The sequence below is a fragment of the Tasmannia lanceolata genome, unplaced genomic scaffold (assembly GCF_043159265.1).
Source record: "Tasmannia lanceolata isolate RefF3 unplaced genomic scaffold, GAP_Taslan_0.1 ptg000008l, whole genome shotgun sequence".
Lineage (NCBI taxonomy): Eukaryota > Viridiplantae > Streptophyta > Magnoliopsida > Canellales > Winteraceae > Tasmannia > Tasmannia lanceolata.
In genome coordinates, this window is record NW_027518685.1 from 1,153,685 (window position 1) to 1,442,042 (window position 288,358).

General features: G+C 38.3%; 13 protein-coding genes, 5 long non-coding RNA genes, 1 other non-coding gene and 6 pseudogenes across 25 annotated transcripts; 10 read left to right on the forward strand and 15 right to left on the reverse strand.

The window, feature by feature from the left end:
* The first annotated feature begins 19,669 nt into the window (after window positions 1-19,669).
* On the forward strand, window positions 19,670-44,795 carry LOC143885594 (myosin-1-like; annotated as a pseudogene). Its single transcript, XR_013253507.1, has 24 exons — window positions 19,670-20,702; window positions 22,998-23,099; window positions 23,208-23,351; window positions 23,453-23,603; window positions 23,720-23,747; window positions 29,042-29,207; window positions 29,416-29,479; window positions 29,623-29,636; window positions 29,724-29,808; window positions 31,006-31,109; window positions 31,212-31,350; window positions 32,957-33,075; window positions 33,179-33,331; window positions 33,417-33,506; window positions 36,649-36,726; window positions 37,401-37,559; window positions 38,543-38,746; window positions 39,564-39,769; window positions 39,866-40,001; window positions 41,170-41,299; window positions 41,586-41,732; window positions 41,807-41,922; window positions 43,506-43,718; window positions 44,316-44,795. The product of XR_013253507.1 is annotated as a myosin-1-like (transcript).
* Window positions 44,796-45,444: 649 nt separating this feature from the next.
* Window positions 45,445-46,982, reverse strand: LHCB3 (light-harvesting chlorophyll B-binding protein 3). The gene is made up of 3 exons (XM_077387178.1): window positions 46,739-46,982; window positions 46,473-46,634; window positions 45,445-46,125 (listed from the first exon to the last, which is right to left on the reverse strand). The coding sequence occupies exons 1-3, from the start codon at window positions 46,856-46,858 to the stop codon at window positions 45,616-45,618; spliced, it is 792 nt and encodes a 263-aa protein (XP_077243293.1). The 5' UTR covers window positions 46,859-46,982; the 3' UTR covers window positions 45,445-45,615.
* Window positions 46,983-49,306: 2,324 nt separating this feature from the next.
* On the forward strand, window positions 49,307-60,234 carry LOC143883859 (AICARFT/IMPCHase bienzyme family protein). Of its 2 annotated transcripts, none has more exons than XM_077387180.1 (12): window positions 49,307-49,463; window positions 49,541-49,646; window positions 50,533-50,608; window positions 53,424-53,520; window positions 54,503-54,605; window positions 54,798-54,931; window positions 55,009-55,189; window positions 55,312-55,469; window positions 57,139-57,348; window positions 57,422-57,769; window positions 58,703-58,829; window positions 59,786-60,234. In XM_077387180.1, exons 1-12 carry the CDS (start codon window positions 49,356-49,358, stop codon window positions 59,935-59,937), a joined length of 1,800 nt encoding a protein of 599 aa, XP_077243295.1. In that variant the 5' UTR covers window positions 49,307-49,355; the 3' UTR covers window positions 59,938-60,234. The 2 variants fall into 2 exon arrangements, with proteins under 2 accessions (XP_077243295.1, XP_077243294.1); XM_077387179.1 differs by having other exon boundaries at window positions 49,309-49,469.
* Window positions 60,235-60,756: 522 nt separating this feature from the next.
* LOC143882505 (uncharacterized) lies at window positions 60,757-63,165 on the reverse strand. Its single transcript, XR_013252250.1, has 2 exons — window positions 61,502-63,165; window positions 60,757-61,387 (listed from the first exon to the last, which is right to left on the reverse strand). It is a non-coding gene; the product is annotated as an uncharacterized LOC143882505 (long non-coding RNA).
* A 732-nt stretch (window positions 63,166-63,897) lies between these two features.
* On the reverse strand, window positions 63,898-69,112 carry LOC143883861 (uncharacterized). Its single transcript, XR_013252573.1, has 2 exons — window positions 64,343-69,112; window positions 63,898-64,273 (listed from the first exon to the last, which is right to left on the reverse strand). It is a non-coding gene; the product is annotated as an uncharacterized LOC143883861 (long non-coding RNA).
* Window positions 69,113-71,257: 2,145 nt separating this feature from the next.
* Window positions 71,258-73,295, reverse strand: LOC143885595 (G-type lectin S-receptor-like serine/threonine-protein kinase At2g19130 pseudogene; annotated as a pseudogene).
* On the reverse strand, window positions 73,191-84,291 carry LOC143883860 (uncharacterized). Of its 3 annotated transcripts, none has more exons than XM_077387184.1 (4): window positions 82,846-84,291; window positions 76,693-76,901; window positions 74,401-74,511; window positions 73,191-74,072 (listed from the first exon to the last, which is right to left on the reverse strand). In XM_077387184.1, exons 1-4 carry the CDS (start codon window positions 82,901-82,903, stop codon window positions 73,365-73,367), a joined length of 1,086 nt encoding a protein of 361 aa, XP_077243299.1. In that variant the 5' UTR covers window positions 82,904-84,291; the 3' UTR covers window positions 73,191-73,364. The 3 variants fall into 3 exon arrangements, with proteins under 3 accessions (XP_077243299.1, XP_077243297.1, XP_077243298.1); XM_077387182.1 differs by lacking the exon at window positions 82,846-84,291 and adding an exon at window positions 77,842-78,284; XM_077387183.1 differs by lacking the exon at window positions 82,846-84,291 and adding an exon at window positions 77,842-78,281 and having other exon boundaries at window positions 74,401-74,508.
* Window positions 84,292-90,170: 5,879 nt separating this feature from the next.
* On the forward strand, window positions 90,171-112,865 carry LOC143883862 (uncharacterized; annotated as a pseudogene). The gene is made up of 9 exons (XR_013252574.1): window positions 90,171-90,640; window positions 96,949-97,061; window positions 107,470-107,606; window positions 107,684-107,864; window positions 107,980-108,137; window positions 109,716-109,925; window positions 109,980-110,327; window positions 111,302-111,429; window positions 112,388-112,865. The product of XR_013252574.1 is annotated as an uncharacterized LOC143883862 (transcript).
* Window positions 112,866-113,324: 459 nt separating this feature from the next.
* Window positions 113,325-115,383, reverse strand: LOC143882506 (F-box/FBD/LRR-repeat protein At1g13570-like). The gene is made up of 3 exons (XM_077385989.1): window positions 114,392-115,383; window positions 114,149-114,298; window positions 113,325-114,034 (listed from the first exon to the last, which is right to left on the reverse strand). The coding sequence occupies exons 1-3, from the start codon at window positions 115,157-115,159 to the stop codon at window positions 113,642-113,644; spliced, it is 1,311 nt and encodes a 436-aa protein (XP_077242104.1). The 5' UTR covers window positions 115,160-115,383; the 3' UTR covers window positions 113,325-113,641.
* Window positions 115,384-124,779: 9,396 nt separating this feature from the next.
* Window positions 124,780-125,348, reverse strand: LOC143882507 (uncharacterized). Its single transcript, XR_013252251.1, has 2 exons — window positions 125,213-125,348; window positions 124,780-125,053 (listed from the first exon to the last, which is right to left on the reverse strand). It is a non-coding gene; the product is annotated as an uncharacterized LOC143882507 (long non-coding RNA).
* A 5,010-nt stretch (window positions 125,349-130,358) lies between these two features.
* LOC143885597 (uncharacterized) lies at window positions 130,359-131,383 on the forward strand. The gene is made up of 4 exons (XM_077389804.1): window positions 130,359-130,457; window positions 130,544-130,691; window positions 130,836-131,018; window positions 131,139-131,383. The coding sequence occupies exons 1-4, from the start codon at window positions 130,359-130,361 to the stop codon at window positions 131,381-131,383; spliced, it is 675 nt and encodes a 224-aa protein (XP_077245919.1).
* A 23,285-nt stretch (window positions 131,384-154,668) lies between these two features.
* LOC143885598 (uncharacterized) lies at window positions 154,669-156,042 on the reverse strand (annotated as a pseudogene).
* A 2,525-nt stretch (window positions 156,043-158,567) lies between these two features.
* Window positions 158,568-160,094, reverse strand: LOC143885599 (putative FBD-associated F-box protein At1g61330; annotated as a pseudogene).
* Window positions 160,095-162,525: 2,431 nt separating this feature from the next.
* Window positions 162,526-163,005, reverse strand: LOC143883816 (uncharacterized). Its single transcript, XR_013252563.1, has 2 exons — window positions 162,935-163,005; window positions 162,526-162,774 (listed from the first exon to the last, which is right to left on the reverse strand). It is a non-coding gene; the product is annotated as an uncharacterized LOC143883816 (long non-coding RNA).
* Window positions 163,006-172,988: 9,983 nt separating this feature from the next.
* LOC143882508 (cation/H(+) antiporter 15-like) lies at window positions 172,989-185,381 on the reverse strand. The gene is made up of 4 exons (XM_077385990.1): window positions 185,127-185,381; window positions 183,858-184,349; window positions 183,110-183,622; window positions 172,989-175,144 (listed from the first exon to the last, which is right to left on the reverse strand). The coding sequence occupies exons 1-4, from the start codon at window positions 185,361-185,363 to the stop codon at window positions 173,861-173,863; spliced, it is 2,526 nt and encodes an 841-aa protein (XP_077242105.1). The 5' UTR covers window positions 185,364-185,381; the 3' UTR covers window positions 172,989-173,860.
* Window positions 185,382-191,035: 5,654 nt separating this feature from the next.
* On the reverse strand, window positions 191,036-191,107 carry TRNAD-GUC (transfer RNA aspartic acid (anticodon GUC)). The gene has a single exon. It is a non-coding gene; the product is annotated as a tRNA-Asp (tRNA).
* Window positions 191,108-193,330: 2,223 nt separating this feature from the next.
* LOC143883863 (putative galacturonosyltransferase 10) lies at window positions 193,331-199,573 on the reverse strand (annotated as a pseudogene).
* A 1,929-nt stretch (window positions 199,574-201,502) lies between these two features.
* Window positions 201,503-203,198, reverse strand: LOC143885600 (protein FAR1-RELATED SEQUENCE 5-like). Its single transcript, XM_077389805.1, has 2 exons — window positions 202,695-203,198; window positions 201,503-201,511 (listed from the first exon to the last, which is right to left on the reverse strand). The coding sequence occupies exons 1-2, from the start codon at window positions 203,196-203,198 to the stop codon at window positions 201,503-201,505; spliced, it is 513 nt and encodes a 170-aa protein (XP_077245920.1).
* A 5,666-nt stretch (window positions 203,199-208,864) lies between these two features.
* On the forward strand, window positions 208,865-210,810 carry LOC143883865 (uncharacterized). The gene is made up of 2 exons (XR_013252575.1): window positions 208,865-208,945; window positions 210,538-210,810. It is a non-coding gene; the product is annotated as an uncharacterized LOC143883865 (long non-coding RNA).
* A 2,185-nt stretch (window positions 210,811-212,995) lies between these two features.
* On the forward strand, window positions 212,996-215,459 carry LOC143883864 (putative F-box protein At1g49610). Its single transcript, XM_077387185.1, has 3 exons — window positions 212,996-214,075; window positions 214,447-214,620; window positions 214,750-215,459. Exons 1-3 carry the CDS (start codon window positions 213,101-213,103, stop codon window positions 215,131-215,133), a joined length of 1,533 nt encoding a protein of 510 aa, XP_077243300.1. The 5' UTR covers window positions 212,996-213,100; the 3' UTR covers window positions 215,134-215,459.
* A 9,556-nt stretch (window positions 215,460-225,015) lies between these two features.
* On the forward strand, window positions 225,016-230,483 carry LOC143883867 (F-box/LRR-repeat protein At3g26922-like). Its single transcript, XM_077387186.1, has 3 exons — window positions 225,016-226,361; window positions 229,636-229,827; window positions 229,946-230,483. The coding sequence occupies exons 1-3, from the start codon at window positions 225,393-225,395 to the stop codon at window positions 230,297-230,299; spliced, it is 1,515 nt and encodes a 504-aa protein (XP_077243301.1). The 5' UTR covers window positions 225,016-225,392; the 3' UTR covers window positions 230,300-230,483.
* Window positions 230,484-233,976: 3,493 nt separating this feature from the next.
* Window positions 233,977-239,059, forward strand: LOC143883868 (F-box/LRR-repeat protein At3g26922-like). The gene is made up of 3 exons (XM_077387187.1): window positions 233,977-235,333; window positions 238,325-238,516; window positions 238,621-239,059. The coding sequence occupies exons 1-3, from the start codon at window positions 234,365-234,367 to the stop codon at window positions 238,975-238,977; spliced, it is 1,518 nt and encodes a 505-aa protein (XP_077243302.1). The 5' UTR covers window positions 233,977-234,364; the 3' UTR covers window positions 238,978-239,059.
* Window positions 239,060-242,991: 3,932 nt separating this feature from the next.
* Window positions 242,992-272,805, forward strand: LOC143883869 (chaperone protein dnaJ A7A, chloroplastic-like). Of its 2 annotated transcripts, none has more exons than XM_077387188.1 (8): window positions 242,992-243,245; window positions 252,301-252,484; window positions 253,010-253,109; window positions 253,264-253,321; window positions 257,869-257,911; window positions 271,081-271,129; window positions 271,212-271,292; window positions 271,435-272,805. In XM_077387188.1, exons 2-8 carry the CDS (start codon window positions 252,357-252,359, stop codon window positions 272,278-272,280), a joined length of 1,305 nt encoding a protein of 434 aa, XP_077243303.1. In that variant the 5' UTR covers window positions 242,992-243,245; window positions 252,301-252,356; the 3' UTR covers window positions 272,281-272,805. The 2 variants fall into 2 exon arrangements, with proteins under 2 accessions (XP_077243303.1, XP_077243304.1); XM_077387189.1 differs by having other exon boundaries at window positions 271,438-272,805.
* Window positions 272,806-274,750: 1,945 nt separating this feature from the next.
* LOC143882509 (subtilisin-like protease SBT3.11) lies at window positions 274,751-276,795 on the reverse strand. Its single transcript, XM_077385991.1, has 4 exons — window positions 276,532-276,795; window positions 276,343-276,452; window positions 275,743-275,840; window positions 274,751-275,053 (listed from the first exon to the last, which is right to left on the reverse strand). Exons 1-4 carry the CDS (start codon window positions 276,601-276,603, stop codon window positions 274,986-274,988), a joined length of 348 nt encoding a protein of 115 aa, XP_077242106.1. The 5' UTR covers window positions 276,604-276,795; the 3' UTR covers window positions 274,751-274,985.
* A 5,076-nt stretch (window positions 276,796-281,871) lies between these two features.
* LOC143882510 (FBD-associated F-box protein At1g61320-like) lies at window positions 281,872-287,332 on the forward strand. Its single transcript, XM_077385992.1, has 4 exons — window positions 281,872-282,000; window positions 285,505-286,417; window positions 286,508-286,672; window positions 286,783-287,332. The coding sequence occupies exons 2-4, from the start codon at window positions 285,518-285,520 to the stop codon at window positions 287,137-287,139; spliced, it is 1,422 nt and encodes a 473-aa protein (XP_077242107.1). The 5' UTR covers window positions 281,872-282,000; window positions 285,505-285,517; the 3' UTR covers window positions 287,140-287,332.
* Window positions 287,333-288,358: the final 1,026 nt, after the last annotated feature.

A 288,358-nucleotide genomic window follows, 5' to 3' on the forward strand; every position in this document is an offset into this window, starting at 1 on the left:
ACACGTCAAATACCCCATCAAAACCCATTTCAATTCCTATTATTTCAACTTTCATCTCCGGCCTCTTAATTCAAGCTTCACCATCAGCTTCTCTTCCGGCATTTCCGGTACCGGCACCGATACTCCAATGAGCGTTTGGTGACACCGATACTCCAATGGGCCTTTGGTGACTGCGATTTCGTCCAGCACAGGTATGTAGAATTGCTATGTGTTAAGGGGTTTCATGGTTAGGGATACCCTTTATTATTTTCCATCATTCTCTTGAGAATATTATCAGTATAACTATGTTGGGTTAGTGTATAATCTCAGCTGGTCTTCAATATTTAGTTGCATGTCTTGGGCTTGCAAATCTGCAACCTCTTTGTTTCCTTGGGATACTCTTTGTGCTTCGGGATCCCCCTCGATTTTGGGAACGCTTTGTCGGGTTTAGGCGATGACGGACGGCAACCTCTTGAGCCAAAATCCCCTTTCGATCAAAAAGGAAAAAATACATAAAAATCAAATAACAAAAATCCAAAAAACATCAAAAAATATTCAAAACACTTGAAGCGTATTTCGAAAAGCATTCGAACTACGTTGGCTTGATCCCTTTTCACAGGGTACGTAGGCAGCTTGGGATCGTCATCCCAAGTTCAGTCAAACTTTTCAATAAAATCATTCAAACCCTTCAAAAAAAAAACAAAAATCATTTCAGCATCAAAAAAATATCTTTCAAGCTTTTTCCAAAAACACAAAAACCAAAATGGGCAAGGATGGTGATTGCCAGGTCACTCGGAGCCTTCCTTTCATTTCATTTCCGATTTTGATCGTGGTTTTCCGGTTTTATCGGTTTTCCGACGTTTTATCGGGTTTTGGGACGGGCGACGACGTAGCGAGGCCCCTTCACAGGGATTGTCCTCGCTGAGCCCAACGATAGGCTATGACGATCGTGAGACTTATCCGATCTTTAGCGGATCAGGATCGCTGAGCTTGATTCATTAGAATCGCTCCGTGAGCCTATCGTACGCTCCCTTTTCTTCTCCCTGCCATTCTCGGTCCTCATGTACCGTTGATTTTCAGATTCATTTCTTTCCCTGTATCTTTTAGCTCATTGTGTGTTTATCTTTGACTTCTTATGTGCTACTGTTAGCTTGTTTACTTTCCTAGCATGAGATTGATTATTATTTCCTTAGCATTATCTCTTACATAGGCTCACATGCTAGTGTGTTTATTCTATTGCTTCGGTAGTTTACAGCTGGGCTTATCTGTCCTCTCACCTGCTTAGTTGTAGCATTTATTCATCTTATCTTGATTATCTGCTTAGCTGTAGCTGCGCGTGTGGATGTTACTGCTTTTCTAGATGTGATGAGTTAGGATTAGATGCAGTGAGTTAGGATTTGGATGTTTATTTTCTTTTGCCCATCCCCGGGTCATGCATGCTTAGATAGACGTTTTCTCGGGGATGCTCATTCCCATTTCACATGATTTTAGCCCAAAACTCTTCAAAATTAATTAAAAATGGCATAAGAGACCAGGTGCTTGCACTTGGGCGAATTGGGGGCGCTTAACACCTTCCTCATTCGTTATCAGGCACGGACTTTTATATCTCTGGTTATCCGTTGCAACAGAGTATTTCATGGGATCCAGGGCCTACTTCCCTGGATGGCGACTCTTCTTTGTTATAGGTACATCTTGGTTCCAGGCTAGTCCTTGAATCGAGAGGTATCTCATTTGTATCGCCACCCATGCTGTGAGTGGCATCATTTCGAGAGTTCCTTGGTAGAGCTCTCCTTCACATTGTGGAGATCTTGGAGGATCGGCGCGGGATCTCGTGTCCCTCGCCCATTCGTCCTCGGGATCGGGGTCCACACTTTTCAAAACACTTTTATTTTGAAAATCCTATAACAAACCAACTAAAAAAGCTATTATAATTCCCAAAAAGCTCTCATCAGTCAACTAAAATAGAAACGACAGGCTGAGTTCGACCCATTGTCAGCATGGTAGTGCCAGTATCACTAGCCCTGAGAGTCACCCTCCTACTTGTCTACACCAACCCACAAAGTCCTCGAGGCTTTGGGGTGACTCTTTAACTCCTTCCCATCAAACCTACCTTAGTGCTCTCTCTCTCTCTCTCTCTCTCTCTCTCTCTCTCTCTCTCTCCCCTACACACACAGATTAGCTCTCTCCACAAAGCAACCCTTCCTTCTCGACCAACCAGTGTTCCCCAACTCACATCATTCCTTGGGCATGAAAAGGAAACTGCTAAAAATTCTCTCAATGTCAATATATACTTAGTTTGCACACGGACTATGGAAATTTGGGGTTTAGCCTCTAGCTCATTTGGTTAAGACTGGTTTTCAACCATGAGGTTGGGGGTTCAATCGGAACTTACATATCAGAAAAATGGGATTAGGGGTCGAGCCTCTAGCTCAATTGGTTAAGGCCTTGGTCTTTAACTTTGAGGTCGGTGGTTCAATCCAAGCTTGCCTACCAAGAAAATCCAAGCTTGACAAATGAGGGGCCATTCATTTCTTCTCCTCCAGTCTGGTGATCACTTCACCAATCCCAAGTCTGAGTTTTAAACAAGAAAGGCATTTCCCATTTGTTGGTGTATATCATTGTAGTTTTCATGGGAATGATGACGCATGACTTTTGTGGACATGGCCAATAAATAAAAGGAAAAAAATCTCATATACTGAGATTTTATATGGTGTGAGCAAATGCGAAGTCCACTATTTCACCAAAAGTATAGTGGGGCTACTTTAAAGGATGATCCAAATCGTTTATTTGTTGGGCCACAACTTAAATAGGTTGTACCATGTAAATCATCTCTATAGAATTATCCTAACCCTCCGATCTGTAGAGAGACTGCACGTTATAGCAACCTTTATAGATTGGAGACGAATTATTGGATACAACCTATGTATGTTGTAGCCCAACAAATGAACGGTTTAGATCATCCTTTGAAGTGCCCCCACTGTACTTCTGGAAAATTAATGACTTTGCGCACGCACATACCACACAATTTTTAAGGCCCTCTTTCGATTGGGAGAATTTTTTGGAAAAGTTTGGAAAGGAAACATACCTCTAGCATTTCTTACTTTTTTTACCCATGAAAAAAAATAACTTGAACCAGCCCTCATTCAATTTTTATTCAGAGGGATGTTCAATTTCTGATAATATCCCTTTAAATCAACCATAACTCATGCAAAGAAAAAAAAATATGTAGAAAATTTTTCTGTGAAAAATGTTTTTCTAGCAATCCAATCATAGATTTAGATTGAAGGGCTCGATTGAACGGATCCTTAGGGCAACTACTCTGAAAACCCTGCAAGAATCCTTTTTCTTGGAATCCTAACGGAGCGTTTAGGGCAACTACTCTGAAAACCTTTAAACTCAAATTTGAATATTGTCGTTTAATATTCATTAAAGCTTTCATTATTCAATAAACCAATGGTAGAAATGAAAAGAGTAGGACTTATGGGTGACAAATGTCATCTAAGTGCGTAGCAAACAATGCAATGAAAATGAAAAAGACTACAATAAAAAAAAACAAACACCAACATAGGCGTTGTGTTAGGATTTTACTTTTTCAACCAATTTTAAATATAACTAATTTTACTTTTTCAACCAATTTTAAATTGTAACTGAAAATGACGTAGATCCAATCCAGAGCCCTTTTTTGGCTCGTTATACAATTTCGTTATGCTCTAATTAAAGAGGATAGTTTGACAAATTATAAATTGACAATCCTAACATGATTTCCCTATTTTCAAACGATAATTGGTCTAGTATCAATCAAACCTTTCGCTTCCACTATCAAAAGTAAAAATAAAGGGAAATGTTAAGTAGGGTATGGCCCTCACCATAGGATGATCCAAACAGTCCATTAGATGGGCCATAGTCTAAATAGGTTGTGCCCCAAAAATTATTTCCATAGGTTGATCCTAACCCTCCGATCTATAGAGGGTTAGGATCAACCTTCTAACATTGAGATCGGAGGGTTAGGATCAACCTATGGCAATGATTTTTGGGGCACAACCTATTTAGGCTGTGGCGCATCTAATGGACGGTTTGGATCATCCTATGGTGCGGGCCATACTGTACTTTGAATAAAGTGAGGAGTGCCCTCATCAAAATACAGTAGTGCTGATAACATTTCCCAAAATAAATAAGCCAAAATCCAAATTTGAAACAAGTGACCTTATCAATTTTTCGTACGTTGAGATTCGAAAGGATCTGGAAGGGTTTTTTTAATCCAACGGCCGAGAACAGAGGCGTGAAAGCGACAAATTCTAGGCATTTCCTTTTCGGCGTTTTCGACGAGCCTTTTACGCACGTGGCCCGAATCCGTTTTCTCGGCTAACAAGGTCAAGTGGAAAAGTGCCACTCACTCTGATTGAAATTACGAATTTACCATTGCTTCAGGAATGGAGTTTTCGATTCAGAGGAGCTACGAATTTACCATTACTTTAGGAATGGAGTTTTCAATTCATAGGAGCTTCAGAAGTGCCACTTGACTTGAAGAAAATTACGAACTTAGTCTTACTCTATATTTATGCCCCTTTTCTAGGAGGGGATTTGCTAGGGAATTTCGCGGAAAGACGACCTTTGCATGACAACAGCAACTCAGGCTCACTTTTCAGCAGATTTTGTCCTATTCAATTAATTAATTTATGGTACCTGTTCTCTCATGCAAAAGTCAGCCGCGAAATGTTCTTCTGAGAATTACCTTGGCAAATCCCGGACTAATAGCACCTTCATTAGATCCTATGCTCTTGATCCAAGATAGACTGTTGATTACCTTGGCAGAATGATTTTCTCACCCTCTTGTCTGTCTTTTCTAAAACAAAATGTCTCCATTTCCACCTCCTTTTGTTTCTCTTCTTGAAAATGATTTCTCTTCTATAGGGTTTCTATATGCGTGTTTACTAAGCTGGAGTTTACTAAGTTGGAGTTCAAGACATTCAAGACATATAGCTATGTTTTGAAATTTGTACTAACTCATCTTTGTCTTTTATTATTTTAAGAGGTTCCCAAATAGCTCTGAAAAAGCCAATTAAAAAAGACAAGAAAAGCTGGTGTTTTTTTTTCTTTAACCAGCAATTTATCTAGAAATGCAGCATCTGAAAAAAAAATTTAAGACAAGCTAGGTTTATGCAAAAATTACGGTTGTGCTAAGATCATTTCCCATTAAAAAATGTAATAAGATGGATTGATGGCAAGTGCTAGGCTTCCAATACAATGTTCAGATGTCACCTATAAATAGGAGAGAGATCGTTTGAAAAGGGAGGTTATTTTCTGTCAGGACTTACCCCATACAAAATCAAGAGATGTTCCCTGTTATTTACAAGAGAGATTTTTAGACGATTTAATGTTGCCTTATTGATGAGTGAGAGATTTTAGGGATTTCTACTCGCTAAGGGTAAAATTGATAAAAGAAAAGCTTAAAAGCTATTAATTGACTATTGGTAATTAAGAAAATTTTAGGGGCATATTTGTAGATACGTTTTTATCTTGGGGGTTTCTAGTAGTTTTCCTTAAGACATTTTATTGGTGGACCCGTAATGGTCAGGCAAATTTTACTTTCTCAGAATCCAAATCTTCTTCTTTTCATGGAAGAAACTCTTAATAACTGAATGGAAATGGGACAGAAAATAGATGAATATTGAGGGGTATCGACGGAAAAACATAGGAATGGACTCTAAAATGAGGAGAACTAACAAACACCGTTGGGGAAAGCGGAACTATCTCTCTCTAACACACAAAAAACACAAATGAAAAAGAAAAAGAAATTAAAAGACAAACAACAAAAACAATGAAGAAAAGAACAAATACAAGCAGAAACAATAATTTCTTATTACATTTTATTATATCATAATCACATCTAAATGGTAAGCAAGGAAAGGTTAAGGCACAAAAGCAGTGCTACTACTTGTCCACAACCACCATTTACATGTCCTAAAACTACTTAGGGGTATCAGAGTTCTTTGCCAAATCCCAGCAGCTCCCATAAGACATGCAGCGTTGGCATAAAATATGGAGGAAGCATTTGAAGCACCCACCCGCATCGCATTGTGAATCGCAAAATGAAACTGAAAACAAAGAATCCAACCATAAGCCCTCCTTATCCTTTCACAAAATATACAAAATAAGTACAAAACCAATACTAAAGAGATCTTTAAGGCTTTTTTTTTCTTTTAGTAAGGTAGAGATGATAATAGAAAACGAAATTGGAATAGTATGTTTACCGTTTGGCTCAATAGGCGTGACACTGTTGAGCTCGTCGACTAATGGATGACGATTAGTTGCTTCAGCAACCTCTTTTGTTGTAATAGCTGCCACAAGGAGTGCTACAAAGAAGAATTTCAAAGGCCCCATTTCTCCTAAGCTTGTGCCTAGCAATGTCTCTGTGTGCCCTATATATAAGCCTATGAAGAATGTTCTTCTTGAAAATTTCGGATATCTATGACAAGTTTCATCATCTTTTTTTCTCATGGAGTCAGTGATGACCGTACTTTCTTAAAAAATCTACAAGCTTATCTTGTTGCTTCTAAATTAGGGAGGATTAATTGAGAAGATTTTAGGGTTTTTGAAAAATACGGATTGTGGTGGGTTTGGGGAACGAAAATTGTTTGCAAATCAAGAAGCAATCGAAATTGATTGTGATTTTGGGTGGATATGGAATGTTTGGCCAAGCATCTTTGATTTTCATTGATTCTTGCCATTTGAAGAAGGTTTTTAGGGTAAAAAAATGGGATTTGGGGCTTTTTTGAGTAAAAAATAAAAATGGAAATACTTAAGTGCCACTCATTTTGATTGAAATTACGAATTTACCATCACTTTAGGAATGGAGTTTTTCAATTCATCCTAGCTTCAGAAATGCCACTTGACTTAAAGAAAATTACGAACTTAGTCTTACTCTTTATATGCCCCTTTTCTAAGAGGGGATTTTGCTTAAAGGCAACTTTTGCATGAGAACAGCAACACAGTAGGCTCACTTTTCAGCAGATTTTGTCTTATTCATTTAATTAATCTATTGTGGGTTGATGAAAAGCAGCCATTGCCAACGTAAAAAAAGCCATTGTTCTTTGGAAGAAAAAATGGGAAATGTTATCCGCACTACCGTATTTTGATGAGGACACTCCTCACTTTATTAAAAGTACTGTATGGCCCGCACCATAGGATGATCCAAACCGTCCATTAGATGGGCCACAGCCTAAATAGGTTGTGCCCCAAAAAGCATTTCCATAGGTTGATCCTAACCCTCCGATCAGAATGTTAGAGGGTTGATCCTAACTCTCTATAGATCGGAGGGTTAGGATCAACACATGGAAATGATTTTTGGGACACAACCCATTTAGGCTGTGGCCCATCTAATGGACGGTTTGGATCATCCTATGTGGGGGCCATACCATACTTTTAATTAAGTGAGGAGTGCCCTCATCAAAATACTGTAGTGTAGACAACATTTCCCAAAAAAATACCATTACTTACTAAACTACTTGGGTGATAAACATAGCTTCAAGTATGTCTAAATTATGGTTCCAAGAGTGATACTTGTGATGGGGACATTCTAATAGTATGAAATTGGTTTTGAAACTGATCATGAGTGTTTTAAACCTTTGGAACCATTACATAAGCCCCGGAACCACTAGGGAACTATATTATAGTTGTTCCGAGGTGCTAAGTGGTTCGAAGAGTCTAAATTATGGTTCCAAGAGTGTCACTTGTGATTGAGACATTATAATAGTATGAAATTGGTTTTAAAACTGATCATGAGTGTTTTAAACATTTTGGAAAAATTACATAGTCTCCGAAACCACTTGGGAACCATATTATAGTTGTTCCAAGGTGTTAAGTGGTTCCAAGAGTCTAAATTATGGTTCCAAGAGTGGTACTTGTGATGGGGACATTCTAATAGTATGAAATTGGTTTTGAAACTGATCATGAGTGTTTTAAACCTTTTGGAACCATTACATAGGTTCCGGAACCACTTGGGAACCATATTATAGTTGTTCTGAGGTGTTAAGTGGTTCCAAGAGTTTAAATGATGGTTCCAAGAGTACTACTTGTGATTGGGACATTCTAATAGTATTTTGAAACTGATCGTCAGTGTTTTAAACCTTTTGGAACCATTACATAGGCCCCGGAACTACTTGGGAACCATATTATAGTTGTTCCGAGGTGTTAAGTGGTTCCAAGAGTCTAAATGATGGTTTCAAGAGCGCTACTTGTTATTGGGACATTCTAACAGTATTTTGAAACTGATCATGAGTGTTTTAAACCTTTCGAAACCATTACATAGGCTCCGGAACCACTTGGGAGCCATATTATAGTTGTTCCGAGGTGTTAAGTGGTTCCAAGAGTCTAAATGATGGTTCCAAGAGTGCTACTTGTGATTGGGACATTCTAATAGTATTTTAAAACTGATCATGAATGTTTTAAACCTTTTAGAATTATTACATAGGCTCCGGAACCACTTGGGAACCATATTATAGTTGTTCCGAGGTGTTAAGTGGTTCCAAGAGTCTAAATGATGGTTCCAAGGGTGCTACTTGTGATTGAGACATTCTAATAGTATTTTGAAACTGATCATGAGTGTTTTAAACCTTTTGGAACCATTACATAGGCTCCGGAACCACTTGGGAACCATATTATAGTTGTTCCAAGGTGTTAAGTGGTTCCAAGAGTCTAAATGTTGGTTCCAAGAGTGCTACTTGTGGTTGGGACATTCTAATAGTATTTTGAAACTGATCATGAGTGTTTTAAACCTTTTGGAACCATTACATAGGCTTCGGAACCACTTGGGAACCATATTATAGTTGTTTCGAGGTGTTAAGTGGTTCCAAGAGTCTAAATTATGGTTCCAAGAGTACTACTTGTGATGGGGACATTCTAATAGTATGAAATTGGTTTTGAAACTGATCATGGGTGTTTTAAACCTTTTGGAACCATTACATAGGTTCCGGAACCAGTTGGGAACCATATTATAGTTGATCCGAGGTGTTGAGTGGTTCCAAGAGTCTATTTCAAGAGTGTTACTTGTGATTGGAACATTCTAATAGTATTTTGAAACTGATCATGAGTGTTTTAAACCTTTTGGAACCATTACATAGGCTTCGGAACCACTTGGGAACCGAGGTATAAAATGTGGTTCCGTAGTGGTTCCGGGGTATAAAAAGTGGTTCCCTAGTGGTTCCAAGGTATAAAATGTGGTTCCGTAGTGGCTCATCTAATGGATGGTTTGGATCATCCTATGGTGCAGGCCATACAGTACTTTTAATAAAGTGAGGAGTGTCCTCGTCAAAATACGGTAGTGCGGATAACATTTCTCATTTTTTTCCAAAGAACAATGGCTGTTTTTTACGTTGGCAATGGCTGTTTTTCATCAACCCAGGTATTGGCAATGGTTGTTTCTCACGTTGGAACTTGCTTGGGGAAGACGAAAGAAAAGAAAAGGTCGTAGGTGAAATTGCTTAGGGATTAGATCCTACATAATTGATGGGAAAAGGCAAAGGGGGGTATTTTCGTCCTAAATGGTATATTTTCGTACGTGACAACCCTTTTTTTTATAGATTTGAAATGTCCATCCTTTGTTCACAATTTAGCATAAGCTTTGCATTTTTTTTAATAATTTTCCCTTTATTAAAATAAATTTGGCATTTTTTAAGAGTTATTTAAAATTTTTACTGTACACCAATAAGATTCTAGTCAGGTTTCAGATTATTTTCTTTAAACCCGACTACTTTTTTCAAAATGACAACCGACCCAACCCAAGCCACATGATTTTTGAACCCAACCTGGCTTATTTTCTAGTCATTTACCGTTAGGGTTTTCATAAAACATTTCCAAAAACACTCCCATTTCCATTGTAATTTCCTCCAAATACAAGGGCATTTAAAGAACATCCCCTCGACCAATTAATCTATTGTGAGGCCTACATGGGCTGGACCCACAACAATAATGGACTACCGACTTACCCCATATAAAATCAAGAGAAGTTCCCTTTTATTTGCAAAAGAGATTTTTAGACGATTTAATGTTGCCTTATTGATGAGCGAGAGATTTTAGGGATTTCTACCCGCTAAGGGTAAAATTCATAAAAGAAAAGCTTAAAAGCTATTAATTCACTATTGGTAAATAAGAAAATTTTAGGGGCATATTTGTAGATACATTTTTATCTTGGGGGTTTCTTGTAGTTTTCCCTAAGACATTTTATTGGTGGATCCGTAATGGTCGGCCAAATTTTTCCTTCTCAGAATCCAAATCTTTTTTTCATGGAAGAAACTCTTGATAACTGAATGGAAATGGGAAAGAAAATAGATGAAAATTGAGGGGTATCGACGGAAAAACATAGGGAATGGATTCTAAAATGAGGAGAACTAACAAACACCGTTAGAGAAAGTGGAACTATCTCTCTCTAACACACAAAAAACACAAATGAAAGAGAAAAAGAAATTAAAAGACACAACAAAAACAATGAAGAAAAGAACAAATACAAGCAGAAACAATCATTTCTTATTACATTTTACTATATCATAATCACATTTAAATGGTAAGCAAGGAAAGGTTAAGGCACAAAAGCAGTGTTACGACTTGTCCGCAACCACCATTTACATGTCCTAAAACTACTTAGGGGTATCAGAGTTCTTTGCCAAATCCCAGCAGCTCCCATAAGACATGCAGCGTTGGCATAAAATATGGAGGAAGCATTTGCAGCACCCACCCGCATCGCATTGTGAATCGCAAAATGAAACTGAAAACAAAGAATCCAACCATAAGCCCTCCTTATCCTTTCACAAAATATACAAAATAAGTACAAAACCAATACTAAAAAGATCTTTTTAAGGCTATTTTTTCTTTTAGTAAGGTAGAGATGATAATAGAAAACGAAATTGGAATAGTATGTTTACCGTTTGGTTCAATAGGTGTGACACTGTTGAGCTCGTCGACTAATGGGTGACGATTGGTTGCTTCAGCAACCTCTTTTGTTGTAATGGCTGCCACAAGGAGTGCTACAAAGAAGAATTTCAAAGGCCCCATTTCTCCTAAGCTTGTGCCTGGCAATGTCTCTGTGTGCCCTATATATAAGCCTATGAAGAATGTTCTTCTTGAAAATTTCGGATATCTATGACAAGTTTCATCATCTTTTTTTTCATGTTTGAACATGGACTCAGTCATGGCTATACTTTGTTAAAAAAAACTGCAAGCTTATCCTATTGCTTCTAAATTAGTATCCTGTTGCTTCTAATTAGGGATGGTAAAGTTTAAAGTTAGAAAGTTAAAAATCTATGGAAATCTATGGAAAAGTTAAAAATCATTTTAAGCGTGCCTTTTTATTTTTTATTTTTCATTTGAAGAGTAAAAATAGAAAAACCTTGTTTCCTTTTTTATTTACCACCCTGCCGCTCTTCTTTTAAGTATGGTGACACCCCAAACTTCCTCAAATTTACGAGAGCATGCAATCAGCCCTAAAACGAAGGCTTCTCTTTCCATTTTTTTCGTCAAAAAACCCCAAATCCCACTTTCCCCCAGAAAAACCTTCTTCAAATGGCCAGAATCAATGAAAAAACTCCATAGAAAAAGCAAAAATTATGACAATTATGGAAAAAAAGGCCAAAAGGCGCCAAAATAAAACCTTTTGACTTCTCTACGGGCACCCGCAGGTCCACCCGGCCCGGCCCAGTTTTGACGGGCCAGGTGGACCCGCGGGTCAATTTCAAACGGGTCACTCATTGGTGACCCGGACCCGTAAATTGTCCCGCCCTAAAACTTGGGGTCGGGATGCCCTATGTCATATGAAAAAAACCTTCCCTTGAATTCATTTATAAGTTGAGGTGTTGGCTACTTACCCTAGATTCCGGCATTTGGTTTGAAAAATGAACAAAATCGGGAAAAAGGAATGTATACGGCGTGGTAAAGCGGAAAAAATGCCAGAATCTGTTTTCCGTCCCGAGAGGTGTTATAATGATTCTAGCCCGATTGGAATGAAAATTTTATTATAATATTTTGAAATAAATTTTATATTTTTCCATTCGATTTGAAAGAGAATCAGAATTGGAATTGAAATAGGATGCCCATTCGGCAATCCAAACTCAGCCTAAAAGTTCTATCAAACTTGTTTGACGGCGATGGAGTCTGCCACTAGATTTCGGCGAATTCTTCGCCGCCAACAATACCCAGAACAATTTGTTCTCACCGTCGATGAATATACAATTTGTTCTCACCGTCGATGAATATTTACAGCTCTACAATGCCAATTATGTCGAGAGATACCGCTCTTTTATTCTAAACGGGGAAGTAGAATTTACGAAAACAATTGAATTGCCCCATTTTCTCTTTGCTTGTGATTCTCTAACACTTCTACATTTGAGTTACTGTGTTTTCAATCTTCCTTCAAATTTCTCTGGTTTAAGTACACTCCAATCTCTCTGTCACAAAGAAGTTGTCATCACGAGTGACATGCTTGAGAAAGTGTTTCTCAATTGCCCCCAACTCGAGAGACTCACTCAGAATGTCCGTGACGATAATCTCAAATCAACAATTAAGGCTTCTGCTCCGGATCTACGACTTAAGAGCCTGACGGTGGTACATTGTTATACAACCTTCAAGCTTGAGATTGTCCCTCCAAATCTCCGATCATTTCATTTCAATGGGGAATTTCTTGAATATTCATTCAATAACATCAAGTAGTTGGTGGATATTATTATAAGTCCTTGTGATTTCTACTGTGAATTCGAATTTAATCGAACCCGGATAGTATCCGATCAGTCTCATATCAAGATTCCGACACTTTCCAACGAGGTTTTTTTGGTATGCGAGCACTCCCACCTTTAAATAATGAATCTGTTGTTTTTCTCCATCCTAATGAGTTTTATGCAGTAATATCGCCGGCCTCTTTTTAGGAAATGGTTTATTCGCACAAGGCATAAAAATGGATTGCACTGTTTCAGTCCAAACAATGGATGCACATGCAATCATAAGAAGTAAGCACATGGTTCGATAGACGATTAAAATCAAAATATACAATATATTGAAAACACAGAGGAGCTACTCGGAACCATTATGAAAATGCTTTTTTGCATTGCTTTTTGAATGGTCTAACTGAAAGAATTGTGGTTAACAGATTGCTATAAAAAAAACACACACCAATCAACATATGAATACAATAAGTACTCAGTTCTACCCAGCCAACTGAGGATGGCACGCAAAGACTGTGCTCATGTGTGTGTGTATGTGCACGTGCACGTGCTTGAATCCATGCACGCCTGTGTAAAATCAAACCTTAGAATAGCAGTCTTCTTGTAATTCTACCACTTTCACTTGGAAACAAACTTTCCAAGTGAAAGTGGAGTTAGAATGCATAATCTGGCATTTATAGGCCTTAGCATTTAAAGGTGAAAGCCTTAAGTATCAAACAATCTGGAGTTAGAATGCATAAATAAACAGAGGATAGCAGTATAAAAGAAATGAGAAAGTTGATTTTTATAATATTTGTCAGATTTAGTGCCAAACAGTAACAAAGAAATTAATTTTTATATTGAAGCAAATTCAAAGAATATTAATTTCATGAGTTCAAGAAGGCTAGGAAGGCAAGAAAAGTGTGAACCTATAACCTTTAAAAGTTCACCTTAAGTAGTGAAACTTAATTGCAGAAATAGCACTATAAATGGGCAAAAAAATTCACAACTTTCAACTTGTTATATGAGATATAGCAGAACAGATTTACAAGATGAGAATAAATCTGTAGAAAGAAATGAATATTTAACAATATAAATTGTTTGCAAATCAAGAAGCAAGCGAAATTGATTGCGATTTTGGGTGGATATGGAATGTTTGGCCAAGGATCTTTGATTTGCATTGATTCTGGCCATTTGAAGAAGGTTTTTCGGGGCAGAAAGTGGGATTTGGGGTTTTTTTGACGAAAAAAATGGAAAGAGAAGCCTTCGTTTTAGGGCTGATTGCATGCTCTCGTAAATTTGAGGAAGTTTGTGGGTGTTACCATACTTAAAGAAGAGCGGCAGGGTGGTAAATAAAAAAGGAAACAAGGTTTTTCTATTTTAACTCTTCAAATGAAAAATAAAAAATATAAAATATAAAAGCATGCTTACAATGATTTTTAACTTTTCCATAGATTTCCATAGATCTCCATATTTAACTTTCTAACTTTAAACTTTACCATCCCTAATTTAGAAGCAACAGGATAAGCTTGCAGATTTTTTTAACAAAGTATAGCCATATGACTGACTCCATGTTAAAACATGAAAAAAAAAAGATGAGAAAACTTGTCATATATATCCAAATTTTTCAGAAAGAACATTCTTCATAGGCTTATACATATATAAGGCACAGAGACATTGGCAAGCACAAGCTTAGGAGAAATGGGGCCTTTGAAATTCTTCTTTGTAGCACTCCTTGTGGCAGCCATTACAACAAAAGAGGTTGCTGAAGCAACTAATCGTCATCCATTAGTCGACGAGCTCAACAGTGTCACGCCTATTGAACCAAACGGTAAACATATTATTCCAATTTCGTTTTCTATTATCATCTCTACCTTACTAAAAGAAAAAAAAAGCCTTAAAAAGATCTTTTTAGTATTGGTTTTGTACTTATTTTGTATATTTTGTGAAAGGATTAGGAAGGCTTATGGTTGGATTCTTTGTTTTCAGTTTCATTTTGCGATTCACAATGCAATTCGGGTGGGTGTTGCAAATGCTTCCTCCATATTTTATGCGAATGCTGCATGTCTTATGGGAGCTGCTGGGATTTGGCAAAGAACTCTGATACCCCTAAGTAGTTTTAGGACATGTAAATGGTGGTTGTGGACAAGTAGTAGCACTGCTTTTGTGCCTTAACCTTTCCTTGCTTACCATTTAAATGTGATTATGATATAATAAAATGTAATAAAAAATGATTGTTTCTGCTTGTATTTGTTCTTTTCTTCATTGTTTTTGTTGTGTCTTTTAATTTCTTTTTCTTTTCATTTGTGTTTTTTGTATGTTAGAGAGAGATAGTTCCGCTTTCTCCTACGGTGTTTGTTAGTTCTCCTCATTTTAGAATCCATTCCCTGTGTTTTTCCGTCGATACCCCTCAATTTTCATCTATTTTCTTTCCCATTTCCATTCAGTTATCCAGAGTTTCTTCCATGAAAAGGGGCAACACGTGGCTTGCTGCAAGATCCCCTTCAATTCCGGAGCTCGATGGGCATCAGCAAGATTGCACGTTATATTTGGAATCCCCTGTATATGGATTCTCAAACTCAGACCACTGAAGGTACAAGATTAAATTTTGTGCGTCTGTGTATTGAGGTGGAAGGCAGTGCATCATATCCTGAACACATCCCAATCCATACCCCCAGTGGAGTTCATAATCAAAAGGTGGAAGATGATTGGAGGCCGATTGCCTGCACAAACTATAAAATTTTAGCCATATATCTGAAGCCTGCCCAAAGAATGTCCACCAGACGGATTCTAAACCATAACAGGAGTAGAGGCCCGTAAAAGCTCCATCGAAATCAATCCCTGAGATTCGAATGGAGGAGAAATCTGAAGAGACTGAGAAATTAACCAACCAAGAAGTTTCTAGAAGCAATCAAACAGCTATTCCTGATGCCCACCAGAATTCAATTCCTCTCAAAAATAGCTTCTCTACTCTCCTGGGAGATGAGTTTGAAGACGAAGTTGATGAAGACCAAATGGATTCTAAGGTTCACCTTCAAGATGAAAATGAATTATTGGTTCCCAAAGGAAGACCATTGGATCCAATCCCGGTAAACAGCACTCAACAATTTCAAATTGAATTGGATGAGGATGAAGAATCAGATCTCCAAAATTCAAAGTCTCCAACCCAAGATAGAACCTCACCACAAAAGAAGCCCTACGAAAATGAAGAGTGGGCAAGAGGCAAGTAGAAAGAATCAGAATTTGCAGAAGAGCCAGAGAGCTAGGAAATTTAGTCAGAGGAAAATAGACACTCTTGGTTATTAGAATTTTTCGAGATCTTTTCCTTAGATTCTGCCTCTAAAGGGTAGGGCTTATTGTTGTTGTCTTATAGTTTGTATCTCTATTCTTGAGATAGGGTTAGAGTTTGTATGCTAACTGTTTCATCTTTCTCATTTTAATAAACCGGTAGGGATCTTCACCAAACCCCTGCTTGCCAATAAAAAAAATTGGCTAATGCAAAAAATGACACATACCAAAGGGGGTGACAATATATATCAAAACAAGGGGGAAAGACATATATTGGCTTTAATGATTGTAACAGCACGAACCAGCTTGTTTCCACATACCAAAGTATCTCTCGTGATAAGAAAACTAAAAAGCAGCCCTTTATCAGTAATTTCAGAATAACACCAGAAATTGTGAACGAATATGAATGAAAGAGAAACTTGTACGCTGTGTGGATTGCGGAAATGGGGATTTCGCTTCCTATTGTGATTCTCTGATAATGAGATTTTAGATGCCGTGCGCGGCATAAAGTCCAGTAGACTAGTAGGGTACCGTGGGGCCCACTTCATAGGACGATCCAAACCGTTCATTTGTTGGGCGACGATTTAAATGGGCTTAAAATTTGTTTTATGGCCATATGTCAAAAGAAAGGGAGCATTATTAAATAATTTCATATGTAATTTTATTGGAAATAGTTTCCATTTTGATATTGGCGAGAGCTGGTGATGAAACTAGCCTAGCCCCATTTTTCTGCGCTCGAATCTAATCGAGAATCTATGCAAGTGAAAAAAAAAAAATTAATGTTTTTCTTTTGTGGGCCCTGTGACTTACACCAATTAGAGCACCTTCCATATACTAAGGCTATTCTCTTCAAAGTTAGGTTATCATTGTAGCTACTCTTTAAGGGTACTCATTATGGTTGTTACAGCTCTAATCGAACTTCCTTTCGTTTAAAGTTATGACAAATGAGGGGCCATTCATTTCTTCTCCTCCAGTCTGGTGATCACTTCACCAATCCCAAATCTGAGTTTTAAACAAGAAAGGCATTTGCCATTTGTTGGTGTATATCATCGTAGTTTTCATGGAAATGAGGGCGCATGACTTCTGTGGATATGGCCAATAAATAAAAGAAAAAAAAAATCTCATATACTGAGATTTTATATGGTGTGACCACATATGAAGTCCATTATTTCCCCAAAAGTATAGTGGGGCCCACTTTAAAGGATGATCCAAATCGTTCATTTGTTGGGCCACCACTTAAATAGGTTGTACCCTGTAAATCATCTCCATAGAATTATCCTAACCCTCCAATCTGTAGAGGGACTGCACGTTATAGCAACCTTTGTAGATCGGAGACGAATTACTGGTACAACCCAACAAATGAACAGTTTGGATCATCCTTTGAAGTGCGCCCCATTGTACTTCTGGAAAATTAATGACTTTACGCACGCACACACCATACAATTTTGAAGGCCCTCTTTCGGTTGGGGGAATTTTTTTGGAAAAGTTTGGAAAGGAAACAACATACCTCTACGATATTTTACTTTTTTTTACCCATGAAAAAAAAATAACTTGAACCAGCCCTCGTTCAATTTTTATTCAGAGGGATGTTCAATTTGGGATGATATCCCTTTAAATCAACCATAACTCATGCAAAGAAAAAAGTTATGTAGAAAATTTTTCTGTCAAAAATGTTTTTCTAGCAATCCAATCATAGCTTGAAGGGGTCGATTGAACGGATCCTTAGTTTCCTTAAGCATTGTAACGCAGGAGTTTCCTGTGAATTTTTGGAAAAGATTTTTTTTTTAATTTCTGGAAGTGAAATAATTCAATTTTTTTTTCATAATGATATCCCTATAAATAACCCAAAACCATATCGTTCCCCTCTAATTTATGGAAGTAAAAAAAAAAAAAAAAATCATGAGAAAAAAATCCTGTAAGAAATATTTTTCCTGGAATCCAAACAGAGCCTTTAGGGCAACTCCTTTGAAAACCTTTAAATTCAAATTTTAAATATTGTCATTTAGTATTGGTTAGAGCTTATATTATTCACTAAACCAATGGTAGGAATGAAAAGAGGAAGACTTATGGGTGACAAGTGTCATCTAAATGGGTAGCAAACAATGCAATGAAAATGGGAACAAAAAAGAGTACAATTAAAAAAACACCATCATAGGCGTTGTGTTAGGTGGGTGAGAATTCAAAATTCGGCCATCTCTTGACTTTCACGAGACACCTTATCTTAAATAGTGGGTGCCATGTTACCGTTATTATTAAAGAGAATAGTTTGAAAAATTATAAATTGGCAATCCTAAAGTAGGATTTCCCTATTTTCAAACCATAATTTGTGTAAGTATCAATCAGACCTTTGGCTTTCATTATCAAAAGTGAAAATATATAAGCCAAAATCCAAATTTGAAAACATTCTTGAGATTTTCCTCCCTAGGAAAGAATCCCTTGTAACAGAAAGACCCTTTTTTTAATTTAGTGGGAAATTATAGGATGTATGCATGCCACTGTTGTTGGTCCCACCACATGATATACCAATGTAGTAAGGTCTGCTCGAATTAACGGTCTTGATTTACAAAGATGGTGGTAATAAGATGATCCTAGCCATCCAATCATGACTCATATTGTCAATTAGGAGCATTTGATTACCATCATTTTAGTTGCTCTAGATCTTAATCATAGTGCCTACTAGATAAATGGCTCAGATCACCCTATCTATATAAGTGTGCCTCGTACTGTAGGGAGGCAAAGCACATTAAAATGTCTCACAAGGGAGGGGTTTTTGGATCTAGTGAAAAGAAAATCTTGGAAAATAATATTTTCCATTGAAAATATATTTTTACTGTCGTTTCTATTTTTCATGGAAAATATATATTTTAATATTTTCCTCGTAAAATAATATTTTCCACGGGTTAATTTTGTAGTTCTTAATTGGGGTTACGTTATCCACAATCCAAATTCTTCCAATCAATAGCCGTACGTCGAGATTCGAAAGGAACTGGAAGGACTTTTTTAATCCAACGGTCGAGAACAGAGGCGTGAAAGCGACAAATTCTTGGCATTTTCTTTTCGCCTTTTACACTCGTGGCCCGAATCCGTTTTAGCAATCGCTCGGTTTCACGGCCAACGAGGTAAAGTACTGAAGTGCCACTCATTTTGATTGAAATTACGAATTTTTACTGTACACCAATAAGATTCTAGTCAGGTTTCAAAATGACAACCGACCCAACCCAAGCCGCATGATTTCTGAACCCAACCTGGCTTATTTTCTAGTCATTTACCGTTAGGGTTTTCATAAAACATTTCCAAAAACACTCCAATTTCCATTGTAATTTCCTCCAAATACAAGGGCATTTAAAGAACATCCCCTCGACCAATTTAAAGCAAGCCTCAGACCCCAGGGCCCAGTCCCTACTTTCCTCAGGGCCTGGGCTTTATTCTTTCCTTCTTATTTATTTTTTTTCCTTTTCTTATTTATGGACTTTGTTTCGAAGAAAAATGAGAAATGGGGCCTATCTGGAATTTGAATTCCTGATAAATAAAGAAAGCGTACTTGAGGGAAGGATTTTTCTATCAATTTTTTTATAACGAAAGATATCTGTTTTCTTCAGATTAGGTTTTTTGGGGAAGAAAGCGACCTCGTTTTTCATTTTTATGGCTGAGAAATATCCGGCTGATTTTGTCCCTCTCTTTTTTCCCTCATTACTCCCCTTCTAAGGTATACCTAAGATTCGCAATATTCTTTGGTATCCAATGCCTTGTCGGCCTTAAATGCGGACTTTTTTTTTTGTTGAATCTCATACGTTTTTGTTTTGTTTGTCGAGCAGGTAAAGTTCGTAAAATTCACCTTTCTTGGTGAATTGTTTGAATCTTTGATCGAATGATAGCGATGGGGAGCGTATTAGGGTTTTTGTTGAAGGGTTAAATTGCTGTTCGGATGAATGTCTTTCCTTTTTCTTTTAGAGAAAGTTTCATTTTAATAAGAACAATCAGAGGAAATTTTAGGTTTTTTTGGTGTAGCGTTCGCGATGAAAATTTAATGTGTTTATTTAATTTTATTCAGCTGCATGCAGTTCGTAACTTGAAAATATCTATGGGATGAGTTATAATAGATTGTGGTCGACGATTATGAGAAATCATCGTGAGATTTGAGAGAAAGTTGAGGGTTTTTGTTGGAGGATATATATTTAATTGGGATTGTTTGAAGTAGATTCGAGACCGAGGGATTTTGATCTGGATTAGGGTTCTGAAATCATGATGTCAACAGTATCGCCTTCGCCTTGTCTTGCTCGTAGCTCGCTGGAGGAAATGCTTGACTCGATCAGGCGAAGGGATGAGAAGCCCAAGGATTTACCACCGGCATTGCCCTCCCGCCCTACTTCGAGGGCACGATTGCCTTCGTCTAGACGATCATTACCTATCAATTTCAAGATTGGCGATAAACCACCTGAATATCTGCCTAATGATAATGGAGAGATAGAGGAGAGGAAAGAAGAAAGGATTTCTTCAGAGGAAAATGAATTGGGTTTTAAAGGTGGAATTGAAAAAGAATTGGGTTTTAAAGTTGGGATTTTTGGCAGCAAAAAGAAGTTGAGGGTCGAGACGCCTGCAGAGTCACCCTATGTTAAGATCGAGGTAAAGGAGAACTGTGAAAAAGTTTTGGACGAAACCAATGATTTGGATACTGCAGCTGCAACTCTGTCATTGCCACCATCAGCTGAGGAATGTGAGTGGCGCGACCACATTAGCTATGTTCTAAAGAAGGTATGGTCTACTATGCAGATTTAAGCTTCACTTTCTATTTTCATGAATTTGCAGACTAGTTGTTATCAAGATTTAACTTATTTGCATCTGAGGGTAGCACATTACTTTCATAAAGCTTTAGTAGTGCTAAAATCTGTATTCCACTGAGATTAATATGTAGCTAGTAGAGATTCATTTTTTACATATTTAAATAAAATTATCTTACATTTTCTATAATTGAGAGACTCGTGAATTTGCAATTCTGAGACCTTACTAGTTTTCTGTGTTGATGATGCCCTTAGTTAAGATTCAGTGCCAAGATATGGGTAGCGACAAAAAAGGTACAAAATTATCTATTCTAGTAAACCTTGAGTAAGTGTGAAATCCCAAAGTAGAAGATTTAACGGGAAGAAATACCAAGAACAATATCATTCCAAAAAAAAAAAACAAAAAAAACAAGAACAATCTTAACTAATGAAGCTTAGAGGAATCTTAAGAGATGAAGATGGAGTGGTACTATTCAAAAAAGATAAATGATGGAGCGGTAAAATGGGCTCCTGAGGGTTCCATTGGAATCGCAGATGCTAATGAAGCTGAAGTGTCTGCTATCTATCAAGGAAATAGGTTTCTTGAGAATGAAGACTTGAATAAGGTAGTGGTAGAAGGAGACTCCCTCAATATGATAAGGTGACTTAAGGCTCGCAACCTTGTCCATGTAGATTTGCTAACTTTTTTGATGAAATCCAAGACGGGGAAGGGAGAGGGGGGTGGTGTCTAATATCCTTTTTACCATGTTAGGCAGTCAGCTAATAGTGTTGTGGATAAATTAGCTAGAGATGGGGTCTTTAGGGAGAGTGTGGAGCTCTTTGACCTAAAGAGGGAGGGAGGATCGTTCTTTTTCTTTGCTCTTTTCCTTTTTCTTCTTTTGTTGTACTCTGTTTGTATTGACCTCCTCGTCTTTTTCGCTTTAATGAAATTTCTTGCATTTCAAAAAAAAGGGCGGCCCAGTGCACCTGGGGAGGGCTAGATGTACGCAGCCTTACCCATGCTTTGCAGAGAGGCTATTTCCGTGACTCGAACCCATGACCACTAGGTCACAATGGAGCAACCTTACCGTTGCGCCAAGGCTCGCCCTCTACAAAAAAATTTCTTGCCATTCTCAATTCAACTCAACAAAACCTTTGTCCCAAACTAGTTGGGGTCGGCTAAAAAAATTTCTTGCCATTAAAAAAAAAAAATTGTAAATAATGAAGAGGACAGTAAATCAAGCTTCCATTTGATCACAACTATTGGATGAAAAGAACATTGTTCATAAAACTGTCCAATTGCAAACACTTCTTGCAATAGTTGTAGAAAATCATCACATATCCTCTAAATAGAAATGACCCATAATGAGAATTTTCTGCCTAAACTGAGCTGTATTGGGCCCACTGCTTATATCACGTGACATGATATTGATGTCATCAGTTCAGTCATCCAAGAACCCCTCTTGCTCATGTTCTTGCTTACTCTTCTATTCTTCTATTTGCTTTAGGCCTGCTTCTGTTCACATTCTGCATCAAGTTTTGTGCAAATAGAACTCTGTCACTGCCCGAGGAATAGTATGTTGATTTCCGATATTGATGAGTGATAATGTTTAGGGCGCAACTAATGCAGCGTTGGTCTTCACTTTTATTAAGTGAAGGGAAATTAAGCTTGTTCACATAAACAAAGTGGTTTGCATTTGGTGCTAAAAAACATGGATTCCTAAGGATCTGAATTAGAATGTGCAGAAGAAGTGCCAAATGTAGGGTACCTGGTGAAAGGCTTATGAAATCCATGACAGGTTTGCCTTCTTTTATATATGGTTATTGTGAGGCCCCAGGAGGGGTTACTCCTCCTTTTGTGCAGTTTTTTTTTTCTTTAAACATCACTTTCATAAAAGATTAGTAATTTCCTTCCTTTGTCTAGCTGCATCATATAGCATTATGTAATTAAAGATGCCAATGCTTGAATTGGGCAATAAACTACATCTTTCAGTCAGAGGCTAGGAGGAATACCTTCTTGATTTCCATTTCTTGGTTTCCCGGATAAACTTTATATTTCTTTATGTTCCTGGTTCTCTATTTCCTTAGTATCAACGTGTGTTTGTGATACTGAATGGTTGATTTTTTTTTTCTTTTCTCCTTTAGATTTTGCTGCTGCTATGAACACTATTTTATTCTTGATTAATGCCAGTAAAGTTGCATTAAAGGCAAATCCTTTTGGTTTGGTTTCCTTGACTGCTTCTGGTGACTGTTTTGGTACGTAACGTAGTCATGAAGTATTTTGTTTCAGAAACTTCGTGTTTGGTGCCGGCTTCCAAATGAACAATGGGAATTGGGAAAGATACAATCAATTTCAGGGGACGATGCTTTCATTTTGCTTTCAGATGGCAATGTGAGTTTATTACTTCTCTTACAGTCTTCTTTGAAGCTGCAAGTCTCCAGGCTTGAGGACCTAAGCTTGTGGGATTAACATGTTCTTATATGTCGTTATTACAATCAGGTTGTGATGGTGTCAACAGAAAACCTCTTACCCACAAATCCAGATATCCTTGAGGGTGTGGATGATCTTATTCAGCTTAGTTACTTGAATGAGCCTTCTGTTCTCCACAATCTTCAATATAGATATTCTCGCGATATGATTTATGTAAGTATTGCATAATACGTATTGGTTTGTTTCTGCCTACAAATGGGATGTTGCTCCCAATTTGATATGTTATTGATCGTTTACTGTTTTCTTTTCTGTAGACCAAAGCAGGGCCGGTTTTGGTTGCAGTCAATCCCTTTAAAGGGGTGTCTCTTTATGGAAATGAATATGTTGCAGCTTATAGACAGAAACTTATGGACAGTCCACATGTCTATGCTATAGCAGACACTGCCTTCAGTGAGATGATGAGAGGTGGACATAATCATATTTCTTTTCTAGAAACTTTAATATGTTTGGCTAAGTGGTGGTCATTATATAATTGGCTCATCCTTGAAGCGTTATACCTTTTCCTTTTGTCGGTTTTGCAGACGAATTAAATCAATCTGTCATCATAAGGTTAGTTGAAGTTATATTGTCTCAGTTTTACGTAAAGTTTGGATACTTTATTTATGCCTATCGCGCCTAAGTTCTATTTGTGCCATGTCTACCTATATCTCTGCTTTAAACTAGCTTTTAACATTCAACAGCCTTTTTATCTATTTGGTGTTAATGTTCATTTAGAAAATGATACTTAATCTATACTAATTTCATTTTTTATAGTAAAATCATACTTAATTTCTCCTGCTTAATTTATTTTTCCAAACATTTCTGTTATAGTAGGTATGTCTTCTCTGTTAACTTGAACTCAGAAATACCAAAAGGGCATTACCAACTAATGATCTGGTGACATAGTCAAATATCATTTGACGAGAAGAAACATTAAATTATCCTGTTTCAGTTAAAAAGTATCCACAAAGTTTGCTAATAGGAGAAATGACATGCTTGCCAATAAATTTCTTTGGTGGCATTTTGATACTTGCGAAGTGTAGAATGTATTTTGCCTTATTAACTTCATCAAATTACAGTGTTTGAAAGAGTATAAAAAATTATCGTAATTGTTAATGTGAAAAAAAAGACAGCATTCCTTTATTGTCTGTAATGCTTGAAAAAATGGGTTTGTTTTCACCCATATGGATATTCACAAATAGAAAAGAGCTGAACTATACCAACTTGAAACCATCTATGAAGCAATAGGACATGAAGACAAGAAGTCCTCAACTGGCACATCAGTCCACAAGAAGGCACATTATTTCACAGAGAGGTACATCAATCCACAAGACAGCATAACACTTCACCCCAATGCTGAACAGTTCGCATGCGGGCACATTAGTCCTCACAAAAGCACATAAGTCCACAAGAATGCACAACCATCCACAAGGAGACACAACAGTCCACAAGGAGACATATATCATGAAGGCACAACAATATGAGGAAATTTTGAAAGCCAACAACAGTCCACATGATGGAACAACAGTTCACACAAATGCCAATTGGCATGAATACACAGCATCCCTGATGCGGGTGCTTAAGAGGGAAGAAGAAGAAAAATAAGAACTCAAGAACACAACAAGAAAAGAAGAACCAAAATGGGAGCAATGCTCAGCCCAATTGATATTCCATCAATTACATAAGTTTATCAAAATCCAAAATCCCCCCTAAAGATGGATTTTAACCCTTTAAATAAAGGAAAAGATTCACCGATCTGAGTCTAGAAGTGGGGCCGCTTCCTATAGGATTTGGGCTTAATCCTTAGAGCTCTTAGAATATTGGGACCTTAGGCACATGGCCGTAAGGTACTGAACCTCCAAATAACCTATGACGGGGTTGATAAGATCGGCCAGCTAACCCAAATATCCGAATGGTTCCCATTTTTCTATTTTTTTAAAACAGATCTCCTTGAGGGGTTCAGTGAGTTCAGCTATCACAAAGTTATCTTCTTTGGGTCAGGAGAAAATTCGTCACTAGCTAACTTAGGGACTTACATAACATTAATTGCATTGGAACTCACTAACTTTGACTGGTTTGGGAACCCACAGACACAGTCCACTAAAACTGCCTTAACGTTCTAGCCATTTGTCCAATTTTCCAGCCCAAATACTTGTTGGAAACAACTCAAAAAGACCTACAACTTTTTAGTTTACCACTTTTCATGATTCTGCCATTTAGAAGTCCACAAATCAGGTCAAAAAACTGGCTGCAACATTATTGGGGAAATGCACCTTGGAACTCCACCAAAACCACCTAGGCATGACATGGCTGCCATGTTTGCGCTACATCATCATCTCCGGGTGAGAAAGAACTCGCCCACGAGTTCCCATGAAGCTCTCCATGATAAGATGTCAAGTCTTTAACATTAAAAGTTGGGTGAGTATTGATATTTGGAGGGATGTCAATCTTGTATGCATTAACCCCAATTTTCTTAAGCATTCAAAAAGGGCCATCTGCACGATCTTGAAATTTGCCAAACTTCGTTGGTTCAACAAAACTCGCACTCAAGTTTTGAAGTATCAAAGAATGTTCATCAATTGAAACTTTTGAAGATCAAACTCCGCTTTATAATCTCCATGACGAATTGATAATTTGTCGAGATTTTGAACATGTTTGAATACGTAAATATCCACTGTGGGCTTCAATGTTGGATTAGATAAAAATGGATCAATATAATTGGTTGAAAAAATCGATATAATTCTTTTCCATTCATCAATTTCTTCAATATTTTCTTTGGTGATGTATTCATTAAATTGCCGTTGAAGTTCCTCGTGCTCCTTATTAGCTTCAACAATAAGTAGAGCATCGGATATACCATTGTCCTTGGTCTCTTGATTAAATTCGTTCTTGGAAAGGAAAAAGTTACTCTCCTTCCCCTTTTTGACCCATGCAATCCGATCGGGCTTTAGATGAGACTTGGGCTGGAGCTTGCGCTTGTTCACCATTTCATAAGAAATAATATTTTCACCATTTCATAAGAAATAATATTTTCATAACTCCCACAATCAATCACAATGGTTGAATCCTTGTCATGAGATTTGCATCGAATCTTGAAAATATTAGAACGAAGCCAATCATCATCGGATTTAACCTTTGGTATAGCAAGTGTTCTTTGGACCACCAAACTTTCTCCTTTTCGAGTTTGATTTCCTCATGTTTTATGTCATCTTCCTCATCATATATGGGCTGATTTGAATCATCAACAAGATCCTCATCATATTCTTCATCACCGTAGGCCACTACTTGCGTTTTTGGACAATCTTTGAAACGATGTCCCACTTGACTACACTTGAAACAAGCATTTGGATTGGTAGAACGATTGGATTGATTTCCAACATGATGTGCATGGGTTGATTTTGTAGACTTTTTGTTGACATGTTCGGATTTCAAATTTGCACCTCCATGTAAAGATTCACCTTTGGAAGAAGGATAGAGACTACGAACATCCACATACTTCTTAGCACCACGACGAGCAAACTTAGCCTCCACCTTCGAGGCTAGTTGATATGCATCATTGACACTCAATGATCGGTGCATTTCCACCTCATCATGAATAGAAAACTTCAAACTTTCAACATACCTTGCCACCAGTTGATCTTCACCCTCTTAAATATCATTACGAGCCATGAGTTTGTAGAATTCTTCGGTGTAGTCCAACACACTCTTGGATTCTTGGCGTAGGTTGTTGAATTGAGAAAAGATAATTTGAGGAAAATCCAATCGAAGAAATCTCTCCTTAAGCCTTGACTTCAGTTTCTCCCAAGAAGAGATCTTACGCTTTCCTTTACGGATTCTCATCTCTTGAACTTTATCCCACCATGTTGAATCGTATCCATAAAGCCTTGTAGCCACAAGTTTCACACGTTGGCTTTCGAGTGTTTCCTTGTAATTAAAGAACTTCTCAATCGTTCAAGAAACTCTTCGGGTTGTAAACGACCATGAAACTTAGGCAAATCAATTTTGACGGTGTCGAAATCACGATAGAACCTTTCCAACCTAGCCACATCACTAGTATTGGCAAAAGGATTCACATCAGACTCGTCATTAGAACCTCCACGGCTTGATCCACCACGCTCACTACGAGCCTCTTGGCGTTCAAGTCGCATGATAAGTTGCTCAACTTGTCTTCGAAGCGCTTGTAGTTCATCATCTCTTTCATCTCTCAAATCTTCCATCATTTGGTTACCACGCCTTCCTTTATCTCTTTCTGCCGCCATAAAATTAAATCAAAGCTAGCCCAAGAGAGTAACGTTGGCTTTGATACCAGATGATGCGGGTGCTTAAGAGGGAAGAAGAAGAAAAATAAGAACTCAAGAACACAACAAGGGAATAAGAACTAAAATGGGAGCAATGCTCAACTCAATTGATATTCCATCATTTACACAAGTTTATCAAAATCCAAAATCCCCCTAAAGATGGTTTCTAACCCTTTAAATAAAGGAAAACAAGAGAAATTTCGTTCAACCTCCTCCACTAGCTAACTTTGACTTACATAACATTAATTACATTGGAACTCACTAACTTTGACTGGTGTAGGAACCCACAGACACAATCCACTAAAACTGCCATAACTTTCTAACCACATGTCCAATTTTCGAGCACAAATACTTGTTGGAAACAACTCAAAAATACCTACAACTTTTTAGTTTACCACTTTCCATGATTCTGCCATTTAGAAGTCCAAAAATCATGCTAAAAAATAGGCAACAACATTATTTGCGGGAATGCACTTTGGAACTCCACCAAACCCACCTAGGCATGACATGACTGCCATGTTGGCACTGCATCAATCCCTCATGAAGATATATTAGTCCAGATGAAAGATTCCCCACGAAGGAAGCACCCTTTCACATAAAGGCACAATAACCCAAGGTGACACCACAATACAGTCTTCACAAAAACATTTTGTTGCACACCTTCCTCTTTGATTTATCACCGAAAGAGGAGTATATATATTTTTTTGAATGGTTACCGAAAGAGGAAAATTTGGCGTATACACACTAGGGCTCAAGTAACACAAAAAACTCCATGGGGTTTCCATGCAAAAAGAATAAAGAAAACCCTAGCGTTTGCTCTGCACAAGAGATCCGCAAAAGAAAAATAGATCAAGGAGGATCAATCTAGGATTTCAACGGGAATAGCTCAGAAATCAGACAAGGCGCTTCTTGATCTTGCTTTGGGCTTCTGGTACGATGTTATTGTGAAAACAAGATACCCTTACTTGGAGGAGACCACCCAAGCCGTGGAGTTAGGGTTAGAAAATAGGAAAAAAAGAGGAAGAGAAGAGAAAGAAGAAAATAAGGTAAGAGAAAATTCATAGGGTTTGAAGTGTAAACCCCACAACCCCCATAATCTCTACATTCAAGTTACACTTACTTGGAGGAGACCACCCAAGCCGTGGAGTTAGGGTTAGAAAATAGGAAAAAAAGGAGGAAGAGAAGAGAAAGAAGAAAAGCAGGTAAGAGGACATTCGTAGGGTCTAAAGTGTAAACCCCATGACCCCATAATCTCTATATTCAAGTTAATGTAAAACTACAAAAGTTGCCATTTATGATGGCCCAAACCTAACTACTACACTAAGAGAACATATGGAAGCAAAAAAAAAAAAAAATGTAGAGAACTGCTCTGAACAGTAACAATTGCAGAAATTTTTACCATTTGCTTCTCTCTCCGCATTTGTTCACAGTAATTCTGTACTTATTTTAGAATTTTATTTATACGGTGTTGATTTATTTTCCATTCATCATCAACTGCTGATCACATACTGAGTCACACTCACTTGGCATTCTTCGGCATTTCAATATGACTTGTTTGTATCACAGTGGTGAAAGCGGGGCTGGGAAAACGGAAACAGCAAAAATTGTAATGCAATACTTGGCTGCACTTGGAGGTGGCAGTGGGATAGAGTTTGAAGTTCTGCAGACGAATTCTATACTGGAAGCATTTGGAAATGCAAAAACTTCAAGAAATGATAACTCTAGTCGATTTGTGAGTTTTTCTCCCCCTCGTGATGGGCGGTGCTCTTAAGAGTTCTTGTGGGTTGAAATTTGTAAAGTTCCTTTATCTTCAAAATGTAGCCTGCCTCCATGATCTCTGAGTTTTTTCGTGATATACACATTCTAGTTCTCACGTGTGCTGTACTTGTGATTGTATGGATGATTTGCATTTGACTTATTTTTTCTTGACATTTGTGCAGGGGAAGCTGATAGAAATACATTTTGGTTCGACAGGGAAAATTTATGGTGCTAAGATTCAAACCTGTGAGCATGCTTTCAACATTTTATTCTCTGTTGGAACATGATATACAATTTGTCCCTGATGTACATTATTGAACTAATTACTAACTTTCTTTTGCTGCATTTGTTTTCAACAAACTTCAACTTATCCATAATTTTATGGACAGTTTTGCTTGAGAAGGTACTTTGACTTCCATCCGAACTTATAGTCTGATATTTCTTTTAATTTCTTGTGCCAATTTTGAAGAATCCATGTTTTTATGATCAGTCAAGAGTGGTTCAGCGAGCTAAAGGGGAAAGATCATATCATATTTTTTATCAACTCTGTGCTGGAGCTCCTCCTTTTCTTAAAGGTTATTATTATACCATTATTATTGCATCTATGCGAGTTTGCTCTCTTATTTTATTCTTATCTGTCAATTTGAGATACTGATACTTCCTATCTCTTTAAAATTTTGTGCATTATGCATTTTGACTGTGGGTGTTGTAGAATTTAAAGTCCTTAGCTAGTTATTCAAGTTGTGATTGTGTTGAGGTCTGCCTAAGTCAAACATGAGCCTGAAAGCATAAAATATCTGAAATCTTCTACTTGGAGACTGCAATTGAGTTGCACAGATTTTGATGAGTTATTAGCTGTTGCCTGTTGGCCTCGCTTTTAGGATGCATCTTTAATCCTTGATTAAAGCAGTGTTTAAAAACTCATTGACACGACAAGGAACTCGCCCGAGTCGACAAGGATTTTTCTTGGCCGCATTCTGTGTTGCACCACATCCTCATTCTGCGTCTTGCCTTGTAGAGTCAATAAAAACTCCTTTGACTCTCCCAAGTTACGACTGCGTCAACTGCATTCTTGGCCGCGTCCCCACTGAGTCGACAAGGATTTTTCTTCGCCGCGTTCCGTGTTTTTAAACACTGGATTAAAGTACTTCATTTAGATGTCCACCTGTAAATGCAGTAGTATTATTGCACTTTGATATGACGAAATCAGAGGCAGCCATCTCCGAAGTTCAAGAATATCCATAAATCTCCTCCATTGAAGCCAGCGGTGGAATCCTTGCGAATGTTACTCGCAATGATTCTTGGAGAGCTCATAAACGATAAAACATGACCGTTTCATACTGCCAATAAAAATTTTCCTGCAAGGAATCCTTCCTTATGCCACCATCAATGATTTTTTGGGAGTTCATAAACAATGAAATCTAGCCTCTCATATGGTTGATATGCTTTGCCCAGTGGAGCTTTCAACGTAAATAACATCTTGTTGTCATCCACATTATGATTTAACAATCGTGCAAAACAGCAAGATAATGCGGAGCTTTCAATATAGTGTTGAATTGCATCCATTCACCACCAATGGAGCTACTTTTATTTTAAATATTAAACAATCTGGAAACTGTGGTTTGATTACTTTTAGGATGTTTTCTTTCTCTCTTTTTGGTATCTAAGATGTGCTGTAATGGTTTGTAGCTGCATTATTTCCTTTCATATCGTTAGTTCGTTACATAATTATTTCACACTGCATTTCTTTTAATTTCTGTTCCGCTTTGCAGAGCATTTGAACCTGAAAGCAGCCAGTGAATATGATTATCTTAAGCAGAGTGATTGCTTAACAATTGACGAGGTTGATGATGCTAAAAAATTTCATATTTTGATGGTAACTGAGAAATACATTACTATGACCTCATATTTCCAATTCGTATGTGCCTTATAAGTCACAACACCACAATAACAGTACCTTTTTAATCCATCTGGCCAGGAAGCTCTAGATATTGTTCAAATTTGCAAAGAAGATCAAAAGAATGCATTTGCAATGCTTGCTGCAGTGTTATGCCTGGGAAACATTTCCTTTTCAGTAATTGATAATGAAAATCACGTGGAAGTTATGGCAGATCAAGGTAGAAGCTCATCTGTCGTGTATTAGTCTTACACTGAAGCTTTATTTCTTTTCCAAGCAGATGTTGAGAAGACCTCCATACCAGATAATCTTTGTGGGATGCATTATTTTTGGGCTCGCTCTTATTGATTTTAGGCTTTCTGATTATTTCTGTGTTGCATAAACGCTGTTCTCTGGTGGTTAAGGGGGTATTTCTCCCTTAGGGTCTTTTCCGATTAACTGATAATAAATGATCAACTTGTTAGTGAAGGGATTGCAATGGATGGATTAAACTTTTTAGCTACTTCCTTGTTTAATGACTTTGCATATGCAATACTTAGTTTTAACCAGTAGAAATGAGATATGTTAAGAGTTTGTGAATAAACTAATGAATGTAGTGGCATGCTAATGGCTAAATTGCATTTGAGTTCAACTGGTGTCGCTTGTTTTCTTATGTTCCACCTCCCCCCTCCCCCCACCCGAGAGGATATACACAACATTTAAAGCTGCCATTGCTTGCTTTATGGACTTATGAAAACCATACGTCATGAATTTAGAGTTAGAGAGTTTCATTACATCATGAATTTGTTGCTAGAGACTCATTTAGAAACGGAAATTAGAGATTTTGCAAAAAAGGAAGTTGTCTCAAATGTTTCACGCGTAAAGTTTTTTCTGTGGACCATTTGTTCTTTTCCTCTTGAAGAGTTTCTAATGGCTTTGAAAGTATTATATCGTGGAAATTGTCTACTGCAAGATTTGAAATTTCTGTTTCGGTTTCAGTTGGAAATTTCGGTGGAAATCCTGTAAAATCACAGAAACACATGGAAAATTATGCAAATGATAGAATTTTAAGATGAAACTTCATGAAACCATAGAATAAACACAAATATGCCCTTAGAAACTATCACACAAGCAAGATAATAATCTATAATGGTTTCATACCATTGAACACCTTGTGATATGCACTGTCACACGTCTGGTAATTTAGTTTTTTTAATGGCATGTCTAATAATTTAGTACTCACCACATTTCACATGTAATTCATATAAATACGTATACATAGTACATACACCACATTTCACATGCAATTCATATAAATATAATTATGTAACACCTACTAACACATATTTTTATAGTATACCGCTGATGCACTTACAATTTGGGTTTTGGTATCATTTCGGTGGGGATAGAAATGGAAACACTCTGGTCATTTCGTTCCAGGGAGGCCAACTCGATGTCTATTATGTCTCCAAATAGGGGGTTGAGCTTTGGCGTAGCCTATTTTTGCAAAAGCATATTGCTTTTATAATTTCTGTCTTACTTTTTGATGATTTCTTTTTTCATTTTCTTTTTTTAATCAATGATAGAATAGGGGTGCTGTATGAAGTTCAGTCTATCAATGATAGAAGAGGGGTGCTGTATGAAGTGCAATGATATATTAACCAATTTTTTTTTCTCATTGATAGAAGAGGAATTGCTTTTCGATTATTTATTTATTATTAACTTGCTTCCGAGTTATTGGATCTGGCTATCATTATTGATTTTGGCAATTTGTCTTAGAAAATGGAAACTAGGAGTTGCTTACTTTTGCTGGAATGCAGTAATTTTTATGTTAACTATGATTACAGATGTAACTAATGTTGCAAAGTTGTTGGGCTGCGATGTGCGGGATTTGATGTTAGCCTTATCCACCCGCAAAATTCGAGCTGGCAATGATAATATTGTTCAAAAGCTTACATTGCCACAGGTCTGAAAATTACTTATATACCAGCTGTCTCTCTGCATCTCTCTCTCTCTCTCTCTAAAATATGTGTAGCCTCTTATTATTATTATTATTTTAATATTTTCAGGCCATTGATACTAGAGATGCACTGGCAAAATACATCTACGCTAGCTTGTTTGATTGGCTTGTAGAGCAAATTAACAAGTCACTTGAAGTAGGCAAACAGCGTACTGGGAGATCCATAAGTATCCTAGATATTTATGGATTTGAATCTTTTCATGTATGTATTTTATGGTGACATGTTCATCCGGCATTACTGCTTTAGTTCTTTTATTCTAAATGACAATTATTTTGAACTCTTCCAGAAGAACAGCTTTGAACAGTTCTGTATAAACTATGCAAATGAGAGGCTGCAACAACACTTCAATCGGCATCTGTTCAAACTTGAACAGGAGGTGACCGTCCCCGACCTATTGTTACATCAAGATTGTAGGGAACTCTGTTGATATTTGCTTGTCATGCTCAACATAATGGATTCCCTGAATAGTTTATCATGTCTCTTTGAATGAATTTTCAGTTTCGTTTTGAGAAAGGGTTTGAAGCTCAGAACATTTGGATTGCTTGTGTGTGAAAAGCTCAATTATGTTGTTATGTTGCAATTGCATTCCACTGGTCTCCGTGCTTCCTTTTGCCAAGAAGAAACTGATAAAAAATCTGAGATGTGGAAAAATAAAGTTCCAATAGTTTAATCTTCTGTTCTTTTATGAATTAAAGTTAAACTATTGGAACTTTATTTTTATCTTGTTGCAGGAAAGATAAAGTTCTATTGCATTAAACAAAATATAGCTCCCAATATCTAAGGAGATCAACTCTTTGCATCCATTGAATAACAGTGAACCACTTGACTCAAACTGGGTTTAATAGAAGAGTGGAAAACAGACAAAAGGCAATGTGGTAGAGGTTATTGTGGGTGGTTTGAATGTTAGGGTTGATGAAGTAGAGAAATGAAGGAGAGGAGACGAGAAGAGGTAGACACGAAGGAGAAGACAAAGATATGATTGAAATGCATAACGAGTGAAAGACCTCCCTTGCCTTCTATTAACATGTATAACTTATATTACAATGACTAAAATACAGTTAAATAGGGACAACACTAAAGAATAAAATAAAACTAATCATTTCTTTTATATGTTAAAAAAAAATTAATCATACACTATACACTATTTACATCTAACAACAGTCTACCAAAACGCCATCGGAAAGAAGAACATGCGCTTCGAAAGAAGCCATCACATGCTGGAAAGTATAATAGCCATGATGAACTAACCTCCAAAATATACAATACAAGCAACGTTAAGACCACTAAAACAAGGTGATAAGCTGCAATTCCTACTGTATCCATAAACAATCCCGACAGTCATCACAAATAACATCTTATCACATTTATGGATATGATTGGACTCCATTTCTTTAGTGTATCTATTATTATGAAAGAAACTGAAGTTCAAAGACAGTTTTGTGCCCAGAAAAGAGCTTCCAACTTCACATCATAACAAAAAGGAATGTGCGAACAGTCTAAATCAACCTTGAAGTATAGAAAAAATAGGTTTTTCTGTAGTTGAACAGAACAACTATAAGCATGGATTAACATATCATATGATGTGATACATCTTACCTACGGGAGTATAGTACCAGATCTTGGACACGGGGCACTAAAAATTGGTGGGCAATACAAATTGTAATGCATTTTAATACATAATAATCATATGCACATGTGTCAGATTTATGTTATGAATCTATAATTTATTTTTATTTCAAAATTCTATTATTTTATGGGATTTGCTAGCGTCCATCGTAGAAGGCATTTTCCGGAGCCTCTGTTGCATGAGGGAGCAACCACGTAAGATGAATTAATTGAATAAGACAAAATCTTTTCAAGCTTTGGAAAGCTAAAGAAATCATGTGATACTCTAATTATTTATACATCATAAATACACCGTATTTCACATGCAATTTATTAAATATAATTAGGTCGCACGCACTGGTATGGTATACCACTACCACACTAATGGTTAGAGTTTCGGTATGTGTTTTAGTGGGGATGAAAACAGAAAATTTCAATTGTTTCTTATCGATCTCGATGAAAATTTAAAATCATATTAAAACCTTCACAACTTCTAAGCCCACTTGGGCTCTTTGACTGGATGTCTACCTAAAATCATTTGAACCTTGATATAAAAAAATTTCTGCACTTGAATTCTTTTAACAGCTGAAGTGTGCAGTCATACACTCCTTTAGTAAGGACACTTTGCAACAAGTCCAAATTGGGTGGCTGCTCGCTAATGCCTTCTGCAATGGACGCTAGCAAATCCCATAAAATAATAAAATTTTGAAATAAAAAATAAATTCTAGATTCATAACATAAATATGACATATGTGCATATGATTATTATGTATTAAAATGCATTGCAATTTATATTGCCCTCCAATTTTTAGTGCCCTGTGTCCAAGATCTAGTACTATACTCCCGTATGTATGATGTATCACATCATATGATATGTTAATCCATGCTTATAGTTGTTCTGTTCAACTACAGGATGACCTATTTTTTCTATATCTCAAGGTTGATTTAGACCGTTCGCATATTTCTTTTTGTTATGATGTGGAGTTGGAAGCTCTTTTCTGGGCACAAAACTGTCCTTGAACTTCAGTTTCTTTCATAATAATCGATACACTAAAGAAATGGAGTCCAATCATATCCAGAAATGTGATAAGATGTTATTTGTGATGACTGTCAGGATAGTTTCTGGCTACAGTAGGAATTGCGGTTTATCACCTTGTTTTAGTGGTCTTAACGTTGCTTGTATTGTATATTTTGGAGGTTAGTTTATTATGACTATTATACTTTCCAGCATGTGATGGCTTCTTTCGAAGCGCATGTTCTTCTTTCCGATGGCGTTTTGGTGGATTGTTGTTAGATGTAAATAGTTTATAGTGTATGATTAGTTTTTTTTTAACATATAAAAGAAATGATTAGTTTTATTTTATTCTTTAGTGTTGTCCCTCTTTAACAGTATTTTAGTCATTGTAATACAAATTCTACATGCTAATAGAAGGCAAGGGTGGTCTTTCATTCGTTATGCATTTCACTCATATCTTTGTCTTCTCCTTCGTGTCTACCTCTTCTCGTCTCCTCTCCTTCATTTCTCTACTTCATCAACCCTAACATTCAAACCACCCACAATAACCTCTACTACATTGACTTTTGTCTGCTTTCCACTCTTTTATCAAACCCAGTTTGAGTCAAGTGGTTCACTGTTATTCAATGGATGCCAAGAGTGGATCTCCTTAGATATTGGGTGCTACATTTTGTTCAATGCTTTAATAATTGGTTTTGCAGTTCTTATTGCTTATGGATATGTAGTTATGAACATATTACAACCTAAAATTGTAGAAATTTCTCATGTGAAAATTTGCTTGAGATTTAACCTTCGAGAGTTTTTCTATCCCACCTTCAAGAAACTGTCTTCTTTTTCTCTCACAGCTTGCATTTATCAATTTTCTGTAGTTTGTTAACACCTTGAATACCTTTTGCAGGAGTATGCCGAAGATGGAATTGATTGGACTAAAGTCGATTTTGAAGACAATCAGGACTGCCTAAATCTATTTGAGAAGGTATACTACCCTGTTTTTTTTGGGTGAGGTATACTTCTTTTGACTTCTCCATGTATCTTTGAGAAGCTAATTATTGAGATACATGGAATTCTAGTTCATCATGGCATATAAAAGATCCCATACCACTAAATGCTTTCTAGTATATTAGAAACCACAATATTGGGATGTCTCATCTATGGATAAGCATTGATTTCTCACTTTTGTGTGAACACTTAATATTTTTTTCTGGCTTTCTAACCTATTGGCTTTGGAGATTAATGCTACTTCTATTCATTGTTATACTCATTGACTAAATTCAAATTATCGGTGGAAACTATCATCTTATTGATTGGTTTTGGAAAGTGCTAGTCTTGTTTAGGACAACATACAAACAAACGGGCTTGATGTGATAAGATGATGGTCATGTTAATAGGTCATCTAATTATGGGTTCTATATTTTCTATCCTATATTTCGGGGATTGAGGGTTTCTTCAAAGTTTAAACGACATTTCTGATATGCCTTTTTAGATTCTTTAGCCGATATTTCATCGGTATGACATTTTCTGCAATCTTGTGAGATTATAATTTAACGATGTCATGATCATAGGGCACAGACACATTACCTATTAGGGCATGGTGTGATTATGCTAAATTGTTGTGTATTTATACTTTTGTCTTTTTTATATGCATTGCAGAAACCACTTGGCCTCTTGTCCTTGTTGGACGAAGAATCGACTTTCCCAAAAGCTACTGATTTGACCTTTGCCAATAAGCTTAAGCAGCACTTGAATGCTAACCCCTGCTTCAAAGGGGAAAGGGATGGGGGCTTCAGTGTTCACCATTATGCTGGAGAGGTTGGTTATTCTGACTGCTGAATTTCTGAGCAAGGTTCGCAAATTTGTGCTGCTGACTGTTCTTAGTAGAAAATCATGACTCAAGCAGGTCAATATTTTGACACAGTTGACTTGTGATTTTCCTTACATGACATAACAGAATTAAAATTTTAAATTTGAGATGTTGATAAATGTGAAAAGCGTTACGATTTTTAGAAAGTTAAAATAAATTAAAAGATTAACACAGAATCTATGAAATTTACAAATAAATTACAATGGCTTGTAATATCTGCGCTGCCATGTTTTGATAATGGGGCGAACGCACTTTGTTTTACACTTTTTAATTGGATGCGGAGAGCTTTTTGGGAATTGTAATAACATTTGACAGCTAGTTAAACCTTGTAAAGCAAGCTGAGTTCTCCCCATTATCAAAATATGGCTGTGCAGATATCAGTAGCCTTTACAATATTTAAAATGATAATAGTCTGGAACAATAATCTTAAAAAAACAATACAATCATGTAAACATTAATAGTGAAAAACATTTGTCTTATGAACATTCTCCACTTGTTTATCAATTTTGAAAGTCTGATATTACTCTACTATATTTCCAATCGTTCTTCATACATAAAACCATATAACTAACTCATTCTTCAAATTTCAAGGACAAAAGATATTTAACATAAACCTCAGGATTCTGTTTTTTCCCCTAGTCTTTCCACTTAATTAAAACAACAGATGTTAAACTTAAATTTAATATTTCTTGAACATGATTTAAACAAAATAATAATGGAAATTAGTGAGTGACTTACTAGACTTAATGAGTGATTCAGGTGAGTTGCAGATTCATTGTAACAACTCTTGCCCAACTTACGGAATAGCCTCGTGTTTTGCTATTTTTTACTCAGTTGACACTCAGTGGACTTGTAAGAGTTCGAGCGAGTTTGCACTTTGCAGACCTCTGAGAGTTTGCTTTTGATATGACTAACATCAGAGTCCCATCAGGTTTTGTATGACACAAGTGGCTTCTTGGAGAAGAACAGAGATCCGTTGCACTCCGGTTCTATCCAATTTCTCTCATCTTGCAGTTACCAACTACCTCAGTTATTTTCCTCCAAAATGCTTAATCAATCTGGCAAAGCCATTAGTCCTCTCAGGCGGCTAAGTGGTACTGATTCGCAGAAGCAAAGTGTTGGGACAAAGTTTAAGGTAAAGATGACTATTTGGTTTCTTAACTGGTGGCATATGTTTAACATATAAATAATTTGATAGCACACCTATGCAATTTGCTGGAATTCTAGTATCTAGATGAATGCGAGGGCAGTCTTGTTTTTGAAAACTGCAGCGAAGAGGTCAACATCGTAGGATCATTATCTTTCTTTAAAACAAAAAGTGAAGAATTCATATCCTTGTGTCCATATCTTTCTTCAAAACAAAAAGTGGAGAATTTAACATCCTAGTGTCGATATGAACACGAGAGCCAGTCCTTTCTAGATCAAGTTCTAAGTTTCTGATTTCTACCAACCAATAACCAGAACAGAAAGGGGCCGTTTGGATTCACAGATTTTAGTTTCTTGGATTTCCTCAAAATCGTGGATAGAATACGAGAGAAGAAGGAGATCGTCTGTCGTTTTGTGATTTCTCGCCCTTCTTTCCTTCGAGCGAGAGAAGAAGGAGATACCCCCCTGTTTCCAGGTTTTATAAATCTCAGGATGAGGGAGAGATTTTTAAAACCTGGATTTCTTACTTGAACCCTTCATTTACAACCTACTTCTCTCACATCAGCAACCTACTTCCATTGTAAAATTCAGAATTTTACGCTGCTTTTAAACTCGAACCTGGATTCTGAAATCCTCCTATCCAAATAAGGGGAAAATAAACTACTAAATATACATTCTAATCTCAAAAGGGATATTCTCAGCGACTGCACTATTTAAATTTGGGGCATTTTGATGTTCCCTTCAGAGTGCCTGTCACTGTATTATCTTGATCTCTTCAACTGAAAGATTCCCTGAAATGCTTGTAGGGTCAACTGTTCAAACTGATGCAGCGGTTAGAAAGTACGACCCCCCACTTCATTCGTTGCATAAAGCCAAACAGTAAGCAGCTTCCTGGCATGTATGAACACGATCTTGTCTTGCAGCAGCTCAGATGCTGTGGTGTCTTGGAGGTTGTCAGGATCTCAAGATCTGGCTATCCAACCCGAATGACACATCAACAATTTGCAAGCAGGTAGTGGATGGCATCTTTTAATTCTTTACTTCTATAATAAATATCAAACCTTTTATTTATAACAAGTCTGACACGTGCCTTCATATTTTATCTTAGGTATGGTTTTCTTCTCTCAGAGAATGTTGTATCTCAGGATCCGCTAAGTGTTTCAGTGGCCATTCTTCAGCAATTCAATATCCACCCTGAATTGTATCAAGTTGGTTATACAAAGTTATTTTTTCGAACAGGGCAGGTAATTCTCTTCTCGCTAATCCCATGATTATCTTTTATAACGGTGGGGATCATTGTCATAGTGCTTCTCGTAGTTGAGAGATCACAGCGGCCTGCTTTCAGTACTGTGTGTCTTTTGCGATTTTTTACATTGCTAAGACAGTTTCTATCCTCCACACAAATATAAATTGTGTTCTCTTCTTGATATCATTAGAGGATCAGATTGGATGGAATTATAAATTTTAACATGTATTTCTTAATTCTTAAGACAAAATTAATTATAAAAGTTACGTAATGTGGAAAATGAGATTTCATTCCCCAACATGAGAATATCATTCCCCTATAAGAAATTTCATAATTCCAAAACTATTTCTTTTCTTTTTTAATTAGAATTTTATCAAAAGGAAAAAAAAGAATCACAGCCGGGGAGTGATTGTCTAATATGTAAAGATTTTTGGATCCCCAATACGTTGATCTTTTCATTGCCTAATCATTTACTGCACTTAGTTGCAAAAGAACAATTATTTAGAGTACTCACGAGGTGTTTGAAATACTTTTAGCGCATGCTTGGCGAAAGTGCACTGATATTTTGCCTGCATTCATTTTTTCGAAAAATCAAATTTCCCATGATTTGGTACTTTTTTCGGTAAAATTTCTTGGTGAAATTTTTTTCATCAAGAAACTTTGGGACATACAACCCATCCCATAGTTGTGCCTTTTTTCTTCAGAAAAGATTTAAGTAAAAAAGATTTCCATATCAACGTACTGAATGTTCCCTTGGCAGTTTGAACGGCTAAAAAGTGTTATACTGGTCTTATAGAATTGATTTTGGTAATTCTCAAATGAAATTGTATTTACCTGACTTTCTGTTGCCTCTAAGCCAGCTCTAGTAGTTACTGAGCTGTTGTAACACCTTTCATTAACAATGGAGAGGAGTGCTTAAGGCAAGGCCTCATTGTAATACAATGAGGTGCTATCGTTGCGCCACAGTGGGTCCCACCTTTGATTAATCTGGAGCTTTGGATCTCCTCTGACGCAAATCATGCAGTCTAATCTCCATTAATTTGTGTTTTTTTTTTGGTGGTTGAATATGAACTGTAGCCTAAATGTAGTTTCTGTGTGTCCATATTCAACGCTAAACATTGCACATTATCGTATATTAAGATTGTGTGATTGACATTGATTTATAGATTGGTCTGCTGGAAGATACAAGAAACCAAACTCTGCAAGGCATTCTCCTAGTTCAGAAATGTTTCCGTGGTTGCAAAGCTCGCCATAGTTTCCATCAGCTCAAGAAAGGGATAACTGCATTGCAGTCATGTAAGACATACAACTATTCAAATTTGAAGCTCCCTTTATGTATCATGAGACTCGATACTCAAATTTGAACCAAATATCTGCATTGTAACAAGGCTTTGAATGTTTATGGTTAAAGAATTTTCAAATATAGGTCCATTTTATGGTAATGGATGCCATGCAAGCTTGTCCATGAACTTCTTTTGTGATGTTTTACTTATTTTGATTCTGATTTATGATAATATCTTAATTTTTTGGTTCATCAGTAACTTTCTGCTTTGCTTGTGATTGGATATTATATCCTTCGCAGTTGTCAGGGGTGAAAGTGCAAGAAAGGCATTTGAGCTTTTGGTAAAAAGATGGAGAGCAGCTGCTCTCATACAGAAGCATATAAAGCAGCGGATCACTAGGAGAACATTTACTGACCATCGAAATGCTATTATACTCTTGCAGTCAGGTAAAATACTGGTTCTTTACAGTAGAAGTTTATGGCTTATGTATGCTTACATATGTTTTCTTTTCCTTCTTTAGTTATCCGTTGTAGGCTAGCGAAGAGACATTCTATTAATCTGCAAAATCTGGAAGAGTCAAGTATCAAGCGTACCAAAGAAGAATCAGAGTTAGACAGGAAATCTCAAGGAATGAAGGTATCTTTATCTCAGGTTCTTTTATTAGTATGCAGGAGAGCTTTTATCATGTTTCATTTATTTTGAACTTCTAGTGGTTATATAGATGATGGTAAAAATTTGCATTTACTGCGAATTCATGAATTTTGGTAAATAAGTATTCTCTGCATTACAAGCCTCAAAGTGCCTCCCATTTTCTATTGTTTTCTCGTTTCTTGTTTCCCCTAATATTTTTTGTAGTGTTTCACGTTTTGTTTCTCGAATTCGTTTCCCACCCTGGTAACTATGATTATAACATCCTATGAGCAGTGGAGATTGCCCTTATTTATGGAAAAGTTAACATTCAGCAGATTAGGCTGCGTTCCAGGCAATCAGTCAGTCAAGTTAACATATTTAGACAGCATCAAATATTCCTTGAGTGCTTTCTGAGCTGCTTTTATTTGATACAAGTGGAGTCTTGGCTGTTAGAGAGTTAAGTGTAGCTCTGTTTTTTTGTTGTTTCTCCATACAAAAAAGAAAAAAAACACTGCAGAAAACTAGGGGGTGATGGGTAGCGAGTGAATCCATAATCATAATGGCCTGGGCAGATGATCAAGATTGGTTGGCACTTAAGAGTAAATTACATCACTAACATGTTTACACAAGCAACTTTACAGTCTGGACATCCATTTTTCTTACAGTAAATACAGTAGTTTCACGATTCTTCTATTCAAGTGGCACTCGTGCTTTTGATCCTGCTATTCCTAGAAACTTCGGGCATGTTTGGCTACCATGAATTGTTTTTCCTGGAAAATCAGCTTACTCAATGGTGATGGAGGCTGGGAGAGTGATAGATACGAGAGGGTGTAAGTGAGGAGAGGGTAAAAAAAGCCTAAAAACTAGGAAACAAAGAAGGGCGATGATATTTTCACCCCCTTTTACCGTGATTTGACGTCAAAAAGCTTTAAAGTTGCCCACTGTTCACGTTATAATGGGAGCGAATGTGTGCTGCCGAGGGCGTGAAAATATCATCTCCCACAAAAAAACTCTACCAAATTGTGATTGACTTTTTCCTGGTTTTTAGCCATTTCTTACTCTAATCATTCCTGCCTTCTCAAGTCTTTCCTTCTTGGGCTTGAGCCTCTAGCTCAACGGTAAAGACTACGTTCTTTGGCCCTGAGGTCGGGGGTTCGATCCCAGCTTACCTACCAAAAAAAATGGTCTCTCCTTCTCCCCCCCCCTCTCACAACTTGGAGAAACCAATTTATCATGAATAAAATTCCATGGTTGCCAGACATGGCTTTCGGGTTCCAAAAAATATTATTTTCTACTTTTTGTTCCGGAATCCACTTTATGCTACTTTTAAGTGACCAGGTGCACGCTTCCATGTAGGAGTCTCAAAGAACCATAGTTAGAAGTGTTTATGCAGCAGAGTACCTTACCATTGAAAAAAAATGCAGCAGAGTCCCTCTGCTTAAAACAGTGGATGATGAGAAACAAAATCTGCTATAGATTTTCATATTGTATTTCCTGCTTAAAGATGGTGAATTTTTTTTTTTGGTAACGATTTGAAGATGCTTAACTTCTTGAATGAAAAGAAATCAAAAGTATTGTTTCATGGGCAGGATCCTGAACAGGAGCATGTTGAGGTGCGGCCGTCAGTTTTGGGAGAGCTGCAAAGGCGGATTTTGAAGGCAGAGGCAGCACTGCAACAAAAAGAGGATGAAAATGTCACACTGCGGCATCAACTTCAGCAATATGAGGCGAGGTGGTCAGAATACGAGGCTCAAATGAAAGCCAAGGAGGAGATGTGGCAGAAACAGATGACATCTGTGCAGGTGAATCTTCTGGATAGTTTATCCATTCACTTTTAGATTAGTTGTTTACTTCGTTTTCCAGTCTGTTTTCTCATGAATTGGACCTTCCATATGAACATTTTCCATCATTTTCTTTTCTCAAGAAATACGTAAACAAGCACCCACAATTTAATGGATGAGATGCTTTTCTGAAAGTTGATTTAAATATGGCTGTTATTTCCCATCAGTTTAAGCAATTTTGTTGTGATGACGGCCTGAAAATTTAATGAATTTCCAATAAGCCCCCATCTATAAGGAGGATACATGGTCAGAAAGTGTCAATCTACAGTGAGTGCCCCTCTAACTGGTACACCATCCTCTAGTATGCTGAAACATCGGTGTTGTAGGATATTTTTTTGGTAATGTTATTTTTCTCAACGGTACTTTCATCTTTATCCTGATTTACATGAGTGTAGAAGTGTTTCTTCAACATGAATGACACACTCCAAACTCTAAAGTCTAAACTTTGCTATTTGATCTTTCTAAACATTCTTATTTCATGCCTTTTCCACCATTTTAACCATGTCTCTTTGGAACTAGGCTCCACCAAGGGACTAAATTATCCTCATTTGGTTGCAGGTGAGTCTAGTTGCAGCCAAGAAGAGTCTAACAGTTGACAATGTGGCAAGCCAACTTGGTAGGCCTGATGCTTCACCGGTGCCTAACTATTATGATTCAGAAGATGCCGTGTCTGTGGAGACCCAAACTCCAGAGAGCACGCCAGCCAACGTATTTGCTCACCCATCTGATGTCGGACCTGGTAGAGAATCTGGTGGGGTCCGCAATGGAGTTAGCCACTTGGTGAAGGAATTCGAACAGCGGAAACAGGTATTTGATGACGATGCTGGGTTTCTTGTTGAGGTCAAGTCGGGACAGTCAGCGTCCAGTATGAACCCTGATGAGGAGCTCAAGAGACTGAAGCGTAGGTTTGAAGCATGGAAGAAAGAGTACAAGGTTCGGTTACGGGAGACGAAGGCAGCTCTTCATAAGCTCGGAAACTCAGATGTGGAGAGGAGGAGGAGGAAATGGTGGGGGAAGTGAAGCACGAGAGGGACATAAGTACATAAGATTTCCATTTTTTTATTATATATATTGCCATATTTATTTCAGCTTTTTAAAGCTGGGCGGCATTGCTCGAGCTGATGTAGATGAAAGCCAAGCTGAGTTTTTTCTGGGCATGGATGGAAATGGAAATCACAGTGAAGAAAAAACTGCCGGCCATCGAGGTTTCAGTGCACTTAATTCTTGCTGAATTTCGCGGCGTGTTTGTGGTGTAGGAGAGGGTTGTATATTTGCATTTTTGTTAGTTGGAGGGGAAGGAGAGATTGAAGGTCTGTCTATAGCTCAAAGAGGCTTTTCAATAGGTTTGAAGGTAAATATGTATATGTAACTTTTGCTGCCATTGATGTAATTCTTAAGGAATGTATTTTGGACTATTTTTTAGTATGGGAAGAAAATGTTATGTTTTCTGTATTTCCTCATTGTGCATGTCTCTCGAGTCTCAATGATCCCTTGAAGCTGTTTGTATACTGTTATTTGTGGGAAGAGGAATTTTATGTTCTCTGCATTTCCTCTGGGAGCAAATCTCTCAATGACCCCTTGAAAGCTGTTTGTAAACTGTTATTTGTTGAACAAAGCATTTTGAAGGATTTTGCAGGAGAGCCAATCTACTTGCAGCTTGTTCATCTTTTGGGCTTAACTCACAATCTAAGAACGTAATTATAGACTAATTTCTTTGTAATCCAACACACAAAATGGAACTAGAATCATCACTAATAATATTACAAGATAATCAATCTCTTTCCCAATGGCTCTGACAATCTACATAAACACATCCCATTTTCTTGTGTCTCACAAACATGGGAAATGAATAAGTAATCTAAGAGCCTGGAACAAACTTGGTTGCATAGACCCAAGCATTGTTAGCCACAGGGTTATCAAGGTGGTCCAAAAGGTTCTCAAGTGGTCCCTTGCCAGTGACAATCGCCTGAACAAAGAATCCAAACATAGAGAACATAGCCAGCCGTCCATTCTTGATCTCCTTCACCTTGAGTTCAGCGAAGGTGACAGGGTCATCTGCGAGGCCGAGGGGATCAAAGTAGGTCCCACCAGGGTAGAGATCGTTACCATCTCCGACACCAGGAAGGCCATTGATGCGGTAGCCTTCTACGAGGCCCATGAGGATGACTTGGACCCCTAATACTGCTAGGATGCTCTGGGCATGAACAAGGTTGGGGTTGCCCAAGTAGTCGAGCCCGCCTTCAGTGAAGATCTGAGCTCCAGCTTTGAACCACACTGGTTCTTTGAAGTTTACCTTCACCCACTTCTCCAGGGCTTCGGGGGTGATGCAACCCAATGCCCCCAACATTGCCCATCGTCCGTGGATCACCTGAGTATCATCATCATCATAATAATAATAATCCTTTAAATAAATGATAATTAATGGCTAAAGTTTGGAAATTATTCTATAAATTGTTTTTACGATTTGGGATAAGAACTCCCACATCGAATGATTTAAAGAGCTGATCAAGATATGATAGGATTCTGTCTATATTAATTTACAAAACATCTACACCCAATTATATGATTCTGTTTTGATTCAATATGGAAAACATAAAAATTACGAGACATGACAATTGGTCTAGTTTAGTAAAATAACATCTTGGAAAACTTGGCATCCATTGTTACTGAAAGTACCAACTGTCAGTTGGAAGATGAACAGGAACTTGAGACTACCTCAAGAGCCCTGTTCCTTGCAAATGCTTCGGGGTCGGCGGATAGACCGGCGGTGTCCCACCCATAGTCGCCCGGGAATTCTCCGGTGAGATATGAAGGGGTCTGAGCAGAAAATGGTCCCAAGTACTTCACACGGTCAGGACCGTACCAAAGATCATTCCCCTTAAATCATCAAACAAAAACAACAAGAGCACAAAATTAATGTAACACGACTTTACTTAGTTTTTCTTAAGAAATCATTCAATAGAATGTTTGGATTTTCTTACCATAGTGAATTTTCCATTCCCTATAGAAACAAGCTCTCTGAGAGGGTTGGCATTTGATGCCCTGTTCTGACCCAAAAATGGGGTGGGCCTAAGAATTGTGCCGGACAGCGTCGCCGCCATCTGGACCTTTGATCGTACTCCGGTGAGATTGAACTCTGCTGTTTTTCTGTTGGAGGTTTCTAAGGCTAAGGTGGTGCAGTTGAAGGTGATTGGGTAGGGGAGTGAGTATTATGTAAGGGAGGAGAGAAAAATGGGCGGTGAGAAATGAGAGAAGTATGGTTGAGGTGGAGATTCTTTGGGTTTGTTTGGACCAATGGGAAGGTTCTCAAGGATTTTAAACATCTCTCATCATATCCTTTCTATCCACATTTTATCTCTGGGGGCAGGAATTGTAGCCCATAAATTTAGGCATTTCCACCCTCGTTAGTTTCTCTTATATTTCTAGTTCTACACCATTATATATGCAATGGGCAATCTAATAACCCCAAACGAGTTTTAAATGTTGTAAGTATTTTTCAAAAAGTAATGTACAGGCCACACCACAAGATGATCCAAACCGTCCATTTGATGGCCCACAGCGTAAGCAGGTAGTGCCTCAAAAATAATTTCCATATGATGATACTAGATCGTTGGGATCTTTGGAAATGATTTTTGGGGGTCCATCAAATGGACAGTTTGGATCATCCTATGGTGTGGGCTAGTACCTTTTAAAAAATACTGGACTGTACGGGCTTACATATAGATATCTTAGGCTTAGTGTTTGTACCTCATATGTGCTAATTCTTGATTATCCCTCTCTAGCATGTTCCGAATTAGGGATGGTTTTTGTGCCTAATCGCTTTCTCTTTATCAAATAAACTGGTAGGGTCCCCACCAAACCTCAGCTTACCCATCAAAAAAAGAAGAAGATAACATTATTCTTTTTCTTCATGCCTAGCCTTAATGTTGGTATTTAATGATGGGTGCATAAATGAAAATCTGTCGGTCAATCGGGTTGTAAACGCATGGTTTTAAATATTGCTACATATCTGCGGCCCCCATATGCTGATATATCAATATACAAGTTGGGTGTTTTTCAACTCATCTTAGGATCTGACATTGAACGGCTGGATCACAGGCTTTGGTTCTATTGGATTGATTCTGTGGCACCTTAGGGTCTGTTCTTTAACCATTCTCTTGATTCTCATCCTGGAAGACAGAATCAATTCTTATTCTATGGAATGCTTCCTAAAAATCGAATCATGTTTCTTAACCCATTTCTGATAATTACATTTCCTCCCATGGATATGTCTTCGTTCTTATGATTCCAGCTCGGTGTCCCTACCTAAAAGATCACTGAACTCTGCTGTTTTTCTCCTTTTCCTAGAAGTGCACAATATTCGACTTCAAGTAGAAGTAGAAGTTTCTTATTTGTGAGGTCCTTGCCCTCCAATGTGCTCCTGTAATCTTGTCTGTTATAAATATTCTATGGCAAATCCATCTAAGGTTTGAAGCGAGCATCCAAAAAAATGGCAGATAAAGTTTCAAAAAACGATCTTCTACTTTTGGTTTTGTAGAGAAAATTATTGACTAATGCATGCACATGAAAATAAATTGGAGCAAAATTATTTTTCTAGTATTGTATGTTAATGAAATTCTGTTGGAAAGCTGTGTGACATGTGTTTATTACATGAGACAGTTATTTTTATTTAGAAATTTTGATAAGAAAGATCTTGGTGAAGCATCTTATGTTATAAGAATCGAGATCCATGAAATAGCCCCTTGTGGACTGCTTGGGTTATCTCAAAGAGCATACATTAATTAAGCACTTAAAGAGAATCAATATACAGAAGTTTCCTCTCGTGATGCGACATTTGTGAAGGTTGATATATTAAATAAACTTCAAATTCCCAAGAATAATTTAGAATGATCTCAAATTGAGAAGATTCTTTATACATCGATTGCTAAAAGTATTATGTATGCACAAATCTATACTCATCTATCCAGATATAGCCTTAGTAGTTTGGGTTATTTGGTACAGAGAGCAGTCACCTCATGAATAATGACAAAATCTGTTGAAAAGTCAGCCTACGTGGCTGCTCTCTCATGCAACAGATGTTCCGTGAAATGCCTTTTTTCAATGGACCTTAGCAAATCCCACAAAAAAAAATAGATTATTTTTTGTTTTGAGAAAAAGCTTGGAAAATATTTTTTGAATAAGGAACAGCGACACAGGCTCACTTTTCAACAGATCTTGTCTTCATTCATGAGGTGGCTGCAGTCAGATGCAACAGTCAATCCGTGAAATGCCTGTTGCGATGACTCTAGCAAATCCCATCAGTCTTTCCCTCTTTTGTGAAGGGCTGAGTTTTAAAATGGGAGTTTCAAGGTAATTTGGCGGAAAGCCATTTCTTCAGTTCGGGGTGGGACCAATAGGCATACTCACGATGTGATATTGTACAAGAGCAACGGTCTTAATTTCACATGCACCTAACCTAACGAGGGATTCCGAAATATTATCATTTTACCGCAAAATCCGGAAAAGCAAAGTATTTCACTTTACTTATTTTCGTTCTATACTAATACAAGTCTTGGTAATTTGGTTCCACCCTAAACACAAAGCAAGAGAGGGGAAAGAATGGTTGGGTTCGCAGTCACAGCTAACAGTGCGCACCCTGCTTACAGTTCCTTATCGTTCGCCGCTTGCCTTTCCCATCTACACCCAACCATTCGCAGCTCTCAACACGTAAACGTACTTTTTTTTTTCCTATTCATTTTTTTCTTACTCTCGATGACTTTACAATTTTCTGTTTTTTTTTTCAGCATTCAGGCTTCTTCTTTCGGCTTGTGTCATCTTCTCGAGGCAACATCACTTCAGTGAAGGCCATGGCCGACTCAGAAACTTTATCTGTACCAAAGACCCATTCGGGTGCCCTTTTTTCTTCTTTCTCTATTTCTTCTTTTTCTGTTGAAATATTAGTTCTTCGTTGTTTTTCCCCTTTCCTTTTAGCTTGGCTCCTAATTATGAAATGAGTTTATAGGTTTTTTAGACGACTTTAGTGAAGAAACAAATGCCTTTTATGAACCCAACTTTGTAGAGATGACGATTTCCCTTGGATGCTGGAAGCTTATTTAGCCTTTTTTTTTTTTCCAACTTGATAGAGAATGTTAGAAGAAAAATCCAGTTTTTAATTTTTTTTATCAATACCCAATTGATTTTTTGGCGTCATCATGTAACAGTTTTTGAGTAGCTTAATGCACTTGTGCAATTCTCTATTGTTTTTCCAGGAAATTGATATTCACAGTCCCTTGTTTTGATGGATACAATCATACAACCATCATCTATAGTCATTTAAAAAAAAAACCATCCTCTATAGTTGAATATCAGCCCCCCTTTTAAATTATATATTTTTGGGTTATGTAGGTGGGTGTATAATTAAAGTTTGTTTGAGATTGAGATAATTATGCAATGATTTGTTGTAACTCTGTATTCACAAGCAATCTGTGCTTGTCATATACCTTTCCTATCTAGAATGGAGGGCATTCTGGAGCATTTACTAAATTTAATTTGTTTTTCCCCCTTTTTCTTTCAATGGCATTACAATTAATAGAACGGTCCATGTGTTGAGTGTAATGGGAGCTTTTAGAATATCCTATTACATAAATATCATTTTATTACACGTATTGCTTTCATTAGTTTCTTTCTTGCCCATGTTTTAGTGGATAGTATATTTTAACGATACCTTTTTTGTGAGCTGTCTGCTTTAAGAATAAGATTTTCATGACTCATTTGGTCCGTGCTTAACTGTTGATAGGTAACAAGCAAGCACTGCTATCATTATCAGACAAGCAAGATCTAGTTTTCCTTGGCAATGGACTTCAAGGCCTAGGGTGAGTTTGTGGCACTTTTCTCTCGAGTTTTTGTACTTTACAGCAATTTGCTTATAATAGTTGTTTAAGAAGGTCTAGGGTGAGCACTTTTCTCTCAAGTTTTTGTATTCTGTAGCGATTTGCTTACAATAGTAGTTTAAGAAGGTCTTGGGTGATTTTGTGGCACTTTTGTCTTAAGTTTTTGTACTTTATAGTGATTTGCTTATAATATAAGTATCAATTCCGAGTTACATTGTCTTTGGTGTTGTATCTTTTTTTTTTTTTTTCCATAATTATGGTTTTTTTTTAATGACAATGAGATATTATTAAAAGAGAAAAAGGGGGCAATGCCCAATGACTGAGATGGTCGGAAACAGGCCAATCCAAAGAAGAATAGGGAAAAGTACATCAGGTAAAAATCAAGTAGGGAGAACATCAAAGCACCCTAAACTTGTTTTAACGGTACCATACTGAGCTAGCCGATCAGCCATGTTATTGGAAAAGTGCCATGTGTGTTGGAACATCACAGAGTGTCCTTCAATTCAATGAACAATTCCTTTGATTGTGTTGACGAAGCGCTACAAAAATATGGCCTCCTGGTTCATTCACCGAATCACATTGAGTCACCTTCTACAATCAGAAGGTTTAAATCAGCTCTCTCAACCAATTAGATCCCAGTCAGCAGAGTCTGTACGTTGCCCTGCCCCCCCCCCCCCTTCTCTCAAAGAAGAAGAAGCTTGTTAGTACTGGGTTCCCGATACTTGAATTGTCAAAATTTTGCTTCCCAAATTCAGTTTGGGGAGGCACCCACCTGGGGTCATTTTTCTAGACTAGAAGTAACCTTTCTTTGATGGATCTCTGCCCAAGACCTATGCGGAGAAGATTTGCGCTAGCCTCCAAAGCTTGTTACATGGCGAATAAGATTTAGGTGACATCAGCCATCAGGCATTTATTGAAAGAATAAACAAAAAACTCTTCCACGTGACCCCAAATCCATACTCTCCTATCTTTGCCCTTCCTCTTTGATAAAAATTGAGTCTAAAGTCTCCAATAGCAAAGCCACTCTCTCTAGCTCTCTGTTGAATAAATTCCTGTGAAAAAGAGCCATCCATCTAACCCTATTATTCACTCCAGCATACAAGTCTCCAACATTCTACTCCCTCTCCGTAGCCACAAAGAACAAATCTTGAAATTTCTCTTTCATGTCTAACTCGCTGCACCACGGATCGGCCCGAAACTTCACCATATACCCTTTGCGCTCTCTCTGTATCGAATCCCTCTTAGGAAAAACAACTTGCCCTTCATGATGTCTCTCCGGGGCTTAGATCAAGACTTTGTCCAGGCTTATGCCAATTACCTTAATATGGCCATGAACATCGGCCCTCTCAAGCCATCTCTCCAGGCATCCTGACTCCGCCAGAAGGTCCAGGAGGTCGCCACATCAGGTAAATTTTGTCATACTGCCGCTGCCGAGACCGAAGGCTACACCTTCCACCCGATACTACTTTTCTGAAGGGAACTCTCCCGGCTGGCAAAGTAGCCTCATTCTCTGTCCGCCATCAATAGTGTCTGGAAGAGTAGTCTGTTGTTGCCATTGGAGCTTTGCCACTAGAGCTCGAGTTCGGAATCCTGATACAAACCTCCCTATCCCCCTCCCTCCACTAATTTCCCGCACATTCTACATGCCTTGCATCTCTTAAAATTGCAGAAGGAACATTTGCTGCCTAGTCTCCCAATCTTCTTCTGTGTCTCTCCTCTACCAACCTATGGAATCACTTCTGGTTCCTGCTATGGATCTTTTCCCATGCTTCCCCTCCACACCAATATGGTCATCTCGGCGTTCTAGCCTACCTAGTAATTTGTGGTCCTCCTTGGATCTAGACCATAAACTTCTCCTCACAACCCGCCAGCCTCACTAATCTCTTCAAGGTCTCTTATCAATTTTTGGGTATTAAACCGGAATTGTGCAGATAGGGAATTTGGGATAAAGATTACATTATATGCTTGGAAAAATAAGCTTCTCAAGAAACTGGTCCATAGGATACAGCTGGAATTCTCCAAAATTTTTAGGCTTTGTTGAACAGAATCAGTAACAAAGTCTATAGTTTACTAGATTGAAGATTGCATCAATTCTTAACTTCGGTATTGCGTGTTTCAAAATGTTTCTATGGTTATCTAAATTCCAAAGAATCTGCCATTAATTTGGAGAGTCCCATGTGAGATATAACTATTCAATTGCTTCATCCTTTGTACAGTGAACCAGGAAGGATATCCAGTGATTATGGTATTTGGTATTTGATTATTCTTTTAATCACGATTCTTCTATTTTATTGGAACTTCAGGCAATGTTATATCTGAAAGTGGAGGCACTTATATAAGTACTGCGGACTGTGTGTGTTCTTTACAGAGGGGGAACTTTGGGTATACTTTCATAGTTTCATTCATTACTGACTCTGTATAATGTTTCATTATAAAGAATTCTATGCTGTATGTTCGTTTTCTTTTTCCGCTATAATCTTCTTTTTTTTGAAAGATGACAAATATTTTCATTGATACTGTGAAAGTTACATCGGGGACCAGAGGTCTTCACTTGCATGACATAGTATCAAGATCCCTGGCCAGGAGCATACTCCTGGGCAAGGGAAACTAAGAGCAGATAAGTATAAAGTAAAAAGTCCGTGATGCCCATCCCGTACAAAGCCGCCCTCACAGGCCTTGCATTGCCTGACATTACTTCTGCAGCACTACATTTGAAATCTCTTATGTATTTGATTTCTTTTTCCTTAGCTTGGTATTGATAAGTTGACACAATTTCGATATATTTTACTACTTGCAGGTATTCAATTGTTTCAACTGGTGGGACGGCATCAGCTTTGGAACAGGCTGGAATCTCCGTAACAAAAGTAGAAGAGCTTACTTGCTTTCCGGAAATGGTAAGCTGGTCTTTTATGTTCTTCCCTTTTAGTTCTGCATGCTTTCCATTATCAAAATGCAAAATGTATTTTGTTATTTGCTGCTGTATTTGAAGATTAGTTTGTAAGGAAACATAGTTTTTTTTCCCTTTCTTTTGATGTATGTTTTTGTATGCTTTAGTGTAGGAGCCAACCCTCATTTTGGAGAGAAACTCCCAGATTAAGGGCAGAACACCTCTCCTCCCACGCAGCACACAATTACTACTTCATTGACTCGGTCGAATCATATAATCTCTTCATTTACCAGGCTAAGCTTTCATTGGCCCAGCTGATCTTTTCAAAATTTTGATTGACTTGGTAGGCCCAAAACCGGGTCCACTCAGCGAAGTCAATCACTGACTGTGCGAGTTTTTTTTAACATCAGTACCAGCAAATGACCCCAAATGATAATTGTATTCAGACCTGTGGAGGTGCATATGTTTTTGCATACCAGCGCTGTTTTCATCCCTTACTTTTTTTTTGAAAGATAACGAAACTTGAATTTCATAAAAGAAAGGAGTACAAAGGGACAAGTTGTCCCTGATAAACCATAGACCGAGCAAGCGGTGAGAATAACAACAATTTAATAGAAAAGAACAATATCAAGGTGTTTTCATCTCTTACTTTAGAAAACAGAAGTGCTCATCTTCTATTTTACCCTTCTTTTCTTGATGCATAGGTGTTGTCTGAATCATATCCTGAGTTACATTGTCAACCTTGATTTTTCTGGAGGCTCATAATTGATTTCAATCTAATACTTCTATTCTTGAATGGTATAATTAATGCATGTTGTATGCTGGCCCTGGACTAGTATCTTTCTTTGTTGGCTTTGGGTACTGATTCCTTATTAATGAGTCCCCCGTTTCTTTCTTAAATTAAATAAAAAAGTCCCCTTGTTGTTGACATTTCAAAGCATCATATATTATATGTGAATTATGGACAGTTTAGTTATTTACTCCTACAGCTTGACGGTCGTGTGAAAACACTACATCCAAACATACATGGGGGAATTCTTGCTAGAAGAGATCTAGGTCATCACATGGAAGCTTTAAACAAGCATGGAATTGGTGAGTTCCAATGTAGTTGACAACTATATGTATGCAATTATTCATGATTGTGTGCATGAGAAGAAATTCTCTGTGCTTGTAGTCGATCGTTTATTTGCATTTCCTATGTCTAAGATAATTCTATGGTTCTGATTGCTCCCGTCACCGGTAATAGTTGCTAATATGGGTTCTCTTTCAACACTATATCTACAGGGACATTTGATGTAGTGGTGGTGAACTTGTATCCTTTCTATGAGAAAGTTTCCAATACCAGTGGGATTACATTTGAAGATGGCATTGAGAACATTGATATTGGTGGCCCTGCCATGATCAGAGCTGCTGCAAAGGTTACCATTTAAAATCTTCCATGCCAATTGTCTAGTTTTTAATGTATTTATATTGAGATAAAGCATGTGGTTAACAGAATCACAAGGATGTTCTGGTTGTAGTCGACTTCAAAGACTATCCAGCACTCCTGGAATTTCTGAAAGGAGAAAGAGACGATAGTCAGCAGTTCCGGAGGCAGCTTGCTTGGAAGGCTTTTCAGCATGTTGCTTCTTATGATTCGGCTGTTTCGGAGTGGTTTTGGAATCAATCAGGGGGAGGTAAGTGTGTTGCTTTATCACTAAGTTATAGGCAAAATAATGTTAAAAAAAAAAGTTATAGGCAAATTATTATTATTATTATTTTTTGTGAGTTTAGTTGACTGGATTTTTTTTCTTGTTAGGAGACAAATTTCCTCCAAGCTTAACAGTTCCTCTCTCGCTGAAATCTTCGCTTCGGTATGGTGAAAATCCACATCAAAAAGCCGCATTTTATGTTGATAAGAGTCTCTCCGATGTGAATGCCGGTGGTATTGCAACTGCTATACAACACCATGGAAAGGTGAGAACAAGGATTTAAATTTCGGGTTCGATACCGGTTTCGGACCCCACCAAAAATGAAATTTCGACCGAAATCCGGCGAAACAAGAAAAACAGTATTTTATTTGATATAAAATTTCGGTTGAAATTTTGGTAAAATATTAAAATAATTTAAAAAAACAGGTTTTTTGGGTGAAATTTCGGGGAAAAACGAAATTTCGGCCAAAATAAAATACCATTTCGGGTAAATGTGATTTCAGTGTCAGTCTCCACCGAAATCCGAAATTTCGTATTTCGGTCGAAATTTAAAACCATGGGTGAGAAAAGAAAGTGGTATAGCTTCCTTAGTCTTTATCATAGGTTGGGAAGCTTCCTAGTTGGGTTGGAAGCTTGCTTTGGAATCTAAATTATTCTCGTTTCCAAAATTTACTCTCAGATTCTAATTTCTTCACGCTTCCTATTTAGGGAGTTTTTTAAACGAGTATTTTTCCCTTTTGGCAATGCCGAAGGAGTGTATATATAGAACTTGAAATGCTCATTATAAATATACTCTAAAGACTTGTATGCGAAACTTTCGACACTTTTTGTTTTTAAAAATAAAACTTAAAAGTGCTTTTTTTTTTCAAAAACTTAACAAAATGAATAAAACATCATGATTTTAAACTATAAATCGTTAAAACTTGTAGTTCTAATCACCCGTGAAGTCCTCTTTAACTACTTATAACCCTAACCTACATTAACCCTTCCTCCCTAATCTAGTATAGCCCTATCGCTTTTTATGTGCATCTGCTTTCAATGAGGCTACCTACACCCAACATGTTCACTTCTCATGGTACTTCCCACATTTTTCCTCTCCATTGCCTAGTTTTTTTTTTCTCTTTGCTTTCCGCAGTTTCTCCTTTCTAGACTATTCGCTTCTTGCATTCACTTCCCACTCTGGTAGAAACTATTGTTTATATGTCTTTATTGCCTTGACCAATTTATATTTGTCTACAATATCTAAGATCATAGCAATATGCTGGCTTTTATGTTTTTGTCATTGCCATTCAAGGAATGTTGTTTGGCTTTGTGTCCGGTTCTTAGTTGAACAAAGGACGGCCAGTAGTAGGGAACTGGAGGTTTCCATAGTTGTGGGTGCGTCAGAAACATCTATGAAAGAATATTATAAATTTGAAATATGCATTCGTACTTTTTGGTAGTCATGGAATACTATGTGTTTGCTGATTGTGGTAATGAAATCTTCCGTACTTCTTGGTAGTCATGGAAAAGTGGAAATCTATGTGGTTACTGATCATGGTAATAAAATCTTATCTTTTAAGCAATATCCGGAAACCAAAACAACAAAAGCATTATAAATACTGGGAAATTTGTGTTGAAGGTCAATTTGCATGCTGCGCATAGGTAGTGGTTTCGAGTAGCTCCTAGTTGTTTTCAATATCTTGTATATTTTACCATTCAAAAAAAAAAATCTTGAATATTTTGATTTTAATTGTCAATTGAACTATGTGTTTGCTTTGTTATGATTGCATGTGCATCCATTGTTTGGACTGAAACAGTGCAATGACTAACTTCCAACCACGGGGTGTTAAAATAGTTTGTCAATAAACAAGGTTTTGTTAAGGTGATCTGGACATTTTTTGCACTCCTAAGCTCCACAGGCTAACTTAAGTCCAACTTCCTTCTTAGCGCAGGAGATGTCTTATAATAATTATTTAGATACGGATGCAGCTTGGAACTGTGTGTCAGAGTTCAAGAGTCCCACATGCGTGATTGTCAAGCATACAAATCCCTGTGGAGTGGCTTCACGCGACAATATTCTTGAAGCATACAAGCTAGCTGTTAAAGCAGATCCAGTCAGCGCATTCGGAGGGATAGTAGCCTTCAACACAGAAGTAGATGAGGTAATTAATGCAAAAAATGTATTGTACAACGACTTTTATTTGCACTTATTGACTTTCATTTTATATGTTAAAGAATCTTGCGAAGGAAATCCGTGAGTTTAGAAGTCCAACAGATGGTGAAACACGAATGTTTTATGAGATAGTTGTTGCACCAAGGTATACAGAAAGAGGTCTTGAGGTCCTTCGTGGAAAATCAAAGACTTTGAGGATCCTTGAGGCATGCAAGAATGAGAAAGGAAAACATTCACTCAGGCAAGTTGGTGGGGGTTGGCTAGCTCAGGATCCTGATGATGTGATCCCACAAGACATTGAATTTCGTGTAGTATCTGAAAAGCTTCCGGGAGAAGCCGAGCTTAGTGATGCAAAGTTCGCGTGGCTTTGTGTTAAGCATGTCAAGAGTAATGCCATCGTAATAGCTAAGGTTGGTACTTTTCTTACTCTCAATTGATCAACCCCAAGAAAATCATGACTGGCTTCCACTATTAAATCCTTCCCAATCAAAGGACTTTGAAAAAACATATTTATTTATGTGAATGATCCTATGCAATGTCTGAAAGACGTCTTGCCATAACCATGGATGATCCACCTGGTGGGGTCGACCTTGTTGCCATGGCCCTGATTTTCTGCTCAGATGATTTAAACAGTTAATCAATGGAACCTTGGGCTGTTGAATGTGGACCATTACTTTTTATATTTCTTTCCACCAGTCTTTGTAGGCTCATTAACGAATGGTTAGGAACATCTGGTCAGAGGGATTATTTGGAGATGGGCAATCTAGGATGAGGCCCTCTTGATGGATGTCCAAACTGAACAATGTAGAGCCCTCATGTGTGGCAGAATGAGGGTTGCATCATATTCTGATGCAATGTTTAAAGAATACAGGATTACTCCTAATTTATGAATGTGCCTCTGATTTATTAGGGCCAGTTTTTTATTTATCGACTTGAGTACATGCCCTTGACTTTCTGAAAGTGAATACACCACCTTGACTTTCAGTAATGAATGTATCTTTATGCTTATCTATCACTTCTAGAAAACCTTGCAAAAGTTTGCTAACCTTCATTGTTGTGATAATACTTGGACTTTGGAATTTTAAACCTTTTGTATTTCTGTTCTGAATTGACTGGGACCTTTCCACTTTGTGACATTTTACAAAATTGAGCCAGTGAGGTGATAACATTTCATCAATTATTGGCTTCCATGATTACTGTGATTTGCTTGTGAAAGGAATACAATAAGCTGCGCACACTTGCTGAAGCAAGTATTTGTCTTTTTACAGTATTTGTACCATTTTTTATGGATTAAAGAAATCCATAGGTACTCATATCTCACCCTTTTTGGCATGTTCTATCAGAATAACTGCATGTTAGGGATGGGGAGTGGACAGCCAAATCGGCTGGAGAGCTTAAGAATAGCTTTGAGAAAAGCCGGAGAAGATGCTAAAGGAGCAGCTTTGGCAAGTGATGCCTTTTTTCCATTTGGTAAGGAATTGATTCTTCAAGAAGTTGAATTTGAACTGTAGGTAACTCGCATTATCCTTCTCTAAAAGGAAATTCACCCAAATAATATTTTGCAGACGCATAGATCATGACAAACGCCTTAAATTAAATATGTTCCCTCTACTAGATCTTTTGTTCCTCTACTCATTGTTACATTACTATTGCATATTCCTTACTAGTAAACTTCAAAACCTAGAAGCTTGTTTGATCATCTTCATGTAGTTCACATGACCTTGTGGATGGTGATCTTAACTGTCTATCCAATTGGCAATGAGCAAAAGTCAAATTGATTTGATGTTCAACTGCAAGGATCGGTTAGATGATCTACTCCATACCATATTGTTTTCAATTGCCTGTTTGCCAGCCCCCAATCCGATAGGATTGATTGCTACAATTTTTCCGGTGTGCTCCATCCAAGGTGTAATCCAAGTAATGAAAGGTCATATGGTGACTTGAACATGCCATAGTTACCAATCTAAATATGTCTAATGAGCAATGATCCTACATAATAACTCCACTGATTCTCAATATATAAATCATCATTGCCATGGAATAGGTCCACATAAGCATCGATCTGAACTTTCCCTTCAATGGGCCACTTCTTTGGTGGCCTGTAGCCTAAAAATTGCACCTATCGGATTCTCTTACAGTCCGATAAGTACCCAACTTTTAGATGCAAGCAAAATGTAAGGGCCTTGGTTGGCAAAAGTTTTCATTGATTGAACGTCCAGAACGAAGGGCATGTGAACTGATTATACAGTTTCATGGTTAATACATAGAGTTTCAAAGTATTTATATTTGACTTTATCTGAGAGCATGTCAGTATTTGTATTTTTGCTGGCTTAATTGTTTTGACGTGAACAGTTAACCATGTCTGGTTAAATATGCAATTTGTTGACTGCCATCTGATTTTGGGGTCATGGTTATTTTATCGGCAGCTTGGAAAGATGCTGTGGAAGAAGCATGTGAGAGCGGTGTTGGCGTAATTGCCGAACCAGGAGGAAGTATCAGAGATGAGGATGCCATAGACTGTTGCAACAAGTATGAGGTTTCTCTTATCTTCACCAACACTAGGCACTTCAGGCACTAGAGGTAGTGACAATTTGCTACCCATTTGGATTCTCTTCTTCCCATGGCTTTACTGAAAGATGCAATAGCATAAGGATTTAGAATTGTAGATTTTGAGAATGATCTTTAATGCGTTGAAGTGAAAATAAAAACTTTTTGGACTTATTTATATCTTTTTGTATTGATAGAGATGAGAGGTTGAAACTACCGAAAATCATCATGTAGTGCTGAGGTTTATGGAATTTTGGTATCTCTCAAAGCTTGTTCTACTTCTTTCCATTATCCATTTTTTTTAAGGAATAAAAAGCATATTTTAAAAGGGTGTATCTATATCTTTTTGTATGTAAGCCATTCTTTCTCCCCATTTTTAAGCTTAGTATTTCTGCTATAATTTCAAAAGAAAAATAGGCTGGATAATTGTCATAAGAAGGTTATGAATTTAAAAGCTTATACTGTTAGACAAGTGTGTGCAAAGCTTCGTGTGTGCGAAGCTTCGCCTAGGCCCCCTCATGAATTTAGATTTTTTTTTTAATCTCAAAGGCCTTATATTTTCTATGTTCTATGAAATATAATAAATGCAGAGCTCTAATTGAACATTCAAACCCATTTGATTAGTTGAATGTGGATTTTTGTTCACTTCTTAATCATCCTTTTTCAAGAGAAAGACCATAAAGTAGAGATCATCCAACAAATATGATTTTTTAAGGGTATATGATCTCCACAATTGAGCCCACCAGATAAAATGCAGTAGATTATGCAAATTTCTCACTAAAGAATATATGGAGCATCAAAGTATTGTAAAATAGAAATAAGATCCTTTGCATAAACTTAAAGCATCCACTCTGCAAAATAGTAATGGAATTGATAAAAGCCATAAAATAGCTTGCCATCCGAGCTGATAATAGGGATTATTTTCTGCTATTCCACAGATTACACACTGCAACATAAAAAGGAAAAGATATTTCCACCCGTTTCCCAACATTTCCACTGTTCCACTTCCTTTTGTTTGCCATTTCGAGGAAAAGACAAACGAAAGGGGAGTAGAAATGCTGGAAAAGGGTGTGGAAATATCAATTCCGAAGATAAAACCCAGTAAAGTTGCAACAAGTTAAACAGTATAGTGGTAATCTTCCGGGTTTTCACATAAGACTATCTAAACTTTGCGTGATGCCTTCGGTAAGAGCAGTAACTCCTCGTGGAGAAGCTTTAATGGCATCTCAAGATATTCTGATTGGGATGTTGAAGAATAATCCTTATTTATGTCGCCGATACCGTTCTCAGGAACCATTAATACCAAAGATTCCAGTATAATTGCTTTCTCCATGAAGAATTTCACCAAAAAAAAATTCATTCTTCTGCCCTCGAAAGCTACTCATTTTAATTGCCTTGAGATTATCGAAAACACACTTCACTGGGCCCGCTGGGGCTCCCTCATCTTCTTTCATGGGATAATTTTCAGGAGTTTTTGGGAGCTGTGGGTTCAATGTTCCATAACAAAATCAGCCATGAATGACCAAATTTACAGAGAAAGTAATCAATAAAAGAATGGGAGTTAAATTACTAATGGGTTTTAAAATTAAACAAACCTCTATAAAAAGTTTCTCTAGACGAGGAAAAATACAAACTCGAAAGAAGCAGTGTACGCCAGTGAGTTCTTCGTTCAACAAGTTATCCATCAGAAGCTGTAATTCTTGAAGATTGTGGAATATTATGGGAATATTTCCAGGTGCCTCGTGCGAATAAACCATTTCCTATAAGGAGACTGGAGATCTACTGTATAAAACTCATTAGGAGGGAAAGAAAATTAACAGATTCATTACTTAAAGGTAGGAGTGATCACATACCAAAAGAACCTCGTTGGAGAGTGTCAGAATCTTGATATGAGACAGATCGGATAATATTAGGTTCGATTACATTCGAATTCACAGTATAAATCACAAGGACTCGTAATAACAACAACCAACGACTCGATGTTCTTGAATGAATAGCCATTGAAATGAAATGATTGGAGATTTGGAGCGAAAGTCTCAAGGTTGAAGGTTGTACAAGTGTATAACAATGGACCACAGTCAAGCTCTAAAGTCGTAGATCAGGAGCAGAAGCCTTGATTGATTTGAGATTGTTGTTACAAACATTCAGAGTCAGTCTCTCAAGTAGTGTGCAATTGAGAAACACTTTCTCAAGCATGCCACTCATGATGAATTTGAGTTTACTTGAACCAACAAAATTCGAAGGAAGATTGAAAACACAGTAACTCAAATGTATAAGTGTTAGAGAATCACAAGCAAAGAGAAAATGGGGCAATTCACTTGTTTTCCTAAATTCTACTATCCCGTTTAGAATCAAAGAGTATCTCTTACAGAAATCTAGTTCAAGCTCCTTGACCCCCCTCTCTCTTGCGAATCTGATCCATCTCTTAACATGGGTTGGATACTTATGACAAGGATAGAAGAAGACCCGAAATCTCTCGACATAATTGGCATTGTAGGGCTGTAAATATTCTTTGACGGTGCGAACAATTTCTTATGGAGTATATTGTTGGTGGTGATTCTTCTCCGAAATCTATAGTGGCAGACTCCATCGGCGTCAAACAAGTGATCTAGCAGAGGAGAAGATACTTTCATTCAGTGTTTAAAAACTCCTTGACTCGATAAGGAACTCGCCTGAGTTGACTCCTTTTTGCCTTGGCCGCGTTCTGCATTGTACTACACCTGCATTCCGCATTTTGCCCTACAGAGTCAATAAACTCTTTTGACTCTCCACCGTGTCACCCGTGTCAACCGCGTTCTTGGCCGCATCCGCGCCGAGTCGACAAGGTTTTTTCTTGGCCGCATTCCGCATCACATCCGCATTTTTAAACACTGCTTTCATTGATGTCTCTCCAGCTTCTGGGGTGGGGGTGGGGGTGGGGGCTTAATCCTAACCCTTCTGTTCACGGGACCAACAAATTAATGATTTAGATCATCCAAAGAGGTGGGCCCTATAGGAAATCCGGTACATGGACATCTTTGTTATTTTAGAAGAAAACGTAGGCATCGACTCTGATAGACTCTTTTAGCCCACGCACTTCATCACCATTCGTGGAGGGTTAAGTTACTTTGCCTCCTACAACACGTAGCTCAAGGGCTTTCACAGGGTGGGCCCATAAAAGAATGGATGTGGACTAACTTGATACTTACGGCTGGGGAAAATTTACACCAGTCACGCCAGTTTGATCGGACTTTTTTGGACCATTGCTCATACATGTTGGGTCCATTTAGACAGCTATCTGACCTGGTGTGGTATCCCACCGGATGTCCGGTTTCGGTCACGGTACATATGTGTCCAAACTACAAATCTTGTTCAAGAACATCTAAGCGTGTGTTGAGCCAGATGTTTCATTTCCAAGAAATCCATATAAGAGATTAAACATTACCCTTCCTTGAGAAGGGAATTATATATGGAATTTTTATATGGTGAAGCCCTTATAATCCAGTATTTTTTAAAAAAGTAGTGTACGGACCACATCATAGAGTGATCCAAACCATCCATGTGATGGAACACAACGTAAATAGGCTGTTCCCCCAAAACCATTTCCATAGATCCTAGCCCTCCGATCTATAGAGGTTTCCATAATATGCAGTTCCGCTATAGATAGAGGGTTGGGATCATCCCATAGAAACGATGTTTTAGGCACAACCTATTTACACTGTGGCCCATCACATGGACGGTTTGGATCATCCTATAGTGTGGTCCGTACAGTACTTTTTGAAAAATACGTGACTAAGTGGGCTTACACCATATAAATCTCATAATATATCCACCCATTTTGTTTTATCTTTTCCTAACAAAAGCTTGATTCTCCCTCTTCCTTTTGTCTTTTCCTAAAAAATATTCATTTTCATGAAAAAGAAACAAAATGGCAATGAAAATGCAGGGAAAGTGAGTTGAAATACCATTTCCCTACGAAAAATCAAATACCCAAAAGCAGGCAGAAGAAATCTAAAGCTCAAACCATCCTGTGATCATATACATGAAGCCTCTCCTGTTCTTTTCGTAAGAACTACAATAAAATCATAAAACCATTTACGTCCAAATAAACTAATAGAGACTAAGCTACTACAAAGATTTAAAACTAATCTGAATCTAACTCACTCCAATGGAACTTCAGAAATTGAAAACCCACCATGATCCACTGCTTCTATCTGATGGAGTGAGAATTAGACAGAGGCATTCACCATAAGATAAGTAATGTCTGATGAATCCGAGTATACTGTGCTCTAGTAATCTTGTGCAAGTCGCCAGAGAAACGCCGGAACATGATGGACTTTCACTTCAGAACTCCCTCCATTGCTCGAATAACCTCTCCCATAGATGGCCTACAAGACTCATCCTCTTGTATGTGTTAAATTTTCTTATAATGGAAAATAAATAAATTTAATACTAACCTTGTGGAGGTAGAACACCTTGGCTGAGATGGCAAATCTAATGGCCAGATTGTGAAAACTCACGATACCAAGAGCCAAGGTGTGATCCCCCTTTTATAATTCCGGTTCATTCTAAATCTCTCCCATTAGAGATGTCGGATGAAGATAAGATCAAAATCGCTGAATTTGTGGTTTGTTATTATCAAGTTATGAGTCATGGCCAAAGAGGAGAATAAGAATCCGTTAAGATAAGAGTAATTAAAATTAGCTAAATAATAGGAGGTTTTAAAGGACACGTAACTAACAAATCTCCCACTTGGCCTTTAAAATCTTTCTCAATCAAATTTCACGCATACCCAATACAGACAGGTAGACCCAATTATTTTGATCGCCCATGCCCCGTATCAAAGTACTTGTGAAATAAGATTCCGACAAACACAATTATCAGGGATTATTATCAGGATCAACTTATTTTGTGAACTCATGCCACAAATACTGTGAACTCCTGCCACAGTTTATTTTGTGAACTCCTGTCACAATTTATTGTGAACTCCTGTCACAATTTGTGGACTCTTGCCACTTAAGATGAACTCCTGTCATCTATCTTATGAGCGCTCTTATCATATTCCAGTGAACTCTTGCCACTCCATTTAATGTGAACCCTTGTCACATGTTACATGAACTCTTGTCACACTATTTAGTCAAAACACATATGAACTCTTGCCATATATAAAAGACCTATAGCATAAAATTTATTTGATAGAATCAATAAAATCAGAACATCTTACTCATATGATGATGTCCCATGTTTGACACATGCTTTTTGAAGCTTTTCACAGATAAAGCTTTAGTGAGAGGATCTGCCAACTAATCATCGAAAGCTATCTTCGACACAATGATTTCCTTTGCATTCACTTTTTGTTGAACATAATGGTGCTGAACCCAGATGTGTTTGGTTCGAGGATGGTTTCTTGAATCTTTGGTCAGAGAAATGGCAGCAGAATTGTCACAAAAGATGGTCAAGGGATAATTGATGGAATCAACAACACGAAGTTCTTTGAGGAGTTGTTTCAACCATATTGCATGTCTAGCGGCTTCGCTACATGCAACATATTCAGCTTCGGTGGAAGATAAGGAGACCGAGTCTTGCTTCTGACTTTTCCAGGAAATTGCTGCACCTCCCAACGTGAAGACATATCCGGTGGTTGATATGAGGGTATCTTCACATCCTCGATAATCGGAATCAGCATAACCAGTGAGAATGAGCTGGTCAGATCCACCATAAACAAGCCCATAGTCTTTTGTCTCCTTCAAATATCTGAAGACTTTCTTAACAGCTACCCAATGTGGCAGACCGGGGTCTTGCTGAAATCTTCCAAGAACACTGCTGGCAAAAGCAAGATCAGGTCGAGTGCTAGTCATAGCACAATTGAAACTGCCCACTGCAGATCGGTATGGTTTGTTTGACATATCTGATCTCTCTAATTCATTCTTGGGACACTGACTTTTGTTAAATTTGTCTCCTTTGACCATCGGTGCACTTCCTGGTTTACATTCTTTCATTCCAAACTTCTGAAGAATTTTGTCAATATAGGATTCTTGAGACAGGGAAAGTAACCTTCTTTCTCTATCACGGTTTATCTTTATTCCAAGGAGCTTCACCTAAGTCTTTCATTTCGAAAGAAAAGATTTAGAAAGAAAAGATTTTGTATGGAATAGAAGAGCCTTGTCATCACTTGTTAGAAGGATATCATCGACATATAGCACCAGAAAAACTACATGTCTCCCACTAAACTTTGCATACAAACAATGTTCAACAGGATTTTGAGAGAAATCAAAATGAGTGACAACGTTGTGAAACTTCAAATACCACTGTCTTGAAGCTTGTTTTAAGCCATATATGCTCTTTTTAAGTTTGCAAACTAGATGCTCCTTTCCAATTTCCGCAAATCCTTCTGGCTGATGCATAAAAATCTCTTCTTCCAAATCTTCGTTTAAGAACGTTGTCTTGACGTCCATTTGATGGAGTTCATAGTCAAAGTGCGCAACAATAGCCAAAATGACTCTTATAGAATCTTTCCTAGCCACTAGAGCAAAAATTTCATCAAAGTCAACTCCTTTTCTTTGAGTGAAACCTTTGGCTACAAGTCTGGCTTTAAACTTATCAATCTTCCCCTCCGCGTTTCTCTTTATTTTATAAATCCATTTACAGGAAATAGGATTGTAGTTTTCTGGTAAATCAACAAGTTCCCACACTTCATTTTTCTTCATGGAATCTATTTCTTCTTTCATTGCCTCGATCCAAAGGATGCAATGAGAATCATTAATAACATCTGAGAAATTTATAGGATCATTTTTATTGACGTTAGGTTCCATGAAAAGTGTTTCCTCCAAATAAACAAGGTAGTCACCGCTAATAGCTGATTTCTTGTTTCTATGAGGTCTATCGGAATCAAGAGATGGTTGAGCAACGGAAGCGGATTGAATAACAGAAGATGGATAAAATTCAAGTAATTCAACTCTGCGTTTCTTTCGAACCTCATTAAAGAAGGAATTCTCAAGGAATTTCACGTTTCTGCTTTCAAAGATCACATGAGAGAGAGGGTCAAACAATCGATAGCCTTTGGACTTTAATGGATATCCAATGAAATAGCAGTCGATTGATTTCTCTCAAGTTTGTTTTTGCCAGGGCCAGTTTTGAGAGCTTGAGCAGCACAACCCCAAATCTTCACATGTTGGAGACTAGGTTTCTTTCCGGTCCAAAGTTCAAAAAGTGTATGAGGAACAGATTTGGAAGGGACACGATTTAGAATGTAAATAGCGGTTTTAAGCGCCTCTCCTCATAGAAAGGTAGGAAGATCAGCACGCTCCATCATGCATCAGACCATGTCCATAAGAGTCATATTCCTTCGTTATGCCACCCCATTTTGCTGCGGAGAATGGGGCATAGACATCTGATGAATAATCCCATTTTTCGAGCAAAATGAATCAAAATCCTTAGAGAAATATTCTCCACCTCTGTCAGATCTAATGGTTTTAATCTTCTTATCTAGCTGATTTTCAACTTCATTTTTGAAAATTTTAAAAGTTTGAAAAGCATCAGATTTCTTCTGAAGTAGGAAAATGTACCCATAACGTGTATGATCATCAATAAATGTAATGCAGAAGTTAAAACCATCAATGGTAGTAAGGAGTAAAGGACCACAAACATCAGTATGGATGAACTTGAGAGGTTCATTTGTTCGAGAAGATTTGTGAGAAAAAGGTGTTTGAGAAAGCTTTCCTTTGATGCAGTCAACACATTCTCCCAACAATTCAAGATAAAGGTTATTCAAGATTTCATCCCTTCAAGGCGAGACATTCTATCCTTTCCAATATGACATAATCTATGGTGCCACAACAAAGTGTGATTTGACATATCAATAGGTCGTTTGAATATGTTACTCAAACTAGGACTTTCAACATTCATGGATTCATCAAAACATAACTCATAAAGTTTATCGACTTTATACCCACTGGCTATTAATTCCATTCCACGCCTTATTACGATTTTTCCATGTTCAAAGAGAAAAGAATAACCAAGAGAATCCAAAGCAGAAACAGAAATCAAATTTCTCCGAATAGTCGGAGCAAATAAAGTTCTATCTAAAATTAAAGTTTTTCCATCACCAAATACGAGCTCAAAACATCCTACGCCTTCAACTTTGGCCTTTTCATTATTCCCCATATAGATATACGCCTCAGCCCCGTCAGTCCTTTTTAATGTCCTAAATCCCTGTACGGAATTACTAATATGAGCTGTACATCCACTATCAATCCACCAAGAGTCTGAATGTTCATTCATAATATTTGCCTCAGTGCAAGTAAAGGATTCAACCTTACCTTTGTTGAACGGTGTAGTAGGCTTTTTTGGTTTGCGACAGTTTTTCATGACATGTCCAACAATTCCACAATTGAAGCACACTTTATTACTGGCAACCCTTTTGTTAGGAAAATTTGTATTTTTCTGATGTTGAGGTTAGAAGTTGGCTTGGCGAGGTTTAAAATTGGGTTGGGACTTGGAATACTTCTTTTTCTTATAGTGATTCCCAGCATTCATCGTCTTGTTTTCACTAAGGTTTGCAATTGAAGTTTCAACACTTGCCTTTTTCCGATCAGCCTCAAGTATGCATCGATTTAATAGTTCATCGAAATTCCAGGTTTTGTCACTAGTGTTGTAATTGGCCATGAATGTGTCAAAGGAAGGAGGAAGACTACTCAGAATAACGAATGTGACGAATTCTTGTGGGAAAGTGCAATCAATGGAAGCTAAGTCATTTATGAAACCTCCCATCTTCAAGATGTGCTCTCTGACATCATCTCCTTCAGCCATCTTAGTGTTGATTAAGTTCTTGATTAGTGAGTGCATCCTAGCTTTTGATGACCCTGTAAATTTTGCCTCCAAACTGGCCATCAACTCCTTAGCAGATTTGCACCCGCTAAGAGTTTTGCCTATCTCCTCAGTCACAGATCTATTGATCAAAAGGCTACATAATTTGTCAGCCTTTCTCCAAGCCTCAACTCTCTCTCTCTCTCTCTCTCTCTCTCTCTCTCTATTGCTTGCAGGTGGACAAGGGTTGTCTAATGCTATGTCGAGTTCCTGAAAGGATATTAACGATTTGATCTGCTTTTTCCATTTTTGAAAATTGGATCCGACCAAGGTTTCTACCTTAAAATTTTCGTTCATTGATGCCGTTTTCAAATCCATGGTGTGAATATGAAAAACAAGGAAATCATATCAAGGTCAAACATGTGTCGATCTGCAAACTCCTGCTGCAGAAAAAAAAATTAAAAAATGTCTACCTTAGGGTATGGCATTCCTTAATAAATCAACAAAAATTCAACTTTTATCGGGTGACTTCAAAATTTTTACTTTTAGCTGACCCACTTTGGTGGAATCAACTCGCTAAATTCATTCTTGATTGACCCACTTTGGTGGTATCAATACACAAAATCATTCTTGATTGACCCACTTTGGTGGTATCAATACACAAAATCATTCTTGATTGACCCACTTTGGTGGTATCAATACACAATCTAATTTTGGTTGACCCACTTTGGTGGTATCAAATTACTAAATAAAATCTCATTTTAAAAAAATATGAAATATTATGAATCGGCGAGCGTGATAGCAGTAATTAGATGGTGAGGTACCATCTCTGCAGCAGTAACAAAATAACTTTGTTTTCGGATATGATGCACTCCTGACCCAAAAGTCATGATATAATCGGCTTGACAAGGAAAAAAAATATCAAAATAAATAGTGCATGTTTGGTAAATTTTAAAGGATACATAGGTATTATGTCATAAATATGGTAAAAATTCATTATCGTACGGTGGTGCATCATGATGGTAAATGAGATCAACTCATATACATATGCCATGCATCATGATGGTAAATGAGATCAACTCATATGCATATGCCATGTATATGGTGGGCACCATTATAGTAAAAAAAAAAAAAAAACAACGCTTCTGAGTATTTAATGGATGTGCCATGTGTGAAGTGGTTCATTCCATCATGATGGTAAATTAGATCAACTGCTGTGATCATCAAATACATATAACATGCGTATTGTAGGCATAATCATAGTATTAAAAATAATAATCAATCGTTCGGATCATCCAATATATCATGTGTACGGTGGTGCAACATGGCATACATCATATACTCTACATCATAATACACATGCAATGGAACCAAATTGAAAAAGTAAACAGAGCAAGTAGGGGTGTAAACGAGCCGAGCTTGGCCAGGCTCGGCTCGGCTCGTTAAGCTCAAAAGCTCGGCTCGGGCTCAAACCAGGCTCGGGCTCGGCCAGGCTCGCGAGCGGCTCACGAGCCTTACCAAGCTCGGGTTATATTATGTTCATACCCCCTCATCTTCCCTGGACAGCCCTACTAGTGTAATTTGACTACTTTTTTTACACTACAGGGGATGGTCCTAGTAACAAATGGGGTTCCAAAAATGAAGTGACATATTTTACCCCCCCCTTTCACTCCCCGGACAACCCTTTTAATGTATAAATTAATAATATATATATATATATATATATATATATATATATATATATTAAATTCTTAACGAGCCGAGCCGAGCCAAGCCGAGCCTGGCCTAAATTGGGCTCTGCTCGTTAAGCTTAACGAGCCTAGCGAGCCGGCTCGGCTCGGCTCGTTAAGGCTTTTTTCGAGTCGAGCTCGAGCCAAAATTGACACCCTTAAGGGCAACTCATTGAGAGCCACATCATTCCCATACACAAAATAAAAAATAAAAATAAAAAATAAAAATAAAATAAAGGGTTGACAGTTATTTCCTGCCATTTACTTTTTAATAGAATTACTACTATGCCCTTAAGAATGATCGAAAGGACTAGCATATCCTCTTCTTCTCCAAGAGGTCAAAACGTAAAACCCACTGTATATAATTTTTATTTTTATTTTGTTTCACATGGGATAGGATCCACGGCCATGGTTTTTATAGCGGCACGAAGCCTTAATTTATGACGCGCCCAAGCTGTGTTTTAATCTTGATTTTAATCTACTGCTATCGTGCTCAAGTAGATCAAAATCAAAAGAAAATTCAACAATTCTGCTCTGATACCATTTGTTAAATTTTCTTATAATCGAAAATAAATAAATTTAATACTAACCTTGTGGAGGTAGAACACCTTGGCTGAGATGGCAAATCTAATGGGCAGATTGTGAAAACTCACGATACCAAGAGCCAAGGTGTGATCCCCCTTTTATAATTCCGGTTCATTCTAAATCTCTCCCATTAGAGATGTAGGATGAAGATAAGATCAAAATCTCTGAATTTGTGGCTTGTTATTATCAAGTTATGAGTCATGGCCAAAGAGGAGAATAAGAGTCCGTTAAAATAAGAGTAATTAAAATTAGCTAAATAATAGGAGGTTTTAAAGGACACGTAACTAACAGTACGCACCAACAAGCAACTCTAGATGCTCTCTCCAGTTCTTCCATGTCAGTTTTACCCTCCAACCTTTCATCTAATAAGCAGAGTACCTCTCCTTCGAATGTTTTGGAAGCAGCAATAGGGAAAAAATCAACAATTCCCTCCTTAGATTGTTTTGTGTTTTTTCTTCCTGATATAATTTCAAAAAGCATCATTCCATAACTATATACATCAGCTTTTGTAGTTATAGGATTGCCAGAAACTCATTCTGGCGCGAGATAGCCTATGATTCCCCTCATGGTTGTTAGAACCCGGCTGCAATCTCGTCCTATGAGCTTCAACATTCCAAAATTCAGCATCTAATAGCACATTCTTCAGCTTGATGTCGCAATGTATGATGCAATCTCTGCATTCTTCATGGAGATATGCTAGTCCTCTAGCAATCCCAAGTGCAATTTGGTACCTAGCCTTCCAGTCCAAAAAATCAGAATTCTTATTGAACAGATTACAAGCTAGAGAACCGTTTGGCATGTAATCATAAACCAGCAATCTTTCACTACCTTCGGCCCAGATTCCACGAAGGGGAACTATATTAATATGTTGAATAAGTCCAATTGTGCTCACTTCCATTCGGAATTGCTTCTCCCCTTGTCTAAAGCCCTCAAGTTTCTTCACAGCTATGGCATTTGAATTTGGCAAAGTCCCTTTAAAAACATAACCAAAACTACCTGCCCCAAGTTTCTAAGAGAAATTATATGTCGCCTTCTTCAAATCCTTGTAGCTAAACATCACCAAAACCCCTCAAGTGTTTCTGATGAACGAATTATGAATCTCCTGCAGCATTTCCAAACCAACCCCAAAACAAGGCTTAAGACAACCGCTATAGCTGCACCAACAATATACCAAATAATAGTTCCCTTCTTAATGCTAGTTGCCGGAAGTTCAGAACCGCAAGGTGGAGATAAAGATCGATTCCCTAACCATTAATTTGCTGTTGCAGATTATTTAAATCTCCTTTCCATATAGAACACCGACTAACATAAGCGTAAGCAGAACAAGAACAGTCTCTCAAGCAAGCTAATCTACATTCTCTCAAGCAAATTTCTTTTTCAATGTAGATTAGCTTGCTTGAGAGACTGTTCTTTTTCAATATATCTTTTTCAATGTAGATTAGCTTGCTTGAGAGACTGTTCTTGAGAGAATGTAGATTAGCTTGCTTGAGAGACTGTTCTTGAAACAACAAAATTATTGAAATAATAGAACTATCATTAACAGAGTAAGTGATATAGCATAGAATGATAAAAATTACCCCTACTTAACTAAAAGACTAAAAAGGAAATGCAACAACTCATAATGACTAAACTAACCGAAAAAAGAGGAAATCTTTCAAAAAAATAACGACTAAACTAACCCTACATAGGTAATGCTCATGAAACAAAGAAAGAAACTAAACTAATAAGCTAGGATGGGCTGATGTAAAAGTCTCAGGGATGCTCCTACATCACAGACCCAGCCTGGCATGAGACGGGTTCAAAGGGTTTAGCCAAACACAGTCCATCAGCTCTGAGGCTTTTGGCGTATTGTTTACTTGGTTAGGAACATAACCATAAGCTTTGGGCCCGTAGGATCTAGCGCAACCACAAGGTTATAGATTCTTAACCAAAAATGTATATCCCTAAGTTGGTTGTGATAAAAATGCAAATAAAATGAAGGACCTCGTCAATAATAATGAAAAAAAAATAAAGTAACCACTCTTTATTAAACGTCTCAAACTGACTCTTGATAGCATTTTGGGGAGGTAAAAGCTAATGAGCAAAGCGTTAAATAAAGAGAGTGCCAATATCAAAATAAGTGTGGATATCATTTTTCAAAATTTATAAGCATTGTTAACTACTTATTAGGAAAAACTCAAATCAGTAAATGTGAATTTCGAGTGGAAAGCTTTCATTAATAGTCGAATCAAGGTACACCGTGATCCATGACACCATCAGCGTTGAACGTTCCGGTATTCTTACAAGGCATAGCATAGAAAGAGATTATACCAATGAGAATGATAACCAATTCTGGCAATCATCATTCAACTCCTTCGAGCTATGTAATGCCAGCATCCATATCAGATCTGCAAATGCTATCCACTTCCTCAATCTTGACACCATGTCTTTGTCGTCTTAATATGCTCACCCTGCTTCGGCGCACCTCTCGACAAGTATCCCTCATGGTCCTTTCTTTGTTTACAGCATCAGTTTGGATGAATTTGACTAGTTCAGCGGGCCCGCTTCTTCTGAACTTCTTCAATGACTGTACAGATTGCTTATTAGGTCCCGAAAGGTTGCCAAAGTAGTAACGAGGGTTGACGTAACAACATGATGAAGACACAATGCCACTTATTTTGGATGGCTGAACGAGCTTTATAAAATCTCCTATCTCACTGAAGCACGAGTGATCAGAGTAAGGAACCGAATATATGTAGCGATGGATCCTTTCCGGGGAGCTTGAATTTTCATCCAACTGACTTCTACCCAGACAAATTCTTCCATCAGTCTTCTCTTTTCTTTTACAGGAAAAAGAAAGGGAAGAACCAAGGGAAGCATCTTTCCCATTGAGTGTCCTCACACGCCATGGAAGACCAGAGGGCATGACCCCAATGGTGGGACGTATTTTATTCAATGCCTCAAGGGTTTCAATAGTGAAACTGTAGCGAGGAACGGCTCGCACCCTTGTAAGACAAGTTTTTGTTGTGAAGACATCCCCAAACCCCAGAAGGTGCATGGTGTGCAAACGTTCCGGCCATACCCAGATCTTCAAAGAACAGTTATAAAATTGAAGATAAGAGAATTATATGCAAGATAGAGATGAAAAAGAGAATGCAGAACCATGAACAAGAGCATGCGAAAGAAGGGAATGTACATACACAAGCACGAGCGAACAAAAGCTATATCTTGCTTCTAGTATTAATTTAAATATCTCAATAGAAGATGAAAGAATCAATATTCTTTGACTTCTAAGTTCTAAATAGCAATTTTGGATCAATCTAGACAATTGAAGATGATCATGAATATAGTAAATAATAAGGACAAGCATAGACATAAAAGTAAGTAATAGACTAAAATAAAGGGAGAAAGGAAACCTTTGTTTTTAAAACATGCGAAATATGAAGCAAAAGATCTTCTTTCCCAAGTGTGTCGACGCCAATGATGACATCATCATCTGGATGAGAAGTAATGATATCAACAACCTGCTAATCAGCCATCAAAGACATAAGTTCTGTAAGGCAACTTTTTTTTATTTTTAAGTGAAAAGGCATGATTTTGTAGCACATGGTTATTTACTTAAACACTTAATATTCAATATTAAAAGTATAAGGCGCAAACCATGCTAAATACTTTTAACAATGACACCAATAAATTAGACTACAAGATCCAATACATCATGACAAGAAGCATGTCAACCATTAAAGAAGCTTTTCCAAATTTAATTAGTTTTGATAAGGATGTTAGCATCACAATACAGAAATGTAGAAAATGTCAAAAACCTTTATAGTGTTTTATTCATTCACTTACTGTAACTGACTCCTGTTTTTCTACAACACATTTGCATTGAAAACCATATATAGCTCATATTCAAGTGAATGAATTTGTCATTTACATTTTCCTCTGCTTCAACTTTTAAAAGGCCTTTGGCTGCATGTACACTTTGCAAAGTAGCACAGCCATTCTCTCTTTTTTTAAGGGTAAAGTAATATTTTACAATTTCACTAACTTATTCAGTTATTCTTTTTCCCAGGAAGGTATGTGGCCATGATGAACTACTTGAATAAAATTAGGGTCATAGCTCAATTGATTACTGCTCTGAATTGCAAAATGGAGGCCATAGCCTCATGGGTCAATCGCATCTTAATAATAAGAAATAAACATATGCAAATTCGCTATTTTATTCTCTACCCCTCAAGGGTATTGTGGTACCTTGTGATGCAGGAGCAACCCCTGGGCATTTTACGTCAGCCTCTATGTCTCATAGTTTCACTAGTATTAGTCATGTGGTCTCATGTTTGTATTTTTTTTTATTTTCATGTGTCTTTAGTGGTCATTTCCTTACTAGGGGTAGTTCAGTCATTTCATATTGTAATGGGCTAGTATATAAAGCCCCATGATCTCTCATTTTAGGCACTTCTTGATGATTTAGAATTTGAAGAGAAATTTCTCTTGTATCTTTTTGTCTTTTAGAGAAATTGGAATTGCAAGCTATTGATTGTAGCTTTTCTTTTCAATTTCTCGTATCTTTTGATCCTTTGTTGCATGCAAGGGCCATTGCCAATAATTCCGAGCTTGATCCGATACCGAGCATCCACACGCCCGAAGTAAGATTAAGATCCCTATCTTTTCCAAAAAAAAAAAATTACAGATCAGAAATCATTTTCGACGAGCGTTGTGCATCACTTTGGAACAGCAAATGCATGAACAAAAGCAAGGCACAAGCCTAGAGCTCAATTGACTAGTCCCCTGCATTGCAAGATTGAGATGGTGGATTGATTATATAAAACATGTGTACAAACACTCATTCACATTTCATTAATATGATAAATTTTAATGAGATGAGCACTGAGGAGGTCCTTTACACAAGCTACAACCAACAATTGGTATTGTGACAACTGACTAGAGATAAGCAGTTTACTTTTTAAAAGCTGCCAATTTTTTAATTGATTTTCTTACATGGACCATGAAGTTTAAGAATGGTTCTGGTTTATCCAGCAGATTGATGACTACAAACTAGACAACTTTCCGTGTATAACAGGATAAGGGTGAGGAAATTGCGTGTACAAGAATTATGATCATTGCGGGTCGAGTTTCTCGAACGTGTTCCTCCAGTTCCTTCTGCCCATTCCCATTCTCTGCAGTATTTAATCCACATAATCCATTCCTTGAATGGTTGCCGAATGCAACCTTAGTTTTCTTGAATTCTTTTTTGAAACCCATTGTGACTTCAACTTGACTCAAGTCACAGCTGAGTGGAGTTGACTCATCGAGTTTTCCATCTACTCAACCGCGTTTAACTAGCTTTAACCAATAGACTACAGCTAGTTTTCTATCCCAGGACCTATTGGTTATGGTCCACCAGGCTTCCAAGATGACACTTTAATGTAGGCAATAAACATGAAATAAAATCTTTTGGGGAGTAAAAATGATAACATCCAACAAATTTCGAGAGACTGCCATCATTTTCTTCAAAAGTATGATAGAATTGTCTTCAGAATACCAACACTGACTTGGCTATTGTATAGCATATGCACATGAGTATATTACACGCAATAACACCACTAACCTCATATTAATTGTATCATCTCAATATGGTGATACAATTTTATGTTATAGATACGAAGCAATTTCACATAATCATGATAAGAAATGTAATGGAAGCAAACCTGTTGAGCAGCTACTTTGCGAGGAGGAAAGGAAAACGATGGATTACAATAAGTGTTGTCCAAGTAGAGTAAATCCACTTCATCACCCTCAAGAGCCTTAAGAAGCATGATCTTCCCTAGAAGTGCTCGTTCACTGTCTTTTTCCCAACGAAAATCACCCGTGTGCAGCATGCAACCAAACTCCCCACGAAACAAGTACATGACAGCACCTGCGAAACAATCAACCATTAAAGAATGAACTCCATTGGCCTAGTGGCATCGTTAAATACAAAAACATACTGACATGGCAAATATCATTTGCCTACCATGCAAATAAAGAGCAAAGAAAAAATTAACCGAAACAAGTCGCTATATCTATTTGACAATCTCATTACGCAAGGATAAGAATTTCGCGATCCTTTCATCTGGATATACTGCCCCCATAGTATCCACAATATTACAAGCCTTTTTTTTTATGTAGAACCAGTAAAGCATTTTGAGAAAAATGTTTTCTTGCAATCGAGAAACTAACCATAGATTTGCATTCACAAATCACAACAATTCATCTTTAATTATTCCTCTTCTAAATTAAAGGTTGGGCTCATAAAAATCAGTCCATGAACAACCCATGTACCTCAGTCTCAAGATTTAATCAACTTAGACATTTAATTACTGAAACAGCATTATTAGATTCATGGATTAAATAAAAACTCAATTTTTTAAAGGTGGGAAAAAATAGCTTTACTACAAACGTGAATTTATATATAAAATTTTTTTAAAAAAAAAACTTCACAAAAAATTCAATGAATTTATCTGTTAATTCCTTTTCTTTTCCAGACCAGTGTTAACCTAAACCAAAACGTACTTACTGCAAAAATAGGGAACTTTAAAACACAAAATAAAAATCATAAATAACTCAATCTTTCTTGTATCCCGCTGATCCTACCTAATTTGTGTATTTTAATCAAAATTAACAGGTAGCCCCATTCAGTTCAAAATTTTTCCAGCAAAAAATGAGGTATTTGAAGAAAAATACATGAATATAAGATGCTAGGTTCCCTAATAACCAAACAAAGAGATGAACAGCCAAATTAAGCTCTTAATCAATAACCTAATATTTCATTAATATGTCCAATAACCAAAAGTAGAAGCAAATTGAAGATAGCAAACCAGGGCAATGGTGTGCGTCGATTGGTGTGACTCGAATAGTGATTGCTGATCCTGACGTTGGAGAGATCAACGGAATGGAATGAGTCTCCCCAATTTCCAAAACCCTAAGCAAGGAGAGGTTAAAATCTGGGAATTTAGTGGGAAAGAGGTTAGCAGAGATGGGAGAGCAAAAGAGAGGGCCTTTATTCCACTTGGAAGATAAGCCTTGTGTGTGGTCTGCGTGGAGATGAGTGAGGAAATATGCCTGGCTCCCTTTTCCCCATTGATCCACTGAAATTAGGCCTTTATCCATCGCTTTTATGCCCTGGAATCTGTCTTTCATGATAGTAGGGTTTGAAATTTGAGGGAGATGAGAGAGACTCAAATGGCGGGGGCGGAGTGTTTTGAATTTGGAATGGACTGGGCTTTTATATGGACTATAGATTGCTGACTGAAGTGGGAGATTGGGCTGGGCCAGGAATCTAATATTAGTGGGCCATAAGATGATTCGTCATAGACTCATAGCTGTGTACTAAAAAGTAAAAACACCCGACGTTGAAGAAAGTCACATTCACCGTCAATGGTAATTTGGTAAAGGAAGATGATAAATTCGCACTCCCTCTGGGATGATTCGCACCCCTTGTACAAGCGTTGTAGTATGCCAGAATTCACCCTAAAAGGGGTGCGAAGACCACCCTTTTTTTTATTACCAAGGACACTCACCGCCAGTGTACGTGGCAATCAGGCCCATTGAATTCTTGTGATGTCAAGTACATGTACATCAGCCCCACTTTAGTCATTGATACACTGGATCTGGGTGTCCCTGGTAATCAAAACCATCGACCTTGTAGAACATCATATGGTAACTATCGTGGTAATTCGGGCAGGTCGGGTTTTCTAGAACCCTGTCCTACCGAGTAATTTACTTTTTTTATTTTTGGTAACGAAGGGTGTCCCACCCCCTTCGGGGGTAGGAGTGAGGACTATTTCCCTACGGATGCGCGCAATCACCCGGAAACCACGCACATCGGGTAAGCAAGGGGCGATTCGAACGCTTGTCATTGGGGAGCAAACCCATGACTTTAAGCCAAAGAGCCACACCCTTCCGGGTTCGAGTAAATTACTTGGGCATGGTTGGGTGGGTTTTTTTTTTATAGGAAAGCCCTGGATTCATAAATTGGACCCTATTTGGGATAGCTTCTTGAGTCTGGTTGGATCAGGTTGGGTTTGATATGCATGATGTGCCATTAAGAGATAGTGCAAGCGAAGATTCGAGTAACGGTTTCTGATTTGGAAATGCTTCTCTTGTGAAGAGATCTTTGATATTAGGGATTTCGTCCACATCCGCCATTTATTCCCGAAGCCCATTCGATCTTGGATAGAATCAACTGCCTCCCCGTCGATATGGTCATAAGCTTTTTCAATGTCCACCTTGAACAAAAGACCTGCTTCGCCTTACCGAATCTATGATCTCATTAGCAATTAGCACTCCATCCAAAATTTGCCTTGATTCAACGAAGGCTCCTTGGAAGTTGGAGATTAAGTTACCCATGCAGGTTTTAACCCTACAAGCAAGTAGTTTGGAGACAATCTTCAGGACACTGTGGATCAGGCTAATAGGGCTAAAATCCTTTGTCCCTAAGACCCCCTCTTTCTTAGGAATTAAGGCTATAAATGTTGCTGGAGCTGCTTCGCTAATAATTCTTTTCTCCTGAAACTCAAGAAAGAACGCCATGATGTCCTCCTTCAGAATATCCCGAAACCTTTGAAAAAAGGTCATTGGGAAACCATTCGGCCCCGGCGGCACCTTGTTGCCTGCCATTGAGAATATCGCCTTCTTGACCTCAGCCTCTAAGAACTCCCCATCCAAGGAAATCCTTTGTCAAAGAAATAATGTTTTGAATTGGATTCCACTGATTTTCGGGCGCCACTATGTAGGTTTCGAGTATAAAGACTGATAGAATTCAACAATCGTCTTCTTAATTAGACCCATGTCCTCAATTAGCAAGGTCCCTTCCTTCAAACTCGATATTGTATTAATACGCCGTCTTGAACTCGCCATCTTATGGAAAAATTTAGTGTTCCGATCCCCTTCCTTGAGCCAATTAATCCGTGATTTCTAGCGCCATCTAATCTCTTGTCTCCGCAGAATTTCCTCATATTTTTCCAAGAGTATTAGTCTTTCTATTTTTTCCTTAGACGATAAGGAATTGCTGCCCTCCTTACCGTCCAGAATTTCCGAGGCAGTCAAAGTTTCCACCTTGATTCGCTTAGTTTCCTCATCATTCGATTTTTGCCATTCTTTGATCTTGAATTTCAGTGTCTTGATTTTCTTACAAAGAATATACCCCTTCCAGCCCTGTATGGAGATCTCCCCCATCAATTACAGATTAGATTGTCTATCCCAGGAATCTCCAGAATGTCTAAGCTAAAACGGAACAGACGGGGACCTCCAGAATGATTGAATTATGATCGGAGAACAGTTTTGGATAGGACTTCTGAGTGATCATAGGGAATCGGTCCTCCCAAGATGAGGTTAGGAGCACTTGATCTAATCAACACATAACCAATCGTTCCTCATTATTCATCCAAGTGAAAAGTGACCCCTCCAGGGGCAAATCAACCAGCTCCATATCTTGTATAAACTGGGAGAGCTTCTTCATGCTAGTTGAAATTCTAGATGGGGGACTATTTTCTGATGGAAATCGAACTGTATTGAAGTCCCCTCCAATGATCCATTCACCCTGACAGTCATTCCGGACCGAGCACAATTCCTCCCATAAACTGTTCCTTTCACGGGCTCAAACTGGTCCATATACAGCATATACAGCTGTAAATAGCCATTGTTCATCCCATTCCATTGAAACAAAAGCCCGCGTAATTGAGTACCTACCAATCCTGGTTCCCCTATTCACAAATCTTCCTTCCTTCCAAATCACAATAATTCCCCCAGCGGTCCCTACTGCCGGCAATGCAACCCATTCCTTGTGGTTCCATCCCCATAACTTATTGACCAAAAGTAAAATTGATTGGATGTTCTACTGCAAGGATTGATTAGATAATCTACTCCACGCCATATTGTTTTCAATTGCCTGTTTGCCGGCCCCCAATCCTATAGAATTGCATGCTACAATTTTTCTGGTGTGCTCCATCGAAGGTGTAATCCAAGTGATGAACGTTCATATGGTGACTTGCGCATGCCATAGTTACCAATTTAAATATGTCTAATGACCAATGATCCTACATATTAACTCCACTGATTCTCAATATTTAAATTTTCATTGCCATGAAATAGGTTCACATAAGCATCGATCTGAAGTTTCCCGTCAATGGGCAACTTCTTTGGTGGCCTGTAGCCTAAAAATTGCACTCATCGGATTCTCTTACAGTCTGATAAGTACGCAACTTTTAGATGCAAGCAAAATGTAAGGGCCTTGGTTGGCAAAAGCTTTCATTGATTGAACGGTCCTGAACCAAGGGCATGTGAACTGATTATACAGTTTCATGGTTAATACATAGAGTTTCAAAGTATTTATATTTGACTTTATCTGAGAGCATGTTAGTATTTTGTATTTTTCCTGGCATAATTGTTTTGACGCTAACAGTTAACCATGTCTGGTTAAATATGCAATTTGTTGACTGCCATCTGATTTTGGGGTCATGGTTATTTTATCGGCAGCTTGGAAAGATGCTGTGGAAGAAGCATGAGAGAGCGGTGTTGGGGTAATTGCCGAACCAGGAGGAAGTATCAGAGATGGAGATGCCATGGGCTGTTGCAACAAGTACGGGGTTTCTCTTCTCTTCACCAACGTCAGGCACTTCAGGCACTAGAGGTGGTGAGAATTTGCTACCCATTTGGATTCTCTTCTTCCCATGGCTTTACTGAAAGATGCAATAGCGCAAGGATTTAGAATTGTAGATTTTGAGAATGATCTTTAATGCGTTGAAGTGAAAATAAAAACTTTTTAGCTAGACTTATTTATATCTTGTTGTATTGATAGAGATGAGAGGTTGAAACTACCGAGAATCATCACGTAGTGCTGAGGTTTATGGAATTTTGGTATCTCTCAAAACTTGTTCTACTTCTTTCCATTATCCATTTTTTTAGGAATACAGAGCATATTTTTAAATAGAGAAAAAAATTGACCCTCTTGCTAAAGGGTGTATCTATATACGTTTGTATGTGAGCCATTCTTTCTCCCCATTTTTAAACTTAGTATTTCTGCTATAATTTCTAAAGAAAAAAAGGCTAGATAATTGTCATAAGAAGGTTATGAATTTAAATGCTTATACTGTTAGACAAGTGTGTGCAAAGCTTCGTGTGTGCGAAGCTTCGCCTAGGCCCTCTCATGAATTTAGATATATATTTTTTATCTCAGAGGCCTTATATTTTCTAAGAAATATAATAAATGTAGAGCTCTAATTGAACATTCAAACCCATTTGATTAGTTGAATGTGGATTTTTGTTCACTTCTTTTTAATCATCCATTTTCAAAAGAAAGACCAAACAGTAGAGATCATCCAACAAATGTGATTTTTTAAGGGTATATGATCTCCATAATTGAGCCCACCAGATAAAATGCAGTAGATCATGCAAATTTCTTACTAAAGAATATATGAAGCTTCAAAATCTTGTAAAATAGAAAGAAGATCCTTTGCATAAACTTAAAGCATCCACTCTGCAAAACAGTAAAGGAATTGATAAGAGCCATAAAATAGCTTGCTATCCGAGCTGATAATAGGCATTATTTTCTGCTATTCCACAGATTACACACTGCAACATAAAAATGAAAAGATATTTCCACCCGTTTCTCAACATTTCCACTGTTCCACTCCGTTTTGTTTGCCATTTCGAGGAAAAGACAAACAAAAGGGGAGTAGAAATGCTGGAAAAGGGTGTGGAAATATCAATTCCGAAGATAAAAACCAGTAAAGTTGCAACAAGTTAAACAATATAGTGAGCTTTAACACGGGTTGGGCATAAACTAGTATAATCTTCCGGGTTTTCACATAAGACTATCTGACCTTTGCGTGATGCCGTCGGTAAGAGCAGTAACTCCTCGTGGAGAAGCTTTAATGGCATCTCAAGATATTCTGATTGGGATTGACTTCTGGTCCCAACCTTGGCACCCAGATGGACCCCTTCTCAGTCTCTACCCCGATGGAAGAGATATGAGAGTCACCCCGGATCACATTCAGCTAAACCAGCTCCTCAGCAATGGCCAGTGGGACAAAACTTTGATCAACCGGGTCCCGGGTATCTATCCAATTCTGAACAAAGCCATTTTTGTTAAAGGAGAGGGAAACCAACCAATCAGGAAAGCTACTTCTGATGGCTCCTTCTCTCTCAGCAGTGCATGGAATTGCATCCGCTCAAAGCAAGCCCAGGTCCCTTGGCTCAGTTCTATCTGGTTCAGAGGGAACATTCCGAAGCACAGCTTCACCGGGTGGCAAGCCAGCATAAATAAATTGAGTACCAGGGATAAATTGTCCTTCCTGGGCAACTCGAGAGAAATCATTTGCCCCCTATGTCTGCTTGAAAGGGAAAGTATTGATCATCTTTTCTTCAATTGTGCTTATTCGTCCTGGATATGGAAATCTGTCCTGAGGAATTTTAAAATTCGTAGGAAGAATTTCAAGACTCTTAAGGAGGAAGAAGAATGGATTAGACTGAATGTGAAAGGAATAAATCAAGCCTCCACTGCATTGAGAATTGGATTCAATGCCTCAATTCACCTCCTATGGAAGGAGCGCAACCTGAGAATTCATGAGCAAAAGTTCTCTCACAAGCAGAAAACACTCTCTGATATCCTCCTCTCCATCAGGACTAGGACCCTCTATCTTGGTCTAGATTGCACGCGCAGTGCCACTGGGGAAGCAGTCAGCAGATCTTTCAACCTCCCTCGCTTTTCCAGCTCAAAGCCCCCCCAAATTTGCTTCTGGACTCCACCTGAGAGGGGGTGGTTTAAAATTAATGCTGATGCTTCCCTCTCCTGCCAAGGTGCGTCCCTGGGGGGCCTCATTAGGGACTCATCAGGTGCTATTCTCTCTGCCTATTCTTTGCCTTGGGAGTCCCAGACGATTCAGGAACTTGAAATCGAATCCATAAGCCAAGGCCTCTCCCTGGCCAGCTCAAAAGATTTCCAGTTCCTGTGGATTGAATCTGACTCCCTCCTGGCTGTCAACGCCATTAAGGGGCAGATTAAATGTCCTTGGAGGAAGAGACCTACCATCCTCAGGATCCGAGCAAACCTGTTAACCCTGAAAGGTTGGAAAGTTTCCCATATATGGAGAAAAGCGAATAGAGGAGCTGACTTCCTTTCCCAAATTTGACTGCCCTATAAGGGGATCAGAGATCTCTCCCACTGATTTCCCTGAAGAATTGATCTCCATAGCAAATGAAGATGCCTCCGGAAGTCCCTACTCTAGGCTGTAGTCCTATGGAAATGATTTTTGTGGCACATCCTATATCCATTGTGGCCCATTAAATGGGCGGTCTGTATCATCCTACGGTGTGGGCTGTACGATCCATTTGAAAACTAGGGGGTGAATTCATAAATAGAAGGGGGTGATTTTATCAGCATCCTTTAATAATTGCATAAACCCAGCTTGTCTTCAAAAAAATTTCAGATGATGCGTTCCTAGATAAATTCCGGGTTAAAGAAAGAAAAGAAACACCGGCTCGCCTTATCTTTTTTAATTGGCTTTTTCAGAGCTATTTTGGAACCTCTTCAAATAATAAAAGACAAAGATAAGTATGTCTTGATCTCGAGCTTAGTAAGCGAGCATATAGAAACCCTATAGTAGAGAAATCATTTTCAAGACAAAAGAAACAAAAGGAGGTGAAAATAGAGGCATTTTGTTTTAGAAAAGACAGACAAGAGAAGGTTGATAAACTGAAAAGAGGGTGAAAAATCAATTTCCTTTGCCCTCTCCCATTTTGTAACAGTTTGTTTTTTATATAAACGTGTAACATTAAGGGAAGTGATTAATCCGTTTTTTTTTTTACTTCGCACCGCCCTCTCTAGTGTAAAAGAAATGAACTATCTCTCTCTCTCTCTCTCTCTCTCTCTCTCTCTCTCTCTCTCTCAAACAAAGCACAAATCAAAGAGAAAAAGAATTAAAAGACAAACAACGAAAACAATGAAGAAAAAAAACAAATACAAACAGAAACGGTCATTCCTTATTACATTTTATTATTTCATAATCGCATTTCAATGGTAAGCAAGGAAAGATTAAGGGACAATAATAGTGGTACTGCTTGTCCACAAACACCATTTACATGTCCTAAAAATACTTAGGGATATTGGAGTCCTTCGTCAAGCGCACAGCAGTGGAAGCATACATTAACGTAGCATTTGCCGCAGCACCTGCCCTTCTCGTCATCGCACGTTTGATCACATGGTAACCCTGAAAACAACAAATCCCACCATAAGCCCTCCTTATCTTTTCACAAAATATACAAAATACATATAAAAACCATTACTGAAAAGCTCTTTTTAAGGCTTTTTTTTTTTCTTGTAGTAAGGTAGAGATGACAACAGAAAACGAAATTAGAATAGGACGTTTACAGCTATCTGGTTTGTAAGGTATAGGCGTGACGCCGTTGAGCTCGTCGACTAATAGATGACGATTAGTTGCTTCAGCAACCTCTTTTGTTGCAATGGCAGCCACAAGGAGTGCTATAAAGAAGAATTTCAAAGACCTCATTTCTCCTAAGCTTGTGTCTGGCAATGTCTATATATATATATATATATATATATATATATATATATATATATATATATATATATATATATATATATATATATATTTGGATATCTATGGCAAGTTTTATCTAAATTAGGGAGGGTAATTAATGTTGAATTGATTTGATGAATTTGTAGACATGCATAAAATCTTTCTTTTATTGGAATAATTTTAATTAGAGGAAATCTATGGAAAAGTTAAAAATCACTGTAAGCATGCGTTTTTATTTCTCATTTGAAAAGTCAAAAATAGAAAACCCTTGTTTCCTTTTATATTTACCACCTTGCCACTCTCCTTTTAAGTATGGTAATATCCGAAACTTCCTCATATTTTCGAGAGCATGCAATCAGCCCTAAAACAAAGACTTTTCTTTCCACCTCCATCCTCCTCTTCCTTCATTTTCACCGGTTCATTCGCAACTTTTGAAGGCTGCAAATGAGGAAGCCCTAAACCTATTTATGTTGTTAAATAGTCATTTCTTTTTACACATTTATTCTCATCTTGTAAATCCGTGATGCTATATCTCATATAACAAGTTCAAAGTTGTGAATTTCTTTACCCATTTATAGTGCTGGTTCTCCGTCTAAGCTTATTGGTTGTTATGATTTTCTTGTTTAGGGACATTTTAGTATGTTTTATTCTCTTTCCATGAGTGTTTACTTTTTAGGTATATTTCTCATATAGTTTTGGCTTGTGTGATTTATTGCTTGTTATTATCTTTTGCATAGGGACATGTTAGTATGTTTTCTTCCCTTATCTTGAGTATTTTAGATACATCTCTTGTGTGGTTTTACCTGTTCATTTACATGCGTACTTTTATCTTGTTTACTTGCTTGTTTACATGCTTAGTAGTAGCATTTGCCTGTTTATTTTATATCCATTACTTGCTCATTCACATGCTTAGTTGTAGCTTTTTATTGCTTTATCTGCTTATATTATTTCATCATATCTGTTCATTTACTTGCCATTATTTGCTTAATTGTAGCTATGCATGTGTATGTTTACCGCTTTCTTAGATGTGATGAGTTAGGATTAGATATGATGTGTGGAGATAGTTATCAGGATTATCCGATATTGGATTAGCTCTATTCTTCTCCGCCTCGCTAAGAGACGGCGGACTCTAGTGTTCTTTCCAATGTCAGGTAATAATGATATCAACCCTATGCATGACTTAGATGTTTTCTTTTCTTTTGCTCATCCCGAGTCATTCATGTTTAGGTAGACGCCTTCTCGAGAATGTGATTTTCGCCCAAAATTCTTCAAAAGTAATAAAAATGGCATAAGTGACCGATTGCGCTCGGGCGAGTGGGATGCCTAACACCTTCCTTACTCGTAACCAGACACGAACCCTTTTATATCTGGATTTATCTATTGCACAGAGTATATTATATGGGTTTCATGGCCTTAATCTATGGATGACGACTCTTATTTACATTTTCGAGAGTTCCTTAGTAGAGCACTCCTTTACATGTGGAGATCTAAAGGATGAGGGGGATCCATTCCTCACCGTCCTCGAGATCGCGGGTCCACACATGTATAAAATCTTTCTTGTAATGGAATAATTTTAATTAGAGGAAATATATGGAAAAGTTAAAATCACTATAAGCCTACATTTTATTTTTCATTTTAAAAGACAAAAATAGAAAACCCTTATTTCCCTTTTTATCTACCACCTTGCCACTCTCCTTTTAAGAATGGTAATAACCCAAACTTCCTAAAATTTATGAGAGGATGCAATCAGCCCTAAAACGAAGACTTCTCTTTCCATTTTTTTTCTAAAAAAAAAACTCGAATCCATTTTTTCCCCTAAAACCCATCTTTCACCCGCCCCCCTTTAACGTGATTTGACATCAAGAAACATTAAAGTCCTCCACAATTCAGTTTAAAAGGGGGCAGATAATCCTAAGGGGGTAAAAAAATCATCTCCCTTCTTTAAATGGAAAGAATCAATGCAAATCAAAGATCCTTGGCCAAAAATTCAATCTCTACCAAAAATTGCAATCAATTTCGCTTGCATCTTAAGTTGCAAACAATTTTCCTTCCTAAAACCCACAACAATCTGTTTTTTCAAAAACCCTAAAATCTTCTCAATTGATCCTCCTCCAACAGCTATTTTCGGCCATTTTCACTCCATAAAAACCCATGCAATGATTCTCTTAAAACACAACAACTCTCACGAGAAAACCCACACCAAAAGTTGTCTTTTCTCAAACATTTCCTTCTCATTTCTCTTTTTATTTATCTGCATTTTTTATTCTCATTTTACTGCTCAGATAGCATTTAAAAAAGCCTTCAAATAGGGTCTCCGAGACCCACCTTCATCCTCCCCTTCCCTAGTTCATCGGTTCATTTTCATCTCAGAAGGCTGCAAAAGGGGAAGACCTAAACCTATTTATGTTGTTAATTATTCATTTCTTTTTATAGATTTATTCTCATCTTGTAAATATGTCCTGCTATATCACATATAACAACTTGAAAGTTGTGAATTTCTTTAGCCATTCATAGTGATGTTTCTGCAATCGTTGAGTTTCCCACTTTCATTCTCAAAATGGTTTGGATTACTAAGGTGGCTAAATCATGTAGATTTTTCTTTCTTAATTTACCCGCATATTTAATGGATAATGACATCCTAATGACACCCATTCCAAGGTAATAACTCTAGGTTCAATTGAGTTAACGACACTCATTTCAAGGAAATAGTTCATAAGCTATTTTTTTTTTATAGCTAGACCCATAAAAAATAACCATAAGTTCAATTTGATTACTCTTGGTACCTGCCTTTTATACCATTAAAGTTTCGTATCTCGACACCAACTCGCCCTTTGGCACCCTCCTTTTAAACAGCTTCTAAGTCTGGTACCTTGGCAACCACCTTTTCGCGAACCCAATCAAATCTTATATTAGATGCCAACATGCACCCCCCTCCAATAAAATTTTGCATTGGGTGCCTAAAAGGCATCCCCTCAATTGTCCCTCCCAAACAAACCAATCTGCAGATCGAGTTGTCTAATAGTTAGCACTCTACGACCCAGATTATTCTTAGGCAAAAGCCTGACCCCTCGATGGTCCCTCCCGACAAGCAACAGCCTAGCCCTTCATATGTCCCTCCCGACTATTAACGCGACGTCCGCCCAAGACCTGCTTAACAGTCGCATGTTTTCAAAACCATCAGCAATAGATTTCTGCTCAAGGACCTAACAGCAAGACCTCTCGGTGATGGCTGTTGCACCTAAGGACCCGATGAATGCTTGCGCTCCTATCATTAGTCCTCATTGACAAAACGATGTTGTGTCTCTGGCTTTGGCATTCGCGTGATAAAGCACTCTCTACCAAAGAGGGGCATCTATAGACACCCCCAGTATCTCGGACCGGTCCACGAAATGCCTTATGCGATGGTCCTGGCAAATTCCATCTTACAGTGATATAATGGTCACGAGTCAATTTTAGCTTTTGATTCTTACTGTCCATTTTTTACCTTAGAAAAAATTAGTCATTTAGATGGTGAGTCTTGTCTTTTCAAAGTAAATGAGAAGAAAATAAACATATTCTATGTCCATAGTTTGTTGGAAAGATTGCAAAAGAAGCTAATTACAAGTCTAGATTTGTTCTACTTCTAATTTATAGGATGAATTCCCAAAGAAGCTAGGATTCCAAGATTTTAAGGAAAAGTTTGGAATGGAAAAATATTTCCAGAAGATCCTACTTTTTTTTTATACACTAGAAAATGTAAATTGAACCAACCCTATTCGGTTTTTACTTAGAGAGACCTTCAGTTTATGATAATATCTCTCTACATTAACCACAGTTGTATCATTCCACTCTAAATGTTGGGAAGAAAATATTTTTCCAAGATTTTTCTTTATTAGAAATGTTTTTCTTGCAATACAAACTTAAGTGAAATATCTGGATTTGGTTGCCAGAATTTTTTTGGTTCTTGGGATTTTTGTGGAACAAAAAACTCCTTGGGAGGTTGGTGGAAAAAAAAAAAACTCCCTGGAAGTATCCCGGTAAAATAAAAGTCCCATGTTTGGTTGACCGGACTATGGTGGGAAAAAAAAATGTTTTGTTTGGTTGCTTGAACTGTTGGGAAGAAAAAGAATTCTTTGCAAGCTTATTTTTGGTCCCTGGGTAGGGTTTCGTGCAGGGTTATTTTGGTTCCTGGGATTATTTTGGGCCCACTATATATACCAGCAACCAAATGTGGGTTTCCTGCGGAAATTCCACAAAAGTCCCAAGAACCAAAAAAATTCCGACAACCAAACGAGTAGGGCCGCTTGGATATGCGGATTTTAGAATCTAGGATTTTAGTTTGAAAACAATGTAAAAGAGGGTCATAATCTGGCTATTGGTATGCTGTCCTGGTAGCGTTTCTTGGATTTTAAGTGAGAAAACCAGGTTTTAGAAATCTCTCCCCTGTAGATCCTAAGTGTGCCCTATTATTTTATCTTTTCTACTAAGTAAATTAGTGAAAAAGAAGTATCCAAAACCAATTGAGGACTTCCTCATCGTGCATAGCTTGTAATCATTGATTAATGTGACTTTTTTACCCTGATTACCTGATAGATCCTATCTCCTATGTTTTCCATATTATTGGAGTAGCTCCACCGGCTCCAGCAGCTCCATGGGCTCCACCAGCTCCATGTGCAGATGTGCTATATCGGCTCCATGGGCTCCACCAGCTCCATGTGCTATATCGGCTCCATGGGCTCCACCAGCTCCGATGGCTCTGGCTCCATGAGGTCGACAGGCTCCGTCAACTGAGTAAGGCGCTTGGCTAGTGCGGACTGCTACATATCTGATATCCCTTGACTATGCAAACTCCACCTTTAAAGGCCACTTTTTGAAGCCTTCATGGAAGAAAAGGTGGCATCCATCAACGAACTCCTTTAATCTCCCAACCGAGGAGATGACTAACCCTTGACTTGAAGAAAATTCCCAAATCCTAAAGGTGAGAAACCCTAAGTGGTCTTTCCGATGAAGCATATTCTAGAGCGATGTACTCCTTGTGCGGTTTGAAAGAGTGGAACCGGTCGTTCGAGCTCCAATTTCATAAGTCCATCTCCACAGAAGAGTACTGAGTACACACGCCCTCTTAGCCTTTATTAGTACAGTACAAAGTTCAAAGCCCCCCTTACGTGATGAGGGCCCCTAAACGCTCTATTAGCAAGTGGGTCGAAAGGCTCCAGTAAATTATGCATTTACTTTTGCCCTTTTATAATTTTTTATAAAATTTTGAAAATGAGGAAGATAGTGTATAAAAATTGCAAATAAGTCACTAGAAATTCATATGATTTCTATACAGATGCATAGCAGAATTTGTCCGAAAAAAGTCGGCAGAATAGGTGCTTCTGAATTTTACTTCTAATGACTAATCTGATAATCTTTTATTTATTAGTTCATAATATACTGATTTGGTTGCATATCTGACTTCATTCCCAAGACATATTGGTATCATGTTGATTCATCTGCATTGTGAACAGAAAATTGTATTCCACACATTTTCGTTTACAATCTACTGAAATCAAGCGTAGTTTTAGTTCTGTTGCTATAATGAAACTTGTGAAGAAAAACACCAGATCTGGTTCAGATATGTGTTACTGCATACGAAGTATTAGATTGACTGAAATTTGTGGAGACACTCTGTTCTGAGTTCTGACACTGTGAATTGTTATGGCGATATTTCAGTTGTTAGAAGTGCTGGATTTTTTTTCTTGACATTTCTGCTTGAAGCGTCATACAGGTTATGGTTTATGGTCCCTGATTGGTAAAATCAAGTATTGTTTTGGCCTCTTTTTGGACTGAACTTCATGAAAGAAATTAGATATCGATCAGCCCTTCTAAAAACCTCTAAATTTAGTTTGCAATAGAAAAGGATACTTGACTGAAAGGTAGGCTTCTTCCTAGATTTTATGCTACATCAAATCACTGGGATTGGAGCAGGGTTTCTAGCTGAAAATTGGATTGTTACTTGTGACTTTCTGCTGCTATAGTTCCTGCCATTTCCACCTTGATTCAAAGATCTAGCCCAGATCTATAATATGACACAAGATTCATTGAAGTTCAGCAGAAATCTTCTCATTTGGATTTAATTTTGGTGGAGACAACCAGCCAAGAACCAGCTTGACTGAAATTTTATGCTAATTAGTATCTCTTCATAGAAGAACCAAAAGCCGATCTGAATTCCAGTCTTAGTTCTATGCAGAATTGGAATTACAAATCCCACTGCCCTCTTGGTTATGCTTGGGACTGTCTGAAAAGAAACTTTCAAGATCTGTTACTGGTCTGAATTCGGAAAACTAATTGTAACAGCCTCTCAATTTCTGCAGTGTCTTGGATAACTGATTTGTCACTTCCTGCTTCAAGTTAGGTTTAAGTTGGATTCAATCTCTTCGGCTGGACTGTTAGTTTGCAAGAACTGTACAATCACTCACCAATCACAAGACTTTGCTTCCACCTGTGTCAAAAGCAGTAACAGGTCTGCGGTTTGTTTCGATTTTACCCATGTTTTAAATCAAAGATTGCCATCCCCTTCCTCTTTTATGCTCTTCCTCTTTTTCCCTGTTTGCTTGCTTTAAGTGAAACCTTAATCCGCGTACAAAACCTCCAAAACCGATTGAGGGCAGCCTTGTTGTGGATCGCTGGAATCATTGATTAGCGTGACATTTTGCCCTTATAGATCCCAAGTGTGCCCATATATGTTGTGGAAATGGTAATGCATTCTTCATTAGGATCTGTGAATTTTTTTTATTGATTTTGCTTCTAGAGTTCTCAATTTGGTTCTTAAAATTCCGGATTTTACAAAAAAAGAAGCTTACTTTCTGTTAGAAGCTCTAGTTTTTCATTGAAATAGGAGGTTTGGGGCTCAAATGATCATGCAAATTTTAAGAACATATGATCACCTTTGTTGAACATTTTAAGAACATATGATCATACAAATTTTAAGTTCTGGCTTCCCTATATGTTGTCCATGGATTGGATTATAGATATGGTTTATGCAATAAGTTATAGCTTAAACGCAAAATCACCTGATAAACAAATTAGTGAAAAACAAGTATTGCGAGGCAGGTTGGTAATGCATGGACGGGTGACCCATGGTAGTGGATGAAGTAGTAGATTTTCTTAATTTTATAAATGGTCTAGGAGTATGCTCCTGGCCATCCTTAATTGATTCTATGTATTGCAAATAGGGACCCCTGGTCCCCAATGTAACTTCCATAGTATCAATAAAATTGTCATCTTTCAAAAAAAAAAAAGTATTGAGTTTATCATTCAGAGTGCATACTGATGTTCATATCAGGTGGGACGGTAAACTGTATATTAACACACATTGATATCAGGCCACCCTGCCCACTTTATGTGGGTTTTTTTTAGGGTAGTGATAAATCGACCCCCTAATATCATCAATGGGATCTTTGGATAGGAAACCAAGTTCGCCAGCCAGGCCACCCTGCCCCCTTTATGTGGGTTTTTTTTTTTTCCCATGATTCCCCTCCACGTCAATATGGTCATCTCGGCATTCAAGCCTACCTAGTAATTTGTGGTCCTCCTTGGATCTGGACCATAACCTTCTCCTCACAACCTGCCTGCCTCACTAATCTCTTCAAGGTCTCTTATCCATGTTTGGGTATTAAACCGGAATTGTGCAGATAGGGAATTTGGGATGAAGATTAGATTATATGCTTGGAAAAATAAGCTTATCAGGAAACTGGTCCACAGGATACGGCTGGAATTCTCCAAAATTTTGAGGCTTTGTTGAACAGAATCAGTAACAAAGTCTATAGTTTACTAGATTGAAGATTGCATCAATTCTTAACTTCGGTATTGTGTGTTTCAAAATGTTTCTATGGTTATCTAAATTCCAAAGAATCTGCCCTTAATTTGGAGAGTCGCATGTGAGATATAACTATTCAATTGCTTCATCCTTTGTACTCATTCCCAAATTTACTCTAGTGCCCAGATTATTCGGATGTTCATTCCCTTAGTTGACCATCACAACCTACAAGAACATACTGCTTCAGGTATCCTTTACTCTCCTTTGACATGGAGTGAAGCTACACTTTTCATGAAAATTTCCAATCTCAAACTTTGAATTTGAGCCCTTTTTTTCAAAAGAACCCCATAAGAATGGCATAGAGGGGAAAAGATGAATGTGAACCCTAAACTAAACCTAGGGCATCAGGAGGTTGCAGATCTATTTTCTAGTTGGATTCCGACTATGTCCCAAGGGTTCTGTAAAAGATGCAAGGATCTGTTGCAGAGTCGAGTTGAAAAGCTCGCTTTTGATGCATAACTGCCACAGTCATTAAGACATTGAGGAGGAGGAGGTTCGAAGCCAGAGATCGGTCCTATCGATCGAATGCGGATCAACGATGCCCTAAACAAACACCTTGTGAAATCATCTCCTTCAACTTCTAAGGGATTAAACGGAAAAGACAATGACAGATTTTCCGTGCCGTCGAGCTCTGCCGGCAAGCTTCCAGATCACAGGGACACACACTCGAAGAACAAGTTCTCTGATGCGAGTGGGCGATGGAAGCAGGGGTGGAACATACGAAAGGATTGGAACTGCCCTACTTGTGGTTACTATAATTTTAGCTGGAGGAGAAAATGTTGCTGGTGTGCGAACGCTAGCGAGAAGATGAAACCTAACGTGGTGGTTAAATCAGGGGCGAAGCAAGCAAGAATCAATAAAGATGGGAGAATTACAGAGGGAGGTTGGCCTGACTCACGTGAGATTTTGACCAGTTCAGAGGGCGGGCTTCCACTTTTATCAATTTCAGGGAAAGAAATAGACGAAAGGCGGAATCTTTTAGGGCTTACTTGATAAGAAAGTTTACGAAGAAGGAAAGGAATATTGAGGAGCTCTGGATTTGGGCAAGAAAACACTGGGACACCTGCACAGGCCCTGCTTTCTTGCAAGAAATGAAGTATTGTTCTTGTTTGACTGTGAGGATCTAGCTCAAAAGGTTCTTGCTATGGGGGAGAAAGCTTGCGATATGCATCTTTTATCCCTTAAAAGGTGGGATCCCGATTATCAACAAGGACCGCAGGTCTTTTGGGGAAATTTTTATGGAATCCCACTTCATGTGTGGGCAACATCCACGGTTGAAGCTCTGGGAAGGTGCCTTGGATCTATGCTGGAGATCTGAATGGGGGAAAACAACGGCTGGTGCATGAGCTATGCTTCGGCGAAAATCCGTACATCAAAATGGAAATTGTCAATACCCTTTTTACGACTATGAGTTCTGGATTCATGTTTGATGATAGGTTTGGTGGTTCAAAACCCGTATCCATTGCCGATGGAGGAGGCTCAAGGGGAAGGAGTGCTGTTTTCGATGGAAACGGCGGTTCCTCGCCGAGTAGATGCTTTGGTGGATCCCACGGAGGGTCCAACGGTCAATCGCACCTCGGCGAATGTTGGGATGGACGACGTTAGTAAACGATAAAAGATCGTGTCCACGAAAGCTCAAACGGGCTAATGTGAGATGTTTTCGAATTTTAAATTTCAAATTCAAAAAGCTAGCTCAGAAAGAAAAATGAAAAGGTGACAGTTGGGGAAAGGAAAAGATGGCGTAGAAATGGTGCGAATTTGCCCGAGCTCGAAGCCAAAGTCAATGGGCCATGAGTATCCTAAAACGAAGTGCGGGTGGATCCAAGTTTAAAAAAAGGGTTATCAAAGACAAGAAAGAACCAAAACCGAGAATGGAAGCACAAAGGGCCTCTTGGAATCCTTCCATAAGGGGGGTGGCTTGATTGATGAGCTTGTCGCCATGAATGCTATGGGTGACAATCTCGGTGAGGATGTGTGCACCCGAAAGACTTTCATGAAGATCGAAAACATGGATCGAGCCGGTAAACATAAATAAAAAAGCTTGGGAAAAGGAAAAAGGGAGCTCAAAGCCTTACGACGCGCGAAGATTAGAGGGCGTTGTGGGAGGGGCACTCGCTTCCTTAAAAGAAGGTCATGATCTGGATGATTAAGGGTTTGGGGACAGAGAGGAAGAAGATGACGGCAAAGGACATCCGCCATAAGAGAAAACCTAACATTTTTTATAAGGTTTAATGGGGTGCCGCCGGTTTCCGATGGTGGTCTTTTACATGTTTCAAAATCTAAAGGATGGTGGCAGGATTTGATATAATGGGGAGTCGCTGGTGTCTGTTGGTGGTTCGAGGTGGAAGCCGCCGGAGATCGGATGGATGATGTTAAGTGGTTGGCTATCGTGCATGGTTAGGGGTGCACAATAGCTCTGGGCTTTCGAGTGGAATTTTGGAAAATCGAATTAGCCAGCTAGATTGTGGTGGATAAATCAGTGTGACATGGCAGGTCACGACCTTAACTTGGTGGGCCCCACAAATATGGCACGTTTTGCTGGATTCGATTCAATTGAGGCTATTGGGTAATGTAAGGGGTAATGGGTTTTTTGGGCCAAGGAGAATGCTCCTGGGCAATTCATTTTATGTAAATCTGGTGGGACTATTGGTCCCCATTGTACTTTTGCTGGTATGAATATATTTGTCAATTTTCAAAAATAAAAATAAAAATCCTTTGTACAATGAACCAGGAAGGATATCCAGTGATTATGGTATTTGGTATTTGATGATTCTTTTCATCATGATTCTTCTATTATATTGGAACTTCAGGCCATGTTATATCTGAAAGTGGAGGCACTTATATAAGTACTGCGGACTGTGTATGTTCTTTACAGAGGGGGTGCTTTGGGTATACTTTCATAGTTTCATTCATTACTGACTCTGTATAATGTTTCATTATAAGGAATTCTATGCTGTATGCTCATTTTCTTTTTCTGCCATAATCTTTTTTTTTTGAAAGATGACAAATTTTTTCATTGATATTGTGAAAGTTACATCGAGGACCAGAGGTCCTCACTTCACTTGCATGACATAATATCAAGATCCCTGGCCAGGAGCATACTCCTGGGCCAGGGAAACTAAGAGTAGATAAGTATAAAGTAAAAAGTCCGTGACGCCCATCCTGTACAAAGCCACCCTCAGAGGCCTTGCATTGCCGCCAACTCAAAAAAGAAACCCCTTTCAACATCGTACTTATCTGTCCTCCACTATGATCATACTGAAGAATCAACCACGAGCTTCTCAATCCAAAAAACTAAAGGCAAATATGCCTCATAAAGCGAAAGACAGTGAAAGACCTGAATATTTACCTTTCTTGCCTATATTTCCAGCATACATTTCTTCTTAGCTGTTTTACACTAGGAATTGGCTAGAAAATTGTTTTATTAAAACCTCCATGCTTGCCTGACATTACTTCTGTAGCACGGCATTTGATATCTCTTATGTATTTGATTTATTTTTCCTTAGCTTGATATTGATAAGTTGACAAAATTTCGATATATTTTACAGCATGCAGGTATTCAATTGTTTCAACTGGTGGGACGGCATCAGCTTTGGAACAGGCTGGAATCTCCGGAATCTCCGTAACAAAAGTGGAAGAGCTTACTTGCTTTGCAGAAATGGTAAGCTGGTCTTTTATGTTCTTCCCTTTTAGTTCTGCATGCTTTCCATTATCGAAATGCAAAATGTATATTGTTATTTGCTGGTGTATTTGAAGATTAGTTTGTAAGGAAACATAGTTTTTTTTTTCTTTTGATATATGTTTCTGTATGCTGTAGTGTAGGAGCCAACCCACATTTTGGAGAGAAACCCCAAATTAAGGGCAGAACACCTCTTCTCCCACGCAGCACGCAGTTACTACTTCATTGACTCGGTTGAATTATATAATCTCTTCATTTACCAGGCTAAGCTTTCATTGGCCCAGCTAATCTTTTCAAAATTTTGATTGACTTGGTAGGGCCAAAACCGGGTACACTCAGTGAAGTCAATCACTGACTGTGCGAGTTTGTTTTAACATCAGTCCCAGCAAATGACCCCAAATGATAATTGTATTCAGACCTGTGGAGGTGCATATGTTTTTGTGTACCAGCACTGTTTTCATCCCTTACTTTTTTTTTAAAAAATAACGAAACTTGAATTTCAAAAAAGAAAGGAGTACAAAGGGACAAGTTGTCCCTGATAAAACACAGACCAAGCAAGCGGTCAGAATAACAACAATTTAATAGAAAAGAACAATATCAAGGTGTTTTCATCCCTTACTTTAGAAAACAAAAGTGCTCATCTTCTATTTTTACCTTCTTTTCTTGATGCATAGGTGTTGTCTTAATCATATCCTGAGTTACATTGTCAACCTTGATTTTTCTGGAGGGTCATAATTAATTTCAATCTGGTACTTCTATTCTTAAATGGTATAATTAATGCATGGGAAAAATTATGGAGCCACAATCGCCATTACCAAAGGATAAAAGTTTGGCCAGACTCTGGAAAGACGTCAGTCACGTCACTCATCTATAAAAACGGAACCCCAATTCGTTTCTATCCCTACTGAAATGCATACTGAAATGGAAACCAAAACTGTAAGTTTATTAGTGGTATATGTGCTACATAACTATATTATATGAATTGCATATGAAATGTGGTGTATGTATTATTATATATATTTATATGAATTACATGTGAAATGTGGTGTATGTATTATTATATAATTATATATATGTATATGAACTACATGTGAAATGTCGTAGGTAGAGAATTATCAGACATGCACGACAATGCATGTCACTAGGTTTTCGATGCTGTTAAACCATCATGGATGGCCGAGTTGCTTATGTGATGATTTCTAAGTGTGTATTTATGCTTACTCTAGAATATCCTGAAGTTTCATCTTAAAATTCTATCATTTGCATATGTTTTCCATACATTTCCGTGATTTTACAAGATTTCCACCAAAATTTCCAACTGAAGCCGAAACATTTTCATTTCCGTGGCAACCAAAATTAGAACTAAAACCAAAATTTAAAACCTTGATAGATACTAGATTATTACATCAATGATAAATCACGCTAACAACCAACAATTACTCAAGCTGATGTAGTGACGAAGAATATATATGGCATACCATATCATAATATTAACAACTAAATTGTCAACCTATTATTGTCATGCGACATAATAAAGATATAATTCCAGTTATGCACTAACTACGGTTATAATGACATTTAAATCCTACTTGCTTCAAATGATGTGCATTTCTAGGGTAAAATTAATCTTTATAAAGTGAATATTATTGCCATGAAATCGGGTAGAAGTTTGCCTTGTGCCTAGATGGGTTAAAAAAAACTCTTGAACCTCTCCTAGTTGGTACTATTCAATTACTCATAAACCTACCTCAGTTTTATCAACAACCTACCTGGAAATGTTTTATCCATAGTTACTAAAATCTCCTTTTGGGCCCATACCTGCTTCCTAATAAAAACATAGCCGAGATATGCATGAATGGGAAAGGTGTCCATAAAGAATCGCACTATAAATACTAAAGAAACACGTTTCCAGCATTTCAAACATGCGTGGCAGTGCATGTTACTAGGTGTTCGATGCTATTAAACCATTATGGATGACTGTTTTCCTTATATGATGGCTGCTAAGTGTATATTTCTGCTTAATCTAGCATTTCTTTAACTTCCATCTTAAAATTCAATCATTTGCATATGTTTCCATACATTTTGTTATTTTACGGGATTTTGCAGGGAAATTTCCTACTGAAACCAAAACATTTTTTGTTTTGTGACAACAGAAACCGAAACTGAAACCAGAATTTAAAACCTTGTATATATTATATGATTTTTGTGAATAACCTGTGCATAATATTCACAAAAATCATAACCACATTAGCCACATGCATAATATTCACAAAACTCATATTATATACATAATGACAGTTGTTTATAATGCAAGAATCTTTGAGGGGATCCGAAAATCCCCCTATTTCATATGTATCATAGTAATAGCTTCTGTTATTTCTTAGGCGATGATCCTGCCCCTGTTCCATCTCGTGTCTGCCTATGATCTTTGGGAGGAGTGGAGGGTGGTTTGCTCTAACAGGGAAAGTCGAGCATTGATAAACCAAGTTTGGGAAACTCTGTCGGATGGTTTGGTTAAGATAAATTTTGATGGTTCAAGTTTAGGTAATCCTGGTCCTGCAGGTATTGGTGGAGTCTTGAGAGACTCCAATGAAGCCGTCATTTGGCCGGCCAATAGGAAATTCGGATGCGAGTGAGGCAGTGGTAAGAGCGGCACACCAAGGAATAAAGCTTCTAGATAAGGCATTGTTGAATAGAACTATTGTAGAGGGAGATTCACTGAATGATATACATTGGCTAAGAGGGGCGGTTGTGCCACCTTGGCAGTGTGCATGCTTTTTTTATGAGATTCTGGACCAGATAGGAGGATCCTCAATCGTCTTCAATCACGTAAGAAGATCGACCAATAGTGTAGCTGATAGATTGGCTCGGGAAGGGGTTGGAAGGTAGGGATTAGAGATATTTGATTTTCTTCGCCCTGGTAGGTTTTATTTTCTTTGGGGTCAATTTATTTTTTCTCTCCTTTCTGTACTCTCTTTGGGTTGACCATCTTGATCTTCCTTTTGTTTTAATGAATTTCTCACCATTCAAACAAAAAAAAATGACAGTTGTATGTTGTTATGATCTTGTAATGCTAATAATAAATTTGATAATGTTAATTGGACATTAAGTAACAAAGAATTTCGGTCAAGAGTTAGGAACTTAAAAGCTAGAACTTTGGATTACTAATTGGTTGGCTGACAAGGAAGATAGCATTAGAAGATCATACTCAACTCAACTCAATTCAACTAAGCCTTTGTCCCAAAGTAGTTTGGGTCGGCTAAATGAATCCTTTAGAAAATTTTCATGAAGAAGGTGAAAGCATCTACCCGGCTCAAATTGACATAATGACATTAGAAGATCATAATGACATAAAATTATCATCATGCATGTACATGGTTTTAAATTTCCACCCAAAACTGTCATGACATGATCTATGATCTGAATGTTTCCATTTCCATCCATACCGAAACGATACCAAAATTGAAATGCATACTGAAACCAAAACCATAAGTGATAGTAATATACTATATCGGTATGTGTTATATAATTATATTTATATGAATCACTCCTGAAATATGGTATATGTATTATGAATAAATATTTATATGAATTACATGAGAAATATGATATGTATTGAATTATCAAACATGTGTGACAGTCCATGTTACTACGTGTTCGGAGCTATGAAACCATTATGGATGGCTGTCTTCCTTATACGATGGTTTCTAAGTGTATATTTGTGCTTAATCTAGCATTTTTTGAACTCGCATCTTAAAATTCAATCATTTGCATACGTTTCCATACATTTTTGTTATTTTATGGGATTTTCACGGAAATTTCCTACTGAAACCCAAACATTTTTGTTTTGTGACAACAGAAACCTATACTGAAACCAGTATTTAAAACCTTGTGCATATATTATATGATTTTTGTGAATAAATAGTGCGTAATATTCACAAAAATCATAACCATATTAGCCACATGCATAATATTCACAAAACTCATGTATTATATACATAACGACAGTATGCAGATGTAGGCCAAAATATGTGTGCGCGCGCGCACATGTGTGCATGTGCGCGCTTGCTGTTGAAAACCTTATTTTACATATATATATATATATATATATATATATATATATATAGAGAGAGAGAGAGAGAGAGAGAGAGAGAGAGAGAGAGAGAGAGAAGGGTTCCTGCGCTCGAGTGCTGGAAACAGGGGTGGGGCCACATTGGGGGGGATGGGGGGGGGGGGGATCCTAAGCATTCATTTGACAGGCCCCATCATGGATGGGGGGTGTACCAAAAATCAGCTCCATTGGACCCTCTTAGGGTGTCCATTTGTGGGGGAGAAAATGGACAGATACTGTTTGTCCACAAATCTGCCCATTTTTCACCCACAAATGGACACCCTATGGAGATCCAATGGAGCTGATTTTTGGTGGACACCCTATCCATGAAAGGGCCCATCAAATGAATGCTTTGGATCCCCCCGCACCCAAATGTGGCCCACCCCTGTTTCTACGCTCGAGCGCAGGAACCCTTTACTCACATATATATATATATATATATATATATATATATATATATATATATATATATATATATATAGAATGCTATCATCACTATTCTATTTTGATGAGGGCACTCCTAACTTTAATAAAAGTATGGTATGGCCCGCACCATAGGATGATCCGAACCGTCCATTAGATGGGCCACAACCTAAATAGGTTGTGCCCCAAAAATTAATTCCATAGGTTGATCCTAACCCTTGAATCTTTCGAGGGTTAGGATCAACCCTCTAACATACAGATCGGAGGGTTAGGATCAACCTATAGAACTGATTTTTGGGGCACAACCTATTTAGGCTGTGGCCCATCTAATGGACGGTTTGGATCATCCTATGGTGCGCGCCATACCGTTGTTTTAATAAAGTGAGGAGTGGCCTCATCAAAATACAGTAGTGCTGATAACATTTCCCCATATATATATATATATATATATATATATATATATATATATATATATATATATGAGAGAGAGAGAGAAATGTTGTTGCGCTCAAGCGCACGCCCAAAATGGTGCGCTCAAGTTGTTAAAACGTTTCCTATTGGTTCCTGTATGTGGGACCCAAACATTTAGCGCAATAGGAAACATTTTAAACAACTTGAGCGCACCAACACTTCTCTCTCTCTCTCTCTCTATATATATATATATATATATATATATATATATATATATATATATAAGAAAAGGGTTCCTGCAAACGTGTGCAGGTAAGTTACCTGCACACGAGTGCTGAAACAGGGTGGGAGCCACATTTTTGTGGGAATCGAAACCATTCATTTGGAAGGCCCTTCAATGGATAAGGTATATATATATATATATATATATATATATATATATATATGAGGAAAGTGTTTCTACTCGGTCCCCTAGATAAGCTTATCTACTCCTCCCTTTAAAAAAATACAGTGGGCTCACGCTGTTTGGATGATCCAAAGCATTCATTTGATAGGTCTTAACATAGATAGGGTGTGCCCAAAAAATCAGCACCAAAGGGTCATCCTAGCCCTTCGTTTTGTTGGGCACACCGTGTCCAAAATGGACGCATATAAACGTGGACGTTTATATGTGTCCATTCTGGGCACCACAAGGCACTACTAAACGAAGGGCTAGGATGACCCTTTGGTGCTGATTTTTTGGGCACACCCTATCTATGTTAAGACCTATCAAATGAATGCTTTGGATCATCCAAACAGCGTGGGCCCACTGTATTTTTTTAAAGGGAGGAGTAGATAAGCTTATCTAGGGGACCGAGTAGAAACACTTTCCTCTATATATATATATATATATATATATATATATATATATATATATATATATATATATATATATATAAGAAAAGGGTTCCTGCAAACGTGTGCAGGTAAGTTACCTGCACACGAGTGCTGAAACAGGGTGGGAGCCACATTTTTGTGGGAATCGAAACCATTCATTTGGAAGGCCCTTCCATGGATAAGGTGTGGCCCAAAAATCAGCCCCATTGGATCGTCCTAACCCAATCAAAGGAGGGGGGCGGGGGGTGGACAGACACTTTGTGTCCATGTTTTTGCCCATTTTCCCCCTCCACAAATGGCAGGGCTAGGATGATCCAATGGGGCTGATTTTTGGGCCACACCATATGCATGGAAGGGCCTTCCAAGTGAATGCTTTGGACCCCCAAAAATGTGGGCCCCCACCCTGTTTCAGCACTCGTGTGCAGGAACCCTTTCCTCATATATATATATATATATATATATATATATATTATGGCTCTCACGACCTTGATAGCATTTGCATGTATAAGAAATGCAAATGTGTTCTTGAATTCTTTGGGATCTACTTGCTTGATGAACTTCAAAGATGTACGGTCAGCTTGGATCATATCAGTTGTTATTGTGGATACATATATGAAAGTGTTTCTTTGAGGTAAAATCACTAGCTTAAACGAGGATTCACATATTGTTTTTGGTTTGACTGCTATAACTTTTGGGTAGTGGTTTTGTTCTGATTGGTTATATTGCTGTAGCTTCTTTCTCCTGGGTGATGTTTTCTTTGGACATTCTTAGCTTGGTTATTAATGAAGTCTTTGTTACCTATCAAAAAGGAGGTTCTAAATACAGTTCATTGTCTTTGTTATTATACAGGATGCAAATGGTGGATATGGTGGCGGACCTGGACAGGCAAGTCCTTATCATATTGTGGCTACTACTCTTACCACAACGCTAGTCCTGTCATATTTGTTGATAATACAAGTGAATTGCAATTGGTACTATTTTGACCTTGTGATTTGTAGCTCCAGCCACCAGGTTCATCAAACTTCAATGTTTTCCTCTTCAACCACCTATTCCTCTGTTATAAATGGAGTTCGGGTTTGAGAGAGGAAGAAGAAGAGGAGTGAAGAAGATGGAGAGTCTCCACTAGGGAGGTCCAAATGTAAATGATGTATATATAGGCCCAAATAGGGCATCCAATGTAAAATGACTACTATACACCTAAGACTACAGGTAATACCTAAACTACCCTTGTTATTCTACACTCCCCTCAAGCTGGAGTGTATATGCTATGGAACTCTAGCTTGGTGCAAAGAAAACTACAAAAACAACTAAAAATAAGAAAAAATACATAATCTCATACACACATCCAGCTTGGAATAACACTCCTCAAGCTGATGTGGTAAATACATAATGAAAAGCATAAACAAAAGACAACGGCCACCATGAACAACATTGAGATCAACAGGCATAAAAAAGAGCAGCTCCCCTTGAAGTAGCATGCCGGCGAGAGCGATAAAAAACAGGGCCTTCCCTGAATGAGAGCCTAGCAAATACATCTGCAAACCACGAAGGATCGAACAGTATGAGATACACGTCGGCAAAAATTCTAACACCAGAGTGGAAGCTTCGCCATCCATTTATAGATCTCCAGATACAGGATTCACTGTTCAAAATAGGCGTTGAGGTGTTCTCCCCCCAAAACACTGAGAAAGATGAGATACGAGTCAATGAAAGAGGCACAGGCTCTGATTGGGCAGTCTCTCCTCAATCGCCTGACGACAATCAGTCACCCTCAAACTGTCTGGAGGTGCAGCAACAAGCCAAGACCTTAAAGGATCATAGATTGCCGGTTTCTCCCTCCGAGGTGTTGCCGGCCGGGGAAAAGGCGATGGCGAAGACAACAGTTAGATCCACGTGGCACCTCTTCTTCGATGTGGGCCCACCAAATGTTTTCAAATTTCAAAACACCTGGACAGAACCGGTCAAAGCGGTCTCTAGACCGGAACTCTCTAGTCAGACTTGGAAGGCAATTTTTCACAAGACAAAGAGGAGTGATGTGACCGGTGTATCCCTACCTGTGGTCAGCCTACAAGAAAAAGTTACTAGGGCCTTACGCATCCTGAAACAAGGTATGAAAAAGGCAGGTACCCCTCAAAATAAAAGACAGGGCTATTTACATAAGGGGAGTCCCGCTAGGCTGGGGAAGTTGTTTCATCAATCACGAGGGGAGACTTGTGCCAAGGAAGCTACTACCAAAAGGGCCATATTTGACACCTGGAAAATGGGTACCGTCCCTCTGGGCGGTAACCATTTGGAAATCTATGGATAAAATTTTGGTGTAGCTTTGGGGAGTCCTGAACTCTGCTCCCTATGAAGCTAGGATTTTGGAAATAAGGATTTAAAAGAGTTTTTTGGAAACCTGGGAGGTCACAAACCTTGTACTTTAAAATAAACATAATGGGGTAAGAAACTGAGTATGAAAGGTGGCCCAATCATACTAGTCAAGACTTCTACCGAAAGGAAATGATTTATTTTGAGGCTGAGGATTAAATGTAACCTTATTTGAGATCAAGCTCCATCAATCACTCAAACGTAGGAAAGACATCCCCATCTGAACACGTGACTGATTTGGTTTTGGGGTCTCTTTATGGCTATCTTACGCTGGTATTACGGACTTTAATGGAAACGATCCGTAGCTCTACGAATAGTTCTAGTAAGGAGTATTACTCAATTTCAAATTTGGCGGTTGTATTAATGAGTATCTCTGCAAAGGTAAGGAGTCTCGCACGTTGGGAAGAGCGAAGGACATTTGCTTTCTTAAGATTGGATAATGAGTTACGTGCAATAGGATCAATCCAGAAATAAAAATAATAATGAAGAATATGGGATGAATGAGTTCGGCGCATTTAATGCTCTCATGATAGCACGAATTCCTTCTCTATTTGGTTAATCAATCTTCCCTCAATATTCACCTTGAGACGATTCTTTTCCTGGACGTTTCTATCCTCTTTGGTATTTTGGGGTCTGAGAATTGAAATGGAAAATCAGCCCTTGTGTCCTCCTTCCTCTGGCCAGTCTCCTTCTTCTACCAGCAGAAAGAGGAAACTGTCTGTGAACTTGCTAGAAATGGAAATTTCCCTAAAAGTCTTAAAAAGGATGGAATATGTAGAGGAATATGCTTCAATACACTCTCCTACTCCAAAAGAAGTCACCAGGGACCTTCTAAAACAACTATGTAAAGCATTCAAGGAGGAAGCCAATGGGATGGGAGAAGCGCTTTTCAGGCTCACTGACAAATGGACACTTAAAGAATCACATTCCCCTCTGCACAAGCACCCCTTATTTCTCAAGCTTTTGAAGGAAGAACAAACTTCCCGGTGCGTTCGGTGGGAGGAGGATAAGAAGAGGGTGACGGGTAATTTAGAGGCTATGATTGCTAGGAAGAAAGCCTTAGAGGTGCAGGTTCCATCGGACAAGGAGCTTTCACTCTTAATGTTGGATGAGGAGGTGTTTTTCTCTGAAGTGATAGGCCCAATTCTGGATTTGAAGAATTCATCAAATTATATGTCCTCAGGAGGATGGTGATGAATTGGATTCTTGAGAGGATAGCTAGAGGGGTTCGATGTTGTTTTTCCTTGGTCTTTGCTTGTTTAGATGGATCAGGAGGTTTTTTGGGCACGTTTGTCTCTGGCCTTACGATTATTGATGTATTGTTGATATGGGTGTTAACAAAAGTAATGGGAGTCGCCTTGTATAAAGGACTTGTTTTTTGGATACCATAGTAAAGACTGTCAAGGGCATGGTGGAGGAAAATGTAAAATGTCCTTTCACTAGAAATTGTTTTGCTAGGTTTCACTTGTATGGTTCTGGGTATGCCCAGTCCAATCTCTTTGGTATTTTGTAATGCAGGGCGGGACTCCTGGTCCCCAATGCTTTTCCAATATCAATGAAAAATGTCATCTTTCAAAAAAAATATTAATGCATGTTGTTTGCTGGCCCTAGATCTAGTATCTTTCTTTGTTGGCTTGGGGTACTAATTCCTTATTAATGAGTCCTCTATTTCTTTCTTAAATTAAATAAAAAAGGCCCCATGTTGTTGGCATTTCGAAGCATAATATTTTATATGTGAATTATGGACAATTTAGTTATTTACTCCTATAGCTTGACAGTCGTGTGAAAACACTACATCCAAACATACATGGGGAAATTCTTGCTAGAAGAGATCTAGGTCATCACTTGGAAGCTCTACACAAGCGTGGAATTGGTGAGTTCCAATGTAGTTGACACCAAGGAAGCAGGATTCTTCCCTGGGAGCCTTCGATTCCCGTTTCGATTCCCGCTTTCGATTCCCGCTCTGGCAACCTGTAGTAGGATTCTTCCCTGGGAGCCTTCGATTCCTGCTCTGGCAACCTTGGTTGACACCTATATGTATGCAATTATTCATGATTGTGTACACCTATATGTATGCAATTATTCATGATTGATCATGTATTTGCATTTCCTAACTCTAAGATAATTGTATGGTTCTGATTGCTCCCGTCACGGGCAATAGTTGCTAATATGGGTTCTCTTTCAACACTATATCTACAGGGACATTTGATGTAGTGGTGGTGAACTTGTATCCTTTCTATGAGAAAGTTTCCAATACCAGTGGTGGGATTACATTTGAAGATGGCATTGAGAACATTGATATTGGTGGCCCTGCCATGATCAGAGCTGCTGCAAAGGTTACCATTTTAAATCTTCCATGCCAATTGTCTAGTTTTTAATGTATTTATATTTAGATAAAGCATGTGGTTAACAGAATCACAAGGATGTTCTGGTTGTAGTCGACTTCAACGACTATCCAGCACTCCTGGAATTTCTGAAAGGAGAAAGCGACGATAGTCAGCAGTTCCAGAGGCAGCTTGCTTGGAAGGCTTTTCAGCATGTTGCTTCTTATGATTCGGCTGCTTCGGAGTGGTTTTGGAATCAATCAGAGGGAGGTAAATGTGTTGCTTTATCACTAAGTTATAGGCAAAATACCATTAAAAAAAAGTTATAGGAAAATATTTTTGTTTTTGTGAGTTAACTAGTTGACTCGATTTTTTTTCTTGTTAGGAGACAAATTTCCTCCAAGCTTAACAGTTCCTCTCTCGCTGAAATCTCCGCTTCGGTATGGTGAAAATCCACATAAAAAAGCCGCATTTTATGTTGATAAGAGTCTCTCCGAGGTGAATGTCGGTGGTATTGCAACTGCTATACAACACCATGAAAAGGTGAGAAAAGAAAGTGGTATAGCTTCCTTAGTCTTTATCATAGGTTGGGAAGCTCCCTAGTTGGGTTGGAAGCTTGCTTTGGAATCTAAATTATTTTCGTTTCCAAAATTTACTGTCAGATTCTAAATTTTTCACGCTTCCTATTTAGGTAGTTTTTTAAACGAGTATTTTTCCCTTTTGGCAATGCCAAAGGAGTGTATATATAGAACTTGAAATGCTCATTTTAAATATACTCTAAAGAAGAATATGCAAAACTTTCGACACTCTTTTTAAAAAAAAATAAAACTTAGAAGTGCTTTTTTTTTCAAAAACATAACAAAATGAATAAAACATCAAGATTTTAAACTATAAATCGTTAAAACTTGTAGTTCTAATCACCCTTGAAGTCCTCTTTAACTACTTATAACCCTAACCTACATTAACCCTTCCTCCCTAATCTAGTATAGCCCTATCGATTTCTATGTGCATCTGCTTTCAATGAGGCTACCTACACCCAACATGTTCACTTCTCATGGTGCTTCCCACATGTTTCCTCTCCATTGCTTCCTTAGTTTTTTTTTTTTTTTTTTTTGCTTTCTGCAGTTTCTCCTTTCTAGACTAATCGCTTCTTGCATTCACTTCCCACTCCGGTAGAGACTATTGTTTATATTTCTTTATTGCCTGGAACAATTTATGTTTGTCTACAATATCGAAGATCATAGCAATATGCTGCCTTTTATGTTTTTGTCATTGCCATTCAAGGAATGTTGTTTGGCTTTGGGTCCAGTTCTTAGTTGAACAAAGGACGGCCGGTTGTAGGGGACTGGAGGTTTCCATAGTTGTGGGTGCGTCAGAAACAGCTATGAAATAATATTATAAATTTGAAATATGCATTCGTACTTTTTGGTAGTCATGGAATACTATGTGTTTGCTGATTGTGGTAATAAAATCTTCCATACTTCTTGGTAGTCATGGAAAAGTGGAAAACTATGTGTTTGCTGATCATGGTAATAAAATCTTTTCTTTTAAGCAATATCCAGAAACCTAAACAACATAAGCATTATAAATACTGGGAAATTGGTGTTGAAGGTCAATTTGCATGCTGCGCATAGGTAATAGTTGGCAATGCAAAAAAGCATTTTGATAGTGGTTTCTAGTAGCTCCTCTGTGTTTTCAATATCTTGTATATTTTACCATTCAAAAAAAATCTTGTATATTTTAATTTTATTTGTCAATTGAACTATGTGTTTGCTTTGTTATGATTGTATGTGCATCCATTGTTTGAACTGAAACAGCGCAACCTATTTTTATGACTAACTTCCAACCAAGGGGTGTTAAAATCAAGGAAACAGGATTCTTCCCTGGGAGCCTTCGATTCCCGCTCCGATTCCCGCTTTCGATTCCCGCTCTGGCAACCTTTAGTAGGATTCTTCCCTGGGAGCATTCGATTCCCCTTTTGATTCCCGCTTTCGATTCCCGCTCTGGCAACCTTGGTTAAAATAGTTTGTCAATAAACAAGGTTTTGTTAAGGTGATTTGGACATTTTTGCACTCGTAAGCTCCACAGGCTAATTTAAGTCCAACTTCCTTCTTAGCGCAGGAGATGTCTTATAATAATTATTTAGATGCGGATGCATCTTGGAACTGTGTGTCAAAGTTCAAGAGTCCCACATGCGTGATTGTCAAGCATACAAACCCCTGTGGAGTGGCTTCACGCGACAATACTCTTGAAGCATACAAGCTAGCTGTTAAAGCAGATCCAGTCAGCGCATTCGGAGGGATAGTAGCCTTCAACACAGAAGTAGATGAGGTAATTAATGCAAAAAATGTATCATAGAACGACTTTTATTTTTATATGTTAAAGAATCTTGCGAAGGAAATCCGTGAGTTTAGAAGTTCAACAGATGGTGAAACACGAATGTTTATGAGATAGTTGTTGCACCAAGGTATACAGAAAGAGGTCATGAGGTCCTTCGTGGAAAATCAAAGACTTTGAGGATCCTTGAGGCATGCAAGAATGAGAAAGGAAAACATTCACTCAGGCAAGTTGGTGGGGGTTGGCTAGCTCAGGATCCTGATGATTTTGATCCCACAAGACATTGAATTTCGTGTAGTATCTGAAAAGCTTCTGGGAGAAGCCAAGCTTAGTGATGCAAAGTTTGCGTGGCTCTGTGTTAAGCATGTCAAAAGTAATGCCATCGTAATAGCTAAGGTTGGTACTTTTCATACTCTGAATTAAAAAGTGCAATTTCTGTAATATTGATCAACCCCAAGAAAATCGTGACTGGCTTCCGCTATTAAATCCTTCCCAATCAAAGGACTTTGAAGAAACATATTTATTTATGAGAATGATCCAATGCAATGTCCATTTCAAAAAAAAAAAATGATCCAATGCAATGTCTGACAGACTTCTTGCCATAACCATGGATGATCCACCTGGTGGGGTCGACCTTGTTGCCATGGCCCTGATTTTCTGCTCAGATGATTTAAACAGTTAATCAGTGGAACCTTGGGCTGTTGAATGTGGACCATTACTTTTTATATTTCTTTTCACCAGTCTTTGTAGGCTCATGAACGAATGGTTATGAACATCTGGTCAGAGGGATTATTTGGAGATGGGCAATCTAGGATGGGGCCCTCTTGATGGATGTCCAAACTGAACAATGTAGAGCCCACATGTGTGGCAGAATGAGGGTTGCATCATATTCTGTTGCAATGTTTAAAGAATACAGGATTACTCCTAATTTATGAATGTTCCTCTGATTTATTAGGGCCAGTGTTTTATTCATCGACTTGGGTACATGCCTTTGACTTTCTGAAAGTGAATACACCTCCTTGACTTTCAGTAATGAATTTATCTTTATGCTTCTCTATCACTTCTAGAAAACCTTGCAAAAGTTTGCTAACCTTTGTTGTTGTGATAATACTTGGACTTTGGAATTTTAAACCTTTTGTATTTCTATTCTGAATTGACTGGGACCTTTCCACTTTGTGACATTTTACAAAATTGAGCCAGTGAGGTGATAACATTTCATCAATTATTGGCTTCCATGATTACTGTGATTTGCTTGTGAAAGGAATACAATATGCTGCGCACACTTGCTGAAGCAAGTATTTGTACCATTTTTTATGGATTAAAGAAATCCATAGGTACTCATATCTCACCCTTTTGGCATGTTCTATCAGAATAACTGCATGTTAGGGATGGGGAGTGGACAACCAAATCGGCTGCAGAGCTTAAGAATAGCTTTGAGAAAAGCCGGAGAAGATGCTAAAGGAGCAACTTTGGCAAGTGATGCCTTTTTTTCCATTTGGTAAGGAATGATTCTTCAAGAAGTTGAATTTGAACTGTAGGTACTCGCATTATCCTTCTCTAAAAGGAAATTCACCCAAATAATATTTAGCAGACGCATAGATCATGACAAACGCCTTAAATTAAATATATTCCCTCTACTTGATCTTATGTTCCTCTACTCATGGTTACATTACTATTGCATAATCCTTACTAGTACACTTCAAAACCTAGAAGCTTGTTTGATCATCTTCATGTAGTTCACAAGACCTTGTGGATGGTGATCTTAACTGTCTATCCAATTGGCAATGACCAAAAGTCGAATTGATTTGATGTTCTACTGCAAGGATTGATTAGATGATCTACTCCATGCCATATTGTTTTCAATTGCCTGTTTGCCAGCCCCCAATCCGATAGGATTGATTCCTACAATTTTTCCGGTGTGCTCCATCCAAGGTGTAATCCAAGTAATGAAAGGTCATTTGGTAACTTGAACATGCCATAGTTACCAATCTAAATATGTCTAATGAGCAATGATCCTACATAATAACTCCACTGATTCTCAATATATAAATCATCATTGCCATGAAATAGGTCCACATAAGCATCGATCTGAACCTTCCCATCAATGGGCCACTTCTCTGGTGGCCTGTAGCCTAAAAATTGCACCAATCGGATTCTCTTACAGTCCGATAAGTACCCAACTTTTAGATGCAAGCAAAATGTAAGGTAAGGGCCTTGGTTGGCAAAAGTTTTCATTGATTGAACGTCCAGAACAAGGGCATGTAAACTGATTATACAGTTTCATGGTTAATACATAGAGTTTCAAAGTATTTATGTTTGACTTTATCTGAGAGCATGTCAGTATTTGTATTTTTCCTGGCATAATTGTTTTGACGCGAACAGTTAACCATGTCTGGTTAAATATGCAATTTGTTGACTGCCATCTGATTTTGGGGTCATGGTTATTTTATCGGCAGCTTGGAAAGATGCTGTGGAAGAAGCATGTGAGAGCGGTGTTGGGGTAAATGGGTAATTGCGGAACCAGGAGGAAGTATCAGAGATGGGGATGCCATGGACTGTTGCAACAAGTACGGGGTTTCTCTTCTCTTCACCAATGCTAGGCACTTCAGGCACTAAGGTGGTGAGAATTTGCTACCCATTTGGATTCTCCTCTTCCCATGGCTTTACTGAAAGATGCAATAGCATAAGGATTTAGAATTGTAGATTTTGAGAATGATCTTTAATGCGTTGAAGTGAAATAAAAACTTTTTGGCTAGACTATCTACATCTTGTTGTATTGATAGAGCTGAGAGGTTGAAACTACCGAGAATCATCATTTAGTGCTGTGGTTTATGGAATTTTGGTATCTCTCAAAGCTTGTTCTACTTCTTTCCATTATCCCTTTTTTTAGGAATACAAAGCATATTTTAAAATAGAGAAAAAAATTGACCCTCTTGCTAAAGGGTGTATCTATATACGTTTGTATGTAAGCCATTCTTTCTCCCCATTTTTAAGCTTAGTATTTCTGGTATAATTTCAAAAGAAAAATAGGCTGGATAATTGTCATAAGAAGGTTATGAATTTAAATGCTTATACTGTTTAGACAAAGTGTGTGCAAAGCTTCGTGTGTGCGAAGTTTCGCCTAGGCCCTCTCATGAATATATATATATATATATATATATATATATATATATGTAGAGCTCTAATTGAACATTCAAACCTATTTGATTATTTGAATGTGGATTTTTGTTCACTTCTTTTTCATCATCCATTTCGCAAGAGAGAGACCAAAAAGTAGAGATCATCCAACAAATATGTTTTTTTAAGGGTATATGATCTCCATAATTGAGGCCGCCAGATAAAATGCAGTAGATAATTCAACTTTCTTACTAAAGAATATATGAAGCATCAAAGTCTTGTAAAATAGAAAGATGATCCTTTGCATAAACTTAAAAGCTTACACACTGCAAAACAGTAATGGTACTGATCAAAGCCATAAAAGAGTTTGCCATCCAAGCTGATAATAGGCATTGTTTTCTGCTATTCTACAGATTACACACTGCAACATAAAAGGGAAATGATATTTCCACCCGTTTCCCAACATTTCCACAGTTCCACTCCTTTGTGTTTGTCATTTTGAGGAAAAGACAAACAAAAGGGGAGTAGAAATGCTGGAAAAGGGTGTGGAAATATCAATTCCCAATATAAAAAACCATTAAAGTTGCAACAAGTTAAACAGTATAGTGAGCTTTAACATGGGCTGGGCACAAACTATTATAATCTTGTGGGTTTTCACATAAGACTATCTGAGCTTTGCGTGATGCCTTAGGTAAAAGCAGTAACTCCTCATGGAGAAGCTTTAATGGCATCTCAAGAGATTCTGATTGGGATGCAGATGAATAATCCTTATTTACGTTGCCGATACTGTTCTCAGGAACCACTAATACCAAAGATTCCAGTACAATTGCTTTCTCCAGGAAGAATTTCACCAACAACATTTCATTCTTCTGCCCTCGAAAGCTACTCATCTTAATTGTCTTGAGATTATCGAAAACACACTTCACTGGGCCCGCTGGTGCTCCCTCATCTTCTTCCATCGGACAATTTTCAGGAGTTTTTGGGAGCTGTGGGTTCAAAGTTCCATAGCAAAATCAGCCATGAATGACCAAATTTACAGAGAAAATATTTAATAAAAGATTGGGAGTTAAATTACGAATGGGTTTTAAAATTAAACAAACCTCTATAAAAAGTTTCTCCAGACGAGGAAAGATACAATCTCGAAAGAAGTAGTCTATGCCAGTGAGATCTTCCATCAAAAGCTGTAATTCTTGAAGATTGTGGAATGTTATGGGAATAATTTCAGGTGCCTCGTATGAATCAACCATTTCCTAAAAGGAGGCACAATATATTACTGTATATAACACATTAGGAGCGAAAAAAATTAACAGATTCATTACTGAGAGGTGGGAGTGTTCACATACCCAAAGAACCTCATTGGAGATCGTCAGAATCTTGATATGAGACAGATCGGATAGTATCCGGGTCCGATGAAATTCAAATTCACAGTATAATTCACAAGGACTTATAATAACATCCACCAATGATTCAATGTTCTTGAATGAATACTCAAGAAATTCGCCATTGAAATGAAATGATTGGAGATTTGGAGCGAAAATCTCAAGCTTGAAGGTTGTATAACAATGGACCACTGTCAAGCTCTTAAGTCGTAGATCCGGGGCAGAAGCCTTTATTGATTCGAGAGTACCATCACATCCATTCAGAGTTAGTCTCTCAAGTAGTGGGCAATTGAGAAACACTCTCTCAAGCATGTCACTAGTGATGATAACTTCTTTGAGACAGAGAGATTGGAGTGTAGTTAAACCAGCGAAATTCGAAGGAAGATTGAAAAGACAGTGACTCAAATGTAGTAGTGTTAGAGAATCACAAGCAAAGAGAAAATGGGGCAATTCAAATGTTTTCCTAAATTCTACTTCTCCATTTTGAATAAAAGAGTAGTATCTCTTACAGAAATCTAGTTCAAGCTCCTTGACCTCCTTCTCCGTTGTGAATCTGATCCATTTCTCAACATGGGTTGGATACTGATGACCAGGATAGAAGAAGAGCCGAAATCTCTCGACATAATTGCCATTGTAGAGCTGTAAATATCGATAGACAGTGCGAACAAATTCTTCTGGGGTTTTGCCGGTGGCGAATTGCTCGTCAAAATCTAGAGTATTGGAGGACTCCATTGGTGTCAAACAAGTGATCTGATAAAAGAGAAGATACTTTCATGGACTCTTTTACATGGGTTTTTATAACTGATGTCTCTCCAGCTTGCAGGGGAAGGCAGCTTAATCCTGATCCTTCTGCTCATGGGTCTACATCAGAGTGACTTTGTCAAAGTCTCTCTTTCTTCTTTCTTTATGTTTTCTCCTCTTCTTTTTTTTCCAATGGAAAGCTGTGGGAAGGTGCATATTTCTTTTCCCCGATATATTTTGGGTGGAAAGAAATTATCAATGGGAATGATCCAATCGGAGGCCTAAAGTGGGTCCACATGACGTCTTGGACTTGTCTTTTCCAAGCAATGAGAAGAAAATAAACATATTCTATGTCCATAGTTTTGTTGGAAAGATTACAGAAGAAGCTAATTCGAAGTCTAGATTTGGTCTACCTCTAATTTAAAAGATGGATTCCCTATGAAGCTAAGGTCCTGTTTTGGATTGCAAGAAAAACATTTCTGATGGAAAAAAAAAATCTCGTTTCCACAATTTAGAGGGAAAGGATATGATTATGGTTAGTTTGGAGTCTTTGGACGGTATTATTATAAGAGGAATGATAGACTGAAAGGAGCCCCTACATAAATAAGGTGTAAGGGCTCCCCATTGGCTGGACGTCACCATAAAGCAAATAACTGCTCTATATACATGGCTGTTAAATACGAACATTCCTTATAGTACAAAGAGGAAACACATTTCAAATGAACCGTTTGAAATACTGGTAGCAAAACCGGGGTTCTTGCAGAACGTCATAAAATGACTATTATGATCTGATTCCCATCTCATTTAAAATGATCTGATTCTCATCTAGATCGGACATCAGGTATGCATATGATTAATAACTAAAAAAATTATTCTAATCCTCCAATCTGTAGAGGGACTGCACATTCTGCAGATTTAAATCGTCGCCCAACAAATGAACGGTTTGGATCGTCCTATGAAGTGGGCCCCACCGTACTCTACTAGTCTACTGGACTTTATGCCGCGCACAGCATATAAAATCTCATTATCCGAAAATCACATTAGGAAGCGAAATCCTCATTTCCGCAATCCACACAGCGTAAAAGTTTCTGTTTCATTCATATTCGTTCACAATTTTTGGTGTTATTCTGAAATTACTGATAAAGGGCCGCTTTTTAGTTTTCTTATCACGAGAGATACGTGGGTATGTGGAAACAAGCTGATTCGCGCTGTTACAATCATTAAAGCCAACATATGTCTTACCCCCTCACCTTGCTCCGGTGTCATTTTTTGCATTAGCCAGTTTTTTTTATTGGTAAGCTGGGGTTTGGTGAAGACCCCTACCGGTTTATTAAAATGAAAAAGATGAAACAGTCAGCAAACAAACTCTAGCCCTATCCCAAGAATAGGGATACAAACCAATGGGCCATTTCTTTGGTGGCCTGTAGCCTAAAATTTTCACCTATTGGATTCTCTTCCAGTCCGATGAGTACCCAACTTTTAGATGCAAGCAAAGTTACGGACATTGGTTGGCAAAAGCTTTCATTGATTGAACAATCTTGTCGATTGATAAGTCAAGAATGAAGGGCATGTGAACCAATAGTGCAGTTTCATGGTTAATAGATGGAGTTTCAAAGTTGGTATTTGTATTTTTCTTAGCATAATTTTTCTATTATGCCAAAAGGTAACCATGTCTGGTTAAAGATGCAATTTGTTGACTGCCATCTGATTTTGCGGTCATGGTTATTTTATCGGCAGCTTGGAAAGACGCTGTGGAAGAAGCATGTGAGAGCAGTGTTAGTGTACTTGCAGAACCAGGAGGAAGTATAGAAGATGGCGATGCCACAGACTGTTGCAACAAGAACGTGGTTTCTCTTCTCTTCACCAACGTCAGGCACTAGAAATGGTGAGAATTTGCTTCCCATTTGGGTTCTCTTTTTCTTATGTTTGCCTAAAAGATGCAATGGCAGAAGGATTTAGTATTGTAGATTTTGAGAGTGAGATTTAATGCTTTGAAGTGAAAATAAAAACTTGGGTAAACTTATTTATATCTTGTTGTATGTTTAGAGATGAGACCCATTCTTTTCCCTCATTTTTAAGCTCTGTGGCTCTCTTTATGTTCTTCATATTTCTGCTATCATTGTAAAAGATAATAAAGCTGGAGAAATGTCATAAGCAGATTATGAATTTACTCTTTAAGACTATTAGACAAGTGCACGAGAAGCTTCACCTAGGTCCTGTAATGAATTTAGATTTTCGATATTGGAGGCCTTATATTTTTTTGTGATATATCATAATTGTAACTCTCTAATTCAACATTATCAGCCACTTGATTAGAGAGTTGAATTTGGATTGTTGTTCATTTCTTCTCAATCATCCATTTACAAAACAGAGTCCCAATAGTTGATATCATCCAACAAATTTGATTCTAAGGGCCTGTGATCTCCATAAATGAGCCCACCAAATAAAAGAGAGTAAATCATGCAAAATATCTCACTAAGGAGATATTAAGCTCTAAAGTCTTATAAAATGGAATGAAAATCCTTTGCTTAAACTTCAACCATCCACACTGCAAAACAGTAATGGGTATTGATAAAATCCATAAGGGCCCGTTTGGATGCCGAGAAGATTTTGATTTGGATTTTTGACATTTGCAGCCCTTTTTGCATTGTAATTTGGATCGGATCAAATTCTTGGATTTCTAATTCAGCAGGTGACAGTGAAAAAAATCAGATTTCTAAGTTTGCTGTGGAAATAAGAAATTGGAAATCCACAGATATGGCAGTTTCCTTCATCCTCTTTGCTCCTCAACCTTTCTCCTCCACTAGGAAGTACCCCCTTCCCTCTCTCTCTCCCCCCCCTCTACATGAGCTGCCGGATCTATATATTTTGCGCTCAAAACTCAATTCCAAATACAGAGTATGAGGTATCCAAACGGGCCCTACAAGAACTTGCCCTCCTAGCTGATAGTAGGCACTATTGTCTGCTAATCCAGTGTACACGCTAGAGCTCAAAAGGGTGAGGATATTTCCACCTATTTCCCAACATTTCCACGTCTTTTTGTTTGTCTTTTCCTGTAAACAACTATGTTTTAAGGAAAAGACAAACAAAAAGGGAGTAGAAATGCCGGAAAAGGGTGAGGAAATATCATTTCCAAAGCTAAAAACCAGTACTGCTTGCAATAACTTAAACTGTATAGTGAGCTTTAACATGGGTTGGGCATAAACTATTATAATCTTCCGGATTTTCTCATAAGACCATCTGAGCATTGCGTGATGCCTTCGCTAAAAGCAGTAACTCCTCGTGGATAAGCTTTAAAGGGGTCTCAAGAGATTCTGATTGGGATTCAGATGAATAATCTTTATTTATGTCGCCGATGCCTTTCTCAGGAACCACTGATACCAAAGATTCCAGTACAATTGCTTTCTCCAGGAAGAATTTCACCAACTGCATTTCATTCTCCTGCCCTAGAAAGTTACTCATCTTAATTGTCTTGAGATTATAAAAAACACACTTCACTGGTCCCACTTGAGCTCCCTCGTCTTCTTCCATTGGATAATTTTTAGGACCTTTTTGGGAGCTGTGGGTTCAAAGTTCCATAACAAAATCAGCCATGAATGACCAAATTTACAGATAAAATAAGCAATAAAAGAATGGGAGTAAAAAATAATCAATAAAAGAATGGGAGTTAAATTACTAATGGGTTTTAAAATTAAACAAACCTCTATAAAAAGTTTCTCTAGACGAGGAAAAATACAATCTCAAAAGTAGTCTACTCCAGTGAGTTCTTCGTTCAACAAGTTATCCATCAGAAGCTGTAATTCTTGAAGATTGTGGAATATTATGGGAATATTTTCAGGTGCCTTCTGCGAATAAACCATTTCCTGAAAGGAGACCGGAGATCTTACAGTATAAAACTCGTTACAAGGGAACAAATTTAACAGATTCATAACTTAAAGGTGGGACTGTGGGAGTAATCACATACCAAAAGAACCTCCTTGGAGAGTATCAGAATCTTGATATGAGACAGATTAGATAATATACGGGTTCGATTAAATTCGTATTCATAGTATAAATCGCAAGAACTTATAATAACATCCACCAACGACTCAATGTTCTTGAATGAATATTCAAAAAGTTTGCCATTGAAATGAAATGATTGGAGATTTGGAGCGAAAATCTCAAGGTTGAAGGTTGTATAACAATGGACCACAGTCAAGCTCTTAAGTCCTGGATCAGGAGCAGAAGCCTTGATTGATTCGAGATTATCGTAACAAACATTCAGAGTTAGTCTCTCAAGTAGTGGGCAATTGAGAAACACTTTCTCAAGCATGCCACTCACGATGATAACTTCCTTGAGACAGGAATTTGAGTTTACTTAAACCAACAAAATTCGAAGGAAGATTGAAAACACAGTAACTCAAATGTGCAAGTGTTAGAGAATCACAAGCAAAGAGAAAATGAGGCAATTCAATTGTTTTTGATACCGTTCGGATCGACGATCGCAATCCTTAGGGCTGTGGAAGAAAAACACAAGAAGTAGAACTCTTGCTAAATGCTTAGAAAAGCTTTCTTTTTTTTAACCAAAAACTATCATCCCCTCTTTGCTCATTCTCATTGATATATTTGGAGATACAATAAGTAAATGAGATACATGGAAAATGACTTACCAATAACTTCTATACCTATTCTCAATACCCTAGAATAACTTCTAGGACAATTTTCATGACAATACCATTTCTAAGTAGTCAAAGAATAAACCCAATAAGTCTTAACAACATCCCTATAAATCATTAAAGAAAGACTTAACTAACACATACTAAAAACTAGACATTAGTAATTGCTTATCTAAATTCCCATGCAAAACCCAAGACCAAGTCAAACCACATGGATGTGCCACATAGATGACAAATGGCAATATCCTACAGTGCCACTTGGATATGCCACTGCATCATTCTCCCTCGGTTGAACGTCAACTCGTCCCTGAGTTGACCTGGCCATTTTCATGATATGGAATAAGATCAAAAATATTGAGAGTAATTGAAACACCATAATCTTCGGGTAATTGAACTCGAAACGAACCATCCGTACGATCTTGAAGTTCGCAAAACTTCCCTTGTTCAAGAAGACTCGTCCTCGAGTTTTGATGTGTCGAAGAATCTTAAACTCTTGATGAACAAATCCTACTACATAATTCCAAAGACAAAAATAGAATATGTCTCCATCTTGAATATGCTTGAATTCATGAAAAAATGTTATAGCCTTCGATGTCGGATCGAATAAAAATGGATCAATGTAATTGGATGAAAAAATCGATGTAATTCTTTTCCATTTACCCATCTCTTCAATATCCATCGGTTCACCTAATATGTTGTCCAATCCAATTCCTTTTGTGATGAATTCATTAAATTGTCGAGGAAGTTCCTTGTGCTCCTCATTAGCTTCAACATCAAGTAGAGCATAAGATATGCCATTACCTTTGGTCTCTTGATCAAATTTGTTCTTGTAAAGAATATTGTTACTCTCCTTCACTTTCTTGAACCATGCAAGTTCAAAATTCATAGGCTTCATCTTGGTCTCAAGATTGACATTGCCGATTATCTCTTGTGCCACCACATTCTCACAACGCCCCTTATCAATGATAAGATTGCACAACTCTTCATTTGACATATATCCTTTATGAAAAACATTATGCGACAACCTGTAAGGATTTTCTTCTACTTTGGCTGTATTCATAGCATGCCGAATAACTAATGCCTCTCCACGATCGTTCCAAATGATCTCATCACTCTCCTCATCATTGTAGTCATCAAAATGCGGTTGTTCATCTAGAACATTCGATACAACGGAAGAAGAGCATTCAATAAAGATATCCGATTGTATCTTCCCTTCAAACTCGGAAACTTCCATCTTAAAGTTGGTGAAGCGTTGATGTAAAGGGGGATGTCTCGAAGAAGAACCGTCATTCTCTCCTTGGCGTTGGTGTGGCCGAGCGAAAGGGTTGACGTCCAACTCCGATCCATTGCTTTCCTCCACCTCATCTTGAGGCTCTTGAAGAGCTAACCTCTTGGTGAGGGTTTGGACTTGACGCCTCAATTCCTCAATCTCGATATCACGAAGATCCCTCTGTCGATTAGGAGCCTCTCATTCAATCGGACCTCGGCGACGTCGATTGGCCATTGAGAAACTTGAACTAGCGCAAATTTCTCGTTGGTAAGCACTAGCGTAGGATCGCCTCACGATCACCGTCGTAAGGTTACACCTAGATGCTCTGATACCAGTTTGATACCGTTCGGATCGACGATCGCAATCCTTAGGGTTGTGGAAGAAAAACACAAGAAGTAAAACTCTTGCTAAATGCTTAGAAAAGCTTTCTTTTTTTTTAACCAAAAACTATCATCCCCTCTTTGCTCATTCTCATTGATATATTTGGAGATACAAGAAGTAAATGAGATACATGGAAAATGACTTACCAATAACTTTTATATTTATTCTCAATACCCTATAATAACTTCTAGGACAATTTTCATGACATTTTCATGACAATACCATTTCTAAGTAGTCAAAGTATAAACCCAATAAGTCTTAACAAAGTCCTTATAAATCATTAAAGAAAGACTTAACTAACACATACTAAAAACTAAACATTAGTAATTGCTTATCTAAATTCCCATGCAAAACCCAAGACCAAGTCAAACCACATGGATGACAAATGGCATTATCCTACAGTGCCACTTGGATATGCCACTGCATCAGTTTTCCTAAATTCTACTTCCCCGTTTAGAATAAAAGAGTAGCATCTCTTACAAAAATCTAGTTCAAGCTCCTTGACCCCATCTCTGTCGCGAATCTGATCCATTTCTTAACATGGGTTGGATACTTATGACCGGGATAGAAGAAGAGCCAAAATCTCTCAACACAATTGGCATTGTAGAGGTGTAAATATTCATCGACGGTGCGAACAAATTCTTATGGGGTATTGTTGGCGGCGAATTCTTCGCCGAAATCTATAGTGGCAGACTCCATCGGCGTCAAACAAGTGATCTAACAGAGGAGAAGATACTTTCATTGGCTCTCTTACATGATTTTTTATAATTGATGTCTCTACATTAGAGTGACTTTGTCAAAGTCTCTCCTTTTATCTTTATGTTTTCTCTTGCTTCTTTTTTTCCAATGGAAAGTTGTGGGATGGTGCAGATTTCTTTTCCCCAATATTTTTGGGGTCGAAGGAAATGGGAATGATTCATTGGGAGGCTTAATGTGGGCCCACATGATGTTTTGGCCTTGTCTTTTCCAAGCAAATGAGAAGAAAATGAACATATTCTATGTCCTTAGTTTTGTTGTCGAGATTACAGAAGAAGCTATTTAGAAGACTAGTTTTGGTCAACATCTAATTTATAAGATGGATTCCAAAAGGAGCTAAGGCTTTGTTTCTTTCACACGCATTTTAAGTAGTAAGGTTCTTTTTACATAAAATGGGTCTAAAACAAAATTTTCATCAATTCCCCCAATTAAATATAGGCATAAAATATGTTTTACGTCCTCAGTTAAATATTTGGATTCGGTGGCTTTTGAAAATTCATGTTCTTGCAATTTGATAGAACTTTTAGGCTGGGTTAGGATTGCGGAATTGGGCACCCTATTTCAATTCCTATTCTGATTCTCCTGTTAATTGAATGGAAAAATATAAAATTTAATTCAAAAAATTATAATAAAAATTTCATTCCGAATGGGGTAGAATCGTTTGTATCGCCTCTCGGGATTCTGGCATTTTTTCCGCTTTAAGTCCACCCCGTTGACATTCCCTCCCCCAGATTTTGTTCATTGTTCAAACCAAATACCAGAATCAAGGGTAAGTACTAAGTAGCCAACACCTGAACTTATAAAAGGATTCACGGGATTTTTTTTTATTTTTATTTTTTTAATATGACTTAGGGTATCCTCACACCAGTTTTTAGGGTGGGACTATTTCCTACAGATGCACACGATCACCCGTAAACCACGTGCATCGGGTAAGCCCGGGGGATTCGAACTCGCGTCAATGGGAAGCATACCCATGACTTTAAGCCAAAGAGCCACACCCGTACAAGTTTTACGGGAGGCTTTTTTTCCTGTAAAGAAATTCCTGGCTTCCAGACATGGCCTTACTGTCACATTTTTAGTTAGGCCTTGTCTGGATTGCAAGACTTTTTTGGAAAAGAAAATTATTTCTAAAAGTTCCGACCTCTTTACACACAAAAAAAGATAACCAACCAACCTTGTTCAATCTTTGTAAGAGAAATCTTTACTTTGAAATAAACTCTCTAAAAATTAACCTTGATCATTTCATTTCTTGGTAAATCATGAAAATAAAAAATTTCCGTAGGAAAATATTTTCAATCAAAAATATTTTTCCTGCAATCCAATCAGACAGTGAAATAGAGATTATTTTTTATTTTATTTTTTCAAATGGTGATAATTTATTAATGAGAAAGAACGATCACAGCCGAGGAAGAATACAATGATAGCTAAGAAAACAAACATAAAAAGAAACAAGGTCGAGGTGGCTGAAAATTGAATATCTCCAACTATTGACTCGGGCAAGGGCAAGCCTGTTAGCCTTCTCACTTCCTGACCTCTATATGGGCTGAACCAAATGGAAAGACCCTTCACAGATTTATCTCATTCAAAAACTCTGACAGAGGCGTCCCATCAATCCATCTGATTACATTTTTTATTGGGAAATGACATCAGCAATTCAGCACAACCATGTTTTAATAAGGGGGTGATAAATTCACCCCCAATTTTTCAAAATGGACAGTACAACCCACACCATAGGATGATCGAAACTGTCCATTTGATGGGCCACAACATAAATAGGTTGTGACCAAAAAATCATTACCATAGGATGATTCTAACCCTCCGATATAAAGAGGGACTCACATTATGAAAACTTCTATAGATCGGATGGTTGGGTTCATCCTATGGAAATGATTGTTGGGGCACAACCTATATCCATTGTGGCCCATCAAATGGATGGTCTGGATCATCCTATGGTGTGGGTTGTACCATCCATTTTGAAAAATAGGGGGTGAATTCAAACATAGAAAGGGGTGATTTTATCAGCGTCCTTTAATAATTGTATAAACCCAGCTTGTCTTCAAATAATTTCAGATGATGCGTCCCTAGATAAATTCAGTTAAAGAAAGAAAAAAAACCAACTCGCCTTGTCATTTTTAATTGGCTTTTTCAAAACTATTTGGGAACCTCTTCAAATAATAAAATACAAAGATGAGTATGTCTTGATCTCCAGCTTAGTAAGCGAGCATATAGAAATCATATAGAAGAGAAATCATTTTCAAGAAAAGAGAAACAAAAGGAGGTGAAAATGAAGGCATTTTGTTTTAGAAAAGACAGACAAGAGAGGGTTGAAAAAAATGATAAGAGAGTGAAAATCATTTTCCTTTGTCCTCTCCCATTTTGTAACAGTCTGTTTTTTATATAAACATGTAACATTAAGGGAAGTAACATATCCGCCTTTTTTTTACTTGGCACCGCCCTCTCTAGTGTAAAAGAAATGAACTCTCTCTCTCTAACACACACAAAGCACAAATGAAAAAGAAAAAGAATTAAAAGACAAACACCAAAAACAATGAAGAAATACAAACAAATACAAACGGAAACAATCATTCCTTATTACATTTTATTTATTCATAATCCCATTTCAATGGTAAGCAAGGAAAGGTTAAGGGACAATAACAGTGGTACTTGGTACTGCTTGCCCACAACCACCATTTACATGTCCTAAAAATACTTAGGGATATTGGAGTCCTTCATCAGGCGCACAGCAGCGGAAGCATACATTAAAGTAGCATTTGCCGCAGCACCTGCCCTTGCCGTCATCGCAGTCTTGATCACATGGTAACCCTGAAAACAACAAATCCAACCATAAGCCCTCCTTATCCTTTCACAAAATATACAAAATACATATAAAAACCAATACTGAAAAGCTCTTTTTAAGGGTATTTTTTTCTCGTAGTAAGGTAGAGATGACAATAGAAAATGAAATTGGAATAGGATGTTTACAGCTATCTGGTTTGTAAGGGATAGGCATGACGTCGTTGAGCTCGTCGACTAATAGATGACGATTGGTTGCTTCACCGACCTCTTTTGTTGCAATGGCAGCCACAAGGAGTGCTATAAAGAAGATTTTCAAAGACCCCATTTCTCCTAAGCTTGTGTCTGGCAATGTCTATGTGCCCTATATATATATATATATATATATATATATATATATATATATATATATTTGGATATCTATGGCAAATTTTATCATCTTTTTTGAGTCATTGATGACTGTACTTTGTTAAAAAAAATCTGCAAGCTTATCTTGTTGCTTCTAAATTAGGGAGGGTAATTAATGTTGAATTGATTTAATGAATTTGTAAACATGCATAAAATCTTTCTTTTATTGGAATAATTTTAGGGAAAAATCTCAAAAAAATATGATGTTTATCTGAAAATCTCAAAAAGGGTAAAGTTGGCTAATTTCTCAGAAAAGGGGCTATGAGTGTTTTTGGACTAAAATGCCCTTGCGTTGGTTTTTCTTCTAAGAAAGTAAGCAACAGTTCCCAATGCATTCCATCTAACATTTTTTACTTTTTATCTTCTTCTTACCTTCTTCTTCCCCACACCCAAACAAAACTCCATTGTCTGTTTTAAAATTCCATTGCAGAGAGGTGAAACCCCCCTCTCCTAAAATCTAGCATTGGATCTCTTTTTTTTTTTGGCTATCAAACCCATAAGCTTCTCTGGTAGGTCCATTGTGATACATTTGCATAAGTTTAACATGTTCCTTACAATGCTATGGTGTATTGTCATCATCTTATTTATTTGTTAGGGATTTGTTATGATTTTGTTTGGCATTTGTTATTGTCATCATCCTCTGTACAATGCTATGGTGTATTGTCATAATCTCTCTATCTCTCTATTGCCCTCTATGTTTCTATGTAGAGTAAGCCCGGATGAAATTCATGTCTATACAATTACAACCACTATTTAAATTTGTAGAAGCAATATTTTGTTCTCGGAACCACTGTTGATATCTGGGAACCAGTATTTAAACACTCAGAAGCAGCAATTATACATAGGAACCACTATTTACCACTATGTAGTGGTTCCGATGTATAAATAGTGATTCTAAGGTATAAATAGTGGTTCCAGAGTAGAAATATTGCTTCACACAATCTAATTGGGTCTCAATGTTGCAATGAATTTATGAACAATGGGTTAAATAGTTTTCTAAACACTCAGATGATATGGTGGTTCATAGTTTAGATGGCCTAATACTTGTGAGAATGACTGTATTTGTAGGGTTTTAAACACTCAGAAGTACCCATTATACCTAGGAACCACTAATTATACTTAGGAACCACTAATTATACCTAGGAACCACTATTTACCATTATGTAGTGGTGCCAAGCTATAAATAGTGGTTCCAAGGTATAAATAGTGGTTCCAGAGTAGAAATATTGCTTCACACAATCTAATAGTAGTTCATTGGGTGTCAATGTTTCAATGAATTTATGAACAATGGGTTAAATAGCTTTCTAAACACTCGGATGTTATGGTGGTTCATAGTTTAGATGGCATAATACTTGTAAGAATGACTGTATTTATAGCATTTTAAACACTCAGAACCACTGATTATACTTAGGAACCACTAATTATACCTAGGAACCACAATTTACCATTATGTAGTGGTTCCAAGTTATAAATAGTGGTTCGAGAGTAGAAATATTGCTTCACACAATCTAATAGTACTTCATTGGGTGTCAATGTTGGAATTAATTTATGAACAATGGGTTAAATAGTTATCTAAACACTCAGATCTTATGGTGGTTTATAGTTTAGATGACCTAATACTTGTTTAGAGAGTTTAAATTGTGATTACAAAAAGTTATGCACTAAAAAACACTATAAAAAAGTGAGAATGAGTTTATTCTAGGAACCACTAATTATAACTGGGAACCACTAATTATACCTAGGAACCACTATTTACCAATATGTAGTGGTTCCAAGATATAAATAGTGGTTCCAAGGTAGGGTTTTGTGGAGGGTGGGGAGTTGAAGGAGGAAACGCACGGTTGTAATGGGGGGGGGGAGGTGCGGAAGTGGTCTTTATGGGGAGTGGTTTCCGCAAACGAAGTTTGGTTTTTTTTTTTTTTAAATCGCAAAAAATCGGTTGACCTTTTCATATGTTTTTAACCTTTCTGACGGGATGGTGGAAAAGTCGACCTGCAGGTTGACCCATAAATGCTTTTCCTACCTGTTTGGTCATATGGTGAAAAGGTCGACTTGCAGGCCAACCCATTAAGGCAAATTCACACCTGTTTGTGAATAAGGTAAAAAGGTCGACTTTCAGGTCGACCCATTAAGGCAAATTCGAACCTGTTTGTGAAGAAGGTAAAAAGATCGAATTAAGCCTTTGGTAAAACTCCATTGTATAGCCCCCTTCTAGAATGAATTCAACCCATTTTTTTCAAAATGGACTATACAGCCCATACCATAGGGTGATCCAAACACCCCAATTGATGAGCCACAACGTACATAGATTGTGCCCCAAAAATCATTTTCATAGGATGATTCTAACCATCCGATCTAAAAAGGGACTTAGATTATGGAAACTTCTATAGATTGGATGGTTGGGATCATCTATGGAACTAATTTTTGGGGCAGAACCTATCTATGTTGTGACCCATAAATTGGGCGGTTTGGATCATCCTATGGTGTGGGCTGTATAGTCCATTTTGAAAAATATGAGGTGAATTTATCCATTTTGAAGTTTCCATAATCTAAGTCCCTCTTTAGATCGGATGGTTAGAATCATCCTATGGAAATGAATTTTGGGGCACAACCTACTTACATTGTGGCCCCTCAATTGGGCGGTTTGGATCATCCTATGGTATGGGCTGTATAGTCCATTTTGAAAAAAAATGGGCTGAATTCATCCTAGAAGGGGGTTGTACAATGAAGTTTTACAGAAGGCAATGAACTTTCAACACTTGGCGTGGGAAAGAAAAAGCTAGAAAAGGTGAAGATTAGTGTTTGTGAAATGCAATGGGATCCGTTTCTCAAAAAGGTGGAGGGAAAAGCAACTCAAGGGCATTCTTGTCTTAAAACATGCCTTGGGATGTGTTTCACCCATTTTTTAGAATTTAGCCAACTCAACCCTTTTTGAGATTTTCAATTAAAAATCCCATTTTTTTGAGAATTTTCCCATAATTTTAATTAGAGGAAATCTATGAAAAAGTTAAAAATCACTGTAAGCATGCATTTTTATTTTTTATTTTTCATTTGAAAAGTCAAAAATCGAAAACGTTTACCTTTATATTTACCACCTTGCCTCTCCTTCTAAGTATGGTAATATCCCAAACTTCCTCACATTTTCGAGAGCATGCAATCAGCCCTAAAACAAAGACTTCTCTTTCCACCTTCATCCTCCTCTTCCCATTTTTACCGGTTCATTCGCAACTTTTGAAGGCTGCAAATGGGAAGCCCTAAACCTATTTATGTTGTTAAATAGTCATTTCTTTTTACACATTTATTCTCATCTTGTAAATCTGTCATGCTATATCTCATCTAACAAGTTCAAAGTTGTGAATTTCTTTACCCATCTATAGTGCTGGTTCTCCATCTAAGCTTAACTACTGAAGGTGAACTTCTAAACGCTACTGGTTCACACTTTTCTTGCATTCCATGTCTTCTTGAACTCATGAAATTAATATTCTTTGAATTTGCTTCAATATAAAAATAATTTATTTGTTACTGTTTAGCACTAAATCTGACAAATAGTATAAGAATCAACTTCTCATTTCTTTTATACTGCTACGCCCTGCATATTTATGCATTCTAACTCTCAGATTGTTGGATGTATAGGGCTTTCACCTCAAAATGCTACGGTCATTAAATGCCAGATTATGTTGATGTGTGTACATGCTACCCATAGATAGTAGTTGGAAAGTTCATTTCCACGTGAAAGTGGTAGAATTACTAGAAGACTGCTATTCTAAGGTTTGATTTTACACAGACATGCATGGATTCAAGCAAGTGCACAGACACACACGCACATGCGCACAGTCTTTTTGTACCATCCTCAGTTGGCTGTGTGTTATTATATTCATATGTTGATTGGTGTGTTTGTTTTTTATAGCAATCTGATCCTCACAATTCTTTCGGTTAGACCATTCAAAAAGCTATGCAAAAAAGCATTTTCATAGTGGTTCTCAGTAGCTCTTCTGTGTTTTAAATTATTATATATTTTGATTTTAATCGTCTATCGAACCATGTGTTTACTTCATTATAGTTGCATGTGCATCCATTGTGTCACGCCCCCAAACTGAATTCCGGTCTATTCACATAACAACGCCACATATTTATCAACTACGAATATGTAAGGCATTCATACTAGAACAATGCAATAAACAGGGCAACTAAAACAATATCTAATTTATTAATTATCTATCAGAGTAATCAATGCGGAAACTAAATATCTTTGTCCAACGGACTACATCAATTAAACTAAACGAAATAATTCGATGCTCATTCCTCCTAAAGCTACTCTCTCAATTAAACTGAATAACTGGAAATAAAAACTCCTAAACTAGCGCCCTTGCTCTCACCCGAAGCCCGCGCAACAAGCATCCCAAATGATAATTGTATTCAGGCCTGTGAAGGTGCATAATGCTATCTGTAGTTTCAATATTAGCTATAATATCCCACTGTTTTCATCTCTTCCTTTTGAAAGCAGAAGTGCTAATTTTCTATTTTACCTTCTTTTCTTGTTGCATAGGTGTTGTCTTAATCATATCCTGAGTTACATTGTCAACCGTGATTTTTCTGGAGGGTTATAATTGATTTCAATCTGATACTTCTATTCTTGAATGGTATAATTGCATGTTGTATTCTGGCCCTGGATCTAGTATAGATCTTTCTATGTTGGCTTTGGATACTGATTCCTTATTAATGAGTCCCCTGTTTCTTTCTTAAATTAAATAAAAAAGGCCCCATGTTGTTTACATTTCAAAGCATCATATTTTATATGTGAATTATGGACAGTCTAGTTATTTACTCCTACAGCTTGACGGTCGTGTGAAAACGCTACATCCAAACATACATGGGGGAATTCTTGCTAGAAGAGATCTAGGTCATCACATGGAAGCTCTAAACAAGCATGGAATTGGTGAGTTCCAATGTAGTTGACACCTATATGTATGCAATTATTCATGATTGTGTGCATGAGAAGAAATTCTCTGCGCTTGTAGTTGTTCATGTATTTGCATTTCCTAAGTCTAAGATAATGATATGGTTCTGATTGCTCCCGTCACAGGTAATAGTTGCTAATATGGGTTCTCTTTCAACACTACATCTACAGGGACATTTGATGTAGTGGTGGTGAACTTCTATCCTTTCTATGAGAAAGTTTCCAATACCAGTGGGATTACATTCGAGGATGGCATTGAGAACATTGATATCGGTGGCACTGCCATGCTTAGAGCTGCTGCAAAGGTTACCATTTTAAATCTTCCATGCCAGTTGTCTAGTGTTTTTTTTTTTTATGACATAGGGTCCCCACCCCATTTTAGTGCGGGACTGATTCCAATTGTCTAGTTTCTAATGTATTTATATTGAGATAAAGCATGTTGTTAACAAAATCACAAGGATGTTTTGGTTGCAGTCGACTTCAAAGACTATCCAGCACTCTTGGAATTTCTGAAAGGAGAAAGAGACGATAGTCAGCAGTTCCGGAGGCGGCTTGCTTGGAAGGCTTTTCAGCATGTTGCTTCTTATGATTCGGCTATTTCGGAGTGGTTGTGGAAGCAATCAGGGGGAGGTAAATGTGATGCTTTATCGCTAAGTTATAGGCAAAATACCATTCAAAAAAAAGTTATAGGCAAAATATTTTTGTTTTTGCAAGTTAACAAGTGAGTTAACTTTTTTTCCTTGTTAGAAGACAAATTTTCTCCAAGCTTAACAGGTCCTCTCTCGCTGAAATCTTCGCTTCGGTGTGGTGAAAATCCACATCAAAAAGCCACATTTTATGTTGATAAGAGTCTCTCCGAGGTGAATGCCGGCGGTATTGCAACTGGTATACAACACCATGGAAAGGTGAGAAAAGAAAGTGGTATAGCTTCCTTAGTCTTTATCATAGGTACTGGAAGCTCCCTAGTTGGGTTGGAAGCTTGGTTTGGAATCTAAATTCTTCTCGTTTCCAAAATTTATTGTCAGAATCTAAATTCTTCCACGCTTCCTATTTAGGTGATTTTTTTAAAACGAGTATTTTTCCCTTTTGGCAATGCCAAAGGAGTGTATATAGAACTTGAAATGCTCATTTTAAATATAATCTAAAGAAGTGTATGCAAAACTTTCGACACTCTTTTTTTATAAGATAAAACTTAAAAGTTCTTTTTTTTTCAAAAAACTTAAAAAAATGAATAAAACATCAAGATTTTAAACTATAAATCATTAAAACTTGTAGTTCTAATCACCCATGAAGTCCTCTTTAACTACTTATAACCCTAATTGATATCCCAATGGGCAACCCAAGAGGGGGTTGAATTGGGTTTATAAAAAGAAATTCCCTTTTAAAGTTGAATAGTTAATGACTTAAAAAAAGATTCCAAGTGTAACACTTAAGCACAAACTTTAATGGTTTGCATTCCCTTCACAATATTATTTGGACTAGAATAAATTGTTCAAGGCCTATATTACTAATCTCCCAGCCAACTTAGATGATTTCACCAACATATCTAAAGCAATTAAACCAATAGATTGAACCTGAACTGCTTTTAGGACATGACAACAAAATTGAAGTGTACGACTTGTTAAAAAAAATTGGAATAAACTGAATGATGAATTTCTTTATATACTCACAAGTAGCTGAATTCAATTTCTACCATACAAACTTTTAAGCTAAAACTAATCACTAACTACTTGAATAAGCATGAGACAAATCATGACCTGAATCATATCATTTACTTAACAAATAAGCTATAAGCAAAATCTGTCAATAAGATGAATTAAAAACCCCTAGGTATACAAAATTATTCTTTTCACAAAATGACTAGTCTAAACAAATATCAGAAAAAATCAGGAATATATATTTAAAGAGCAAAAGATCTAAATTCAGAGAGAGATTATGATCAATAAATGAGTTACAGATGCTAATAGCATTTTATATTTAAAGGCAAACAAAACCAGATTCTAATAGGATCTCATAAAAAAATTACAAAATATAATAAATACCTGAAATGTAGAAACGAGTGCTCCTTGTGTTCTTTACTTTCCTTTTCTTCTCAACTTGATTTTCTTGAATTACTCTTTAACTTCTATTCTTATTCTTTGAATTTAAGCTCTGATTTAAGAATAACACCTGATCTAACACCTTAAACCTAAGAATATTACACATCTAAGAAATCTTGCATCGAATTAGAGTTTGGACATGAGAAAAACATGGATCTGAGGTCTTTTCTTACAAAATTGAGACTTGAGAATGAATAGGGAGAAGTGATACAAACAAATGTTAGCAAGATATAGAGAAAAAGAGAAAAATCTTGAACAAAAAGAAGAATTTTCGAACTAAAAATGAGCTATGGTTAGGGTTTTCATAACGCAGAAGAAAAGAACTCGGTTTTCCCACTCTTTCTCTCTCTAGAAATTAGGAAAAACCCTAGATCCTTAAAAATGAGAGTTTAAGTGTATTATTTATAGGCTTTAGTGATGTTGATATTGGCACAACTATTTTTTATGGGCGCGCGGTACGCAAATATTGATGAGCGCGCGGTTCTATCGTGTCCCATATGACTCATACTCTGCCCAGCTCAGGATAAATTCACCCGCCCTTTTGTTTACACTACGTTCCTTACTCGCTTCTTCTTATGTGGCATTTCTACTAAGATTTCGACGAAATTTTGCAGGGACCTAGATGGAATCCTAACCTATCCTAAGATAAAATTTGGGACCCTAAATCACTGATTTGATACGGTTTTGCTCAAACAAGATTATCAAGGGTTTGGTCAAAATGGGGTGTCTACAGAAGCCAACCAACCCTTACCAAGACGTCCCAGGCATGATGGACCTAATAGTATGCCACCCTACCACCACCACCATAGATCAGAAAGGAATAAAAATTATGGGCATGTTAGGCTTCCAGGAATTGTTTTTCATGATTAGTTGGGCATCTAGTGGAGATGAGGATGAAGTCAGCTAAAAATCTGGAAACAAAATCCCAGAACTAGTGTCTGGAGCGAGGAGAAGTTGCTAAATATCAGGAAACCAAAAACTATACTCAAAACCGGATCAACCTTTTAGCAACTTCTCCACTAGTTCTGGGATTATGATTCCGGATTTTTAGCCGACCTCACCCTCATCTCCACTTAGAGACGCCCAATTTATCATGAAAAATAATTCCTGGCAACCAAACGTGACCTATGTCTTATTTAGATGGGGAAATGATATTTTCACCCCCTCTTCGAGTGGGGCGGTGAGAGGGGTGCAACTTGGGTAGGAAAAAAAAGAAAAAGAACAAGAACGAACAATAAAGAAGGGAGAACTTCAAATGAGAGAGAGGTCTTTGACCACAAGTTCAAAGATTTACTATTTTTATCGTTTTCTCTTGAATTTCGGTCCCCCTGCTAAATCTGTTTACGGCTGCCACTAATCTTCAATTTTTTCAGCAACTAATGGCTGAATCTTTGGATCAGGTGGTAAGAAAACTAGTGGGTCGGAATATCAGAGCAGCCACCTCTTTTTTTTAGTTATTTTGACACGAGGATCTTTGGATCTTGTGATCACAAAACATGCAAAAGATGGGTCCCACACGTTGAAAATGGAGAAAACAAAATGCCCAAGGCGTGGCGGTCGATTCACATCAAACAAGCACTTGCTCATACATAAACGATTGGCATCTGTCATCACAGACATGGGTAGGGTGCTTTTGATGTTTAAAACTTATCAATGTGTGAGTAGGCCCAGTCAAGTCAAAAAATAATAATAATTGGGAAGGCATATATTGGCCCCCTTTTTTGGCTTGGGCCAGCTCCCTCTAGTGTATTTATGACTACTCATATACACTAGAGGGGACTGTCCCTACTAAAAAAAGGAGATTACATCATTTCCCTAATATTTGAGACATTTCCTGCATGGTTCTAGTTCTAAAAATGAGAACAATATAAATTAGGGGAAGATAGTCTCTGTCTTTTCAAATAACACTTAAATTTATAAAAAAATATTAGTGGCGGTTTACTTCTGTGGTTAATTGTTGATAATAGGCAGCGGAATTACATCCGTCACGATTTCTTTGAATTAGCAACACCTTTTATTGAGACGGAGGTTTTTCTTTTGTGATCACTAATTACTTATAATGACGGATTTTATCCATCGCCAATGTCTACATATCTTGTAGACTCAACCAATTAATTTAGAACACAATTATCAAATTACCTACTCACACAAGTTACATGTGCATATATTTTTCTCTTATTTGTTGTTTTCCTTATTTTATCTACAATTTTAGTATTTTTCTAAAAGTTTTTTCAACTTTTGCCCAAATTAATTGAGACGGAAGTTTTTTTTTTTTTTTGTCACTAATTACTTCTAATGACAGCCGACCCCAACTAGTTTGGGACAAAGGCTTTGTTGATTTGAGTTGAGTTGAGTAATTACTTCTAATGACGGATTTTATCCGTTGCCAATATCTACATATCTTGTAGTGCTAATCAATTAGTTTAGAAGTTAATTACCAAATTACCTACTCACTCAAGTTACATCTGCATATATTTTGTTGTTTTCATTATTTTATCTATATATATTTTTATTTTTGTATAAGTTTTTGTCATCTCCCATGATGACCTTTTTCAATTCAAGTGATTTTCAAAACATTGATCCAAAACCATTTTTCTAATGGGCCTTGCTATGGATGGGTCTTCGACATTTGGATGATTAGAATTACCCAATCAAGGTTGCTTTTTTATCCAAAACCAATCCATTGCAGGGCCCACTAGATAAATATATGGTTTGAATCATGAACAATTTCACGAAAAAAGTTTTCCACGAAATCAATTTCAGGTATCCATGAATGTTCATCTTTTCAAGAAAAAAATGTAAGAAATATGTTGGGGTCATCTGACTATCGATGCATATCGGTCACATGGATTTATACCCTTAAAATCTCCTGACTTAGACAAGAACTCGGTCATGGTAAAAGGAGTCAACTCGGTGAGTCAATTTGCTTTGATTGACAATGTAGGGAAAAAGGTGAGACTCGGATTCGGATGGAAGCTCTGCCCCGGTAAAATCCAATCGACTCGGACCAGTCCAATGACTCAGGGAGTTTCTAAAAGGATAAAAAGAAGAAAGAAATAAAAAATTGGAGGGGAATTGGGGAAATGATTTTAGCACTCCTATATTTTGATAGGAAGCGAAAGTAGAATGTATTTTTTTGTTTTTAACCGGTGTTGTTAGGGCTTTTTGTGAACTGTAAATAACCTTTTGACAGCCCTTTAAACAATAGAAGACAAGTAGCTATCCCATCCTATTAAAACATTAGAGTGCTAAAATCATTTCCCATATTTTTTTTAATTTTTGCACAAACCCCAGCTGTCTTTTCTTCTCTAATCGCTCGTGAGATATGGTTGTGCTGATATCTTTTCCCAAAAAAAATATATGAGAATAGTTTCCTCTCCCATTCATGAACATAGCAACATACATATAGCCTTTCATCAATCCACGGCAAAAATTAAAGAAAACAGCTCATTTATTTCTTTTAATTCTCGGCAAAAAAAAAAAAAAAAACTCCATCCGCCACCCGGATAAAAAAAAAAAGGCAAATGTAGCCTTGTAAAATCCCAAGTAATAGAACACACTTCACTCTCAATACCTTAGTTAAGCAGTCAAGCTACTTTTAAAATCAAGTATATGTGTACGGATCGGCCATTGCCAGAGCATAGAGGCCTTGGGCTGAGGGAGACAGTTCACGGTCGCCGGTTTCCGGTCGAGGGTGTCAGACCCAGGTGGCCTTTTCTTTGTAATCTCCAAGAGGATACAAATGAAGATAGCTATAAGTGCAATTCCTACTGTTGGGGGAGTGAAACCAAAGAGGAGCTTCTCGGTGACAAGGGGTTTGTCTTTCAATATGGGTTGCCACAAAAGGAGAGAATTGGTCTCCATTTTATTGATTGGATTTTTAGGTGAGCAAAGCTTCTTAGCTCTCAACGGAGGAAGAGCACATCCTTTTATTTGCCTTTTGTATCAGCTTGGCTAATGAAAAAAAATGACACCGGAGCAGGGTGCGAATATCAAAACGAGAGGGTAAGACATATAGTGGCTTTAATGATTGAACAAACAGGGCAACCCAGTTGTTTCCACATATGACATACCCACGGATCTCTAGTGATGAAAAAACTAAAAAGTGGCCCTTTGTCAGTAACTAGTTGCAGACCCGTGCGATGGGGCGAGAAAGAGATGGTGGACAAAAATTAAATTAATTCAGAAAAGTCAATAAAATAAGAGTTGAAATACATAAAATTTAATGGAATTCTAATACATAGCTTGAATCTTGTGAATTGATACGCTTCTCTTCGGTGTACAACTTAAAGCTCGGTAGCATATTCTTATGGGGATGGATGGCAAACCAAAAATCCCATATAGGCAACATTAATAACATGATGTCTAGAATTAACTCCCAGAAAGCCATGTAAGAACGCAAAAAATGTGAAGAAATTAAACATGATCTCGAGTCTCGACAAACCAACAAAAACACTAATGGTCAATTTGTGTTTGCAACCCAGATGCATTTTGGGAGCAATTTCTGTATTAGATTGCATTCTACACACAAATTCCACCCAATATGCAATTAGGTAGAAGCTGGGCCAAGTTATGATTAGCTCTAATCTTAATTGGATCAGATTGGATGTAGATTCTAGAGAGAATAATAGAGAGGCAGAGAAACCTAAAATTAATCAAAGAAATAGAAAACTTATGAAATAAAAACAAATCACCCTTTATTCAACAATGAACAGTTACATAGGTTTTATGACTACTAAACCTTTTCTGCCTTTGTCCTTAAAACCTCGAAAAGGAGTATTTAAATACTAATCTACTTAGCAAGCCCACCATGAAAACTGGATAGTTGCTTTGTAAGAACTTTATTGAGTACTATTGACTGGAATATTGGGGCATTTCTTTGTATACATTTGAAGTGAGTTAAGAAACATAAATCTTTGATGAAGAGACGGGCATTCGATCAGAGATAACCAGGCCTTCTCAGACCAAGTTGGGGAAGCCAATTTTGTACCTCCAATAATTTTCAGAAATTTAATTATTGGGACCTTTGTGAGAGCCAAACCCTAAAAAATCAGGCAAAAAACACCACACAAAATAAACTCTAATTAGCCAAACAAAAATTATTTTATTAATTAATTATAGAAAATTACAAATTCCCTCTAAATTTCGGATCTCAGAAGCCTAAAATTACACCTCAACCGATAAAAGATAATGAAAAACAAATTAGGACTTACAATCGGCGTCGAATACAAATTGAAAACTGTTGGGTATATAATATAACCCATGTATGTTCTAATATAAGCCCAATAAGATAATGGACCGGTGTAGTGGGCCTATTTGGGCTAGAGCCCACTAACCTATTAAAACCCTAGTGTATCTAAAATATATAGGGGCTGGAGGCAACAAACTTGGTATTCCAAATTAGATACCTTGGGTGTAATGCTTCAAGCAACCTCTTGCTTGACCTAATTACTCTAACAATCTTGAAGCATTAAGAAAAACCCAAAATACGTTTTTGGCTTTTCTTCATCTTTGCTTGGAATCGCTTTACACCAAACCTCTTGGATTTGGTTTTTTGTTTCACACGGCAGTGGGTCTCTCTCGGATTCTTATTCGATTGACGTTATATCGGACGGAGGGGATCGTTCTAGCATTAAAAACCCAACACCGTCTTGGCTCCATCATCATCAACGGTGGTCACAGCAACGACGGCCTTCTCTTTTCTTAAGCCGGTGGAGCAGGTTCTTCTGTAGCAGGTGGGGGGACATCGGATTTTTCTTCTTCGCTTGGATTGGAAGGTTGTCTTGGTGGACAAATCAAATCCTTCGATTGAAACAAGATAGTTTTGGTGGAAACCCACACACAGAGACGTTGTGAATTCTGAGACAATATAGACGTGGGTCTCTTCTAAATTTCAATCGTTATTTTGAGGTGGGTTGCCTTCTTGAACCAGCTACTTTGTCGATTTGGGGTTCTCTTCAATTTCTCTTTGGAAGTGGGCTACCAAACGATTTGGCCATGGGTTTGGGCGTGGGTTACGTCAATTGAATTAGCCGTGGGTTTTATTCCACTCGGCAAGAACAATGAAACCCATCTCGTGAGAATTTATTTAATTTTTTCCCACAAGGAAACCCACATCGTGAATACCTCCTTTCACACCAGCTCCCCCACAAGATTGTGGGTTTGTTGTAATCTGATGCAAAAACCGTGGAGAAATTCCAGTTATTGGGCAAGATTCTAACGGTGTGAGAGAGGAGGAGAAACCACCGACGGCCATCTTCTTCCTCGGATCTGCTGTATTTTGGTCTCTCTCCTTTGAACTCACTGCCGTAGGTTTAACCTCTTGCCGCCGTTTGGATCTCATGAATTTGGAGCATCTCCATCGTTGTCTCCTTGATTTCTTGAGGAGTGAGATTTGTTTTGGAGTATCTCATTTTGAGGTTTGGGGCAATTTGGGTTCTCACGGCAGTTGCAAAAATCAGAACATCTTGGTTCTTGGTGGTGGCAGAGAACCTTTCAAAGCCAAATTAGTGGTGGCCCAAATCACTTGATGTCAAGTTGATATTGTAAACCCTTGTTGGCCCTTTTTTTTCCAAAGCTTGTCGGTTGAATAACTTTCAAAGCTCGTTGGCCAATTTCATGAGGAGCAGAAGGTGCAAAGTCAAAGGACTTGCAAGGCTTTAAATTCTTGGGCTAAATTTTTGTTAGTCAAGTTTTCCGAATTTGCCTTGTTGAATCCACGCTACTGTTGATACACTCTTTTGGAGGTAGTGTTGTTGGTGGGATCCTTGTGTCATAGTCCCTTGTGGCCACAACTGTCGCTTTGCTGAATCTTGGGGTCTAAATACCATTGCCGAACCCTTGGTGGACGAAAATCTTTTTTGGCCGCATCCCATGGGGCTGAATATTCAACGGAATAATTTGGTGGAGGAATCGTTGGTCCCAAATTTCTCTTGGATTTGCGGGCGGTTCACACGGTTCAGTTCTTGGATTCGACTTGGATTGGGATGGTCAAACTTCAATCCTTTGGTGGATCCGAGTTTAATTCCTGGAAGCGAAAGACTCAATTCGGTCTGACATACGTGAATTGTTTTTACACCGTTTTGAGTACCTTTGCTGAGATGGATGAAGAAGTTGATGACTCTCAATGGCTTAAAGATGAGGATTTCTGCAAAGACTACTTGTTGAATTGTCATTCAGACCGTTTTGCAGAAACCTCTAGTAAATATAACACTGCTAAAGACCTATGTGACAACTTAGATGCTTAATTCAAGGAGGAGGAATTCATGGATTTCAAGTTTCAAGAGGACACGTAAATCACTCCTCAAGTAACTAATCTAGAGAATTTGAGATCTAAGTTGCATAATGAAAAAATAGTAGTCTGTGACTCGTTTCTTGTGGGTGCAATCATATATAAGTTACCATCTGCATGGCACTCTTTTAAAACTAAAATGTATCGGAAAAACGTGCAAGTGGGACTGGATGATCTCAAACGATTCATTTGAATCGAAGATGAGAATCGAGCTAGGAATAACTTGGGGATGGTTAGACAGCATCAGTCTGCTGCTAATGCGGTAATATATCCCAAGAAATTTTCTCGAAAATCCAAGTCACCTAAAAGTGAACATCTCAAGTTGGAGGCCAAAAAGACTATATTTCAGAAAAAGAAGGGCAAGTGCCACAGCTGTGGGAAATGGGGTCACTTTGCTGCAGTGTGTAAACACCCTAAGAAGGCTAAATCTGACACACCACAAAAGGACGCTCATATGATGGTCGGTAAGACTGCGCCTAAGAGTTTTGTTGCTATGTTGGGTAACAGTAAGGTCAGTACTTCTTCAGATTGGTGGTTAGATACAGGAGCCACTTGTCATGTTTGCAACTCCAAAAAACTACTAGTTGATATTGTTGCCGCAAAAGAGACCGTTACAGTGGCCAGTGGAGCAGAGGTAGAGGTGACTCACGCTGGTACAGCAAACCTGGTCCTTTATTCAGGACAAATACTAACTTTAAAAATTGTTAAAGTAGTTCTTGCTCCTCAAAAGAATTTAATTTCTATTAGTCTTTTAGACTATGCTTTTAGACTATGCTGGCATATGTACTTCATTTATGTGTGGTAGAGTAACTTTGATTGTTAACTCATACTATTTTGATTGTGCATATTTGATAGATGATATGTATGGTTTGAGTTTAGAACATGAGACTGTTAGTTATGATAGTTCACCGCTCATTGATCCTAAGTTGTTACACTACCAATTGGGAGATGTGCACTATTAGAAAATGGTCCACCTTTCTATCACTCATAAGATACCATTATATATGTCAATTAAATTTCACAAGTGTGAGAGTTAAGGGGTGATAGAGAAGGAGAAGATACACATTGACAGGGTTCAAGGAATTCTGTGCAAGGAATTATGTGCCTCTCAGGGAGTAATCCTTGAAACTACTGCTCCTCTCTCGCCTCAATCAATTGGCATAGCTGAGTGTAAGAACATGACGTTAACTTCAATGTTCAACTCCATGTTAATGTTAGCTGGCATGCCTAGTTGCATTTGGGGAGAGACAGCTTTGACTGCAAATCACATCCTAAATCTCTATATGCTCCTTCATGTGATAGAGTACCCAAGAATTTGGTGAGGACTTTGTGACCTACCAATTGGAGAATGATCCATCATCCTATCAGGAAGTGATGAGATCTAGGGACTCTATGTTGTAGGCAGAAGCCATTCATGATGGAATGAGCTCTCTGTTGGTTATCTAACTTGGTAGATAGTCAATTTGCCAATGAGCCTAAGACTATGGGCTGTAAGTAGATATTTCTTTGTATGTGATTATACAAAGCTCGTATAGATGTTAAGATCTAACAATCCTTGTATTGGTCTTAATCATGCACTTAAATTGTGACATTAAATTTTGACTAAGTAGTAAAGAGCTTTGGGTTTATGACCAGTTACTCGGATAAATACCTTTACTATCGTTTTGTGTCGAATAAGGTCATGATTATTTGCTTGTATGGAGATGAGATGTTGATTCTTGGTTCCGATCTCTCTGTAGTGAGTGACGTGACACTAACCTTGAGTAAAGAATTCGACATGAAATACCTGGGTGTTGTTGACATCATTCTTGGTATAAAAGTAAGTTTTGGAAGGCAAGGGATTTTCCTTAGCTAAGCCCATTATATTGAAAAACTACTTTCTATATGAGTATACAGTGAGTGCAAACCGATTGAGACACGATTTGATTATACCAAGAAACTGATTTCTAATGAAGGAGACAGTGTGAATCAGTTAGATTATTCTAAACTGATTGGTAGTCTCATGTATTCTATGAGTTGCACTAGGCCAGACAAAGCCTTTACAGTTGGCATGCTGAGTCGTTTCACTAGTAATCCTGGCTATGAGCACTGGGATGCCCTTATGAGGCTGCTGAGATACCTTAAGGGTACTCAAGGATATGCTCTATGTTATAATGGCCATCCTCCTATCCTGGAAGAATATTCTGATTTGTCATGGGGATCAGAATTAGGGGACAGCGAATCTACTGCTGTTGTGTGGAAGTCGAATTGGAACTTTATGCTCTCACTTCAGTTGCAAATGAAGTAGAAGAGAAAAAGAATCTAATTATGGTTATGGACATTCCACTGACCCCGTTAAGGATTAGATCCTTTAGTGTGTTCTGTGATATTCAAGCTACAACTATGGTTGTGACGAACTCACTCTTTAATGGTAAGAGGAGACATTGTAGGCTGAAACATGACATGCTGAATTATCTCATTGAAAACAGGATTATCACTTTGATTGATATGAGATCGAAGGATAATATGGCCGATGCTCTCACAAAGGGACTGACCAAATATCGAATATTTAAAACTGTGGGGGAGATGGGGTTAAAGTTTGTATAAACAGGACTTAACCTACATCCATGTTATTTTGAATCTTCGAATCTCCCTTTTGGCCAAGATAAGCACTTAATATGTTTCGACGAAGTTTACAGTTGTTGTGTGTCATTCCACATTTGATGACATGTCCTTTTTGGAAAAGGTTGTACATTCCAAACTTGATGATACAGCTTAACTCAAATATGGATAAGATGACTGTAACATTCTAAAAAGAAACATAAAAGGATTCTTTGCAAAAGAAACTAGTTGGTCTTGTTCTTTAATGAAACTTGACAATTAGGAATGGTTATTTGCAAAAGAAGCTGTTTAGGTCTTGTTCTTTATTGAAACTTGACAATGATGCTTATGGTGAGATTGATACTGATATTTTTTCAGCCATTTTGAATGGTACTAAGTTCTTCTTCAGGTAGAACTAGATACTTTCGTGAATTATGGAATTGTACTAAGTTCTTCATCAGGTAGAACTAGATACTTTAGTATTTTTCACAAATGATTGGATTCATTTTCATGAAATCCATATTTGGTAATTCACAGGGATTGGCGAAAAATGAGGAGCTTGTCTTGATTTGGACTTTGATGAAGATGACTTACTTGATGAGTAAATCTTCTAAAGTCATAAAGACTATGCTTACATTTCAGTATGCATAGAGTTCACTTTTTGTGGAACTTTATTTTGGATCTCGATGAGAATCATACCTCATGAATGAATTCATCTAAGATCAGTGGGGTTCACTTATATGTGAAACTACCTTGTGGTTGAGTTTAGCTTGTTGTATATCTAAAACTCTTGGTTTGTCATAAAATGATTCATGTTTTCAGTTGGATTACAGATCTTTTATGATATAGACCATATGGTGATGTGGATGATTCAATATTTTGTTTTGAACATTACACTATCTATCTATTGGATTGTGCTATATGTAGAACATAGGAGGAGATTGTTGGGTATATAATATAAACCATGTATGTTCTAATATAAGCCCAATAAGATAATAGACCGGTGTAGTGGGCCTATATGGGCTAGAGCCCACTAACCTATTAAAACCCTAGTGTATCTAATATATATAGGGGCTGGAAGCAACAAACTTGGTATTCCAAATTAGATACCTTGGGTGTAATGCTTCAAGCAACCTCTTGCTTGACCTAATTACTCTAACAAAAACTGTATTCCTTATGTGGCAACAGGGCTTATTGCGGCTATGGCTCTGCTGAGAGAGAGAGAGAGAGAGAGAGAGAGAGAGAGAGAGAGAGAGAGAGAGAGAGAGAGAGAGAGAGGTGTTTATTAAGAAAAACTATTTCCACAGGATGATCTCAACCCAGTTCCTCGATAAATTGGAGGGTTGTGATCATCCTATGTAAATGATTGACTTTTTGAAAAATACTGACTATATAGCAACAGAGCATATAAAATCTCAAAAACTCAAAATACTGAATATATGGCAACAGAGCATATAAAATCTCAAAAACTCAAATATACATACCAGTGAGAAGGAGATACACGGAGGCCAAGAATATATGGGAGCTTAGCGTAAACTGAGACGTGAAGAAAGTTAGAATTGGAGTTTTTGTCGCGTTTCTGAAGGCTTTCTTGCCGCATGCTACTGTCTTGATACAGCCTCTGATTAATCCCACGATTTATTTTTCCACCCCAATCTCTGCTACCTGAGAAAAAAAGAGGTAAAACAGAGTCATAAAATCACACGTAAAGGATTTGTAAGAAAATACAAAGACCAAAGAGGAGCCCAAAAAGACAAGAAAAAAAAACACAGATAAGGAGAGCGTGGGAAGAGTAAACGTGCAACCCTAGGGTTTATCTAAACATTGTAAATGCGTGGGAAGATGTAGCGGTTCATTGGGTTAAAAGTTAAATCATGCGTTTTTCTACACATCCATCCAAAGAAGGACATATATCTTAAACAAAAAATAATGAATAATTGAAATATATAACAAATGTAAGCCCAAAAACAAAGGAATTCATGACATTTCTCCAAACAAATCATGAATCCGAAACAAAAGTAGAAATAAATAAGTTGCAAGGGCAAATAAAAATGCTCTTCGATCCACGGGGCAGAAGGGAAAAAAAAGCTGTTAAAATTTAAACTTAAATAGCTTAATTGAATATATGCAAGCAAAGATTTTAAAAAACAAAACACATTAAGAGGTAGAAAGAACTGACCGACCATCTATTTGTAACTAAAATAAATAAATAAAACAAATCAACTAAATTCTATGGGTAAATGAAAAAAGATATGGAAGGGAAATGAAAAAAATAACCATCTGAACCTCTTTGAGAGACCCATGAAACAATGTCCATGACAACCCTGGCTGCATTAAGTCCAACCAACCGCTTCTCTTTGCCAATTGAGGACCGTATTTTATTTTATAAGCAAATCAGAAATATCTGCATAATGAGGGCATTGACTCCTCTGAAATTGATCACAGCACCGTATTAACAACTAAACAAATTAACAAATTACTCCATTATTTGAAAATTATAACAGGAGGCACCAAACAAAAGTTTGGTTTATGTGAAAAAGAACCATGCCGAGTTGCAGCATAAGCTGTATCGAATCCCCAAAAAAACATAGCGGAGGAGAATGGGGAAAAAATACGAATTACTAACCCACTTTCATCGAATCCTTATCTCTTCCTCTAAGATGATATTGATTGTTGAAAGAGAAAAGAGTTATTCTCGGATATTTTTGCAGAGTCCAATAGATATTTAGATTTGCAGGTGGTTTTGATGGAGGAAACCAAGCTGTAGACGGGGTTGGATGAAGTCCATCTGATTTGTCGAGGTGCATGAACTGATTTGAGAGTCATAGTTCTTGGGTATAATGGATTGGAATGCGAAATGGAAGGTTTTCACTTAGATAGAAATTCTTTAATATCCATTAATATAGGATATTGCTGGGCGGTTTTCATTTGAAAAAAAAATATCCACTAATATTCATTGTAGAGAAGGGGGTAAACGAAGGATATGAGGCTCAGTTTTGGTAGTGCCATTTTGGAAGGAAAAACGTTTGGGCTGCACTACATTCATGGAAATAAATCAGGGGTGAAATATTTATGGAAATATATACGGGTCAAACGTCATCTAATTATAAAGTGTAGAGGGGAAGGAGTCGTTTGGAAATCTAGGAATCCAAATTAGTAGGGAAGATTGTGATTACTTCTTTTTAGCTTTTTTATAAAACAATTCAATGCATACAAACAAAACGTTCTTAGCATTTATTTCTCCAAATTAGTAGCTATTTATAAAGCAATTCAATGCATACAAAAAAACGTTAAAGAATTCTTTTATTATCTATCTACTATAATAAGCTGGATGGAAAAGACGAGAATATTTTGATTTTTTTTGAAAATTCTATGAGAATTACACATCACTTTTTTTGACTTTTTTTAACAAATGCACCCATTCAACACACATATTTTCAATCCTACCCCCTCTTTTATGCTTTTAACAAAGGCATCCATTAAAGCCATATAATTTCAGTCTTACCCCCCTCTTTTATGGTTTTTTAATAAAAAATCTATAGGGTGATCTTAACCATCCGATTCAAGAGGAATTATGGAAACATCTATAGATTGGAGGGCTAGGCTCAACCTAAGGAAATGATTTTTGGGCACAACCTATTTATGTTGTGTTCTATCACATGGACGGTTTGGATCAACCTATGACGTGGTTCGTACAGTTCTTTGTCGGCCCGTGCATCACACAGGGTTTTTTACTAGTTAGATATATACGGGCTATACACAGAATTTCGACTTTTCCAAATTACAGGATGGAGGAGGGGCTGACACGTGGCAGCACCACGGCGTAGAGGATTCCGGTTTACTTATATATATATATATATATATATATATATATATATATATATATATATATATATATATATAGGATTTATGAATGAATGTGAACGAAATGAGGATTGTGGAAATGGGGATTTCGCTTTCTATTCTGATTCTCTAATAATGAGATTTTATATGTTGTGTGGGGCATAAATTCCAGTATTTTTTATAGAGTTACGGTGGGGCCTACTTCATAGGACGATCCAAACCGTTTGTTTGTTGGCTGACAATGTAAATAAGTTTTACCCAGAAAATCATTTCCATAAAATAATCCTAACCATCCACTCTGCAGAATTTTCTATAATGTGCAGTCCCTTCTACATATTGGACGGTTAGGATCACTTTTTAATTTTTAATCATATGCATACCTGATGTCCAATCTAGATGTGAATCAGATCATACGAGTTATCTTAAGATGTTCTGGAAGATCGCTAGTTTTGATCACACATAGATGCCCCGTATGTCCTCTTCTACGAGACAAACATTGTTTTTTTATACTATTGTTAAATTACATTTACACCCCCTCTACTTTCTGACACATGCACTTTTACCCGTCCTCTTCTACGAGACGAACATTGTTTTTTTATAGGGTTATTTACTGTTACATGTTGCAAATTTGAAAAAATGACGAGAAAATGTTGACTTTTGAAAAAACTCTAGAAAATGCTATTTTATTTAAAAAATGATTTTTTAGGACGAAAATACCCCTAACCTTACTTTAATCTTTCTCTTCTTTGTTTTTACAGTTTTACTCTTTTACTTTCACTTCCAGGTTTTACACTTTCATTTCTGGTTTTTACTCCGACCCATTTTGTGTGAAACGGCCTCATTTTCCAGCGACAGAAGCCTTCTTCTCCGGCGAAACATCTTCATTTCTCCGGCATATGCTCATTTGTCCTGAGATGGTAGAAGGAGTTCTCTAGAGACGCCCTTTTCTCATTTTCTTTTTCCTCCTCCAAAGGTATACGAAGGTATTTCTTTCTGTCTGTCGTAGATGAGGCAAAGCAAGGTACTTGAAGCAAAATGTAAGTGATTAGAAGGCAAAAATGATACTCGAAGCCAAAAATAATGCTAGTTGAAGCCAAAAAAAAGGTACTCGAAGCCAAAAAATGATAGTCGAAGCCACAAAAATGTTAGTCAAAGACAAACAAAAATTTACTCGAAGCCAAAAATAAAATTTACTTAAGCCAAGAAACTAGTCAATGCCAAAAAACAAATTACTCAAAGCCAGAAAAAGTTACTTGAAGCCAAAAGTATTTATCGAAGCTAAAAAATTTTAGTCGAAGCCAAAACGTGTTAGTCAAAGCGAAAAAAGAAGTTAGTCGAAGCTCAAAACGCGATAGTCGAAGCCAACAAATATTTTTCGAAGCTAAAATATATTAGTCAAAGACGAAAAAAATTCCAAATGTTACTGGAATTCAAAAGTTTTAGTCGCGGCCAAAAACATGTTAGTCGAAGCAAAAAAACCAGTTATTTGAAGCCTAAAAAAACTTAGTCGAAGCGAAAAACACAACAACGAATGTTACTAGAAACACATTTTTCACTTCAACCAAGTAATTTTTGGCTTCGAATAACCTGTTTTCGCTTCGAGTACCTGTTTTTGCGTCGAGAAGGAGAGGGGGAGATCTCGAAACCCTTTTTGAGAAAGATTTGATGAGGCAGAAGGCCGATGTGTCCAATTTTGTGCATTTCAACCAAAAAAAACCTTTGAATACTCTAAAAAATGAGAGAGAGAGAGATGATGTTAGATGGAGTTCTGAAAAACAATAGAAATATAGGGAGAGAGGGAGCATGAGATTTCAGGCTTATCTTCTTACGTATTGCCGGAGAAGAAGAAGCACTTCAACTAGGTTAAAAACAGGGTTCGAACAAAATGGGTAAAAGTAAAACTGTAAAAAAAAAAGAATAAATGTACTAAGGGGCATTTTGGTCCTAAAATTTTGATTTTTTAATAAATCAGCATTTATTCGTTTTTTTCTCAACAAGTGACATTTTTATGTCAATAATGCAACTCTCCGACACGAAATAGTAAATAACCCTTTTTATACCATTGTTAAATTACATTTACACCCCCTCTACTTTCTGACACATACACTTTTACCCAGGTGGTTCTAAACGTGACAAGTACACCCCATCTAGTTCCATTGGGTTTTTTTAACTGGATGGACCAGATGGCGGGGTGGAAATGAACAAGAGCTAAGGCCAAGGTTATGGTTTCATGAACAAGAGCTAAGGCTAGGGTTTATAACAAAGTAGATCTAAGGTCTCCAATCACAGGAACAAAGAAAGAACAGAGTGAAATGACTCGAAATAGCTTCAGCTTATAGCCGGAATCCAGCCAAAATCTGACCGGAGAAGAAGGCATGTGACCAGAGAAAGAGGGTTTGAACGATGGATTTAGGGTTTTTTTACTCTCTCTCTCTCTCTCTCTCTCTCTCTCTCTCTCTCTCTCTCTCTCTGAATTTGTTGCAATGGCTGCCACGAGGAGTGCTACAAAGAAGAGTTTTAAAGATCCCATTTCTCCTAAGCTTGTGCCTGGCAATGTCTTGTTTGCCCTATATATAAGTTAGTGATGGCTATACTTTGTTAAAAAGAATCTGCAAGCTTATCTTGTTGCTTCTAAATTAGGGATGGTAATTAACATTGACGTGATTACTGAATCTTGTGCTTCTAAATTAGGGATGGTAATTAGCGTTGACGTGATTTGATGAATCTGGAGACATGTATAAAATCTTTCTTGTAATAGAATAATTTAATTAGAGGAAATACATGAAAAAGTTAAAAATCACAATAAGCCTGCATTTTATTTTCCCAAGAATAGAAAACCCGTGTTTCCCTTTTTATTTACCACCTGGCCACTCTCCTTTTAAGAATGGTAATACCCCAAACTTCCTAAAATTTACGAGAGGATGCAATCAGTCCTAAAACGAAGACTTCTCTTTCCATTATTTGTTTTTTTTTCTCAAAAAAAAGAACTTTGAATCCATTTTTCCCCTAAAAACCTTCTTTCACCGCCCCCCCCCCCCCCCCCCCTGTAACGTGATTTGTCATCAAGAAACATTAAAGTCTGCCACAATTCACTTTAAAAGGGGGCAGATAATCATAAGGGGGTGAAAAAATCATCTCCCTTCTTTAAATGGGAAGAATCAATGCAAATCAAAGATCCTTGGCCAAACATTCAATCTCTACCAAAAATCGCAATCAATTTCGCTTCCATCTTAATTTGCAAACAATTTTCCTTCCTAAAACCCACCACAATCCGTTTTTTCAAAAACCCTAAAATCTTCTCGATTGATCCTCCTCCAACAGCTATTTTCGGCCATTTTCACTCCATAAAAACCCATGTAATGATTCTCTTAAAACACAACAACTCTCGCGAGAAAATCCACACCAAAAGTTGTCTTTTCTCAAACATTTCCTTCTCATTTCTCTTTTTTATTTATCTGCATTTTTTATTCTCATTTTACAACTCAGACAGCATTTAAAAAAGCCTTCAAACAGGGTCTCCGAGACCCACCTTCATCCTCTCCTTCCCTAGTTCATCGGTTCATTCGCATCTCGGAAGGCTGCAAAAGGGGAAGCCCTAAAGCTATTTATGTTGTTAATTATTCATTTCTTTTTACAGATTTATTCTCATCTTGTAAGTATGTTCTGCTATATCACATATAACAACTTGAAAGCTGTGAATTTCTTTACGCATTTATAGTGATGTTTCTGCAATCGTTGAGTTTCTTCTCAAAATGGTTTGGATTACTAAGGTGGCTAAAATCTGTAGATTTTTCTTTCTTAATTTACCCGCATATTTAATAGATAACGACACCGTAACGACACCCATTTCAAGGTAATAACTGTAGGCTCAATTGAGATAACGACACTCATTCCAAGGAAATAGTTCACAAGCTAATTTTTTTTATAGCAAGACCCATAAAAAAATAACCATAAATTCAATTTGATAACTCTTGGTACCTGCCTTTTTGTACCATTAAAGTCTGGCATCTCAACACCAACTTGCCCTTTGGCACCCTCCTTTTAAACAACTTCTAAGTCCGGTACCTTGGCAACCACCTTTTCGCAAACCCAATCAAATCTTATATCAGATGCCAACACGCATCCCCATCCAATCAAATTTAGCATTGGGTGCCTAAAAGGCATCCCCCCAATTGTCCCTCCCAAACAAACCAATATGAAGATCGAGTGCTCTAATAGTTAGCAAGCTATGACCCAGATCATTCTTAGGCAAAACCTTGACCCCTCGATGGTCCCTCCCGGCGGGCAACGGCCTGGCCCCTCATATGTTGCTCATGACTATTAACGCGACGTCCGCCCAAGACCCGCTTAATAGTCACATTTTTTCAAAAACTCCAGCAATAGATTTCTGCTCAAGGACCTGACAGCAAGACCTCTTGGAGAAGGCTGTTGCAACTAAGGACCCGATGAAGGCTTGCGCCCCTATCATTAGTCCTCATTGACAAAATGATGTTGTGTCTCTGGCTTTAGCATTCACGTGATAAAGCACTCTCTACCAAAGAGGGACATCTGTAGACACACCCAGTATCTCGGACCTATCCGCGAAATGCCTTCTGCGATGGTCCTTGCAAATTCCATCATACAGTGATATAATGGTCACGGAGTCAATTTAAGCTTTTGATTCTTACTGTCCATTTTTTACCTCAGAAAAATTTAGTCATTTAAATGGTGAGTCTGTGAGAGTTATTTTTTTCATTTATCTTTGGCTACTGATATTCGACCTGCAATGTTTTTATAGTGACACTAAATCCTCTCGTCGTTTACTATTTAACCAGTAGACATAGGTTATCACAATTCCCAAAAATGCTCTCACAAGCTCATTACAAGGAAAGGACAAGGTGAATTGGTGTAATTAATAAAATTAGATGTTGCCAATATTAGTAGCCTAATCTTTCTATGTCTGGATATTTTTTTATAGGAGGTTTTGTCATCTCGTGGAACATAATTTACATATACATAAACCACATTATAATATTATATAATAGCATAATGATATGGTAACTAAATTGGGAACAGTATGGATCTAGCAAATAGCCTCTTCACTAGGCCTGTAAATGGACATTCGAAAATCCGATTACCGTCCGCAACCGAATCCGTTTAAAGCGAATATTATCTGAATCCGTTTGAAGCGGATATTATCCGAATCCGTTTATGAGATATCCGGCTCTTAGCGGATACGAATCTGGTAAATGGTACGTTTAACATCCGAATCCGAGAAGTACATCCGTTTATCCTGAATATCCGGATCCGGATCCGTATATCTGAATCCGTATCCGAATATCCGGATCCGAATCTGAATCCAAATCTGTATCCGAATCCGGATCCGTATCCGAATATCCGGAATATCCGTATTCGTATATCCGAATCCGTATCCGAATCCGTGAAAATAATTTTCTTAGAAATAAATCCAAAATAACTACAATAGAAACAATTTTCGTGAAAATTATTTTCTCTTCACATTCTAGAGGGAAATTAAATGAATATGGTTACTTGCTTTAAGCCTTGGAGGTAGGGGTGTTCATTATTCGGTTAAAACCGAATAACCGAACCGAACCGAATTGGTTCGGTCGGTTCGGTTCAGTTTCGGTTTTTTTTATTTGGCAATTCAGTTATTCGGTTTCGGTTTCGGTTATCTCAAAAAAAAATTCGGTTAACCGAAATAATGATAAAAATCATTATTTTTTCAAAAAAAAAGTGTGATATGGGCACTCCAAAGGATGATCAAAACCGTCCATTTGATTGATCACAACTTAATTAGGTTGTGCTCCAAAAATCATTTTGATTGGATGATCCTAGCCCTCCGATCGAAACCAAGATTTTGCTTTTTTCCCTCTTTATTAGAATTAATTTAAGAGAAAGTCAACTTGAAATACCAGAGAAATTATTTGATGCCCGCCCGTGATGTCACGTCAAGGTGGTACGCCAGAGGTATCACCCTTGATATTTGATCCAACAGCAGCCTCTTAAAAAGTGATCTGTTGTTGGATCAAATATCAAGGGTGGCACCGCTTTGACGTTACTTCACGGTCGGGCATCATATAAAAATTCGGAATACCATATGGGTTTTCAGTTTTCTAATAGGGAAATGTTATCAGCACTATGTATTTTGATGAGGGCACTCCTCACTTTATTAGAAGTATGGTATGGACAGCACTATATGATGATCCAAACCATCCATTAGATGGGCCACAGCCTAAATAGGTTGTGCCTCAAAAATCATTTCCATAGGTTATAACCCTCCTATCTGAATGTTACAGTGTTGATCCTAACCCTTTTCAACTTGCTCCTCTCATTCATGTTGCCTTTTAGGAAATCCCTTTCACCATTTACTATTGATGGTGAAAGTGATTTCCTACATAATTGTTCTCTTCTTCTATTCTCCATCACTTCTCTCCACTCTCCTTCATGTAATATGTTTGCCTTTTTACCATTTACTATTGATGGTGAAAGTGACTTTCTGCCTAGTTGCCTCTTCTTTTATATTTTATTATTTATCACCAGGCAACTGATTGGGCGGTTAGGATTGCTTGATTGATGCCATGGACCATCATCCCATTGGTCTAATTCTAGGGCGGTAGAAAAATGTATGCGGGAACAAACTCATTGTCACAAATGACTAAAGTGCGATGTGGATATACGAGGTGGGGTCCACAATCTAGACTTGAGCCTTCACGCGGTGTTTTGCAAATTTAGTCCCACATCGGGAGAGAGGAGAAAACTTGTGTGGAGCTGTGGGTATAAATACGGGCCGGGGGTTAATGATAAAATTGCCTTAAACAAATGAGTAAGGAAAACAAAGCAAACGGTGGGACCTGTCCGCCGTGCTTATAAAATGTTTTGCGGATTTAATTCGGGTATCTGTTCATGAATTCGGATTTTGCGGATTTAAATTCGGATATCTGTTTATGAATTTGGATAAAAACGGATACGTTCAAATTTGGTTTTCTGTTTATGAATTCGGATTTGAATCCAGATAAACGGGTATGATCGAATTTGGATATCCGTTTATGAATTTAGATTCGAATCCGGATAAATGGATACGGATAATATCCGAATTCGAATAATATCCGTCGGATGCGAATTCGGTAATAAATTTTAATTATCAGTCGAATTCAGATACTGAAATTTGTAAACGAATTCGAATTCGGATATAGCACTATCCGATTCGAATTCGATCTGTTTACACCCTTACTCTTCACACATAAATACTACTTGGCTTTTTCTTTGTTCCTTTTTTTTTTTTAAATGGGAAAACTACCCCTCTCTATGCCATGTGGCGTACAGGGATTTATAAAGTACAGCTCTCGGTTAGGCAATGCAAGTTTTCCTAGCATCACTCTATACAAAATATATGGATTCCTTAGATGAAGAAATTTACACTATAAGATATTTATGGCTAAAGGAAAGTTTAAGAGAAATTTATTTTACAAGATGTTTAATAGGGATAAAGAAATTTATGTTATAAGGTGTGTCATAGCTAAGGCCTTGTTTGGATTGCAAGAAAAACATTCCTGACAGAAGAAAAAAAAATTCGTGCAAAATTTTCTTTCTACAATTTAGAGGGAAATAATATAATTATGCTTAATTTAAAAGGATTTTATCATTAATTGAAGGTGCCTCTAAATAAAAATTGAATAGGGTTGGTTCCGAATATCTTTTCCATGTGTAAAAAAAGTAAGAAATTTTAGATATATTTTTCCTTTCCAAACTTTTCCACAAAATGGCGAATTGTCATAAGCAGGTTATGAATTAAGACTCTTTAGACTGGTAGACAAGTGTATGAGATACTTCACCTAGGCCCCTTCATGAGTTTAGATTTTTTTTCACCATTTCTTATATTTCTAATGATATATCATAATTGTAATTCTCTGATATGCACTGATCGAGGAGCGGCATTCTCATCAAACAATTAAAAGGAAGATTCGATCCCCTTCAATTCTGAAATTTTAAAAGAGGCTTTAGTGGAAATTTTGTTCCTTTGGTTTTTGATTTGTGGAGGAGATTAAGGAAAACCAAGACTTAATAGTGGATCAAAGTGGCAAGAAAGATTGGCCTTGCTTAATTAACTCAGCTCTGATGTAACTGACCTTAGGTTCTGTTTCACGTTTCCATCAGCAAACATGGCATTTGTTTTGAAAAAAAAAACAAAAGAATCATTAAGATCACGTGAATGCATCTTTGAAAGGTTGTGACTCGTTAACTTCCTGGAGATCAAGTAGTTCCTTATTAGGTCTAGCAGATATGTTCATGAAGTGTGTTTGAATCTCAAGTCCAAGATGAACTTAAGAATTGCGTGGCGGTATTTGGATAATTCTGAGGATAAAAATGAATTTTTGCTAAGAAGAAAAGAACTACACAAAGTGGAGATGATATAAATGGGATTCAAGATAGAACAGGGCAGAATATTACAGATTCATTCCAACATCATTTAATTCTTTTGTCCTCAAAAGCTACTCATCTTAATTATCTTGAGATTATCAAAAACACATTTCACTGGGTCCTTTGGGGCTCCCTCATCTTCTTCCATTGGAGAATTTTCAGGATGTTTTGGGAGCTGTCGGTTCAAAGTTTCATAACAAAATCAGCCATGAATGACCAAATTTAAAGAGAAAATAATCAAGAAAAGAATGGGAGTGAAATTACTAATGTGTTTTTAACTAAACCAACCTCTATGAAAAGTTTCTCTAGACTAGGAAAAATACAGTGTCGAAAGAAGTAGTCTATCCAAGTGAGGTCTTCATTCAACATTGAATCCATCAGAAGCTGTAACTCTTGAAGATTGTGGAATGTTATGGGAATTTTTTCAGGTGCTACATGCTCTGACATAATCATTTCCTACACTGAGATAGAAAAGCTTACTGTATAAAAACCCATATCGCCTTAAAAAACAAAAAAAAAAGAAAAAGGATTCATTTCTGAAATATGGGGGTGATCACATACCCAAGCAACCTCGTTGGAGAGCGTCAAAATCTTGATATGAGAGAGATCAGATAATAGCCGGGTCCAATTAAAGTCGAATTCACAGTATAATTCACAAGGGCTTATAATTACATCGACCAATGACTCAATGTTCTTAAATGAATATTCAAGAAATGAAATGATTGGAGATTTGGAGGTAAAAGCTCGAGCTTGATGATTGTATAACAATTGACCACTGTCAAACTCTTAATCCGTAGATCCGGAGCAGAAGCCTTAATTGATTCGAGACTATCATCACAAAGAGATTCGATACGATCATCACAAGTATTTAGAGTGAGTCTCTCAAGTAGTGTGCAATTGAGAAACACTCTCTCAAGCATATTACTGGTAACGGTGACCTCTTTGAGACAAAGTGAATTGAGTGTACTTGAACCAGCGAAATTCAAAAGAAGATTGAATTCACAATAACTCAAATGTAGAAGTGTTAGAGAATCACAAGCAAAGAGAAAATGGGGCAATTCAAATGTTTTCCTGAATTATATTTCCCCGTTTGAAATATAAGAGTAGTATCTCTGACAGAAATCGAGCTCGAGCACCTTGACTCCCCTCTCCGTCACGAATCTGATCCATTTTTCAACATGGGTTGGATACTGATGACCAGGATAGAAGAAGAGCCGAAATCTCTCAACATAATTGCCATTGTATAGCTGTAAATATTGAATCTCTCCACATAATTGTCATTGTAGAGCTGTAGATATTGATCTATAACACGAACAAATGCATCTGGGGTTTTGCCCGCCGCAAATTCCTCACCGAAATCTAGAGTAGTGGTGGACTCCATGGCGTCAAACAAGTGATCTAACAATGGAGAAGATAACGTCATGAGTTCTCTAACATAGGTTTTTATAACTGACGTCTCTCCAGCTTGCAGGGGAAGGATTCTTCATCCACCACATGAGAGTATGAGACTAACTTTGTAACAGGTCACTGTTTTTTCTTGTTACTTTTTATTTACTTTTCTTTGTTTTTTCCAATTAATGGAAAGCTGTGAGAAGGTGAAGATTTGTTTCCCCAATTTATTTTGGGTGGAAGGAAATTATCAATGGGAGGCCTAAATAGGTCCCACTTGACGCTTGTATGATAAGGAGGCCAAAGTGAGCCTATATGATGTTTTGGTCTCGTCTTATCAAAGTAAATGAGAAGAAAATAGACATATTCTATGTCCATAGTTCGTTGGAAAGATTGCAGAAGAAGCTAATTACAAGTCTAGATTTGTTCTACTTCTAATTTATAGGATGGATTCCCAAAGAAGCTAGGATTCCAAGATTTTCAGGAAAAGTTTGGAATGGAAAAATATTTCTAGAAGATCCTACTTTTTTTTTTATAAACTAGAAAATGTAAATTGAACCAACCCTATTCAATTTTTACTTAGAGAGACCTTCAGTTTATGATAATATCTCTCTACATTAACCACAGTCGTATTATTCCACTCTAAATTCTGGGAAGAAAATATTTTCCAAGAATTTTTTTTTGCCAGAAATGTTTTTCTTGCAATCCAAACGTAAGTGAAATGTTTGGATTTGTGATGGCCTTTGAAAACTCAGGTTCCTCCAATTTAATAGAACTTGGTTCCTGGGATTTATGTGGGAGAAAAAAAATTCTAGGAGATTGGTGGGAAAAAAAAAGTCCTAGAGGTATCTCGGTAAAATAAAAATCCCATGTTTGGTTGACCGGACTATGGTGGGAGAAGAAAAAAACTTTGTTTGTTTGTTTCTTCTCAAGCTTATTTTTGGTTCCTGGGATTATTTTGGGATGGGATGAAAAGGCAATCATTACAAAAGTGGGATTAAAAAAATTCACCACAAGCAATCATTACAAGAGTGGGCTTAAAAAAATTCTAGTGCTAAAAGGCAACCAAACATGGGATGGGACCAAAATTTTACTAAAACTTCCTAGGACAAAAATTTTACTGGCAACCAAACGGAGTTGCCGCTGGGTTTTTTTTGGTTCCTTGGATTTATGTGGGAGAAAAAAAAAATCACAGGAGATTGGTGGGAAAAAAAAGTCCTAGAAGTATCCCGGTAAAATAAAAATCCCATGTTTGGTTGACCGGACTATGGTGGGGAAAAAAAAACTTTGTTTGCTTGCTTGAACTATTGGGAAGAAAAAAATTCTTCTCAAGCTTATTTTTTGTTCCACGGATTATTTTGGGATGGGATGAAAATGCAATCATTACAAAAGTGGGATTAAAAAATTCACCATACAAGCAATCATTACAAGAGTGGGATTAAAAAAATTCTAGTGCTAAAAGGCAACCAAACATTGGATGGGACCAAAATTTTACTAAAACATTCTGGGACAAAAGTTTTACTGGCAACCAAACAGCTTATAACTTGATTTGACGTGAAAAGTGGGCAACTTTATGTCAAATCAAGTTATAAGGGAGTGTGCAAGTACTGCAGGTGGGTGAAAATATCATCACCCATTTTGAAATATGCAAAAAAAGTAATGTGTTAATGACTAAGATCATATCTTAACAATGATAATAACCGTTCTCAATCAAAATTTATAGGGAAATGATTTCAGCCGGTCCAATGTTTTGATAAACATGCACTCCAACTTTTGTCCTGTAATATTATTTAAAGGGCTGTCGGAGACTCGGAGGAATATTACGGTTCTCAAAAAGCTTCCTCTGTTTTGTTCCCTCTGTTTTGTTCACTGGGCCAGCTTCCTCTGGTTAAATATGCAATATGTCTGGTTAAATATGCAATTTGTTGACTGCCATCTGATTTTGGGGTCATGGTTATTTTATCGGCAGCTTGGAAAGACGCTGTGGAAGAAGCATGTGAAAGTGGTGTTGGGGGAATAGCAGAACCAGGAGGAAGTATCAGAGATGGGGATTCCATACACTGTTGCAACAATTACGGGGTTTCTCTTCTCTTCACCAACGTCAGGCACTTCAGGCACTAGAGGTGGTGAAAATTTGCTACCTATTTGGATTCTCATCTTCCCATTGGTTTACTGAAAGATGCAATAGCATAAGGATTTAGAATTGTAGATTTTGAGAATGATCTTTAATGCGTTGAAGTGAAAATAAAACTTGACTAGACTTATTTATATCTTGTTGTATTGATAGAGATGAGAGATTGAAACTTCCAAGGATCATCATGTGGTGCTGAGGTTTATGGGATTTTGGTATCTCTGACTAGACATAAAAGAGTTTGCCATCCAAGCTGATAATGGGCATTATTTTCTGCTATTCTACAGATTACACACTGCAACATAAAAATGAAATGATATTTCCACCCGTTTCCCAACATTTCCACAGTTCCACTCCTTTATGTTTGTCATTTTGAGGAAAAGATAAACAAAAGGGGAGTAGAAATGCTGGAAAAGGGTGTGGAAATATCAATTCCCAATATAAAAAACCATTAAAGTTGCAACAAGAGCTTTAGCATGGGCTGGGCATAAACTATTATAATCTTGTGGGTTTTCACATAAGACTATCTGAGGTTTGCGTGATGCCTTAGGTAAAAGCAGTAACTCCTCATGGAGAAGCTTTAATGGAATCTCAAGAGATTCTGATTGGGATGCAGATGAATAATCCTTATTTACGTTGCCGATACTGTTCTCAGGAACCACTAATACCAAAGATTCCAGCACAATTGCTTTCTCCAGGAAGAATTTCACCAACAACATTTCATTCTTCTGCCCTCGAAAGCTACTCATCTTAATTCTCTTGAGATTATCGAAAACAGACTTCACTGGGCCCGCTGGTGCTCCCTCATCTTCTTCCATCGGACAATTTTCAGGAGTTTTTGGGAGCCGTGGGTTCAAAGTTCCATAGCAAAATCAGCCATGAATGACCAAATTTACAGAGAAAATATTTAATAAAAGATTGGGAGTTAAATTACGAATGGGTTTTAAAATTAAACAAACCTCTATAAAAAGTTTCTCCAGACGAGGAAAGATACAATCTCGAAAGAAGTAGTCTATGCCAGTGAGATCTTCGCTCAGCATGGAATCCATCAGAAGCTGTAATTCTTGAAGATTGTGGAATGTTATGGAAATATTTTCTGGTGCCACGTATGAATCAACCATTTCCTAAAAGGAGGCACAAGATCTTGCTGTATATAACACAATAGGAGCGAAAAAAATTAACAGATTCATTACTGAAAGGTGGGACTTGGGAGTGTTCACATACCCAAAGAACCTCATTGGAGATCGTCAGAATCTTGATATGAGACAGATCGGATAGTATCCGGGTCCGATTAAATTCAAATTCACTGTATAATTCACAAGGACTAATAATAACATCCACAATGATTCAATGTTCTTGAATGAATATTCAAGAAATTCGCCATTGAAATGAAATGATTGGAGATTTGGAGCGAAAATCTCTAGCTCGAAGATCCGGGGCAGAAGCCTTGATTGATTCGAGAGTACCATCACAATTATTCAGAGTTAGTCTCTCACTCTCAAGTAGTGGGCAATTGAGAAACACTCTCTCAAGCATGTCACTGGTGATGATAACTTCTTTGAGACAGAGAGATTGGAGTGTACTTAAACCAGCGAAATTCGAAGGAAGATTGAAAACACAGTAACTAAAATGTAGAAGTGTTAAAGAATCACAAGCAAATACAAAATGGGGCAATTCAAATGTTTTCCTAAATTCTACTTCTCCATCTCGAATAAAAGAGTAGTATCTCTTACAGAAATCTAGTTCAAGCTCCTTGACGTCCTTCTCCGTCGCGAATCTGATCCATTTCTTAACATGGGTTGGATACTGATGACCAGGATAAAGAAGAGCCGAAATCTCTCCACATAATTGCCATTGTAGAGCCGTAAATATTGATCTACAATGCGAACAAATTCTTCTGGGGTTTTGCCGGTGGTGAATTCCTCGCCAAAATCTAGACTAGTGGAGGGCTCCATTGGTGTCAAACAAGCGATCTAATAACGGAGAAGATACTTTCATGGACTCTTTTACATGGGTTTTATAACTGATGTCTCTCCAGCTTCCAGGGGAAGGCAGCTTAGTTTTATAGCTGATGTTTTGGCCTTGTCTTTTCCAAGCAAATGAGAAGAAAATAAACATATTCTATGTCCTTAGTTTTGTTGTCGAGATTACAGAAAAGGCTATTTAGAAGACTAGTTTTGGTCAACATCTAATTTATAAGATGGATTCCAAAAGGAGCTAAGGCTCTGTTTCTTTCACACGCATTTTACATACAAAGGTTCTTTTGACATAAAATATGTTTTACGTCCTTAGTGAAATATTTGGATTCGGTGGCTTTTGAAAATTCATGTTCTTGCAATTTGATAGAACTTTTAGGCTGGGTTTGGATTGCGGAATTGAGCACCCTATTTCAATTCCTATTCTGATTCTCCTGTTAATCGAATGGAAAAATATATAATTTAATTCAAAAAATTAAAAAATAATTTCATTCCAAATAGGGTAGAATCGTTATATCGCCTCTCGGGGCGGAAAACAGATTCTGGCATTTTTTCCGCTGTAAGTCCACCCCATTGACATTCCCTCCCAGATTTTGTTCATTGTTCAAACCAAATACTGGAATCAAGGGTAAGTAGCCAACACCTGGACTTATAAAGGAATTCACAGGAAGTTTTTTTTTTTTTTTATATGACATAGGGTATCCCCACGCCAGTTTTTAGGGTGGGACTATTTCCTACAGATGCGCACAATCACCCGTAAACCACGCTCATTGGGTAAGCCCGGGGGATTTGAACTCGCGTCAATGGGAAGCATACCCATGACTTTAAGCCAAAGAGCCACACATGTACAAGTTTCAGGGGAAGCTTTTTTCTTGTAAAGAAATTTCTGGCTTCTAGACATGGCCTCACTGTCACATTTTTACTTAGGCCTTGTCTGGATTGCAAGAATTTCTTGGAAAAGAAAATTATTTCTAAAAGTTCTAAAAGTTCCGACCACTTTACACACGAAAAAAGATAACCAACCAACCTTATTTAATCTTTATTAGAGAAACCTTTACTTTGAAATAATTTCTCTCTAAAAATTAACCTTGATCATTTCATTTCCTTGTAAATCATGAAAATAAAAATTTTCTGTAGGAAAAAATTTTGATCAAAAATATTTTTCCTGCAATCCAATCAGACAGTGAAATAGATTTATTTATTTATTTTATTTTTTTGAAATGGTGATAATTTATTAATGAGAAAGAACGATCACAACCGAGGAAGAATACATGGATAGCTAAGAAACAAACATAAAAAGAAACAAAGTCGAGGTGGCAGAAAATCGAATATCTCCGACTACTGACTCGGGCACGGGCAAGCCTGCTAGACTTCTCATTTCCCCGACCTGTTTATGGGCTGAACCAAATGGAAAGACCCTCCACAGATTTATCTCATTCAAAAACTCTGACAGGGGCGTCCCATCAATCCATCTGATTACATTTTTTATTGGGAAATGTCATCAGCACAACCATGCTTTGGGGTGATTCACCCCCAATTTTTCAAAATGGATGGTACAGCTCACACCATAGGATGATCCAAACCGTCCATTTGATGGGCCACAACATAAATAGGTTATTACCAAAAAATCATTACCATAGGATGACTCTAACCCTCCGATATAAAGAGGGACTCACATTATGAAAACTTCTATAGATCGGACGGTTGGGATCATCTTATAGAAATGATTTTTGGGGCACAACCTATATCCATTGTGGCCCATCAAATGGACGGTCTGGATCATCCTATGGTGTGCTATACCATCCATTTTGAAAAATAGGCGGTGAATTCATACATAGAAGGGGATGATTTTATCAGCGTCCTTTAATAATTGCATAAACCCAGCTTGTCTTCAAAAAATTTTAGATGATGCGTTTCTAGATAAATTGTGGGTTAAAGAAAGAAAAGAAACAGCACAACTTTCTTGATTTTATCAGCGTTCTTTTTTAATTGGCTTTTTCATAACTATTTGAGAACCTCTTCAAATAATAAAAGACAAAGATGAGTATGTCTTGATCTCCAGCTTAGTAAGCGAGCATATAGAAACCCTATAGAAGAGAAATCATTTTCAAGACAAAAGAAACAAGAGGAGGTGAAAATAGAGGCATTTTGTTTTAGAAAAGACAGACAAGAGAGGGTTGAAAAATTGAAAAGAGGGTGAAAAATCATTTTCCTTTGCCCTCTCCCATTTTGTAACAGTTTGTTTTTTATATATACGTGTAACATTAAGGGAAGTGATATATCCTTCTTTTTACTTGGCACCTCTCTCTCTCTCTCTCTCTCTCTCTCTCTCTCATATAAACAAAGCACAAATGAAAAAAGAAAAAGAATTAAAAGACAAACAACGAAAACAATGAAGAAAAAAGACAAATACAAACGAAAACGGTCATTCCTTATTACATTTTATTATTTCATAATCACATTTCAATGGTAAGCAAGGAAAGATTAAGGGACAATAACAGTGGTACTGCTTGTCCACAACCACCATTTACATGTCCTAAAAATACTTAGGGATATTGGAGTCCTTCGTCGGGCGCACAGCAGCGGAAGCATACATTAACGTAGCATTTGCCGCAGCACCTGCCCTTCCCGTCATCGCACGTTTGATCACATGGTAACCCTGAAAACAACAAATACCACCATAAGCCCTCCTTATCTTTTCACAAAATATATAAAATACATATAAAAACCATTACTGAAAAGCTCTATTTAAGGCTATTTTTTTTCTTGTAGTAAGGTAGAGCTAACAATAGAAAACAAAATTGGAATAGGATGTTTACAGCTATCTGGTTTGTAAGGTATAGGCGTGACGCCGTTGAGCTCGTTGACTAATAGATGACGATTAGTTGCTTCAGAAACCTCTTTTGTTGCAATGGCAGCCACAAGGAGTGCTATAAAGAAGAATTTCAAAGACCCCATTTCTCCTAAACTTGTGTCTGGCAATATCTATGGCAAGTTTTATCATCTTTTTTGAGTCACTGATGATTGTACTTTGTTAAAAAAAATCTGCAAGCATATCTTGTTGCTTCTAAATTAGGGAGGGTAATTAATGTTGAATTGATTTGATGAATTTGTAGACATGCATAAAATCTTACTTTTATTGGAATAATTTTAATTAGAGGAAATCTATGAAAAAGTTAAAAATCACTGTAAGCATGCATTTTTATTTTTATTTTTTCATTATATATATATATGAGGAAACTGTTGGTGAGCTAGCTTGCCCAATCACATGGGGCCCCACTTTGTTAGGATGATCCAAACCATTCATTTGAAAGTCCCTTACATAGATGGGGGGTGTAGCAAAAATCAGCTCCATAAGATCATCCTAACCCCTCCATTTGTGGAGGACAAAAATGGACAGACACAAATCTGCCCCATTTTTGTCCTCCACAAATGGAGGGGTTAGGATGATCCTATGGAGCTGATTTTTGGTACACCCCCTATCTATGATAAGGCCTTGCAAATGAATGGTTTGGATCACTCCCCAAAATGTGGGACCCATGTGATTGGGCAAGCTAGCTCACCATAAGTTTGGTTAAGCTCACCAACAGTTTCCTCTCTCTCTCTCTCTCTCTCTCTCTCTCTCTCTCTCTCTCTCTCTCTCTCTATATATATATATATATATATATATATATATGAGAGAACATTTCCTACACACTTGTGTAGGTAAGTTACCTACACACTAGCTTAAAATACAGTGGGGGCCCACATTGTTTGGGTGATCCAAACAATTCATTTGAATGGTCCTCACATAGATAGGGTGTCCACAAAAAATCAGATCCATAGGATCATCCTAAGCATTCAAACTATGGAGGCAAAAAATGGACTAATTTGTGAAGGTTTGTACACGTCCATTTTACCTCCACAAATCGTAGGGTTGGGATGATCCTATGGATTTGATTTTTTGTGGACACCCTATCTATGTGAGGACCATTCAAATGAATTGTTTGGATCACCCAAACAATGTGGGCCCCCACTGTATTTTAAGCTAGTGTGTATGTAACTTACCTGTAGGAAATGTTCTCTCTCTCTCTCTCTCTCTCTCTCTCTCTCTCTATATATATATATATATATATATATATATATATATATATATGAGGAATATGTTCGTGCGCTTGAGCTCTAACATCAAATGGTGCGCTTGAGTGCACCAATCACATGGGTCCCACAATTTCTGTGAGGATCCAAACCATTCATTTGCAAGGCCCTATCATCGATAGGGTGTGTACCAAAAATCAGTTCCATTGAATCATCCTAACCCCTCCAAAAGTGGAGAGCAAAAATGGGCAGATTTGTGGTCTGTCCATTTTGACCTCCACAAATTGATGGGTTAGGATGATCCTATGGAGCTGATTTTTTGTACACACCCTATCTATGTAAGGCCCTTTCTAGTGAATGCTTTGGATCATCCTAACAATGTGGGCCTCATTGGTTTGAGAGCTCAAGCGCACCATAAGGATCCAACGCTCAAGCTCACAATCCTTTTCCTCTCTCTCTCTCTCTCTCTCTCTCTCTCTCTCTCTCTATATATATATATATATATATATATATATATATATATATATATATATATATATGGCAAGTTTTATCATCTTTTTTGAATCATTGATGACTGTAGTTTGTAAAAAAAATCTGCAAGCTTATCTTGTTGCTTCTAAATTAGGGAGGGTAATTAATGTTGAATTGATTTGTAGACATGCATAAAAATTTTCTTTTAATGGAATAATTATAATTAGAGGAAATCTATGGAAAAGTTAAAAATCACTGTAAGCATGCGTTTTTATTTTTCATTTGAAAAGTCAAAAATAGAAAACCCTTGTTTCCCTTTATATTTACCACCTTGCCACCCTCCTTCTAAGTATGGTAATATCCCAAACTTCCTCATATTTTCGAGAGCATGCAATCAGCCCTAAAACAAAGACTTTTCTTTCCACCTTCATCCTCCTCTTCCCTCATTTTCACCGATTCATTCGCAACTTTTGAAGGCTGCAAATGGGGAAGCCCTAAACCTATTTATGTTGTTAAATAGTCATTTCTTTTTACACATTTATTCTCATCTTGTAAATCCGTCATGCTATATCTCATATAACAAGTTCAAAGTTGTGAATTTCTTTACCCATTTATAGTGCTGGTTCTCCATCTAAGCTTATTGCTTGTTATGATTTTCTTGTTTAGGGACATTTTAGTATGTTTTATTCTCTTTTCATGAGTGTTTACTTTTTAGGTATATTTCTCATATAGTTTTGGCTTGTGTGATTTATTGCTTGTTATTATCTTTTGCATAGGGACATGTTAGTATGTTTTCTTCCCTTATCTTGAGTATTTTATATACATCTCTTGTGTGGTTTTACCTGTTCATTTACATGCTTAGCTTTACCACTTACATGCTTATTTTTATCTTGTTTACTTGCTTGTTTACATGCTTAGTAGTAGCATCTGCCTATTTATTTTATATCAATTACTTGCTCATTCACATGCTTAGCTGTAGCTTTTTACTGCTTTATCTGCTTATATTATTTCATCATATCTGTTCATTTACTTGCCATTATCTACTTAGCTGTAGCTATGCATGTGTATGTTTACCGCTTTCTTAGATGTGATGAGTTAGGATTAGATGTGATGTGTAGAGATAGTTATTAGGATTATCCGATATTGGATTAGCTCTATTCTTCTCCGCCTCCCTAAGAGACGGCCGACTCTAGTGTTCTTTCCAATGTCAGGTAGTACTGATATCAACCCTATGCAGAACTTGGATGTTTTCTTTTCTTTTGCCCATCCCTGGGTTATGCATGTTTAAGTAGACGCCTTCTCGTGGATGTGATTTTTGCCCAAAATCCTTCGAAAGTAATAAAAATGGCATAAGTGACCGATTGTGCTCGGGCTAGTAGGGTACCTAACACCTTCCTTATTCGTAACCAGACACAAACCCTTTTATATCTGGATTTATCCATTGCACAGAGTATATTATATGGGTTCTATGGCCTTAATCCATGGATGACAACTCTTATTTATATTTTCGAGAGTTCCTTAGTAGAGCACTCCTTCACATGTGGAGATCTAAAGGATGAGGGGGATCCATTCTTCACCGTCCTCGAGATCGCGGGTCCACACATGTATAAAATCTTTCTTGTAATGGAATAATTTTAATTAGAGGAAATATATGGAAAAGTTAAAAATTACTATAAGCCTGCATTTTATTTTTCATTTTAAAAGTCAAAAATAGAAAACCCTTATTTCCCTTTTTATTTTCCACCTTGCCACTCTCCTTTAAAGAATGGTAATACCCCCAAACTTCCTAAAATTTATGAGAGGATGCAATCAGCCCTAAAACGAAGACTTCTCTTTCAAATTTTTTTCTCAAAAAAAAACCTCAAATCCATTTTTTCCCTAAAAACCTTCTTTCCCCCGCCCCCCTTTAACGTGATTTGACATCAAGAAACATTAAAGTCTGCCACAATTCACTTTAAAAGGGGGCAGATAATCCTAAGGGGGTGAAAAATTCATCTCCCTTCTTTAAATGGGAAAAAATTAATGCAAATCAAAGATCCTTGGCCAAAAATTCAATCTCTACCAAAAATTGCATTCAATTTTGCTTGCATCTTAAGTTGCAAACAATTTCCCTTCCTAAAACCCACCACAATCCGTTTTTTTCAAAAACCCTAAAATCTTCTCAATTGATCCTCCTCCAACGGCTATTTTCGGCCATTTTCACTCCATAAAAACTCATGCAATGATTCTCTTAAAACACAACAACTCTCACGAGAAAACCACACCAAAAGTTGTCTTTTCTCAAACATTTCCTTCTGATTTCTCTTTTTTATTTATATGCATTTTTTATTCTCATTTTACAGCTCAGACAACATTTAAAAAAGCCTTCAAACAGGGTCTTCGAGACCTACCTTCATCCTCCCCTTCCCTAGTTCATCGGTTCATTCGCATCTCGGAAGGCTGCAAAGGGGAAGCCCTAAACCTATTTATGTTGTTAATTATTCATTTCTTTTTATAGATTTATTCTCATCTTGTAAATATGTTCTGCTATATCACATATAACAACTTGAAAGTTGTGAATTTATTTACCCATTTATAGTGATGTTTCTGCAATCATTGAGTTTCCCACTTTCATTCTCAAAATGGTTTGGATTACTAAGGTGGCTAAAATCTGTGAATTTTTCTTTCTTAATTTACCCGCATATTTATTGGATAATGACATCCTAATGACACTGTGGACCCCGATCCGAGATAGACGGTGAAGGAACAGGTCCCTAACACCCTCTTCTAGATCATCCACGTGTGAAGGAGAGCTCTACCAATTAACTCTCAAAACGGATGCCACCCTTATAGCATAGCACGAGTGGCGATATAAAAAGAAAGAGATATGTCTCGATCCGGAGCCAAGGCTCGAAACCAAGACATAACTGAAATAAAGTCAGAGTCGCCATCCATGGATATGCCATGGAACCCTAAAATCAAATCTTCTGTGCAATGGATAACCAGAAATATATATGGGTTCGTGCCTGGTTACGAATGGGGAAGGTCTGAGAGCACCCCCAATTCGTCCGAGTGCAAGCACTTGGTCTCTTATGCCATTTTTATTAACTCCAAAGAAGTTTGGGTAAAAATCATGTGAAATGGGAACAATCCTCACGAGTCGTCTACCTAAGCATGCATTTCCTGAGGATAAAGATAATAAGCACACATAAAATAAGGACTAAATTTTCTACACTAGTAGCAGAACTTGAGGAGGGGTAGAATCTATGAATGGACATTACCCATAATCATTTATCATCTAAACAGAATAACCATTAACCTATTAGCATCATTCTAAATCAACAGGTATGCTAATATCCACTCATATGGGTCACAAAATCATAGCATTTTATCAATAGTTCAGTTCTGACCACACTCCTTCAACTAAAAAATAATAATAATATGCCACTTGACAGAGTTAGTAAGCACAAAGTACAAAAAATATATATGTGAGATTATATTGACAATGCAACAAAACATTACAACTAACGCCCATTCAATAAACTTTCCAAGTAGTAAAGAGTACCAACAATATATTCCACCATTAGAGATCAAGGGCCATCAAACTATGCTGTCAGTACCAACAATATATTCCACAATTAAAAATCAAGGGCCATCAAACTATGCTGTCATTACTGTAAGATGATACCAATAAGAATTTTCCCAAGCTGCTATAAATCAATAATGACTTTCATCAAATATTCTTGTGAGTGTGAGGCAGAACATCCAAAAATTATACCATCTTTATAATAAAACAGTGTAAATATCCACAATGAGATTTTATAAGGGAGAAATTAGAACTGGATATTCAGACATGCTTATCCACTTTCTATACCTTGGAAAAGATTGAATGGGAAACCACACAATGAGCTATTGGCATTCTCAAACCATATAAAGAATTACAAAGATGATTTGAATAAGGAAAATAAAAAATAATAGTACCATTAATGGGCTAAGGTAGGACAGATGTCTGTCCTCTACAGCAAGCTTGGACAAAATAACAAATACAATGATCTTTAAAAGCTTTTCTATATGAAATTGCTACTGGATTCTAGCTATGAAACAATCTAAATTCAGCTGTAAACCAGAAAATGTTCTTCATAAAATCATATGCTCAGTGTAGATACACAGGCTGCTCTTTCCAAAGACATATGGCACGCATTATTTGACCCTTCCTGCTGAAATATGGGATGATTTTGCGCAAACAAATGAGATAAATACGCGCCAAAACAGGGACCAAGTTATTGTGCAAAAGATTGAGTAACACTCGTACCAAAACTGGGCAGTTTTGAAAATTAAATCTGTACAGAAAATAAGCAAGACTTGTACAAGAATTGGGCATATTTGAGGACAGATTTGCGCACATGAACTATGCCAAACAGCGACAGATTTGTGTGCATATATTGTGTTAAACATGAACAAATGTGTGTATGTGAACCTGTGTGAAACAATGACAGATTTGTGTTTGTGTGAACTGTGCTAAAGCTGGGTCCATGACCAAGTATGGGTAGTACCCCATCATCAGGCTAGTAAACACATAAATTGTATTCGATGTAATCATCATTTCAACTCAACCGACATTACACACAAACGGGATAAACTGATAAATACAACCATGATCAAAGCATATAGTTCAGAATTATTTTTCTTATTTTCTTTCGAACCAAAACTGGACATAAAGGCTATCCAGATTTTGCTACAATTAACAAGCTCTCTTTGCCTAAGTATGACATGCCGCATAACCAAATAAAAACAGGTTTGATTTTCTGCAAGAAGTGATATTGATAGACAATTTCCAATGAATTCAATACTCACTGCTTCATGATCTAACGGACCAACCTGTACATAATGATGTAAAACTAAAGAACACATGGAGGTAGCTTCAAATTCAGTGTTTATCCTAACTATTACCAAAACCACATCTATATATCTAACAGGGAATATTTAGGGAAAATTACCACAAGTCATAAGAGCTTCACCATGGAATTCAAACAAGGAACCAATCATTTATTGCTAATTGAATATCACGATGAAACAGACTTGAACCGAACACACATATGAACACAAATATATGTGTATCTGAACTGAAATATGCTTGAATTCAACATATGTATGAACACAAAGATATGTCTAAAACAGGTTTACTTATATCCAATGTAGCATAGAATAAGCAAATTCAACATAGGCTTATGATAGAACTCAATGTAATGATCATACTTATATCAAATCTAGTTTTAAATAAACATTTTAAACAAAACATTCGAACATTTAAAATATAATGATAGCCTCAAATGAACACTTACCTGGATCAAAACCACTTGATCTTAAAAAATACTAGATTCACCATTACACTGCCAAAATGGGGGCACGCATAGCCAGATTTATCCAGAAACGATGCACTTGCAAGAGAAACAGAGTTTCACCTCAAATTTCACAAGGAATAGATTGGATCCGTGTTGGATCCACAGTTTTAAAAGGTTAATCGAAACTTGAGTAAGATAGATCTAGGATTATGTATGGAAAATGAAAGCTAGGTCAGATTTAAAATCGTAATGGTCGGATCTAAGGTTTTACAACTCAGATCTAGGGTTTCGAAGGTAGAAAATGGAGTTTAGACGAGGGAGATGATGGTGGATGAAGGTATGAGCTGAAAAATAGTCAGATCCAAGCAAAGTCACTGGATCGGAGAGGATCGGAGATCGGAAATAACTAGGATCTGGCAGATTCAATCGGAGAAGACGATCAGAGGGATAGATCTGAAAATTTCAACTTCTCGATTTCCCTCTCTCTCTCTCTCTTTCTCTTTCTCTTTCTCTTTCTCTTTCTCTTTCTCTTTCTCCTTCCCTCTGCGAGAATCGGAGGTTGGATCTCCAACTAAACGATCGGAGGAATGATCGGAGGTAGAATTTTCGGCAAAAGGTCGAAGAAAAACGATCGGTGGGAGAAAAAAAAAAGAAAAAAACCCAAATCCTCTTTTGCTCTCGTTCTCTCTCTCTCTTTGAGATTTTTTCAACGAGAATGAATAGTTCCCCTCATTTTTTTGATTTTTTTGTTTATATATTTAAAAAAGAAATGTTGATATTCGCACCCTCACTTGATGAGGCGCGCGGAAAAGGATGAGGCGCGCCCGCCAGATTTGTCCTATTAGGTCCGGGCGCGCCCATCGCAGGATAAATCGCCCTCCTTCTCAACTTTATATTTAATGGCTTTATAAATACACCCCCCGGTGCAGATAAATTCGCCCCCCTTTTGGCCTGCACCGCGCTCACTCTCTTGGCTCGTTCACTGAGCAAACGCGCTCGGATCTCGACGAAATTTTACAGAGACCTACGGGAGACTTTAAGCTACCCTAGGGTTCAATTTGGAACCTCAGCTCACTGATTTGACGAGGCTTCGCACAAGCGACGTGAACTCGGGTTCGGTCAAAATGGGGTGTCTACAGACACCCATTCCAAGGTAATAACTCTAGGCTCAATTGAGTTAACGACACTCATTTCAAGGAAATAGTTCATAAGCTAATTTTTTTTATAGCGAGACCCATAAAAAATAACCATATGTTCAATTTGATAACTCTTGGTACCTGCCTTTTTATACAATTAAAGTTTCGTATCTCGACACCAACTCGCCCTTTGGCACCCTCCTTTTAAACACCTTCTAAGTCTGGTACCTTGGCAACCACCTTTTCGCGAACCCAATCAAATCTTATATCAGATGCCAACATGCATCCCCCTCCAATAAAATTTTGCATTGGGTGCCTAAAAGGCATCCCCTCAATTGTCCCTCCCAAACAAACCAATCTGCAGATTGAGTGCTCTAATAGTTAGCACTCTACGACCCAGATTATTCTTAGGCAAAAGCATGACCCCTCGATGGTCCCTCCCGACAGGCAACAGCCTGGCCCTTCATATGTCCCTCCCGACTATTAACGCGACATCCGTCCAAGACCCGCTTAACAGTCGCATGTTTTCCAAACCGTCAGCAATAGATTTCCGCTCAAGGACCTGACAGCAAGACCTCTCGGTGATGGTTGTTGCACCTAAGGACCCGATGAAGGCTTGCGCTCCTATCAATAGTCCTCATTGAGAAAATGATGTTGTGTCTCTGGCTTTGGCATTCACGTGATAAAGCACTCTCTACCATAGAGGGGCATCTATAGACACCCCCAGTATCTCGGACCGGTCCGCGAAATGCCTTCTGCGATGTTCCTGGCAAATTCCATCTTACCGTGATATAATGGTCACGGAGTCAGTTTAAGCTTTTGATTCTTACTGTCCATTTTTTACCTCAGAAAAAATTAGTCATTTAGATGGTGAGTCTTGTCTTATCAAAGTAAATGAGAAGAAAATAAACATATTCTATGTCCATAGTTTGTTGGGAAGATTGCAGAAGAAGCTAATTACAAGTCTAGATTTGTTCCAATTCAAGCTCCGTTTGGTTGCCGGATTTTTTTTGGTTCTTGGGACTTTTGTGGAATTTCCGCAGGAAACCCACGTTTGGTTACTGGTTATATAGTGGGCCCAAAATAATCCCAAGAACCAAAATAACCACGCACGAAACCCTACCCAGGAACCAAAAATAAGAAGAATTTTTTTCTTCTCAACACTTCAAGCAACCAAACAAAGCATTTTTTTCCCACCATAGTCTGGTCGCTGGGATACTTCCAGCGAGTTTTTTTTTTCCACCAATCTCCCAGGGAGTTTTTTGTTCCACAAAAATTCCAAGAACCAAAAAAATTCCGGCAACCAAACAGACCAAGCCGCTTGGATATGCAGATTTTAGAATTTAGGATTTTAGTTTGAAAACAATGTAAAAGAGGGTCATAATCTGGCTACTGGTATGCTGTCCTGGTAGCGTCTCTTGGATTTTAAGTGAGAAAACCAGGTTTTACGATTTCTAAAAGCAGGAAAAAGGGGACGATTGCCAGCTCTCTTACTGACAGAAAGAAGGGTGAGAGGTCAAAAACAAGTCAAAAACAACGGCTGGGGTCCGTTTTTTCTCGTCTCTTAGCTACAATTCTTGAAGAAATCCCATATTCTAAAATCCGCGTATCCAAACGGCGGCTATGTTTGGATTGCTGAATCCTGGCACCCTATTTCAATTCCTACTCTGATTCTTCTGTAAATGGAAAGAAAAAAAAGTAATATATATATATATATATATATTCAAAAATTACTGTAAAAAAGGTGCAAGTTGACATCGGCACCCTCATTTTAATACGCTATTTGTGAATTGATATTGGTACCCATTTAAAATCTCATTTTCAAATATGCAAAAAAAAAAAGTATTCTGTTGATGACTAAGATCATATCTTAAACAATGATATTAACAGTTCTGAATCAAAATTTATTGAACAAAATTGTACTCTGCATTAAAAAAAATAGACAAAATTGTACTCTACACGACAAACAAGTGAAGTCGTACCCTGCATTGAAAAAGACAAAAACAAAGGGGAACTGATATATTCCCTCTGTTATGTTTACTGGGTCAGCTTCCTGTAGTGTATTTATAGCTATCCTTTTACACTACAAGCAGTGGCCAAGTAAGAAAAAGTGACCATTTCGCTTGGAGGCGGTCTGGGGGGCCTTATCAGAGATAACCAAGGTATGATTAAAAATATCTTCTCAATCAATGTAGGCAAAAAGGAAATCTATGAACTGGAATTGCAGGCTATTGAAAGAAGGATCGTCCTTGCCCTGTCCATGAACTGTCTGAAATTATGGATCGAATCGGATTCAAAACTCGCGGTGGATATCATCCTTGGAATTGTACGTGTCCCTTGGAAGCAAAAACAAACCCTTAGGAAAATCAAAAGCTATCTGGATCATCTGAATTGGAGAATTTTCCATTCTTGGAGAGAAGGAAACTGCCCCGCGGATCAACTGTCAAAAAGGAATTACCCACATAAAGGCTTTCCTTCCACTGTATTTTTGGCTACTCAAAGCCTCCTTTCAGCTGTAATTGAAGACATGAATGGATCATTGTAACTTAGATTGTAAGGGCTGAAGCCCGGCCTGTCGGCCCTTATGTTCTGGCCTCTTGGCCCCCCTTGTAATGTTTCTATCTTTTTAATGTTATCTGGTAGGGGTCTTGCCTAACCCCAGCTTACCTATCCCAAAAAAAAAAAAAGTGACCAATATATCATTTCCCACAAGAAAACAGAAGAATCCAATACACAAGAATTAGACAATGTTGCCATAGCCACTCGGACCTTGCCTTCTCTGAGAACCACTCGGAGTGTCCCCAGTCCGGCGAGGATTTTGTAAGTATTGGTCAATCTCGTTTCCTGGACTGTCCGGGGTCCCAACTCCGTCATTCGGACCCGCCCCTGCATACTGCTGAACCACCAACACGGAAGCCGTGCAAGCGAAATCGGACGACGCTAGAAGGTCCCCTATCGGACCCAATTCCGGACACTCACTCCACTCCATCATCCCGGCCGTTAACGATGACAAAATCCCCTCTCCTCTCCCCACAATATACAAATCATTAATACTCCCCAACCCCCGTATCTCCGTTACCGTCTCCTCCCCGTTATTCACCACTTTCTCTACGTAAACAACCGACTCGTCGCTCACATTCTTAAGCCTAAACTCGTTCACCAACTCATCATCCATCTGTTTCTCCTGCTCCGAGTTAGTCACCATTGTTATCTCGGTCACGGTCTCCACCACCAAATCCCCCTCCAAGAACCGTAACACCGTCAGGCTAACTCTGTCATGCTCCGTCATCCGCCACGCGTACGAAAGAGCCTCTCGATCATCGGGCCCACCAAAAAAAAGCACCACCACATGATGCAACACGTGGCTTGTCGCAACCCTAGTGGTCCCACCCAGTCCCCGATCAATCAAAATTGCCACGGAACACTGAGCGTTGGCTAAGAGATTTTGATTAACGCTTCTAAAAGCGGGGTTTGTGGCCTCTAAGGCTCCATCCACCGTCTGTTCTTTGTGGAACGGTACGATGATCAACGATGCTCGTCTCTCCTCGGCGAGTGTACAAATGTCCTCGTGCATGGATGAATAAGGGGAAATAGCCGTTAACGGTTGAACGTAGACCCCAACGGCCTTTTTTTGGTACTGTTCGAATGCGTTTACAATGTGGTCCGATTGGACCTCGGCCCGGTTCAGTGTGTGCCGGTCCGGTTTTTGGGTGTTGTGGACGATTAGCATGGCTGAGGCCCGGCCTGTGAGTTCTACGAGGTGGAGGACGTACAAGAAGATGGGGGATTTTTTGGTGGGATGTGAAGCTTCGATGAGGTTAATGAGTGTGGGGACATTGCGGGGGCTGTGGATGCAGGCCAAAATCCGGAGCTCCGAGTCCAGCTTTGACCTTTGTATGGTCCGCCGCTTGTAAGGTATGAATCGCCTTGCCGGCCGGTAAACTGCGGTCACCACCGGCGTGATTATGGCGGTCATTAACAGCGACGTGAAAACCAAGAGTGCGAAGGATTCTTCGTCAAGGATCTGCACCAAGAAATGTAATTCGTAACCTAAATTTATTTCCAATTCATATTTATTCTGCTTGTGTTAGCAAATTCCTACTCTTTTCCCCAACAAAAGAAAATAGAACTCCTACCCCCAAAGGTTCAGGAACTAAGAAAATAGTAAACATGTTTTCACTTGAGTATGGGCGGCGGCACTAGGGATCACGTGCGGGGTGCAACTCGGGTTGATTTTTTGGAATTCGGGTTAAGCTTTTACCTTAAAATCGGGTTGGGTTGGGTTGGGTTGGCGTTGATTACTATTCATTTTTTAGCGAAAGCTCAACCCGACCCGACCCAAGTTGCACCCCTGAATCACATTGCTCTAAGGATTGGCTAGTGGTCTTATTCATGATATTGTACATCTTTCTTTTTTTAAATATTCTGTAGGTCCGCCTAACCACAGCTTACCCATCAAAAAAAAATTCCCTTCCATTAATTTAGGCTCTTCCGGCTAATATCATGTCTATTTACCCAACAATGATATTTCCACCCCCTTTGGATTTTCCTAAAAAATAACTGCATTTTCACCGCTTTAGTTTGTCTTTTTCTCCAAATAATGTTAAGCTATTTTTGTAAAAGAAGTCTTCTACTTTGCTGCATTTGCAAAAACAGTCTTTTAGTATGACTTACAAGTACGGTCATCACATTTGTTAAATTTTCAGTTATTGAGCAAAATACCCATGTTAAATTTTGGGAGGGGAGCGCATGTGTAATGCAGGGGGGCTGAAAATATCATCTCCCTAAATTTTTTGTCATCAAAAGACCAAAACATCCTTATATGCAAACAGACGAAATTACCTTGCAAAAAGACTAAACTACCCATGACACATTGATATGGTTTGATAGGGTGTGGGAATATCATTTCGACATATACTAGTATTCCTTAGCCCATGACATGCATAGTTTAAATAATGGGCCCCATCGCATCAAAATGTGAGTTGTGAAGTCGTGGATCCCACCCTATGCATGGGCTTTGGTGGAGAGATTGTGGGACCTACTCTATCAAAACATGAGGTTAATTGCTGGGCACCACTGACAGTGTTTTGCTTTTTCAATAAGGCTTTGTCTTTCGAAGTAAATTTGGACGTAAAATTTGTTTTATGTTCATTTTTACAACATAAAAAAAAATTTACATCCATTTTTATGTAAAGAAACAGAGCCTGAGGTAATTTCGGTCTTTTCACAGATAAGGACATTTTGGTCATTTTAGGAGTTAAAAAAATAAGGGAGCGTAAAATTACCGGTGATGACCACATCTCAATGACCCAAACTCGGTCCACAGTCCATTCTGGGGCCCTACATTTGAATTGCTTGGATCACCAAATGATGAATCCCACTTACTTTAGGGCAAGTTCTACTAGGGGTGTCTATATATTGGATCCACTTTGGATTGGATCCACCTAGGAGTGTCTATTGGATCCACCTATGTCTTGGTCATTATCCATTCAAATCTCTTATCGGACGGATTGAATTCCGAGTTCAACAGAGTGTCCTAGGACTCTAGGAGTTCCTACTTACGTTTTGCACGGTTAAAATTTTCAGAAAAGGGCGAGCATGAGCATGAGTCACAATATCAGCTACACAGTGGGCTAGGAACTAAGAGTTAATGGTTAGAGAAGAAAGAGAAGAAGATGACACCATACTTCGGAGAGATGAATGAAAAAACTCTAACAATAGGTATAGCTCAAAAAAATGGGGAAATGATAAATGCGCCCCATTTCATTACTTGAGACACCCAGCTACAGTGTAGATACACTGCAAATGGCCGAGTTGATGTACTTCACATTTGAATGAATGAAGTGACCTGATTGCCACGTACAATGCAGTTGGGTGTCCCAAGTGATGAAAAGGGCACATTTATCATTTCCCAAGAATTGCATATGGCTTATTTTTACTAAAATTTCCTTGAAATAACACTTAAATTTAAAAAAAGAATTATTAATGATGTTTTTTTTAAAGTAGTATAATAAAATCAAATTTAGCACTGCGTAACAGGGCTTTTGTTAGTTGTAAAAAAAAATTCCGACCCTATAATACTATAATAGGTTCCCGAAATGTGTCCATGGATCCTGCTAACATGTCTAGATCATGTCCATTAATGTCCATTAAAGTTCTGATTAGGATGGTACATCCTGATGGGGTATAAAAACCGCAGCCTATTAGCTGTCGACACGTGGCCCAAGGATGGCCCACTGCAGACCCCGCGTCAGCAGGGGTAGTTTGGTAATTACAGCAGATTAGGTGAGCTCGAACCTATCGCTGGCCGACACCTGTCCTGGAGTAATAACTCCTCAACTACCCCCATTTTTCCTCTATAAAAGGGCTTCCAAAGCTCATAAACAGGGTAATAACTTCTTCATCCACCATCCTAAAACTAGCTCTGCACTCTTGCTCATACTGACTTGAGTGTCAAAGGGCCTGTCCGGAGTAACACTCCGGGTTGGTCATTCTGACCTCGTTTGCTCTTTACGTAGGGCTCAGCTCCTCCACTTCGGCTCTTCGGGTCCTCCGGCTCAGCTCTTACGTCACTGTCATATCTGTTACCGATTTTAGGCTTAACAGATTGGCGCCATCCGTGGGACCCTGAACTAAAGGCTGTTCCAATCACTTTACAAAAAATGGCAGGGCGCAAGAGTGCGCGGGTACCAACCGGACGGACTACCCGTGCAGTGCTACCTTGCAGGACCCGGAGTGAGCGAATCGCCTCACAGGTGGAGGCTACTTTTGCTACAGCCGAACGGAGCCCGGCTCGTTCGGACCACCTCAATCCTACGCCCACTCCGGATCAAGTCCAAGCTCTATTTCAACAAATGACAGCTCTGGTCGGTCAGTACCAGCAGCTGATCCAAGCACCTCCCCAGCCTCCTCCAGGAGCTCCACGACCTGCACAGGAAAGGTCGCGCGCTCACGGAGGAGAGTCAGCGCGCCACGACGAAGACCGGACTCACCATTCCACAAGACAAGTCCAGCACTCCAGAGCCAGGCACGCCCATACAGAACCTCACCACCGCCGGAGATCGCGGTCTCGCCCTGTGCAAAGGCGCCGAGCTCATGAAGAGCGCGCACCACAGGCAAAATCCCGGTCCCGTCGTAGGAGTCCGGAGAGCCACTCCGGCTCTGCGGCAAGCCAATCTGTGGAAAGAAACAGGTCACCAGACCGTAAAGGTGACCCGATGCTGCAAAGAATAGAAGAGATGGACCACAGAATCGAAGAGCTGGCTAAGGATCAAAGCCGACCTGCTCCGCGGGCGTTCTCAAGCAGAACGCCGTTCACCGACGACGTGATGGGTGCCCCAGCACCCAGGGGATTTAAAATGCCTACTATCCCGCAGTATGATGGGACCACTGACCCCGTGGACCACTTGGAGACGTTCCAGACAATGATGCTCCTTCACGGAGCGTCATACGGTTTCCTCTGCAGAGCATTTCCGACGACCCTGGTAGGTGCAGCAAGGGACTGGTACTCAAGGATCAGACCGAACTCAATCAGCAACTTCGATGACTTCGGGGAAGACCTGGTCCGCCACTTCATCAGCAGTCGTAGGCCAAGAAAAACAACAGCATCTTTGATGGCCTTGCGGCAGGAGGATAATGAACCTCTGAAAGCATTCGTCAGCCGCTTCAACAGGGAGGCTCTCCAAGTGCCAAATCTGGATCCCTCGGCCGCAATGAACGCGCTCCTCGCTGGCGCTAGATCCAACGACTTCCGCCGGTCAGTAGCTCGCCAAAATCCGCACTCACTAGCAGATTTAATGGCTGGAGCTGAGGAGTATATAGCAGTGGAAGAGACATTGGCGGCCCTGGACTCGAATCGGAGGAGAACCTCTGAAGATAAAAATCCTACCAAGCAGCTTAGGGATGACAAGGCCGTCCGAAGAGAAAAGTCCCCCCAGAGGAGGGAGGTGAACTTTACCCCTCTCAACACCTCTAGGAGAAGCATACTGGCCGCAATCGAGGAAGAAGAATTCGTAAGATGGCCAACCAGAATGATCTCCAAGGGAAATAAGAGAGACCAATCAAAGTATTGTCGGTTCCACAGGGATCACGGCCACGACACGGACGAATGATGGCAGCTGAAGGAAGAAATCGAGCAGTTGATTAGCCAGGGCTACTTGAAAAAGTATGTCCGAAGTGAGCCCAAGGATAAAGGTCCCCAGGGCCGGAGCCCTCGGCGGTCACAACCGTCCCCAGCCCGGAGACAATCTCCCCCGCCGTCTAGTCCACAACCAGAGGCACACCGCTCCCAACAAAGGGGGGTCATTGGCACAATCATGAGTGGTCCGGCAGCTGGGGGAACATCATCTGCTGCTCGAAAAGCATACGCACGCCGAGTCAACACCGTGCACACATGCAGCAAGAAGATGAAGACGGACAATGAGATCTCCTTTTCAGATGCCGACGTCGACAATCTGATACTGCCACACGACGACGCCCTGGTCTTAACAATCCTCGTCGCAAACTGGGAGTTGAAGAAAATCCTAGTCGACAACTGGAGTTCGGCCGATATTTTGTACTATCATGCTTTCGAGAGAATGATGATAGGTGACGACCGCTTAAGGCTGGCGAACTCAGATCTGTTCAGTTTTTCAGGAGAGGTCGTCAAAGTGGAGGGACAGATTGAACTCCCAGTCCTCGTGGGAAAGCCGCCGTGCCAAGCTTTTTAGCCATGGTCAACTTCCAAGTAGTGAGGGCCACTTCGGTCTATAACGCTATCTTGAGACGACCCGGGCAGAGCTTAATCCACGCAGTCGCTTCAGCGTATCACCAGAAAATGAAGTTCATAACGCCAAACGGCGTGGGTGAGGTCAGAGGAGATCAACCACAGTCCAGGGAGTGCTATGCCATGGCACTCAAAAGGCAAAGATGCACTGGAATCCTTGCCAATTGAACTACTTGATCTGAGAGACGAAGCACAGGTGACTGAACCCGCCGAAGACCTCAGAAAATACTATCAGTAGTAGACCACCCGACGTGGAAGTGACTTTGTAAATATCTGCTGAATGTGAATGACAAGCTCTTTTGCAAATCTCTTCGTACTCATTACTTGAAAACCCAGTTCGCTAAAACTTGGGTACTCATCAAATTGGAAACCCAGTTCACTAAAACTAGGGTACTCGACGCTTGGTTCGCCACGGCTCGTCTTTGCAAAGACCGGGAGCGCACTCCTAGTCCGGAACCAGTCCGGATGCAAAAACCAAAGCTCCTCGGAAACCCAGTTCACTAAAACTTGGGTACTCATCAAATTGGAAACCCAGTTCACTAAAACTAGGGTACTCGACGCTTGGTTCGCCACGCCTCGTCTCCGCAAAGACCGGGAGCGCACTCCTGGTCCGGAACCAGTCCGGATGCCAAAATCAAAGCTCCTCGGAAACCCAGTTCGCTAAAACTTGGGTACTCATCAAATTGGAAACCCAGTTCACTAAAACTAGGGTACTCGACGCTTGGTTCGCCACGCCTCGTCTCCGTAAAGACCGGGAGCGCACTCCTGGTCCGGAACCAGTCCCGATGCAAAAACCAAAGCTCCTCGAAACTCAGTTCGCTAAAACTTGGGTACTCATCAAATTGGAAACCCAGTTCACTAAAACTAGGGTACTCGACGCTTGGTTCGCCACGGCTCGTCTCCGCAAAGACCGGGAGCATACTCCTGGTCCAGAACCAGTCCGGATGCAAAAACCAATGCCCCTCGGAAACCCAGTTCGCTAAAACTTGGGTACTCATCAAATTGGAAACCCAGTTCACTAAAACTAGGGTACTCGACGCTTGGTTCGCCAAGGCTCGTCTCCGCAAAGACCGGGAGCGCACTCATGGTCCGGAACCTGTCCGGATGCAAAAACCAAAGCTCCTCGAAAACCCAGTTCGCTAAAACTTGGGTACTCATCAAATTGGAAACCCAGTTCACTAAAACTAGGGTACTCGACGCTTGGTTCGCCACGGCTCGTCTCCGCAAAGACCGGGAGCGCACTCCTGGTCCGGAACCAGTCCGGATGCAAAACCCAAAGCTCCTAGGAAACCCAGTTCACTAAAACTAGGGTACTCGACGCTTGGTTCGCCACGGCTTGTCTCCGCAAAGACCGGGAGCGCACTCCTAGTCAGGAACGGGCCCGGGCAGAAAACCAAACCCTTGCCAAAACCCAAGTTCAATAAAACTTGGTCATCCTAAGCCGTTCAGAACATCTCCAGCCGGACTGGATATGACGCGTCTCGCTAAACGACAAAAATCAGTCCGGCTTGGCAAATTCCGGACTGACTCCCAGGCCGGACTGACAAATTCCGGACTGACTCCCAGGCCGGATTGACGCCTTGGCCGCACTGAATTTCCAGCCGAACTGGATATAGCGCAAAGTGCTACACGACAAAATCAGTCCGGCCCAAGCCGGACTGGATATGACGCGTCTCACTACACGACAAAATCAGTCCGGCCCAAGCCGGACTGACAAATTCCGGACTGACTCCCAGGCCGGACTGACAAATTCCGAACTGTTTCTCCAGCCGGACTGATAAATTTCGGACTGTTCCTCCAGCCAGACTGATAAATTCCGAACTGTTTCGCCAACCGGACTGACAAATTCCGGACTGTTCCTCCAGCCGGACTGACAAATTCCGAACTGTTTCTCCAGCAGGACTGACAAATTCCGGACTGTTTCGCCACCCGGACTGACAAATTCCGGACTGTTTCTCCAGCCGGACTGATAAATTCCGGACTGTTCCTCCAGTCGGACTGACAAATTCCGAACTGTTAATTCCGGACTGTTCCTCCAGCCGGACTGATAAATTCCGGACTGTTCCTCCAGCCGGACTGATAAATTCCGGACTGTTTCTCCAGCCGGACTGATAAATTCCGGACTGTTTCGCCAAGCCGGACTGATAAATTCCGGACTGTTTCGCCAGCCGGACTGACAAATTCCGGACTGTTCCTCCAGCCGGACTGACAAATTCCGGACTGTTTCTCCAGCCGAAATTCCGGACTGTTTCGCCATCGGACTAACAAATTCCGGACTGTTTCTCCAGCCGGACTGATAAATTTCGGACTGTTCCTCCAGCCGGACTGATAAATTCCGGACTGTTCCTCCAGCCGGACTGATAAATTTCGGACTGTTTCGCCAGCCGGACTGACAAATTCCGGACTGTTCCTCCAGCCGGACTGACAAATTCCGAATTGTTTCTCCAGCCGGACTGACAAATTCCGAGCAGCAAATTCCGAACAGAGATGTAACTCACCACACTTCCCAAGTCATCACAATGGCTTAGAGAACTAGGGGGCAACTGATGGGGTATAAAAACAGCAGCCTATTAGCTGTCGACACGTGGCCCAAGGATGGCCCACTGCAGACCCCACGTCAGCAGGTGTAGTTTGGTAATTACAGCAGAGTAGGTGAGCTCGAACCTATCGCTGGCCGACACCTGTCCTGGAGTAATAACTCCTCAACTACCCCCGTTTTCCCTCTATAAAAGGGCTTCCAAAGCTCATAAACAGGGTAATAACTTCTTCATCCACCACCCTAAAACTAGCTCTGCACTCTTGCTCATACTGACTTGAGTGTCGAAGGGCCTGTCCGGAGTAACACTCCGGGTTGGTCATTCTGACCTTGTTTGCTCTTTACGCAGGGCTCAGCTATTCAGCTCCTCCACTTCGGCTCTTCGGGTCCTCCGACTCAGCTCTTACGTCACTGTCATATCTGTTACCGATTTTTGGCTTAACACATCCATCTGACCGTCTATCTCCATTAACACCCATAAGTTGTTTTTTTTTTTTTTTTTGCCGAATAGGCTTCCGAATGCAAATATAATTTCCATTTTTAGGGGTATGTGGGTGTTATTAGATTAATCTTCTCTTCTCTCTTCTCATACTGATGTCAATTTTCTCCTAATCCCCCTTTCAGAATACTAAACAACAAAAGAAAGAAAGAAATATGCAGGAGTTCATAAGTAGGAGTGTTTGAGTTACCTGTTGATCCCTGCCGACGTTGAGGACTATCATTTCAATGAGGCCTTTGGTGTTCATCAGCATTCCAAGCGAAAGCCCTTCCCGGAAAGGCATACAGTAGAAGTGCGCGATCATCATCGTCCCCACAACCTTCCCCGTGCACGCTAACAGCACTGTCAGCAGCAAAAAACCCCATGTCGAAAAATCCTTCAGAGCAAACAGATCTGTTTTCAGACCACTAATGGCAAAAAAAAGTGGAAGAAGTAACCCTGAAACGAAATCTTCCAATTTCTCCATTAACGACAGCCCCAACAGCCCGTTCGGTATCACCAGCCCAAATACAAATGCCCCAAAAATAGAATGAATTCCAATGGCGTCTGTTATAAACCCACTCGCCATTACACCCGTTAATATCATGCAAATGTAGAGCTCGTCCACGGTCTCTCCCTCTGGCGTCTTCTGTAAAATCCACCATATCGATGGCCGGACGACGAAGAAACAAAACAAGACAAATGCAGCTCCGGAGAGCACCACCTGTTAGAAGTATAAATTATCACATGGTATCAGTTATTACCTTGGGGCGGGGTCTGAGTTCAAAACCCAACAACTCCTTGATATTAAAAATCCATGTGTGGTGGCCAATGTGTAGGGTCAACCCAAAAAAGGAAGGTCACAGGTGAGGGGGAGTGTTAAAGTATAAATGAATAAATAAAACCATCTCTACCAGCTTAAGCTTTTGGAATTTGGAGTAACTGGTTGTTTCACATACCCATAGAGAAGCCAAGATGAAGCCTTCTTTCTGCGTGAGGGCGATGGATAGGGCTAACAAGATCCAAGCACATATGTCGTTGATAATGGCGGCCGACATGGAGATCTTTCCGAGCTCTGTGTTGAGGAGTTTGAGCTCTGCGAGGATACGGGCAAGGACGGGGAAGGCAGTGACAGAGAGAGCGACGCCGAGGAAGAGGAGGAAAGGGCCTTGAGGGACGTTTTTGGTGATGACATTTTTGAGAAGAAAGGAGGCGGAGGTGCCTATGATGAAAGGGAGGATCATGCCGGCCAGAGCCACAATTACTGCCCTTCTTCCGGTCCGCCGAACCATTGTTATGTCCATCTCTACTCCGACCAAGAAGAGGAAGTAGAGGAGGCCAACATTGGCCATCGTCTCCAGAATAGTGACACTTCTTATGGGGAACAGCTTGGAAGCCAGCCAACCCTTACTGACACGTCCCAGGCACGACGGACCTAATAGTATGCCACCCTACCACCACCAACACCACATATCAGAAAGGAATAGAAATTATGTCTTACTTAGAGGAGGAAATGAAATTTTCACCTCCCTCTTTGAGAGGGGCTGTAGAGGGGTGCAACGTGGGTGACGGATTTAACCCAATTTGGTGTCAGATTTGATTGGCATTTCCTTGAGTTGTATTAGCTTAGGGTTAGGAAAAGGCAACCTAATTTAATTTCGGGTTGGGTTATGGTTGAGGCCTTGGGTAACCCGATCTCTGTCCTCTAATTTTAACATGATTTTCCAAATATTAAGGTTAGGGTTGAGAAATTTAGAGGCAAGTTGGGTTAGAGTTGACAATCCACAACCTAGGCCCGAGTTGCACCCCTAACTATTTACCTAAGGTGAAGTAAATTAATTATATGAAATAAAATTTTCACCTCGTTTTGTTTGTCGAATTCTAAAAGTGAGTTTATTTTCTAAAAATACAGAAAAGGTGGTGGAATTGCCATATCCCAGTATTTATTTGTGTCCCCTGTTTTTATACTTAATTGACAATTTTCAGATGTTGTATCATACCACTTTATTTGAAAATAATTTGAGTTTATTTTCTAAAAAGACAAAGAAAAGGTGGTGGAAATGCAATATCCCAGTAATTATTTATGTCCCCTGTTTTATACTTAATTGACAATTTTCAGATGTTGTATTATACCACTTTATTTGCAAATAATTTGAGCTAGGGGAAATAGAGGCATTGCCATGTTTTGTTTAAATTAGAAAAAGAGAAAGGAAGAAGAAGATGCTTACGAGGATCTCGGCGATAACCCTAGGCTGGCGAAGGGGTTTGAGAATGAAAACCAAAATCCTAGTGGTTACAACGATGAGAGTCAATTGCAAGATGAAAAGAGGAAGTGAATATTGCAAAGGGTCATCCCCGTCCCAAATCCCATCGGTGGTGATCATTGTACTTGAATAACACACCACTTGGCTATTTCCTATAATATGCCTAGGAGTACCATCTGTGGACGAAACTGAGTTCGCCATTGTTAACACACTTCTATTTCACAAGAACCTTGTAAGGGAGAGAGAGAGAAGAAAAAAGAAGGAAGAACTTCAAATTAGAGAGATGTATTTGACCACTAAGTTCAATGATTTACTATTTTTATCGTTTTCTCTTGAATTTCGGTCCCCCCTGCTAAATCTGTTTACGGCTGCCACTAATCTTCAATTTTTTCAGCAACAAATAGCTTAATCTTTGGATCAGGTGGTAAGAAAACTAGTGGGTCAGAATATGAGAGCCACCTCCTTTTTTTTTAGTTATTTTGACACGAGGATCTTTGAATCTTGTGATAAAAAAAAAACATGCAAAAGATGAGCCATTGATCTGTCATCATAGCCATGGGTCCCGCAGGACCCATAATGGAAATGCTACAGCTTCGAATGCAATCATACATCTAGAAACCATCCAGCGTTTCTCCGGGAGATTTTTAGGCTCTTGATTATTCGACAATGGGTAGTGTACATTTGATGTTTAACGCTTACAAAGTTAAAAATAATAATATTTGGGAAGACATATATTCACCCCCCTTGTTTTTGCTTGGGTCAGCTCCCTCTAGTGTATTTATGACTACTCTTCTACACTAGAGGGGACTATACCTACTAAAAAGGTGATTACACCATTTCCTGCATGGTTCTAGTTCTAAAAAAAGAGAACAATATAAATTAGGGGAAGATAGTCTTTGTCTTTTCAAATAATTAGAGAGAATTAAGAATTGATAAGTGTGCAAATATGAAGTTGATAAGTCTTCGTCTTAATATTTCCCTAATATTAAGCCGATTAAAGGTCCTTAAATCCACAAGTAAAACTCAAGATGTATTCCAGGAAAAAAAAAAAAAAAAGACCGGTCTATTGGCAACGGTTTTTTTGTTCGTCGCAAACACTAAATTAATTTATTTTTTTCAAAAATAATATGTATTGGTGGCAGTTTACTGCTGTGGTTAATTGTTGACAATAGGCAATGGTCGCTATTTCTTTGAACTAGCGACACATTTTATCGAGACGGAAGTTTTTTTTTTTTTTTGTCACTAATTACTTCTAATGATGTATTTTATCCGTCGCCCATATTATCTACATATCTTGTAGAGTAAATTGACATTAAGGAGTACAAGGTATGTCAACCCGGCCCCATGCATGAATCATGATGACCTTTTTCAGTTCAAGCGATTATCAGAACATTGATCCAAAACCATTTTTCTAATGAGCCTTGCTGAGGATGGATCTTCGACATTTGGATGATTAGAATTGCCCAATCAAGGTTGCTTTTTTAAAACCAGATATATGGTTTGAATTATGAACAATTTCACGAGAAAAAAAATTCCACGAAATCAATTTCAGGTTCCCACGCATGTTCATCTTTTCAATAAAAAAAAAATTCTAAGAACTATATATGTTGGGATGCATATCGGTCATATCGATTTATACCCTTAAAATCTCCCAATTTAGACAAGAACTCGGTCATGGTAGAAGGAGTCAACTCGGTGAGCCAATGTGCTTTGATTGACAATGTAGGGAAAAAGCTGAGACTCGGACGGAAACTCTGCCCAGGAAAAATCCAATCCAGGGCAGGTCGAGGAATGAGTCGGGGAGTTTCTACAAGGAGAAGAAGAAAGAAATAAAATGTGGGAAATGTTATCAGCACAACAATATTTTGATATTTGCACAAACCCAGCTGTCTTTTCTTCTTTAATCGGCTCAATTACCTTTTTGACAGCTTTTAAAACACTAAAAGACAAGATGGGTTAGCGAAAATATCAAAATAAGGTTGTGCTGATATCATTTCCTTCAAAGATTTGAGACTAGTTTCCTCTCCCATTCATGAACATAGCAAGCAACATACATAGAGCCTTGCATCAATCAACCACAAAAATAAAAGAAAACCGCTCATATAGCCTTCCCAAGTAATAGAACTCACTTCACTCTCAACACCTTATTCAAGCTACTTTGAAAATCGAGTATTTGTGTAAGGATCGACAATCGCCAGAGCATAGAGGCCTTGGGCTGGTGTCAGACCCAGGTGGCCTTTTCTTAGTAATCTCCAAGAGGATACAGATGAAGATAGCTATAAGTGCAATTCCTACTGTTGGGGGAGTGAAACCAAAGAGGAGCTTCTGGGTGACAAGGGGGGGTTTGTCTTTCAATATGGATTGCCACAAAGGGAGAGAATTGGTCGCCATTATTTTTATTTTTTTAGGCGAGCAAAGCCTCTTAGCTTTCAGCTGATCGAGAAAGAGCACATCCTTTTATTTGCCTTGCTAATTAAAAAACATGACCCCGGAGCAGGGTGGGAATATCAAAACGAGGGGTAAGACATATATTGGCTTTAATGATTGTAACTACCAGCTTGTTTCCACATACACACGGATCTCTCGTGATAAGAAAACTAAAAGGTGGCCCTTTGTCTGTAATTTCTGAATGAATGTGAACGAAATGAGGATTTCGCTTCCTATGTTGATTCTCTAATAATGAGATTTTAGAGGCTGTGTGGGGCATAAATCCATGTTTTCTTTTATAGAGTTGCGGTGGGGCCCACTTCATAAGATGATCCAAACCGTTCATTTGTTGCGCGAAGATGTAAAGAAGTTTTACCCAGAAAATCATTTCCAGAAAATAATCCTAACCCTCCAATCTGCAGAAGTTTCTATAATGTGCAGTCCCTCTTCAGATTGGAGGGTTAGGATCATGTTTTTTTTTTTAATTATTTATCATATGCATACAGGATGTCCCATCTAGATGGGAATCAGATCATACGAGTCATCTTAAGATCTCCCGTGTTTGGTCGCACATAGATGCCCCCTGTGTCCTCTTCTATGAGACAGACATTGTTGCTTTTTATACCTTTCTTGTTTTTTCTTTTTTTTTTTTGGGAAAATTACATTTACACCCCCTCTAGTTTCTGACACATCCACTTCCACCCCTATAATTTAAAACGTGACAAATACACCCATGTAGTTTCAATTTATTTAAAGTAGGCCCCCTCAGTTGAAGGTTCATCCATAGATTGAAGGGTTAGATGATCCGATGGAGCTGATTTTTTGGGCACACCCTATCTATGTCAGGACCCATCAAATGAACGCTTTGTATCATCCAAATAATGTGGGCCCATATCTGAATCCAAACACTACAAAAAAATCATCCAAATAATTAGCTCCATCAGATCATCCTAACCCTGACATAGATAGGGTGTGCCCAAAAGATCAGCTCCATCAGATCATCCTAACCCTGACATAGATAGGGTGTGCCCAAAAGATCAGCTCCATCAGATCATCCTAACCCTTCAATCTGTGAACAAACCGTCAACTGAGGGGGCCTACCTTATACAAATTGAAACTACAGGGGTGTATTTGTCACGTTTTAAACTATAGGGGTGAAAGTCGATATGTCAGAAACTAGAGAGAGTGTAAATGTAATCTTTCCTTCCTTTCTTTTTTCCCATTGAACCTAGTCTGCCTTAGCAAAACTCTGTTTTGCATAGCATTTTTTTTGAAAACAACACGTTGTATTAGTGCTGATACTCTGTTTAAAACTTATACAATGAAAAAAATGGCAGACGTTTTAAACACTTTTAAAACGCATTGCATTTTAAATGTTTTGATTCTTTTGAACACCTTTATGGCCAAAATGCCAATTTTTCCGCCACCATATTTTGTAAATGACAAAAATTTTAACTTATTGTTTCCGTTTTTTTTACCACGTTTTTTTTTTTTTTTTTAACAAATACGGTATTAAACTCGAATTTTTGCCTGTCACGTTTTTTCCCCGAATCTGCCAACTATGGTCTGCTGCCTAGGGGTTTAAAAAAGAGAAATTTTATATTTGCCCTCTTTTCTTCCAAGGCCAACCCCTCTAGTGTATTTATGATTTTATGATTAGTCTTTTAAACTACAACTGTCCACAAGGATGGCCTGGGAAAAAAAAAGGGGTGAATATATCATTTCCTTCAAAAAATTACACATGGGATGGGCAGTGACATATTCCACGCCTTTACTTACTTGAGAGTTGAGAAGGCCCCCTATGGTGTATTTGTGAAACATGACTACTCTTTTATGTTAGAAGACGGTGGCCCGGAGAAGAAAAAGAGGCGATTATATCAATTCCTTCTGTTCTTATGCCCCTTTGTAGGACTCAAAAAATTGCACGCGTGGGTCGGGCCGGGTCAACCCGCGGGTGATGCGGGTCATTTTTGCGGGTCAGAATTTTGGTGACCCGCGCGGCCCGCGGGTGGGCCGGGTCAACCCTTGGGTCACCCGCAAATTCAAACAATAGTTTATTTTGGAAAATATTATCACTGGACACTGGATTTTGATGGGGGGGTAATGGCCGGCACGGTGGGATGATCCAAACCGTCCATTAGATGGCCACAGCCTAAATAGGTTGTGCCCCAAATCAATACAAGAAATCCAAAAAAGCATCTTTCTTTTGAGGTAAACGACTTTTCTTCTCATAAACATCAACAAAAAAACAATCTCCTTAGTTTTCCAACTTGAGTTCTTCACAAATTCTGCTCAGTTGTTCAGATCTGATGAATCTAGAAATCTTCTATTGGTATCTGGTCTGAAGTAGGAGACGAAAATGGGTGGAAAACGCAGAGAGAAAGAGAGGGGGGGAAGATGAAATTTGGATTCTAAAGGCAGATCAGACAAACAGCATTTGAACAAACAAATAGGCAAAAGCAAATGAGTTTTCTATTTTATTTTTTTATGGTTTCAGCATTTGTTTTTTTACTTCATCTGCTGAGAATCTCACTCTTGCAACGTCCTTTTTTTCTCTTTTTAATTCCTTTCGTGGTCTTCAATCTGTTTGCCAATTGGGTTTTTACCCTTTTGGAAAGTTATATATATTCACCCCCTTTTCTTACCTGGGACACCCCCCTCGAGTCTATTTATGAATTATCTTTTTCTATTCTGGTCTCCTTGGTCAATGGTCATGACTCATGATGTTTTTGCAGGGATTTCCATCCCTCATCAATTTCACGTCTACCCTCTCATTAATGAACGGAAGGAAAGTAAGGGTATTTTGGTAATTTACATGAAATCCTAAATTACTTCACCTAAATTATAGGTGGGGCCTAAAATGATCTAAACCATTTATCTGCTGGGCCATGTTCTGAAAATCTTTTTTTTGTCATGATTCATCCATAGGGGGCCCTCTATGTAGGAAATACACAGACACTACCTGTATAACAGCTCAATTTTTCGAATATTTTAGAGTTATTCTTGGTAAACGAGAGACATAGAAAGAGACGCGGGTTGACCCGACCCGACCCGTGTTTTTGCGGGTTGGGTCACCCACGGATTAGTTTTGAGGGGTCACTAAAACTCTGACCCGTGCCCGCAAATTTGCGAGTGGGTGGAGTCGACCCGTGGGCACGGGTTGCTTTTGCGAGGTCTAGATGGCCTCAATAGCCAATCGAATAAGTGGTTAATAAAGAATGGGTGGCTTTATAAAAACAAGGAGAGTGGATATCAATCCCTCAAGAAGTACGCTTAGATGGCCTCAATCGCCAATCGAATAAGTGGGTTAATAAAGAATGGGTGGCTTTATAAAAAAAAAAAAGGAGAGTGGATATCAATCCCTCAAGGAGTACGGAGCAAAATTTTAACGCCTTTGGGGTCTGAGTCTGCCTAACCCTGCTTACCCATCAAAAAAAACAGGTTAACGCCGTTGCCGGGGATCGAACCCGGGTCACCCGCGTGACAGGCGGGAATACTCACCACTATACTACAACGACTTCAATTGATATGTGTTTCCCCTTTATGTTATAACTTCTTATTTTAAAGCCATGTGATAACTCTACAGAGGGCTGTTATTTGCTTTATGGTTTATTTTTCTCCTTAAAATAATAGAGGAAAGTGTTTCTACTCGGTCCCCTAGATAAGCTTATCTACTCCTCCCTTTAAAAAAATACAGTGGGCCCACGCTATTTGGATGATCCAAAGCATTCATTTGATAGGTCTTAACATAGATAGGGTGTGCCCAAAAAATCAGCACCAAAGGGTCATCCTAGCCCTTCGTTTTGTTGGGCACACCGTGTCCAAAATGGACGCATATAAACGTGGACGTTTATATGTGTCCAAAATGGGCACCACAAGGCACTACAAAACGAAGGGCTAGGATGACCCTTTGGTGCTGATTTTTTGGGCACACCCTATCTATGTTAAGACCTATCAAATGAATGCTTTGGATCATCCAAATAGCGTGGGCCCACTGTATTTTTTTAAAGGGAGGAGTAGATAAGCTTATCTAGGGGACCGAGTAGAAACACTTTCCTCAAAATAATACTGTGCGGCTAAGATATAGGTGCGGAGCCACTTGTTTATTGATCCGAATAATTCATATGCTAAGCCCCGTTATGGGTGGGCCCTGGCCTTCAAATCTCTTCCAATGAATGCTCCAAACAATTTCATTTATGAAAATTTTGTTAGTATTTTAAATACTAAAAATGAAAGAAACATTTGCTTTTGAAAAAGATTCTTTTTTGCTTTTGAATTTCCCACCCAAAATTTGAAATTTTCAAATTGATTCTATTCTCTTGTACTTTCCCACCAATATCATTTAAACTTTTGAAGGTAGCTCTCTTACCTCTTAAAAGTTTAGTCCAAGATGGGAAGTTGAGAAAAATTCTCTCATCCATATAAGAGGGAGTGTTGAGCAAAGGCTTGGGCCTTTCAAGGGCATTCAATTTGTTTGCCTTTGGTGTTTTACAAAGAACAAGATCAAATAAATAAAAAACACACACACGCGCGCGCGCGCCGAGCCGAGCCGAGCCGTGCCGTGTCGGGGCGCGGGTGCGGGTGGGTGTCTGTGTTGGGTTGGCTAAACGGATTTTTTATTTATAAATCCAACGGTCATGTCTCTTTAGTTTTAACTTAATCCAACCGTTACAACCCTCTTAAGTAACGGCAATTTTTTAAATGACGTTTTTAAAAAAGGTGTCTCTTCTGTTTTAAAGAGGTGTCTTCAACAGACACGTTTTCTCTATAAAAAGATATTGTTTCCAACGTCTTGAAACACAGTTCTTACATCTGTTTTACATCTGTTTTAGAATCTCTCTTTAAACAGATAGACGAGCCTTTCATCTCTGCTGATTCGTTTTTCCATCTCTATTGAGTCGTTTGCAAAAACAGAACAGTTTCCTTCCTGTTATTTTTGTTTTCTTTTCTCTGTTCTGTTTTATTTGTTGGGCATTCGGAGTGTTCGCTGTTTGGTTCGGATCTATCTGATTGTGCACTTCAGATAGATAGCGACGGTGCGTCGGGCTGTTGTATCCTGGGGGTGATTGCGTTCGGATCTGTTGCACAGGAGGGTTTTCCGCAGAGGCGCAAAATCACCTTAAAGAGAGCGACCTAGTCCGTGCCTCAACTCGCCGCATCGAAAAGGTTATACTAATCATCTATTCTTTCTGTTTTTCACAGAAATCAGTAAACAGGTACGCCATATTATTTATATTAAGAGGAAAATCTTCCATAGAATGTGAACCGTATTTTATTATTTTATGACTCTCCACTTGCAATCATCAAGTAGTGGGAGAGGGGCGAGGAGCGTAGGAGTAGAGAGTTGAGAGGGCATGAAGAGAGAGTGAGAAACAGCTGAAAACAATGGAAAAGAAAAACTCTACTCAAAATAGGGTTTTTATTTTCCTTATTTTTCAGCCACTTAACAGCATGGCCTCTCATTCATGCCCTCTCAATTCTCTCCCTCTCCCCCTCTCTCTCTCTCTCTCTCTCTCTCTCTCAACATTTGTTAAGCTAATATTCCCTGAAAAAAAATTCAGGGTTGCCGAACATAGCCTTACAAATACTCTTTTGTAAAAGGCATATGATCTAGTCGGCCCCTATTCATCCCAGGCCACCCCCTGTAGAGTAAAAAGAGCAGTCATAAAAACACTAGAGGGGTTAGTCCGGGGAACTGGGGAAGGAAAGGAGGCAAGGCGAATATATCACTTCCCTTTGCTTATACTCACACTACCACGTTTTGATAATTACAGTAACTCACTTGTCTTTTACAATTTAACCAGCTGTCAAAGGTTATCACAATTTTCTAAGAACTCTCATAAGCAAAACATGGTAGTGCTAATATCAGTAGCCTTGATTAACCTTCCGAGAAGAAATCAAAAGAGAATACAATGGATCAGATGATCCTGATCAAAGGCCGAGAACAACGAACAGATCCATTTAATTCTGTGACCAAAAGAGGAATTTCCTCCAGGAAAATTTTCACATTCTCATTACAAAATTCCGGTCCCAACAACCTTGCCGGATAGTAACAAAAGCAACCCCCCAAACCCCATTCCACCCCACAATTCAATGAACATAGCATTGCTGCAACAGAGTATGAGAGTAATCAACATATTTATCCCACAACCCCTTGTACTTCTCCATCCCAATCTTCAACCATGGCTTCATATTACCATTAAAATGGATCATGGCGCCATTAGCTATAGTCTGAGGATCGATATTTGTGTACCCCAATCCCAACACATGCCATCTCGAATCCAATGCCTCGGTCAATCCATAAAAGGTCAATAGCCCGGGTGGCAGCGTCCCAAACTTCCATAGTGTCCGGTCGATATTCCGTTCTTGCCAGTAATGGTAGATTCCAGTCACATTCCTCTTCCTCCATTCAACCAAATCAAAGACATTCATGCCGAAAGCCCACCCACATGCGTCTGGATCAAAATGTGCGCAAATTAAAGGGTGGGAATAATTCAGATACTTGTGGTATCTGTGGAATGTCTCCATGCAAGTCTCCACAGCTCCATTCACATTCTGGTTCAGATCAATGGAGAAGAGGGGAGTCAGATCCTTCTGAACTACAACATCATCATCTAAAAAGACCACCTTCTTTAATGCAGGGTACATTTCTGGAATGTAGAACCTTAGGTGGTTTAGCATTGATAGGTATTTTGGATTCCGGAATTTGATGGGAGTCCGGCCATTGTCGGAGTTGCCGGAGAAGTAGTGGCTCTGAGTGTTAGCATCTTGGAGCTGCTTCATAACAGGGACGTAAGAAGCATTGAGCCAGCTGAAATCTTCAATCTTGTGAACCTCAATGGTTACTCCTCGGAAACTGTTCACGGAGAACCAGGCCTTCATTGGAGCATAGTTTACCCCATCGGTGACCAGTTGGAAGACAATCGAATCCGGGTTCATGGAATTTGATGCGGTGGAATTGACCACAAACGAAGTGGCGAGAATGTTGTCTGAGAAAATGCAGAAATGGTAGAGATTGTTGTCTTGGAGTTTTTCAGCAATTCACTTCCCTTCGGTGAGTTTCTTTTGTAAATTTAAATTTTGGTACCACTCAACTGTAAGTCTGATGCCCAGACAGTATAGGCTTTTGGGGACTTCTTCAGCAGCTATTTGCCCATATTTTGAGCTCTTTTCAGCCACAGAACTTGTCTGTTCTTCGAGTGATTGGATCTTACCTTTGAGCTTCATGATCATGTTTGCACTGTCATAATGGAGTTCTTGAGCTTGGTAGATAAGGAAAGCCATATCATGAATTGCTGTTTCGGATTCTTCCGTTGTCAATGGCGCTTGTCTGATTGCAGTGTTCGAGAGGAGGATCTGGGCACTGCAGATCTGAGCACTTAGTTCCCATGTAAACTGGAGGTTGTTGCTTTCTTTGGCAATTACCACAAGTGCTTTGGCAAGAGAGATCTGATAGAGAGATCTGATAGAGAGATCTGATCTCCTAATTGCCTTGTGATGGAGTGAGGGCTTAATATTTCTTCTGTGACATTAAAAGGTTGACGAATTTTGTAGAACATTTCTGTAGAACATTTGACGAATTTTAGTTTTTTTAGTGACATGTAATAGATCAAGTATACAGACAGGACAAGTCATAAGATCAATGGAGAATATAAAAGATATTAAGAGCTAAAATTTTGATGTACAAATAGAAAAGGTTGATGCTGAAAAGGAAAAAGAGCAATAGAGAAGTAATTGATTCCACACATGAAGCTTTTAGCTGCCAGGATATGCAGCAGAAGACGATTGTATGATTCTTTCTTTTCACTTTATTTTTTTTTTCTTTTTGAAATGATTACAGAAGCTTCGTTAGAAAAGAAACAGAATTTACAAAAGGGGCAGAAATTGCTTCACATAAATCATGTCCATTTTTCCGCATTTTTTTGCAAAAGGATCCACGACCTCACTCATAACGCATCAGAACAATAGGGCCAGAAAATACCTTAAGAATTATTGCCTTTGTCTAAGAGACACCCTACCACCCGCATGTAACTAGGTTACCCAAGAGCTAACTTATGTTGCGAGAGATGAGGATCATATGTTGACTATGTTATTAGTGATGAAGATCTTCTCCATAGATGATGATCATTTTTTTGAATGATAAATATCATTAATATAAAGAGAGAAAGAGACAAGGATGTCAGTATAATAAATACAAAGAGAGAATAAACAAAGATACAAGAGACCAATCACGGCGGTAAAAAATCAAATTGCTCCACGCTTGCCCTGAATACCCCATCTCGAGCTAGTTTATCTGCCACACCATTTGCGGACCTCCAAACATGATGATCATATATTGTTAGAGCTATCTTAACCAAACGTTAGAAAATTGGCATGCATGCTGGATCCTACGCACAACATTTTCCCAGTTAAATACGTTAAAACAAGCTACTCCTATTTTTAAGTTTTTAAGATTGTTTAATTTGACCGAAGGGGGGGGGGGGGATTCTTCCGACTTTCTGGCTTTGCAATTTTGCAAGTGACAACCACCACATTGCGTAAAAATAGGGATCTCTTATGATTGATGCAATGTGGTGTTTACCACTTACAAAAGCAAGCTGCAAAACTAGCTGGGGCAAACGTGGCTAGACTCTCTATTATCAGCATCAGCATTTTGCAACAGGAACAATGGAAAAAAAACAATTTACAAGTGGAGCAGAGCTTGCCGTTCAAAGAAGAAAAAAGCGGGGCAGAGCTTGCACATACAAGGAATCTCTACTCACACTTCCCTAAGCCAGAGAATCAGTAATCTCATTAGCACTATAGAAAATGTGGGCAAAGAAAAAATGATGTAGACCGGACCAAGCCTAGGTGCGATCTACGGTCAAGATTTTGCTTGGACATGGCACAAGGAAGTTACGAGAAGTAATTGTGTATGTAGACCGCAATGGCCATGATGTATGTGTAAATGATGCGTGTATGTATGCACAAGTGTAGGTGTGGTGACACATTACGAATGTGCGGGCCATAAGTGTGAGTGCAGGCCATAAGTGACTTACGAGGGCTGGCAATTTTTTCCCTATAAATAGGGGTTAGGAGTATTGTTTAGTTAGTTTTTTATTATTTGAAAAAAATGTAATTTTTGAAGTGGGGAAGTTTCTAGAGGGAATTCCAAGGGAAGAGGGGAGGAGTTCTCCAGCATTGGAGACTCAACCCTTGAGATGGTGGGTTCCGAGCGTGCCTCATTGGATGCTCTTTCTAAGAAACTCTATATCCCATTGCAGCCTCTAAAGAGACCAGCAAGCTCTGTCCAAGATATACTAGCCTATTTCGTTCCATGAAATCCAGGAAAACAGTACAAGAAGCCACGTATCAAAGAAGGATGCTCTTTATAACAATTTAGCCCTCCACCGTCTCTGAAATAGATCCATCAAGGATAGAGGGAACACTCAACCCCATCCAAACCAGCGTAGCACTGAGCTATGAATCTTGTATGCTAGCAGAAAGTGATGAAAGATAAGGTCGACTAACTCTTGGTTTTGATTACACAGGACACTCGCCAAACATAATCCTTTTTTTCTGCGACACATCCAGTGTATTTACCTTATTTAAGATTACAGTGCAGTGCCCACAGAACACTGGATTCTACAGTTCAAATCCTCAGAATGCTTCCTTTTTCCCACATCTATAAGGATGGAAAAGAAAGACCTCTATGAAAAGACACTAAGCTTCAGATGGGCAGACATTACTATCCTCATCACCAAGCAACAGGTAGACCTCTTCAAGGATACTGTGAAACAACCAATTACTCCAAAAGCTTAAGCCATTGGAGATGGCGTTATTTAATCTTTTATACTTTAACACTCCCCCTCACGTGTGGCCCCTCTTTTGGGTTGGCAATTACATGTGGACTTTAATATCAAGGAGTTTTGAACCCATGACCTCAGCTCTGATACCATGTGAAACAACTAATTACTCCAAAAGCTTAAGCCATTGGCGATGGCGTTATTTAATCTTCTATACTTTAACAGATACGAAGCAACTAAAAAACACTAGTGCTGTGCACCACGCACGCCTCCACATTTTCTAGTCTGAACCTTAGAAGCACGAAGCGGGTGCAGGGGCGGAGGCTGAGGCGGGAGCGGGGGGTCTATAAGAGTCTAAGTTTGGGAGCGCCATGGGAGCGTGAATGTAATATTTTCTTTATATATCTTTTAAAATTCAAGTACATCAAATAATAATAATTTCTAACCATTTTCATGCGTATCTTTTAAATTTAAGTACATTTAAAAGCTAATTTCTAACCATCTTCACCATCTTCATTTGTGTGCACTCGTTCCTCGTGCCTTCTGAAGATGCATGCCTTTGTGCTTGCTCCAATGAAGTACTTTGAAGAGTTCGAGGAGTTTGATGTAAGGAAGTCGGTGATGGTGGGACTTATAGAATAATAGAAACAGGCTGGGAGCGTCATTAGAGTGGTTCCCGTCTCTCTGGGGTTGCGCTTTCTGGAAGCTCCTTCCTAAGGAGCGCCGAATCGAGGTTCCAAGGTGGGAGCGGCACCCCGAGAGAAGGTTCCTGCTTCTGAGGTCCGAACCTTAACCACAGACAAGAACTCACTCCTAACATGAATCCATGCTTCTACTATTGAAGAATGTAACCCACAAACCCGCCCAAGATTGGAGGAAGAAGACATGTGAGTTGGTTGATTTTGAATTTTGAATGTAATATTCCAAAATGAGATAACTCCTCTGTTACCTCCTAGGATTACTCTCATTACTTATTGAATTTTAAATGTAATATTCCAAAACCAAAAAGCGATAATTCACCTTCTTTTTGCAAAAATATTTTTTATAAACAGAACATATACATGTTCATTCCCTCTCAAGAATGAAAGAGGCAGAACTTCTCCAAATCCTTGTGTTTCTTTATCTACTGAGTATAAAACTAAAGAAGCATAAAACAATAACAAAATCAAAGAAGAAATTCACGGAGATCTCACCTGAGCTATCAACGATCCGGTGGATCCGGTCCGCCTCTCGCGACTGAGAACCACAATAAGAATCAATATCGCTATTCCGGCCAATATCCACCAAAACCATTTCGAAAACCTCCTCTTTGCAGGCCTTCGGAAAACCGCATCTCTCCGCCTCATTTTTCCACAAAAAACATAATCAACAAACCCTAACAAAAATCTACTTCCAAGAACATCTCCAAAACGGAGAAACACAAATCCACGAGTAAATAGCCGCTTCTAATTTCACAACAAGAAAAGAAAAACAAGAGAAAAAGAAACAAAGAAGGAATTGAAATCGAGCAACGAAAAAAATGGGACTAATTCAAGAAATCGGTGAAAAATGAGAGAGGGAATTCAGATCAGAGAGGAAGAGAAATCGCTATCTGAGATTGGAAGCGGATCTGAGGGAGCAGGTGGAGATTTGTAAGAGACGAGTATCTTCTTCTTCTTCTTCCTCCCTTTGGAATTTCTGCAAATTAGGTTTTGGATTTTCGACTCCATGTGATTTTGTAAGGTTCTCGTGAAGCAGCAGCTGCTACGAACGTAAACAAACAGTCCTACCATTTTTTATTTTTCGTTTTATAGGGAGATTACTTTTTAACCCCCTCACTTCCCCCTGTAGGATAATGCGCCCCGCGCTGAACAGAGTCTAACGTTTTTTTATGGGCGCTGATAAAATCGCCCCTTCCCAATACGCATCCGCCCCTTTGACGACTGCTTTAAAGCAAAACGGTAACGGGTACGGTAGATAGCAGGTTACCTTTCTTGTATCACCGGTTCAGTATTAATTTAGGAATTCTGAACCCAGAAGAAACGGATTAGTTTCCTCTTCACCGGGCACAGCTGTCTCTCTCTGTAAGCCAATCTTCATCCCAATTCCCTCTCTAGGGTTTTGCAAATCTTCACTCGTTTTCTCTCTAATTAGGGTTTCGATTCTTCCTCGCATGATTTTTTCAAGGAAATGTTGAAGAGGGAAGACCTCTTCGTGCAGATTGTAAATCAGTTCAAGCTGCTCTCTCTCTCTCTCTCTCAAAGGCACCCATTTAACCCCCATTCGAGTTGGCTGCTCTTCTCTCTATCTCTGTCTATCAAAGACACCCCTTTGAATGGGTTGATCTTCTCTCTCTGCCTCTGTTTATCAAAAACACCTCCTTTGAAACGTGGATCTTAAGTTGCTACAGCAGGAAGATCAAAAAATAAATTCTTCCAGGCCAATTCATAGGTCATAGTTACTGCTAATCCATACAAGCATGAAATTAAATTGAAAGGGGTTGGTAGATTAATTGCAAATGTTTTGAGTCTTTTGACATAGTTAACTCCTCACAAGATTTTCCATATTTTAAGAATATATTTTCTCTGTTAAAAAGTCGTGATATCTAAGAATATGGATTGATTAAAACCAGTTCTTGAATAAATTGAATTTATCATATTTGGAAGATGCAGTCTTTTCTCTATGTTAAAGAGTTGGGTTCTATTACCAAAATCTTCAAAAGCTCTGACCAAAACAGAGTAAGAAATAGAGTTCTGTGATGCAACTTCAATTTCATTTATCAGATAAAACACCTGCAAGTGACTTTGGCTTACACAAAAGCTCTAGTTTGCAAGATACTTTAGAATTGGGTCACACAAAAGCTCAGAGACCAAAACAGAGTAAGAAACAGAATACCAAAACAGTGTAAGAAATAGAGTTCTATGGTGTAATTTCAATTTCATTTATCAGATAAAACACCCAAGTGACTTTGGTTTACACAAAAGCTTTTATTTGCAAGATACTTTAGAATTGATTGGCCATCACCAGAAATGAGAGGGATAAACTAAAATTGGCCATCACAACAAAATCCAATGCAATAAATAAAAAGCTAGAAACAGGCTCCAAATTCTTTGGTTGTAACAGTGGCTGAGGACATGTATGACATACCCCACTTGACTTGTGGCCTCTTTAGATACCTCCAAAAACTATTTGCGTATAATCTAATATGCAAATGGTTTTGAAGTTAAATATAATCATCAAGAGATATTCATGTTCCATTTGCAAATAAGATTACCTCAAAATACATCTTAGGAAGGATACCGGTAACATCAAAAGAGGCCCTTGGTCTTTGGTGCTTTGCTGCATCAATGGTTATTCCAATTTATCATCAATTTGCTTGCGATGGTGCAGCTCTCTCTGTAGACAAATTAAGTGCAAGTACCTTTTTTATCCCATGTTTACATATGCTAAGTGTATAAACCTCTGTTAATTAATATTGTACTTTCCCATTATGAAAATGGTAGAAAGAAACATCCAACTACTGTCTATGATCACAAATCTCCTCCCATTTTTCTACAAGTCTCCATGGGATAGGGCCCTCACTCTTTTTTCTTTTTTTGATATGGCCATTCTTGCCCAACAAAAGATCCTCATAAGCAAGTCACCTTAAAAAACCAAGGGGCTAAAAAAGGATTTAGAAGGAATTCAAACATGTTCAAGGAAAAAACACCACAATTTCATCTAAATAATTTGCACCTAACTGTTCCCAAGAATAGCAACCTTACCTCCCCAACACATAAAATTGTAAAGAAAGCATCCATTCCAAAGGAGGTACATATTCAAAAGCTCTCTATGCTCAACAGAATAGGAATGTTGGGCAATCTAAGTGCTCTCACTAAACCTCATGACTGGAAAGCATGACAAACAGATCCCATTCAGTCTATAACAAGATTTTACATAGTCAACAAAAGGTATGGAGGAAGAAACAAAAGAAGTCCATGACTTATATGTTCAAGAATGAGGATTATCCATCAATGTGATTCTTGGTCTATGGCCCAACCCAAAGGCATGTACATAGATTTTCATAAAAATAACAAAATCAAAAAAAAAAAAAAAAAAAAAAAATGTCATATGATGGAGTCCTATGGTGCGAATAATAACTTTGATGAACTAAAGTTCCTGCAAAACAATTTAAAAGAAACAAACAATACACATTGATGTTTTTCTAACTCCGCCAAAAGCTATTAGCTCCATTAGGATTGATATTTAAATCTGGAATATCAATTTCACCACCAAAACCCATGGGGGCGAGGAGAGAAAACTGAGATGTTGACATGGTGCTCATATTTTCTTGTGGACATGTTCGTCTATTGTGGCCAATGCCATTGCATATGCTACACTTCCTTGTTGCTTCTACAATCTCAAATTCTGAAGGTTCCCTCGTTGTGCTGCTCATTGATTTCTTATTCTTTGATGTTAGTGGACGTCCTTTATGATTTTGAATGCTAGGCTCATGAAGCATTGGCATTGAAGCACCCGCTAGATGAGAAAGTTGATTTAAAGTAACTTCTTGTTGAGAAGAAGACCATTTTATATATTTCTCTTGCAAGTCATCAAGTATCTTTTTCATTTTTTCTTAATTGTTTTTCACAACTCCACTATCATCGATTGTTCGATCATCTATTCATCATTGTGGGTGAATATCACATAGATTCAGCACCTTGCTTTCGTCCAACAGACATCTCATCTTATGCACACAAGGAAGTCCCATAGTTGCACTAAAGTGATTCATGCATGTAGACAAATTTGGATTACTTGTAGCCAATTTATACTGCTTGAAAAGCTCTCTTAAGGCAAAAATTGATATCCGATTAATAAGATTATCAAAAAAGGAGATACGCAAGTCGCAAGGAATCTTAATTTTTTCAGTAGAAAGCTTGGTCTTGATTTCTTCTAATTGGTTTTCTACTGCCAGACATATTTTGTTTTTAACCAAATAAAAGTCACTAGTTAAGAGTTGCAAGTATATTTTAAGTTTGGAATGCGCACGTTCCACTCTTGATGTAACCCGATTCCCAAAGTGAAGATATTTCTCTGTCCATGCCTTTATGAAGCATTCTTTAAAAGGAAGCCAAGTGTTGGAGATGTAATTAAGAGCAATCTCCTTGTCTTTAAACCCATCTTTGAAATCTTGCCAAGCTTTGTGATAAGCTATTTCAGTTGGAGATTCTATCAAAGTACTCCAAGTAGAAAAAAATCCATTCCAATTGTCACCACTTTCAAAATGACGTTTGCATTTTGATAAAATATTCTTTTCAATATGCCATACACAAAAAAGATTCGTGGACCTTGGAAAGACTACCTGTATGGCTCCCATTAAGGCCAGCTCTCTATTAGTTACAATTACTGCAGGTTTGGAAACGTTGTCCAACATATCATTAAACATTTTCAAGGCCCATACATAATCATCTTTTTCCTCTTTCTGTAGAAAAGCGAAGCATGAATAGAAAGAAGAGTTAAAGCTTGTCACTCCAACAACATCAAGCAATGGCATCTTGTACTTATTAGTCTTATAAGTGCAATCCATCACAAAAACATTAGAATAGCTCCTGCTTAATGCAATCGACTTAGGGTGAGCGAAGAATAAATGTGTCAAACGACCTTCTCCGTCATATTTAACATTATAGTAGAATCCTCCACCAGAGAGTTCATCGAATAAAGCTTGGATTGGGGTGCTACTTGCAAGCATCTCTTTACGAATCTTGGATATGCAATTGTAGACATCTCTTGATATTGCTAAAAGTTGTGGATTACTTTGCCGAAGTGAAGTAAGGATTTGATGTGGTTGTATACCGGCAACCGTCATCTTATTAATTCGTAAGACTTCTTCCTTTGAAAGACGACGACTGGAGGGATGACCAGATATGTCTTTTGAAGCTTCATGATTATGTTCTAGATTTATCATCTTCAATATCCATGAACCACTAATTTTCCTTCTACCGTCAATTCTAAATGGACAATTTATAAGACGTGAGCACGTTTCCTTCTTACCATGATTGGTGATGGCCTTACAAGTAAACTTGTAAACACCTCCCCTATCACACTTAAGGATAACTTTCTTGTCTTTTTTTTATTTCATAATAGTTATTATGTATCCTTGGGACCTTGCAAAGCTACTAACATGCTCAAGAAGCTCTTCTCGACTTTCAAAGTGTGTAATTGGAGGTGGAAGCATTTTCTTGTGCTCGAGGCATTCTTCTTGAGTTTGGATGTCCATCAGATGTGTGGAACTTTACCTGTCACAAGTTACAAAAATGTTAGAACGTAATTGTCAACCAAGCATTCATGAAGAAAAAATGATCTATATAGAGCATAATAGATAAAATTTAAACTGCCCATTAATTAAATAAACAGGCCATATGAACCATTAGCACATTGGTCAAATGGAAAGCATATATCAATAACTAGAACACATTACATAATTGTTGGACTCTCTTAATAAATGGCATTAAGACACACCTTCCTTTCATCAAATCCAGCAAGTTACCTCTTTCAGACTACACGGGTCTTCTTGGTATGATTTTCAATTCATTTGTGTACAAGTATGTACTAATTTAAAAGTAACTGAGAAGTCAAGAAAGTCTCTGCAACCACTAAAATCTACTGTATTATTTACCACATTTTCCAAATGCCTCCTACAATAGTTCGGCCCAACAGCACAAGAAATAGCAAACTGTAATTATAAAGGGAATATGTAACTTTCGAAAGGGCCGTGAACAGTAACTTGTTTATCAATATTTTATCTCTGTGTTGTTCACTTTGATTTATTCTTAAACTTACACAAAGATTAAGAAGCAATTACGCATGCAATCAATGCTTTGTATTCCTTATACAACCCAAAGCCATGGCGCAGTTCAGTAATATTTCATAATTTATAGAGCAAATTCCATTGGGTGATATTAGAACAATTCATCAATAGGTCCCACTGCAACGGGCCACGGTGAAAAATTCATACTCATCAATCCTAACACTTCGATTGGCCACCTCTGTTTTGAGGATCCATTCGCGGGCCATCGGCCAGAGATACATGGGTGTATATTTTTTTGCTGCTTGAACTATCCAAGGTGGGGATGGTGGGCCTTGTTAACTATAAGTGGAGATCAGGCAAGTCACTCCCTCTCTTGGCCTCATGGGTTATTTATCTGGTTGTCAATAAGAAATCCCACTAGGAGATATCCTGACTAAGCAATCAAAAAAAGTTCAATAATCATGCATATAATGATGCGACACTGAGGTCATGAAGACCATCCATTCTGATTCTGATTTCTCATAAAAGGAGAACAAATAGAACTAGCAATTCAGAGGGAAACAAAATTGGATTGAGCACCTACAATGGTCGGATTGAGCAGCTACAATGGATTCCCATTTTCATCAACTATGGTCGGATTTAAACGGTCACAGAAATTGGTAACAAGAGAGAAGAAAACAAACCTTTGAATGACTTGGATTGAGCAGCAACAATGGCTACAAGAGGAATCTTGAATCTCGTGAGAAACTTCTTCCGGGATGGATTCAGTCGCAAATCTAAAAGAGCGATCTTTCAATAAAAAAATCCAAGAGAGAGTCTGGTGAAGAAGGAAAGACTAGTTTCTTTTCGCGCTCTTTCTATTCCAATTTCTAATCGACCAAATCCTAAATTATCTACCGTACCCTAACACGTTTTGCGTTAAAGCAGTCGTCAAAGGGGTGGATGCGTATTGGGAAGGGGCGATTTATCAGCGCTCTTTTTTATTAGGCCTCTCGCTGAACAGAGTCTATTTTAATATCCTAAAAATTAGAGAAACTTGGGAAATTAGAAAGAGTATCCCTTCTAAATTAGAATTACCACTCAAACCAAACTCTTTCCGGTTTTGGAATGGGAAAAATAAATAAAACCCTTCCTTTATAAAATGATGGAAAACCCTTTTAGTCTACAAAGACCAGTATCCATGGAAAACTCAGAAGAGAGGAAGTTTATACTCAGCCCAATGAACTCCGAATATTGTAAGTCACTCATCTTAGGCTTTTTTTACCCCGAAGTCTCTTTCCTCAGTTATCATTATTTCCCTTTATTGAAGTTGGGATGGTTTTGGTTTTGAGACAGAGTAGTTTATCTCTTTTTTAAACGTTTGAACTGTGTACACAACACAGAGGCTTTGAAGCTGCTCAGAAGTTCGGCATTAGGATAATTCCGGGTGAGGAAATTAGTACGGTATTTTTGTAAGGAAAGGGTCTATATATTTATCTACTTTCATTCAGAGTTTTGATGTCTCGATGTCTGATCATTTTGCTATGATTCTAATTTCCCCAACTAATTAAGACCATGGTTGCCAACCATGAAATTTTATCTCATGGGATATTTAGCTTACCAGGTATTGAGAGAGGGATAGGTAGGGACTGTTGGTGCAAATAGGGAAAAATTATAAAATGAAAACTGCAATAGTATGATCTTAGAGAAAGATGGAAATATCAGACAGAGAATAGATAATCCAAAATATATGTAGAGCTGCTGTACGTCGTCAAAGTTCTCAAGCTTTAGACCATCAATACTCATAGCTCTTGCAGTATCCATCTTATATGAATAACGTCTTAAGATTGTTGGTGCAAATAGGGAAAAATTATAAAATGAAAACTGCAATAGTATGATCTTAGAAAGATGGAAAAACCAAATAGAGAATAGATATTCCAAAATATCTGTAGAGCTGTTGTACGTCCTTGAACGCTTCGCTTAAGACGTTATTCAGCCTTATTCCGGTGCAAGGATGTGACGACCAAACCGTCTCCGGGAACAACAACTAAGTGTTGGTGTGCATCTACCAAACACTTTAAAGGCAAAGCTTCGAGTCTCTCTACTTAAATAAATCGGGCTCTACAAAACACTTTGAGGCTTCTTGTGAAGATCTTAATCTCACACCAAAATATGGGACACACCCTTCCTTAATGAGAGAATTAAAGGCATTCAACTAAAGGAGAAAACCAAAGAGCCACCATAAATGGAATACAAAGAGTCACCAAGAAAGGCCCACTCTTTTATCCTTTTGTGCATGACTTTTGGAGACCAATGAATATGAAAAGCCACCTTAAAGCCTTAGCTCAATTATGGAATATTTGAAACTTAGATTTTTTTAATAAAATCCAACAGGGACAGTGGGGGAGAGAGAGAGAGAGAGAGAGAGAGCTAACTGAGATGGCATGATTGAGGACATGGTCCAAAGTTCTTCCTTTCTCCCATTTACATCCCTCTCTCATTACATCTTGATTTGCCCTTTTCCAGCTACTGCCTTGAACCATTAAACCCGAACCCTATCTCTATTTCCCTTTCCTTACGCTATTTAATCAATCCCTCTCATCTTCCTTAAACCCTAACACTAACTTTACATCCCAACTGGACCCAAAAGATTCCTGCAATACAGTGCCATGCAGATTCCGCTAAGATTCCAATTGCTCACTTTCTATATCTGGATATTTTTTAGTTCGAATTGTCGATTTTTTGCACTTCCGGGCTTGGATTTATATGGATATTTTTTAATTAATTTTGGCTTTCTTCTCCTACTTCACGGCGTAATAAAATGATAGAAGAAAAACAGGAAAAAAAATGTGTTATTTGAAGTTTGCTAATTTTTTTTCGGTTTTCTTTCAGTTTCTCGGTGGCCAACTTTTGTTTATTTGGAAAGCATGAGATAGATTGCTTTCTTTGTTTTTGCTCCTCTTGAGGAAAATATTAGATTAGATGCTTTGTTCGTTTCACTTCCCTCTTACGAAAAAATTTGTGCACTTTTGAGGTCATCACGACTTAAAAGCCGCATCTAATTGACATTTTTAATGTTGTGAACATTACTTTGTCACTCTGTTTATGAATATTGCAATTAAATTATATTTTGCTTGATTTGTTTGAAGATGTGCTGTTTGGAAAAAATTTCTTGGAAAAATTTCTCTCTCCGTTATTTAGAGAGAAATGGTATGATTTTGGTTAATTTAGAGGGCTATTATCATAAGTAAAAATTGAATATGATTGGTTCACGTAATTTTGGATATATTTTTTCTTTCCAGACTTTTTAAAAAATTTCTTCCCATGATCTAGAGAGAATTTTATATCTCTATCATCCTCAAAAAGACAGCAACTCATTGACTTTTTACTTTGCTCCTTACGTCGCAAACCTAAATGATTCTAATTGGAATATGTTTTCAATCGAAGTTTTCTATTTCAATCTCTATTTTTTGTGGTGTTGATCATTGTATCTCTATCATCGTCAAAAGAAAGGGAATCGACTATTACGATTTTTTTTCAATTGGATTCAATTTTTCAATCAGACTTTTCTATTTCAATGTCCATCTTTTTTCTGTTGTTTCTTTTTAGAAACACCACTTTTAAGAACAGTCATCCATGGAACAGAGAATTGGGGTTTCTTATTTTGCAATTTCTTAGACACTTTCTGAAAATTTTCTTTACTTCAAATATAAGTAGAAAAACCGCCCATTCATTGTTTATACATATTTCATAAACACTTCGATTTAGACATTGATGTCATTTTCTTGCTTTTGGATTACCATTTTAGATGCTTTGTTATGTTGTGATCATGTGCCTCGCCCCCTTTTAACCTATTTGGATCAAAACTAACATCTGATTGAAATAATTAGAATCAATGAATTCCTTTTTTTAAAAGAATTATTAAGGCATCCTTTTATAACCATTAGGCTTTTTTCTCGCCCGTGCATCGTGCGGGGTGCTTTACGAGAGAGAGAGAGAGAGAGAGAGAGAGAGAGAGAGAGAGAGAGTATTCTAATATCGAGTTCTCTAATTTTAATCGTTTTGATTGAAGCAGCTAATCGTCCCACCTCAGAGAAAGAGGAGACTGCAACTTTGAGGTCAAATAACAATCAGCTTAAGACGGAGCAGTTCCAGGGAAGTCAACAAAACCATCAACTTATTCAATATTCGTTATTTCCAGGACCAGGTATAAATAAGAAAATACTTTTTACCATCTCTCTTCTTTTGATGGATAGAGCATCTCTCTTTTTATAGAACTTCTCCCCATCTTGCAAATAATGGGATGTATCCAAAGAAAAAAAAAACTCCTAAAGGTTCACGAGTTCATGAAAAGCCAGAAAATAAGGAAGTATAGCCAGAAGATGATAGACCTCCTGGATCACTGTAAACATGGCTTCACTCGAGATGGGTCTTGCTTTAAGTATCATGTGTGTCCCGAGCCTCACCAATTGTACAAATCCAACTCATTTATTTATTCTCTTGCTTGTTTTGAGTTTGTCTTCAATGGTATCATGACCCCTTAGACATTGTTCTAAGGATTGGACAATGACCTTGTTCTTCTATTGTATCATCTTTATTTATTTAATATACTGCTAGGGGTCCGCCTAACCCAGCTTACCCATTAAAAAAGGGGGATGTATCTATGAGAAAGATGTAAATTAATATAAACTAGAACGACCCATCTTACTGTTTGATCTCAAAAAATTTCTTTTTGCTGTTATTCGGCTGAAGTCCAGGCAGTCATAGAACGGTATCAGCAGCATCCATTCTCCTCCTCCTTCAACGTTCAATGGGACTATTATTGGGTGAGTTTACATGAGCTTTGTTTACTGCATTTTACAACGTATAGAGATGAACTTGATCATAAAATAACACTTCAAGAAATACATTGATTCGGGACCGACAAAATTATTAGCAAGAGCTAGAAATCTTGTGATATATTATTTTAGGAAAAGAAAATTCTCCGTCGTGATAGATGGCATCACTAAATACATATAGAAATGAAAAAATATATAACCATTGCTAGAATACTAATCTAGACGAGATTTTTTTATTAAAAAGACCTGAACTGCAAGCAGGGGCGGAGCCAGGAACTTACACTTGGGGGGCCGGACTAGTTTACACTTGCTAAGCATTGGTCATTGGGGGGCATGCCCACTAAACTAGCCAATCATGCATGTACAGCCATGCAAATAAAAGGGATTTTGCTAGTCATTGGGGGGCCATGGCCCCCCTCATGCTATATGTGCCTCCACCCTGGCTGCGGGGAACTTGCGGTGGGATAACGAATTAATAATAGCCACAGATATAAAAGGGAAGTGATATATCCGCCCCATTTGATTACTTGGGACACCTGGGGCGAGTGTACGTGGCACAATCAGCCCCGTTGAATCCTTCTGATGTGAAGTACATCAGCCCCTCTGTAATCATTGATACACTGCTGCTGGGTGTCCCAAGTAATCAAAAGGGGCGGATATATCACTTCCCATATAAACTTCTGTCGCTACTAAATGCTTATTGCAACAAATAAAAAACATCCATATCTAAATAGAGAAAACGGTTCCTACACATATGTGTAGATAAGTTATCTACACACTAGCTTAAAATACAGTGGGGGCCACATTATTTGGGTGATCCAAACCATTCATTTTTAAGGCCCTCACATAGATAGGGTGTCCATAAAAAATCAGATCCATAGGATCATCCTAACCATTCGAACTGTTGAGGCAAAAAACGGACTAATTTGTGAAGGTTTAAAGACATCCATTTTACCTCCACAAATCGTAGGGTTGGGATAATCCTATGGATCTGATTTTTTGTAGACACCCTATCTATGTGAGGGCCTTTAAAATAGATGGCTTGGATCACCCAAACAATGTGGGGCCCCACTGTATTTTAAGCTAGTGTGTAGAGAACTCTCTACACATATGTGTAGGAACCGTTTTCTCATCTAACTAAATATATAAAAAAAAAGAAACAAATTTCTGGGAGAGAGAGAGAGAGAATGTTCGCCCCTTTCCTCTTCCATGAGCCACGTAGCCTCTTGGAGTTTAGAAAGAGTAGCCAAAAAGATAATGGAGGAGGTGACTGAGGGAAGAAAATGGGTCACAAATCATCCGTAAAGCCATCCCTAGCCCGGTTTGGATAGCAAGAATTTTTTGGGAAAGTTTAGAAAGGAAAATATTTCTGAAGTTTCTTAGTTTTTTACATGCAAAAATAGCTGACTTGAACCCACGCTATTCAATTTTTACTTGAGAGGTACCTTCAATTAATGATAATATTCATCTAATTTAACCATAATCATCATATCACTTCCTTTTAAATAGTAGAAAAGAAAAAAAAATTCCTTTTCTTTCACATTTTTTTTTCTTGAATTTGCACAATCGTACGTCATCAGATGGGCTAATGTTCCTTGTGGGCACAAGGTATATATGGTGCGGCACGTGCAAGAGAGATAAGGAAACGGAAGTCACATGCGCGCAATGCAAAGCTGATGTTCAAAACCTTATATCTCCTTATGTGTTGGTAGACAATTGATGTTGTATTTGGTGTGTGTGTGTGTGTTTGTGTGTGAGAGAGAGACTTGTTGTTAGTTACGTACAAATCCAAAAACAATGTGTGTTTTAGCTAATCACGTGGACCAACGGGAATCATCATTTATCCTTTCTAAGTGGAAAAACCTCTTTTTGGGGCTGCTTGACTTTAGAATAGGTCTTCATGGATATGAACGTATTGTGGGTTGTTTTGTATATATTCTGGTTAAGTTCTGCCCACATACTTTTTTATCTTTTAAAAAATAGGGGAATTGAAAGCTAGGATTTGTAATTCTAAAGTTCCCTACAGAAAAAATACCACATAATTTCAATCCCAAATAAAAAAGAGCTAATGGAGGACCCAACACCCACATAATTTCCATTTTTTTTCGGTGACTTTCTTTTTTTTTCTAGCCTCGATTCTTCTTCTTTTCCTTTTTCCTCTTTTTTTTCATTTTTTCCAATGACTTCATTTTTTTGTATTTTTTCCAGCGTCAATTTTTCTTTTGTTCTCTCCTTCTTTCTCTTCTTTTCCATTTTTCTAGCGACTTCATCCTCTTCCTCCCCCCCCCCCCCCCCCTTCTCCCTCTTCATTGAAATTGCAGAGATGAAAAATGAATGAACACCGAATGAAAAGGGAGATGTGACACCTTTAATATCGTTATGTTGAATCAAAATGGAAGAAAGGGAGGTACAAGAAGTCTACAAAATCCTTATGGCACCACAAGCCATGCCACATCCATTCTTATGGGTTCACCCTTCAGTCATCGCTAATCCCACTTCCTTCGGTCTAGATGAAGTCACATGCCGATTTCTATTCCCCATCTCATTCAAGTAGTCTTGTCTTTGTCTTACATGATAGACAATGAACAGAATTGTGGAAAGTGAGGCCTGTATGTTTTATCAAAACACCACATTTCTTTTGTCTTTAAGAATATAGTATACCCAAAATTGATATTCGCACTCCTTAAAAGAAGAAAAATCCACATTATCTAAATCCTAACTTGCTAGTACCTTTTCCAATGTAACTGATAATTATCGTCATTATTCCAGTTGCTACTTGTCGCTTCTTTTCATTTTCTTCCATAATTTTCTAATTTCTCCTCTGATTTATTTCAATTGAGGTACCTCGTTTGAGGTTCGTGGTTAATACAGCTGATCTCAATTAAGGTGCTCGTTTCTTGAGATGCATTGCTGGGAATAGTTTCAATTTGATCTATGATGACACATTCTTCCTCAGCTTTAGTCTCATCTAGTCCATTAAGTATTTGAGTCTTAATTCCAAGAGGATCGGTAGCGAAAGCCAACTCATGATGCCTTGCCCATTGAGGCCATTCTTGCCCATTCTTACATAGATCCTTAGTGACCCATTCATACTTGCACATCAAAGAGTAGCATCTTCTTCAACAATCAGTACCAACCATCATTAGCTGACATTCAGCAACAATGTCACCATATATTCATCATCAAACTTTGATAGTGCTCTTCAAATGAGAAGATTTTATTTTTCTTGTGGGGAATTCCAGTGGAAAATTTTATTTTCATAGTGGGGAAGAGTAATGCTATGGAAACCGAGAATACCACCGAGCAGGGGACCGAACAAATGGATTTTGGCCAAATAATCATGACTGAAGTTAGCGGTGTCTTAAATTAGGAAAATCAACAAAAATGGAATTTATTTATTTTTTGCACACATGGCACATTCTCATCGTATGTCCCCTTCTCGGTCTCCATATCATTTTCCAGTGGGAAATATTATTGTACTATCAAACGTATGTCGATTGTTCAATCCACATATGTTTGAGGGGGCATTGTTAGAATATATGAGATTTCACCGCTGAATCATCTTTGTGTTAGATTAGGCAAATGGTTCAAATGAGGTAACCTAGCTAAATTAGGTAGCTAGATTGAATTAGTAATCGGGTAGATTACAATATTATATTCGTAATTATCTCTTTCCGGGTTTATCGTAACCTACTTTCAACGCGAACCCTTGATTTTGGCATGCCTTCATCTTACGCGTCGACAAAGTTCAACGGTCTCGATCGCACACATGCCTCCATCCATGTTTGACTCAAAAATGGAAAAATGATATATTCGCCCCTATTTTTACTTGGGACAGCCCCTGTAGTGTAAAAGAGCAGTCATAATCCTCTCTCATCTGAAAAACTGGGGTGAATATATCACTTCCCGTACTCACAAATTGATCATTAGACTTAGGGAGTCCCCATGTCACAACACCCACATCACATGCCACCTTCTATGGTGGGCCCATGGTGGAACCTTCATTAGAAAGAAGGCTATAAAACCGTCAAATGGCAAGTAATCAGCTCTGGAGTCCATTCCTCCTTCCTCTGTTTCTGTCCTCCTTTACCTCTGTGGTTTCTTCTCATATACATCCCATCTTCAAAAGGGTAATTAGAAATCATGGATGGTGGCTATAGCTACTTACTACATGCTGTTAAGAAACCCAAAAGGAAGAAAAGATATTACTCAAATCAGAGCAGAAAAACAAGGGCAGAAAACAAAGTAGATCAAACAAGCAAATTACCAGAACCCTTACTAGTCCATATCCTCTCTTTCTTGCCTATTAGAGATGCTGTTCAAACAAGTGTTTTATCAAACAGATGGAGAAACCTCTGTACTTACATCGAAACCCTAGATCTGGATTTTCAATTAGGGTTTACTCATGTCGGCTTTGTTAATTTTACTAATCGATGGCTTAGTCTCCACAAGGGTTTGAAAATTCAGAAATTCCGACTCTGCTTCGATTTTGTAAAGGAATATGCTGCTGATGTTGATAGTTGGATTGATTTTGCGTTGAGAAAAGAAGTTCAAGAGCTTGATCTGAACTTCTTAGAAGGTGGCCGTAAATACGAGTTGCCTGAATCGATTTTTTGCGCCTCTGCAAACCTATCGATGCTGAGATTAAGTTTCTGTATTCTCAAATTGCCAGAGGGTTTTAAGGGTTTCAAATTTCTCAAACGATTATCGCTTTCCAATATCGAATTGACAAACAAATTGATTGAGAAACTGATATGTGGTTGTCTGTTGCTTGAGGAATTTGAGATGGTAGGATGTGTGGGACTTAATCGATTACGGATTTTGCCTTCGATGAATTTGGAGAGGCTTAAGCGATTGGCGATACATCGGTGTTGGATTTTTTTTGGGTTAGAAATTGATGCTCCGAATCTCTTGTCGTTGAGTATTTCTGAAACTGTAGGATTAAAGAGTGCGGGATACTCCCTGAGGAACATGTCGTCTCTAAATTATGCTTACATTGGTCTTGGATTTTGTTTTGAGTGGGAGAGTGATGAATGTAAGTCTAATCCCATTTTGGAGGTGCTTCTTGAAGATCTTAGTCACACCAAAGCTCTTGAAGTAGGTAGTCCTTGTATACAGGTATGATTTACCGGATGGCATTTTTGTTGATGTTCTGAACTTATATAGAAATGATACTCCTCGACTCAATATATGTCGTACAAAATTCGCTAGTTCATTGTTAGAACTTAGTTTGGGAAAACTTGTTACAGATGATGAATTTTCGTTTATCATAGAACTATAAACATTCAATGTTAAGAGTAGTTAAAGGGGTTTCTTTTTTGCATGATTTTGTATTTTAACTTATCGAAGTCACCAAGCAGTGTACCGAACCTGTTTTGTTCGACTGAGAATTGTGTAGTTCGTCTTCTAATTCACATATGCTGGATGCTTTTAATTTTTATTTGGTTTTGAGTACTTTTTTTACCTTTCTTGAATTGTTTGGAGTGAAGGCTTTGTCTCTATGGGAATTAAGAAATCTGCGTCCTCCCATCTCCAAGCGCAAGTGTCTGATACTACAGACGGGATTGAAAAAATGGGAACTCCCTGGGATAGCTAGTTTGCTAAGGACTTCACCTGATCTTGAGATTCTCGTCATAAAGATAGTCCCCACGTTCCATCCCAATGTGAGTACCATTGACTGTGTAGTGAATCCATTTCTTTTGTCTTTTGGCCTTTTATCTACATTTCAATCTTCTTGCTCCTCAGAGTTTGTAATTTACAATCTCTAAAGTATAGTTCACTTGAATTTTCAGTTTGATGAAGAATTTACGCAAAGATATGATTTTGATAAAGGACGATACTGGGAATCATTGAAGTCCTCGTTTACTTGTCTAGTACATAACCTGAAGCATGTTAAGCTGTTGGACTTTATGGGAGGGGGTTTGGGGTCATCAATTGACAGTAGTCACAGTAAAGTTGTTAGAAGCTTTCTTAACAAGCAGGAAAAAAAGATAAAGCTAGTGAGATTTTTACTGAAGAATGCGTTGGTCTTGGAGAAAATGGCCATCCACATCTTTGAAAAACCGCAGTTTATGAAGGTGGAAGAATGGCCAAAGTTACTATTGGAGGTTACGCAAAATATTCTTGCTTTCCCAAGAGCCTCGTCATGTGCGGAAGTATTAGTCTCATACAAATAGAGCAGTGTTTTCTTATTGATTTGGAGAGAATTACCCAAAATCAGATAGTGACGTCAAATTAGTGCTTCAACTATATCATGGTACTTATATTCATCTTTCCCATTGAAATAACGACAACAACTCTCGGTTTGTTTGAAAGTTTACATGGAGTAAGTGGTAGAATTTGTTGACCTGTTCATAACATGGGAGAAACTTATATATTAAGAAAGGCATCGATACAGTGTGGATCCACAATTGAAGTATGATACTATTTTTATCATGGTTTGACTTTGATTGGACTCCACAATCAAACTTTTATTTTTATAGAATTTATTCTTTCGCGTGTTTATCTTTTCTCCAAAAACTTAACATCTGTAGTTGTCATACATAAATTTTAATGTTGCCTACATGTGATTTTGTGTTTTAAGAGCTTCACTTGCTTTGGATTTCTCTCTCCTATATTTCCATTACTGTCATGCCGTTCATACTCTTGAAATATGCATACAGCGATGTATGTAAAAGTAGTGCACGCTTGGATGAAAATATAAATGCATGGCTACAACATTTGATAACTTAATGGCCGTGCATAAGGTTTGGACAAGATAAAGCCTCAAAACATTTACTGCGGTTATATATTTGTATGATAAATGAAGGCATGCTTATGATATGGTTTTAACCATGATGCCTTTAATCTTTTCTTTTCTTTTTCTTTTTTGAAATATGACAAAGAATTGTCATATTTGGGACAAAGGCTTTGTTGAGTTGAGTTGATGACAAAGAATTGTATCAAGAAAAAGGACAGGGAACCCAAAGTAGATGAGGTAACCCCGCATAAAAATGCAAAACAGTTACACGGAAAGTACCTACAAAATTACAACAGCAACAAACTCCTTATACCTGAGGTTTCTCTTTCAATTTGCTCTGTTGTTTGTTCAACTGTCTTCTTGTTTCCGCTCCTAAGAAATATGCTTAAAGATCAAGGAGATCTCTCTTATCAAGCCTCTAATTGCAAATGCAAGTTGGCCAATCTCCAAAGACCTTGCTTAGCTTCGATGCCAAATGATGACATTATATGAATCACCTTGACCCAAATAACATGAGACAGTACATGCTTCCACCTCATTGGAACCCATGATGAAAGGCCAGGGAAAGAACCTCTTCTTTCTCCTTTATAAATGCACCACCAATCCAATGGGAGTTAGTTGTTTGATTTCCTCCCACCATGAGAAGTTTATCCCCTGTATTGTATCTCTTTTCTTTTCATTCGCTTTGTATTCACCATTTTGGTTGCCAGGCTTTTCCCCTTTTTTTCTCTTGCAATAAAATGCACTACCATTGTAAAAAAAAAACCATCACATTAGCAAGACAACCATCCATAATGGTCTAAAACATCGAGCACCTAGTGACCTGCACTGTCACATATGTCTGATAATTTAGTACATACCAAATTTCACATGTAATTCGTAGAAATATTTATGCATAATACATACACCACATTTTGCATGAGATTCATATAAATATAATATAATACAGACTCGTATAGTATACCACTATTAACTATAAAAAAAATATAGTATACCACTATTACAGTTATTACCACTATTACAGTTATTATTTTGGTTTATCCATTTCGATCATTTTAGTGGGGATGGAAACAAAAACATTTCTATCGTTTCGTGTCGATTTCGGTTGAAATTTAAAACCATGAGCTTCAACCCCGTCCTAATCTCTGTGGCAGTAGCAACACAGATTAGCCCAACCAGGTATATAAATTGGTGACGTGTAAACTAAAAAGAAAGTTTAGCCTTGTAACTTCCAGCAGAAGACAGAAATAAATAAATAAAAAATGTGTGGCCTATGGACCACCCCATGGACTATATTTATAGACAGAATATGAACCCTTCAACTAATTTTTTTTTTTTTTTTTGAATGGTACCCCTTCAACTAATTGAATATTCTAAAACTAGGAATTAAGATTCTAATCTAAATAGATTACCAACTTTTTGAGTTGAAAACCTAGAAATTACATTTTTTTGTAAAGGCAATCCAATCCCAATGACACTTAAACTCGTTTGTTAATTCCTTTTCATCTATGTTCATGTTGGAGAACCCAAACCCAACCAAAACACGGTTGAAATCTGTCGTAGAAGTTCTTTAATCCAATTTTCCCAAAATATACACTTGCATGCCCTCATCCTTTCACCTTAGTCAATTTGAGCTGGGGAGATCCTTTCACCTTCTTCATGAAAATTTTCTATAGGATTCATTAGCCGACCCCAACTAGTTTGGGACAAAGGCTTAGTTGAGTTGAGTTGAGTATACACTTGCATGCCTCATCCTCAACTAGGATTCCATCAAAGCCCAGCTTAAAGCACTTAAATTCTTTAAAAGAGGCCATAAATTCCCAGTTCTTAGACTTGGGTTGATCCCCTGCTGATTACTACATCTTAAGGTTGATCCCCTGCTGATGTCAGCATGTATCAGGCTGACATCCACAATTAAGCTCCCCTTCAGACCATTTTCATCTTCTGCCTTCTTGTTCTTCCTCCTAACATATGCTTTGGTAATCTTCAACTGGGTTGGAGAATATTTACTGCATTACTGCTAACCCTATAATTTTCCACAATGATTTTGCTCCAAAGAGCATCTCTTTCCCATTCCAACCCCCAAAGCCATTTTCCTAAGAGTGTCTTCTTGAGTTCTTTCCTAATCATATTTTTAGTCCCAAGTTCACCATTCTTCATAGACTTTGAGACCACTTTCCAATCAATGACGTATTTGCTTCTTTTGCCATTCTTCCTTCCCTTCCAAGGAGTTCATGTTGAAGCTTCTGTAATATATTAGCCATTGCCCCAGGGTGGAAAGTGATATGTAACTGACTGGAAGGTTTGCAGTTGATGCCTTTACAAGTGTGATTCTACCCAATGGAGAGGTAGCTTCTCTTCCAAGTCACCAACTTCTTTTCAATATTCTCTATAATTGTGTTCCACTGTACTTAAATATGGACCCAAGACAAAATCTCTATTCTAGAGTGTGATAAGAAATCCCCTCTGAAGAATGGACCAGTTACCACTAAGTTACCACTATCGGAGAAGAATTGGATGAATATGATAGTCAATTGGTCGTCGAAGAAATTGAAATTTTCATACACTTTCAATCTTGTTAAAGAATCCATTGAAGAGATTGGTAGGTGTATTCCATAAATTGAAATTTCATACACTTTCAAGCTCGTTAAAGAATCCATTAAGGGCCCGTTTGGATACCTCGCATTTTGTATTTGGATTTGGAATTGAGTTTTGAATACAGATTGAATAGATCCGGCAGCTCATGTAGAGGGAGACAGAGGGGGAAGGGGGTACTTCCTAATGGAGGGGAGAGGTTGAGGAGCAAAGAGGGTGAAGGAAACTGCCAGATCTGTGGATTTCCAATTTCTTATTTCCACAGCAAATTTAGAAATCTGATTCTTTTCACTGTCAGCTGGTACTTCCTAATGGAGGGGAGAGGTTGAGGAGCAAAGAGGGTGAAGGAAACTGCCAGATCTGTGGATTTCCAATTTCTTATTCCCACAGCAAATTTAGAAATCTGATTCTTTTCAATGTCAGCTGGTGAATTAGAAATCCAAGAATTTGATCCGATCCAAATTACAATGCAAAAAGGGCTGCAAATGTGAGAAAGCCAAATCAAAATCTTCTCGGCATCCAAACGGGCCCTAAAGGGATTGGTAGGTGCATTCCGTAAATTGAAATTTTCACACACTTTCAAGCTCGTTAAAGAATCCATTGGAAGGATTGGTAGGTGCATTCCATTGTACTAGCTTGGATTCAGCATATAGCAAAAAGCCTGGTGTGGGATACTTGGTGAGGAGGGATCTATGGATTTCTGCTGGAAATTCTTGTTGTACATGGATGCAGTGTAGATGATGCTAAGGATTTTTAGATCAGCCTTCTGGTAAGAATTGACAATCATCAAACATGATCAACTTTACTGCCAGTATTTAATAACGACTAATCTAAATAGATTAGTCGTATTATTAGTTGAAACCCCAGAAATCACAGGTTTTCTTGTAAAGGCAATCCAATCCCAATCACAATAAAACTCCTTTATTTATTCCCTTTCAGCTATGTTCATGTTGCAGGGCCGAAACCCAACCACAACATGGTCAAAATCTGTTATAGAATTTCTTTAATCCAATTTTCCCAAAATCTACACTTGCGTGCTCTAGGGTCATTCTCTCAAAATCTGTTATAGAATTTCTTTAATCCAATTTTCCCAAAATCTACACTTGCATACTCTAGGGTCATCCTCGAGTAGGATTCCATCAAAACCCTGCTTAAAACACTCAAAAATTCTTCTCTAAAATTCTTAGAAGATGCCGTCAAAATTCCCATCGGAAAACGGCGGGGTATAGTGATTTTCAAGTTCTTTAGAATGGGGTTGATCCCACGCTTATGTCAGGATATATCAGGCTGACATCTGCAATTCAGCTCCACTTCGAGCCTTTTTCATTTTCTACCTTGTTCTTCCTCCTAACATATGCTTTGATAATTTTTCGACTGGGTTAGGGAGTATTTATTGCATCACTACTAACCTTATATTTGTCCACAATGATTTTGCTCTACGGAGCATTTCTTTCTATTCCAACCACCAAAGCCATTTTTGTACGAGTGTCTTCTTTCTTAACCTTATTTACCTCTTTCCAATCAATGACCCGTTTGCTTCTTTTCGCATTCTTCCTCCCCTTCCAAGAAATTCATGCTGAAGCTTCTCTAATATATTAGCCACTGCCTCAGGGAGGAAAGCGACATGCAATAGACCAGAAGGCTGGCAAGTTGTTGATCCAATAATTCTTACTCATCGGGGGCATGAGCCTGTAGCTCAAATGGTAAAGATAATGCTCTTCAACCATGAGATTGGAGGTTCAATCCCTGCTTACCTGCCAAAAAAAAAAAGGATGGCAAGTGATGCCTTTGTAGGCATGATTATCCCGCAGCGGAGAGGTAGCTTCTCTTCCAAGTCACCAACTTATTTTCCATCCTCTCTATAATTGTGTTCCTTTGTACTTCAATTTGGATCTCTAGTCTGAATTGTGATAAGAAATCTCCTCTTAAGAGTGGGCCCGGTTACCATGTTCATTGAAGAAATTGAAATTCTCATACACTTTCAAGCTCGTTCAAAAATCCATTGAAGGGATTTGCAGGTGCATTCGATTGTTCTAGCTTGGATTCGGCATATGATGAAATTCCTGGTGTGAGGGATACTTGCTGAGGAGTGGAGAGATCTATGATTTTCTGCTGGAAACTCTTGAACATAGCTGAAAGTGTAGATGATGCTAAGGATTTTGAGATCAGCCTTTTGGTAGGAATTTACAATCATCAGACAGAAAACAGAATCAAATTCACTGGCAATATGTAATAAGGGATCTCGTCAAGTGGATTACACCTTCATTTCAGCATAGGAGACAATTATCTAACTTTGGATTTCAGGAACTACCAAAGTCTCTGCTGTTCTCTGTTTTTCTTCACTGTGCTGCAGATTTTAGGATCTCTGGTGTAATGGATTGGAGCAATTTTGGCCGGGCTATGGCTTGGTAGATGAAACTATAGGGAACTGCTGTAGCATGCTTTGATGGTGGGACAACTCATCCCCATGGTTCTATATGATCTAACAACTTCAATACAAGTTTCATTACCTTTAAAAAAATACTTAATAGCAGGGATTTGCTAGGGACCATCGCAGAAGGCATTTTGTGGAATGGTTGTTGCATGAGAGTGTAGCCACATAGGCCCAGATTTTGTCTTATTCATTTAATTCTTTAATTTGACTCTGCTCTCAAACCATGAAGTGGCCCCAGGTAGAATTTTCTTTTGTCTAATTAAAGAAATTATAGAGATGAGAAATCTTATGTAGAGAATAGAAATTACTGTTTTCAAAATAGAATTAGATGAATGTGAATGTAAGGGATTGAAGATTCTCATCAAATTATAGCTCATTCAAAACAGGGATTTGTTATTGAAAGGATTCTCTATTGCTCTCCTCATATTGGTTAATAGTCTCCCAATCTAGAACCATCTTAGTTGTTGATTCTGTGGCCTGTAAAAACAAGAAACAACAAGAAACACCAATTGAACAGTTAGGATCATTGTGGGGCCTATCAGATCTATGTTGGTGAGGCAACCCTCTTGTGGTGGGGGGGCACTACACAATGGTACTTAGATTCTACTCTGTGAGATCAGTTATCTCTACTTTTGGCCTTTTTGTAACAAACCATCTTTAGCCACTACACAATGGTACTATGATTCTACCCTCTTGAGACCCAATATCTCTAGATTTTGCTTTTTCTAACCAGCTTTAGCCATCTTTCCCCAAGTAATTTTTATTTTCTGTGTAGAAATCTTTCCAATTACTTGGTAGCTAAGAAAAGGGAATCACTCCATTTTCCCCATTTCCGCCCCTTTATCCTTTTGACCGGTTGTGACTGGCAAAGACTCCTTCATGCGTCCCTTTTTAATCTTGCCACGGATGTTAACTCACAATCCATCTCTGTTTTTTTCCCCAAATTTTAAGATCTGATTTGTCTTTTTCTCCTATTACTACACAAGGCACAGTAAGAAGGCACAATGATTCAGTAAAGAAGGTTGAATAAGATTTTTCTCTTTTTTTAGGGAGGGGTGGGATCCCGCAAATGGAGCCCAAAAAACGTGGGGCCCATATTGTTTGGGTGATCTAAACCGTTCATTTGTCGGACCCTGATGTAGATAGGATATGCCCAGAAAATCTTCTCCGTAGGATTTTCCTAATCCTTCGATTTGTGGAGGTTTAAAATGGACGGCACAATATAAAATCCTCCACGGATCGGAGGGTTAGGATTATCCTATGGAGAAGATTTTCTGGATACACGCTATCTACACCACGGCCCAACAAATGAACGGTTTAGATCACCTAAACAATATGGGCCCCACTTTTTTTGGGCTGCACAATGCAGGGCCGTCCACCATTAATTTCGTCATTGCTGGTAAAGACTCGGGAAAACAAGAGCCATATATGAAGCCTTTTTAAAAAAAACAAGAGCTATATGGAAACTTGCCGCTGTATTATCAAGGGAACTGATATCAGCAGACCACATTTTGATATTTGCACTAACTCATATTTTATTATTTAAACAGCTGTCAAAGGTTATTACAGTTCCCAGTAAGCTCTCATAAGCCAATTAAAAAAGAAAAGACAAGCTGGGTCTGTGCAATATTAAAACATGGTTGTGCTCGTATCATTTTCCTATTATCAATGGGAGTATTTTTCCCCTCCCAGAGAGTTTTTATACAAATCAAAAACACCCTCAAGCAACTGCAATGATTCACAGCAGAATCGCCTTAAAACGGGTTTTATCTGCTAGAAAGCGGTTTGGAAATCTCATGAAATCGGTGGTAACCTTCTATAACAGTTGTCTTTCACAGTCCATATACATAGATTTAGATTTGCATTCCACACGACCATCACATTGTTTTTTGTTGTGCGGCAACGAGGGAAGGAGGGATTATGATTTCTCTAGTGTTTATAAATACGCAGCCGAAGAAAATTCTATACTCGGCACGACGTGATCGAGTACTCAGTTGACGCGGTCATAATTCGAGAGAGTCAAGGAGATTTTATTGATTTTGTAAGGCAAAATGAGGAATGCAGATGCAGTACAACGTGGAACGCAGAATGCGGCCAATGTAAAAGGGGGTCGACTCTGGAGAGTTTTAAATCTAAGGATTTTCCGATTTGAAGGAAAAGGAGCAACAATTCGGTGTGTAAGGCATTTAACATGGAGGGGAGTGAAGACAGTTCTAGCCGGTTAAGAGAAAGGAATCATTGGTACACAGAAGGAGCAGGGGAGTGCATGTTGGGTACCTAACTAATATGCCAGAAGATCCAGAGCTAATGGAATGTGATACGCTGGAATGTGTAAATTTAGGCCCTTTAACCCTATCTCATACCAAGCTAGGTCCCACCTAGTCTCATACCTAGGCATGCCTTCACTCAGGAGTGTAAATTTTCACTAAGCTTCCGCATTTGTTGTCCTCGACGACCCACATTGACTTTCATTCTGGCCTTTCTTCCAAGTAGCCCTTTCCCACATATTGCGCCCTTCTGAAATAACAGCTTTCGCAATGGCCATTTTACTAGGGAGCACTTTAGACGTAAGTCCTCTACACCAGTCACCCTTTCAATGACTTGAACAAGAGACGTGGTGGCTGCTCTTGTACCAAATGTTTGGTACCTAATCAATACCCCCCAATATGCCAAAAACTTCACGATGGAACACGCTAGGCTAGGCCCTTTAAACCTGTCCCATACCAGGCCAGGTCCTACCTAGATTTTCTTTACCAGTTGTGAAGTTCACAACAGGGAACAGAAGGTGAGTGGGCAAAAGTGGAAAAAGGGGCGAATTTATAATTCCTCCGAGAAATAGCATTCCTTTCAATAAATGTTACGAACCTAAATCGGTTGGTAACGGATTTGATCTTTTTAGAGGAAAGATTAGCCTCTTGACCCACTTCGAGGGAAGGGCCGTCCTCCTCTGTGCACAAAACACACTATTTTGGGGATAAAATTCTCAAACAAAGAAAGGCTACGTACAAGTCCTAACGAGATAACTCTTATCTCTAGGACTCCTAACTAACTAAATAACTAGAAAGCAAATCTCAAAATAATAAATATATGAAACGATTTATTTCAACCAAGGTGTAGGGCTGGCAATTTCACCCGAAAAAGCGGGGATCCGCCCCGCCCCGCCCCATTTGGGGAGGGGATTCCCCGATTTGAAAGGGGAAGGGGAAGGGGAAGGGGATTATAAAAATTCCCCGGTGCGGGGAGAGGAAGGGGAAGGGGATGGAGTTGTCCCCGCCCCGCCCCGCCCCGCCCCGCTACGCCCCGCTAATCAATGCCATTTTTTTGTAAATTTTTAAGTGTTTTTTTTTAAGGAAAACTACTAGAAACTCTGTGGATCGGCTACAAGATTCCCCCAAACATAAACTTAGCTTGTCTTTTCCTTTTAATTAGCTTCTGAGAGCATTTTGGGAACTATAATAACCTTTTCACAGATGTTGAAATAATAAAGACAAGCTGAGAGCCTGAGACGCTGAGTGTATGCAATTATCAAAAAATCGTAGTGCCAACAAAATTTTAGGGTTGGATTGCAGGTTTTAATTTTCAACAAGAAAAATTTAGCTACTAGAAATTTGTTTCATGTCAGCACTAGACTGAATTGCAGTTAAAGAAATAAGTCATTTGTTGATTTTGTTCTCTTCTCCATTCTCATTTCTCATGCTCATCTGGGGTTTAACATGCTATACAGAATGAACTAATGAACATTATTTTGCGTGTGTGAGCGCCCACTTATGGACTTTTAAAGTTCATTGTGACTACTGAAATAGTTACTTTTTGCACATTGGCTGTCTGTTAATGAAGGTAATCCTGGTGCTCATTTCCTATTTATCATTCCATAATTTATGCAGAAAATTGCTGAAAGATGAGGTCCTGTTGTTATTTATGTTTGTTGTCTCATCCATGCATTTCTGATTTTGTCCATCTGTTTGTTGATCACATGAATAGAATCATAGCATTTATCACAATATTGTCTGTAATGGACGTAGAAGAAAGAAGCTCTGTTTGCTGGTTTGATTGGGTTCCAAAGTGGGGGCGGGGCGGGGATTTTGTCCCCGAAGGATGCGGGGAGGGGAAGGGGAAGGGGAAGGGGATTAGATATTCCCCGCGGGGAGGGGAGGGGGATTCCCCACCATCCCCGCAGAGGGGAAGGGGAAGGGGAGGGGGAAAATTCCCCGCAGAGGGGAAGGGGAAGGGGACCCCAACATCCGGCCCCGACCCGCCCCGTTGCCACCCCTACCAAGGTGGGACCAAAATAAAACAAGATCAGAATTTGCTCGTAGTAGCTAAAAGGCCGACTCGGCGTTTGATGGACGCGTCTCCCACAACTTCTCTGTAGTTTCTCTGCTTGTTCGACCTTAAAACTATTCTCTGTTTGTTTCTCCATGTCCTTCTTAAATGTCATCTAATCCCCTTTTAATCGCCACCAAAAGATAAGTCGTCTCTCTTTTACTTTTTCTACAAAGCTTAGCTATGTACTAGTGGACTACTCCCAACAAGTTTCTTCCTCTTCCTCATCTCAAAATTCACTCTCACCCCTTCTCTCAAAAACCCTAAAATTTCTTTTCCCTGCTATGTGAATACCCATTTTCATCTCTTATCTTGTGAATTTCTTTCATTGTCGAAACCCTGAAATGGGTTTTCGTCTCATACAAGGCAAAGACATTAAACAAAAAATGGAAAATACCAGTGATCGAATTAGTGGTTTACCCGACTCTGTTCTTCTTTACATCATGTCTTTTTTGCCCATGGAAGATGTGATTAATACAAGCTTTCTGTCAAAAAGATGGAGATACTTATGGAGATCAATCCCTATTATGGATTTCGGAGACCCACGGCTGAGAAGGCTGAGAAATATAGAAGACATAGCTCGATTTGTTGACCAGTCAATAGCTCTTCATGATGATTCAAAGATTAGAGAATTTCGCATCAGCTTCTACTACAAATATCAATATTCTTCTCGAGTTGATTCTTGGATTGATTTTGCGATAAGGCATAATGTTGAGGAACTCTGTTTGGATTGCTGGAAAGGAAAGTTTGGGTTCTCAAATTTTTTAGATTATGATCTTTACAAATTGCCTAGTAGTCTTTTTGGCTGTGAGTCACTCACATCTTTGACATTGAAACATTGTAATCTCAATCTTCCTTCTTCAATTTCTTTTAGCTCGCTTAAAACCCTAAACTTGGCCCAGCTTGAATTAACTGGCACCATGGTTAAGGATCTGACTTTCAATTGCCCACTTCTTGAAAATCTGACTATAGTGGATTGCAATAGGAAAAGTTCTCTTAATATCTTTGCCTCAAATCAGAAACTTAGGAACTTGAAGATAATAGACTACTACTATAAGGGTAGAGCTGGCACTCAGATTGAGATTTATGCTCCGAATTTGTTGTCCTTAGAACTTCGAGGGGCTACGCTAAGGATAAACTATTTGGTACAGAACTTATCCTCTCTTGTCGAAGCCACCATTCATTTGGAGGAGATGCTTACGAACAAGGATAAGATCCAATTTTTGGGTGATTATTATGATAATATCTTGAAGATGCTTCTTGAAAGTCTTCGCCATGTTAAACATCTTAAACTGTGTAGTTGGTGCATTCAGGTATGTTTGGCGAATATTCTGGTTTTTCATTGCAATGGTTGATTATTATTCTCATTCATGCTGATTAGTACATTAGTTTGTTGAAGATTTTTTTTTTAAAAATTTTGAAAGTGATACCATTAATGAAGAAAAGAGACTTACATGTGTACTTCAGGGGTAAAGGTTGCCCCATATAAAAAGAGTCTCTAGAAGCTCCAAATTTGGCCAAATGGTTAGCCAAATTGTTGGCACTTCTAGGAATCAAAGAGAAATAAAAACAGCATTCAAGCATAATTCTTTGATCTCTCAACAATAAGATTGGCGATTCTTTATGAACCGTCGCTCTTCCCTTTGGCCCACTACAACGTATTAGATTAATCACTTTCCACTTGCAAGCTGTCCTCCATCTGTCTTATGAAGATGATCAAACCCCGATCAAGAGCACGGACCTCGGCTTTTGTAGAAACAGTTATGCTGATAGGACAGGCAAAGGAGTAGATGATGTTGCCTAAACAATTCCTAAAAATGCCCCCAATACATGCATTGGCTGGGTTGTCAAGAGAGCAACCGTTAACACCGAGTTTGATGACGGTTTTAGGAGAGAGGTTTCATCTCACAACTACTTTATTTTTGGGAGTGTCACTTCTCCAGAACCCTGATGAAGAGCGCGAACCTCAGCTTCACTAGAATCAATGGTGCCAATAGGGACAAGCAAAGAAGTAGATGATGTTGCGAGTAGATGATGTTGCCTGAACAATTCCTAAAAGTTCGCCCCATACCTGCCTTGCTTGGGTTGCCTAGAGAGCAACCATTAACACCAAGTTTGATGGCATTATTAGGAGGGGGTTTTCATCTCACAACTATATTTTTGGGAGCGTCACCTCTCAAGAGTGTATCACAATTCCTAATAATGATATCTGTAGAGTAACCAAAGAAAGATTGGTGTTGAAGAGACCAAGAAACCACTGTGCCTGATGTTCCAAACCAACAAAAATGAGGGTGGAGCCTTTATCTTCAAATATATGTTGATTCCTCTCCTTCCAAATGACAGCGTAAGATGTGCGTTACTACTGCGATAGACCAAAAGAACAAATACATGTTATTCTCCAACTCTGCACGAACTCTCAGATCGTTTTAGGGAAGGTCCAGCTAACCCCGTACCAACTTAGAACTTTATCCCAAATGCAAGAACCTGATCCAAAAAGTCAAAAACCCATGCTCTTCCCATCTCCTATCCTAAATCTAATCTCCCGTGTGAATACATCAGCGAGAGGAAAAAATGGACCTCCTCACCCCCTAGCTTCTACCTCTGCCTAATCTATCCACCTCCCACCCATCCCTTGCTTCTTCATATTTGCTTTGAATAGCCCTCCATCAAAGTGCATTCTTTTCAATTGTGAAACGCCATAGCCATTTCTCCCATAGAACTGAATTTCCAATTTCCATCCCTTCTTTCTTTGTCAAACACACTTGAGTCCAATTCACTGAGTGTGTGATAGTTTAATCTCTCTCTCTCTCTCTCTCTCTCTCTCTCTCTCTCTCTCTCTCTCTCTCTCTCTCTCTCTCTCTCTCTCTCTCTCTCTCTCTCTCTCTCTCTCTCTCACACACACACACACACACACACACGCCACCCTTCTCCCCACTCTGTGAAAACACTCGGATACCCTCACATTTTTATTCCTAGCAATTTGAGTAGAGTTTTTTGTTTCCGGATTTTTAGCCACTTCCTCCACTTGGAGACACTAATTCCCTGTATTTTGTTTCCTGATTTTTAGCCACTTCACCCTCATCTCCACTTGGAGACACCGATTTATCATGAAAAACAATTCATGGTAGCCAAACGTGCCTCACGTGTTTCAATTTTTCCCCTTCCTCCTTGCCTTCCAAAGGAAGCCCCTTTGATGCTTTTCCTCTAATTTTTTTTTGCAATCGCTTTCAGGATTTTAAACAAAGACATGTAATAAACTGGAAGGGTGACTATGACTGCTTGATTAGTTTGTTGAAGATGAAATGCTGTATCTAATTCAAGGACTGTTGGTGTCTCCTATGTGGGTGACAACTGCATTGGACCTGCTCTGTCACTTGCGCAGGCAATGACATATGTGGCCATATCATGAATGGTCTTGACTTTCACAAACAGTCATCTTGTGCACCAGTTAGCTCTTCGTATTCACCATTCTCATGGGTGGTGTTAGCACTTTGCATTGAACATATATTGCACATAGAACCACAGGGCATCACTTTTTGGTGACTTGAGTTGAATGATCAGATCATTTATCAGGAATCTCCATTTGATAAGCTGACCCTAGATTGGCCATCGTGCAAAAATCACATCAATCAGATGATTGTAACCACAAGTCAGTGGCTTGCAAAAGGATAAATAACACATTAACAAAAGGCTTTTTTTGTTTTAGCTGTTCTTTTGCAAGCCACTAATCAGATTGTTAGGATCCCCTGATAAAAATAAATTTTGTGCAGATGGGAATAAAAGGTAGTGTGGGCAGTCCAAATTGATGACCTTGCCATCCATGTGTTCCATATACCTTGCTTATACCATAATTTGGTGTCAATAAGGTGGCTCTAAATTTCCATCGGTTTCTTTCACGTCACTGAATTACAACTCTCATCGACCCCACTAATGGGAATGAGGGCCCAAAATTCTCCTCCTGCAGTTGATTGAAATGACGTTCCTTTCTTTTTTCTTGGTCAGATTTGCTTGTTTGTAATTTAATTCTGGCAATTCATAAGAAAGTGAAATTTGTATTACCTTTTAGCACTACAATAGTTTAAGCTAGAAATATTAAGCACTTGCTTTTCAGCCATAATTTTTTTTTTTTTGGAGAAAAGTAACACAATTTTAATGGAAGTACAAATGATGAGGACAAGGCATCCCCTTACACATCCGCAGGTACAACAGTAGAGCCTCAGAAACCTCCCGACACCTCTATTTCATATGCATATTGAGCTATGGCTGAATTTAGCAGGATCTACACTGCGAAACCTGCAGTGCGTATTCACTCAAAGCGATATGTTCCCAATCCTTTCAGCTCCTCTTGCTTTCCATCAACCCCAAAAAGCGGCTACCCTTTATCCCTCTGAAAGGGCAATCCGCATTTCAACCATAATAGTCAATGATGATTTGATAATTTATTCTTTCCCATTAACTTTGAGAGATTATAAAGCTCTATGTATGATCTATCAAATAATCATCGATGCTATGTGATGCATATTGAAATCGGACAAATAGAGAATCTCCTTGTTTCCAATGGTTGATTGTTGCTTTTGTTTTGTGCAGGTTCTATTTGTAAGAGAGATACAACGGTTAGAATCTCCATCCATCAATGTTACATATCTGGAACTAAAGTTGGGATTGAGTAAACTGGAGCTCCCAGGCCTCGCACACTTGCTAAGGGGTTCTTGCAAGCTCGAGACTCTTGTTATAACCAAAGAATCAAAGGAAGATAACTATGATTTTGAAGGAAAAGAGGTGTGTATTACCTACAACTCAAAAAAATAAATAAAATATGGCACGTATTTGTATTTCTCTGCAATGCCTGATAGAGTGATAGTCATATTCAACAGTTTCATTTAATATGATATTTTAGGACCTTTGTTACCATGAAAGAGGATACTGGGAATCGCTGGAGCTTTCTTTTTCTTGCCTGTTACGACACCTCAAGACTGTTAAAATATGCAACTTTCTTGGAGGGGATCGCATTCACCCAGTGGAGAATAGGAGTATTACCGTGGAAGAATTCCTGAAGTGCCATGAGAATGATATTGAGCTACTGAAAATTTTGCTAAAGAGCTCAAGGGTGCTGGAGAGAATGATCATTCAAATCCCTAAGGTAGAGCATTTTAAGAAATGGGCGGAGAAGTCAAAGCTACTGTCCAAGCTTACTCAGAAACTGCTTCTTTTTCCCAAAGCCTCGCTAAATGCTGAAATAGTATTATCCTAAAGCTATATATATGATGACTTGATCTTCATTTTGGTGCACTTAATTGTGATGATTAAACCTTACATTATATGAAATTGTGTTTATAGTAGTGTGTTGTGATTTGGAATCATTCGTATAAGGTGATACTGGATAATGCTTGTAGATTGCTTACTCTCTTTTTTTATGGAAGTGAATTTGGATTGCACCCTTTCTCAAAGTTCCTACTAATGTGTTTATTTTTTATTTTTAGTTTTTTATTTATTTAAAAACACAGATTCTGAAAGAACTTTATTTATGCCTTATTGCTCTGTTTGGTTACGTTTTTTTGAGTAAAATAGCAAGGAATGTAATTCTCCTAATTACCCGAGGGGTGTTTGGTAGAGATTTAGCAGAAATTGGAATTTTGACCGCCGGTTATGTCGGGCGCTTGTCGGGTGAAGTGGAACCCTCGAAATTCGCCGGACGAATTTCTTCAAATCGAAGGAAAAATGGGAAATTCTTTTTCACCTTAGTTGTCATAACTTTCTACTTTTGCTTGTAGCTTTTTCCGTAATTGTCATATCTTATTACATTTTGTTGGTATTTTTTTTCGTAATTTTCAAACTTTATAACCATTTCTAGGTAATTTTTCATTTAAAACTTTATAACTTCTACTATTTTACCCTCTTTTTTTTTTTTAATTACTTTTTTTTGCTTTTTTTTGCTTTTGCTAGCAACCTTTGCCATGTGCCCATCTTTGCACAGGGATGGCCACATGCCGAGAAGTGGCATAGGAGAAGTTTGCTAGCAAATTTCTATATAAAAAAAAAGGAAATGTTATCAACACTACTGTTTTCTTATGAGGGCACTCTCACTTTATTAAAAGTACGGTATGGCCCACACCATAGGATGATCCAAACCGTCCATTAGATGGGCCATAGCCTAAATAGGTTATGCTCCAAAAATCATTTCCATAGGATGATCCTAACCCTCCAATCTGAATGTTAGAGGGTTGATTCCTAACCCTCTATAGATCGGAAGGTTAGAATCAACCAGTGGAAATAATTTTGGGGCATAACCTATTTAGGCTATGGCCCATCTAATGGACGGTTTGGATAATCCTATGGTGCGGGCCATACCGTACTCTTTATAAAGTGAAGAGTGCCCTCATCAAAAAACAGTAGTGCTGATAACATTCCCCAAAAAAATCTTAAAAAATACGGTAAATAAACTCCTGCACATCTCTTACCCTCAACCAAACAACGTCGGGGAGATTTGCTCACAATCTCCCCGTTGACTGATTTCCCTTTGACTTTTTCTTCTCTAAATCCCCCCAACATCTACCAGCATTCAAACAGAGCATATGCGATCCAATGAAGGCCGGATGTAAGGTGAATCAGGTGATGAAACTCAAGATTCTCAACATTTCCACATCGTGCAGTGGGAGCATTTATGTTAATATTAAAGTGACTATAAGATCGTAGTGTATCTACTTTCTTTCTCTCAATTTTTGCATGAAGCTCACACTTTTTTGCTTTCTATCTGAGTAGCTCTGCTCTGTTGTGCATTAAGATATGGTGTTGGGCTTGTTTCTTTGCTTTATTCGATTCAAATCCTTACACATGTTAAATGGAAGCTACCACCTATATACTCTGCTGTATTACATGCTTGCCTGTATCCAAATGGCAAAATATCACTTTCAACTGATAGAACCCCGGTAAAAGTGGAATGCTAGCAATCTTCAAGTCTATTTCTTTTTTGTTTCCCATTTGCCCACCTTGAAATCGTTCTCTTCCCATCTTGTTCTTTCTCAAATGTCATCAGCTCTTCTTATGAACATTACATGTAAGATTATGAGTTCTCAATTTTTTCATTGCATAATCTAGAGTCTGATTTATGAGAGATACATTTGAGAAGGTTTGATAGCAGAATTAAACGTTTGGGTAATTTTTTTTCTTCTGCTTCTTTGGCAAAATTCATCAATATAAATAAGAGATCAACTTGAAATTTGGAGTGATTGGTGCCTAACATCTTCAGAGAGAGAGAGAGTGGTGGCAATGGCCTGTAAAAAAAAGGAAACAACCAGAAACACCCAATTGAACGGTTAAGATCACTGTGGGGCCCATCAGATCTACGCTGGTGAAGCAACCCAGTTTGTTGGGGACCCACTCACAATGGTTCTTAGATTCTACTCTGTGAGATCCATTATCTCTACTTTTGGCCTTTTTGTAACAAACTCACCACACAATGGTACTTTGATTCTACCCTCAGACCCATTATCTCTAGTTTTTGCCTTTTTCTAACCAGCTTTACTGCTTTAACCATCGTTTCCAAGCATTTTTTTTTTTGGTGTGTAGAAATCGTTCCAATTACTTGGCAGCTAAGAAAGGGCAATCATAAATTCGTCTTCATTTTTCCATTTCCGCCCCCTCTCTCCAATATCTCTTTTTTTAACTTGCCACCGATGTTCACTAGGACAAGACAATCTACCTCTGTTTTTTCCCCCAAATTTTAAGATCTAATTTTTCCTTTCCTCCTATTTCTAAAGAAGGAACAACGATTCAATAAAGACGGCACAATAAGTTTATTTTATTTATGTTTTTGGGGGATCCTTTATTTGGGGCGCTGATATTTTCGCCCTCCTGCAGTACGCATTCGCCCCCTTCAAAGTGATTTGACGTCAAAAAGTGTTAAATTCACCCATTGTTCACGTTATTAGGGGCGAATGTGAACTGCAGAGGGTGAAAATATCATCTGCCTTGTTTGTCACAAGAATTTATATGGGTGCCACGTGCAGCCCAAAAAATAATGGGGACCGTACATCTGTTGTCTTTGGTGGTTTTTATGCTGTGCCGTCCATTTTAAACTTCCACAAATCGAAGGGTTAGGAACATCCTACGGAGAAGATTTTATGAGCACTCCCTATCTAAATCAGGGCCCAACAAATGAATGGTTTGGATCACCCAAAAAATATGAGCCCCACTGTTTTTGGGGCTGCATGCCTGCATGTGCATGACCGGCCGTCAACCATATAATTTCTCATTTGTCAATGCTGAGAAAGATTCAGGGAAACATGAGCTACATGAAGCCTTTAAAAAAACAATTGATATATGAAACTTGCCCAAGTATTATCATTGGAAATGATATCAGCAGACCATATTTTGATATTTGCACTAATTCAACTATCTTAATTTCTCAATTTGAGATTTTATATAGTGGCCGACCTTTACATGTAAAGTGTAAAGGTCGGAGAGAGAAAACAACCTCTCCCTTGATTTTTACTCTCTTTTTTACTTTTCTTTGGATCTAAAATCAAGGTAGCAGGTTTTCTCTCTCCTCTCTTGTGATTTCACAGTATAATTTCCCTATTCAACGAGTGTCAAAGGTTATTACAGTTCCCAACAAGCTCTCAGAAGCCAATTAAAAAACAAAAAGACAGGCTGGGTCTCTGCAATTTTTACAATTCCATCAGATAGATTGAAATTGTAATTTGATAGAGCCGGTTGGGCTTTTTCACAAAACTCCAGTCTTAGTCTTCATATTTTTTTTATTTTTTTTAAGCCGAGAATAGAAATAGAGATTTTTTTTATTTGTGAGAAAAAAAAAATCTCTGGAATGAGTTATCCCCGTAGGGAGAGAGGAGAGTTTCTTTGCCAGCTGTGGAATCAGGGTACAAAAAGGAAGTGAGGTGCGAAAGTGGAAAAATGGGGGCGGATTTATCAGTACCCAACGAAAAACACGCACAAAAGAATGGATTACTACAAAACAGAATTTGGTCGCAGCCAAAGGCCAAGTAAGCGTCTAATGGACGCGACTCTCACACTTTCTCCGTACTTTCTCTGCCTTAAAACTTCATTTTCTTCTGTTTATTTCTGCATCCCCTTTTTTAATCGCCCCCAGAGGAAAGAGAAGTAGTCTTCTTTCTTTTACTTTTTCTTCTATTGTTTCTTCGTTTCAGAGATGCACCATTTTAGAAAGCTTAGCTATGTACTACTCATCTCAAAATTCTCTCTCACCCCTTCTCTCAAAAACCCTAGAACTTCAGTTTGTGTGAAAACCCATTTCATCTCTTATCTTGTGAATTCCTTCTGTTGTTGAAACCCTGAAATGGGTTTTCGTCTCATACAAGGCAAAGACCTTAAACAGAAAATGGAAAATACCAGTGATCGAATTGGTGATTTACCCGACTCTGTTCTTCTTCACATCATGTCTTTTTTGTCCATGGAAGATGTGATTAGCACAAGCTTTCTGTCAAAAGGATGGAGATACTTATGGAGATCAATCCCTAATATGGATTTCGGAGACCCGCGGCTGAGGAGGTTGAGAAATGTAAAAGACATAGCTCGATTTGTTGACCAGTCAATAGCTCTTCATGATGATTCAAAGATTAGAGAATTCCGCATCAGCTTCCATTACAAAGATGATTATTCTTCTCGAGTTGATTCTTGGATCGATTTTGCGGTAAGGCATAATGTTGAGGAACTTTGTTTGGATTGTTGGAAAGGGAAGTTTGGGTTCTCAAAATTGAGAAATTATGATCTTTACAAATTGCCTAGTAGTCTTTTTGGTTGTGAGTCACTTACATCTTTGACATTGAAACATTGTGATCTCAACCTTCCTTCATCCATGTCTTTTAGCTCTCTTAAAACTTTGAATTTGGTTCAGATTGAATTAAATGGTACCATGGTTAAGGATCTGACTTCCAATTGCCCACTTCTTGAAAATTTGACTATAGTGGACTGCAATAGAAAAAGTGCTCTTAATATCTATGCTGCAAATCTGCGGCTTAGGAGCTTGAAGATAATAGACTACTACTATAAGTGTAAAGCTGGCACTCAGATTGAGATTTATGCTCCGAATTTGTTGTCCTTGGAACTTCGAGGGGCTACGCTAAGGATAAACTATTTGGTACAGAACTTATTATCTCTTGTCGAAGCCACCATTCATTTGGAGGAGATGCTTACGAGTAAGAATATGAACGAATTTATGGGTGATTATTATGACAGTATGTTGAAGAAGCTTCTTGAAAGTCTTCGCCATGTTAAACATCTTAAACTGTGTAGTTGGTGCATTCAGGTATGTTTGGTGAACATTCTGGTTTTCTGTTGCAATGGTTGGTTGATATTCTGATTCATACTGATTAGTACATTAGTCTGTTGAAGATTTTTTATTTTATTTTTATTTTTATTTTTTTTGAAAAGAGTTAGCGTTAATGAAGAAAAGAGGATTACAAGTGCACTTCATAGGGTAAAGATTGCCCCATATAAAAAGAGTCTCTAGAAGCTCCAAATTTGGCTAAGCAGTCAGCCAAATTGTTGGCACTTCTAGGAATCAAAGAGAAATAAAAAATGCCATTCAAGCATAATACTTTGATCTCAACCATAAGATTGGTGATTCTCCATGGACCGTTGTTCTTCCCCTTGGCCCACGACTCTGTATTAAAATGAATTGCTTTCTACTTCCAATCTACCCTCCATCTTGCTTATGAAGATGATCATACCGCGATGAAGAGCACGAACCTCGGCTTCTATAGAATCAGTTATGCCATTAGGGCAAGCAAAGGAGTAGATGATGTTACCTGAACAATTCCTAAAAATACCTACTATACCTGCCTTGTGTGGGTTGCCAAGAAAGCAACCGTCAACATTGAGTTTTTTGTCGTTTCTAGGAGGGGGTTTCCATCTCACAACTACTTTATTTTTGGGAGTTTCACCTCTCAAGAATGTGTCCCAATTCCAAATAATGATATCCCCTGAGTAGCCAAAGAATGATTGGTGATGAAGAGACGGAGAAACCACTATGTACCTGCTGTTCCAAACTAACCAAATGGATGGTGGAGCCTTTTATCTTCAAATATATGTTGATTCATCTCATTCCAAATGTTCCAAATGACAACATAAGGTGTGTGTTACTATAGCGATGGACCAAAAGAACCAATACCTGTTATTCTCCAACTTCACAAGAACTCTTAAATCGCTTTTGGGAAGATCCAGCTAACCCTGTACCAACTTAGAACCTCATTTCAAATGTAAGAACCTGGTCCAAAGACCCAACCTTTTCCCATCTCCTACCCTAAATCTAATCTCCCGTGTGAGTACATCAGCAAGAGGAATAATGGACCTCCACACCCCGTAGCTTCCTCATATTTGCTTTGGATAACTTTGTTTCAAAGTGCATTCTTTTCAGTTATGAAACGTCATGGCCATTTCCCCAATAGAGCCCGATTTCTTCTGACTGAATTTCCAATTCCCAACCCTCCTTTCTTTGTCAAACACGTGAGTCCAATTCACCAAGTGTGTGATAATTTATTCTCACACACACCCTTCTCCCCAACCTGTGGAAACACTCAGATACCCTCATATTTTTATTCTTAGCAATTCTAAAGAGGCTTAAGAATTTGTGGGACAACGAAATACTTTCTAGTCACTTATCTATTTAAAAACCCATGCTCCCCATCTCCTATCCTAAATCTAATCTCCCAGATGAATACATCGGCAAGAGGAAAAATGGGCATCCACACCCCCGAGCCTCGACCTCTATGTAATCTACCTACCTTCCACCCAACCCTGCTCCGAAGAGCATTCTTTTCAGCCCTGAAATGCCATATCCATTTCCCCAATTTTCCCCAATAGTGCCTTATTCCTTCTGACGGAATTTTCAATTCCCAACCCTCCTTTCTTTGTCAAACACACTTGAGTCCAATTCACCAAGTGTTTCATTCGATTTGTTCCTTCCTCCTTGCCATCCCAAAGGAAGTCCCTTGATGTTTTTTCTTTCTCTCTCTCTCTTTTTTCCAATCGCTTTCGGGATTTTAAACAAAGGCATGTAATAAACTGGAAGGGTGGCTATGACTGCTTGATTAGTTTGTTGACGATGAAATGATGTATCTAATTCAAGGACTGTTGGTGTCTCCTGGGTGAAAATGCCCTTGGATGTATTTTCTTTCTCGCTCCCTCTTTTTTTCCAATCGCTTTCGGGATTTTAAACAAAGGCATGTAATAAACTGGAAGGGTGGCTATGACTGCTTGATTAGTTTGTTGAAGATGAAATGATGTATCTAATTCAAGGACTGTTGGTGTCTCCTATGCGGGTGAAAATGTCACTTGCGCGGGCAATGACATATGTGACCATATCATGAATGTTCCCGTCTTTCACAAACAGTCACCATGTGCACCAATGAGCTCATCATATTCACCATTCACATGGATGGTGTTAGCACTTTGCATTGAACGTATGTTGCACATACAGGGCATCACTTTTTGGTGACTTGAATGATCGGATCATTTATCAGGAATGTCCATTTCGTAAGCTGACCCTAGACAGGCCATCGGGCAAAAATCACATCAATCAGATTATTGTAACCACAAGTCAGTGGCTTGCAAAAGGATAACTAACACAAGAATGAAAGGTTTTTTGTTTTAATTGTTCTTTTGCAAGCCACTATTCAGATTGTTAGGATCCCCTGATAAAAATAAATTTTGTGCAGATGGGAATAAAAAGTAAGACCCATGGTGTGGGCAGTCCAAATTGATGACCTTGCCATCCATGTGTTTGATACACCTTGCTTATACCATAATTTTGTGTGAACAAGGTGGCTGTAGATCATTCCCTTTCAGCTAAAATGTAAATTTCCATCTATTTCTTTCATGTCACTGAATTAGAAGTCTCATTGATCCCACTAGTGGGAATGAGAGGCCAAAATTCTCCTCCTCCAGTTGATTGAAATGATGTTCCTTTCTCTCTTTTTTTCTTGGTCAGATTTGCTTGTTTGTAATTTAATTTTGGCAATTCATAAGAAAATGAAATTTGTATTATCTTTTAGCACTAAAATAGTTTAAACTAAAAACATGCACTTTCCTTTCAACCATTATAGTCAATGGCAATTTGAGCATTTTTTTTTCCCATTGACTTTGAGAAATTAAGCTTTTGACTTCCTCGACAGTGAAAGCTCTGTATGATCTATCAAATAATCCTGTAGATGTTATATGATGCATATTGGAATCGAGCAAATAGAGAATCTCCATATTTCCAACGGTTGTTGATGCTTCTCGCTTTTGTTGTGTGCAGGTTCTATTTGTAAGAGAGATACAAAGACTAGAATCTCCATCCATCAATGTTACATGTCTGGAACTAAAGTTGGGATTGAGTAAATTGGAGCTCCCAGGGATTGCACACTTGCTAAGGGGTTCTTGCAACCTTGAGACTCTTGTTATAATCAAAGACTCAAAGGAAGATAACTATGCTTTTGAAGGAAACGAGGTATGTATTACCTACAACTCAAAAAAAAAACATGGCATATTTTTGTATTCCTCCGCTATGCCTGATAATCATATTCAACAGTTTCATTTAATATGATATTTTAGGCTTATCTTGGTTACCATGAAAGAGGATACTGGGAATCGCGGGAGCTTTCTTTTTCTTGCCTGTTACGACATCTCAAGACTGTTAAAATATGCAACTTTCTTGGAGGGGATCGCATTCACCCAGTGGAGAACGGGAGTATTACTGTGGAAGAATTCCTCGAGTGTCATGAGAATGATATTGAGCTAGTGAAAATTTTGCTAAAGAGCTCAAGGGTGCTGGAGAGAATGACCATTCAGTTCCCTAAGGAAGAGCATTTTAAGAAATGGGCAGAGAAGTCCAAGCTACTGTCCAAGCTTACTCAGAAACTGCTCTTTTTTCCCAAAGCCTCGCTAAATGTTGAAATAGTATTCTCCTAAGGCTATGATGACTTAATCTTCATTTTGGTACACTTAAATGTGATGATTAACCATTATATTATATGAAATTGTGTTTATAGTAGCGTGTTGTGATTTGGAATCATACTTATAAGGTGATACTGGATAATGCTTCTAGATTGCTTTTTTTTCTTCTAGTGTTCTATGTTGATAAGAAAATTGGTGTTATAATCGGGATTCGGGAGGATAACCATTTCAAGGGTTTCACATACCCTCATACAGGAATATATTTCACAACTGTTATGCCAGTTACATTTTCTTCAGATGTGTAATGCAAAGCAAAGCAAGATAAGGTATGGAGTTGTTGGGTGTTTTTAGAATCAGTTAAACATGAATGTAAGCATATGGCCTTTCTGCTTTTCTCATCTTGATGGAGGATGTTCCCTCCTAGTTCTCATTCTCTATAGAGATTTATAGGTAGAAGCCTTAGGATCATCTCTCTATTTTTTTTGGAGAGAGAAAGAGAGTACTTAACAAAGCCTATGTCTTTCTTATGGATGCCAAAATTTGAGCTGCCAACTTCACAGTGGAACTCATTTCCATATATACACCTCGGGCGATCCAATGAAGGCAGGATTTAAGCTGATGAAGCTCAATATTCTTAACATTTCCACATCGAGCATTGAGAGCATTTGTGTTAATATTATAGTGACTATAAGATCATAGTGTATCTTCTTACTCTCCTGTTTCTCTCAATTTTTGTATGAACCTGACTCCTTTTTCAGCTTTTTGAGTAGCTCTGTTATGTGCCTTAAGATGGGTGTTGGACGGGTTTATACCAGTGTTTAAAAACACGGTTTCGACGTAGAATGCGGCCGAAGAAAATCCTTGTTGACTCGATGTGGATGCGGTCAAGAACGTGGTTGACACGGCTAAATCTAGTATTTTTTTATTAAAAAAATGAAAAAAATTCAAAGAAAAAACTTTAAAGCTATGGGGATTCCCGTAGATATGATTTTATCTAGGGGTTTCTATAGTAGTTATCCTAGTAGTTATCCCTTAAATTAATCCACAGAACATTTCAGTTGCCGCCTATGCATACCGCCCAATTTTTTTTACTTTTGAACATCAAAAAATCCATCACCATTTATAATTTTTTGTGGCTGGCAGCTGGCAGTGTGATATAAATGGCATTTACAATTTCAAAGCAAATTGGAAAAGAAACTTTCTTTTTCTTAATATGCACCCGGTTTTTTACTTGGGACTTTGCATTTCTTTTACTTAAAGTGGGCTGTCCCAAGTAAGAAAAAGTGCCGAATGTGACATTTAATATACTACACCCACTTTATTTCTTGAGACAGCCAACTTCGATTATTTATATGAGTTCTTTACTTCTTTTACATAGATGGGCTTGTCCCAACTCCCAAGTAAGGAAAGAGCCGGATGTATCATATGATCATATCCCCATTTATTTATTTATTTATTTATTTATTTATCTACTACAATCATGGTTTAAATTTTCGGTTTCGATACCAGGTTTCGGACCCCTGAAATCTCGAAATTTCGGTCGAAATCCGCTTCAACAACGAAAAGACTATTTTATTCAATAGTAAATTTCGGTAAAATATTAAAATAAAAAATAAAAACAGGTTTTTTGGGGTGAAATTTCGACCAAAATTCTGAAATTTCGGCCAAAATAAAATACCGTTTCGGTTAAGTGCCATTTCGGTGTCGGTCTCCACTGAAATCCAAAATTTCAGATTTCGGTCGAAATTTAAAACCATGACTACAATATAGCTAGAGGAAAAATAAATTTCTTTTCTTTTTATCTGAGATTTACACGTCAGCATTACTCTTTTACCATTTACCCCTTTGCTGCTATCTAACATCTATATCTATGAGAAATTATTTGAGGGTAAAATCGTCAATATATTCCTGATATTTTACGTCTCTATTAGATGTCTATGCTTTTTACGTCTCTATTAGATGTCTATGCTTTTCTTACAGTTTCTTTGTCTTATTCATAAGAAAAGTACCGAAACAGGGTACCTATCTATGACAATTACGGAAAAAACCACCAAGAAGAGATATAGACATGTGACAATGACGACAAAACCACTTGATATTTCGCATTTCGGACAACTTGCAAAATATTGACAAATTCCGCGCACCTGAAGAGAAACAACAATTATGGAAACCTCTATTGATTGGAGGGCTAGGACCAGCCTATGGAAATGATTTTACGGGCACGACCGATTGATATTGTGTTCCATCACATAGACGGTTTGGATCAACCTATAACCCTCTATAGATCGGAGGGTTAGGATCAACCTATGAAAATTCTTTTTGTGGCACAACCTATTTAGGCAGTGGCTCATCTAATGGACGGTTTGGATCATCCTATGGTATAGGTCATACCGTACATTTTAATAAAGTGAGGAGTGCGATCATAAGAATACGGTAAATAGTGCCATTATAAAATATGGTAGTGAGGACATTAGCACTATATATAATTTGAAACCAACGATGTTACTTCGATGTTCCCATGCTATTCAAGAAATACAAAATGATTTATGCCTTTGTTTGCATTGCCATTGTCAGGCAATGGAACCGATATGTGATTCCGTGCCATTATCAAAATATGGTAGTGACGGCATTGGAACTATATATATATAGCATAAGAGAAAAGGAGAGAATCCATTTAAAAAAAAAGAGAAAATGAGAGAATTGTTTGAATTATTTGAAAAAGCTGTGGAATTAACACGTCAAATATGTATTTGCTACCCATCTTCTCAAAAGGCTACGTTTCGCCCATCCTTTTCAATTGTATGTGTTCGAAGATTTGTCTTATTAGACGTGGTGAAAACTCCACAGAAATACTATTTTTGGCAAGGTGGCTAGCAATATGACAATGATGAAAAAACTACTTTTCTTTATTCACTATGTGAGGGTAAAATTACGGAAAGTTTGATATTACGAATGCATTACACATGTAAAAATATTGACGAATTCCGAACTCCTTAAGAGGAACAACAATTATGGAAACCTCTATCGATTGGAGGGCTAGGTGATGCCTATGGAAATGATTTTACGGGCACAACCTATTTATGTTGTGTTCCATCACATGGACGGTTTGGATCAACCTATGGTCCGTACAGTTCTGCCCGTACATCGCACCAGGTTTTTTACTAGTGGTCTACTATATAGCTACATAAAAAAAAAGATTTCTGTTCAATTTTTTGTGAGAATTACATGTCAGCATTAATATTTACCGTTTCTACCATCCCTAGCTTTCACCTTTACTTTAGACCTGGCAAACAGGTAACGCGGCGCGGGTACGGGTACAACCCGGGCAGGTACGGGTAAGAAATACCGGCGCGGGTACGGGTAGCCTTTCATGAACCCAGAACTCACCCGGGCGGGTACGGGTATCCCGCAGGTAACCCGGCAAATTTAAAGAATAAATTATATATCTATTTATGAAAAGAAATTATATGATGAATGGGTGTATGAACACATAAAGGTGGTTCGATGGATGTACAAGCCTTGATATTTAATCCAACAGCAGCTTCTTAACAAGTCAGCTGCTGTTGGATCAAATATCAAGGACGGGATGATGAGTACATGTTTATACGCTCATTCATCATACAATTTTTCATTTACTTTAACACATGTTTGTTTTGGTACAACTAAAGATACCAGTCACATGGTCTAATTGCTTTGACTTGTTTTGTTGGCTCACCCACATAGTCTATTTTTTAGTGTTTAGTGTTTAGGCCTTAAGAATAAAAAGTTGAAAATCGAATGGTGGGTAACCCACGGGTACCAATGCCCGACCCAAACTCACACGGGTCACGTGTATGGGTTGGGTGCGGGTATTGAAATTGGTACCAGTACCCCTGCTGGCCGGGTGTACCCGCAGGGACGGGTCCCATTTTGCCGGGTCTACTTTACTTATAGCATAAGATAAAATGCCTCAAATTTTGGATTTATCACTAAAATCTGTGGATTTAACACGTTAGCCCTTACCTGCTTTATCTAAGCATAGTTTGCAGGGGTAAGATGGTCCCTCCCTAATTTACACAGCTCTCCAGAGATTTTTAGGAGATTTTGTTTTTCCGCCTGCTCCACCTTACAGAAGACTCGTCCTCTCTCTTCCCGTGGAACCCTAATACCCGGTCCGTCTCTCTCCTCATCTGCGGGATTGAGAAGGGAAAAAGAGCCCGTACGTCTAATTTCTCATTCAAGAGGAAGATAGAAAATTGGAAGAAACAAAAGCTACGGCTTGGATGTCCAGTCTGCTCATCAGGGTGAGTATTTCATCTGATTTTCCGTTCCCTGTGTTTTACCTATCTGTTAGTTTATGGGTTACAAAATTATGCATTGTTGTAAAGCCTTCTAAATTATTGCTCATGACTCTGTGTATCTATTCTTAGGATTCTTGCTCATTTTCCGGAAACTATTTTAGGTTGTCGTGGGTGGGTTACATGAAATGCCACGAAGAAAATTGTTTATATTGTTTGGCTCTTGCTGGTTGTTATTTTGGATGCCAGTATTTATCTTTTTTCCATTTTTGTTATTTTTTTTCTTTATGGGGAGATGATGAAGGGATTCCAAGTGGGTTGTTCATGACCAGTCGGTTCAACACCGGTCCCTTGGTTTCCTGTTAGTACCTATGTTTCTTCTTCCCCAATATTTTGTTAGGGTTTTCGATAGTGCCTTATGTTCGATGATGTTAAAGTATAAAAGATAAATAATGCCTTTCTCCAACATCTTAATCTTTTGGAGAAGTTGGTAAGTTAACAGATGAAAGGCCACAAGTAAAGATTTTCTCTTTCATGCTTTTTGATCTATTGATGTTTTTTTTTGTTTGGTGCAGCTTCTGTTTCTATTTATGTAGGATGTGAATTATGGCGGCCCAATTAGAATGCATTTATTTGTCTTCTTCGCATTTTTTTCTTTGTAGGTTTTCTCTGTAGTGGGATTTGAATTAATTTGTATAGTTTTGACCTAAATTCTCTTGTAAACATCTTCTGTGACAGCTGGTTTGAATTGAGCGATTCTCAAGTCTTAAGTTTAAACGAAATGGTTTTCTCTTACAAGGCTTTTGGTTTTTGATGTACCCGTCATGTTGAATGATTTGGATTTGTCAACATCTGTAAGTTTAACCCACCTAACGAGAGGGCACGAAAAAGCATTATTCATGATCGATTCGATTCCATTATCTGAGACGATTCGAGTTTGTCTATCCTAATTAGGCCCTGTTTGGATTGCATAGTACGATGTGTTTTTCTTGCAATCCAAACAGGACCTAAGGTAAAAATCTACAGCTTCAATTTCTGCTTTTCCATTGATTTTTCAGTTTTTTTTTTTGTTTCTTTTCTTCTATCTGAAACCTACCTGCTATATCTAACTATGCCTTGCAGGGGCAAGATCGTCGCTCACTAATTTACACAGCGATGTGTTTTTTTGGGGCTGCTTGAAGAAACTTCTGTAACGATGTTGTTAACTTAAATCAAGGGTTCCTAATTTGTTGTTTTATTTTATTTTGTTATTTTCCCTTACAATTTTTAGGGTTTCTCTCCTTTTTATGCAATGATATCTTCCTTATTCTTTTCTAGGTTTTTGTATGTGTAGTTTAAATTCCTCCACCAAATTGAAATGCTGTTATGATCTCTCTCTATTGAGTTATGATCTTCCTCTATAGAGTACCCTTTCATTGTTACCAAAGAGATGCTACTTCATAGTTAAAAGCAGTCTCTACATGTCGGTCTTTGTTGTGAGTTTGGTGTTGTTGGTTATTGTTTGCTCTAGAATTAGCAAAAAAAATTTGATTTAATTTTTACGAGATCGTATCGTATAATTCATATCAAATTAATTATGTGGCTTTTATTCACTTCTGCGGGTATGAGAGCATCCAACCAATTCCCTTGGCTGCATTAATCATGTTTACGTCACATCAAAATAAATAACTGCTTGTATTAAATAAATATCATAAAAGCTTTATGCCTAGGGCTTCGTTTTACTTACCTTAGCAGATAAGGAAAGTAGGGGAAAAAAAAAACCTTTCTTCTTCCTCTTGACAAAGAAACCTACGAACCAGAAGAAATTTTTTTTCTTCCGCTGAAATGGTTTTGGAACTAGGGGAAAAGGGTTTTGCAAAGAAAAAATGGAGGCATTGAACATCGATTTGTAGGTAAAAATGGGATCGTTTTTTTTTTTTTTGAATAATTCAAGCACATATCTTTTTTGTCTTCTTTTCATGTCTTAGATTTGAAAATATGTTTTGGGAAGATGAATCGGTCCGAGGAGTCACGGATCGCCAAGATTCGCATGCTAGTCCATCCCATCCGAGAGAAAAGTGATATTCGTGTTTGACTCCGCCCGGACTCGCCGAGTCTGCGACTCTAAAATGCGGTCTGCACGAAACCGAGTCGACTTGGCCGAGTTCTGAGCCGAGTCCCCGAGTTTTTAAACACTGCTTTGGAATACACATTCAACAACTACAACTGACATTACAGTGGCCTACCAAAAAGTGTATAGTCCTAGAGTTACCCTCATTTCCCCCCACTAAAATTGCACCACACTGACATCTAATCAATATTTCAGCGAACGAATAGAAATATCTAATCAATTCAAATATAACCGCAAACTAAGCCCTAGAATACAATCAATCCAAGTATAACTGTAAACTGAGCCCTAGAAAACACAATATGCAAAATAGCTAAATATTTATCCAATCCAAAAAACAACCCTATAGAACACTATGATCGGAAAATTTTAAAGAATATTATGACCTGTGGATTTTTAACTGCAATATGAAACTGAATATGAGGAGAAGGATTAACACAAATAAACCCTAATCATATTCATATAACCTAAACCCTGAGAAATCAGTTGCATACCCTAGGGAAAAAATCCTATTTTCAACCCAAATCATAAAACCATATCCACAACCCTAACCCTGAAAAACAAATTAGATATAAAAAAAACTGCATAGCTCCTTCATTTCAACAAGGCGATACGAGGTCAAAAAGTGCACTGAAACGAGAAAGAAATAGAAATACAAACTTACCCTAAAACACACAAAATCTTTTACATAATGTATGAAAAGCATAGAGAGAAACGAGACGAACAAGGGAGATGGATTTCTACCTTGATTTCTTGAGATTGTACTAGTTAGATGGCTTGAGAAGAGAAGCGAGAGAAAAAAAAGAGAGAAGAGGGGAGAATCGTCCGGAGAAAGTTGGACGAAGCTCGAGGAACAAGGCCAAGGAAAGAGCTCAGAGAGTTGTTTCGCAACTCGCAAGGTTTGTTAATATTCTACCGCATCTTATCTTAGGACATGAAATAATTTCCCACAACGAAACGAAACATCCTGATACATTTTAGTCCGCCGTAAAAGTTTGTTGGGCATGTTTGGCTACCATGAAAATTTATTCGTGGAATATTTTCGTCCGCTTATTTATCACAAGTCACAACTTACCTTACTAATATGTAGGACTGTCAATCAGGATGGGCAAGCTCAAAGCCCGCCCGTTCGGCCCGCTAAAAGCCCGCCCATAATTAAAATGAGAACAAGCCAAACCAAGCTTGGTCAAAAGTTGAAGCCCGAACTCTAATTTGGGTTGAGCTTGATCAAGGGTCTTCCAGTCCGTTATAGGCCTTGGCCCGATAATATATTCACTATATAATTTTTCAAGATTTTTTATGCCCTTAAAAATCCGTAGATATTAATTCAATAGGTTACTTAAACATTAATATCCTATAGGCTATAGTTTGACATTAAATAGGTTTTTTTTCTTTCTTTATTTTGCCCCTCTTCAGCCCACTTAATATGATGATCCAAACCGTTGAAGTATACAAATTGGGCCCTCTTCAGCCCACTCCATATGAACGGTTTGGATCATCATATCCTATAGGCTATAGTTCGACCTCAGATTTATTAAATGAATAAGACAAAATCTGGCAAAAAATCAATCGGTGTGGCTTTTCTCACATGCCAAAGCCAACAAGTTTAATGGCTTTCTATGAAATTGGCTTTTCTGTGATTGCCTTAGTCTTTTCGCGTGCAGAAAAAATATGCGCTTGTCCGAGCTTCCATCGGGCATGAACTTATATACCCAGAGAAGATCATTTTGTTTGTTATTGGGGTCAAAATTTGAGCTCTTTGAGTTGAAACCTTATTGGTCTTTTTTTTAAGACTACTCTGTTTATTGACCCAAACCCACCTTGCCCAAGCTTGTTATTGTGTCAAATTTTGCAATGCAGAGGGATCATGTTCCAATTTTAGATGCGGCCTGATTTATAATCAACCTCTTAAGTTGCATCGAATCTTTAGCCCTTTTTGAGATTCAATCCCATCTTTGGATGAATTCCAGACCTTGTCTGATTTGGTTGTTTCCAATCATGTTTCCAATCCAACATCATCTTGATTATGGTCTTTGGGGAGAGGGAAGGGATTTGAGATGAGTGAAGGTGAAATTGGACGATTTTTGTCGAAGGAGGCTAGAAAGAGTGTTCTGTGATGCTCGGTTCCTCACCGCCACCACCTCCATAACCAACACAAACAGGAAAACTAATAAAATCAAACTCAAGCCCCTTTGGATTTATAGAAACAAAGAATGAGGAGGGCGAACGGATTTCTATGAAACTAGAAATTAAAGTTTCTCTTGAAGAAAAGGACGAGTGGGGTGGGTGGTGTCTTCGATGGAAAGATGAAGAAATCTGTGGGAAGAAGGGGACGATGGTGGCGTGAGGCAAATGGTAACTTGCCATTTTTCCAGATCGCTCAATCGCGATCTTCGCCCTAAAAACATAGGATAAGGGAGAAGATGACTTACCGATTACCTAAACAACAGGTTAAAGTCCTTAATAAATCTAACCCGCTTAGTTAATTGAACGGTTTTGGCATTGGTGACAAACCTTAGTATCGTGTGTCGCGACGCATTTGAAACGGCCTCATATTAGTAGGACTGTCAATCGGGCCGAGCTTGGCGGGCCTGAGGTGCTCAAGCTCAGCCCATGTCTATACAACGGGCTTCGGGCCTGACTAAATTAGAAAATTTGCTTGCCCAAACTCAGCCCAAACTCTACAACGGGCTTCGGCCCGAATTCGGGCTTGCCCATCACCTCTTATTTTCTGCACGCGAAAAGACTAAGGCAAGCACAAAAAAACCAATTTCATAGAAACCATTAAACTTGTTGGCTTTGGCATGTGAGAAAAGCCACACCGATTGATTTTTTGCCAGATTTTGTCTTGTTCATTTAATAAATCCGAGGTCGAACTATAGCCTATAGGATATGATGATCCAAACCGTTCATATGGAGTGGGTTGAAGAGGGGCACAATTTGTATACTTCAACTGTTTGGATCATCATATTAAGTGGGCTGAAGAGGGGCAAAATAAAGAAAGAAAAAAAACCTATTTAATGTCGAACTATAGCCTATATGATATTAATGTTTAAGTAACCTATTTAATTAATATCTACTGATTTTTAAGGGCATAAAAAATCTTGAAAATTATATAGTAAATATATTATCGGGCCCGGGCCTATAACGGGCTGGACGACCCTTGATCAAGCTCAGCCCAAATTAGAGTTCGGGCTTCAAATTTTGACCAAGCTTGGTTTGGCTTGTTCTCATTTTAATTATGGGCAGACTTTTAGCAGGCCGAACGGGCGGGCTTGCCCATCCCGATTGACAATCCTACATATTAGTAAGGTAAGTTGTGACTTGTGATAGATGAGCAGACGAAAATATTCCACAAAATAAATTTTCATGGTTGCCAAACATGCCCAACAAATTTTTACGGCGGACTAAAATGTATCGGGATGTTTCGTTTCGTTTCGTTGTGGGAAATTGTTTCATGTCCTAAGATAAGATGCGGTCGAATATTAACAAACCTTGCGAGTTGCGACACAACTCTCTGAGCTCTTTCCTTGGCCTTGTTCCTTGAGCTTCGTCCAACTTTCTCCGGACGATTCTCCCCTTTTCTCTCTTTTTTCTCTCTCGCTTCTCTTCTCAAGCCATCTAACTAGTACAATCTCAAGAAATCAAGGTAGAAATCCATCTCCCTTGTTCGTCTTGTTTCTCTTTATGCTTTTCATACATTATGTAAAAGATTTTGTGTGTTTTAGGGTAAGTTTGTATTTGTATTTCTTTCTCGTTTCAGTGCACTCTTTTGACCTCGTATCGCCTTGTTGAAATGAAGGAGCTATGCAGTTTTCTTTGATTTCTAATTTGTTTTTCAGGATTAGGGTTGTGGATATGGTTTTATGATTTGGGTTGAAAATAGGATTTTTTCCCTAGGGTATGTAACTGATTTCTCAGGGTTTAGGTTATATGAATATGATTAGGGTTTATTTGTGTTAATCCTTCTTCTCATATTCAGTTTCATATTGCTGTTTACAGTTAAAAATCCACAGGTCATAATGTTTTTTAAAATTTTCTGGTCATAGTGTTCTATAGGGTTGTTTTTGGGATTGGATAAATATTTAGCTATTTTGCATATTTTGTTTTCTAGGGCTTAGTTTGCGGTTATATTTGAATTGATTTGATATTTCTATTCGTGTGCTGAAATATTGATTAGATGTCAGTGTGGTGCAATTTTAGTGGGGGAAAATGAGGGTAACTCTAGGACCATACACTTTTTGGTAGGCCACTGTAATCTCAGCTGTAGCTGTTGAATGTGCATTCTAAAGTGGTGCTTCTCATTCATGAGGCACTGTATGCAACTGATTTCTCAGGGTTTAGGTTATATGAATATGATTAGGGTTTATTTGTGTTAATCCTTCTTCTCATATTCAGTTTCATATTGCTGTTTGCAGTTAAAAATCCACAAATCCACAGGTCATAATGGTCTTTAAAATTTTCCAATCATAGTGTTCTATAGGGTTGTTTTTGGGATTGGATAAATATTTAGCTATTTTGCATATTGTGTTTTCTAGGGCTTAGTTTACAATTATACTTGGATTGATTGTTTTCTAGGGCTTAGTTTGCGGTTATATTTGAATTGATTTGATATTTCTATTCGTTCGCTGAAATATTGATTAGATGTCAGCGTGTGGTGCAATTTTAGTGGGGGAAAATGAGGGTAACTCTAGGACCATACACTTTTTGGTAGGCCACTGTAATCTCAGCTGTAGCTGTTGAATGCGCATTCTAAAGTGGTGCTTCTCATTCATGAGGCACTGTCCAATTATTGCAGTGGCAGCCCTGATGTCTAAGGGTTGGACTTCTGCTTCCTGTTGTGAATGATTGGTGCGTTACCCTCTCATTTGTTCATTTTTAGGAACAAGTGATGGGCATAGTTTTAAAATTCCCCCGCGTCATCGTGGACTCCCCCGAGTCGACTCCCTTTTGCCTTGGCCGCGTTCCGCATTTTGCCTTACGCAGTCAATAAAAAACTCCTTTGACTCTCCCGAGTTATGACTGCGCCAACCGAGTACTTAGCCACGTCAACCGAGTGCTCAATCATGTCGTGCTGAGTTTACTAGGATTTTCTTCGACCGCGTTTTGACCCGCATCCATGTTTTGAAACACTAAGGGGCCGTTAGGATACGCGGATTTTAGAATCTTGGATTTCCTCAAAATCTTGGATGTCATACATAGAAGGAGATCATCCCGTCGTTTTCTGATTTCTCACCCCTCTTTATGTCGAGCGAGAGAGTAGGAGATCGTCCTAAATTTAGGTTTTAGAAAATCTCAAGATGGGGGAGAGATTTCTAAAACCTGGATTTCTTACTTAAAATTCAGGATAATGAATTGTAAAATCCAGAATTTTACACCACTTTCAGACTAAAACCCGGATTCTAAAATCCATGTACCCAAACGGCCCCTAACTGATGGATTTGAGAGGATCGTCTCCACTGACTTCCTCCCTCTGAAATGCTTAGTGTGCTCATTAATTATGATCTTTCATTTCAGATTTATGTGCTATTTTGTAATTTTTCTTGTCATATCTAATGGGCACCAATAGTGTGTCTGTGGGGGGAGGTGTGTGTGGAATGAATTTCATTGTCGTCACATTCATCCATATTATTTTCAATATCAAATAATCACCTCTTATTAGATGTTGTCTTTGTTGCAAATAAAATTCTTTCTAAAACGTGTTTTGCCGCATTAGAAGCAATGTGATCCAACAAGCAAAAAGAAATGTGATTTACTCGGTTCTTCCTTATGCTTTGTAATTCTTGCAGACATCTTTAACATCTTTTGAGTTCTTGAAAGGTCTTCATATATTTTTGTTTTTAAATATTAAAATCTATTCAAATATTATATTTAGTCTATCTTTGTATGGCCAGTGAATGTGTTCTTATTGGACAACGTAGTGGATGCATGACCTTAGTTGGTTAGGGCTTTCGATGTAGACGGATATGTTGGGTTTATCATTAATTGCATGGCTAATTCATTTTAGAGATTGCCAACTAGAACCATATTTCACGCATTTTGTTGTCCTAGTAGACACAAATTTATGTGGGTCTGTCTTGGTGGTGACTGGAAACCTAGAGATGTTTCTTCTTAGACAACTTACATGTTTGTAATGTGCAACTTCTGGATGATGTGGCCTGTGTTTCTATGAAACGAGAGTAGAAGTATTTGAACCCATTTTAGTGGGCCCCACAACATTTTTATTTGGACCCACAGTTTGGGCCCGCAAATTTCTGAGGGTAATGGCGAAAAATTGGAATGTAATTTTTTTAGGACATTACGGTCCCTCTTTTCTTCACAACTAACACAAGACATCAAAGCCCTGATTACTTTGAAGTCCCTACTGAACTCCATGCTTGAAGAGTCTCAGACATTCCCAGGGTGACCTGTGTCCATGGAGTTCTCATGAATATAGTCCACCCCTTTCCATCTTATTGGTTCAAACATGTTGGATTGTTTTGAGACTGGTTGGACTTTCCGTAAGGTTTGTTTTCTCCAGGATTTATTTTTCTGTTGTTGAACTATTGTGAAGTCGTGATTTAATGAATAAAGCATAACTGTTGTGAAAATATGGTTGACTCATTGTGTCATCCAGTATCACTTATATATTTGGTTGTTTTTATTGTACTTTGTGCCTGGTTCCTACTTCCTGGTTAAGGCATCAGTTCTCTTTGATTGATGTATGCATAATAAAAACTTTCATTTAACCAAAACAAGAATTATTGTTCCTCAAAATATTGTGATTGATCTTGTTGTTTTGTGCTTTAAAATATTAAAATTTAGCATATATTCTCTGAATTGATCTCTCGTAATTCCATTATCTTGGTTTACAACTAAAATAATCCTACAAGGCTGAAGTCATTTGAAGTTATACTTTATTACAAATCATTGTTCCTTTTGTGTGCTTAACATTTGGTTTACATTCTTTTGCAGTAGCAGTGTGGATAAAACTTATTTCTCAGTTCCATTTCTCTACAAGCTATATTTGGATGGCTATTATACCTTGTGGAGGTTCATGGGTAGCACAATCGGGGGTTCGACCCCAATTTATGTTTGGATCATCGCTGAGAGCCATAGCATGTTACCCGGCAAACAAGTTACCGGCGTCCCAGATCAGGTGAGCATTTTTGTGCAACTATTTTCACAATTAAGAAATGAATCATCCATTTTATATTACTACATTATGCTGTCACTTTGAAGTTCTCTCAGTAAATGTACCCTCTCCGGCCACATTAGAGAACCATATTATCATATTAAAGAATTCAAATCAGAACTGATTAAAATATATTGGTGAATCTGACGCTCTGTACCTGTGATTCTGACACTGATACCCGTACGCATGCAACATAGATTACTGGTGTGAAACAATAAAATTTGGTAGTTGCACTGAATTGCTATGTATGTGTACACACACATATATAATTGGTTCCTTTCTTTTGGCTGGATAGTTGCTTGTTTCAAGTTTTTCATTTTTAGATGAAATTCTGAATTCTTGATTTGTTTCATCGATAATAAGCTGTACGTTCATTATATTATACTCTGCAGAATTTCAAGCAAGGAAAAATATTTGGTGTCATCATGTTCATTGATAAGATTGTGTACGTTCATTAATAATGTGAATGTTCATTATTATACTCTGCAGTATTTCAAGCAAGGACAATTTATGCGCACTATTTAATACTGGGTCACCTCAAATTCTTCGTCGCCGTAGGGGGACACGGCTAATCGTTAGAGCTGATAGTGTGAGTAGACTTGCCAGTTTCTCATCTGCTTAATGATGGTGGCTGTGATGATGATGGTGCTTGCCAATATTTATTATTGTTTATACCATGTTGTTGTTGGAGAATTCCTTGTGTCTTGCCTCTAGTGATCTCAATTAGTAGACTTTTCCAACAGGACTACTATTCTGTCCTTGGGGTGTCAAAAAGTGCCAGTAAATCTGAAATAAAAAGTGGTAAGTACTCATTTTTATTGATCTATGTCTTTGACTGTTTTGAATTCTTCTTTTGATGTAATTTCTTCTTTTGTTTCTCAGACTTCATGAATATAATTATTCTATTGTTAATTAGACTAATTACTTTTGATTGTTCCTACTTCATTGGTCTAAAATATTTTCCTGGTTTGCAAAGTGCAGATTTATTTAATATCTATAGGTCTAAGAAAGTTGAAACACACAGCTGTACTATCTGTCTACATGTTTTATTTACTTCAATTCTTCTTTCTACACCGCATATTACTCTTCATATTTTCATTGTCTACACGTTTTATTTACTTCAATTCTTCTTTCTACACCGTATATTACTTTTCATATTTTCATTGTAAAATTCAATTTTACTATTTGTCCACATGTTATCTTTACTGCAACTCTTCTTTCTTTACTCTATATATATATTACTTCTCATATTTCATTGTAAAATTCCTAATCCTTCATTTTTCCTTTTGCCCTTTAGTTTTCTCCTTGTGTTTCTGTTGTTCAATATAATCCTTACCTTGACATTCGGGAAGCGCGCACGCACACACACACAGACACACACACACACACACACACACCTTTTCTTATAATGTGACTCTCTGCTAAAACAGCCTGGTTATCACTTGACTATTTTGTGGCTGAGAAGGGCAAAGTCAAGAATTTACCTCCAGTTCCATTTGACTTCAACTACCATCACATGACAAATAGTATGTTGTTTCTCCATTGTGAGGGCACACACTAGTAAAAGACCCCTTGCGATGCACGGGCCGACAAAGAACTGTACGGACCACATCATCAATTGATCCAAACCGTCCATGCGATGGAACACAACATAAATAGGTTGTGCCCGTAAAATCATTTCCATAGGCTGATCCTAGCCCTCCAATCTATAGAGGTTTCCATAATTGTTGTTCCTCTTAAGGTGCCCGGAATTCATCAATAGTTTTCAAGGTGTCTTGAATCCGTAGTATTATGTAATATGTTCACAAAAATCCGTAGTATTATGTAACATATGCACCCAATCTGTAATTTTGTTTTTATTAAAAATGCATAAAGGAGGGGGGTAGGATTGAAATTATGTGGCTTTAATGGGTGCCTTTGTTAAAAAGCATAAAGGAGGGGGTAGGATTTGAAATATGTGGGTTGAATGGGTGCCTTTGTTAAAAAAAGTAAAAAAAAGTGATGTGTAATTCTATTAGAATTTTGGGAGAAATTCAAATAATTCTCTCCTTTTCTCTTCTGCTATATATATATATATATATATATATATATATAGAGAGAGAGAGAGAGAGAGAGAGAGAGAGAGAGAGAGAGAGAGAGAGTTTCTACACACTAATGTAGATAAGTTATCTACACACTAGCTTGAAATTCAGTGGGGGCCCACATTGTTTGGGTGATCCAAACCATTCATTTGATTGGCCCTCACATAGATAAGGTTCATAGAAAATCAGCTCCATAGGATCATCCCAACCCTTCGAACCGTGGAGGCAAAAAATGGACAGATTTGTGAAGGTTTATACACGTCCATTTTACCTCCACAAATCTTAGGGTTTGGATGATCCTATGGAGCTGATTTTTTGTGGACACCTTGTCTATGTGAGGGCCAATCAAATGAATGGTTTGGATCACCCAAACAATATGCCTTCAACTGTATTTTAAGCTACTGTGTAGATAACTTATCTACACTTGTGTGTAGAAACCGTTTTCTTACACACACACACACACACACACACAGAGGAAAGTGTTTATACTAACGTTAGCATAAAACAAGGGTGGGGCCACATTGTTGGGGTGATCCTAAGCTTTCATTTGAAAGGCCCCATCATGGATGGGGTGTGTACCAAAAATCAGCTTCATTGGATCATCATAGGCTGTTCATTTGTGGGGGTGAAAAAATAAAATAAAAAAAAATAAAAAAATAAAAATAAAATATATATATATATATATATATATATATATATATATATATATATATATATGAGGAAAGTGTTGGTGAGCTTAAGCTCACCAAACTTATGGTGAGCTTAAGCGCCCCAATCACATGGGTCCCACATTTTCTGTGGTGATCCAAACCATTCATTTGCAAGGCCCTATCATAGATAGGGTGTGTACCAAAAATCAGCTCCATAGGATCATCCTAACCCCTCCATTTGTGGAGGACAAAAATGGGCAGATTTGTGGACAAATAATGTCTGTCCATTTTGACCTCCACAAATGGATGGGTTAGGATGATCCTATGGAGCTGATTTTTTGTACACACCCCATCTATGCAAGGGCCTTTCAAATGAATGCTTTGGATCATCCTAACAAAGTAGGCCCCAATGTGATTGGGTGCTTAAGCTCACCAACACTTTCCTCTATATATATATATATATATATATATATATATATATATATATATAGAGAGAGAGAGAGAGAGAGAGAGAGAGAGAGAGAGAGAGAGTTAGTTTATGCTAACGTTAGCAGCTAGCTTAGCTGCTAACGTTATCATAAAACAAGGGTGGGGCCACATTGTTGGGGTGATGCTAAGCATTCATTTGAAAGGCCCCATCATGGATGGGGTGTGTACCAAAAATCAGCTTCATTGGATCATCATAGAATGTCCATTTGTGGGGGTGAAAATGGACAGATACTGTTTGTCCAATAATCTGGCCATTTTTTCACCCCACAAATGGACACCCTAAGATGATCCAATGTAGCTCATTTTTTATGGACACCCTATCCTTGAGAGGGCCTTCCAAATGAATGCTTCGGATCCCCGCAACAATGTGGGCGCGACCATGTTTAAGCTAACGTTAGCGCTAACATTAGCTTAAACATGGTCGGCCCCACATTGTTGCGGGGATCCGAAGCATTCATTTGGAAGTGGACATCCTATGATGATCCAATGAAGCTGATTTTGGTACACACCCCATCCATGATGGGGCCTTTCAAATGAATGCTTAGGATCACCCCAACAATGTGGCCCCACCCTAGTTTTATGCTAACGTTAGTAGCTAAGCTAGCTGCTACGTTAGCCGAAACACTTTGCTCTCTCTCTCTCTCTCTCTCTCTATATATATATATATATATATATATATATATATATATATATATATATATATATATATAAGGGCATGATATTCCCACGCCCAAGAGTCACTAATGGCACACAAGTGCTTGCCATTTTGTGACTTTTCACGGGCAGAGCCTCTAATATCTGCTCCAACCAGTTATTGCTTAATATATTTTAGAGAAAAGAAAAGAAAAACATAGGGAGTGGTAGATAAAGAGACCATAAGAGCTGCGATAGTTTCCCTTTCCACCATTACTGTCTCCTTGGCTTGGCCTCATCCCAAACCCATTTCAACAGCAATCTCGGGATTATCACACCTCTGTGACGAAGAATCTTGAAACTAGTTTATTTTCCTTAGCAATAGGACTTGCCCCATTGCTTACCATGATTGATATCTACCGTTCAAACGGCACGACTGCACAACCCCCTCATTGAAATATCAGAGCAGCGATCCTGCCCCGTCATCAACAAGGTCACCCCACCTTATGTCATTCTCTCCATAGGTGCCGCATTGAACCTCACTGTCTACATCATAATCTGGGTCACATCACCAGCCGGATTTCCCGCCCCTACGTCCTGCAGATGTGCCTCTGCATCCTCATCGGCACCAGTTCCCAATCCTTCGCTAACACCAGCGCCATCGTCACATGCATCAAATACTTCCCAAAGAGCCGTGTCATCGTTTTCAGCCTCAAAGACTTTGTCGACCTCAGCGGTGCCATCATCAACCTCACATACTACGCCTTCGTCCCATTGCATGACTACCCCCTGATGTCTCCATGGTACTCTATACCATCCTGATTTCAAAGGTTGTCTGACAACCCAATGAAGTCAGTTCTTCTATGCCTTCACATCATTCTCGCAGTTTCCGGATATCTCACCTTTCACTCGTTGTCAGTTTAGGGTGTCCGTACTCTTATTGACAGGAGGAAAGGTGACTATCAATCCAATCTCTCTCTCTCTCTCTCTCTATATATATATATATATATATATATATATATATATATTTCCTAATATATATATATGTGTTTGTGTGTGAGATCATACAATTGGTTATTATTTAAATCTATATATTACCATAAACCCAGTGAGGCTACCTTTTTTTACACCATTTTCATGACTTACAAGTCACAGTGCTGTCTACCTCTTTTCCCTAGGAAAATAAAATCCCTAAAACTAAATAACCTTGAAATCAAATCCCTAAACCTAAAGTAGTGTCTACGATCCTCATCATGAGCTTTTCAATTTCCTTAGACGTAGATTTAAAAAAAATAAATTTGAGATGTATCATCTTTTCATGGAGTTACTTGTTGCATTGATGTGATCGCATTTAGCTCTCCTTTCTATTGGTCACTATTTCTTACTTGTTGCTAACAAAAAATAATGTTACCAATATATTATCATTAACATTTCATGAAATATTTATTTGATCAATACAATTTTAAAATAATTATATATGTTTCTGTGACTTCAGCTTATCGGAAACTCGCAAGAAATTATCATCCAGATGTGAACAAGTAAGTCATGAGCTGCAATTTTACAACTTAAATTAATGATCATAACATTCTGTCCATGTTATATCGTAGTTTTACATTTTGGTAGTGCACTTAGTTGTATGCATTGACTATACTCAACTATCATTGGAACAGTTACAAACTTACAGTTACAGTTTGTTTTGCATACAGAAGAACTAATGAATTAAACCAATCGTAGTGGGACTTTTGTTCCAATCCATCCGTTTGATAGGCCTAGCTTTGGATATTCTATGGCCCAAAAATCACATCAGTTGCTAATCCTAACTGCAATAACTTGTATTTTTTGCCCTCGGATATGAACCATTGCCTATAGGTAGTTTCTGAGTGTCCATGTTCAATTACAAAAAAATTCACATTATTGAACATTAGGATTGGGTGATTAGCGTGGTTCTTGGGTCATATGAGATCCATAGTGGGGCCTATCAGATGGACGCCTCAGATCAGTCAAAGTGGCCCCACTATGCCATAGCATGCATGTCACATTTTGTTACAATGAGGTAGCAACCTACTGAAGCATTCATCTTGATATCTGATTACAGTTATTTATTTATAGCTGGGGAATAGAATTCATATTTTTATTATGGTATCAACTTATTTAACTTTATTCATTTTTGTACGAAACTTATATGCTCATTTTTGTACTTATTTAACATATACTCAAACCTGTTGTGTTCCAATGCATTTATTTATGGCATTATTTAAATAAATTGCCATCACCTAAGGAGTCAACCTCGGAGTCTAAAAGAAGTAATTTAGCCTCTTGTAATCAACTTGAGTTGTCTACGTTCGGTTGTTTTATGGAAAGTCCTTACAAGACACATAAAAATAGACACAACTGATAATAACAATAAGTTTGTTAGTGAATTGGCAAATACCTCACCTTTGCTTTGGAAAGGTGTGGGATAAAAAAAATCTCACCCCTTGAGGTTGTTATTTAACAGCTCTCTTGCGGATATTCTGACTCTCACCCTTGTTTGTTTCACAAAATGCGAGAGATGAGAGATTCACCTCTTGAGAGGTAGGGAAGTATTTATAAATGAAGAGGGTTTTTTTTATTGGTAAGGATAAATTCATTGAAAAAGCAGAGACCAAGGAGATCTCGAAAGGATACAAAGAGAAAGAGAGCATATTAAGCTGAGAAATAACTGAAAATATAAAAAAAAATGCAAGCAGCTAGGGAGGAAGGAAGTCGAAAAGCTCCACCCCTCTCTTACAAGCTTGTCAGCCTCATCACTCTCTCCATTTGCTAACCACCTTATATGATTGAAAGATATCAAAAAGTATTCAATCCTGTCCTGAATCTCATCAAATAGTGCGGCAAATTTCCAAGGTGCAGTATGTGAGCCTCTTAGCCACCTAATGACATTTAGAGAGTCCCCTTCTACCACCACCCTATTCATGTCCCCACTTAGAAGAAAATTAATTCCTTTGTGGATGGCTCAAACTTCCGCCTCGTTAGAGTCTGCCACCCTTATTGGCCCACTAAATGCCCAAATCGCATCCCCATTCTCATTCCTCAATAGCCCACCAATACCTGAAGGTTCCGGATTCCCCAAACTCCACCCATTAAAATTCAATTTGAGGATCCCCTGGGACGGAGGGGACCATGCTTGAACCACTTTAGGATTATTGCTAGATGCACTACATATATCTTTCCAACCATGCTACAAATCATATGCCGATACAAATCTGAATGGTTTTAGTGTTTTCACCCAAGAGATAGTTAAAGCAATCACCTTATTGAATATGTATTGGGCTCCCTTAGAGTACTCCGTAACCAGGTAACTTACCCATAATTTAAATCGTAGACCAAATATACAGAGTTAATCATGGGTCCTAGATCCCTAATCTAGGTGGCGACTCTGGTCAGTTGCTTCTTTCGTGAAGTTCGGACTTTTATCCTAAATTTATGGAAAAGGCAACCATATTCAAATCCAATGGACAAAGGCGCTATCATCATCGCAACACACACCCCCATGGGTCACACCTCCGGGACGGGATCCACAAACTCAGATGGGGAATTCTCGGTAAAATCTTTCTATCACCATCTCCTACCTTGCTTCGATGCCTCTAAAGTAGCCCAAGTGTGGGACATTCAAGCACCGTCGAGGGTTTGTTTGTTCGGATGGACAACGATTCTTAAGAGATTATAGACCATTGACTTCCTGAGAAAGAGGAAGATGCTGCTTATCGATTATTGCGCTCTATGTATAGAGGCAGGGGAAACTGTGGAACATCTTCTAGTTCATTGCAAGTTGGCAACAATGGATCCTCTTCTAGTTCTTTGGTATGTGTCATTCCTAGCTACCAATTGGGTACTATGGAAGGAACATAATGCAAGAATCTTTAAAAATTGTGGGTTCCACTTCTGCCCATCCTTCAGGAAATCCCTGGCTCCGCCCCTGGGTTCATGCATGATGGATTGTGAAAGGATATCTACTATGGATATTGGTTATAGGGGGTTAGGTTAGAATAGGGGTGCAACATGGGTCGGGTTAGGGGTGATGGCATAAGAGTTAAGACCATGGATAAAAGACAAATGGGACGAGATATATATGCATTGAATTTCGTCTAAGAAAAGAAATGGAGACACGCATGAATTATTGAAAGCTACATACTTCCAATCATGTTCTTATTTGAAAACAATAAAGTACCAACCTTTCCCGGCTTTTGGTGTCGATCCCCTTGTTTTCCCTTAGTGAAACCCTTTGAATACGATGATCCTTTTGACGATGCTTCCCAAAATGATTCCTAATTGATGCGCGAATTAGGCCGACAAGATGTTTTGGCCGAATTGAGAGTAAGAGAGAGATAGGGTGGACGGATTTTTATAGAGGGAGAGAGTTGAGGTTTTCGTCTGTGGGCTCTTGGAGTGTTGAGTTGTGTAGAGAGAAGAAGAGACCATGGGTATTTATAGGTGAAGGGTGAGCTATGTTGCCTTCTTAGGAGCCTAAAGGTGTAGGATGGAGATTGAGTGATGGAAAAAGGAAAGGGAAAAAATGGCCAAGATCGAATTTTTCTAGAATATTCTCCGTCTTCTTTGGCATCTTCTATTTAAGCCATGTCCATGTTTCAAAATGGCAAGCATTTGTGCGGCCAGGATCAAGCACTAAAGATTCCGAATCAATTTAAGGTCCAGGATGATGCCATTTATCCTTGGAATCTTTTTGAATATGGAAGCAAATTTTGGGACAAGGAAAATGTCCAATTTGGTTGCCTTTGTAGAGAATGGCAACGATTTGGATAGCTACGATTAACTGCAATCTCCATGTGATCGAAAGAACGGGCGAGATGGGGTCCCCAAATATCCTGGAATCTTTGCAAATATTTTCCAAATATTATAAAAATCCCCCAAATCAGTTCTAATTTGGTTTCACACTTTTTTCCCCAAGTGGGGAAATCGTGTGGGAGAGGAGAGAGAAAACGGGAAAGAGCAACCCTATGGAAACACTAAATTGCCGTTTCCGAGAGATTTTGGTGTCCGATTTCGATAATTCTTTCGCCATTGGAATCGTTGATTTTTTCTCTTTCATTTAAGCCAAATATTGCCATAGAAATACTGTTTTCAGAATTTTCGACCAATGCGAGTTCCCGATCTCCGTCGGTAGATCGTTTTTCCAAAGATCGAGCAAATCGGTGGTCCAAACGAACCAACTGATTCGATCAACTTTGGGCCAACGGTATTAAACCATGATATCGACAATAGTTGAGACATTAGAAAGTTTTGATATCGATGATTTAATGGGATGATTTCGACGGATCTCGCTTATCCCCCCGCCTTGATCCGTAACTTTTCATTGGGTTTTTGCTTAATTAAAGTGACTTGGTATTTAATCCGAACTTGAGATGAACCTTGATTGATATTACTTTGATTAAAATGATCTCAAATTCTTGGTAAAGAAAGATACACAGGTCAAGATCTGCCCTCGATCTGTAAATCGGGTCTCGGAATAGAATCAAGGCCCGGGCTGTGTAGTGACCCTAGCTTATTTTGTCCCGATTGATGATCCGTAAAGTCAGATCGAGATATTAATGACCTAAAACATATAAATCCATGATAGAGGGGCTCTTATATGAATTTAACACTCTAAAGTCACTAATTAGGGTATTTTTCTAATTTTTCGGATCAAATAATCTTACCAAGTACATCTCTTTATCATTTTGGTTTTCAGGGAATGTGAGGATGCATATTTTACCAGTGAAATTCCATGGATCAATATATTAGGCTATTGTTAGATAAAGTGTAGCAAAATGAGGGTGTCTACAGAGTTCCAGACCCAAATTCTTTTGTCTTCCCCATCTAACTTGATATTAATTATATTTAGTTTTTTTTAATGGTAACAAGAATATATTAATAAAATCAGCGGGCGTCAGAGCTTGTCAACCCAAATGATACAAGGAAAAAATAAACAAAGAAGAAGAGAATACAACTACAGAATCAGATCAAGGTGATAAGAAGTCAAAAGTGAGCAAACCTCCAAGAAGGGACCGAAGATCTCCTAAGCTACCGAATTGTGTTTAGAGAATCTCCTTCCACAATCACCCTATCAAGACCCTCCTTATCCAACCGAAAAATACCTTGATGAATAGCTCTAACCTCAACTTCACTAGCATCTACACTTCCAATAGGCCCTGTGAACGCCCAAATTACTTCCCCAACACCTCCTATACCTCCCGAGCAGGATTTCCTATACTGGAGCCATTAAAATTAAATTTCAGCATCCCAAGAGTCTCTCTAATTTTTGCAGTAAACAACTAAATATTAATTAGGGAAAAATACACTTAGACCCCCTGTGGTTTCTGACACATTCAACTTAACCTCTAACGTTTAAAAAGTTACAAGTAGACCCCTGTGGTTTCAAAAAGTGACAAGTACACCCCCTCCGTCAATTGTCCGTCAGTTTAACCTGACGGAAAGACTAAAACTAACCTTGGTTAATATTTTGAGGACAGAAATACCCTCATTTGCAGAGGGATTAGGGTTACGCCATTTCCCACCGCCGCCGTCTCTCCTCCGGCCACCGCCTTCGTCGCCACCCCGGCCACTGCCGTCACCTCCACCACAGACAATCGAACCCCACCCCATGGCTACATTAAACCCACATTTCAAGAAAAAAACTTTGATAAAAACAAAAAATAAAGCCCTAAAACATTAGGGTTTTTGTGCAAATCATTATAATGATGTGAATGAAGACAAATAAAACTCATAAATGGAGGGTTTATGTTGACAAATCAACAAGGGTTTGAATCAAACCCCAATTTTTAGTTTTCAAGTATGAAAACCATAATTTTCAGTTGGGGAAGACGAGGGCATTTTGGTCTTTTCCCCCACGCCGTCAGCTCCGTCCAGTTAAAAAAACGCAATGAAACCACAGGGGGTCTACTTGTAACTTTTTAAACTTTTGGGGTTAAGTTGAATGTGTCAGAAACCACAGGGGGTCTAAGTGTATTTTTCCCTATTAATTATGGTAAGCAACAAATTATGCTAACGAAGGCGAAGTGTGAGCGGCGCATCGGGGCATAAAGCTTCTAGCATCATTAAACCTCAATAATGTGGTGACTAAAGGACTCCCTTAATGTAATTAGATGGCTTAAGGGTTCTCATTCGGCCCCATGGAGATTCATTGATTTTTTTGACGAGATATTTGATAGGTTGGATGGAGCTTCAGTATCTTTCATTCATGTTTGCCGGTCAGCTAATGATATAGCCGATAGGCTTACTAGAGAGGGGATCTCTAGAGCAGAGTTGGAGTTATTTGATCACCTTCCCCCTTGAAGGCCCTCCCTTTTACCTCTTTTGTCTCTCTAGATGTTCTCTATTTCTTTTTTCTCTCCTTGTACTTGACCACCTCGGTCTTTTATTGGAATGAACTTTTTTACTATTCAAAAAAAATAAAAAACAACAACTAAATAGTAATTATACTTTGTATTTTGCAGTATAAACTTGGGGTTGGGGTCTCTCTTATTTTTTTTACTTATAAATTTTATCTTTCAGAATGAGTAAAAAATCATAGGAACATTTAGGGTGTGTTCGGCATAGCTTCTCATTCCTGCAAAAGAATTTGGATAGAAACAGACAAATGAGAATCTGCGAAGCGACTCTGAGTCACTCCCTAGCGTGAAAAAAGGTGAAAACAAAAAAAAAAAAACGAACTGCCGTATTTACTGAACAAGATGTTTTGGGATTTCCCTATTTTTTCTTATTCTCGCGCCTACAAAATAGGCGGAAACTATTTTTTGAATGGTTGCCGAAAATGCCCTTAGTATGTATTTTGAAGGATGAACTTGGGCTTTTTACTTCCAATGGTTATTAACATCACCATCATCATCATCATCATCATCTTCTTCTCTCGCCCAACTTTTTTACGCCTAAACTTTCTTTAAAACACATCTTTCAGTCATAAAACAGTTAGCAGCCTGATGCATATAATAGGCCAAATAAGAGGCATATTTGCCAATTAGGATTTATTTTCATGTTATTTAGTTTCTAGGATTTATATTTTCATGTTTTATTTTTAGGATTTTATTTTCCATGGATTTTATTTCAATTGCCTATAAATAGGCCTCATGCTCTTCCCGGTCATACATCACAGCCACTTTGAGCAATCTGTGAGCCCTTAACTTTTGGCCAATTGAACTCATATTTTTTGTCACCCGATTTGAAACCTATTCGTCTGCCACAGTCAGTGTTACTCTTTGCCGAGGTTATGGTATGAGAATAGTTTTTTGACATGATTCAAGGCACTAGGTTCTTTTAGAAACTAAAATCTTATGCTTAACATTTCTTTGAAAAACCTTGATGTATTTGATTCTTATGAACTGTTTATGCTGATTTGGGGCTGCATGTTGCTGTTTTTTTGAGTTAAAACTCATACCCCCCCCCCCCCCCCCCCCTCCCCCCCCCCCCCCCTCTCTTCCTAAATTACCAGAAAGTCTTCCGTGAACCTTTACTCAAATTTGGTATTAGAGCCCAGAGCTCAGATTCCTTGTCAGTTCCATGACCACACGCCATTTAGATGTTCGATCGAAGTCTCCTTAGAATCTAGTTCAGTCATTCTTGTCTATTAGGGCATCTTAGGTAGGTTTCATCTCTCTTGAGTTGTGTTAAGTCGTAGGGTCGATGCAAGGTCTCTTAGGTGTTAGTATCTTGTGTAGTGTTGTTCTATTTTTGTTTGGGTGTTAAAATCCCAGGGTTGAAGTGGTAACCCGAGAGTGAGTGTGAATTGGGTTTCAGAAACTTTTGCCTTAGTTAATGCGGACCTAAGAAAACAGAGGCAAATTTGGAATTTAAGTACAAAGAAGTAAAATCAAATGCACAAGATAAGATATAAAGAGAGAGATAAAAAGTGTGCACCGGAATTTTTAAGTGGTTTGGTCCAAGTCTAGGACCTACTCTACTCCACCAAGACTCTTGATGGCTTCACTAAAACGGATTCCCTTAACAGAGGGGAATCGACCCAATTACAAACTCTGGAGAAAGCTACGCGTCTCCAACACTTGCTCTCGAGATGGCGCCGCGTCTCTTCACACTCGCCCAAATACAATCTTGAATGTAGAAAGAAAGAAAAACAAAATCTATCACAAGGGTTGCAATGATTGAAGAAGATATACAAAGTAAATCCTATGATCCAATCCTTAATCTAGAGATTAGAGAGGCATAAAGAAGTTTAAGTCACTCTTAATATGTTCCAAGATAGCGTAGGAGTGTTGGAGTTGAGTTTAGAGAAGTTTAGAACACAGATATGTAGGCAACTCCTCAAAACTAGCCGTTGTACACTTTCCAACGGTCATCTCGGAAGCCACTTCGGAAGCCTTTTGGACGCCCGAAGACAGATTTCTAGATATTCAGGGTTAACTTGTAAAATTCATATCTCATTCGTTTCTTATCGGATTTCTATGTTCTTATGCTCTATGGGCATTAGAAGAACGAGACTTATCTGTTTAAAATATTTTCAAAAATATTTAAAAATATTTTGGACTAATTTTCCTAGGATTAAGGTTAATGGTCAACTAAGTATGTTCCAATTTAGTGCTTGTTTTTTGCATACCCTTGGGAACTATGGTCTATTGATTTTAGCTTACTCTTTTGTATTATATGGGACCTTATTAGTGACTTATTTATGCCTCAATAAACCTAATCTAAGGATGGATCTTATACATTCTAAAATGGACTCAAACACACTTGATCTTCTCTTGAATTCTCCTCTTCAAGTCCACCATTGCTCCTTGGATCTCTCACTGACTTTGGCACTCCAAATATGGTCCAGTTAGAGCTTCTTGGCCTCGATCCAAGCGTCCTTGAATGCACACTAATGAGATCTATAACTAAAGATAATCAAACACATTAGTGACTAAAAATCACTTGTGTTTGGAATCATCAAAACAAGAAGGAAATGCCAAGGGTGGGAACCATTGGGCTTACAGGTGCCCTATTGTCTTCCATGTGTTCGTAGGTTTGTCCAGTACATCGGTCAAACACATACAGACTTTGGCTAGTAGGGTTAATGCTCCACATCAGGGCTAATATGAGTCCAATCCCGAGGGACTTGGCAACAACAAGCTCATGCTATGTTGAACCAGTACTCGAACATGTTAGGGAATATTACAGTTTCCCTTAATCGCATGAGCTAAGATATCGAGCTTGAGGCTCTCGAAAGTGTCGTAACCCTTAGGAATACACGCCCACTCTATCTACATGTGGTACGCAAGTCGATGCAGAAGGACATTTGACAGAGGCCCCACTACATCCACTAGAGACCACTTAGCTAGTTGTTTGAATCCCTCTCCTTTCTAAGAGCTGCCACACGACTATCAGTAGGTGAGACGAGCACGGGTCATAGATTTCTTAGATCTAAATCGCGAAATACCACCTCCAAATATTTTAAATGTGATAAAAAGAGTCACTGATCATCCGATTGCCCACATGGGACATTTGATCATCAAACTAATTGAGCAAAATCAATAAATGATGAGGATAGAACTGACCTTGAAGGAAGAAATGAACCCTGTGATGAAACCTACTTGAAAGGGATCATGTAGAGACAGTTTGTCTTACCCAGTGTAGGTTATGTCATCCATTAAAAGCCAAACTCCCAACATAGATAGGGTGGAGGGTCAGTTTGTCGGACCCATATACACATATGAGAAAATGGTTTCTACACACTAGCTTAAAATACAGTGGAGGGCATATTGTTTGGGTATTCGAAACCATTCATTTGATTGGCCCTCACATAGATAGGGTGTCCATAAAAAATCAGCTCCCTTGGATCATCCCAACCCTATGATTTGTGGAGGTAAAATGGACGTGTATAAACCTTCACAAATCTGTCCATTTTTTGCCTCCACGGTTCGAAGGGTTAGGATGATCATATGGAGCTGATTTTGTGTGGACACCCTATATATGTGAGGGCCGATCAAATGAATGGTTTGGATCACCCAAACAATGTGGGCCTCCACTGTATTTTAAGCTAGTGTGTGGATAACTTATCTACACGTGTGTAGAAACCGTTCTCTCTCTCTCTCTCTATATATATATATATATATATATATATATATATATATATATATATATATATATATATAGGAATAAGAGTGTGCGCTCGACCGCACCAAGCCTAGGTCCGGTCGAGGGCCAAAAACTCATGTGGGCCTACATTGTTAGGATGGCCCAAAGCATTCATTTGCAAGACCCCATCATAGATAGGGTGTGTACAAAAAATCAGCTCCATAGGATCATCCTAACCCATCCAAAAGTGGAGGGCAAAATGGACAGACACCGTTTGCCACAAATCTGCCCATTTTTGCCCTCCACTTTTGGAGGGGTTAGGATGATCCAATGGAGCTGATTTTTTGTACACACCCTATCTATGATAGGGCCTTGCAAATGAATGGTTTTGATCACTACAAAAAGTGTGGGATCCATGTGTTTAGGCCCTCGACCGCACCTAAGCTTAGGTGCGGTCGAGCACACACTATATGAGGAAAGTGTCTCTAGTCTGCCGACTAGAGATCATTCTCTAGTCCGCCGACCAAAAACACATGGGTCCCACCTGATTTGGGTGATGCAAAGCATTCATTTGATGGGCCTTGACATAGAGAGGGTGTCCACAAAAAATCAGCTCCATAGGATCATCCCAACCCTACGATTTGTGGAGCTAAAATCCCCATTTGTTCCACAAATCCGTCCATTTTAAGCTCCACAAATCGTAGGGTTGGGATGATCCTATGGAGCTGATTTTTTGTGGACACCCTCTCTATGTCAGGGCCCATCAAATGAATGCTTTGCATCACCCAAATAAGGTGGGACCCATGTACTTTTGGTCGGCGGACTAGAGAATGATCTCTAGTCGGCCGACTAGAGACACTTTCCTCATATATATATATATATATATATATATATATATATATATATATATATAGAGAGAGAGAGAGAGAGAGAGAGAGAGAGAGAGAGAGAGAGAGAGAGAGCGGTTCGTACACACTTGTGTAGATAGTTATCTACACACTAGCTTAAAATACAGTGGGGGCCCACATTGTTTGGGTGATCCAAACCATTCATTTGAGAGGCCCTCACATAGATAGGGTGTCCACAAAAAATTAGATCCATAGGATCATCCCAACCCTACGATTTTTGGAGGTAAAATGGACTTGTATAAACCTTCATAAATTAGTCCATTTTTTGTCTCCACAGTTGGAATGGTTAGGATGATCCTATAGATCTGATTTTTTGTGGATACCCTATCTATGTGAGGGCCTTTCAAATGAATGGTTTGGATCACCCATACAATGTGGGCCCCCACTGTATTTTAAGCTAGTGTGTAGATAACTTATCTACACAAGTGTGTGGAAACCGTTCTTTCATATGTATATATATATATAGGGAAAGGTGTGCGTACTCGGTCGAGTAGATAAGCTTATCTACTCGGTCGGGTTAAAAACAGTGGGGGCCCACATTTTTGGGGTGATCCAAACCATTCATTTGAAAGGCCCTTACCTAGATAGGGTGTCCACAAAAAATCAGCCCCATAGGATCATCCTAACACATGCAACAGTGGAGGGAAAAATGGACAAACACAACTTGTCCACAAATCTGCCCATTTTTCCCTCCACTGTTGGATGGGTTAGGATGATCCTATGGGGCTGATTTTTTGTGGACACCCTATCTAGGTAAGGGCCTTTCAAATGAATGGTTTGGATCACCCCAAAAATGTGGGCCCCCACTGTTTTTAACCCGACCGAGTAGATAAGCTTATCTACTCGACCGAGTACGCACACCTTTCCCATATATATATATATATATATATATATATATATATATATATATATATATATATATATATATATATATATATATATATATGAGGAAAAGGATTGTACGCTCGACCGTACCTAACTTTAGGTACGGTAGAGTGCCAAATCACATGGGTCCCCCATTTTTGGTGAGCATCTAAACTATTCATTTGCAAGGCCCCATCATAGATAGGGTGCATACCAAAAATCAGCTCCATAGGTTGATCCTAACCCATCCATTTGTGGAGGCCAAAATGGACAGACAGTGTTTGTCCACAAATATGCCCATTTTGGCCTCCAATTTTGGAGGGGTTAGGATGATTCAATGGTGCTGATTTTTGGTATGCACCCTATCTATGATGGGGCCTTGCAAATGAATGGTTTAGATGCCCACCAAAAATGGGGGACCCATGTGATTTGGCACTCTACCGTACCTAAAGTTAGGTACGGTCGAGCGTACAATCTTATTCCTCATATGAGGAAAAGGATTGTACGCTCGACCGTACCTAACTTTAGGTACGGTAGAGTGCCAAATCACATGGGTCCCCCATTTTTGGTGAGCATCTAAACTATTCATTTGCAAGGCCCCATCATAGATAGGGTGCATACCAAAAATCAGCTCCATAGGATGATCCTAACCCATCCATTTGTGGAGGCCAAAATGGACAGACAGTGTTTGTCCACAAATCTGCCCATTTTGGCCTCCAATTTTGGAGGGGTTAGGATGATTCAATGGTGCTGATTTTTGGTATGCACCCTATCTATGATGGGGCCTTGCAAATGAATGGTTTAGATGCCCACCAAAAATGGGGGACCCATGTGATTTGGCACTCTACCGTACCTAAAGTTAGGTACGGTCGAGCGTACAATCTTATTCCTCTATATATATATATATATATATATATATATAGTTTGAGGAAGCAGAGGAACTTGTGGATCATGAATTCATCCATTGTAGGGTGAGGAGAAGAATGTGGTGCTTTTTTTCTTAATTCATTTGATATAAGATGGGTTTCTTGCAAACGCAGTGGACTTATTTAGAGAATGGATACTTGACCTTTTTGGAATGCATGCATTCTATGGGGGGCCTCATGCCTAAGTGATGTTCAGTTTGGAATGAAGAAAATAGCAGGACTTTTATGATGAAACGGCTTCTGTTAGGAAGGTACTGTGGGTAGGATACTTATGCTTAACTTTGATGATAGCTCTATTTGTAGGTTTTTTCTTAATGATTAACGAGAGAGGAGTGGATAAGTGTTGGAAGGTTTCTAATGAAGCTGAGGCTTGTCCTCTTTTTTTTTTTTTTTTCAGCAAATAATTCATTAGTTGATTAATCTGGTAAGCATTTTGTAGGGGGTGTTGTCTCTAATTGCTCCCCATATAATTATCGAGATCGTAGTGTGGAAATATTGACATGAATTTCCTTCATGCATGTTTTGAGGTAAATGAATGAGTTAGTTGATATTCTAGTTAGCGTGTGTGTCTAAGACGATATAAAGTATTGAGCAATCAATATCCTTATTGTAATTTACTTCTTTAATAAGCTTTGTCATAAATCATCAAATGTGTGTTTATGCCTGTTGTGCATCTGTCAGTGTTTGTTTGCGGGTTTGCATCTGCATTTGGGTCTGTTTGCCTCAGCTTGGGCATAGTCATGGACGGAGGCTAAGACCATGCCCTTTGGTCTAAGTATTTTATTTTATTTTTATTAATAATGGCATTGATTATCTTGCTATATAGTTTACCACTTGTATGATCCTTGGCATTCATGTTTGCTTATGTTACTGTTGAACTTCTATAATTCTCAATTATATATCGGAAGTTGAGGACTCATTCTGTTCCTCTTCTCTTCACCGTTTCAGAGAACCTGGAGCGGAACAGAAGTTTAAGGAAATTAGCAATGCTTACGAGGTATTCCGATTTTACAATTTATCTCTATTTACAATTTACCCGAGCATTTTTACTTGTGCTGCTAATGGATAATATCATACAGGTATTGTCAGATGATGAGAAACGATCTTTGTATGATAAGTATGGAGAGGCTGGGGTGAAAGGTGCTGGTATAGGCATGGGGGTAAGTTCCTCGTCAGGGAAAAAGTGTTTTCTCAAATATATTTTTCTGTTCTAGATACCATGACTTGTTTTTTTTTTTTTTTTTTTTTGAATAGTTAGATACCATGAGTTGTAATTCACCAAATAGATTTTCTCTCATGCAGCAGGATTTCAGCAACCCCTTTGATCTATTTGAGTCGTTATTTGAAGGCATGGGTGGGATGGGAGGGGGTAGCAGAGCTGCTAGGAACAGGCCAATACCAGGTGATGACGAGAGCTACAATCTTGTCTTGAATTTCAAGGAAGCAGTTTTCGGTGTAGAAAAAGAGATCGAGATAACCCGGCTCGAGAGTTGTGGCACCTGCGAGGGGACCGGTGCCAAACCTGGGACCAAGCCAACCAAATGTAACACTTGTGGGGGGCAAGGCCAGGTAGTCTCATCAGCAAGGACTCCATTGGGCGTGTTCCAGCAGGTAATGACTTGTTCGACCTGTGGCGGAACTGGTGAATCATCCACGCCTTGCAACACATGTAGAGGGGATGGGCGTGTGAGGAGATCAAAGAGGATTAGTTTGAAAGTTCCGGCTGGTGTCGACTCTGGTAGCCGACTGAGGGTCCGATCGGAAGGGAACGCGGGTAGAAGAGGTGGTGAGCCCGGAGACCTTTATGTTTTCATCGACGTTCTCTCCGACCCTGTACTTAAACGCGACGGGACCAACATTCTCTATACCTGCAAGGTGTCGTACATTGACGCAATCTTGGGGACAACGATCAAAGTCCCGACAGTGGACGGCATGGTGGATTTGAAGATCCCAGCTGGGACCCAGCCTAGCACAACATTGGTGATGGCGAAGAAAGGTGTACCTTCGCTTGAGAAGCGTAACACGAGGGGAGATCAGTTGGTACGTGTCCAGGTTGAAATTCCAAAGAGGCTAAGCAGCGAGGAGAAGAAACTGATTGAAGAGCTTGCCAACCTGAACAAGGTTAAGACTGCAAACAGTAGAAAGTAGCTGGAAGGGTGTTTCCTGTTGCAAGTCACTTTCCCCCTCAGGAATTTTTCTCTCTCTCGCGTCCTTGTGTTTTATGTTGAACTATTGGTTGATGGGCAGAATGCAATGGGGGAAATTTGACTGATTCCTCAATCAGGTTACCTAGAGGCAGTAATCATTGTAATTGTATTAGGTAATTATTTTGAGTTACATCTACACTATATAAAGCGAAGCCCCCTCCTACTTTTTAGGAGGGCAATTAAAAAGAAGCCTAAGTTTTGATGAGCAGTCAACCATTCCCAAAGAAACTATCATTCAAATAAAATAGGAATACAGAAAAACTCTACCATCCCTTTCGCTCTGGTTAGATGACTTCATGTAATTATTTGGCTTTTTGTTGATATTATCATGCTTTAAATTGATTTGGTTGTGGTTTTAAGACTTGCGCTTATGAGATGCATTTGATTTGTGGCTGGTTTCTGTAATATATTTTTGTTGCGTTCTAAAATATTTGCTGGTAATGTTATTAGTAATCTTGGTTATTTATTCCTGTATAATTTTGTTTATTGTGCCTGTTTTCTTGTAAGAAAGTGTGTTGACATAGTTTGCTGTTTTTGGGTTACATATTCTTATTTGTTGGGCCTCCATTTATAGGTCGTATGAAGAGGTTACTATAACTTGCAGTCCATTTAAAACTTCTACAGATTGGAGGGTTAGGATCATCCTATTCTTATGAAGATGATTTTTGTTACATTGTCTATTTAAGTGGAGCCCAACAAATGAATGGTTTGGATATCCAATAATGATGGCCCCACAATGTTTTTTGATAGGTTCCCCTGGAAGCTACCCCTCTGCCGAACTGCCCCAATGGGGTCGTTAACAAACAAAAATACTTGGTTTTTATGTCTCTAAACAAATTGGACCAGGCAAAATCTCCAAAGATGCCCGATTCACCCCAATCCCTATCTAAACGATCTGCCTCACCATTGGCCGAGCGGCGTACGTGCTGAAAATATACGGGATGGCCATCCACACGATCACGAATCTCGTCAATAAAGTCCGCAAATCTCCACGGATACTCCCTATTCCCTTCCAACAGTCTATCCAGGAGACAATCATCTGCTATACACTCATTCTCTGGAGAACTGCTCTAACCTCTGCCTCATTAGCATCCTTCTCCCCAATGGATCCTCAGAATGCCCATTTAATTACACCTTACTCGTCTCTAAGCAAACCTCCCACCTCAGCCGGCTCAGGATTTCCCATACTAGATCCATCAAAGTTTAGTTTAAAGCATCCAAGATCAGGCGGCACCCAACTAGAAATAATCGGGTCCTCCCTTTCAATCTCAAAGCAAATCTTTTTCCAGCTTCTATTGATATCAGAGCTGGTATAGAACTTGAAAGAATAGAGGATCCTCACCGATGAAGAGACCATAGCAATGATTATTAGAAATATCAAGGGTGGCACCTTTATTATGAGCGTGCACGTCCGGACACTATATACAAATTTCACTAGCCTTTTGGTTATGGCTGTTTTGGCAATACGGAAATTTCACTAGTAATTCATGTTTTAGTTATACTAGAATCTGTTCTAAAAGGTGCAATTTGTTATCAAAGGAGAAATGAAAAAGAAAGCCAAAGTCCAAAGGGTTAAACATGTTTTAGTTATACTCTTGTTAATTTGAATACTTGAGACCTTATGTAACTCGAGTGCTCATTGTCTTATACTATATTGAATGCCATGGCTTAGGTGTCGAGCAGTATGCTTGTATCAGTTTTAGTACTTCTAGGTAGTGCATCTAATTGCAAGAAATGGCAAGGTTATTTTAATAAGGCTTTTCAGGGTTGTTTAGTAAGGACATATGTTCTTTCTTCATCAAGACCGAAGTATTAAACAAAGTGTGAGTTTGCAATTGTGGAGAATTCCCTTCTCTTTCCGGAGGAAATTTTATAAGCAAAGATGTTGGGAAGAGGCATTTTGGATTTCACACTCATAAGCCCCATCTTAATCTAGAAAACTCATGCATTTTACTATCCTTCCATGTTTTTGTTATGTCTTATTCAAAAAAAAAAAAAAAAGTGTTGTAAATATCTGCTGTAAATAGGAAAGCAGTGCCTTTTATTTTCTTAATTTTCCCAAAATGTTTCCAATCCTCGCTTCGCATTTTTTTGTTTAAGTAGTACAAATCATGAGGAGATTCATATAAACCTAATCTTGTAGATCACCACGAAGGAAAGCATTCTTGACAACTAACGGAGAGAAAAGAAATGCCACTACTTTGCAGATACAATTGCAAGTAGGGTACGAATATGGGTTCTTTTTTCCAACTAGGCTGGTCTCCATCTCTAACAAGTTTTGATACAAGGAATGATCATATTGTTTAAATTTATAAGGTTTTAAATAACCTCGAGGTTAGGTTATTCAGCATGAGGATAGCCTATCCCTGGATTCTAGTCACAGTCCTTTCCCAGGCCATGCAAGGTGGGCAGAGAGGAAGACCACATGTCTCGCCTTATTATATTCTACAAAATCAAGACCCTTGGTTGCACATACATGTCTGCGGGTGGGACCCTAGGTTATATCATCACCATTGATCCCATTCCCAAAGGTACTATCTGCCTAGTCCTCTTCATATAACACATTGACTAAAATTTAAATATAAAGTTTTTAACTATAATACCTCTTTTGATACATGACAATGTTGTAACTTGGACATAAAGAAATTATGGGATCATTCCTTGTGGAAGATGGTACATTGGTGCTGGAAGGATCTTCAGTACTCCAGGTTGCTCTGCAGGGAAAAAAAGAGGTGTTGTTTCTAAAGATGGTCCAAGGAGAATGATATTTTGATACTTGTTTATTTTATTTTATTTTTCTGAAAATAAAGTCAGTTTTCAGGAAAAGAGAAACAAAAACGAGTGGAAATATAATTTCCAATTAATAAACTGAACATAATTTGTTGATATTCTAAAGATGATCTTAGGCTCTGTTCACTTGGTTTCCCGGGAATCTGACGTGGCATTAGGAAAAGAAATCCAAGAAAGCTATGCAGGAAAAAGTTTCCCTAGATTGGTCACTTGCGCTGGAAAAGGTTTCCAAGGAAACTGCTTGCCCTCTTTTTGCACTAGTTTTCCAGGGAAACGAAATCCGAGTGTTTTTGGTTAGAAATGAAATCCCTAAAGGGCGGGAAAATGGGCTTTTCCATGCCCTTTTTTGTTTTTTGCAAATATTCCACATGTGTAATTCTATTTTCCCTGTAAAGCAAGTGAACACCAGAATTCTGTCTTATCAAGGTCTCGTCAAGAAACGCAAGTGAATAGAGCCTTAGTTACAAGAGGAATAGTTGCGAGACTTAATATATATATATATATATATATATATATATATATATATATATATATATATATATATATATATATATATATATATATATATATATTTTTTTTTTTTTTTTACAAGAGGAACAGTTGCGAGACTTACTTGAAAGTGCCTCTACTTGTGGGTCTGTAAGAATTGCAGAGAAACCATCGATTATGTTCTCGAATGTGTAGATTATGGCTTTCCTCGCTTCTTTGTCACTGTCACCATGTTTAAAATAAATCATTTAGGCCCTGTCTGCTTTGGATTTTGAGAACTGATTTTTTTTGGGTGCAGAAATGATTATTTGACGTAAAATTAAACACAATTTTCTGCCCAATAATCGGACACAAAATCTGTTCTCAAAACCCAAAACAAACAGCCCCTTAACAATCTTCTTGAGGTGTTATATGGGTATGGAGGAGTGATAGATGCCATAAATAGCCCATTAACAATGTTTTGAATAGCCAAGCTAAACTCTTGAACTTGCTTGGAGACTGAAGAGTTTTTTCATGGACATGGCTGAGTCGAATGAGCTTTTGCCAATCAATTTAATGGGGTTTTTTTAAGCTTTTCAATATTTTTTCATTAAGTGAAGGAATTCCCTCCATTTTGGTCAAACTGAGAGGTCTCATCCCAGTTATGACTCAAATATGCAAGCTTTTAAAGATTAAAACCATACTTAACCTCTCACATAGAATGATTATAGACCGTCAACCTCACCTTCCAAGCACAGAAGCCAGAGTATGAACATTCTTAGACTCTCTCACACGAGCCGAATCTAGCGTTCTCTCCATGAAGACGATCCGTTCCAATGCAGTCGAAGATGCCGGCTAAATCGCCGAATAATCATCAATTAAAATACATAACAAATTTTGACAAAGATACATAGAGAAATTTAAGAAAACCTACCTTAGAGAAAGTTTTAGGAGCTAAGCACATAAACCATAATGAGTACAAGACAGACAGAAGCTTGTAAGGCATGTTGAGTAAGAAACAGATAGGAGGAGGGAAGAAACTAAAAGGGGAAAGAAGCTGCTATCCAGTAAAGCTATGGGCATTGTTTTTCTAGAGGGAAGATTTGAGTGTAGTGTAATTAAGAAGGTTATTTCTTTTAATCCTTTTAGAGTGATAATTAACTCCAAAGACAATAAAAGATAAACCACTCAGCCAATATCCTCAATAAGATTTGAATTTGGGGAACAAAACCTCTGCCTTTTCAACCTTTTATTAAATGATAATGAAGTGGTAGGAGCACAAAACTGACATGAGGGGGTTGATTGAAATCCACGTCTTTCTTGCACTGAAAAATGGCTGACAGATGGGAGGTGACTAAGAAGTCTTAATGGTTTTAATCCATACCTTTTTCTTGCACTAATGGTTTTAATCCATACCTTTTTCTTGTACTAAGACTAGTGCAAGAAAATTCTTGCACTAAGACTAGTGCAAGAAAAAAGATTGAGATCAGGGTTTTGAGTTTTGCACAAAATTACCCTTGGGTTCTGTTTGGATTGCAGGAATTTTCCAGAAAAGTTAGGAAAGGAAAAATATTTCTAAAATTTCCTACTTTTTCTTTACACACGAAAAAAGATTACTTGAACCAACCCTATCCGGTTTTTATTCAGACGGGCGTCAATTTTATCCCTCTAAATTAACATAATCATATTATAGTCCTCTAAGTTGCGGAAAGAAAAAAATTTGGGGAACAAATAAAGGAATCGATCGAGCAAAAGTAAGCAAAAATAAAAATGATTGGACAATCTTATTTTTCAACAATGGTCGAATAGAAAAAAAGAAGAAGAAGAAGAAATTGAGTGAAAAATGAGCAATAGTGAATATCCAATGAACTGTAGCGTCATTCTTGTGGTGGTGCACTATGCCAATCGTCTTGATCACTATACATATGGGGGTGTCAATGGATCCAAACGGTCCAATGGAGCCAAAAGGACCCGGACATTAATTGATAGGATTTGGACATAAGAGGTGGATCGAAGCGTGCTCATTGGATCCATATCCTAAGTTCTGAAGTTTTTTGGGACAGTGTCTCATAATGTTTCCACCCTCTTTGGCTTGTCTTTTCTTGAATATGATTACATTTACACCCCCCTATGTTTGACTTTTCAGGAAAAAACAAACAAAATGAGGTGAAAATGGTAGAGTGAGGCTGAAATATTATTTTCCATATTTATACTATGGGAGTGTCTCGGCAATTTCGCACAAGTCATCCCACTAGGCTTCTCCTATGGAGATTTAGAATGAAAAATAAAAACCTCTGAACCATGTGAATTACGTATTCTACTCGTATCATTGTTGCCTCGATGATCGGTGATCTATTTCATGTCTCATTGGCTAAAGTTTGGCCTCATATTGTTCAAAGAAACAACCGACTTTATCTCATTTCATTGTTGAAGTGAAGTATGAAAAACTAACGTTTGGTGATCAAACCATAGGCATGCGATTGAACAAGTTAAAGGCAGAAAAGATCGGATATAAATACCTCAGTCCATGCTTGCTTGAACCACGAATTTCAATCCTTTGCAAAATGAAAAAAAGGATCTCGGGTTGTCTTCTTCTCTCTTCGTAATAACCGTTTGTTGATTGCAATGGGCAGGAATAGAAATCTGATGTGATTACCTCATTTTTCCAAGTTCGGAGCATCGATAGGTCGCCGCGAGGATGGTGCTAGTGATGAGTCAGGGAAGTTTAGGTACTTTGAACAAGTTGATTGTTCGTCTTTGGTAGACACGAAAGTGGAAGAAAATCAAGCTTTGCGGCCTAGAAATGTGCGTTAAAATACATCTAAAAGTCCTCAGAACTTGTCTAAACTAGATTCCTGAGATCAAACCCAGAAACCAACAAATACCCATAGTATTTTACAGTTTCCAGAACTTAGACAAGCCTTACGATCGTAACTTATTGCCAAAATCGTAAGAAGAGATTCGTACGATAATACGATCTAGCTCCAAATCATAAATTTCAAATTTTTTAGTCTCAAACATAAAAAAATCAACCAGTTTCTTCCCATTTTCGGCATCTATAAAAAGGCCCTCGGCCAGTGAGTTCGGGGAGAATAGTTTCTAGCTTAAAATTCTCCTAAATTGGAAAAATTTCTTCACTTTCAGAATTTAGAGAGTTGGTGATCACTAGAGAAGACCGGAATCTGATTGGAATTCTAGAGTAGAGATTGGACCATAAAGGATTTTTCTGAGAATTCTAGTCTGAGAAATTCTATAATAGAGATTGGAATTCTAGTAGGTGATCACCACAAGTTTCCGGCTAGACTATCGGAAGGATTGCGCTGAGGAACGACCCCCTCGGAAATGCGAAGATAAACATCAGTAGATATATTTTCTTCTCCTTTTTTTGTTATTTCCAGTTCTTTACTGTTATGAATTAGAATAGAGAGGGTTAAAGCCATGGAAATTAGGGTTCCAAGAACCTTAAATATCAAGGCCTTCCCTTAATTCAATTAGAATCAGGATTAGAAATAGTCAAATTCTAGCCTTTTCTCTTTCTCTTTTCTCTGTTTTTTTATCTGATCATAAGAATTATAGATGTTATTCCACAATTCCCATAAATCTAAGGTGAAAAGCTAAGGGAATTTGAATTTCAGATGAGATCTTGAATAAGCTCAGTGTAAAATATGAAAATAAATAAAGTTCCGAACCTTTAGGGCCACTGGAATTCATCGGAATTCTAAAAATCTAGTGAATTGCAGTAGTTTCTTGTGAAACTTCAGATTTATGATTATGAGTGTTAGCTTACGATTTATAACTAACACAGTAACACCTACGATTGTAAGATTTGAAGTTTCTTGGGCAATTTAAATTTAAAAACTGGATGGAACTCCAGATCTTAAGATCATACATTATTTACAGGATCGTAAGTCTTAGTACTTACGAGTTACGATTATCCAATTAATTTACAATCGTAAGTTTTACGCATAATAGAAATCTATAAATTTTTTATTCCAGAACCTAAATCCCATAATTCTAGGGACCAGATCTTACTAAAATGGTAGAATTTATCCGGAGACTGGGATTTCCTAGGCGAGAGAATGGTGCCTAGCACCTTCCATTCTTGTAACTAAGCCTAAACCTAGTTTTTAGTGATGAGATCGCTTAGAACAATCATATAAGGGTCCAGAACAATCATATAAGGGTCCTAGGTTCATTCCTAGGTGGTGACTCTATCATCTTCTATGTGATTTAGTTATGTATGGAAGAACAGTATAGTTTACCCACTGATTTCTATAATTGGGGGTAAAATGCACTGTAAAGTTAAAATTTTATCAAATCACACAAACTCAAACCACATTTCCAGAGCAGTGGGGCCAGTCCTCACAGTATGAGTGTAGGGATCAACCCAATATGTATAATAATAAAGGAAATCCTAGAGTCCTCCAATTATGGACTCTTGTTCCTCAAGTAAGCCCACTTAACTTATTGGGCTAATGTTGGGTCTACGCACATGTAAAACCCATTATCATAACCCTTCTAACTTGAACAAACGTGACTAAGGTGTTTCAGACTCAAAACCTTATTGATCACTATCGCTCTATGAGCCAATCTGGATTGCTCTTTACTCTACAAATTCGATTTTTGTACACGCCAAAGAATGTACTATGCAAGTCCATTAAAAAATCTTACACAAAGTAATGACATCATTTGTATACAGTAAATCCTTCATGACATAGGTGTTTTACTATGATAATATTAGTGTGGCATAGTCGTAATATAATTATATTATACAATATAAACTGGTGATTTTCTTAATCAAAGGATAACATAGTTTCCAAGGTCAAGGTATCTCTTCCAAGACGATGGAAGAGATTGCACCCATTTAGTTTCTCCAAAACAATTTTTCTTTCGTTTTCATTCTGGTCTATTTTACTCTCAGTGGTCACATTTTCATCCTTGAACTGCATCATCCTATTTAATGGTGAGAAGCTTTGATTGCAAAAGCTTCATTTTCTTGATACGTTAAATCTTCTGTTGTTGAATTAAATTGACTATTCTCTCGTGTTCCATGCACGAATTTTAGTGGCCAAGATCAATGGTGTTGGAAAATGAAACTTCTTTGGACTTCTTATTGTTTCGAGACTGTTGGGACTCGGTTAGAACTCACCCCTAAAAGCTAGCCATTAAGTGTGGGGGGGGAGTGGGGTGTACATTCCCTTTTAAGCCCATCCACATCCATTCATCTACCGATGTGGGATCTTTGCTTTCACGTGGAACCCCCAACAATCTCCCCCTCCATGTGGAAGCCAAGTGGACAATCTTGCCCCCCATGGGGCAGCAACGTGTGAACTATGAGATCTTCTCCGAGGGAATTTCACTGTCCTCGGAGGCACACCGAGGTTACCGAGATCTTCCCCGAGGGAATTTCACCATCATCGAGGGCATACTGGGTTTATCACGCCTCGAATCTGATACCACTTGTAGGGACCCGGGTAGAACTCACCCCTAAAAGCTAGCCGTTAGGGGAGGGTGTTCATTCCCTTTTAAGCCCATCCACATCCATTATTCACTTATCATAAGGAGAAGTGTGATTACATGTGGAGACTGTGAGACCGTCTCCAAACACTTCACCCTACTCATACGTTACCGCCACTGCTGTATTCGTAACACCATTGTCCACAGTCAACTAGCTTTGGACAATCCCACTTGATGTGACCATATTCCTTGCAACTGTAACATTGCACGCCCTTTCCACCGACCCTGAATCATGACCTGCCTTTTCTCGATCCCCTATCAGACGACCTTCTTCTTTGATTTCCACCATGAACAACCAACACATGATGTTCACTTCCACCAAGAACATGTTTCTTCCACATCTCATTTGATAAGAGTGATGCCGTGACTTCTTCCAACTTTGTCGTATCCTTACCATACAATAAAGTCGTCACCAGATTGTGAGTCTTGTTGTTCACGGCCAAATGGCAATTTCAGAAAGAAAACGTGCTACAACCTTTTTAGTTTCCTTTTATTTTCAATAATCTCTGTAGTCGCTTTTACTCAAATTAGACAAGAAATTGGGGCGAAAATCTCAACCGCTTAGATATTGCATGTATTGCAATTGTAAATATTAGCTGGCTCGACACGCTTTCTTATCCTAAATAATGACAAATGGGGTAAATAATATTAATAATATACTAATTTTAGCCCTCCCTCTCTCTCCCCCCTCCTCTCTCTCTCCCTCTTCTCTTTATAAATATCTAAACAAAATATTTGAATGACTAAGCCCTAGATTGCAAGTTTTCAGTCTCATCCTAGTTCCTTCTGTTCTTGTTGCCCCTCACGGGCTCGCTACTTTCATTACTCTCTTCATATATTTGCAGTGAGTTCAGAGGCATCATATTGCCCAATCATCTTCCTTAAGGTAATGAGTTTTATTTCTTTTTTTTTGTTTATGTATGAGACCTATTTTTGATTAATTTCTTCAAGAATATGGATACTCAAATCGACTAAATTGGATACTTGACCCATGTTAGACTGCTTTTTTTTCTTGAGAAATTGATTTTATGACACCCATGGAAGGTGGTATCCCGGAGATTGTCACTCCCTATGCAACCTTCATGCCGGTTAGACTAGGGCTACAATAGGGTTGGGTTGGGCCGGGTTTTTCAAAACCCTAGCCCAACCCTGGATCCCATTATCTTGGCCCCGACCCGTCCTGACCTGAGTCAGGGCCAAAAAGCCTCAACCCAATGCCCACCCTGCAGGGCTTAGTGCGGTCCTGGCCCTCCCTATTGGCCCTGATTGGGTTTGGCCGGCCCTAATTGACCCTAGTGCAAATACCTGTTAAGAGTACAAAAATAAAGCAACCACATATCATATAGAACAAAATGATTAATAAACAAAGAAAGGGAACAAAATAAGACAATATGAATTCAAGAACATGACAGGCAACAAAGACAATTAATAATAATAATCTAAAGTAACATCAATTCAAGGTAATAGAAAACATTAACAAAAGAAATATGCACAGATGGTTCAATTCTATAATATAAAACAAGGTCGGGCCGGTTCGGACTGACCCGAGGTATCAACCCTGAACCTGACCCGACCTTGAGTCAGGGCCTAAAAAATGAACCCTGACCCGCCCTCAGGGTTGGAAAATCCACAGTCCCTGTTCGGGCTCAGGGCTGGTCAGGGTGGGTCAGGGCTCACAGGGCCAAACCTGCACCCCTAGGTTAGACAATCCTCTTCAGCATGTAGGGAGTGGACCACATGAAGGGAGTAGCGGTCCCAAGGAAGCCACCCTCTTCAACATTGTGCTAGCAATCTTGTTTTTTTCTCTTCTTATTTTCTTTTCTTTTCTAGGTTTTAGCATATACCCACTTATAATATTAGTTTTTTGCAAGAGACTTGCTAGCTGGACATCGAGAGGTGCTCTCTTCAGACTAGCACTCCATGTATGCCCTACATATGGGGTTGATAAAGTTTTAGGGCATAAAAAAAGAAACCTCATTTTAAAGTTTTATATGGAAACATGTGTTTGTGGCGAAAAAGTTCTAAAATACTATTTTTATCTGGAGGAGCTACACGATGTCCGCGCCTATTAGACAATTTAACCCTCCAATTTGTGGGTATTTTGCGTCATTATTTCATACTTTCCAAAATGTCCATTAGGCAAGATAAGCTAAGGATAGGGGGAGGGGGGGATGACCTCTCCAAGGTTGGGATGAACAAATGAATTGTTTAAATGATTGAACAAAGTCTAGGTTTGGAGGGAGAGAGAGAGAGAGAGAGAGAGAGAGAGAGAGAGAGAGAGAGTGTTAGGAAATAACTAAGAAAAAGGTTTGAAGAAGGAAAATCTATTAATTTTTAGGGAATTGCTAGCATCCATCAGAAAAGGCATTTCGCGGATGGTCTGTCGCATTTCACACCAGCCACCTCATGAATGGAGACAAAAGCTGTTGTCTTCATTTATGAGGTGGCTGGTTTGACATGCGACAGACCAGCCATGAAATGCCTTCTGTGATGTACCCTAACAAATCTCTAATTTTTAGTAAGCTCTTTAAAAAAATGTTGGTCTTCTAAGATGGTGATTTTTATTTTGAAATGGTATACATATCTCATAGATAGTATATAGGTAGATAAGGCAATTTACTTTCATAAATATGAGGGGTACATGTATATATGTACGTCAGTATATGTATATGTAAAGATATGTGGTAAAAATAGATAGGTGTACATTTAGAGGAAAGTGTTTTGAGCTCGAGCTCAAAAACTCATGTGGGCACACATTTTTAAGGTGATCCAAAACATTCATTTGAAAGGCCCTTATATGGATAGGGTGCCTACAAAAAATAAGGTCCATAGGATCATCCTAACCTTCCATTTGCGGAGGGAAAAATGGGCAAATCTGTGGAGAAACAGTATCTGTCCATTTCCCCCTCCACTTTGGATGTGTTAGGGTAATCCTATGGACCTGATTTTTTGTAGGCACCCTATACATGTAAGGATCTTTCAAATGAATGCTTTGGATCACCCCAAAAATGTGGGCCCACTTGAGTTTTTGACGCTCAAGCTCTGATAAGCCACTTTACCCTTTGGAGTTATAGTATAGATAGATAGATGTGTATGTGTACATTTATAGTATAGATAGATAGATGTGTATGTATAGGTTGGTGTGGGTCATACACTAATTAAATATCCATACATACATTTATATACACGATATAAACAGGGCAGTCATATCCACGCCCCCACCCGCCACCCGCCACCCCACCCCCTTGACAGTTTTCGTTAACTTTTATGAGTCAACTCCAAAAGCATACGAGTTAACGAAAACTGTTAAAGGAGGGGAAACTATCACTCCCCTATAAACAAACAATTCTTCAGTACATTATTGATCTTCAGTACCTTTGATTTCCTGTAGCATTTGGCGCAACGGTATTTTGATAATTGCACTAAGTCATCTTTATCTTTTGTTATTTAAACAACGTAACTGTCTAAGGTTTTCAGAGGTTATTACAGTTCCCAAAAAAACTCAGAAGAAGAGATAAGCTGAGTTTGTGCAATTATTAAAACATGGGAGTTTTTATATAGTGTGTGCCTGTGTAGATGGACCGGTATTTGTCAAAACGCACTATACGGCCCACTCCATAGGATGATCCAAATCATCCATTTGTTGGGCCACATCATAAATAGTTTGTGCCCCAAAAGTCATTTTCATGGGATGATCATAACCCTCCAATCTATAGAGGTTCCCATAACGTGCAGTCCCTATATAGATCGGAGGGCTAGGATCATCCTATGGAAATGATTATTGGGGCGCAACCTATTTACCTTGTCATCCAATAAATGGACGGTTTCGATCATCCTATGGAATAGGCCGTACAATGTGTTTTGAAAATGACTGGACCACAAAGCCATACACTATATAATGAATAAGTTTTTTTCTCTAGTAAGATCGCAGTCCGATCGTATATGGTAGAGTATTGAGATGTATTAGTCTTTCTTAAGCATTGTTCTTAGCCTTTCATAAGCATGTTATTCATCCCCACTTGTTTGTCTTTCCTAATTAAACAATAAAAAAATAGGGAAATGATTTTAGCAAATTACATGTTAAGCTAGCTAAAAAATATAAAATAACAAAAATCATAGGAAAATGATTTTTTCCACCCCCTCATGTTTGTCTTTCCTAAAAATTGCTGCATTTCCACCTTCTTTTGTATGTTTGATTTTTACTCAAATAAAATCATTTGCGCGGGGAAAAGAAAAAATAGAAGGGGTGAAAATGCATGCCAAGGGTGTGGAAATATCTTTTACCAAATGAATATTGTACATAGTATTATGTTTTAGGAAGGAATGCTTCAGTACAGGGAAGGAAATACGTCTGCATTGTATGTTGAAATTCTTTTTGTTCTTTGAACAGACAGAAAGTTCTGATGAGTCTTTCTTCAAAACACAGTGGCAACAAAATGGCCCAACCCATTAATCTACCCGATGATGTTATTGAAAACATCTTTTCTTTCTTGCCAATGAACACCGTGAGGCTGATCGGCAAGCGTTCGAGGAGATTCAAGGGTTCCTATATTTCCAATCGCAACCTTCACTTTGATAAAAAATTTGCCAAAAGGTGCAGAGGAGGAGACTACACCACATTAATCAATCATGTTTTGTCATTCCATACATGCCCCAAGGTATTAACTCTCAAACTCTTCTTAGATGCGGAGGAAGAACATTCTAAACTAGAGGAATGGATTGATTTTGCCGCGAGTAAAGAGGTCGAAGAGCTTGATCTGAAATTCCGCAAGGGAGAACAGCCTTTTCAGTTTCCCTTAAATATTTTTAACAACCCATCGGTGAAATTTTTGGAACTGTCATCATGTGAATTAAATCCCCCTCCTAAGTTCACAAGATTGCATTCTCTAAGGGATCTGTTTCTATATAAAGTCGGATTGGATGAACAAGCACTTCGAGTCATATTTTCCGATTGTAAGTTTCTTCAGAGCTTGGAAATGAAGGGATGTTCCATGTTCAGTCGCTTGGAAGTTCCCACTTCACATTTGAAGCTGGATACATTGAACATAATAGATTGCGATGAAATAGAGGAACTTGTCATTGGCTCCCCAAATCTCAATTATTTCTATTACTGTGGTTACTTTATAAAGATCACTCTCTCTAACAATAATGACAAGTTGAAGGAGAGTTTGAGAAAATTTGTACTTCAATTCGACGAATTGATAGAAGGGGAGGGACTTATGGAGGAACTTGGTCATTTACAAAAGCTTATGTCTGATCTCACTCATGTCGAGGTCCTCACACTCAATAGTACAGTCATTCAGGTATGTGTGTCATGGGCCTTGGCTTTCATTCTTGATTTGATTATCAATTTAGTATTTGATTCATAAAAATGAGTTTTAATGTTACTGCAGTGCCTAGGTCCAGATACGACGGGCGAAATGCTTAATGTAGCACCATTTGCTCTTCATAATCTAAAGGAATTTCAGTTGTTGATGGAGCCGGAGGGTATTTCGAATCCTTTTCAGATATCCTTCTTCCTCAGCAACTGTCCAAATTTGGAGAGAGTTTTCATTGATGTGAGGCTCTTAATAAATTATAATTTTTGTCTAGTTCATGTCACTGAATTCTATATCTATCATCATACTCTTATGCATCGTCTTCTCGATATTGATCCAAAATTTTACAGATTCTAGAATTTACGGACGGATTTGGATTTTCTTGGGAACTATTTGAGCAACACCAGTACAAACATTTTAATTATACGATTCCCCATCTCAAATATGTCAAGTTGACGAGCTTCAAGTACAATAAAAATGGGATGCAGCTTCTGAAGTTTCTTATTGAGAATGCTAGTTCCCTGGAGACTCTTGTGCTAGTCGCTTCGAGGAATAACTCTCGAGACATTGCTGTTGACGACAAATTGGAGGAAGATTATGTGGAAGAGCTACGTCAAGCATATCCAAATACAAATATAGTTGTATATGGACATGGCAAAGACGCTGGTGAAATCCAACCAACAAATATGACCAGAAACTGGGCATAATTTAAGGTTTCAAATTCGACTTGGCCTCAAAGGTACAATCTCTAGAAATTTGGAGGGTGAAATGGTTTACTGCATTTTACATTTCATTGAACTAGACTTGGAAGACTTTTCATATGTACCCAATAGCTTATACTGCTTTGAACTTAATTTGAATACTCTCGCTTCTTTCATAAAGTTGCTCATTAAAGTTTAATATCATTTATGTATATGCATGCTCCTATATTTTGATAATGGCACTCCACTCTTTATTAAACACTTTGTAATTGGCTATTGATAACTTTTTGTGAACCGTAACAGCCTCTAATTAAGGCCATGTTTGGCAATCATGTTTGAATCTCTAGCCTTAGTAGCCATTTGCCAAGTGGTAAGAAAAGGGGTGGAAAGAGTAGGAAAGGGAGAGAATTGAGAGGGCCGGAGTGAGGAGATGGTGCAAATTGGGTGAAAAAATAGGAAAATAAAACTCACTTTTGAGTAGAGTTTTTCTTTTCCCTGTTTTTCACAGCCACTTCTAACCCTGTTCTCACTCTCTCACTCATGCCCTCTCAATTCTCTCCCTCTCCCACCACTTGATAAACTAATATTTCATGGGGGGAAATTCCATGCTTCCAAGCATGACCTTAAGCTAATTGAGAAAAGGGTAAAAGAAAAAAGATAGGTGCGTGGGTATTTTTTTTTGTTAGGGTGTTGGGCTGCCATGACACCTCCAAGTTCATATTGAGAATCGATTTTGAGTTCAAAATTGATTGTTTGATTTGAAATTATTTTGTAGATTGTTGACCAATTTTGTTTTGATAATATTTTAGGGAAATTTTGATAATCACTTGGGACACCCAGCAGCAGTGTATCAATGACTGCAGAGGGTCTGATGTACTTCACATCAGAAGGATTCAGTGGAGCTGATTGCCACGTACACTGCTAATGGGTGTCCCTAGTGATGGAAAGGGGGCATTTATCATTTCCCATATTTTATCCAAGAACATAGAATCAACAGAGGATAACAAATGTATCCTAAGAATAAACCCCCCTGGATTGCTATCCCTATGGTGAACAACCCCAAAAGCAAATGAAACCAAGATAACATCTCACTGCCATCTTGTAGGTTGCCTTTTTAGGATTCTACGTCTCCTTTAAAATGATGCATCTTCATTTAGAAGCCAGTGAAGGAATGGATCTGGATTGTTCAATCACCATTTGCGCTATGGCCCACCAAAATGTTCAA

Bases quoted from the DNA above. Each gene is read 5' to 3' on its own strand.
- LHCB3 (XM_077387178.1), bottom strand. From the start codon at position 46,858: ATGGCGGCGACGCTGTCCGGCACAATTCTTAGGCCCACCCCATTTTTG. The intron at 46,635-46,738 runs GTAAGAAAATCC...TGATGATTTAAG, and splicing joins GGAATGGAAAATTCACTATG to GGGAATGATCTTTGGTACGG. The intron at 46,126-46,472 runs GTAGTCTCAAGT...GATGATACTCAG, and splicing joins CAAGGAACAGGGCTCTTGAG to GTGATCCACGGACGATGGGC.
- LOC143883859 (XM_077387179.1), top strand. From the start codon at position 49,356: ATGGTTGGGTTCGCAGTCACAGCTAACAGTGCGCACCCTGCTTACAGT. The intron at 50,609-53,423 runs GTGAGTTTGTGG...TACTACTTGCAG, and splicing joins AATGGACTTCAAGGCCTAGG to GTATTCAATTGTTTCAACTG. The intron at 55,190-55,311 runs GTAAGTGTGTTG...TTTTCTTGTTAG, and splicing joins TTGGAATCAATCAGGGGGAG to GAGACAAATTTCCTCCAAGC.
- LOC143883860 (XM_077387182.1), bottom strand. From the start codon at position 78,163: ATGAAAGACAGATTCCAGGGCATAAAAGCGATGGATAAAGGCCTAATT. The intron at 76,902-77,841 runs GTTTGCTATCTT...ATTGTTTCGCAG, and splicing joins CGACGCACACCATTGCCCTG to GTGCTGTCATGTACTTGTTT. The intron at 74,073-74,400 runs GTTTCCTTTCTC...TGTTCTTTGAAG, and splicing joins CGCATGTTTTAAAAACAAAG to ATCTGGGTATGGCCGGAACG.
- LOC143882506 (XM_077385989.1), bottom strand. From the start codon at position 115,159: ATGGAGTCCTCCAATACTCTAGATTTTGACGAGCAATTCGCCACCGGC. The intron at 114,299-114,391 runs GTATGTGAACAC...GCCTCCTTTTAG, and splicing joins TCTCCAATGAGGTTCTTTGG to GAAATGGTTGATTCATACGA. The intron at 114,035-114,148 runs GTTTGTTTAATT...TTGAACCCACAG, and splicing joins TGGAGAAACTTTTTATAGAG to CTCCCAAAAACTCCTGAAAA.
- LOC143885597 (XM_077389804.1), top strand. From the start codon at position 130,359: ATGGAATTGGTGAGTTCCAATGTAGTTGACACCTATATGTATGCAATT. The intron at 130,692-130,835 runs AGGTTACCATTT...CATGTTGTTAAC, and splicing joins CATGCTTAGAGCTGCTGCAA to AAAATCACAAGGATGTTTTG. The intron at 131,019-131,138 runs GTAAATGTGATG...CCTTGTTAGAAG, and splicing joins GTGGAAGCAATCAGGGGGAG to ACAAATTTTCTCCAAGCTTA.
- LOC143882508 (XM_077385990.1), bottom strand. From the start codon at position 185,363: ATGGCGAACTCAGTTTCGTCCACAGATGGTACTCCTAGGCATATTATA. The intron at 184,350-185,126 runs GTAAGCATCTTC...TGGTGGTGGTAG, and splicing joins GGGTTATCGCCGAGATCCTC to GGTGGCATACTATTAGGTCC. The intron at 183,623-183,857 runs GTATGTGAAACA...TACTTCTAACAG, and splicing joins TCATCTTGGCTTCTCTATGG to GTGGTGCTCTCCGGAGCTGC.
- LOC143885600 (XM_077389805.1), bottom strand. From the start codon at position 203,198: ATGACGGTTGCCGGTATACAACCACATCAAATCCTTACTTCACTTCGG.
- LOC143883864 (XM_077387185.1), top strand. From the start codon at position 213,101: ATGGATGGTGGCTATAGCTACTTACTACATGCTGTTAAGAAACCCAAA. The intron at 214,076-214,446 runs GTATGATTTACC...TTTGGAGTGAAG, and splicing joins TAGGTAGTCCTTGTATACAG to GCTTTGTCTCTATGGGAATT. The intron at 214,621-214,749 runs GTGAGTACCATT...TTGAATTTTCAG, and splicing joins TCCCCACGTTCCATCCCAAT to TTTGATGAAGAATTTACGCA.
- LOC143883867 (XM_077387186.1), top strand. From the start codon at position 225,393: ATGGGTTTTCGTCTCATACAAGGCAAAGACATTAAACAAAAAATGGAA. The intron at 226,362-229,635 runs GTATGTTTGGCG...TGTTTTGTGCAG, and splicing joins TGTGTAGTTGGTGCATTCAG to GTTCTATTTGTAAGAGAGAT. The intron at 229,828-229,945 runs GTGTGTATTACC...ATGATATTTTAG, and splicing joins ATGATTTTGAAGGAAAAGAG to GACCTTTGTTACCATGAAAG.
- LOC143883868 (XM_077387187.1), top strand. From the start codon at position 234,365: ATGGGTTTTCGTCTCATACAAGGCAAAGACCTTAAACAGAAAATGGAA. The intron at 235,334-238,324 runs GTATGTTTGGTG...TGTTGTGTGCAG, and splicing joins TGTGTAGTTGGTGCATTCAG to GTTCTATTTGTAAGAGAGAT. The intron at 238,517-238,620 runs GTATGTATTACC...ATGATATTTTAG, and splicing joins ATGCTTTTGAAGGAAACGAG to GCTTATCTTGGTTACCATGA.
- LOC143883869 (XM_077387188.1), top strand. From the start codon at position 252,357: ATGGCTATTATACCTTGTGGAGGTTCATGGGTAGCACAATCGGGGGTT. The intron at 253,110-253,263 runs GTGAGTAGACTT...CTTTTCCAACAG, and splicing joins TAATCGTTAGAGCTGATAGT to GACTACTATTCTGTCCTTGG. The intron at 257,912-271,080 runs GTAAGTCATGAG...TCACCGTTTCAG, and splicing joins TATCATCCAGATGTGAACAA to AGAACCTGGAGCGGAACAGA.
- LOC143882509 (XM_077385991.1), bottom strand. From the start codon at position 276,603: ATGCCTTACAAGCTTCTGTCTGTCTTGTACTCATTATGGTTTATGTGC. The intron at 275,841-276,342 runs GTGAGGTTGACG...ACATGGTGACAG, and splicing joins CTGGCTTCTGTGCTTGGAAG to TGACAAAGAAGCGAGGAAAG. The intron at 275,054-275,742 runs GTAAGTCTCGCA...TTTTCCCTGCAG, and splicing joins ACAAGTAGAGGCACTTTCAA to AGCAACCTGGAGTACTGAAG.
- LOC143882510 (XM_077385992.1), top strand. From the start codon at position 285,518: ATGAGTCTTTCTTCAAAACACAGTGGCAACAAAATGGCCCAACCCATT. The intron at 286,418-286,507 runs GTATGTGTGTCA...ATGTTACTGCAG, and splicing joins TCAATAGTACAGTCATTCAG to TGCCTAGGTCCAGATACGAC. The intron at 286,673-286,782 runs GTGAGGCTCTTA...AAAATTTTACAG, and splicing joins TGGAGAGAGTTTTCATTGAT to ATTCTAGAATTTACGGACGG.